Consider the following 288,358-nt stretch of genomic DNA (forward strand, 5'->3'; position numbering starts at 1 on the left):
CTTGGACAGGAGCACATTCAACTTCTGCGCCGTTGGATGAATGGGGGCATACTGTTGTCTTTTGGACATGGCTTCGCCGATGGATTGTTGGCGGAAAGGCTGACTAAAAGCGAGAGAAGCAGGAGCATCTGGAGCGACAGAAGGAGGGTTTGACACACAGCTCCCTTCGGCTGAGGTGGTGGAGCCTTGGCTGGATGAAGGAGGGAGCGGATGGCCACTGGATGATGCAGCAGGCTGGACCACTACATCGGAGCCACAGTTCTCCCAGGCCGCTTTATGGTGGCGAAGCATGTGTTGACGCAGGGCCATGGTGCCGACATTGGGATCCTGGCCACGCTTCACCTTCTGCCGATATATCATGCATGTGGCTACGTGAACCTCCTCCGGATGCCTGATGAAAAACTGCCACACCGACGAGTAGCTGATTTTCCCACCTACAGTCTGCACTTATTGACTGCTACTGGCACCGTCTCCAGGAACCCCTGTTCCTCTACCTCCCGGAAAGGTAGGCTGCTGCAAAGCAGGTGATCTCCCCCAGGCAAGTTTGGCTCCAGAATTTACACTCCTGCCACCAGGCTGACTGCCAACCATGATTGCTGGCTCAACTGCTGCCTCAAGGGCAACCTGCAACTCTCTTCTCCTGATGATGATGAAGCCCCTTCTGCACCTGGCTCCCAATTGTGATCGGCTTCATCATCATCAACAGGTGTCTGCATGTCACTGATGTCCTACTCAGGACTTCAGGACCCTGAACCCTGGCAACACCGCCTCCCATGTCACTCTCCGCACCAAGACGGAGCAAGCAGTGCATGTCTCATCCCCTTCTTGGCTGGGCAGTAGCTGCTGACTTCCTCTATTAGATCATCCTCAGTGAATAGTGGAGCTGAACCCACAGCATAAGATACATCTCTAGGAGAGGGAACAGCATAGGACAAAGGCAATGGGTGGACAGAGACTGCTCCCAGGCCATGCCAACTGAGGATTGTGTCTGAGGAACCCACCAACTGTGGACTGGGGGTGTCAGAAGTCACTTGTGTTAACCAATCGAGGATGCCAGATGGGTTGCTGGTTGAGACACAACCGCTGGCTGATAACGGGAGCTCAGACCTCTCGCTGCGATTCCTGCTGCCACTCGCCCCTAGTCTGCTGCCAACTCTGCCTGAACTATTTAGGCCTCTGCCACTCCTCTGTGCATGTCTTGGCACTTCTCTGCCTGACATACTTAGTGCGTATATGAGGTTATTACAATACACTTCACTACCTTTTAAACAGTATTTGTCTAGAACAGCAGCAGGTGATTACTTTTGGCTGTCCTTTCAAAGTATATAGGCCCTTGACAGATTAACAGGTACAAAATGGTACACTAATTAGATGTAAGTATGCAGTATCCACTGATGAGGGCAGAAAATTGCGCAACAATACGCTGAAAAAATCTGTATTTTTGCAAAACACCAGCCGGTGAGTACTATTGTTTGGACTTTCACAGCATGTAGGCCCTTGGCAGATTAACAAGTACAAAATGGTACACTACTTGGATGTACGTATGCGGTATGCACTGATGAGGGCAGAAAAATGCACAACAATACGCAGAAAAAAATCTGTATTTTTGTAAAACACCAGCCGGTGAGTACTATTGTTTGGACTTTCACAGTATGTAGGCCCTTGACAGATTAACAGGTACACAATAGTAAACTACTTGGATGTACGTATGCGGTATGCACTGAGGAGGGCAGAAAAATGCACTACAACGAGCCTAAAAACTCTGTAATTTTTGTAAAACACCAGCCGTTGAGTACTATTGTTTGGACTTTCACAGTATGTAGGCCCTTGACAGATTAACAGGAACAAAATGGTACTCTACTTAGATGTACTTTTGCAGTATGCACTCATGAGGGCAGAAAAATGTGCTACAATGAGCCTAAAAACTCTGTAATTTTTGTAAAACACCAGCCAGTGAGTACTATTGTTTGGACTTTCACAGTATGTAGGCCCTTCACAGATTAACAGGTACAAAACGGTACACTACTTGGATGAACGAATGTTGTATGCACTGATGAAGGCAGAAAAATGCGCAACAATATGCAGAAAAAAAGATCTGTATTTTTGTAAAACACCAGCCAGTGAATACTTTTGTTTGGACTTTTATAGTATGTAGGCCCTTGACAGATTAACAGGTACAAAATGGTAAACTACTTGGATGTACATATGCGGTATGCACTGATGAGGGCAGAAAAATGCGCAACAATATGCAGAAAAAAGATCTGTATTTTTGTAAAACACCAGCCGGTGAGTACTATTGTTTGGACTTTCACAGTGTGTAGGTCCTTGACAGATTAACAGGTACAAAATGGTAAACTCCTTGGATGTATGTATGCCGTATGCACTGATGAGGGCAGAAAAATGCACAACAATACACAGAAAAAAAAATCTGTATTTTTGTAAAACACCAGCCGGTGAGTACTATTGTTTGGACTTTCACAGTATGTAGGCCCTTGACAGATTAACAGGTACAAAATGGTAAACTCCTTGGATGAACGTATGCGGTATGCACTGATGAGGGCAGAAAAATGTGCAACAATACGCAGAAAAAAATTGTATTTTTGTAAAACACTAGCTGGTGAGTACTATTGTTTGGACTTTCACAGTATGTAGGCCATTGACAGATTAACAGGTACAAAATGGTACACTACTTAGATGTACTTTTGCAGTATGCACTCATGAGGGCAGAAAAATGTGCTACAATGAGCCTAAAAACTCTGTAATTTTTGTAAAACACCAGCCAGTCAGTACTATTGTTTGGACTTTTACAGTATGTAGGCCCTTGACAGATTAACAGGTACAAAAAGGCAAACTACTTGGATGTACGTATGTGGTATGCACTGATGAGAGCAGAAAAATGTGCAAAAAAATGCTGAAAAAATCTGTATTTTTGTAAAACACCAGCCGGTGAGTACTATTGTTTGGACTTTGACAGTATGTAGGCCCTTGACAGATTAACAAGTACAAAATTGTACACTACTTGGATGTACGTATACGGTATGCACTGAGGAGGGCAGAAAAATGCGCTACAACGAGCCTAAAAACTCTGTAATTTTTGTAAAACACCAGCCGGTGAGTACTATTGTTTGGACTTTCACAGTATGTGGGCCCTTGACAGATTAACAGGTAGAAAATGGTAAACATCTTGGATGTACGTATGCGGTATGCACTGATGAGGGCAGAAAAATGTGCAAGAATACGCAGAAGAAATCTTTATTTTTTTTAAAACACCAGCTGGTGAGTACTATTGTTTGGACTTTCACAGTATGTAGGCCCTTGACAGATTAACAGGTACAAAATGGTAAACTACTTGGATGTAAGTATGCGGTATGCACTGATGAGGGCAGAAAAATGCGCAACAATACACAGAAAAAAATCTGTATTTTTGTAAAACACCAGCCGGTGAGTACTATTGTTTGGACTTTAACAGTATGTAGGCCCTTGACAGATTAACAGGTACATAATGGTACACTACTTGGATGTACGTATGCGGTATGCACTGAGGAGGGCAGAAAAATGCACTACAACGAGCCTAAAAACTCTGTAATTTTTGTAAAACACCAGCCGGTGAGTACTATTGTTTGGACTTTCACAGTATGTAGGCCCTTGACAGATTAACAGGTACAAAATGGTAAACTCCTTGGATGTACATATGCGGTATGTACTGATGAGGGCAGAAAAATGTGCAACAATACGCCAAAAAAAATTTGTATTTTTGTAAAACATCAGCTGGTGAGTACTATTGTTTGGACTTTCACAGTATGTAGGCCATTGACAGATTAACAGGTAAAAAATGGTAAACTACTCTGATGTATGTATGCTGTATGAACTGATGAGGGCAGAAAAATGTGCAACAAAACTCAGAGAAAAATCTGTATTTTTGTAAAACACCAGCCGGTGAGTACTATTGTTTAGACTTTCACAGTATGTAGGCCCTTGACAGATTAACAGGTACAAAATGGTACACTGATTGGATGTACTAATGTTGTATGCACTGATGAGGGCAGAAAAATGCGCAACAATGCACAGAAAAAAAACCTGTATTTTTGTAAAACACCACCCGGTGAGTACTATTGTTTGGACTTTCACAGTATGTAGGCCCTTGACAGATTAACAGGTACAAAATGGCAAACTACTTATTTGTACGTATGTGGTATGCACTGATGAGGGCAGAAAAATGCGCAAAAATATGCTGAAAAAATCTTATTTTTGTCAAACACCAGCCGGTGAGTACTATTGTTTGGAATTTCACAGTATGTAGGCCCTTGACAGATTAACAGGTACAAAATGGTAAACTCCTTGGATGTACATATGCGGTATGTACTGATGAGGGCAGAAAAATGTGCAACAATACGCCAAAAAAAATTTGTATTTTTGTAAAACATCAGCTGGTGAGTACTATTGTTTGGACTTTCACAGTATGTAGGCCATTGACAGATTAACAGGTAAAAAATGGTAAACTACTCTGATGTATGTATGCTGTATGAACTGATGAGGGCAGAAAAATGTGCAACAAAACTCAGAGAAAAATCTGTATTTTTGTAAAACACCAGCCGGTGAGTACTATTGTTTAGACTTTCACAGTATGTAGGCCCTTGACAGATTAACAGGTACAAAATGGTACACTGATTGGATGTACTAATGTTGTATGCACTGATGAGGGCAGAAAAATGCGCAACAATGCACAGAAAAAAAACCTGTATTTTTGTAAAACACCACCCGGTGAGTACTATTGTTTGGACTTTCACAGTATGTAGGCCCTTGACAGATTAACAGGTACAAAATGGCAAACTACTTATTTGTACGTATGTGGTATGCACTGATGAGGGCAGAAAAATGCGCAAAAATATGCTGAAAAAATCTTATTTTTGTCAAACACCAGCCGGTGAGTACTATTGTTTGGAATTTCACAGTATGTAGGCCCTTGACAGATTAACAGGTACAAAATGGTAAACTCCTTGGATGTACGTATGCGGTATGCACTGATGAGGGCAGAAAACTGTGCAAGAATAAGCAGAAGAAATCTGTATTTTTGTAAAACAACAGCCGGTGAATACTATTGTTTGGACTTTCACAGTATGTAGCCCCTTGACAGATTAACAGGTACAAAATGGTAAACTACTTGGATGTATGTATGCGGTATGCACTGATGTGGGCAGAAAAATGAGCAATAATTTGCAGAAAAAATCTGTATTTTTGTAAAACACCAGCAGGTGAGTACTATTGTTTGTACTTTCACAGTATGTAGGCCCTTTACAGATTAACAGCTACAAAATGGTAAACTACTTGGATGTACGTATGTGGTATGCACTGATGAGGGCAGAAAAATGCGCAAAAACATGCTGAAAAAATATGTATTTTTGTAAAACACCAGCCGGTGAGTACTATTGTTTGGACTTTCACAGTATGTATGCCCTTGACAGATCAACACGAACAAAATGCTAAACTGCTTGGATGTACGTATGCGGTATGCACTGATGAGGGCAGAAAAATGTGCAATAATATGCAGAAAAAAAATCTGTATTTTTGTAAAACACCAGCAGGTGAGTACTATTGTTTGGACTTTAACAGTATGTAGGCCCTTGACAGATAAATAGGTACAAAATGATACACTACTTGGATGTATGTATGCGGTATGCACTGAGGAGGGCAGAAAAATGCGCAAAAATATGCAGAAAAAAATCTGTATTTTTGTTAAACACCAGCCGGTGAATACTATTGTTTGGACTTTAACAGTATGTAGGCCCTTTACAGATTAACAGCTACAAAATGGTAAACTACTTGGATGTACGTATGCGGTATGCACTGATGAGGGCAGAAAAATGCGCAAAAATATGCAGAAAAAATCTGTATTTTTGTAAAACACCAGCCGGTGAGTTACTATTGTTTGGACTTATTGTTTGCACTTTCACAGTTTGTAGGCCCTTTACAGATTAACAGGTACAAAATGGTACACTACAAGGATGTACGTATGCAGAATGCACTGATGAGGGCAGAAAAATGCGCAACAATACGCAGAAAAAAGATCTGTATTTTTGTAAAACACCAGCCGGTGAGTACTATTGTTTGGACTTTCACAGTATGTAGGCCCTTGACAGATTAACAGGTACAAAATGGTACATTACTTGGATGTACGAATGTTGTATGCACTGATGAGGGCAGAAAAATGCGCAACAATACGCAGAAAAAAATCTGTATTTTTGTAAAACATCAGCCGGTGAATACTATTGTTTGGACTTTTAAAGTATGTAGGCCCTTGACAGATTAACAGGTACAAAATGGTAAACTACTTGGATGTACGTATGCAGTATGCACTGATGAGGGCAGAAAAATGCGCTACAATGAGCCTAAAAACTGTGTAATTTTTGTAAAACACCAGCCGGTGAGTACTGTTATTTGGACTCTCTCAGTATGTAGGCCCTTGACAGATTACAAGGTACAAAATGGTACACTACATTGATGTACGTATGCGGAATGCACTGATGAGGGCAGAAAAATGTGCAACAGTACGCAGAAAAAAGATCTGTATTTTTGTAAAACACCAGCCGATGAGTACTATTGTTTGGACTTTCACAGTATGTAGGCCCTTGACAGATTAACAGGTACAAAATGGTACACTACTTGGATGTACGAATGCTGTATGCACTGATGAGGGCAGAAAGATGTGCAACAATACGCAGAAAAAATCTGTATTTTTGTAAAACACCAGACGGTGAATACTATTGTTTGGAATTTTAAAGTATGTAGGCCCTTTACAGATTAATAGGTACAAAATGGTAAACTACTTGAATGTACGTATCCGATATGCACTGATGAGGGCAGTAAAAAGCGCAATAATATGCAGAAAAAATCTGTATTTTTGTAAAACACCAGCCGGTGAATACTATTGATTGAACTTTTAAAGTATGTAGGCCCTTTACAGATTAACAGGTACAAAATGGTAAACTACTTGAATGTACGTATCCGATATGCACTGATGAGGGCAGTAAAAAGCGCAATAATATGCAGAAAAAATCTGTATTTTTGTAAAACACCAGCAGGTGAGTACTATTGTTTGGACTTTCACAGTATGTAGGCCCTTGACAGATTAACATGTACAAAATGGTACACTACTTGGATGTACGTGTGCAGTATGCACTGAGGAGGGCAGAAAAATGTGCAACAATACGCAGAAAAAAATCTGCATTTTTGTTAAACACCAGCCGGTGAATACTATTGTTTGGACTTTCACAGTATGTAGGCCCTTTACAGATTAACAGCTACAAAATTGTAAACTACTTGAATGTACGTATGCGGTGTGCACTGATGAGGGCAGAAAAATGCGCAAAAATATGCAGAAAAAATCTGTATTTTTTTAAAACACCAGCCGGTGAGTACTATTGTTTGGACTTTCACAGTATGTATGCCCTTGACAGATTAACACAAACAAAATGCTAAACTGCTTGGATGTAAGTATGCGGTAGGGCAGAAAAATGCACAACAATATGGAGAAAAAAATCTATATTTTTATAAAACACCAGCTGGTGAGTACTATTGTTTGGACTTTCACAGTATGTAGGCCCTTGACAGATTAACAGATAAAAATTGGTACACTACTTGGATGTACGTATGCGGTATGCACTATGAGGGCAGAAAAATGCGGTACAATGAGCCTAAAAACTCTGTAATTTTTGTAAAACACCAGCCGGTGAGTACTTTTATTTGGACTTTCTCAGTATGTAGGCCCTTTACAGATTAACAGGTACAAAATGGTACACTACATGGATGTACGTATGCGGAATGCACAGATGAGGGCAGAAAAATGCGCAACAATACGCAGAAAAAAGATTGTTATTTTTGTAAAACACCAGCAGGTGAGTACTATTGTTTGGACTTTCACAGTATGTAGGCCCTTTACAGATTAACAGGTACAAAATGGCACACTACTTGGATGTACGAATGCTGTATGCACTAATGAGGGCAGAAAAATGCGAAACAATACGCAGAAAAAATCTTTATTTTTGTAAAACACCAGCAGGTGAGTACTATTGTTTGGACTTTCACAGTGTGTAGGCCCTTGACAGATTAACAGGTACAAAATGGTACACTACTTGCATGTACGTATGCGGTATGCACTGATGAGGGCAGAAACATGCGCAAAAATATGCTGAAAAAAATAAGTATTCTGTATTTTTGTAAAACACCAGCAGGTGAGTACTATTGTTTGGACTTTCTCTGAATCTAGACTTGTTGCAGATACAGAATAGTAGACTGCTTTGATGTAGGTATGTGTTATGCACGTATGAGGGCAGACCAATGCACTACAGTCCGCTGAAAAAACTTATTTTTGAACAGCAGCAGGACACAACAGTGCAGCACCACAAAAAAAAAAAAAATAGAAAACAGGGATTAAACCCTAAATTGCACTCTGTCACAGAGTGTTACGAATGGTGTGCACTGGTTTTTATACAGTCTACACACAATTCTAACCAGCAGATGATTTGTGGAGCAAAAAAAGCTGAGAATTGTGCTGAAAAATAAGGAGATAAGATGGTTCAGAAAGTTCAGGCAGCTTGTTGATATGTATCAGGCAACGAAAAGCTATCTGCCCCTCTCTGATGAAATGCTCAATAACGTGAATAGGAGGTTTATGGCGTAAGATCCTTCTCAGTGTGAACACCAAAGCGCTGCACTCCTGTCTGTCCACAATGCTGATGTGACTAGCAGTTGCAGTGTAACGCTGTGGTATAAGCAATTCACACACACACAGCCCGCCCTCTCTCTCTCTGAGTGCATAGATGAAATGAGCAGCAGCAAGATGGCTGCCGATTATATAGGGCTGTGACATCACATGGATCAATGAATTTTGATAGGCTGCATCTCGCATGTGATTCAGGGTCATCCCGCCTACCTCCCTTCCCGCCGTACTTTCCCGCCATCCCATAATCCCCTGCCCCATGTACTCACATGTGGATCCGCCATTTTAGGTCTCCAATAGCCTGGAACACTGTAAAATGGAATTTAATGAAGCGATTCGCGCGATTCATTGCAAATCGAATATTTCAGGAAATTCGTAACGAATTCGGGTTCGTCAGCTTTGATTCGCTCATCTCTAGTCCCTGGCCCTATCTTATATGAAGGATATCCTTATGCTCATCCCATGCATGTTTAAACTCCTTCACTGTATTTGCAGCGACCACTTCTGCAGGAAGGCTATTCCATACATCCACTACTCTCCCAGTAAAGTAATACTTCCTGATATTACTTTTAAACCTTTGCCCCTCTAATTTAAAACTATGTCCTCTTGTGGTAGTTTTTTCTTTTATATATGCTCTCCTCCTTCTAAGGGTACTGAAGCGCATTTTTCTGCCCTCATCAGTGCATACCGCATACGTACATCTAAGTAGTGTACTATTTTGTACCTGTTAATCTGTCAAGTGCCTACATACTGTGAAAGTCCAGGCAAAAGTAACCATCAGCTGGTGTTGTACTCAGATACTTTTTTAAGTGGACTGTAGAGCATTTTTCTGCCCTCATAAGTGCATATCGCATATGTACATCTAAGTAGTGTATTATCTTGCACCTGTTTATCTGTCAAGGGCCTACATACTGTGAAAGGACTGACAAAAGTAATCACCGGCTGGTGTTTTAGAAAAATACAGAGTTTTTAGGCGTATTGTAGCGCATTTTTCTGCCCTCATAAGTGCATACCACATACCTACAAGTAGTGTACTATTTTGTACTTGTTAATCTGTCAAGGGCCTAGATACTATGAAAAGACAGCAAATAGTACACACCTGCTGCTGTTCTAGACAAATACTGCTGTAAGCGTAGTGAAGCGTATTGTACTCCCCTCATATACGCAATAAGTATGTCAGACAGAGTAGTGCCAGGACGTGCACAGAGGAGTGGCAGAGGCCTAAATTCATCATGCAGAGGTCGCAGCAGAGTAGGGGTGTGTGGCAGCCGGAGTCACAGTGAGTGGTCTGAGCTCCCGGTGTCAGCTAACAGTCATGTCGCAACCAGCAACCAAGCAGCCATGATTGATTGGTTCACTCGGTCATCCACTTCATCCCAAGTGAGGTTCACTCGGTCACCCCCAGTCAACAGTCGGTGGGTTCCTCAGACTCAACCCTCAGTTGGCATGGCTCTCATGCTGCTGCTGCCACTGGCTCTGTCATTGTGCTGCTCTATGGTCTCCTCATGCTAATGCTACCACCTCCACACTCTGTCATTGTGCCACCATATGGTCTCCTCATGCTGATGCTGCCACCTCCATGCTCTCTCATTCTGCTGCTCTATGGTCTCCTCATGCTAATGCTACCACATCCACGCTCTGTCATTGTGCCACTATATGATCTCCTCATGCTAATGCTGCCACCTCCAGGCTCTCTAATTGTGCTGCTCTATGGTCTCCTCATTCTGATGCTGCCACTCCCAGGCTCTCTAAGTGTGCTGCTCCATGGTTTCCTCATGCTGATGCTACCACCTCCATGCTCTGCCATTGTGCCGCCATATGGTCTCCTCATGCTGATGCTGCCACCTCCAGGCTCTCTCATTCTGCTCCTCTATGGTGTCCTCATGCTAATGCTACCACCTCCACGCTCTGTCATTGTGCCACTATATGGTCTCCTCATGCTGATGCTACCACCTCCAGGCAATGTCTTTGTGCCGCCATATGGTCTCCTCATACTGATGCTGCCACCTCCAGGCTCTCTAATTGTGCTGTTCTATGGTCTCCTCATGCTGATGCTGCCAGCTCCAGGCTCTCTAAGTGTGCTGCTCTATGGTTTCCTCATGCTGATGCTACCACCTCCAGGCTCTCTCATTGTGCTGCCATGGATACTGCAAAACATAATTATGGTGCTGGTCCCCAGTTTCAGAAATTCCTTGCATTAGGGTCACTTTCAGGACTCCTGATGCCACCTCCAGGCTATGCCATTCAGCCACTATATGGTATCCTCATTCTTCAGCCACCTCCAGGCTTAGCCATTCAAACACTATATGGTCTCCCTATGCTGCCACAAACTCCAGGCAGTAATCCAGCCACTACAGTGGGGATCAAACATTTGGGCACTCCAGGTAAAATGTGTATTAATGTGGATAAAGAAGCCAAGGAAAGATGGAAAAATCTCCAAAAGGCATCAAATTACAGATTAGACAATCTTATAATATGTCAACAAAAGTTAGATTTTATTTCCATCATTTACACTTTCAAAATAACAGAAAACAAAAAAATGGTGTCAGCAAAAGTTTGGGCACCCTGCAGAGTTAATATCTTGTACTACCCCCTTTGGCCCCCTTGAGATTTCTGGTCTGTCTGTCACGCACTGCTCATTTAAGGTCTAGCCACAGATTTTCAATTATGTTGAGGTCAGGAGATTGTGAAGGCCATGGCAAAACCTTCAGTTTACGCCTCGGCAAAACCTTCAGTTTACGCCTCTTGATGTAATCCCCTGTGGATTTCGAGGTGTGTTTAGAATCATTATCCATTTGTAGAAGCCATCCTCTCTTTAACTCTTTTTCACAGATGGCATAAAGTTACCATCCAAAATTTGCTGAAATTGTATTGAATCCATTTTTCCTTCTACTCTTGAGATGTCCCCTGTGCTACTGGCTGCAAAACAACCCCAAAGCATGATTTATCCACCCCCATGCTTAACTGTTGGACAGAGGTTCTTTTAATTAGATTATGTTCCCCTTCTTCTCCTAACGTACCTTTGCTCATTCCAGCCAAAAAGTTCAAATTTAACCTCATCGGTCCACAGAACTTGTTTCCAAAATGCATCAGGCTTGTCTATATGTTCATTTTCAAAGTTCAAACGCTGATTTTTGTGGTGAGGACGTAGAAGAGGTTTTCTTCTGATAACTCTTCCATGAAGACCATATTTGTACAAGTATCTCTTTATAGTGGAATAGTGTACCACAACTCCAGTGTCTGCCAGATCTTTCTGGAGGGATTGTGCAGTCAAACGGGGGTTTTGAATATTTTTTCTCACAATCCTGTGAGCTGTTCTGTCTGATATTTTTCTTGGTCTTCCAGATCTTGCTTTAACTTCCACTGTTCCTGATGACTGCCATTTCTTAATTACATTTCGAACAGAGGATATTGACATCCGAAAATGTTTTGCTATCTTCTTATAGCCTTCCCCAGCTTTGTGAGCGTCAACTATTTTCAGTTTCAGATTTCTAGACAACTGCTTAGAAGAACCCATGGTGCTGATTGTTGGGGCAATGTCAGATGAGTCTGGGCATTTAAAACCTTTGAGATCGACATCACCTGGTCTTCCCAGATGATGATTGAGAACAATCCATGACACTGGCAGGTCTAAGCTTTGCAAAGGGGGCAGTGCATGCTATAAATTCTGCAGGGTGCCCAAACTTTTACAGATGCCATTTTTTTTGTTTTCTGTTATTTTGAAAGTGTAAATGATGGAAATAAAATCTTACTTTTGTTGACATATTATAAGAATGTCTAATCTGTAATTTGCTGCCTTTTGGATATTTTTACATCTTTCTTTGGCTTCTTTATGCACATTAATACAAATTTTTACCTGGGGTGCCCAAACTTTTGATCCCCACTGTATATGGTCTTTTTATACTGATGCCACCTCCAGGCTCTGTCATTGTGCTGCTTAGATTTGTTCCTTTGTACCCACATGCTAGGGCCTGGGACACTAAAACTTGGGAATTAAAAGTGCAATTTAAATGTCCTCAATTTCTATTTAAAAATCTTAAATTTCTATTTAAAATTCTTACATTTCAATGGTCTCCTCATGCTTTTGCCAACTCCAGGCTGTGCCATTCAGACACTATATGGTCTCCTCATGCTTCAGCCGCCTCACGGCTGTGTCATTCAGCCTCTATATGGTCTCCATATATTGACTGTGTATTGTAGGAAATATGTGGTTATCCTTGAGTTACTTTCCCAACATTATTGCCACATTGATACCAGAAATTTAGGTGCACTACTTTGGTAGATGTATACAATGACATTGGCTATCCCTCAACACTGATGTTAAAATTGAGACATTTGCCTGTGTATCCTTATATGAAGGACACACCAGAGCCCGCACACCAATGCCAAGGTTTCTCAAATGGCACGGGACCTACGCTAACCTACCTGTGCGTGAAAAGCAAAAACCTTGTTTACACATCCACACCGTTTATCTGGTGTAGGATTCTATTGTGGCACTTGTAGTCCACTGCAGGAATCCTCCATTGTATGCATTTTTATGCTGGGGATCGCCCCTAGCAACGGACTACAAGGGCAGGATCTGCTCCCCCAGTATAAATGCACAACTGCATTTGGGGTTGAGCACCTCCAGCCATTTGAGACCACGTTTTTTGTTGTTGTTTAAAAATTTGTACTTGGAAGTGTGTAAGCTCCATATGTTAATGCGCCTTGAACATTTTCCAGGCAGCATTAAGGTTGCACTTGTGAGGCACTGCACCTATATCAGCCAAATTGGGTGGGGCTTGTAGCCTCTCTCCCTCCTCCCATTGTATGTGTGCTGAGTCACGCTGGAGGTAACTGAGAGCAGGTTGCATGTTGGCCTAGTGCTGCTGTAATTGCCCACTGGCCCCTGGTTTTTGCTTTTCACGCACAGGTAGGTTAGCGTAGGTCCCGTGCCATTTGAGGAACCTTGGCGTTGGTGTGCGGGCTCTGGTGTGTCCTTCATATAAGGATACACTGTTGAATGTCTCAATTTTAACATCAGTGTTGAGGGATAGCCAATGTCATTGTTTACATCTACCACAGTAGTGCAGCTAAATTTCTATATTGTATTATTCTAATAGTTACACATCCACACCGTTTATCTGGTGTAGGATTCTATTGTGGCACTTGTAGTCCACTGCAGGCATCCTCTATTGTATGCATTTTTATGCTTGGGATCGCCCCTAGCAACGGAATACAAGGGCAGGATCTGCTCCCCCAGAATAAATGCACAACTGCATTTGGGGTTGAACACCTCCAGCCATTTGAAACCACGTTTTTTGTTCACGTTGATACCAGACCAGTAATAAAAGAAATATTGCCAAGGACTAGCAGAAACAAGGAACTGTGGATACTGACCACCGGCTGTTGGAATTGACTTACTATCCCAGGTTGTAGATTTACCATTTTGAAGTTCCTCAGTTCCAGTAGGCTTTAAGTCGTTCATTCTTTGTTGTGGTTCTTCTGTTGTAGAATTAAGTTGTATCATGTTTTCCTGTTCCTCCGATGAGCTAATGTCACTGGAACACACAATACTCATATTGTCATCTCATGAAGGATCCTTTTCTTCAAAGAACGTATGTATAATTTTATTATTTTGAATGTCAGGTGGTATTCTGACAATTTCTGATTATAAAGGAATTTTGGAATCTTGGACACAGGTAAAAATAAGTATTTTTAAGCGTACTGTAGCACATTTTTCTGCCCTCATAAGTGCATACCACATACCTACATGTAAGTAGTGTACTATTTAGTACCTGTTAATTTGTCAAGGGTCTATATACTGTGAAAGGAAAGCCAATAGTATACACCTGCTGCTGTTCTAAACAAATACTGTTTTAAGCAAAGTGAAGCGCACTGTACTCCCCTCATATACGCAATAAGTATGTCAGGCAAAGTAGTGAAATTTCGATGACAAAATCCATAATTTCAATTTCAAAATCTTAAATTTAAACAAAAAAATCATAAATTGCAATGGTCTTGTCATGAAACTCCAGGCTGTGCCATTCAGCCACTATATGGTCTCCTCATGCTTAGGCCACCTCCAGGCTGTACCATTCAGAGACTATATGGGCTCCTTATGCTTTCCCCACCTCCAGGCTGTGTCATTCAGCCAATATACTGTTTTCTGATGCTGTTGGGACTCTTTTGGATATTACCTACAATTTTTTTATGGTAGCACTAGCAAACATATACGCTCAATAGAGATTTCAACATTGATCTTTTAATGTTAGGGGTTGGGAAGCCCTCTTATGTACGCATCCTGCTGCCTGATCCAGGCTGTGTGTTTCAGAAACTACTTGGCTTACTGATGCTGCTGGGCCTGTACTTAAGTTTTTTTGATGTTAGCACTAGCTAACATGCATCTTCTATACAGATTTCAATATTCACCTTTTAATGTTAAGGGTTATTAAGCCCTTATGTGTACTTCTGCTGCTGCCTGATCCAGGCTGTGTGTTTCAGCAATTATATGGCTTAGTGATGCTGCTGGGCATGTGACAAATTGTTTTTGATGTTAGCACTAGCTAACATACATCTTCTATAGAGATTTTAACATTAAGATTTTAATGTTAGGGTTTGTGAAGCCCTCTTGTAAACTCATGCTGATGCCTGCTCCAGGCTGTGTGTTTCAGGAACTACTGTGCCGCTGGGCTTGGGCCTTAAATTCTTTGATGATAGAACGAGGTAACATACCTCTCCAATAGAGATTTCAAGATTGATCTTTCAATCTTAGGGGTTATGAAACCCTCTTGAGTACTGCTGCTGCCTGCTCCTGACTGTGTCTTTCAGGAACTACTTGGCTTACTAATGCTACTGGGCTTGGGCCCTAAATTTTTGGATGTTAGCACTAGCTTACATACATGCTTAATTGAGATTTACACGTTGATCTTTCAATCTTAGGGGTTATGAAACCCTCTTGTGTACTCCTGCTGCTGACTGCTCCTGTCTGCGTCTTTCAGCAACTACATGGTTTAGTGATGCTGCTGGGCTTGGGCCTTACATTTTTGGATGGTAGCACTAGCTAACATGCATCTTCAATAGAGATTTCAACATTCACCTTTTAATGTTAGGGGTTATGAACCCCTCTTGTGTACTCATGTTGCTGCCTGCTCCTCTGTGTCATTCAGCAACTACATGGTGATTAGTGATGCTGCTGGGCCTAGGACATTACCTATATATGTTTATGGTAGCACTAGGTACCATAAATCTTCAATGGAAATTTCAAAATTCATCTTTTATTCTTAGAGATTGTAAGGCCCTATTGTCTCCTCCTCTGCCGCCAACTCCAGGCTGTGCCATTCAGACACTATATGGTCTCCTCCTACTGATGCCACCTGCAGGCTCTGTCATTGTGCTGCCATGTGACTCCTTGTTAAATTTGGTCCTTTTCTACCCACACGCCGGGGCACGGGACACTAAAACTTGGAAGTTAAAAGTTCCATTTGAAAATCCTCAATTTCAATTTCTAAATCTTAAATTTCTATTTAATATTCTTACATTTCAATGGTCTCCTCATGCTTTTTCCAACTCCATGCTGTGTCATTCAGGCAACATATGGTTTACTGATGCTGCTGGGCCTGGGTCTGGGAACAAAATATTTTGTTATGGTAGCATTAGCTACCCCAAATCTTTGGTTTAAATTTCAAACTTTGTCCTTTTTTTCAGGGATTGTGAAGCCCTGGGGTCTCCTCATGCTTTTGCCAACTCCATGCTGTGTCATTTAGCCAATATATGGTTTACTGATGCTGCTGGGCCTGGGTCTGGGAATAAAACTTTTGTTATCGTAGCACTAGCTGCCCAAAATCTTTGGTTTAAATTTAAAACTTCGTCTTTTTTTCTTAAGGATTGTGAAGCCCTGGGTCTCTTCATGCTTCTGCCAACTCCAGGCTGTATCATTCAGCCAATGTATGGTTTACTGATGCTGCTGGGCCTCGTTCTGGAAATAAACATTTTGTTATGGTAGCACTGGCTACCCAAAATCTTTGGTTTAAATTTCAGAATTCATTTTATAATCTTAGTGATTGTGAAGGCCTAGTGTCTTCTCATGCTGCTACCAACTTCAGGCTGTGCCATTCAGACACTATATGGTCTCTTCATGCTTCAGCCAACTCCAGGCAGTGTCATTCAGGCAATATATGGTTTACTGATGCTGCTGGGCCTGGGTCTGGTTATAAAAATGTTGTTATGGAAGCACTGGCTACCGAAAATCTTCAGTTTAAATTTCAAACTTCGTCTTTTTTTCTTAGGGATTGTGAAGCCCTAGGGTCTCCTCATACTTCAGCCAACTCCAGGCTGTGTCATTCAGGCAATATATGGTTTACTGATGCTGCTGGGCCTGGGTCTGGGAATAAATATGTTGTTATGGCAGCACCAGCTACCCAAAATCTTTGGTTTAAATTTCAGAATTCATTTTATAATCTTAGGGATTGTGAAGGCCTAGTGTCTACTTATGCTGCTGCCAACTCCTGGCTGTGCCAGTCAGCCACTACCAGCCACTATATGGTCTCCTCATGCTGCCAACATCTCCACACTGTGTCATTCAGCCACTATATAGTCTCCTCATGCATCAGCCTAATCCAAGCTATGTAATTCAGTCACTATATGGTCTCCTCATGCTGACAAAACTTCCACGCTGTGTCATTCAGGCACTATATGGTGTCCTCATGCTACCAACACCTCCACGCTGTGTCATTCAGCCACTATATGGTCTCCTCATTCTGCCAACACCTCCACGCTGTGTCACTCAGCCACTATATGGTCTCCTCATACTGATACCCCCTCCAGGCTGTGTCATTAAAAGCGATGCCTGTAATCAGCATGTCATTCTGAATAACACTATTATTTTACTACCCCAGCACACTTCACATGCGTGTTAGAACACAGCAAAGTGTTCTACACCACTATTGAGGCTCTCTGTAGGCCAGAAATAGCTGGTTTTAATATACATTAGCCGCGAATACATTCGGATAGAAACAAATTATTTTTAAAAATTCTGCAAATCGGCCGAATCCAATTTTTCAAAAGTTCGCTCATCTCTAATCATACCTACACGAGTTACTGTCTGATTTCCAAACTGCAGCGTAACTCAAACTGACTCTATGTTTGCCTCACTAACTTGTATTAGGTTAGATTTTATACTATCTTTCACATATAGGGCCACTCCTCCTCCTTCCTTGCCTTTTCTGTTTCTTCTGTATAAAGAATACCCTGGTATGGATATGTCCCAGTCATTACTTTCATTAAACCATGGCTCCTGTAACAGCCACTAAATCTACATTCTCAGATGTCATTATTGACCCAAGTTCATAGATTTTACTACCTAAACTTCGGGCATTTGTAGACAGGACTCTGAGCTTGTCATTTCTTAAAGGGGTATTCCAGGGAAAAACTATTTTTTATATATATCAACTGGCTCCGGAAAGTTAAACAGATTTGTAAATTACTTCTATTAAAAAATCGAAATCGTTCCAATAGTTATTAGCTTCTGAAGTTGAGTTGCTGTTTTCTGTCTAACTGCTTTCTGATGACTCACGTCCCGGGAGCTGTCCAGCTCCTATGGGGATATTCTCCCATCATGCAAGGGATATTCTCCCATCATGCACAGCTCCCGTGACGTGACATCATCATTGAGCAGTTAGACAGAAAACTTCAGAAGCTAATAACTATTGGAAGGATTAAGATTTTTTAATAGAAGTAATTTACAAATCTGCTTAACTTTCCGGAGCCAGTTGATATATAAAGAAAAGTTTTTGCCTGGAATGCCCCTTTAACCTCTGTGCTACTGACACGTTCTGGCATTGATTTCAATCTTTTGCCCCCCCCCCCCCCCTCTTCTTAGTTTAAATACTCCTTAGCAAATTCTCAGAATTGTTCACTAAGTACATTCGTTACTTTGAGAGAAAGATTCAAACCATCTTTTTTGTACAGCTCCTTCCTATTCCAAGTAGAGCTATCATGAGACACAAAGCCTAATCCTTGCTCTTGACATCATTTACTAAGCCATAAGTTGGACTCATTAATGCGTCTCTGCCTATCATTCTGAATGTTTTTCTTTCACACACTATTGTTGCTGGTATTTTGGCCCATTCCTCCATGCAGATCTCCTCTAGAGCAGTGATGTTTTAGGGCTGTCACTGGGCAACATGGACTTTCAACTCCCTCCAAAGAATTTTTATGGGGTTGAGATCTGGAGACTGGCTAGGCCACTCCAGGACCTTGAAATGCTTCTTACGAAGCCACTCCTTCATTGCCCGGGTGGTGTGTTTGGGATCATTGTCATGCTGAAAGACCCAGCCACATTTCATCTTCAATACCCTTACTGATAGAAGGAGGTTTTCATTTCAAATCTCACGATACATGGCCCCATTCATTCTTTCCTTTACATGGATCAGTCGTCCTGGTCCCTTAGCAGAAAAACAGCCCCAAAGCATGATGTTTCCACCGCCATGCTTCACAGTAGGTATGGTGTTCTTTGGATGCAACTAAGCATTCTTTCTCCTCCAAACACAACGAGATGAGTTTTTAACAAAAAGTTTTACTTTGGTTTCATCTGACCATATGACATTCTCCCAATACTCTTCTGGATCATCCAAGTGCTCTCTAGCAAACTTCAGATGGGCCTGGACATACTGGCTTAAGTAGGGGAACACATCTGGCACTGCCTGATTTGAGTCCCTTGGCAGCGTAGTGTGTTTGTCAGGGTCCGGACTGGTATGCAGTGAGGACACTGGAGGTGGATCCTCTGTGTCAGTGGGGTGATGGCGTGGGCCGTACCAGGGGAACGGAATCTAAGGGGTTACTGGTTTTCACCAGAGCCCGCCGCAAAGCAAGATGGACTTGCAGCGGCAGGTAACCCCCAGGTCGCTCCACCCGATAGCGACTCAACCCCAACTGACAGCTGAGACAGGTGCGGTAAACAGGCACAAGGCAAGGCCGGACGTAGCTGAAGGTCAGGGCAGGCAGCAAGAGTCGTAGTCAGGGGCAACAGCAGAAGGTCTGGGTACACAGGCTTGGTAACACACTAAACGCTTTCTCAGGGCACTAAGGCAACAAGATCCGGCAAGCACAGGAAGGGGAAGTGGGTTTATATGTACAAGGAGCAGATGGAAGCTAATTAGGGTGATTGGACCAGGCACCAATTAGCGGTACGCTGGCCCTTTAAATCTGAGAGCCCCGGAGCGCGCGCGCCCTAGAGAGCGGGGCCGCGCGCACTTGGACCCAGCAGGAGATCGGGACAGGTGAGCGGGACGGGATGCGATCCGCGAGTGGGCACGTCCCGCTAGGCGGATTGCATCCCCGTCGAGCACAACAGAACAGCGTCTCCGGTCAGCGCTGCCGACCGGAGCGGTGCAGGTCAGAAGACGCTGCGAGTGCTCCGGAGGAGGAGGGGGAGCCGGAGCGCTCGGCGTAATAGTACCCCCCCTTTGGTCTCCCCCTCTTTTTGGAGCCCAGGAACCTATGGATGAGCTCCTTGTCGAGGATATTGTCCTCGGGCTCCCAGGACCTCTCTTCGGGGCCACAATTCTCCCAGTCAACGAGAATTTTTTTTTTACCTCTGACAACCTTGGAGGCGAGGATTTCTTTTACCATGAAGACATCAGAGAAGCCAGAGACAGGAACAGAAACGGTGACCTTGGGGGAAAAGCGGTTAAGAACGAGAGGTTTGAGAAGGGAAACATGAAAGGAGTTAGGAATACGAAGAGAATGAGGAAGATGAAGCTTGCAGGAGATAGAGTGGATTTGACTTTTGACTTAAATGGTCCAAGGTAACGTGGACCCAGCTTGTAGCTAGGAACACGAAACCGGATATATTTGGCAGAGAGCCACACTTTGTCACCAGGAGCGAAGACAGGAGGAGTTCTTCTCTTCTTATCTGCATGTCTCTTCATACGAGACAAGGCCAGTAGGAGCGATTTTTGAGTCTTGTACCAGATAACAGAGAAGTCCCGGGTTACTTCATCTATGGCAGGAACTCCAGAAGAAGTGGGAATGGGGAGATGGGGCAGAGGGTGACGGCCGTACATCACAAAGAATGAGGATTTGGCGGAGGATTCAGAATTTTTGAAATTGTACGAGAATTCAGCCCAGGGCAGAAGGTCAACCCAATCATCTTGACGGGAGGAGACAAAATGTCGCAAGTAGTAACCAAGAATCTGGTTTACTCTCTCTACTTGTCCATTGGATTGGGGGTGATAGGAGGACGAGAAATTTAATTTGATCTTTAATTGTTTACAGAGAGGTCTTCAAAATTTTGACACAAATTGAACGCCTCTATCCGAGACGATATGCGTGGGAAGCCCGTGAATACGAAAAATGTGCAGAAAAAATTGCTTCGCCAACTGTGGCGCAGAAGGAAGGCCTGGAAGCGGAATGAAGTGAGCCATTTTGGAAAAACGATCAACGACCACCCAGATGACGGTATTGCCATGGGATACGGGAAGATCGGTAATGAAATCCATGGCAATTGGGGACCATGGTTGCTCAGGGACGGGCAAAGGAAGGAGGAGTCCAGCAGGCTTCTGGCGAGGGGTTTTATCCCGGGCACAAATAGTACAGGCCCGAACGAAATCAGTAACGTCACCCTCTAGCGTAGGCCACCAATACAGATGGGAAATGAGCTGAATGGACTTTTTAATGCCAGCATGACCAGCCAGGTGAGAGGAATGCCCCCATTTGAGGATCTTGAAGCGAAGGCGTGGAGGAACAAAAGTCTTTCCAGGGGGGGTTTGCCCCAGTGAGGCTGGCGCAGAGGAGGCCAGGCACTCAGGCGGTACGATATGCTGCAGAGGGGCTTCAGATTCGGAGGCATCCGAGGAACGAGAAAGGGCGTCCGCTCTGACATTCTTGTCAGCGGGACGGAAGTGTATCTCGAAGTTAAAGCGAGCAAAAAACAATGACCATCTAGCCTGGCGAGGATTCAGACGTTGAGCGGACTGGAGAGATTCTTGTGGTTGGTGTAAATGACAATAGGGTGTTTGGAACCCTCCAATAGATGTCTCCACTCCTCGAGTGCTAACTTGATGGCCAGAAGTTCACGATCTCCAATAGAGTAATTCTTTTCTGCAGGAGAGAACGTTTTTTGAGAAAAAACCACAAGTAATGTAATGTCCGTTAGCGTTTTTTTTTAAGAAGTATGGGTCCGGCTCCGACTGAGGAAGCGTCAACTTCCAGGAAGAATGGCTTCAACGGATCAGGTCTGGACAGAACTGGTGCAGAGGCGAAGGCAGTTTTGACATGATTGAAGGCCTCATCTGCTTGTGGAGGCCACATTCTTCCTGGTCAGAGCCACAATAGGGGCCACTATGGTGGAGAAGTGGGGAAAAAACTGTCGGTAATAGTTGGCGAATCCCAGGAAGCGTTGGATAGCAGGGCAGAAGGGCATGGCCAATCCAAAACCGCTGACAGTTTATCTGGGTCCATTTGAAGCCCTTGGCCAGAGACTAGGTAACCTAGAAAAGGAAGACTGTTGCATTCAAAGAGACATTTTTCAAATTTAGCGTACAGGTGGTTTTCACAAAGTCTTTGGAGCACTTGATGGACATGACGACGGTGTTCCTCTAAGTTAGAGGAAAAAATCAAGATGTCATCCAAGTAAACCACAACACAGGTATACAATAAGTCCCGAAAGATCTCATTAATGAAGTCTTGGAAGACTGCAGGGGCGTTGCAGAGCCCAAAGGGCATAACTAGATATTCAAAATGTCCATCTCTGGTATTGAAAGTGGTCTTCCACTCATCACCTTTCCTGATGCGAATAAGATTATACGCGCCCCTTAAGTCCAATTTAGTGAAGATATTTGCTCCGCGAAGACGGTCATAGAGTTCAGAGATCAAAGGCAGGGGATAGCTGTTTTTGATGGTAATTTTATTTAAACCGCGGTAGTCAATACATGGTCGTAAGGATCCATCCTTTTTAGAAACAAAGAAGAACCCCGCTCCAGCAGGGGATGAGGACTTCCGAATAAAACCTCTCTTTAAGTTCTCCTGGATATACTCAGACATGGCTTGAGTCTCTGGGGCTGACAGGGGGTAAATCCTGCCACGGAGCGGAGTGGTAGCAGGAAGGAGGTCAATGGGACAATCATAAGGCCTATGAGGTGTTAAGATCTCTGCTTGCTTTTTGCAGAAAACATCTGAAAAATCCTGGTAAGCCTTTGGAAGGCCCAGTAAAGGTGGAGCCTCAGGGGTTTGACAAGTGGGAGCAGATGTGAGGCATTGTTTGTGACAAGAAGGACCCCAACTTTTGATCTCCCCGGTGGTCCAGTCGAGGGTAGGAGCATGACGTTGGAGCCACGGCAGGCCGAGAAGAACTTCAGAGGTGCAGTTAGGAAGACCGAAAAATTCAATTTTTTTCATGGTGCAGTCCAATGCTCATGGGCAGGGGTTCAGTGCGGTAGCGCACAGTGCAGTCCAATTTTTCTCCGTTAACAGAAGAGATAAAGAGTGGTTTGATGAGACGGGTTACTGGGATGCTGAACCTATTAACGAAAGAGGCCAAATTAAGTTTCCTGAGTCCAAGAAGGCCACTGCTGAGAAGGAGGAGTTGGCGGAAGGAGAAATCCGCACAGGTACAGTCAGAGGTGGAGAGGCAGAATTCACACCAAGAGTCGTTTCACCCTTGTGAAGTAGGTGAGTGCGTTTCTCCTGACGCGGAGGGCGGATAGGACAGTTTTTTAGGAAGTGTTCGGTACTAGCACAGTACAGGCACAAATTCTCATTACGGCGGCGAGCCCTCTCTTGTAGGGTCAGGCGCGACCGATCCACTTGCATAGCCTCCTCGGCGGAAGGCAGAGGAACAGATTGCAAAGGACATTGGAAGAGAGGAGCCGGGGAGAGAAATCGCCTGGTGCGAACAAGATCCTTTTCCTGTCGAAGTTCCTGGCGTCTTTCCGAGAAACACATATCGATGCGGGTGGCCAAATGGATAAGCTCAGACAGATTTGCAGGAATTTCTCGTGCGGCCAGGACATCTTTGATGTTACTGGATAAGCCTTTCTTGAAGGCCTCATTGTTCCAGGATAGCTCAGAGGCGAGGGTACGGAACTGGATGGCGTATTCGCCCACAGAAGAACTCCCTTGGATGAGGTTCAGCAAAGCAGTCTCGGCTGAGGAGGCCCGGGCTGGCTCCTCAAAAACACTACGTACTTCTGAGAAGAAGGAGTGGATAGTAGCGGTGGCGGGATCGTTGCGGTCCCAGAGCGGTGTGGCCCATGACAAGGCCTTTCCAGACAGGAGACTGACCACGAAAGCCACCTTAAACCGTTCAGTAGGGAATTGGTCCGACATCATCTCCAGGTGTAGGGAACACTGGGACAGGAATACACGGCACTGTTTAGAGTCCCCATCAAACTTGTCCGGTAGAGACAGGCGGAAGCTGGGAGCAGCCACTCGCTGCGGAGGAGATGCAGGAGCTGGCGGAGGAGATGATTGCTGTAGTTGCGGCAGAAGCTGTTGCAGCATAACGGTCAGTTGAGTCAGCTGCAGTCCTTGTTGCGAGATCTGTTGTGATTGCTTGGATACCACCATGGTTAGGTCAGCGACACTGGGCAGCGAGACCTCAGCAGGATCCATGGCCGGATCTACTGTCAGGGTCCGGACTGGTATGCAGCGAGGACACTGGAGGTGGATCCACTGTCTCAGTGGGGTGATGGCGTGGGCCGTACCAGGGGAACAGAATCTAAGGGGTTACTGGTTTTCACCAGAGCCTGCCGTAAAGCGGGATGGACTTGCAGCGGCAGGTAACACCCAGGTCGTTCTACCCGATAGCGACTCAACCCCAACTGACAGCTGAGACAGGTTCGGTACAAAGGGACAAGGCAAGAGCAAGGTCGGACGTAGCTGAAGGTCAGGGCAGGCAGCAAGAGTCGTAGTCAGGGGCAACAGCAGAAGGTCTGGGTACACAGGCTTGGGAACACACTAAACGCTATCTCAGGGCACTAAGGCAACAAGATTCGGCAAGGACAGGAAGGGGAAGTGGGTTTATATGTACAAGGAGCAGATGGAAGCTAATTAGGGTGATTGGACCAGGCACCAATTAGCGGTGTGCTGGCCCTTTAAATCTGAGAGCCCTGGCGCGCACACGCCCTAGAGAGCGGGCCGCGCGCACCGGGACCCAGCAGGAAATCGGGACAGGTGAGCGGGACAGGATGCGATCCGCGAGCGGGCACGTCCCGCTAGGCGGATCACATCCACGCCGGGCACAACAGAACAGCGTCTCCGGTCAGCGCTGCCGACCGGAGCGCTGCAGGTCAGAAGACACCGCGAGCGCTCCGGAGGAGGAGGGGGAGCCGGAGCGCTCGGCGTAACAGTGTTACTGATGGTAGCCTTTGTTACTTTGGTCCCAGCTCTCTGCAGGTCTTTCACTAGGTCACTCCGTGTCTTTCTGGGATTTTTGCTCACCGGTGATGGAGCCCCAGATCAAGGGAGATTATCAGTGGTCTTGTATGTCTTCCATTTTCTAATAATTGCTTGCACAGTTGATTTCTTCACATCAAGCTGCTGCCTATTGCAGATTCAGTCTTCCCAGCCTGGTGTAGGTCTAAAATTTTGTTTTTTGTGTCCTTCGACAGCTCTTTGGTCTTGGCCATAGTGGAGTTTGGAGAGTGACTGTTTGAAGTTGTGGACAGGTGTCTTTTATACTCATAACAAGTTCAAACAGGTACCATTAACCCCTTAAGGACTTAGCTCTTTTTAACCTTAAGGACTCGGCAGTTTTTTGCAATTCTGACCAATTTCACTTTAAACATTAATAACTCTGGAATGCTTTTACTTATCATTCTGATTCCGAGATTGTTTTTTGTGACATATTCTACTTTAACATAGTGGTAATATTTAATGGTAATTTGCATGCTTTCTTGGTGAAAAATCCCAATATTTGATGAAAAAAATTAAAATTTAGCATTTTTCTAACTTTGAAGCTCTCAGCTTGTAAGGAAAATGGATATTAAAAATAAACATTTTTTTGGTTCACATATACAATATGTCTACTTTATGTTTGCATCATAAAATGCATGAGTTTTTACTTTTGGAAGACACCAGAGGGCTTCAAAATTCAGCAGCAATTTTCCAATTTTTCACAAAATTTTCAAACTCGATATTTTTCAGGGACCAGTTCAGTTTTGAAGTGGATTTGAAGGGTCTTCATATTAGAAATACCCCATAAATTACCCCATTATAAAAACTGCACCCCTCAAAGTATTCAAAATGACATTCATTCAGTGTTTTAACCCTTTAGGTGTTTCACAGGAATTGCAGCAAGTGAAGGAGAAAATTCAAAATCTTCATTTTTTTACACTCGCATGTTCTTGTAGACCCAATTTTTGAATTTTTGCAAGTGGTAAAAGGAGAAAATAAATTTATAATTTTTGTAGCCCAATTTCTCTCGAGTAAGCACATACCTCATATGTCTATGTAAAGTGTTCGGCAGGCGCAGTAGAGGGCTCAGAAGGGAAGGAGCAACAAGGGGATTTTGGAGAGAACATTTTTCTGAAATGGTTTTTGGGGGGCATGTCACCTTTAGGAAGCCCCTAGGGTGTCAAAACAGCAACAACAAAAAAACACATGGCATACCATTTTGGAAACTAGACCCCTCGGGGAATGTAACTTGGGTTAAAGTGAGCCTTAATACCCCACAGGTGTTTCATGACTTTTGCAAATGTAAAAAAAAAAAAAAAAATGTACCTAAAATGCTTGTTTTCCCAAAAAATTTTACTTTTTTAAAAAGGGTAATAGCAGAAAATACCCCCCAAAATTTAAAGCCCAATTTCTCCCGATTCAGAAAACACCCCATATGGGGGTGAAAAGTGCTATGCTGGTGCACTACAGGTCTCAGAAGAGGAGTAGTCACATTTGGCTTTTTGGAAGCAAATTTTGCTCTTGGGGCATGCCGCATTTAGGAAGCCCCTATGGTGCCTGGACAGCAAAAAAAAAACACATGGCATTATATTTTGGAAACTAAACCCCTTGGGGAACGTAACAAGGGGTTAAGTGAACCTTTATACCCCATAGGTGTTTCACGACTTTTGCATATGTAAAAAAAAAAAAAAAATGTTTTTACCTAAAATGCTTGTTTTCCCCAAAATTTTACATTTTTAAAAAGGGTAAAATAAGAAAATACCCCCCAAAATTTGTAACACAATTTCTCCTGAATACAGCGATACCCCATATGTGACCCTTAACTGTTGCCTTGAAATACGACAGGGCTCCAAAGTAAGAGCGCCATGCCCATTTGAGGCCTAAATTAGGGACTTACATAGGGGTGGACATAGGGATATTCTACGCCAGTGATTCCCAAACAGGGTGCCTCTAGCTGTTGTAAAACTACCAGCATGCCTGGACAGTCAGTGGCTGTCTGGTACTACTGGGAGTAGTTGTTTTGCAACAGCTGGAGGCTCCGTTTTGGAAACAGTGGCATACCAGACATTTTTCATTTTTATTGGTGAGGGGGGCTGTGTATATGTAGTGTTTTTTATTTTTTATTTTATTTTGTGTTAGTGTAGTGTTTTTAGGGTACAGTCACACGGGCAGAGGTTCACAGTATTTTCTCGCTGGCAGTTTGAGCTGCGGCAGAAAATTTGCCGCAGCTCAAACTTGCAGCCGGATACTTACTGTAAACCTCCGCCCATGTGAGTGTACCCTGTACGTTCACATTGGGGAGGGGACATCCAGCTGTTGCAAAACTACAACTCCCAGCATGCGCTGACAGACTGTACATGCTGAGAGTTTTAGTTTTGCAACAGCTGTAGGCACACTGGTTATGTATCACTGAGTTTGTGACCTAACTCAGTGTTTCACAACCAGTGTGCCTCCAGCTGTTGCAAAACTACAACTCCCAGCATGTATGGTGCATGCTGGGAGTTGTAGTTTGCAACAGCTGGAGGCACACCGGTCGTGAAACACTGAGTTAGGTTAAAAAAAACTCTGAGTTTCACAACCAGTGTGCCTTCAGCTGTTGCAAAACTACAACTCTCAGCAGTCACCGACAGCCAACGGGCATGCTGGGAGTTGTAGTTATGCAACCAGCAGATGCACCACTACAACTCCCAGCATGCACTTTAGCTGTTTGTGCAAGCTGGGAGTTGTAGTTATACAACAGCTGAAGGTACACTTTTCCATAGAAAAAATGTGCCTCCAGCTGTTGCAAAACTATAAGTCCCAGCATGCCCATAAGGGAATGCTGGGAGTTTGGTGGTCTGCCTTCTGCTGTTGCATAACTACAGCTCCCAGCATGCCCTTTTTGCATGCTGGGAGCTGTTGCTAAGCAACATCAGGAGGCGGTCAATCACCTCCAACTGCTGCTCCACACCGCCGCACACAGGTCAGTCCCTCGTCGTCGCCGCCACTCCTGGGACCCCAATCTCAACAGGGACGCCGGGGATCGGGGTCCCCAGCTGCCGGGGTCCACGTCCCGCACCCGCTCACGTCCTCCGGAAGAGGGGGGCGGAGCGGGTTGCGGGAGTGACACCCGCAGCAGGTGCCCTGATTGGTCGGCCGGTAAACTGGCCGACGAATCAGAGCGAACGTGAGGTGGCACCAGTGCCACCTCACCCCTGCTGGCTATGGCTGTTCAAGGCCGTCAGAGACGGCCCCGATCAGCCAGTAATTCTGGGTCGCCGGGTCACTGGAGACCCAATTGACCCGGAATCGTTGCAGATCGCTGGGCTGAATTGTCCAGCGATCTGCGGCCATCGCCGACATGGGGGGACATAATGACCCCCCTTGGCGATATGCCGCGATGCCTGTTGAACGATTTCAGCAGGCATCCGGCTCCGGTCCCCAACCGGCTAGCGGTGGGGATCGGAATTCCCACGGGCGTATGGATACGCCCTGCGTCCTTAAGAACTCGGAATGCAGGGCGTATCCATACGCCCTGCGTCCTGAAGAGGTTAATACAGGTAACGAGTGGAGGACAGAGGAAACTCTTGAAGAAGTTACAGGTCTGTGAGAGTCAGAAATCTTGCTTGCTTCTAGGGGACCAAATATTTATTTTTCACCATAATTTGCAAATAAATTCTTTAAAAATCAGAAGATGTGATGTTATGGATTTTTTTTCTCATTATGTCTTTCATAGTTGAGGTATATCTATGATGAAAATTACAGGCCTCTCATCTTTTTAAGTGGGAAAACTTGCACATTTGGTGGCTGACTAAATACTTTTTTGCCCCACTCTATAGTTCACAGCTTTATTCATTTTGAAGGCTCTAGACCGCCTTGAGGTGGACACTGAAAATAATCTCAGACGTCGTAGCTTTAACTTTTTCTGGCTTTATCCGCTTTGAAGATCCTATGCCCCCAAAGGTGAAAACTTGAGCTAATTTTAGCAACTTTGCTGAGAAAAGAAGAATAATCTTTATCTGGGTTTTTGCCAAAATTATATCAACTGTGGTGCTGCTCCTGGCAACACTCACACTTTCTTGAGAGAAGAGTTACTGACTTCTTGTCTTAGCCTGGATGCTTGGACATCATCCAAGGATGGTTCACCAGCTAAGTCCTGAGGATGACAATGTTGTCATCTAGGGATTCATAGATATTAAGCAGGGGACATCACTGTCCCTGCAGCTAAAGAGCTTTTATTTGGAGGTTGTTTCCTTACAGATGTCCTCCTTGGTGGGATCTGAACATAGGATTCCAGTGCTATAAGACAACAAAACTAAACCACTGAGCCATTGTGCTCGGGTATTGATCCTCCTGAACCTGCTAAGGCAACTAAACAAATGTATTAATTAAAATTGTTAAATGGGAACTATCATTAAATCTAATTTTTCCTATTGCACTCCTTATGGTAAATAAAACACCTTTCTAATGTACTTTGTTTAAAAAAATAAAATTTTCTATGTTTTATTTGTGTTTAAAAAAGCTGCCACCAGGTGTCTCCCTACTTGTCCAGAGTACATTTCCCCCCATCTCTTGCACAGACTTTGGACTCCTGCTGGTCTGGCAGAAGTCCAAAATCAGGAAATGCATTCTGGAGTGCTAAGGTGGTGTGTGCAGCCTTAGCCAATCATAGCTTATCTTACACTGAACTGCTCTGGGCTGTGTGTAGCAGAGTAAGGGAGGAAGTATGGCTTCAGATGATGTCACACCTGCTGGGTAAAGCCCCTTCCCAGTTTGTGAATCTGACTGAGACTGAGCAGAAAATACAGAGCAATATCAAGTGTAGAAAAATAACAAATAATACAAATAAAGGCAAGGGGGTGTATCATGATGGGGGCAGTGATCTGGGAGGATTATAAAATTTAAGAAGATCATGAGAGGTACTCTTTAATCCAATAAAAAATTAAAATAAACATACCTGGTTTCATGGGAGCATAATACCTATAGAGTACTCACCAAAATATAGGAGAATCAAGGACAGGACAAGCAGCACTATGTTGTGTGAAACGTGGCAAAAGAGAGGCACAGTTCAACCATTGCAGACTTAATGGTGTTATCCAGTGATTGATTATTATTTTTTTTAAAGTTATTTTGGCATTCTGACACAATAAAAACATTATCCTCTATCTTACCGTCCACCGCTCCCTCGGTGCTGCTGGAATCAGTCTTTTGTTCTCCTACCCTGGTCTTCTTCTGGCTTTTGTGCCTCAACACATGACACAGATGAAGCAGATGAAGACCAATTCATTGAACCTATCATCGACCGAGGTAGGGGAGATTGCTTCGCCGATGATTAGCTGAACACAGTGTGATGTATCAAGCCACAAAAGCCTTCTATAAAAAAAATAAAGTGCTCCATGGTGCAGGACTCCTTTACAAATAGCCACCCAATAGAACAGCGGGAGCTTAACGGATAGAGTTGTGCAATTCTAGGCAAAATTCTGATAACAGCGCATAATGGATGGAATCCAAATGCAGCTTTTCCCCGCCTCATAGAATAACCATGTAAGTCTGTATCCAACTCCTTTTGGAAATTCACAGAGCAAATTGGATAAAGTTCAGGTAAAATGCAATTAGTACTTTGTGTGTACTTTTAACTATTTATTATATTACAACAATGGCCCTCATTTACTAAGAGTGTCGGGTTTATCTCTGAGTGTTTCTTCATTTCCTCCTTGCATTTTTCTCCCTGATTTACTAATGTGTCGCACGGGAAAAAAATTTGTGTCCCACGGGTTGGAAATTGTGTCGCACGGTAAATTGTATATATGTCCCCAGCACAGCGCTGTCATATACACACCACAGCGTATGTGTATATATATATATATATATGCCCCCAGCACAGCGCTATCGTATACACACCACAGCGCATGTGTATATATACATATATATATGCCCCCAGCACAGCGCTATCATATACACACCACAGCGTATGTGTACATATATATATATGCCCCCAGCACAGCACTATCATATACACACCACAGCGCATGTGTATATATATATATATATATATATATATATATGCCCCCAGCACAGCGCTATCATATACCCACCGCAGCGCATGTTTATATATATATATGCCCGCACAGCGCTATCATATACGCACGGCAGCGCATGTATATATATATATATATATATATACATACGTATGCCCCCGCACAGCGCAATCATATGCTCCCAGCAGCGCATGTTATATATGTCCCCTGCACAGCGCAATCATAAGCTCCCGGTAGCACTATCATTGACAAGCATTTTATTAGCAGAGCAGCGAAGTGGGGACCAGATATATAGCATTATCTGGTCCCCACTTCGCTTCTATACACAGTCCTCCTCATTCCAACCACCACAGCTGCCCAATCGCCTCTCCCTATCCCCGGTGTTATAATTACCTGTTCCCGAGGTCCGCGATCCTTCTGGCTCCGGCGCTGTCACTGTGCGCACTGACGGTGACGTCGTGTTGGGGACGTCACTCGTCATTGCGCATCGCAGCGCACAGCAACAGCGCAAGAGCCAGAAGAAGCGCTGCTTACTTCTGAGACCCGATGTGATTAGAAGTTATAAAACAGGGGAGCCGGTGGCATGCTCCACTCCCCTGCAATGTACAATGTATTTAACTTTCATTTTTAAATTCCATTCAGGGCTCCTGGCGGGGGTTTTAAACGTCAGTGTTCCTTACTGTATAAACACATTCCCCCATTTTATTCCCCCTATGTGTATATGTATGACGCTCACCGGGTGGGTATTGGAGCCAGATGCTTGCTGAAATCATTCAGGAGGCATCCTGGCACCTCGCCGAGGAAGGTCCTGAGGACCCTCCATATCTGCAATCGCCGCAGATCGCCGGTAAATACAAACCGGCGATCTGCGGCGATTCCGGGTCATCTGGGTCACGTGTGACCCGATGACCCGGATAAGGATGGTGAACGGTGGTGTAATATACACCACCAATCACCATCCGTACTGTACCCGTACTGCGGTTGTGGTGACAGCACCAATCACAGTGTATGAGGAGGGGGGATGAGAGCAAGAGCATGAGACCCCCTGCGATCTCCTGCAAGGGACCCCAGCTCTCCCCAGGAACAGGGTGCTGATGAGAGCGGAGCCCCGTGCTGTATCATCCCCCTCAGAGTCATAAAAGTGCCATCTGGCAAAAAGAAAAATAATTATTATTTTTTGCTGCGTGACCAGGGCCCTACAGGGTCACTGCGGCCTGTGCCAGTGTTTTTTTGGGGGTGCAGACCTTTTTTTTTTTTACTAAATGTGTGGCCAGGCCCTCTTAGCCATAAAAGAGCGGTCCGCCACCATTAGCTAAAGCCCACCCGCCGCTGATCAGTCCAGTAGTACTGATCAGCATTTTTTTTTGTGTGTTTGTTTCTGGTGTTTTTTTGGGTTATAGCATCTTTTTTTATTTATTTTTTGCACCTATAGGCGGTCCGTGCCACCATTAGCAAGCCTGTACTGTGTGGGTGGACCGTACCTCTGTGTGCAGCCTGCCCCACCGCTGTCAGTTACTTATCACTGATCAGCGTTTTTTTGGGGTTTTCAGGCAGGTGCATTCTGGCAATACATCCCAACCAAGCGTGCGGGGTATGGCATGAATATGTAAAAACTTTGCGAGAGTACCTCAAGGTACACTTGCAAGTTTATGGTGTATGAGGGACGAGATTCCTGTATTGAACCCCTAGAATGTCCCCCCACTCTGAGTGTTAGTGGGAAAATCGTTTGGGGCCTTTTCACCCTTTGTTAGATAATGGTTAGCAGCACCTTTACAAGGATAACTTTTATACTAGTATCCCTCTCTTCACATCCCTCGCCGCCAGATCCCTTGGTCGCTTGTGGGACAGTCCGGAAGAATCAAAGAGGCCTTCCTTCCTATTCCCTCCAAATTCCTATCCCCTGGGGTGAGTGCCATGCCTATTCCCCTGAAAACCTGTTGCTGGTCAGGTATAAGGATAAGAGGGATATTCTTATGCTGACAGCACCCCTGTCTCTGTGCGAGGTACCGTGGGACCAGTCCTCAAGCCCGATTGTATTCTGGACTACAATCGGTATATGGGGGGAGTTGATCTTTCTGATCAAGTCCTCAAGCCATATAACACCATGCGGAAAACACGGGCATGGTACAAAAAAGTTGCCATGTATAACTCTTTTGTACTGTCCCAGTACGCTGGCAACACAAAGACATTCCTGCAGTTCCAATAGGAAGTTCTAAAGGCCCTCATCTTTGGTGGCCGCCAAGGAGTACCTCTGGATTTTTGTTTCCCCAGATCGTCCCCGGCCAACCCTTTCCAGGTGAAGTCCTCCACACTGGAAAGAAGGGACAATCCCAGATAAAAATGGAGAGTGTCGCAAGAGGGGGATTCGGAAGGACACCACCACTTAATGCGACACTTGCACCGATCATCCGGGCCTCTGCATAAAGGATTGCTTCAGGAAGTATCACACTTCCATGGAACACTAAATTCTAATCCTTTTCCCTGATGTTAATTCCCCAGAATTCAACTCCAGTGTACCAGTCCAGAGTACATTGTCATCCAAATTTTAAAACCAACCCCCACGCCCCAAAAAAAAAAAATTCCCTATACCCCTGATAATATCTTTTTTTCTCCCCCCCAAAAATGGGTCATGGGACACAAAGTCAACAGCACTTTGCAGTTGCCTCAAATGCGCAGCGCTCTCTCTGCACCTGAGCAGGGTGCGCATTTGAGGTAACAGAATAGGGACAGCCACACACATCACACTCCCAGAATGATGATTCAGAGCATAGGGTTTGGCGCTGGCATCATTTTTACTTTTGGCTATACTCTGGGTCATCATTCTGGGAATATAATTGGCATATCAGTACTAAACTTGCAATTTCATTCCCCCGCCAATAGTACACTTCATCCATTTCTGGAAAATAAACTTAGGGAACACCAATATACCGTTTGTAATAGGCTCACATGTAAGGTGTTCCTTTCTTGTATTTTCCTCTGAATGTATGTAACTGTTAGGTCCGTAAGAAACATCGGTCTCAAATGCGAAGAGTTCTCGCTCATGAGCTCTGTCGTATTTCCAGGCGACAATTCACATGTTAGTTGTTCCCAGAAAGATGAAGCAGAGCATAGGTTGAAAATTGCAATTTTCAAAAGCTACCCTTAATCCATTCCTGGAAAATAAATTTAGTAACACCCGTGTGTTCAAAATGTCCTCTTTACCCCTATACCCATTCCTCAGGGTGGCTACTTTCTGTAATGGTCTTACATGTGGGTGTTTCATTTTTGCCATAGGCCTCAAATGCAAACAGACCTCTATGATATCTGAGCCTTGTTGTGTGCTGCCCAGCACGTTACCCCATATGTGGATGTATTTCCATAGTCAGGAGAAAAGGCCCTCCAAAATATATAACCAAATTTCTCCCATTACCCCTTGTGAAAATGTAAAAAATTGGGTAACCCAAGCATTTTACGGTAAAAAAATCAAATTTTTCAATTTACTCACTGTACCCCCTGTTACCTTCCTTGAGGGGTGTAGTTTGAAAGTTGTGGTCACTTGCCGGGGTTTTTTTTTCTAGATTTTTATATCAGAACCTCAACCATTGCAGTGCGAAGCACTACTTTAGGCCTCAAATCTCATTGGTGCTGTCTCACTCCTAAGCCCTATTTTGCACCCGCGTAGTGCTTTACCACCATGTATGGGGTATATCCTTATTCTGGCGAAATTGGGCTACAAATTTTGTAAGATTTTTTTCTCTTACTACCTGTAAAACTAAAAAAAAAATTGGTTAATAACAACAATTCAGTCTTAAAAAGGAATTATTTCACTTTTGTGGCCCACTGTTTAAAAGACATCCACCCGTGGAAAATTGCAGGTGTCAACTTAGAAAAGAACCGATCCTCCTGGCGCTCAACCGATATAAGGGAATAATCCAATAGGGCAAGGAAAATAATAAATAATCTTTTATTGTTAGTGCTATGGACAACGTGTTTCAAGGGGTGGGACCCCCTCTTCATCAGGTCCTCTGATTGGTTACATGTCATACACGTCATTTATAGGCAAAAAACCTGCGAAAAACAAATAGCGGGTCAGTCCTTGCTAATAGTAAAAAGTAACATATGTGAAAAACATATAAAAAGTAACAAAATATAAAAACTCATAATACATATACATAAAATTCATAGAACAGCAATATTGAATTAAAAAGTTACGTAATATAGATGTTGCTCAGATGTAATGCAAGCAGCTGTGTGTGCACACCCCAATGGTGATCTTCACTTTCAAAGCCAGTGGAGCTCATGTTATTCCCAGGAGAACCGAGGCAAAGCTCACAGTGGAAGACACACAGCTTCCACTCCAGCAACGCATGTGGATGGGGGATGGCAAAAAGCCGCCACAATAATCCCAAATCCGGACAAGGTAAGTACTAACCTACATGATCAATAGTTAAAAGTCATAAATAATTTTGTAAGTATATAAATTATATATGTGGCTTAATAAATGGGAAGATATTATAAACTAATTAGCAAACTAATTCAGTGGCTTCATTTAAGCCAGATGGTTGCAATAAATGTAGGGTAAAAATCCAATACATTTCTTTACGGCAGAGGATCTCAAAATGATTAGATGTTGTTATTGTGATGTGTTCAATCGGAATAATAGAAATTATATTTTGTTCTTGTGTTTTATGGTATAGAGTGATATGCCGGTAGAGCCCATGTTGTAAAAATCCTATTTTAATGTTATTGCGATGTTGATTGAGGCGTGAGTGTAACTGTTGGGTTGTATGAACCACGTATTGTTTTTCACACTTGCATGTTATTAGATAGATAACAAACGATGTTTGACAATTCATGTTTCATGTTACTTTTTACTATTAGCAAGGAATGACACGCTATTTGTTTTTCGCGGGTTTTTGCCTATAAATGACGTGTATGGCATGTAACCAATCAGAGGACCTGACGAAGAGGGGGTCCCACCCCTTGAAATGCGTTGTCCATAGCGTTAACAATAAAAGATTATTTATTATTTTCCTTGCCCTATTGGATTATTCCCTTTAGAGATGAGCGAACTTTTCAAAAATTCGATTCGGCCGATTCACCGAATTTTCTCAAAAAGTTCATTTCGATCCGAATTTGGTCAATATTAAAAAAGGTTATTTCTAGCCTACATACAGCCTCTATAGGGGTATAGAACACTTTGCTGTGCCCTAAAACGCATATGGAGTGTGCTGGGGTAGTGAAATAATACTGTTATTCAGAATAGCATGCAGATTACCGGCATCGCTCTTAGAATCACCGCCACACAGCAGCACAATGACAGAGCCTGGTGATGGCATCAGTGTCAGGAGACCATATAGTGACTGAATGACAAAGCGTGGAGGTGTTGGCAGCATGAGGACACCATATAGTGGCTGAATGGCACGGCTTGGAGGTGTTGGCAGCATGAGGACACCATATAGTGGCTGAATGGCACAGCGTGGAGGTGTTGGCAGCATGAGGACACCATATAGTGGCTGAATGACAAAGCGTGGAGGTGTTGGCAGCATGAGGACACCATATAGTGGCTGAATGGCACGGCTTGGAGGTGTTGGCAGCATGAGGACACCATATAGTGGCTGAATGGCACAGCGTGGAGGTGTTGGCAGCATGAGGACACCATATAGTGGCTGAATGGCCCAGTGTGGAGGTGTTGGCAGCATGAGGACACCATATAGTGGCTGAATGGCAAAGCGTGGAGGTGTTGGCAGCATGAGGACACCATATAGTGGCTGAATGGCACAGCGTGGAGGTGTTGGCAGCATGAGGACACCATATAGTGGCTGAATGGCACAGCGTGGAGTTGGCTGATGAACTAGTACACTACACACCAGGGCTTCACAATCCCCCCCCCCCCCCAAAAAAAAAAAAACAACACAATATATGACATTTTTGACAAAGATTTCTCATAGGTAGCACCCGCTATCCAAAAATTAGAAATTTCCAGACCCAGGCCCCACCTCTGCGGCATCAGGAACCCATATATTGCCAGAAGGACACAGCCTGGAGTTGGCTGATGCACCAGTACACACCCGGGCTTCACAATCCCCTCTAAAAAACAACAAAATTTTTGAAATTTTTTAAAGAAATACCTTTGTGTAAGAACAAGCGCATATCCAACAGTTCACAAGACTCTATAATGCAGGACGGTGGACCACCCAAAGACATTCTTCTCAAAAGTAATAAACCACACAATGTTAGAATTTTTTTTACAAAAACGAATTCAATATGTGTGTAAGCGCATCTGTCTCCAAAAGATCAGATCACCAAAGGACTTTTTTCGCCCAAAATCATGAAGCAGAGTCAATCCCTGTCCGTATTTTATTTTATTTATTTTTTTCATTAAAAAAAATCACACGCAACTAGCGTTCCGTTGTGTAACGATTAGCATTCTGGAAAATTCAATTTTATTACCGATAAAATTATCAGTAAATAAAAATAAAAAAACACTACCCAAGAGTGTTTAATTACCCCATACATTACACCAGGAGCAGTCAGGAGTAGGCCTCAGCAGTACCCAAGAGGCTTTAATAACCCCCTACCTTTGCACGATCACTTGCGAGATCGAGCAATACAAGGTGTGTTATGCCCTCAGATTTCCGGGGCCACAGGCGCGCTCCGGAAAGGCAAGCTGCCGCAAAGCAGGTGGTCTCCCCCGGGCACGTTTGGCTCCAGAATTTCCACTACTGCCACACCACGCTGACTGCCAACCGTGCTACCGCCTTGCTGACTCAAGGGCAACCTGCAACTCTCTTCTCCCGATGATGAACCCCTCTTCTCCTGAGATCGAGCAATAACAGGTGTGTTATGCCCTCAGATGTCCGGGGCCGCAGGTGCGCCCCACTGAACGGATTAGTTTTGTCCATCTTTTTTGGTAGCACAAGCAATCCAAAAATTTTTAATTCTCAGACCCAGGCCCCACCTCTGCGGCATCAGGAACCCATAGATTGCCTGAAAGACACAGCCTGGAGTTGGCTGATGCACGAGTACACACCCGGGCTTCACAATCCACCCCCAAAAAATGCAACATTTTATTGAAATTGTCTGACACAATACCTGTTTTTTAAAAACAAACGCATGTACAGCTGTTCAGAAGACTCTATAATGCAGGACGGTGGACCACCAAAAGACATTCTTCTCAAAAATAATAAACCATACAATGTTTGAAATTTGGTTAAAAAAATTATTACATGTGAGTAAGCGCATCTGTCTCCAAAAAAATCAGATCACAAAAGGATTTGAATCGCCAAAAATGATTAAGCAGAGTTAATCCCTCTCCATATATATATATATATTTTCATTTAAAAAATCACACGCAACAAACGTTCCGTTGTGTAACGGTTAGCATTCTTCAAAATTCAATTTTATTACTGATAAAATGATCAGTAAATTTTACAATAACACTACCCAAGAGTGTTTAATTACCCCATACATTGCACCAGGAGCAGTCAGGAGTAGGTCTCAGCAGTACCCAAGAGGCTTTAATAACCCCCTACCTTGCCCGATCAATTGCGAGATTGAGCAATAACAGGTGTGTTATGGCCTCAGATGTCCTGGGCCGCACTAGCGCTCCACTGAACGGATTGTCTCTATTTTTCAAGGACAGGTGCGTGTTGCACGCTGAAACCAGTTCGTGGTAGGGATCTGGGATTGCAATTATTTAACCTTAAAATGAAGAATTACCAGTAAGTGAGGGTCATAAGCTGGCGTTGATTAAGTCCCTGCCCTTTCTACACACCGCCCATCGCTATAAGCGATTGGATTAGTTAGTGAGTTGGTTAGTGAGGTCCTCGGATCGGCCCAGGCGGGGTAGGAGAAGGCCCTGGCAGAGTGCCGAGAATTTAACGATCATTGTTGAAATTTGCATTAAGCATGTATTTAGCTACTGCTAAACATCCAAAAATTAAAGGCCCAAGGCCAGAGGCACCAGGGAGGCAAGTAGATCCTGAAAGACACAGAATGAGTCTGGATCATGCATTTGCAGTACCCATGAGGTTTTCACAACCCCTTACATTCAAAGATCAATGTTTATATTTGCATTAAGCATGTATTTAGCTACTGCTAAACTTAAAAAAATTATAGGCCCAAGGCCTGAGGCACCATGGAGGCAAGTAGTTTGTGAAAGACACAGAATGAGTCTGGAGCAGTCATTTGCAGTACCCAAGAGGGTTTCATAACCCCTTACATTTAAAGATCAATGTTGACATTTGCATTAAGCATGTATTTAGCTACTGCTAAACTTCAAAAAATTATAGGCCCAAGGCCAGAAGCATCAGTTTTCCCCATATTAGGAGCATAGTTGTCCCCCAGATTAGGAAGCATAGATGTCCCCCAGATTAGGAGCATAGTTGTCCCCCAGATTAGGCAGCATAGATGTCACCCAGATTAGGCAGCATAGATGTCCCCCAGATTAGGAGCATACTTGTCCCCCAGAGTAGGCAGCATAGATGTCACCCAGATTAGGAGCATACTTGTCCCCCAGATTAGGCAGCATAGATGTCCCCCAAATTAGGAGCATAGTTGTCCCCCAGATTAGGCAGCATAGATGTCACCCAGATTAGGCAGCATAGATGTCCCCCAGATTAGGAGCATAGTTGTCCCCCAGATTAGGCAGCATAGATGTCCCTCAGATTAGGAGCATAGTTGTCCCCCCAGATTAGGCAGCATAGATGTCACCCAGATTAGGCAGCATAGATGTCCCCCAGATTAGGAGCATACTTGTCCCCCAGAGTAGGCAGCATAGATGTCACCCAGATTAGGAGCATACTTGTCCTCCAGATTAGGCAGCATAGATGTCCACCAGATTAGGATCTTAGTTGTCCCCCAGATTAGGAGCAAAATTGTCCCCCAGATAAGGAGCATAGTTGTCCCCCAGATTAGGCACCATAGATGTCACCCAGATTAGGCAGCATAGATGTCCCCCAGATTAATCAGCATAGATGTCCCCCAGATTTGGAGCATACTTGTCCCCCAGAGTAGGCAGCTTAGATGTCCCCCAAATTAGGAGTTTAGTTGTCCCCCAGATTAGGAGCATAGTTGTCCCCCAGATTAGGAGCATAGTTGTCCCCCAGATAAGGAGCATAGTTGTCCCCCAAATTAGGCAGCATAGATGTTACCCAGATTAGGCAGCATAGATATCCCCCAGATTAGGCAGCATAGATGTCCCCCAGATTAGGAGCATAGTTGTCCCCCAGATTAGGCAGCATAGATGTTACCCAGATTAGGCAGCATAGATGTCCCCCAGATTAGGCAGCATAGATGTCCACCAGATTAGGATCTTAGTTGTCCCCCAGATTAGGAGCATAGTTGTCCCCCAGATAAGGAGCATAGTTGTCCCCCAGATAAGGAGCATAGTTGTCCCCCAGATTAGGCAGCATAGATGTTACCCAGATTAGGCAGCATAGATGCCCCCCAGATTAGGCAGCATAGATGTCCCCCAGATTAGCAGCATAGTTGTCCCCCAGATTAGGCAGCATAATTGTCCCCCAATCAGCGCGGGCTGGTAAGAGCCAATCAAAGGGCCGTATGTGGCAAGTGGGCCGTACAATACCCAGGTCTGCCCCAGAGGGTTTCATAACCAACCACAATAGAGAAAATTTTGTTGTAGGAGCATGGTCAATCTACTCAGACCCATCTGTCATCGGTGGCTGGAAATCCTGGCTGATGCATCCCTGATTCATCTTGACAAACGTCAGTCTCTCCACATTTTTAGTGGACAGACGAGTTCGCCTTGGGGTGACTATGGCCCCGGCCCACTAAACACCCGCTCTGATGGCACACTATTGGCCGGGCAGGACAGCTTTTCCAGGGCAAACTCCGCTAGTTGCGGCCATAAATCGAGTTTGGCTGCCCAGAAGTCCAGCGGCTCTTCAACGGTTGTTGGCAGGGTCATGTCGAGGTAAGCCACCACCTGCTGGTTCAGGTCCTGCTCCATGTCCACCTGCTGCTGATGAGTAGCTTCACTATGCGGCTGAAGGAAGCTACTCATCAGTGACTGTAGACTCAGGCTGCTGCTGATTGAGCCGATACTGCTCCTGCCAACCCTCCCCTCCCCAGCAGCCGTGGCAGTGGAAGGTGAGTGCAGAGGGCCCCCCGAGTCAGACCTGCGAGTGGATGGACCATGTGGTCGATAGGCATCGGCCAACCGACTACGTAGAAGCTCCCTGAAGTAGGTCAGTTTGTCCTCCCTCTCAGTGGGTGTAAAAAAGGCCCCCATTATGGGCCGGTAGCGAGGGCCTAATAAGGTGGAGATCCAGAAGTCATCGCGCTGACGAATTTTGACAATTTGGGGGTCACTACGCAAGCAACTCAGCATGCATCGTGCCATTTGTGACAGTGACTCGCTGGGACTATCTGCCTCCATCTCCACTGCATACTGCCACAGTGTGTCTGGGTCCTCTATCTCGCCTCCCTCGTAATAACCCTCCAGCTCCTCTGGCTGCTCCTGCTCCTCCCCTCCTGTCCAATGACCAGAAACACCTGCCATCTCATCCACCGTAAACTGTGCTCCGCTCTGCCCCTCATCATCCTCCTCCAGTTCATGCCCCACAGGACTCATGTAGCCTTCTGATGTAGGCGCAACATCTCCATTGCCGTGACCAGCCATGTTTTCAAGAATTTTTTGGAGTAAATGTAGAAGTGGAATTACGTTGTTCATGGCATAATTCTAGCGACTAACAAAAAATGTGGCTTCCTCAAAGGGCCTCAGCAAACGGCAGGTGTCACGTATAAGCTGCCACTCATTCACATTGAAGATACACTCCTATCTGCTTGTATCATCAAAAAATCCGTGATGGCTTTTCTTTGTTTGTATAGTCTGTCCAACATATGGAGGGTGGAATTCCAACGTGTGGCAACGTCACAAATGAGACTATGTTGTGGGATACCGTTCTGACGCTGCAGCTCAAGCAAAGTGTGCTTGGCGGTGTACGAGTGGCTGAAGTGCATGCACAGTTTCCTTGCCATTGTCAGGATGTCTTGCAAATGGGGTGAAGACTTGATGAACTTCTTGACAACCAGATTCAACACGTGTGCCATGCAGGGCGAATGGTTCACACTTCCTTGTCGCAACGCGGCCACAATGTTCTTCCCATTGTCGGTCATCATGGTTCCCATTTCCAGATTTCGTGGAGTAAGCCATACTCGGAATTCTTCCCTAATGAACTTTAGCAGTTCCTCCCCTGTGTGACTCCGTTCGCCAAGGCAAACCATGTGAAGGACGGCTTGACACCGCTGTGCCCTACACACGTGGTACGATGAAGGGCAACCGAGATTTGGACGTGCAGTGGAGGCCGAGGACATGGGGGAGGAGGAGGAGGCACACACTGTAAAAGGACCAACTGCCTGGGAGCGAGAGCATGGAGGAGGAAGGGGTGTGACCTGTCCAAGTTGCTGTTGTGGCTGTGCAGGAACAACATTTGCCCAGTGGGCGGTAAAAGACATTTATTGTCCCTGCCCGTAGTTACAGCTCCACACGTCGGCGCTGCCGTGCACTTTTGAACACACCGACAGGCTCAAGGACTGGCCCAGCTTCTCTTGTACAAAGTTATGCAGGGCTGGTACTGCCTTCTTCGCAAAGAAATGATGGCTTGGGACTCTCCACCTCGGCTCGGCACAAGCCATCAATTCCCTGAAAGCTGCAGAGTCCACCAGTTTGAAAGGGAGGGACTCCAACACCAGCAACTTGGACAGGAGCACATTCAACTTCTGTGCCGTTGGATGAGTGGGCACATACTGTTGTCTCTTGGACATGGCTTCGCCGATCGATTGTTGGCGGAATGGCATACAAAAAGAGGAAGAAGTAGGAGCGCCTGAGGTGGTGGAGCCTTGGCTGGATGACGGAGGGAGCGGATGGCCACTGGGTGATGCGGCAGGCTGGACCACTACATTGGAGCCACGGTTATCCAAGGCCGCTTTATGGTGGCGAATCATGTGTTGACGCAGGGCCGTGGTGCCGAGATTGGGACCCTGGCCAAGCTTCACTTTCTGCCGACAGATTTTGCATGTGACTACGCTAAGGTCCTCCGGATTCTTTATGAAGAACAACCACACCACAGAGTAGCTGATTTTCCCACCCGCAGTCCGCACTATTTCACTGCTATTGGCGCCGTCTCCAGGAACCCCTGTTCCACTACCTCCCTGAATAGTAGCTTGCCGCGAAGTAGGTAGTCTCCCCCTGGCACGTTTGGCTCCTGAATTTCCACTACTGCCACCACCACGCTGATTGCCAACCGTGCTACCGCCTTGCTGCCTCATAGACAATGAGCAAATCTCTTCTCCTGATGATGATGAAGCCCCGGCTTCTGCACCCGGCTCCCAATTGCGATCGGCTTCATCATCATCAAAAGATGTGTGCACGTCACTGATGTCCTCCTCGTGTTCCACAACAGTGTCTGCCTCAGGACCCTGAACAATTGAAACACCACCTCCCACGTCACTCTCCGCATCACTACTTGCCCGCCTTGCGGAGCAAGCAACGCATGTCTCCTCACATTCTTGGCTGCCCATTAGCTGCTGACTGTCCTCTATTACATCGTCATCACTAAATAGTGGAGCTGAACCCAAAGCATGAGATACTTCTTTGGGAGAGGGAACAGCATAGGACAAAGGCAATGGGATTACGGGGACTGCTCCCAGGCCATGCCAACTGAGGGTTGTGTCTGAGGAACCGACCGACTCTGGACTAGGGTTGTGAGATGTCACTTGTGATGTTGGGAATGAGTGTGCAAACCAATTGAAAAGGAGAGATGGGTCGACGACACGACCGCTGGGTGTTAACGGGAGCTCAGGCCTATTGCTGCGACTCCTGCTGCCACTCGCCCAAAGTCTGCTGCCAACTCTGCCTGACGTATGTAGGCCTCTGCCCCTTCTCTGTGCACATCCTGGCACTTCCTTCCCTGCCTGCACATCCTTCCCTGTGCGTTTATGAGGGTATAGAACAGCAGCAGGCGATTACTTATAGCTGTCCTTTCAAAGTATATAGGCCCTAGACAGAATAACAGTTACTAAATAGTACACTCCTTTGTTGTATGTATGCCCTTTGCAATGATGAGCGCACTGGTATGCGTATTTCTACGCAGAAAAAACACTTTTTTTTTAAAAATACACCAGCAGGTGTATACTAATGTGTGGAATAGCACTGAATTTAGCACAGAGACAGAATAACAGGTAGTAAATAGTACACTACTTGGTTCTATGTATGCCCTTTGCATTGATGAGCGCACTGTTAAGCGTATTTATACGCAGAAAAAAAAAAATTTAGTTGTATACACCAGCCGGTGTATACTAATGTGTGGAATAGCACTGAATTTAGCACAGAGACAGAAATACAGGTACTAAATAGTACACTACTTTGTTGTATGTAGGCCCTTTGCAATGATGAGCGCACTGTTAAGCGTATTTGTACGCAGGAAAAACTTTTTTTTTTCTTTAATACACCGGCAGGTGTATAACGTGTGGTATAACACTGAATTTAGAACAGAGACAGAAAAAAAGGTAGTATATGGTACGCTATTTGCTTGTATGTAGGCCCTTTGCAATGATAAGGCCACTGAAAAACCGTATTTGTATGCAGGAAAACCTTTTTTTTTTCTTTCATACACCAGCAGGTGTATAACGTGTGGTATAACACTGAAATTAGCACAGAGACAGAAAAAAAGGTGGTATATGATACGCTATTTGCTTGCATGTAGGCCCTTTGCAATGATAAGGCCACTGAAAAAAATTTTTTTTTCCTTTCATACACCGGCAGGTGTATAACGTGTGGTATAACACTGAATTTAGCACAGAGACAGAGTAACAGGTGAAAATGGTAAAAAGGCACTAAAGTCCACACTAATATGACTTATTTCTGAACAGCAGCATGACCCAATTGGGCAGCACCAAAGAACTTTTTTTTTTTACAGGGATTAAACCCTAAATTGCACTCTGTCACACAATTATGAGAATCAGATTTGTGGAGCAACAGAAAAAACTCAATTGGGCTGAAAAAAGAGGAGATTAGATGCTCCATACAGGTAAAACAGCTGTGAGATCTATGACGCAGGTGACTGCTATGCAGCACCTCTATGCCTGCTATATTTGCTAGAATCGTTCTCGGTCAGAACTGCAGCAACACTGTGCCCTGTGTCTTTCCCTAATGCTGATATCACCACTGCATATATGCTGTATAACGCCGTTGTATGCGATCAGCACACAGACGTGCAGTCACTTTCTTTCCCTATCTCGTGCATAGGAGAAATGACCAGAGGGAAGATGGCCGCCGATTATATAGGGCTGTTACATCACAGGGGACAGTGAACACTGATAGGCTGCATCTCACATGTGATTCAGGGCCAGCCCGCCTACCTTCATTCCCGCCGCTGTTTCCCGCCCTCCCATAATCCCCTGCCCCATGTACTCACATGTGAATCCGCCATCTTAGCTCTCAAATAGCCTGGAACGCTGTAAAATTGAGTTTAATGAAGCGATTTGCGCGATAGAATCGCGGCGATATTCGTATTCATTGCGAATCAAATTTTTCATGAAATTCGTAACAAATTCGGGTTTGTCAACTTCGATTCGCTCATCTCTAATTCCCTTATATCGGTTGAGCGCCAGGAGGATCGGTTCTTTCCTAAGTCGCCACCTGCAACTTTCCACGTGTGGATTCCCTGACCACCCTGATTTACCCCAGGCTGCACTCCCACTTCAGACCCGAAAATTGGGTACCAAGCTTCATTAGGTGTAGTGGTCTAAGCATAAAACCAAAAGGTGAGCACTTCTCCCTCCGTTGCTGGCGGTTACCCCTGCTCCACCGGAATAACTGCACATAGTTACGCTTCTTGTCTGTTTTTGTTTTCCATATCTTCCAAGCCTTTGTTTAAAAAACATGTGAGGTGTAAGTACTCACTATAACCCTTGTTACGTTCCTTGAGGGGTGTAGTTTCTAATATGGTGTCTGCTGTTCTTGCACAATGGGGGCTTTGTAAATGCACATGACCCCTGACTTCAATTCCAACAAACTTTTCACTCCAAAAGCCCAATGGCGCTCCTAAAATAGTCCCCAAGGGGTTAACAATGGATCATAAAAAAACAAAAAACAAAAATCATTAAAATCATTAAAAAAAAACAGCAAATAAAAAAATCACAAGGTTGTTCATGGTTTTTATAAGAAATTTATTGCAAATATAGAAATAGAATTTTTTTTCCATCCACTAATCCTTTTTCTTGACCGTTTTAGGAACAATTGTGTATCTTTCAAAGAAAATTTGGAAAGACAACAACTGGAGGACTTTTTCACGTTACTCCCTGTCCTCATGAGATAGGGGACCTGATTGCTGGTATCTGCTGGGTCACATAAGGAGGTAAAATAATCCGCCCAAAAGTTTTTTTTTCTTTTTTCCGAAAGGCGGAAGATTAATGTACAGTTCCTAAAACCACATCAGATAATTAGCAGTGACATATACAATCTAATGGGAATCATTTTTCAAGGCCTTTTATTAATATGAATGCATGATATAACGCTTTCAGTGCCTGCGATACTGTCTAGGTAACTAGGTCAAGAGAAAACCTTTTCCTTCACCGAGAATTCAACTTTTTCTGTCAGAACTTTCTTAAAGGAGTACTCTGGTCCTAGACACCTTATCCCCTATTTAAAGGATAGGTGATAAAATGTCTGATTGTGAGGGGTCTGGATGATGAGACCTCCGCGATCTCCGGCCCAACACCCCAGTGGTCTGGTCATCATGCCCCCTGCACTCAGGTCTATGGAAGAGATGCCGATACAGCGTTTACATATCTCTGTATTTTCTATAGAGATATATGAAGGGGATTTGTCGGCCACAGCTTAATGCTATGGTCGCTAGTAATCTGGCACGGAGTGAGGATTGTTCCATGCATGCAATTTACTGGGGTACCGGGAAGGAGATTGCAGCCAGACCCCCCCCCCCCCCCCCCCCACACACACACACACACAATCAGACTCTGTAGAGGATGAGCTGTCTAGAAACAGAGTAGCCTTTTAAAGGAGTTGTCCATGGCCAATCTTGTCTGATGGCATCTAATGGTGTCCGGCATTACAGCTCTGTCCCTCTCACCTTTGGTTGTAGTTCTGCAGCAGCTGGTGGCACACTGGTTGGGAAACACTGGATTATAAAGTATGTGATCAAGAATAATCTTGATGTGCTGCCACACAATTGAAACCTTCAGGGTTTACTTCTGTCCCGGGAACAGACATACACATCCATGATTTATTCCAAGACATATCTTTATTATACCTTTAACAAGCCAAGTATCTGTGTGTCCTTCACATAACCATGACACAGAAGTGAACATTGAAGGTTCCTACTGAAGAACCTACTAAGAACCGCGAGAAGAGATCTTAAATATTATGCAGAATCAATGCAGAAAGTATGTTGGAAATTGTATAACTATTTATTATACCAAGAGTAGTATTTCTATACTGAAACCATAATAGTCATTTTAATCTTACGATTCTTGCTTCTTGTGAAGTGGTTCTTCTGAACATCTATTTTGCTGTCTTGCCCACCAGCTATTTTAGTAAACAGCCATCATTTAAGACAAATTTTACTAGTCATGCAAAACTGAAGAACCTAACCTAATTTAGCTTTATATCTCAAAGGGTTTTTCTTAATTAAAGGAGTTGTCCAGCAGAAATTAGCATTTATAATCCCTATTAATCCATGTTCAGTATGATAGCTGTCCTGATGCCCTGCTATCATATCTGCTTCTAATCCACTTCTGGGTTATGACACGGAAAGTGAGCTTCACCCTTTCTACATCGGCAAGCTACTAGTAACCTGCTTGAAGGGGGCTGGATGTGTGGCTCAGTTCAGTAGTTAAGCGAGCCCCCTTCTTTATTACAGCTAATGTAGGGACAGAGAAATGGGCTGGTTTAGCTATTGAACTATAGCCAGCCCTTTTCAAACACATCACTAGTCATATGCCAACACTGAGGGGGGTAAAATCCCCTTTTCTGCTTGAAGGGGCCTGAATGTGTGGCTCAGTTCAGTAGCTAAGCTAGCTCCCTTTTTTATCACATCTTATGCAGGGACAGAGAAACGGGCTATTTCAAACACATCACTAGTGATATGCCAACACAGAGGGGGTGGAAGCAACTTTTCTGCTTGAAGGGGGTTGGATGTGTGGCTCAGTTCAAAAAGTAAGCAAGCTCCCTTCTTTATTACAGGAGCAAAGAAACGGGCTGGCTGAGCTATTGAACTGAGCTACACAGTCAGCTCTTTTTAGGCACATCACTAGTCATGTGCCAACACAGAGGTGGTGGAAGTACGTTTTCTGTGTTAAAACTATCTACTAATAGACCTAGATCAGTGCTAGTGCATCACCGATGCATCTATGATACTGAAAGTATATAAGTAAGTGAAACTCATTTCCATCAATTATTTATATGGACGGCAACCCCTTTAAGACTTTAATGATGTGACAGATGGGAACCGAAAGTACAGAAGTGAAGGCAAGAAATGGAAACTTACATGTTAGGTTTCCCTAACTTACATCAGTATAAATGAACAGTGACTTCAGAGCCTGGCTCCCTCTCCAATATATGGCGAATAGTAAGGTGGGAGGTGCAGCTGGTTGCAGGAATTCTCTGATATCTAATCTTTGTTACAGGGATGGATTTTGTGGCCATCTTAGACTCACGCTCAGCAGCACACAGTTCTATATGTGTTAATACATACTTATATGCCATAAACAGATGCCCAGTTCTGACGTCATACCCCATAAGTAGTCAAAATTAAATATCAGAAGCTTTGGTACCAATTGAGCTAATTCTAATGTGTCTCCTATAGGTGCATAACTACAAGACGTGCAGAGGTAGCTTTGGTGCCTTTGGGGACTTAAATCCCTCTCTGCTCCTATAAAAATACACTAGAATTATAAATAGCATATTTCATATTTTAAGGGCCCAGGGACTTCAGGTTAGGCTTCTGGTTATCTTTCCCTCATGTACAAAATGGTATATACTTATAAAATCTTAAAAGTTAAAGGAATTGTCCCCAATAATAAAAACATGGCTACCTTCTTAAAAAAAACAAAAAAAAACTAAGCTGCAGTACTAGAAATTACCAATGGGTGGTGTTGTTTTTGGAAAAAAGCAGCTTGATTTCCATAACATACCATAACAGTCTATGTGTAGTGTCAATGTGATGTTTGAACCTGATCCTGTTTATTTGTGTTTATTCACAAGAAAGGCCTCATTGTTTAATAAATTAACTACATACTTATTTATAAATGGAAGGTTTATTCAATGAAGGAACATGACCTATTAAGTCTTGACATTTTAAGGCTATTTACGCAACATTATAATAATCACACAACACCAATGCTTTATCATTAATTCTTAATTCTTCTGGTGTTTCTGCCTATGTGAGTAATGAATAGATGTCATAAGAATGGACGGGGCGAAAGGGGCATCTAATTAGAGCTATGGGATATCATATCATTCATTGTTTGCTTGCCTCAAGTTCCCTCTGATACCAATTGTATACAGGAAAGGTCAGTGGGGAGCTATGATATTGCTGCCCTGTTTGCTGGACAAATGTAACCTTAAGGCTTTGCCTAGGGTTATGGGTGTCCAATTAGTAAACAAATCTACTTATAACAGGCAATTCCATAGCTCGTGTTATATATATATATATATATATATATATATATATATATATATATATATCAGACAATTTAACCCTCTTCTGTAACTTTTATTTGTCTATAAAATTCAGGCTAAAATATTCCTATATCCAAACCATTTTAGTGGGTGAACGTTACATACCAGGACTGAATTGGCTATAATGCCTCAAAAGATTAATGTTGGACGCAGTGAAGAGATAATGTGGACTATTTTGAGAATCCAAAAACATGATAAAGAAAAAAATTCCTTTCATTGCTCTGCTTTACTCTACATTATAAAATGGAAGACTAGACTACTTTATGTGTCTACAAAAACATAAGAAATTAAACTTTTTAAAACATGGGCCCTATATTGAGTACTTAATAAGGTTAAAGAGGTACTCCCGTGGAAAACTTTTTTTTTTAGATCAACTGGTGCCAGAAAGTTAAACAGATTTGTAAATTACTTCTATTTTTTAAAAAAAATAATTATTCCAGTACTTATTAGCTGCTGAATACTACAGAGGAAATGGTTTCCTTTTTGGAACACATAGCTCTCTGCTGACATCATGACCACAGTGCTCTTGCTGACATCTCTGTCCATTTTAGGAACTATCCAGAGCAGCATATGTTTGCTCTGGGGATTTTCTCCTACTCTTGACAGTTCTTAAAATGGAAATAGGTGTTAGGAGAGCACTGTGGTCATGATGTCAGCAGAGAGCTCTGTGTTCCAAAAAGAAAACCATTTCCTCTGTAGTATTCAGCAGCTAATAAGTACTGGAAGGATTAAGATTTTTAATAGAAGTAATTTACAAATCTTACAATGTAAAGAGGTAGCGTGCACTCACCGCGGGTAAACAGCTGCAAGCCCGAGGTCCGGGATCACCACGACATAGACGGAGACGGTAAGGGGCGCTCAGAGGCTACGCCGGCAGTTTCGGACGTAGGAACGTCCTTCTTCCGGCCTCCTTGGAGGCCGGAAGAAGGACGTTCCTACGTCCGAAACAGCCGGCGTAGCCTCTGAGCGCCCCTTACCGTCTCCGTCTATGTCGTGGTGATCCCGGACCTCGGGCTTGCAGCTGTTTACCCGCGGTGAGTGCACGCTACCTCTTTACATTGTATTGTTTGATACTTTATCTAGTGTGTGCACCCCGCAGGTGCTGCGTTGTTACTTATCGGGTCCGGAGGCTGCCAGTGTACACCAGCGGTATCGTATATCTGCATGTTTAGCTGCACGGTGTGCTCTCTCCCTTTCTAGTGGCTTAATTTACAAATCTCTTTAACTTTCTGGAACCAGTTGATTTAAAAAAGAAAAAAAGTTTTCCATGGGTGTACCCCTTTAAGGCTTCAATGATCCCATCAAATGGGTACATTTGATAGGAGAATCATATCATCTGTATACAATATAGAGATAAAAGAGAATTCATACAAGCTGTAGAGGCTGTAATAGCAAAAGTAATCAATATTTTTCATACAGACCTATGGAGAAAATGCTTAAAAATGTCTGTGGCCATTTAAACCTTTCCTATATCAAACTTTGGGAAAGGCGTTCCCGTTTCAACTGGGCAAGATTCAGTTTTCTTGGCTCCAAAAATTCCACTCCCATCTAAAGCCAAAATATAGGCATGGGTGCCCAAGTCTAACAAACTAGTGTTTTAGGCCTTCAGTCAGCTGAATGCTAAGCATGACTAGAAATAGATACGGTATATGTATCTCGTCATAAGTAGTGGATTATGAGTTATTTCAGTCACCCCAGAGAATATAGGTAAATTTGGACCTTTGTCAATTGGTGCTGCCACTTTTCTGCAAAATTGAGAAGCTGTTTTAAAAATGCTGTAGTTAAATTTAGATTGTTAAAAAGGATCATCCATAAGACAAGTTTTTAAAGTTACAAAATTCTGTTATTTTCCCTTCTTTTACTATACATCAAAGTTGGTTTCCGAAAAAAACACTAATTCCCCAAAAATCTCCCATAGTTTAGGATAAGTGGCAAGTATTGGCCAGTCTTTGTTTTAAGGGTAAGCAGTAGACTGAATGAAAAGACTGTAGTAGTCTTTCCATCTGACTGATCTCCTGAGACGTGTGGTCTATATATTTTAGAACTCTCCATGATCTCCATTATTCTTTTATTTAGTAACCATTAAACAAGGTTAGAAGAAAGCATAATTTTGTACATGACATTGAAAGAGTTATCAGTTCATATAGTCATATGGACTGGGTAATAGGGGTTTTCCAGAAGTTTTTCATGTATGGCCCATTCTGAAGATAGGCCATCAATGTCAGATTAGTGAGGGCCCAACAATGGGAGACTCAATGAGAGCTGAGCTGCAGTAACCAAGCATGATCACATTGTACAGAGTCCTCCGCCCAAGTGCAATGGCCATATTGAACAGATGGGCGTTAGATCCTTTACCGATCAAACATTAATGATGTGTCTTCAGGTTAGGTCGTCAATAAAAAAATCTCCTGGAAAACTCCTGTAAGATTTCATGATACGTTTTGAGCCAGTACCAGGACAATTTTCCATCTCAGACACCATATGTACCAACGTTTTATTGTAAATTCCAACACTTCATCACTTCAAACTTACCTGTTGGAATAGATGAAGCTGAATTTGAGTACTGACATTACTACAGTGTTCCAATAACTGGGACAACTCCAGATGTTATCATGTATACCTACTGTACTCTGCAGAGGTAGCTGCTCACTTTTAGGAAAACATTTTTTGCCAGATTGTTTATGGTATTTCTTTTCCAGTTACCATTCATTTCACTTACTTGTCAGACTGCACATCGGGAAAAGCAAGTAGATGAAGGGCCAACGATCTGCTGAACAAACCATTCTCATTGTATCATGTTATAAAACCCATTGTTTTGAATCTCAAGGAACTGTTCTTACCAGAGTTGACAAGATGAGGTATGAAGCCTATGGCAAACCTACCGAGACCTGTTTTCTGTTTCACATCAGAAGTCATGACCATAACTATGCCAAATGCTGTATTGTTAGATGCAATGTAGTGTAGAAAGTCCAGGTTGACAGCAAGAAGACATCAGAGTAATGAGTGTGTGACTGAATACTGTGGCTGGATTTCTTAGCATGCATTTAAAGAGAATAACTTTGGACTCCATATTATGTTTAGAATTTTTTTTCATTGTGCAATGCAAGATACGGATAATGCATTATATTTAGAGACACAGTGAAGTGGATTGCAAATTATTTCTGCCTTCTTGGTCCCATCAGATACCAGGCAATCCTCAGCAGGATGGACATCTCCATTTGCCACTGCTGGATTTCTTTTAAAAGTGAAATGTGCCGAGTGCTTTTATATTTCTTAAACTTCTTCATCTCAAGTGTTTTTGTTCTTTTTTTTTTCTTTTTTTTTTACACTAATGCATGCAAAAAATACAGTTCCCATCTCCTCTCTTAATAAATCATTGGCCAAAAGTCCTGTGTACATTCCCCTCCATCCCCTTTTCCCAAACCCTCCCATACCCCCAATTCCACCCAAAAAATTGAAACAGAAAACAAAAAGCCAAAAAAGATATGTATCTGAATCCACAGCAGTAAACCTTTAAATTATACCTGCAGCTTTACTCACAACACCGGCACCCATTCTGAAGGCCAAAAGTATTCAAGGGAATACCAGTTGACATGAGTGCAATCACTGAGATACCTTAAATAAATAGATCCATGTGAATGAGTACTTAAAATTAGCCACAAAATGGCTGCCTCCAATGTATGTGAGCATTTTTTTGTATTCTTTAACATATAAAATTAACCTAAAAATGCCTTTATGGCGATAAGCTTCTAAAAATTCAAGAAACACAGGGCAATGTAAAAGTGAAAAAGTTAAAACCATGCACTGATAAAACTACAGAGAGAGATGTTGCAAGCTGACATCATGAAGGCTGGGGGAGAATAAGGAGACCCTATTATGTAAAGTTCAGTTCATATCTTTCTTTATCTTTGATTCCAAGATGCAATTGAAGATGGACCCATGAAGATTAGATAAAGCACAAAGCTATTAGTCTGGATGAACTGAAATTGCTTTCTTCATTTTTTTTACCTTACATGACCCCCTCAACAAAGTATGAGCTATCCATAAATTGGCTTTTGTCTTAGAATCTATTCTTTGTACTCCTGCATTATATTTCCTCAAATAATATTTTGGACATCCTAATGAATAATGATATCTAGATTGATTTAAAGGAACGCTGAACTAAGATAGAAATGACAGAATTGGACAGAATTAACGCATTTCTATAGTGTTTGTCATTGTACAGAAACAGTAGAAACCTTGCAGAAAACATACAACTTGGAATATATGATTATTATAATTTTTTTTAATCCCTCTAATTTTTTATTGGTAGATGATCAGGTTTTGACATAGCTCAGAGGTGTGGCTTAATGTGTAAGCTTTTCTCTTGCAGATTGAGGAGGGAGGAACTCAGAGGTGTGGCTTAAAGTTTAAGCTCTCCTCCTGCAGATTGAAGAAAGAGGACTATTTTTGAAGCCAGTTGTCTTAAGCCGGCAATATAAATTCAGCTGCTTTCGGCCAAATGTTTGTTCTGCCGACAGTAATCTCTATTGATCTTCCCACACACATTGATGTTCGGCATGGCCCAATGTTTTGGAGGGGTAAGTTAATGTCAAACAGCTATGTTGGCAGGTTATCACTCTGAAAACAAAAAGGATTGGGAGGTTAAAATCCAACCCTTCTCTTTCCCAACATCATCTGTTGGAGCAGAGTCTGGAGGCTCATATATATTTTTTTGGAATATACCTACGTGCATCCCGTGACCTGGGTTTGACTGATAGCACCCACCGCTATTTGGTGTGCTGCTCCATATTGGATTTATATATATATATATATATATATATATATATATATATATATACTTTAGATAGTACATTGGTCCCACCAAAGTCAGCAGGTTTGGACAGTTTCTGCGTACGGGGGCCTTACTGATTAGACATAAGTTTGTGAAATCGAAATGGGAGAAAATACCTGATCTTTTGCAATACACATAGAATGATTTATGTATTGAGATAAAATATGATCAAGGGATTATTTAACAATTGAGAAGTATTCTCTATATTTAGTGTTCCATTAAACCAGGGCAGAAGCATACATATACATTAGCAAGAACATCGAGGGTGTAATAAGGCTTTAAACATGCTTTATGGCCTACTGTAGACAATGCTATTGTAAATTTCTCTAATTTTATGAGATTTGCAACCACAGGGTGAAAATAATTTGAATTTACTATCACAAGCTATCTGTAACCGTAAGATGAATGCAGGACATTTTAACTCCTTCCTTTTGGCTAGCTAAGCACATGAGAAATGTTTTTTTCTTTTTTCTTTAGAAGAATCCGTAACACCTGTAAGCAAGGAAACAGGATCACTGCAAAATGACGAAATAAATTCATGTTTGCTATGAAATTCTGGCTAGTAGGGAGGTTTTTCAGTCTACATTAAAATCACATCTACTGGAATGTCTTATGCTGACTCAAACTTCTTCAGTAATCATAGTCAACATATACCTGTACATCACAGAGAATTTAAGGATACTTTGGAAAACCTATTGTTAGCTTACGATAACAAATTCCATTTGAAGTCACTATTTCATTAGTGTAAGCAGGACAGACTATTCTCTGGAGGTCTGAGAAGAAAATCCACCATATCCTTTGATTGCTGCTATAATGCCAGCTTTGTGTCCTAACTCATTGTTATCAATTTATACAAGTACTGAAGAAACTGTATGGGAAAGATTATTATGTAAAATTATTAATGGAATGGCCGTCTTTGAGAAGGGTAGCGCATGACATCAGCTTGCAACATTTCAAGCAATACATATCATTTTTTTTCCACAAAATGATAAAAAGAAAAGAAAATATTTATCAACAAAAAATATGTAAATGGAAAGAAAGTCACCAATACAGTGTGTGGAGACGTGGGGGGAAGTGTTAAAAAGGGGAGGAGGTCTGTGCCAGAAAATTCCCTGTGCAGAACTCACACATCTCTTTGTCTCCCCTCTGTGAGGGTACATCCCCACCTCCAATGTAAACTTTAATTGCACATTGTAGCGCATCAGCACCACAATTCTCAGCAGAGACATGTCCACAGCCTTAGCCGGCTCTAAGCACCTTGATAGGTGCCAGTTACAGTTTCTGTTGAGCTGACACTCCCTTCCAGTAATCCAAGATATCGTGCAAGTCCTCCCCTTTGGCAAACTGGACCTTTTTGCGCAAGGCATGTCCAGCTGCTATGTAGACCTCTTCCCGGGTATGTTTTTTATAAGGACGGAAGCGCTCCCAAATCTTGTGGGTGTTTTCAGTGGAGTACTCTGGACTGGAGGAATATCCAGAGAAATGGTGTCTTGGTGATAGCTGGGAGTAGCTAGAGTCTCTCTTGGAGCGGGAAAGTGGCTTCAAAAAGCTGACTCTCTGGCTTAATGTATCAGCGCTTTCCTCATAGTACAGAGCAGGAAAGGAGTGACGGTGTTCACTACAATGATAGGAAGGCTTGACATCTAAATGGTGGACTCCAGAAGAAGATACTAGTGGAAGGCGATCCAAAGGGCTATTCAGAGGGCTGCTCTTCTCAATATACTTGGAGTCACACTTTAGAGGCTGATCAGGTACATCCAAGCTAAATACTCTGGCACTTTTAATGGAGCCACTAGACGAAATGCTGCAACGTTTCTTCGCAACTGTGGCAGCATCTGCACTGAGCTGCCGTTGAAGAGGATGGACACCCTCTTTGTATGGAGGAGAGAGGAAGCTCAACCGTTCCAGATGACCCGAAGAGCTGGCTGGGATTGACTGGCAATCGTAACCCAGCTCCGGGTCCCCCCCTCCTAAAAAAGAAGCCGTGTCTAGCTTTAGGGCATCAATGCAATTATTGATTATTTGGTTAACTTTATCTACCTCCTTAGCAATTGTTGATATCTCAGATGCTGAGCCCTCACCATTGTCTAGTTCCCGAAAGTCTTCTTCATCTTCATCCCCTCCTGACATCCCTCTTTGTCCTCTATCTAGTCCTTCTCCGCTTCGCACTTCCATGTAATTTGTTCCCTTAGGACCTTTAGGTGTTCCCATTTGAGAATTCATAGGCTTGGAAATGCCTTTGTCTCCACTTCCAAGACCAGAAACTGAAGTGGGCAGTGAAGAAATGCGTGATATAGGAATAGGATGCTCTGACATCTTTTGTGATGAATGAGGTCCCAGACATGGATCAACATCTGAACCATACCGCATTTCTAGAATTGTCTTTTTAACATTGAGCGATTTTTTCTTTTCTTCCTGTCTCCTCTTCTTTCTTAAGCAGTAATATACAACTCCCAGTATGATAACCATGCCAAATAGGCATCCCAATATTGTCATGATATAGTGTGTAGTGGTGGAAGTGTTGGGAGAAAATTCTTCCTTATCCTTTGAACGAGTAAAGACAAAGAGGCAGGTATGGTTGTAGCGTTTTGAGTTACGTATGGAAGCCACGCAGAAAGTATAATTGACATGAGCCTTCAACTTGTCTAATGTTATATATTCCTTCTTGTGCTTCAACGTTGTTACATCATATACAAAACTGTTATTGTACTGGACCAGAATATACATCTTTTTATATGGATATGGAATAGTCACGATCAAAGTAGCTGAACTTCCAGTCACATGATGAATTTCAATGGTGGGCATAACAGAAGAGTCTGTAGAAGTGGGGGTTGGGTCGGGATAAAGAACGTCTCCAGGACTATAACCAGAATTTTCATCTGAATCATGGAAGGGATCTGGTATGAGTGGAGTTGGCCTTTCGCGTGGTACAGAAAATATTCCTCCATTTTTGCAACGAGCTTGAAGAACAGTTATTGCATTTCGGCTGTGGTGAGGCCTGGGGCTTAGTAGGGGGTAACCAGCAAACTCTCGAGGACTTTCACATTGTAAGCGATCATAATTTCGAGTGAAATTGTTAAACATCACGAGCCAATCAAGAAAGCCATAGAGCTCACAACCACAATGAAAAGGATTCCCAGCCAGTTCACAAGCCATCAGTGCTTGAAGACCAAGAAAGGTTGCACTATCCAGCTTTTGGAGTCGATTAGAAGACAAGTCAATGCTTATAAGACTCAAGCATTCTGAGAAAGCTCCTGGGGTCACCACCTCAATCAAGTTATGCTGAACGAAGAGGAATTGTAACCTGGGCATGCCCCTAAGCATTCCCTCTGACAAATTGGTTAACTTGTTATAACCAAGCTGAAGAATTTGTAGATTTGATTGTCCAAGGAAGGCTCCATCCTCAATGTAGGAAATCTCATTCTTGGTTAGGTTCAAATCTGTCAAGTTTCCAAAGCGGGATAGGGAAGCATAACCAATTATCTTTAACTTATTTTCATTAAGCCTGAGATCATGAACTGTACTATTGATATGTTGAGGAATAGTCTCATAAGGGGGTTGGTTCTGACTACATATAGCCAACCAGACATACCCCTTGTCTCCTTCAATCAACCAGCAATCGCTCTGTGCTCCTGGCGGGAAGTATAAGAAACAAAAAGTAACTGTCACAAAGACCCACCGGTATGACATGATGGTCTTTTAAAAAATGAAGGCCAGGACAAGAGATGATGTCCAACTCTGGAGTTTTGTGCCTAAGTTAGAGAAGTCTGTGCTTCACAGTCCTTCTGAAAATTCTGTGCATCATATTCTGCAGGACAGGATATGGTAGTGAGCCTCTTCTACATAAAACAGTCTCATCCACTAGGTTGCTAGCAACAGTTACTCATTTGTATCTTCACATCTTCTATCATGCCTTAGTAACATAGAATGAACAGAAAGAACGATTGGAGGCAGAAGACAGAGGTTGTGTATCTGAGTGCCAGTCGCCTCTGTGCCCTGGGATGAATCCGTCTCTGTGTCTGTCCGTCTCCAGCTGCCACCAGAATCTGAAGAGAAAAAAAACGAGAGACAAGACTACGTCAGCAAAGGAGGAAATGGGAGGGAGAGAGGGATAAAAAGGCAAATGCTTGGAGGCAGAGAAGAGATGGATATAGAGAGAAAAGAAAGGCATGGTGTCATGGATGGGACTAAAAGTGACAGAATTGATTCTAGATAATGAATAAAAGAAAAGATACCATGCAAGAGAGAGAAAAAAATTAGGAACTTAGGCAAGTGGAAGTAGGTGATAAATATGTAAATGATCCTCACACTACACAGACGGGTGGGGGGGGGGGGGGTGCTGGAAGATTAGAAGGAGATATAGCAGCAATCAAAGCCAGTGGGTTTAAGGATAAAGAGAGGAAGAGTGAAAGAATGAGGATTGAAGAGGTTGATATAAATTAATGTAGACAAGAACCAGCACAAAATCAACTCAACTCTCACCATCAATGGGCACTTTCTGGGCATTAATAAACATTGCAAAAAGATTGTGTTTGTCAGACGCTCTCTCTTCTTTCAGTGTTTATAGTGCAAATATTCCCAAATGAATTTAAGACACATTGTTTCTACATCTGACATAGTCATACAGAAGATAAATATAGGTCATTGCTACACACAGAAACTCCATTGCCTTTTGTATTGATGTATGAGGCTATTACATGCTGGGTAAGAGAAACTATCATTCCCTAATTGCTATATACTTAAAACAAACAACAGCAATTTAGTGGCTGCTGCATAGATGGCTGCTTGGGTAGGCATCGCTTGGATCTGTCTTAAATAAGAGGGAGAAAAAACCTTCACAGATGTTCGCTTGTACAGCAGTATCAATACAGAAAAGCTGTTTGAAGGCAAAGGGAGGTGGGGGCAGGGTTAGTTTGGTGGAACGCTTCCTATCCTCTTCACATGATACAAACCTCTTTACGACAACTCATCTTCGCTATTGGCATGATGGTACTATCATACTGGGAAGCAGGGACAGCTTGTTCTTATGTTAATGTATATATACATATATATATATATATATATATATATATATATATATATATATACATATACATATATAATATTATGTCTATGGTGCTGTAGTGCCGTTCCAATTTAACACAGTGAAGTGTGACGTTCTCTCTGTACATTTTTTAGGACAGACTTGGAGATTGCATGAACCTTATATACTGTTATAACTCAATGGCGGCAGACTTTTCAAATAGTATCAGAACTTGCAAAGTTGCTTGTCTTTATGATAGAAGATTAACAAGACTGCGAATACATAAACATCTCTCTATAATGTCACAATGGTCAGAATAAAGAGTCTATAGAGCTTCACGGCTGGACAGAAGAAGGTTGTGTAATATGGCATGTAGAACGTAAAGAGAAGAATGCGAATGTATTTAGTTAACAAAGACAATTATTCTTTGGTATAACACCTGACCATTAACATAATGGGGGACATTTATCAAAACTTGTGCCAAGGAAAAGTTAGCCAGTTGCAACTAGCAACCAATCAGATCGCTTCTTTCATTTTTCAGAGGCCTTTTTAAAAATGAAAGAAGCAATCTGATTGGTTGCTATGGGCAATTGGTAAACGTTTCCTCGGCACAGGTTTTGATAAATCTTCCCCAATATATTTAGTGGAAAAGAAGTCACTGTTGTGGGTCAAATCAAGTCATACTCTGCAATTCTTCAAATTGTGAAAAAAAATTCTGAAGAAAAAAAAATGTGACTTTTGAGAAATAGTGCTGCTTACACCAAGGAGAAAGGAAGGAGACAGTAAAAAGGCTGAAAGGGGGCTCCGCTTCACATAGATGGGGGTAAAGGAATAGCAGCCTTTTTACATGTGACTTTAGGGCCAACTTATGACACCTGAAGTAGCAGAAATATACACCTGCTTGTGGTTGGTGTATATTCCTGTGCCTGTCACAACGGCAGCCATGTTGCTGTTGAATTTACTAAGAAGTAAACTAAAAACTGGAAGAATTTTACATTCGTACGTCGTACCAAAACACTGCAGATGATAAATATTCCCCATAATGTCTACATTAAGTATAGAGCCATAAAAGGGCCTCTATAGAGGTACATGGTAGTGTTGGGCGCGAATATTCACATTTTGAATTTTTATCGCAAATATCACAAATTTGCGAATATTCGCTATTAGAGATGAGCGAACTTACAGTAAATTCGATTCGTCACAAACTTCTCGGCTCGGCAGTTGATGACTTTTCCTGCATAAATTAGTTCAGCCTTCAGGTGCTCCGGTGGGCTGGAAAAGGTGGATACAGTCCTAGGAAAGAGTCTCCTAGGACTGTATCCACCTTTTCCAGCCCACCAGAGCACCGGAAAGCTGAACTAATTTATGCAGGAAAACTCATTAACTGCCGAGCCGAGAAGTTCGTGACGAATCGAATTTACTGTAAGTTCGCTCATCTCTATCCGCTATATATTCGAAATTGCGAATATTCGCTTTTTTCCGCATGTGCGCATATTCGCATATGTGAATATTCGCATATGTACATATTCGCATATGTGAATATTCGCATGTGCCCATATTCTCATATGTAAATATTTGTATATTCCTTCTTTTCACTTGTGGGCCAATTAGAATGATGTAAATACACTTGTCAGAGGTTATCAACAACATCTCTAGCAACCAATAGTAAAGTTGCCCACCCCATCACTGTTTTCTTCCTCGAATGCACGAATATTCGACTATTCACATATGCGAATATAACGAATACTCGAAATTTGCGAATATAGGACGAATATTCGTCTATATATTCACAAAATATCGCAAATTCGTATAAGGGCAATGCCGCTCATCACTAGTACATGGTGCCTCTTTATGGTTTGTGGAGGAACATGGAGTTGTTGTTTTTTTTTTTTTTTTTTTTTTTTTTTTTTATGGATTCATATGAATGGAATAGCAAATCCCTGGCAGCTATATATGTATTTTCAGTATGTGCATTCAATGACTTTCCCATATGTTGACCAATCAGGGTCCATATATTCCATTTTATTATTTGCAGATTATTAGGACATGATCTCTTCATAATACCTTCTATGCAGATCTGGTCAGTCAGAAACCACGCCAGGTGGCAAGATCAGCCCATGTCAGCTGTCAACTCAATGCATTTACATCCTGACTCCAGATTACTCAGATTATGTTTCTATGTAACATAAATGGACAGTACAACGATCTACTCAAAGCACATACATGTACTGGTAAGCCACATCATAGAAGATATCAGATATTGTATATGTATAGCACTGGCTATTTTGCTTAAATAAAATTATTATTATTATGTTACATTCATGGTCATATAGCATTTCTATGATACATCTATAATGAATGTATTTATATGCACATATCCGGCTATGCACAAGAAATTCATCATCCCGACTATACACAGGTTAGACTGACAACTATGGATTGCCACAAATTTGGGGTCTGTTGTAAGAAAACAATGCCTATTATGTAATCTGTTAAACTACAACACTTTCTAGGAGAGATTTCCATTTCCAGCAAGGCAAACTCTTTATATTTGGGAAATCTTCCAGGCGCATTACTGCACCCAGCAGGGAATGTCCATATTGGGCCAGCTACACCGCTTGAGAATAGCAGATATATTATACCTGCAGTCATGATCATGATCTAGTTTATGTGCTAATGCTGGAGAGAGAAGTATGGGACTAAATAATTAAAAATACAAGAGAACCAAAATAAAATACAAGAGGACCGAAATAAAATACATGAGAACCAAAATAAAATAAATGAAACTTGGATGTTCCATATTAATGAAAATATAATAAGTATATTAGATATCCCCAAGGTGTCCCATAACTATAAACCTTTCTACAGGTCACAGAACTCCTTTTTATTTTTAAGGCTTTTTTCAGACATACTTTTTGCAGTTCATTTTTGGCAAGAAAAAAAAACCAGCACACAAAACTACCCTTTTTTATTCTACATGATGCAGCTTTTGTGGCTTTTTCCCCTTAATATAAAGTGTATTGTGGACATTTTATCTGTGATTTTCTCATTACAAGCCATGTGATTGTTTGATCATGATATTCTAGGATTTCTATTGGAGGACATGAGAGAAAAATGCCAGACAAAACACTTTGGGCACAAGGGATCATTCTTCTAGTCGGTGGAGGGTCCAGTAGTTGGACCACCACTAATCAAATACTTAAATACTTAACATAAAAGAGTTATCTTTTTCTGCTTAACTCACACCACAGCTACTGCAGACCCTCTTTTTAATTATATATCCACCTCATTTATTGTTTGCCACAGTGCAATCACTGTATAGTAGAGTGTCCCAAGTGGGAACCATAATGATCCTCTAGTGTTGGCCACAGCCACTCCCTGCTCCACCCCTGAAGTTCCTTCCTTGTATTTTTTCTATTTTCCACTGTTATGTATTAATGCCTACATAAAAGGGCTGTACTGAGCCTCAGCATTCAGTTCATTCTTAAAAGAGCTCAGTATGGGATGAAAAAACAAACAAACATTAAGGTAGCTGCCGCTGTTCCCCACCAGTGCCAATCTGTTGATGCCCGCCACCACTACCAAATGCTTCCTGCTCTCCTCTAACTCCTCTAAAAAAATGTCTGCTCAGCCAATCACTGGCAGAGAAGGGTCCCTACTATGGCCAGTGATTGGTTGAACAACATTTCCAGGAAACCCCTAACAGTAGGAACTGACATCGGCAGAATGGGACCTGTATGGTTTGACTGCAGGTGAGTACATATTTTTTTCATTTTCACCCCACAATGAGCTCCTTTACATATTGAGTTAATTCTCTGAGAGAGCCATTGAAAGAGTTCTCTTAGCAGAAATAGGCAAAGTTTGGCTGTCGGGGGAATTTAGTCACTTAAAGAACCTGTCACATAGTTGAAAACTACTACGTATACTCATCTATGGTCTCCAAAGGGAACACAAACCACAGAACACCAGTTACACTCCTGTCATCACACGGCATGTAACCCGTTGACATTCTCATAGATTTCAATGCCATCCAATATACTTGTTGTGTTACCTCCATATTAGCAGTATTCTGGTAAAACAAATCATTACCATTTCATGATATCAATCCATCTGTGTTGAGTAAATAATATTCCTTGTGATTCGCACTCCACACACTCATTAGACTAAAAGTTATTGATTTTAGTAATAATTGCTGAGGAGAGAGATCGTGGTCACAGACTAGGCTGGAGAGGCTTATGAGAGGCCTGATTTAGTCTGCGGTTCTGGCTTCATCTAAAGAGACCAGCATCTGTCATTCCACTTAATTACTGTAGTGCATATTAGAAGGAAAATCCCAGGCATTTCTGCTCTCACTGTCTCCTTCCAGCAGATTGCTTACAATCAGATAGTACTAAATTTCATTCTACGTAGATTTTGCCTGCAGATTAGAACACCATATGACCCAGCAAAACACTATTGGTAAATACTCAAGTACTCATGATATGGTCATTATATACATATCATCCTCTCTTGTATACTCATCATGATACGATCAATCTATATTTATAGATATACAGTACAAATATGTCTAGTAAAACACCCTCAATATCACTAGGGGCGTAGCTATAGGGGGTGCAGAGGTAGCAGTCGCACTGGGGCCCTGGGGCCTAAGGGGCCCCAAAGCACATCTGCCTCATAAATGATCACTATTATTATTAGCACATGGGGCCCTGTTGCAGATATTACATTAGGGCCCAGAAGCTACAAGTTACGCCTCTGAGTATCACCCTTTACTACGGTTGGTAAGACATTGCTTAGTTTACAGATCATTTTTTGTATTGGTGACGCTAGAGACAGAATTGATGTTGATCGGAGAAAAAAAGGGAAAAATCAAAAGATATTGTCACGATGCCGGCTGGCAGGTAGTGGATCCTCTGTGCCAGAGAGGGATGGCGAGGACCGCGCTAGTGGACCGGTTCTAAGCCACTACAGGTTTTCACCAGAGCCCGCCGCAAAGCGGGATGGTCTTGCTGCGGCGGTAGTGACCAGGTCGTATCCACTAGCAACGGCTCACCTCTCTGACTGCTGAAGATAGGCGAGGTACAAGGGAGTAGGCAGAAGCAAAGTCGGACGTAGCAGAAGGTCGAGGCAGGCAGCAAGGATCGTAGTCAGGGGCAACGGCAGGAGGTCAGGAACACGGGCTAGGAACAGACAAGGGAACGCTTTCACTAGGCACTAAGGCAACAAGATCCGGCCAGGGAGTGCAGGGGAAGTGAGGTGATATAGGGAAGTGCACAGGTGGAAACTAATTAAGCTAATTGGAAGATTGGGCCAGGCACCAACATTGGTGCACTGGCCCTTTAAATTGCAGAGACCCGGCGCGCGCGCGCCCTAGGGAGCGGGGCCGCGCGCGCCGGGACAGGACCGACGGAGAGCGAGTCAGGTACGGGGACCGGGGTGCGCATCGCGAGCGGGCGCCACCCGCATCGCGAATCGCATCCCGGCTGGAGGCGGTACCGCAGCGCACCCGGTCAGTGGATCTGACCGGGGCGCTGCAGCAACGAGGATGAGGCGAGCGCTCCGGGGAGGAACGGGGACCCGGAGCGCTCGGCGTAACAGTACCCCCCCCCTTGGGTCTCCCCCTCTTCTTGGGGCCAAAGAACCTGAGGAAAAAAAAGTCAATTTTTTCGTGATGAGGTCCGATGCACATTAGGAGGGGTCTGGCGAGACTGGTCACAGGGACGTAGAACCTGTTGATAAGAGAGGCCAAAAAAAATTTTCCTGCAGATCCGGAATCCAAGAAGACCATAGTAGAGAAGGAGAAGGTAGAGGCAGATATCCGCACAGGCACAGTAAGGCGTGGAGAAGCAGAGTTGACATCAAGAACTGTGTCACCTTTGTGCGGAGTCAGCGTACGTCTTTCCAGGCGGGGAGGACGGATAGGACAATCCTTCAGGAAGTGTTCGGTACCGACATAGTACAGGCAAAGATTCTCCATGCGGCGTCGTGTCCTCTCTTGAGGTGTCAAGCGAGACCGGTCAACTTGCATAGCCTCCGCGGCGGGAAGCACAGGAACGGATTGCAGAGGACCAGAGGAGAGAGGAGCCGGGGAGAAAAAACGCCTCGTGCGAACAAAGTCCATATCCAGGCGGAGCTCCAGACGCCATCCGGAAGAAGGCATGTCAATGCGAGTGGCAAGATGAATGAGTTCATGCAGGTTAGCAGGAGTTTCTCGTGCGGCCAGAACATCTTTAATGTTGCTGGATAGGCCTTTTTTAAAGGTCGCGCAGAGAATCTCACTATTCCAGGACAACTCGGAAGCAAGAGCACGGAACTGAATGGCGTACTCGCCAACGGAAGAAACACCCTGGGCCAGGTTCAGCAGGGCAGTCTTGGCAGAAGAAGCTCGGGCAGGCTCCTCGAAGACACCACGGACCTCAGCGAAGAAGGATTGGACTGTGGCTGTGGCAGGATCATTGCGGACCCCATCAAATTTGTCCGGCAGGGACAAGCAGGGGTTAGGAGCGGCCGGTTGCTGCGGAGGAGTTGCAGGAGCCGGCGGAGGAGATGGTTGTTGCAGCTGTAGCTGTGACTGAATTTGCTGTATCTGTGACTGAAGATGCAGTGTCACGGAGGTCAAGTATGCCAGCTGTTGATTTCGTTGGGCGATCTTTAGGGCTTGCTGGGCGACCAGTGTAGGGAGGTCGGCGACAACTGGCAGAGGAACTTCAGCGGGATCCCTGGCCGGATCTACTGTCACGATGCCGGCTGGCAGGTAGTGGATCCTCTGTGCCAGAGAGGGATGGCGAGGACCGCGCTAGTGGACCGGTTCTAAGCCACTACAGGTTTTCACCAGAGCCCGCCGCAAAGCGGGATGGTCTTGCTGCGGCGGTAGTGACCAGGTCGTATCCACTAGCAACGGCTCACCTCTCTGACTGCTGAAGATAGGCGAGGTACAAGGGAGTAGGCAGAAGCAAAGTCGGACGTAGCAGAAGGTCGAGGCAGGCAGCAAGGATCGTAGTCAGGGGCAACGGCAGGAGGTCAGGAACACGGGCTAGGAACAGACAAGGGAACGCTTTCACTAGGCACTAAGGCAACAAGATCCGGCCAGGGAGTGCAGGGGAAGTGAGGTGATATAGGGAAGTGCACAGGTGGAAACTAATTAAGCTAATTGGAAGATTGGGCCAGGCACCAACATTGGTGCACTGGCCCTTTAAATTGCAGAGACCCGGCGCGCGCGCGCCCTAGGGAGCGGGGCCGCGCGCGCCGGGACAGGACCGACGGAGAGCGAGTCAGGTACGGGGACCGGGGTGCGCATCGCGAGCGGGCGCCACCCGCATCGCGAATCGCATCCCGGCTGGAGGCGGTACCGCAGCGCACCCGGTCAGTGGATCTGACCGGGGCGCTGCAGCAACGAGGATGAGGCGAGCGCTCCGGGGAGGAACGGGGACCCGGAGCGCTCGGCGTAACAGATATGACTAGCTTATGGGGCCAAATTCTTATATGGTGCCGTTAGAGATAAGCGAACTTACAGTAAATTTGATTCGTCACAAACTTCTCGGCTCGGCAGTTGATGACTTATCCTGCGTAAATTAGTTCAGCCTTCAGGTGCTCCGGTGGACTGGAAAAGGTGGATACATTCCTAGGAAAGAGTCTCCTAGGACTGTATCCACCTTTTCCAGCCCACCGGAGCACCTGAAAGCTGAACTAATTTATGCAGGATAAGTCAACAACTGCCGAGCCGAGAAGTTCGTGATGAATTGAATTTACTGTAAGTTCACTCATCTCTAGGTGCCGTGTTTAGTCAGTTTTAGCCAACAAGCTGGTGAGACATCTTTCTTTTGCAGTGTCCTACTAGGTACCCTCCTGATACCTGTTGGCTGAGTGTTGGTTAGCTGTGCCTAGTTTTACATGTAATTTTGCACTTTTCCATTCTTTTACAATGTTTTCTACCACTGTAATGTTGTTATTGCATTTGTACCACTACTGGCTGAGTATAATGGGTTAACCAATGCACTAAATGCATTCTCATGTACCTACACAGGAACATACAAGAATGGGGAGTTAATTCTGCTTTTCTCTCTCTAATGTTAGAGAAGAGTAGAGGGAAGAACTGAGAGAAACTCCCTTCTTCTGTGATATTGGCCTAAACCAAGGATTCTTAGGGCAGATTAAAGGCGTAGTGCAGTGAAACATAACTTATCCCCTATCCAAAGGAAAGGAGATAAGTTATAGATCACGAGGGGTCCAACCCCTGGGATACATAGAGGGGGCATGTCAGCACGCCCCCTTCCACCCCTTCCAGCAGACTGCTGGGGCCCTGTTCAGGAGATTGCGGTCGGGGGGTCCCAGCGGTCAGACCCCCCGCAATCTATAACTTATCCCCTATCCTTTGCATAGGGGATAAGTTATGTTTCACTACAGAACTCCTTTAACTCCTGAAAATAATCTACGTTTTACTGGTAAACCTAGAAAGTATAGATATAAAGAAGGGAAGTGTGGAGAAAACACAGAGTCTGTGGAGAGAAGCTTAAGGCAGGATCTAGGAACTAAGTGGCTGCCCAAGTTACATTTCTTTAAAGGGGTAATCCGGTGGAAAACACATTTTTTTAAATCAACTAGTGCCAGAAATGTAAACAGATTACCTGTAAATTACCTTTATTTAAGAATTTTAATCCTTCCAGTACTTATCAGCAGCTATATGCTCCAGAGGAATATATATATATGCTTATGACTTGATAAAGTGAGGAATCCCGAAAGCTTGTCTCTACATAATCTTGTTAGTCCAATAAAAAAGGTATTACCAGATACTGCAACTACCGATGATTTTGCTTTTTGCATCACTGGACTAGTACGGCTACTCCTAACTAATCTATATATATATATATATATATATATATATATATATATATATATATATAGCAGCTGATAAGTACTGGAAGGATTAAGATTCTTAAATAGAAGTAATTTACAAATCTGTATAACTTTCTGGCATCAGTTGATTTAAAAAATTTAGTTTTCCACCGGAATACCCCTTTAAAGAAACCTGCACCACTCAGGGGCCAATGCAGCTCAAAGCGAGTGTAGACTTTTATGGTTCAGTGTAAGTTAACCATTTGCACCATGATTAGAAAAGAGAAAGACTTGAAACTGGTACCACTTGTGGCTCTTAATAAATTTGGTAGCAACTTACTCGACCATACATTAGCGAAAGATTAGCTTCTAAGGTGCCATTCTTTAGTAAAATTGCTTCTATGTGTGTGTGCGTCATGTTATAATTGTTTGCAGTCTTATCCTATACACACTACATTATTATTTCCAGTTAATTGTTTGGGCCTCAGGCTATTGGATAGTGTTCCTGGAATTCTGCAATTCGATTTACAGAGGTTTCCAAGATGCCAATAATGAAAGTCAAGAACCTGTAGACTGCATATCATGACGCCACTGGCAAGCAAAAAAAAAAAACCGCATCAGGCTAATAACATCATGGCATTTGGAGGAGCCGCAGAGCTTCACACCATTAATATCCCATTCAGCGATCTTCTCGGTTTAGCACTGGACTGCAGAGTATCACACCACCCTTACAGATCACATCTGACATGAGATAGAAAGCAAGAGGCGGCTGTGCGTAAGTCCCAGCTGAGAAGCAGCAGAGCATGATATTACTGTGCTAAGTGGGCTCTGTTAGAAATTTATGTTTTAACCCCTACCATCCTAGGAGAGATGTCCGGAGACTAATGGGTTTGAGATTTGTACTGACAGGTGAAAGCTTTTTCTTTACTTATTACCTACAGAAGGAAGGTTCGGAATCGTACATTGACACAGTCTAAGAAGTGTGTATTAAGATCATTGACTTTACTCCATTTTGGAAACAACTCACTCAAGTGACACATACGGTAAATAGTTTCCAAAAGCTGCCAATTAAATGTTGTTTTTTTTTTTTTTTTGCTCTTGCATGACATCTTAGTGGTGTTCTTTACCTAGATTCATTAAGCAGCTGCCTAATAGTTTTACTGTTCTTTATATCAATTTATTCCTGGAATCTTCACTGCAGTGGCATAAACAGAAGAAAGTTGACTCCCGGCCAATTATGGTGCCTGGTTTTGCCACCCAAGATAGAAGAGCCTTTTATTTTTTACCCTTTCCATCCCACTTCCATTACTTTTTGACAGTTAGCCTACTTAGACCTGCGGTGTCCTGGTACCGTATTATATACGATTCCTGTGTAAGAGGTCCCCATAGCCAGAGTCCCTAGGACGTCGGGGTCCCTCTTTTGTAGATCTCCCCTTGTCACCTCTCACTTAGTCAATAAGTATATAGCAGTTCTATTTAATATTTATATAATTATAAGTATAGATATGTATATATTTAATTATCTACCTGTTCGGAGCATAGCAGGACCTGCGGGTCATTTGATTAGGTTAGAACTCTATGGTTTTGCTACAGGACCTTTGGAGGTTCCCGTGACGTATTCACCCACAATGCACTGTAACGGTGAGTGACAGTCGTTACGGACCAATCCAAAACGGCCGGCCCCTGCCCATATAAGGGACCTGCGCCATCTTGATCATTCTCTTCTCTCTTGGGTTGCTGACTCTGGAAGAGGTAGGACCTCTGCAGCTTACAAGACTAATTACTAGGCCAAAGCCTTGCGACCTAGGCCTATAGCATAGCGGATATACTAAGCAATTCCCCGCTACTCATCGCAGGATCACTGGACCTCAATATTCCCCTAAATCCAGCGGATCTCTGCTATACGATTCTTCACAAGCCAAATTGGGCTTATATGATCCCAACCGACTGTCAATCGCTGCTCGAGTTTTATGTAAAGAGACTTTGTTATCTGGACTGTTACTGTTACTTCATGCACAGAAACTCCTCATTAAAAGTTCCTGCAAGTTTTCAGTTAACAATGGTTGTGGACAATCCTTTATTTCTACATCACCTATTGCTTTTGGGAAGGGTGGCAATAGGCCTATCAAGAAAAACAGTATTTAACCCTCACACTGGCGTCACGAGTGACAAGTGTTAACAGCGCCCTTAATTGTTCTGCACAACGACACCCAAACTACCCTATACCCCCACATGGCTTGCCACATAATCCAGCCACCACAGACCCATCTGCATACCTCCCAACTTTTGCTGATAGAAAAGAGGGACAAGCCACACCACTAATCGCACCCCCAGCCACACCCTTAACCACTCCCTCAGCCACACTCCTAACTACTCCCTCAGCCACATTCCTGACCACTCCCTCAGCCACACCCCTGACCACTCCCTCAGCCACACCCCTGACCACTCCCTCAGCCACACCCCTAACTACTCCCTCAGCTATGCCCCTAAACACGCCAGTACACGCAGAATGAAAATACCTATTTAAAGGAGTAGTTACACCACGTTTTCTTTAAACAGTTACTGGATCCAGCTGGGGAATGTCAAAACTGGGCACTCTTATACCCCAGCTGGACCATCTGAATTATTTGAATGAGCCGACTGGAGTCAGATAGTGGCTGGAATGAAATCCGGGGTATGGGGATACCGTATACGGGGCAAAAATTAGCCGACCAGAGTCAATATCTAACTTCACTCAGCTCATTCAAATGGCAACCATATACTTTCCTGTGCCCCATTGCTCCTCTGGTCGAGGATCCCCTTCAATAGGCCATAGCCCTATGCCAGTGTTTCCCAACCAGGGTGCCTCCAGGTGTTGCAAAACTACAACTCCCAGCATGCCTGGACAGCAAAAGGCTGCCAAAGGCTGTCCAAATATGCTGAGAGTTGTAGTTTTGCAACATCTGGAGGCACCCTGGTTGGGAAACACTGCCCTGAGCAGTAGGTCCCCCAACCGGAGAAGCAGTGGAGCACAGAAGCTGCAGATACCTGATGCGGACGCTGTGGCTGGGCCGGCTAGACTCGTGCTCCAGTCCTCCAGCTGTCCCGCCGCTGCCTCTCCTGACGCCTGGCTAGGATGTTGATGAAGTATGGGACGTGCCTGTGCGCCGGAAACCATTGCTCTTACAGTGGCAAAGCCTGCCAGAGCGCACCCCCGTCGGCCATCAGTAAGTAAATTAGAAATGGGACAAGAAGGAGCCGTTCCGGGACGATGGGACATGACCCCAAAAGCGGAATATCCTGCCGGATCCGGGCATGATGGGAGTTGTATATTAGCAACAGCTGGAGGTTTGTGCTCTGCGCAGAATGTGAGTGAATTATCTTCTTGTGAGAGACAGTGACTAGAGATGTTCTGCAGCACAGGCAGAAGTTATTTACTGAGAGCTACTTCCCAGCTTTACAAGAAAATCCTGCAGAGTCGGGAAGTTTAACTTACAAGCAGGGCTGGTGCAAGGATTTTTGCCACCCAAGGCAAAAAAAACTATTTTGCCACCCCCTTAACTCCACCTATTGGTCCCGACCTTTGACACACGCCACCTTACTACTGGGGTGACACATTGTAATACACCTCCTTCTCATGTAATCTCCTTACTACTGGGTGACACAATGTAACAAACCTCCTCCTCATGTAATCTTACTACTGGGTGACACACTGTAACAAACCTCCTCCTCATGTAATCTTACTATTGGGGTGACACATTGTAATAAACCTCCTTCTCATGTAATCTCCTTACTACTGGGGTGACACACTGTAACAAACCTCCTCCTCATGTAATCTCCTTCCTACTAGGGTGACACACTGTAACAAACCCCTTGCTCATGTAATCTCCTTACTACTGGGGTGACCCACTGTAACAAACCTCCTTCTCATGTAATCTCCTTACTACTGGGGTGACACACTGTAACAAATCTCCTCATGTAATCTACTTACTACTGTGGTGACACACTGTAACAAACCTCCTTCTCATGTAATCTACTTACTACTGGGGTGACACAAACCCCACCCTCATGTTAATAATTTACTACTGGGGTGACACACTGTAACAAACTCCATCCTTATGTTATTAATTTACTACTCGGGTGACATGCAACCTCCACTCCAGCTCAGCTCAGCCCCGCCTCCTCCACAGAATCACACAGGTCCTTCAACTATTACATCTATCCTGCACGGTCACATGATGGTCACATGATAGTTACATCATCACAGGTCCAATACCATCAGCATCTAGGCCGGCGGAGGGAGGGGGTAATGTGACATCGCTGCGCTCCTGACAGCAGGTAGCTAGATAGAGGAGCGCAGCCCCACCAGTATTGTCTTAGGGCTTCCTAAGAAAGAAAAAAAATTACTGCAGAAGGGTGCGCTGTAGGCAGCTGCCTTATATGTCTATGTGGTGTGCTGGGCAGAAGGGGGTCATTCCAGGACAGCAGGACATGACCCCAAAGACGGGACTGTCCCGCTCAATCCGGGACAGTTGGAAGGTATGCCATCTGGACAGGAGAGTCTTCCATAGATTCATATAACCTAAGAGCAAAGGAGATGGACCAAACTAGATTTGGGCTCCCTCTTTCCATGGGCCCCATAGCAGCAGCATGTTCTGACTCTAAACATGTAAAACAGAAGCAACCCTGGAATGCCCTAGCTCAAGTTGACATTATCTCTCTGCCTGGTGGTCCTTGCCCACTAAAACACAAAATGAACAAACAGAGGAATAAATTACTTAAAGGGGTAGGGGATATGTCTGATTGCGGGGGTCCCGACCATAGACTTGCATTGAGGGGGCGTGGCCGTGAAGTCACAAGCCTCTGCAGCTGCACTCAACGCTCTAAACAAATGCCGGGTGAAGTAAGGAGATTGCAGGGGTCCCCAGCGGCGGGACCCCCCACGATCAGACATCTTTTTCCCTATCCTTTGAATAGGTGATAAAATGTCTAGGGGCGGAGTACCCCTTTAAGGGTCACACACTGAATTTCACTTCTATAAGGGCCTTTCCCTCCCTGTCGTTCTGTCCCTGATGCAGTAATATGAACCAGTAAGGGAAGGGACCTTAATTGTTTTTTTGGCTCTGGGGCCTTCTCTGTAACTGAGCCCACTATTAACCTTTGTCTTCTCCGATGAGATATTATGCCATATGTAATATGAAAATCAAGTTTCCATTTATATTGCAAGATCTCTCTATATTGCACATTCTGGAATAAAGATGATGGAGAAACTTGGGCAAACAATGGTTTCGGCCCCATACTACATCTTGAACTCAGGCCCCACCTAGCTCTCTATTGCAGCCACGTATAGTAAAGGTAGATTCCCTTGGCCTTGGAAGTCATCCCAGTGACTCTAGGCTTCAGAAGAGAGAAAGCGGCCTGCATGTCTGACCATGATACCTCGCCGCCTCTTCCCAGCTGCATCACTTAGGCTGCATTCACTTTCAATGTGAAAACTGTACGGAACCATATTGAAAACCGTATGCATTGACTCTCCGTATGCCAAATGATGCATCTGGTTGCATCCGTTTTGCGTTTTACACGGTTTTGTCCATTTTTTTTTCCCGTACCCGAAACCGTAGTCTACCACGGTTTTTGGCCCGGTGAAAAACTGTATTAAACCGTATATGTTTTTTCTAACATGGGAGTCAATGGGACCGCACAGAACAGTATGTGTGTACAGTTCCATCCGGTTTGCACCATACGGTTTTTGACTTTGCACAGTTTTTTTTCTTGAAATTTCAATCAAACAACTGAAACTTTATTCATAATGGAATGAAAAGTTAAAAACGTATATGTATGCAACCGGACATCATTTTTCATACCGGTTAAAATTTCTACACACATTTTGATACAGTTTAGTCAGGTTTTGAGGAATCCATTTTTCATCAAAATCGTGATACGTGAACTGTATTGCAAAAATGTGGTGTGAATGCAGCCATAGAAACTCAAGAGTGGGTAGTGAAGTCCCCTACATCACAAGATGCTCCAGGAAATGTTTCTTCTTAAAATCCGTCCCTGCATGTGATGCTGCTGCTTTCATATGTAGTGTGCCGGGGGTCAACGTTCACACCAAAAATAAGGGCCCAGTTGTGTTTCCTAATTCCAATTATCCACATATCTGCCTTCTGACAAAACGAGAAAAAACGTGTGGGTGTTCTATACTAAGAGCAGGAGCTTTACAGTACTAAATGAGAAAACTGATCGACATATACATGTAATGAACCAAACAAGTGCTGAGGCTGGACAAAAGATTGGTCTTGGTCCTTTCACTTTAGTGGCTGCCAGAAGGTTCAGTGAAGTCAAAAGGGAGTATTTTGTGCTAAATAAATGCAGGAGATTGTATAGGAGCTGAGGGAAGCCTCAATGATGGTCTAGGCCACCTGGATGAGAAAGAGACGAGAGAAGATATGGGGCTAGATGGAACTACCCCTTTCAATCTCATCGTGTATGGTCATGAGCATTACCTTATATTAATGACGTGTGCATGTGGCCTATGTTGGTGTTACGCCGAGCGCTCCGGGTCCCCGCTCCTCCCCGGAGCGCTCGCTACACTTCCCTCACTGCAGCGCCCCGGTCGGTTCCACGGACCCGGGGCGCTGCGTTACCACCTCCGGCCGGGATGCGATTCGCGATGCGGGTAGCGCCCGCTCGCGATGCGCACCCCGGCTCCCGTACCTGACTCGCTCCCCGTCAGTTCTGTCCCGGCGCGCGCGGCCCCGCTCCCTAGGGCGCGCGCGCGCCGGGTCTTTGCGATTTAAAGGGCCACTGCACCGCTGATTGGTGCAGTGGTTCCAATTAGTGTTTACACCTGTGCACTTCCCTATATCACCTCACTTCCCCTTCACTCCCTCGCCGGATCTTGTTGCCCTAGTGCCAGTGAAAGCGTTCCTTGTGTGTTCCTTGCCTGTGATTCCAGACCTTCTGCCGTTGCCCCTGACTACGATCCTTGCTGCCTGCCCCGACCTTCTGCTACGTCCGACCTTGCTTCTGTCTACTCCCTTGTACCGCGCCTATCTTCAGCAGCCAGAGAGGTTGAGCCGTTGCTAGGGGATACGACCTGGTCACTACCGCCGCAGCAAGACCATCCCGCTTTGCGGCGGGCTCTGGTGAAAACCAGTAGTGACTTAGAACCGATCCTCTAGCACGGTCCACGCCAATCCCTCTCTGGCACAGAGGATCCACCACCTGCCAGCCGGCATCGTGACAGTAGATCCGGCCATGGATCCCGCTGAAGTTCCTCTGCCAGTTGTCGCTGACCTCACCACGGTGGTCGCCCAGCAGTCACAACAGATTGCGCAACAAGGCCAACAGCTGTCTCAACTGACTGTTATGCTACAACAGTTACTACCACAGCTCCAGCAATCATCTCCTCCGCCAGCTCCTGTACCTCCTCCGCAGCGAGTGGCCGCTTCTGGAATACGACTATCCTTGCCGGATAAATTTGATGGGGACTCTAAGTTTTGCCGTGGCTTTCTTTCCCAATGTTCATTACACTTGGAGATGATGTCGGACCAGTTCCCCACTGAAAGGTCTAAGGTGGCTTTCGTAGTCAGCCTGCTGTCTGGAAAAGCCCTGGCTTGGGCCACACCGCTCTGGGACCGCAATGACCCCGTCACTGCCTCTGTACACTCCTTCTTCTCGGAAATTCGAAGTGTCTTTGAGGAACCTGCCCGAGCCTCTTCTGCTGAGACTGCCCTGTTGAACCTGGTCCAGGGTAATTCTTCCGTTGGCGAGTATGCCGTACAGTTCCGTACCCTTGCTTCAGAATTATCCTGGAATAATGAGGCACTCTGCGCGACCTTTAAAAAAGGCCTATCCAGCAACATTAAAGATGTTCTGGCCGCACGAGAAATCCCTGCTAACCTACATGAACTCATCCATCTTGCCACTCGCATTGACATGCGTTTTTCCGAACGGCGTCAGGAGCTCCGCCAGGATATGGACTCTGTTCGCACGAGGCGTTTCTTCTCCCCGGCTCCTCTCTCCTCTGGTCCCCTGCAACCTGTTCCTGTGCCTCCCGCCGTGGAGGCTATGCAGGTCGACCGGTCTCGCCTGACACCCCAAGAGAGGACACGACGCCGCATGGAGAATCTCTGCCTGTACTGTGCTAGTACCGAACACTTCCTGAAGGATTGTCCTATCCGTCCTCCCCGCCTGGAAAGACGTCCGCTGACTCCGCACAATGGTGAGACAGTCCTTGATGTCTACTCTGCTTCTCCACGTCTTACTGTGCCTGTGCGGTTGTCTGCCTCTGCCTTCTCCTTCTCTGCTGTGGCCTTCTTGGACTCTGGATCTGCAGGAAATTTTATCCTGGCCTCTCTCGTCAACAGGTTCAACATCCCGGTGACCAGTCTCGCCAGACCCCTCTACATCAATTGTGTAAACAATGAAAGATTGGACTGTACTATACGTTTCCGCACGGAGCCCCTTCTAATGTGCATCGGATCTCATCACGAGAGGATTGAACTGTTGGTCCTCCCCAATTGCACTTCTGAAATCCTTCTTGGACTTCCCTGGCTTCAACTCCATTCCCCAATCCTGGATTGGTCCACTGGGGAGATCAAGAGTTGGGGGCCCTCTTGTTCCAAGGACTGCTTAAAACCGGTTCCCAGTAAACCTTGCCGTGTCCCTGTGCTTCCTCATGTAACCGGTCTCCCTAAGGCCTATATGGACTTTGCGGACGTTTTTTGCAAAAAACAAGCTGAGACTCTACCTCCTCACAGGCCTTATGATTGTCCCATTGACCTCCTCCCGGGCACTACTCCACCCCGGGGCAGAATCTATCCTCTGTCCGTCCCAGAGACTCTTGCCATGTCTGAATACGTCCAAGAAAATTTAAAAAAGGGCTTTATCCGTAAATCCTCCTCTCCTGCCGGAGCCGGATTTTTCTTTGTGTCCAAAAAAGATGGCTCTCTACGTCCTTGCATTGACTACCGAGGTCTTAATAAAATCACGGTTAAGAACCGCTACCCCCTACCCCTTATCTCTGAACTCTTTGATCGTCTCCAAGGTGCCCATATTTTTACCAAACTGGACTTAAGAGGTGCTTATAATCTCATCCGCATCAGAGAGGGGGATGAATGGAAAACGGCATTTAACACCAGAGATGGACACTTTGAGTATCTGGTCATGCCCTTTGGTCTATGCAACGCCCCTGCCGTCTTCCAAGACTTTGTTAATGAAATTTTTCGTGATCTCCTATACTCCTGTGTTGTTGTATATCTGGACGATATCCTGATTTTTTCTGCCAATCTTGAAGAACACCGCCAGCATGTCCGTATGGTTCTTCAGAGACTTCGTGATAATCAACTCTATGCCAAAATAGAGAAATGTCTGTTTGAATGCCAATCTCTTCCTTTTCTAGGATACTTGGTCTCTGGCCAGGGACTACAAATGGACCCAGATAAACTCTCTGCCGTCTTAGATTGGCCACGCCCCTCCGGACTCCGTGCCATCCAACGTTTTTTGGGGTTCGCCAATTATTACAGGCAATTTATTCCACATTTTTCTACTATTGTGGCTCCTATTGTGGCTTTAACAAAAAAAAATGCCGATCCCAAGTCTTGGCCTCCTCAAGCGGAAGACGCCTTTAAACGACTCAAGTCTGCCTTTTCTTCGGCTCCCGTGCTCTCCAGACCTGACCCATCTAAACCCTTCCTATTGGAGGTTGATGCCTCCTCAGTGGGAGCTGGAGCTGTCCTTCTACAAAAAAACTCTTCCGGGCATGCTGTTACTTGTGGTTTCTTTTCCAGGACCTTCTCTCCGGCGGAGAGGAACTACTCCATCGGGGATCGAGAGCTTCTAGCCATTAAATTAGCACTTGAGGAATGGAGGCATCTGCTGGAGGGATCAAGATTTCCAGTTATTATTTACACCGATCACAAGAACCTCTCCTACCTCCAGTCTGCCCAACGGCTGAATCCTCGTCAGGCCAGGTGGTCTCTGTTCTTTGCCCGATTTAATTTTGAAATTCACTTTCGGCCTGCTGATAAGAACATTAGGGCCGATGCTCTCTCTCGTTCCTCAGATGCCTCTGAAATTGAACTCTCTCCTCAACACATCATTCCTCCTGACTGCCTGATTTCCACTTCTCCAGCCTCCATCAGGCAAACTCCTCCAGGAAAGACCTTTGTTTCTCCACGCCAACGCCTTGGGATCCTCAAATGGGGTCACTCCTCCCATCTCGCAGGTCATGCGGGCATTAAGAAATCTGTGCAACTCATCTCTCGCTTCTATTGGTGGCCGACTCTTGAGACTGATGTGGTGGACTTTGTGCGAGCCTGCACTATCTGTGCCCGGGATAAGACTCCTCGCCAGAAGCCCGCTGGTTTTCTTCATCCTCTTCCTGTCCCCGAACAACCTTGGTCTCTGATTGGTATGGATTTTATTACTGACTTACCCCCATCCCATGGCAACACTGTTATTTGGGTGGTCGTTGATCGATTCTCCAAAATGGCACATTTCATCCCTCTTCCTGGTCTTCCTTCAGCGCCTCAGTTGGCTAAACAATTTTTTGTACACATTTTTCGTCTTCACGGGTTGCCTACACAGATCGTCTCGGATAGAGGCGTCCAATTTGTGTCTAAATTCTGGAGGGCTCTCTGTAAACAACTCAAGATTAAATTAAATTTTTCTTCTGCATACCATCCTCAATCCAATGGACAAGTAGAGAGAATTAACCAGATCTTGGGTGACTATTTACGACATTTTGTTTCCTCCCGCCAGGATGACTGGGCAGATCTTCTACCTTGGGCCGAATTCTCGTATAATTTCAGAATCTCTGAATCTTCCTCCAAATCTCCGTTTTTCGTGGTGTACGGCCGTCACCCTCTTCCCCCCCTCCCTACCCCCTTGCCCTCTGGTCTGCCCGCTGTGGATGAAATTTCTCGTGATCTTTCCACCATATGGAAAGAGACCCAAAATTCTCTCTTACAGGCTTCTTCTCGCATGAAGAGATTCGCAGATAAGAAAAGAAGAGCTCCTCCCATTTTTTCCCCTGGAGACAAGGTATGGCTCTCCGCTAAATATGTCCGTTTCCGTGTCCCGAGCTATAAGTTGGGACCACGCTATCTTGGTCCTTTTAAAGTTTTGTGTCAAATTAATCCTGTCTCTTACAAACTTCTTCTTCCTCCTTCTCTTCGTATCCCTAATGCCTTTCACGTCTCTCTTCTTAAACCTCTCATCCTCAACCGTTTTTCTCCTAAATCTGTTCCTCCCACTCCTGTTTCCGGCTCCTCGGACATCTTCTCTGTCAAAGAGATCTTGGCCTCCAAAAAGGTCAGGGGAAGAACTTTTTTTTTAGTGGATTGGGAGGGTTGTGGTCCAGAAGAGAGGTCCTGGGAACCTGAGGACAATATCCTGGACAAAAGTCTGATCCTCAGGTTCTCAGGCACCAAGAAGAGGGGGAGACCCAAGGGGGGGGGTACTGTTACGCCGAGCGCTCCGGGTCCCCGCTCCTCCCCGGAGCGCTCGCTACACTTCCCTCACTGCAGCGCCCCGGTCGGTTCCACGGACCCGGGGCGCTGCGTTACCACCTCCGGCCGGGATGCGATTCGCGATGCGGGTAGCGCCCGCTCGCGATGCGCACCCCGGCTCCCGTACCTGACTCGCTCCCCGTCAGTTCTGTCCCGGCGCGCGCGGCCCCGCTCCCTAGGGCGCGCGCGCGCCGGGTCTTTGCGATTTAAAGGGCCACTGCACCGCTGATTGGTGCAGTGGTTCCAATTAGTGTTTACACCTGTGCACTTCCCTATATCACCTCACTTCCCCTTCACTCCCTCGCCGGATCTTGTTGCCCTAGTGCCAGTGAAAGCGTTCCTTGTGTGTTCCTTGCCTGTGATTCCAGACCTTCTGCCGTTGCCCCTGACTACGATCCTTGCTGCCTGCCCCGACCTTCTGCTACGTCCGACCTTGCTTCTGTCTACTCCCTTGTACCGCGCCTATCTTCAGCAGCCAGAGAGGTTGAGCCGTTGCTAGGGGATACGACCTGGTCACTACCGCCGCAGCAAGACCATCCCGCTTTGCGGCGGGCTCTGGTGAAAACCAGTAGTGACTTAGAACCGATCCTCTAGCACGGTCCACGCCAATCCCTCTCTGGCACAGAGGATCCACCACCTGCCAGCCGGCATCGTGACAGTTGGATTGACCATCACAGTGGTCCAGTTGTTTGCTTACTTGCCTTGTAGCACTGGACTCCATGAAACCTGTCCATTGAGATTGTATGCTTTCATTTCTTTGAGTGGTTTCTTTTGCGTACTAAAGATTCCGCTACATGCCAACAAGTACAGGTTTATCAGCTTTCTATGAAATTGGATACTGTACATCTGACATAAGGGGATCATATTGTCAATACCACTAGGGCTAAGTTTGTGAATGGTGACTCTGTACATTCGTGTGGAATATTTTGGAGCTACAGAAGTTAGTAAAATAAATAAATACATTTTAGTGATAAGTTTGATAAAATACAGAGTTTCCCATTTGTTGAAGGGCAGGCTAATAGCCCAAACTAGCCATTCTATTTCCCTTGATGGTGGCAGCAGTTGGGTGTAAGAGTGCTCGATGATCATGTTATGAGGGGAACCTGATTCTTATTGAGTAAGGAATGTTTTGACCAAATTTTATTGAAGAGTGTTCATTAGCTATAGCCCATTTTTCCAGGCCTTCAGCAAGTGAGACACCATGTATAATTATAATAACACAAATACAATGCTTAGTCAACCAATATAGCCCATTCAAAGGGGTACTATGCTGCTCAGCATTTGGAACAAACTGTCACGCCCCCTCCCATTGACTTGCATTGAGGGGGCAGGGTGTGACATTGTGATGGGCGGGGCTATGACATCAAGAGCTCCAGGCTCCAGCATTCGGAACAGTTCGTTCCAAACCCTGAGCAGCAGAGTACCCCTTTTACGGCTAATGTGACCGTTAGTTCTTTCCTTGAACTTTTTGCTAACATTCTTGATGTTTCATGTAGAGAAGTCGTATGCATATAGACACCGCTTATGGGTTAGCGAAAGAAGGCTTATATAAGCTGTGAGACCTGTTTACTTGGGCCCCATAGGAACTGCTCTGGCTGTCTATACCTCCTTGAAAAGTTTTTACTTAGAACAAAGAAAACCATATGCATTTGTGGATCAACATGAAATTTTATTAGTTACAAATAAAGACAAAAACACACTAAATGGCATAAGGTACAAATGCAGTAATGATAGTCCCAATGGACCAGAACTGAGAGCGATGGCTAAGGTAGATAATATAATATAAGGTACAAGGGATGGCATGTTATGATCTACCCCTAATAAAATGTGGCGAGGCCCACATAGGTATAGTAAAACTATGGTAAGGAACTATACACACCGACATTTCGCTTACAGCTTCATCTGGGACGTGGATGAAGCAGTAAGCGATACGTCAGGTTCAGCGTATGGCTAAATAGGTATACTGTCTTCCACTGTGGTTTTATATGTATACTATTGTTTATTACTATTTTTATGATGTGTATAGTTCCTTACCATAGTTTTACTATACCTATGTGGGCCTTGCCACATTTTATTAGGGGTAGATCATAACATTCCTTCCTTGTACCGTATATTATATTATCTACCTTAGCCATCGCTCTCAGTTCTGGTCCATTGGGACTATCATTACTGCATTTGTACCTTATGCCATTTAGTGTGTTTTTATCTTTATTTGTAATTAATAAAATGTCATGTTGACCCGCAAATGCATATGGTTTTCTTTGTTCTTAGTTCACGTTTAGCGTGGGATCATTAACCCATTGGGGTTTTTCTTATTTTGTAAAAGTTTTTACTTTCAAGGGAACCTGTCATGACCTTTATGGTAGAGACCCACAATTAATAAGTTTGGTGCCCGGGAGCTTCATCACAATCCAAAAGCCTTGATTGGTAGATTTCTCCCTGTTCGGGTATAGAGAGAGATCTATCTATCAAGGATGGGAGGGTGGGGTGAAGCCACAGGGACTTTCACATTCTTGGCACCAGTGATGTGATGGGTCAAGAGAGACATAGCACAAATAATTCACATTAAGCACAAACTACATTTTACTTCTCTATTTGACAACTGATAGCTGCCCTGTCTGTCCTATTCACAGATGCATTTTAAGGAGGATCTGTAATGGTAGAAGAACCTCACTTCATGCTGAAGTTTTTCCAAAACTCCAGAGCACCCATTCTGCCATCTGTGCAGGCTTCACTCTGTAGACTTTTTGAAGGATTAATAAAACAATCCGTCTGGACTCTCTTTCCTTAAAGTGAGTGAACTACCATTCATTATTCATTGTTTTCCCCTAATTAAAAAGGTTCTCCACTGAAATGTATTTTTAGAAAAACCTCATAATTTATGCCGGCTTACAAAGGGAATGACATGACCTGCTTTTTACCTTTACTGCTGTCAGCGTGGTGCCAATCCAGCTGGGGGCTGAAGATCTGAGTCATGGAGACAGACTGGTAGATAAGTATACACTGTCTAAGCCTCTGTTCATATCACGGTAGGCACTCCATTCAGAGCACTGTATGTTGGTAAATGCTCCTTATGTATACATTTTACGTGCCTATAGTCTATTATCAACTAGTACATCTTGTTTTTTATTGCATTAACCCCTCAGTGACCAGTTTATTTTAGGCCCTAGTGAAGGTGGCAGAGAAGTCAGCTTATTTATGTAGGATGCCGGCTTTCTCGTCCTATGTGAAGGAGAGGGTGTGATGTCAGCAGCCTTGGCCACTGTTGAGTGAGGAAGTGGTCTGTAACCTTGACAATGAGCAGTAAACAAGGCACAGGGAGAAGAAGCAGTAACATGAAAAGGAACATGAGAAGGAGGAAAGTTTTAAAAATTATATATACTTACAAAAGTGTATAACTTTACAAGCACTTCAGTTAAAAAAAAAACTGATTACGGAGATAGGACTACCGCTTTCAATTTCTGAAGACTAGGACACTAAGTTAATTTTTTTATAATATGTTTGCTGTTTATTACTTATTATGTCCTCTTTTTCTTCAGATTTATCACTATATTTTTGCTTTCACCTAATAAAAAACTGAGATCTGCATATGTCTAAGCTACCTGTGTTTCCGGTAGCACCATTGTGTATTTGAACCTGCTTGTACTTACAAGTCAAAGGAACCATTAAAACTCAGCTTTCATTGTGGTTGGACCCACACCAAAAACTATCCCTTTAAGCTCTTTCACACTGGCAAATTAAACAAATAAGCATTCATGGGAATTCTCGCTCCCTATAATTGGGCCGTGTAAGGCTGTGTTCACACATTCAGGTTTTTAATTGCAATTATTGAATACAAAGCCAGGAACAGATCATAGATAGAGGACACGTATAAAAGAAACACTGATACTCCTTTGTATTAAATAATTGCAATAACAAACCTGAGTGTGTGATCATAGCAAAAAACGGCCAGTGATCAGCCAATGGGCGAACTAATGCCCATTCTTCAGCTGATCATATTTTTTTAAAACAGGAATTAATGTTATTTTTGGCTTTACATTGCCCTATGTAAATGGGTGATGTGCGGCTATCAATGATTAAACTAATGGGTGATTGTTCATGAGGCCAGGCCTGCACAATAGTGGAGCTTTGTCAAGGTTCATTTAACAAACGCCGATCAACAAGATCAATGCTCATTATAGACACCTGCCTGACCAATGTAAAAAAGCCTTAACAAGGGATGATTATAAAACTCTGAATGAATGATCTGATCGTATTAAATACTTTCGTCTTTACATAGTTTAATGTGCTGACAACAAAATCACATAAAAATGATCAATGGAAATTACATTTTTCAACCCATGGAGGTCTGGATATGGAGTCACACTCAAAATCAAAGTGGAAAACCACACTACAGGCTGATCCAACTTTGATGTAATGTCCTTAAAACAAATCAAAATGAGGCTCAGTAGTGTGTGTGTGGCCTCCATGTGCCCGTATGACCTCCCTACAATGCCTAGGAATGCTCCTGATGAGGTGGCGGATGGTCTCCTGAGGGATGTCCTCCCAGACCTGGACTAAAACATCCACCAACTCCTGGACAGTCTGTGGTGCAACGTGACGTTGGTGGATGGAGCGAGACATAGTGTCCCAGATGTGCTCAATTGTATTCAGGTGTGGGGAATGGGTGGGCCAGTCCATAGCATCAATGCCATCCTTTTGCAGGAACTGCTGACACACTCCAGCCACATGAGGTCTAGCATTGTCTTGCATTAGGAGGAAGCCAGGGCCAACTGCACCAGAATATAGTCTCACAAGAGGTCTGAGGCTCTCATCTCGGTACCTAATGGCAGTCAGGCTACCTCTGGCAAGCACATGGAGGGCCGTGTGGCCCCCCCAAAGAAATGCCACCCCACACCATTACTGACCCACCGCCAAAACGGTCATGCTGGAGGATGTTGCAGGCAGCAGAACCTTCTCCACTGCGTCTCCAGATTCGTCTGTCACTTGCTCAGTGTGAACCTGCTTTCATCTGTGAAGAGCACAGGGCGACAGTGGAAAATTTGCCAATCTTGGTGTTCTCTGGCAAATGCCAAACATCCTGCATGGTGTTGGGCTGTAAGCACAACCCCCACCTGTAGACGTCGGGCCCTCATACCCCCCTCATGAAGTCTGTTTATGACCGTTTGAGTGGACACATGCACATTTGTGGCCTGCTGGAGGACATTTTGCAGGGCTCTGGCAGTGCTCCTCCTTACACAAAGGAAGAGGTAGCGGTCTTGCTGCTGGGTTCCTCCTACGGCGTCCTACGGCCTCCTCCACATCTCCTGATGTACTGGCCTGTCTCCTGGTAGCGCCTCCATGCTCTGGACACTACGCAGACACAGCAAACCTTCTTGCCACAGCTCGAATTGATGTGTCATCCTGGATGAACTGCACTACCTGAGCCACTTGTGTGGGTTATAGACTCTGTCTCATGCTACCACTAGAGTGAAAGCACCGCCAGCATTCAAAAGTGACCAAAACATTAGCCAGGAAGCACAGGACCTGAGAAGTGGTCTGTGGTCACCACCTGCAGAACCACTCCTTTATTTGGGTGTCTTGCTAATTGAATTGCCTATAATTTCCACCTTTTGTCCATTTCATTTGCACAACAGCATGCAAAATTGTTGTCAATCAGTGTTGCTTCCTGAGTGAACAGTGTGATTTCACAGAAGTGTGATTGACTTGGAGTTACATTGTGTTGTTTAAGTGTTTCCTTTTTCTTTTTCTTTTTTGAGCAGTTTAGATAGGTCACAGCACTGTGTGTAGGACTATGTGATGGCATTGCTGTCAAGACCTTATGTACTGACAATTAACTTTGTTGTAGTCATATCCCAACTACCAAACAGTACCAATGTGTATCATATTAGTGTAGCAAATGTTGGAATTTTTATGATTTCTTCTACATTTTTTAACTAAATGCGGCTTCTAAGGTATGAAAGATTGGGGACCTGTGTTATGGTAACTCGAATGAGCCGCAACACCTGCATATGTCACTCAAGTGGATGACAACACAGGGACAATGGGATAGAGAATTATTAGAGAATATTCCTAATCATAACAAGGCTAGATGTAGTGTTGCTCCATGCTTTTATGCTGTACTAACATGGTTACTAAGTTTAACAACTAACGTGTAAGGAAAGAAGGATATGAAATCTCCCCCCCCTCCCGAAAAAAAAGTAATTATTCATCTGTTTATAATTCATATCCCTGAAAAAATAATAATGCCTATATATGTTACTTACTAAGTCATGTAGATTTTGTGTGTCTAGCCTTTGTATTTGTCTAACAAATCTCTCTATTCTGCTGCTCATTCATTCTGACATTCACTGCTCAGGAAAAGGTGTGTCTGAGGCAAGCGCTGAGCCTTCCCCCATTCACCGTGAATTAACTTCCTCCCTGAGTCTGCTGTGCTGTACTGGGTCTCTTCATCAAATCACTGCAGGCTGCTCTGTAACCCCCTCCTCTCTGTTTTCAGATAGTGTTGGGTGCGAATATTTGCATTTCAAATTTTTCTCGCGAATATTGTGAATATATTCACTATATATTGGAAATTACGAATATTCACTTTTTTCCGCATATGCGCATATTCACATATGTGAATATTCGCATATGTAAATATTCCCATATTCCTTCTTTTCAGTTGTGGGCCAATTAGAGTGATGCAAATACACTTGTCAGAGGTTCTCAACAACATCCCAAGCAACCAATAGTAAAGTTGCCTGCCCCCTCACTGTTTTCTTCCTTGAATACGTGAATATGCGAATATAATGAATATGCGAAATTTGCGAATATAAGACGAATATTCATCTATATGTTCGCAAAATATCGCAAATTCGAATATGGACAATGCCGCTCATCACTATTTTCCGACCGGAGTCTGATAGATGGGGCAGGAGTGAGAATAAAGAGTGCTAATCCCTTCCCCGCTTCCTGGACTTTGTCTCAAAGATGCTGCAGAATTATGATCTGGATGGTATGGGGACCCCTAGAGGTCTTTTTTTATATAAGCCATGATTTTTATAAAAAAGGCAATCACATTTTTTATGAAGTTAATTAGAACGGTTAATGTTTTGTCAAGATGTACAACATATAAAAAAGTTTTTGATTCTGACAGTGCATATATAATCCTAAAATGCATCTCTGCAAACTGTTCTCGTAGGCCCTAAATAGTGGTAAAAGTATATTCAGACATTTTGCATCTTGTAAATGCATGCCATGTTTTATAGTTCAACATAGGCAGATTTGGTAAATTATTGTGATTCATGTTCTCTACAATTATCAACAACTTTAGGGGAACACCCCCAAAAGGGTACCCTAAATTAGAAACCCCCTAAAAAAGAAAATTATAAAATGTAACTTTTATTTGACCTTTTAAAACCAGACGGAATAAATGATAATTGAAATAGACACCATTAGGTGCCAGTACCACACTGATCAAAAATACAGGGTATGTCTAGCACATCTGCATAACTTGTTCTATTCACGTACCTCTCAATGTATGTGCCGCTTATGTGTCTATGGCCACTTCTGAGGCTACTGATATGTAGAAATCATGGTGCTGACTTTTACCACAGTTATTTAAAATACGTTCTCTACCACTACAGTTGCAGATCATCAAAACCCACTAAATTAACTAAATAAAGATTTAAGCAAATTCCCCGTTCTGATCTAAAAGCCATTCTCATGCCCTGCTCTCAACATACTGAATGGAAAACATGCTTTATTGCGTACTAAAATAATGAATCCTAATAAATCGTCTTCTATCTTTCCCCATAAGGGGCCCCTATCAAATCTTCCTTAAGTGGTCATGATAACGTTTCAATTACCCTGTCCTTCATGTACCACAGTGGCTCATTCTAGAACTGTGTCTATAATTTCTTGTTATATTTGCTATTAAATGTTTCCACTAACTTGTTCTGTCATTGTCAGAACTTCAACGAAACAGCTTCTTGCTGGATCTGTTCTCTTGACAATTCGAAAGAATATTACTTGTATTTTATGCAATAAAACACTACACAGTTCAATATTATCTTTTTTCACTTCCGGAATTTCACTTTTGTCTTGTTTTAGTCTTGGAATTATACCCAGACAGAAGGGTGCAGGTATTGTATAAACCATGCTCTTATGTGAAGGCCAATGGCTGCACAATGTTCCAGCAAGATGGACACCTATGTGGCCCCCAAGGTGGTGAGGCAAAGTGGCATCCCTCCATTGCCTTATCTCTAGCAGTCAGCTTGGAAATATAGGAAAAATAGGAAATATTTGGAACATGCAATAAAAAGAAAGAAGCCCAATGGCAAATTCAAAATGGAGCCTGCAAAGATCTCTGCCGGGAGCAATGTACCCTTTGGTGGATCATGGTGCACAAGTTTATTAAACTTATTCATTCTATGCGTCTATGCACCGTAGACTCAGAGCATAAATTCCTAGGACCAAAAGCTCACTATTAGGCTAAGTTTACACATTGTGATATTGTCAGTGCACACATTGTATAGAAAAAACACTACAGTAACAAAGTATGAACTTATAGTCAGTTCTTCAAACATTTAAATGGAACACATTATTACATATGCTGCTTTATTTAAATTTATTTTATTGCAGTATTTTTGTTTTCACTTTACAATACAAGGACTTAGCTTTAGGGCCCATTCAGACTACAGAATGTCTGCCTGGGCGGAGATTCCATAGTGTGAATGGGCCCTAAGGCTAAGATTCAGTGGGCAGCAGGCACTGGCAGACCAAGTTCATTCTTTTGGCCAGTGAGGAATCCGGAATTCCCACTGCGGAACATCCGCCGTGGAAATTCCGCAGTGTGAACGGCGCAGTAGAATCCTATTAAAAACAATGGGAGGTTGCTTCACTGAACAAAACATTCTGTAGTGTGAATGAGCAATAAAATCCATAGCATTTGAGAAACAATGCTTTAGGCTTGAGTTTGCACTCAAGATTTTGCTCAGTCTTTTTAACCAAAATCAGGAGTACAAAAAAACCTATAATATAAAGTTTTACTCCTGATTTTGTTAAAAATCCTGAGAAAATGACTGTGTGTGATCATAGTCTTACAAAGGTTCTATGCATCCTTAAAGGGGTACTCCGTCCTTAGACATCTTATCCCATATCCAAAGGATAGGGGATAAGATGTCCGATGGCGGGGGGTCCAGCCACTGGGGACCCCCGCGATTTCCCTGCTGCACCCGGAATTTGTTTAGAGTGTCGGTGCAGCGCCGGAGGCTTGTGACGTCACGGCCACGTCCCCTCAATGCTAATCTATGGAAGGGAGTGTGACGGACGTCACGCCCTCTCCCATAGACTTGCATTAAGAGGTGTGGCCGTGGCGTCACAAGCAAGCGTGACTGTGATGGCACAAGCCTCTGCCCCTCATCGCCAGTCATCTGAGATGTCTGTGGTGCCGCAGCTGAGATCGCAGGGGTCCTGCCTCTGGTGACCCCTTGGATTGGGGATAAGATGTCTAGGGGCAGAGTACCCCTTTAATTCTCCAATGAATATACCTTGCATAAGATAAGAACATCCGTACCTGCATATCTAATATAACAGTGGTATGGAAGTGTTTCTATGTTCTCTGTTAAAATACCTGTGCAGAATGTATCCAAGGGATACCAGGTTGGTTACTTCAGCAACCAAGAATGTTAAATCCCTTCAAAGGATTTCTTTTTTATTTCCATATACAATAAAATACATTATTAAAAACAGAATGGACATGGATGAGGTCATGTGATATCAGTTATTTGACTTCATAAAATGTCTTTGTCGCATTGTCAAATAATTCTTTATTGAAGTATTCCAGGCTTGTGTGACCACTCATGCGTATTATGGAGTAAATAATACCTGTGGTTCCATATGCTCGAGAGTATTTCTCATCACACATATGTCATCCTGTTTCTTTGTCATAAACACCTTGCTTATAAATAAACATATAATAACTAAAGGAGGAGCTGAAGTAACACAACACATAAAGGCAGAGCTGATGGAAGTTGTCTCTTAATGCTAAACAATAAGATTATATTCACACGGAAATGATTCTGCATGGATTCTGCATGGATTTGGCCTCCTGTATGTAGGTGCACCCAGTATGTAGATTCCCATAGTACGCTTACACCCCCAGTATAAAGGTGTCCTTTGTTGTTAGTTTCCCCACTATGTAGTTTCCTCAAATAAGTAGTTTGACCCAAGGGTAGGAACTCCCCTGTATGTAGTTTGCCCCATATTTAGCCCCTTGTAGCTAGTGTGCCCCCAGTAGGTAATTTACACCCTGTATGTAGTTTGCCCCTATAGATAGCACTCCCTGAAGGTAGTTTGCCCCATTGGTGGGACCCCCTGTAGATAGTTTTCCCCCCTACAGTTGAGACGCCCCTAAGGTAGTAAACCCCCTTAAGTTGGGAATCCCTGTATGTAGTTTGCCCCCTTTAAGTAGGACCCCCTGAAGGCAGTTTACCCCTGTAGGTGGGACCCCCATTAGGTGGTTTTCCCCTGGTAGTTGGGACCCCTAAGGTAGTATTGCCTATGTAGGTAGGACCCTCTAAAGTTAGTTTGGCTCCTGTAGATGGGACCCCTTGTAGGTAGTTTTCCCCTTGTAGTTGGGTGTGCTTGAAGTTAGTTTGCCCCCTATAGTTAGGACCCCTCTGAAGGGAGTTTACCCCCTGTAGATACCCTAAAGATATGAAGTGCACAAGAGACAGGAGGCTTCCTTTGTTGCCAATAGAAACCAATTCAAAGCTCAGCTGTTATAACACAACAGTTTAAGTACTAAAAGCTGAGTTCTGATTGGTTGCGATGGGTAACTAAGACAGCCTCCAGCATCTTGTAAATGTTATAATGTGCTCCCTCATTGTGGAGCCTCTCACATTGGTTCCTAGTCACCATCCTTTGCTGTTTCATTTTCAAACAGGTCACCCTCTAACAATTCCTAAAGCTGCAACTGATAATGTGTGACCAGCAAGCTAAAGTTGGACTACAGGTCATCGTAACCCTATGCATCCAGCTATAGGCATCACATTTTGGGCCAGTATGTGATGAAGTATTATATAGGACACTAATGAAAATATTTTGTTACTACATACTTAGAAAGAACAATGTGCAGCACTCACCAGAAGAAGTTAAGAATGAAGCTTAATTATCCACATATGGTCAGGACGCTAACAGTGCGGGCGACTGCTGTTTCATGCAACACTCTAATCAGTGTCCATAAATTAACATTTTACAGTGTTACCGTATCCTGAATCTTCTTGTATTAAGATATATGAAAACATTATCACTAATAAAACAAAGACCACAACTTCTCAGCTTCATAGTGTTTTGTACCCAAGCTTGTTAGACAAGTGATAAAACCTAAGGCAGGCAATTACGGTGATTAGAACCGTCATTTTACTTTCCCACATGGACACTTATCTCCTATTTGTCTGTTTACCCCAATTATACATATCACTAATTATAAGCATGAATAAGCAAGTCAGGATCATATCATCATACACTATTATGTAGAAGATAATGAGAAAGTCAGAATTTGACTAGCTATATTTAGCTTCTAATCTACAGAGGAGTCATAAATGACTTGGAAGGAATTAAAACCACGAAGACAGAGATGAAACCTGGACAAAAAAAAAAATGCCCAAAATGTCACAAAACTGGGCAGTGACTCTGGCATTCATTAATATGCGAAAGTCATTATAAGGGTATTGTTGGTTGGTAATTGCGGCATCGTTCCCCCTTCTCCACGTCAATGTATTTGGATGCAATGAGGGTTAATTACAAATACTATTCAGACTAAGCGCTGGATTCATTGTTTTCATTGTTCTAAAACTGCAGTAGAAAAATTTTAATGTGACGGCTGACTAGTTGCTATGGTTTTAAAGTTTTTTTTTATTTAACAGATCGGTACACAACACTTGACTTCTGTTATCACACAAGAAAATATTTTCCGTCTTTTATAGCATTCATTATCCTAGAGTTCTGGTGAGATAACATAACTACCATTGTGGAAGGTCTCAGCCCAGCGTATACCCCTGTGGGTGGTTATGTGGTCAGGACCAAACCACTACTGTCCATTTTTCTCTTGTTGCTTATACAGAGATGGCAAGAACAGTGCAAGATTTTGTTCTATAAAGGCAAAGATGAATGTTGTTCCGCCTCTTTTGTGGGGGTACCTATAGCATTATACTACCATCATAGATGTACCTATAGAATTATACTACCATCCTAGATATACCTATAACAAAATATTATGGTTCAAGATTTCCCTATAGCAATATACTACCATCCTAGATGTATCTATAGCAATATACTACAATCTTAATGTACCTATAGCAGCAATATACTACCATCCTAATGTATCTATAGCATTATACTACCATCCTAGATGTACCTATAGAATTATACTACCATCCTAGATGTACCTATAGAATTATACTACAATCCTAGATGTACCTATATAACTATACTACCATCCTAGGGGTACCTATAGAATTATACTACCATCCTAGATGTACCTATAGAATTATACTACCATCCTAGATGTACCTATAACAAAATATTATGGTCCAAGATTTCCCTATAGCAATATGCTACCATCCTAGATGTACCTATAGCATTATACTACCACCCTAATGTACCTATAGCAAAATACTACCATCCTAATGTACCTATAGCAATATACTACCATACTAATGTACCTATAGCAATATACTACCATCCTAATGTACCTATAGCAATATACTACCATCCTAATGTACCTATAGCATTAGCATTATACTACCATTATGCATGGTAGTACATGGTATACATGATATAGCATTATACATACCTATAGCATTAGAATTATACTACCATCCTAATGTACCTATAGCAATATACTACCATCCTAATGTACCTATAGCAATATACTATCATCCTAATGCACCTGTAGCAAAATACTACCATTCTAATGTACCTATAGCAATATACTACCATCCTAATGTACCTATAGCAACATACTACCATCCTAATGTACCTATAGCATTATAGTATCACCCTAATGTACCTATAGCAAAATACTACGATCCTAATGTACCTATAGCAATATACTACCATCCTAATGTACCTATAGCATTAGCATTATACTACCATTATACATGGTAGTACATGGTATACATGATATAGCATTATACATACCTATAGCATTAGCATTATACTACCATCCTAATGTACCTATAGAATTATACTACCATCCTAGATATACCTATAACAAAATATTATGGTCCAAGATTTCCCTATAGCAATATACTACCATCCTAGATGTATCTACAGCAATATACTACAATCTTAATGTACCTATAGCAATATACTACCATCCTAATGTACCTATAGCATTATACTACCATACTAGATGTACCAATAGAATTATACTACAATCCTAGATGTACCTATAGAATTATACTACCATCCTATGGGTACCTATAGAATTATACTACCATCCTAGATGTACCTATAGAATTATTCTACCATCCTAGATGTACCTATAACAAAATGTTATGGTCTAAGATTTCCCTATAGCAATATGCTACCATCCTAGATGTACCTATAGCATTATACTACCACCCTAATGTACCTATAGCAAAATACTACCATCCTAATGTACCTATAGCAATATACTACCATCCTAATGTACCTATAGCAAAATATTACCATCCTAATGTACCTATAGCAATAGCATTATACTACCATTATACATGGTAGTACATGGTATACATGATATAGCATTATACATACCTATAGCATTAGCATTATACTACCATCCTAATGTACATATAGCAATATACTACCATCCTAATGTACATATAGCATTATACTACCATCCTAATGTACCTATAGCATTATACTACCATCCTAATGTACCTATAGCAATATACTACCATCCTAATGTACCTATAGCATTATACTACAATCCTAATGTACCTATAGCAACATACTATCATCCTAATGTACCTATAGCAACATACTACCATCCTAATGTACCTATAGCAACATACTACCATCCTAATGTACCTATAGCATTATACTACAATCCTAATGTACCTATAGCAATATACTACCATCCTAATGTACCTATAGCAATATACTACCATCCTAATGTACCTATAGCAATATACTACCATCCTAATGTACCCATAGCAATATACTACCATCCTAATGTACCTATAGCAATATACTACCATCCTAATGTACCTATAGCAATATGCTACCATCCTAGATGCACCTATAGCATTATACTACCATCCTAATGTACCTATAGCAAAATACTACCATCCTAATGTACCTATAGTAAAATACTACCATCCTAATGTACCTATAGCAATATACTACCATCCTAATGTACCTATAGCAATATACTACCATCCTAGATGTACCTATAGCAATATACTACCGTCCTAGTGTACCTATAGCAATATACTGCCATCCGAATGTACCTATAGCAATATACTACCATCCTAATGTACCTATAGCAATATACTACCATCCTAGATGTACCTATAGCTATATGCTACCATCTCAGATGTACCTATAGCAATATACTGCCATCCTAATGTACCTATAGCAATATACTACCATCCTAATGTACCTATAGCAATATACTACCGTCCTAATGTACCTATAGCAATATACTGCCATCCTAATGTACCTATGGCAATATACTACCATCCTAATGTACCTATAGCAATATACTACCATCCTAGATGTACCTATAGCTATATGCTACCATCTCAGATGTACCTATAGCAATATACTGCCATCCTAATGTACCTATAGCAATATACTACCATCCTAATGTACCTATAGCAATATACTTCCATCCTAATGTACCTATTGCAATATACTGCCATCCTAGATGTACCTATAGCTATATACTACCATCCCAGATGTACCTATAGCAATATACTGCCATCCTAATGTACCTATAGCAATATACTACCATCCTAATGTACCTATAGCATTATACTACCATCCTAATGTACCTATCGCAATATACTACCATTCTAATGTACCTATAGCAATATACTACCATCCTAGATGTACCTATAGCTATATGCTACCATCTCAGATGTACCTATAGCATTATACTGCCATCCTAATGTACCTATAGCAATATACTACCATCCTAATATACCTATAGCAATTTACTACCATCCTAATGTACCTATAGCATTATACTACCATCCTAATGTACCTATAGCAACATACTGCCATCCTAGATGTACCTATAGCTATATACTACCATCCTAGATGTACCTATAGCAATATACGGCCATCCTACTGTACCTATATCAATATACTACCATCCTAATGTACCTATAGCATTATACTACCATCCTAATGTACCTATAGCAATATACTACCATCCTAATGTACCTATAGCAATATACTGCCATCCTAATGTACCTATAGCAATATACTGCCATCATAATGTACCTATAGCAATATACTACCATCCTAGATGTACCTATAGCTATATGCTACCATCTCAGATGTATCTATAGCAATATACTGCCATCCTAATGTACCTATAGCAATATACTACCATCCTAATGTACCTATAGCAATATACTACCATCCTAATGTACCTATAGCAACATACTGCCATCCTAGATGTACCTATAGCTATATACTACCATCCTAGATGTACCTATAGCAATATACTGCCATCCTACTGTACCTATATCAATATACTACCATCCTAATGTACCTATAGCATTATACTACCATCCTAATGTACCTATAGCAATATACTACCATCCTAATGTACCTATAGCAATATACTACCATCCTAATGTACCTATAGCAATATACTACCATCCTAATGTACCTATAGCAATATACTACCATCCTAATGTACCTATAGCAATATACTACCATCCTAATGTACCTATAGCAATATACTACAATCCTAATGTACCTATAGCAATATATTACCATCCTAATGTATATATAGCATTATACTACCATCCTAATGTACCTATAGCATTATACTACCATCCTAATGTACCTATAGCAATATACTACCATCCTAATGTACCTATAAAAATATACTACCATCCTAATGTACCTATAGCATTACACTACCATCCTAATGTACCTATAGCAATATACTACCATTCTAGATGTACCTATAGCATTATACTACCATCCTAATGTACCTATAGCAAAATACTACCATCCTAGATGTACCTATAGCAATATACTACCATCCTAATGTACCTATAGCAATATACTACCATCCTAGATGTACCTATAGCATTATACTACCATCCTAATGTACCTATAGCAATATACTACCATCCTAGATGTACCTATAGCATTATACTACCATCCTAATGTACCTATAGCAAAATACTACCATCCTAATGTACCTATAGCAATATACTACCATCCTAATGTACCAATAGCAATATACTACCACCCTAGATGTACCTATAGCATTATACTACCATCCTAATGTACCTATAGCAATATACTACCATCCTAATGTACCTATAGCAATATACTACCATCCTAATGTACCTATAGCAACATACTGCCATCCTAGATGTACCTATATCTATATACTACCATCCCAGATGTACCTATAGCAATATACTGCCATCCTACTGTACCTCTATCAATATACTACCATCCTAATGTACCTATAGCATTATACTACCATCCTAATGTACCTATAGCAATATACTACCATCCTAATGTACCTATAGCAATATACTACCATCCTAATGTACCTATAGCAATATACTACCATCCTAATGTACCTATAGCAATATACTACCACCCTAATGTACCTATAGCAATATACTACCATCCTAATGTACCTATAGCATTATACTACCATCCTAATGCACCTATAGCAATATACTACCATCCTAATGTACCTATAGCAATATACTACCATCCTAATGTACCTATAGCAATATACTACCATCCTAATGTACCTATAGCAATATACTACAATCCTAATGTACCTATAGCAATATATTACCATCCTAATGTACATATAGCATTATACTACCATCCTAATGTACCTATAGCATTACACTACCATCCTAATGTACCTATAGCAATATACTACCATCCTAATGTACCTATAGCAATATACTACCATTCTAATGTACCTATAACAATATACTACCATCCTAATGTACCTATAGCATTATACTACCATCCTAATGTACCTATAGCAATATACTACCATCCTAATGTACCTATAGCAATATACTACCATCCTAATGTACCTATAGCAATATACTACCATTCTAATGTACCTATAGCAATATACTACAATCCTAATGTACCTATAGCAATATACTACCATCCTAATGTATCTATAGCATTATACTACCATCCTAATGTACCTATAGCATTATACTACCATCCTAATGTACCTATAGCAATATGCTACCATCTTAATGTACCTATAGCACTATACTACCATCCTAATGTACCTATAGCAATATACTACCATCCTAATGTACCTATAGCAATATACTACAATCCTAATGTACCTATAGCAATATACTACCATCCTAATGTACCTATAGCATTATACTACCATCCTTATGTACCTATAGCATTATACTACCATCCTAATGTACCTATAGCAATATACTACCATCCTTATGTACATATAGCATTATACTACCATCCTAATGTACCTATAGCATTATACTACCATCCTAATGTACCTATAGCAATATACTACCATCCTAATGTACCTATAGCAATATACTACCATCCTAATGTACCTATAGCAATATACTACCATTCTAGATGTACCTATAGCAATATACTACCATCCTAATGTACCTATAGCAATATACTACCATCCTAATGTACCTATAGCAATATACTACCATCCTAATGTACCTATAGCAATATACTACCATCCTAATGTACCTATAGCAATATACTACAATCCTAATGTACCTATAGCAATATACTACCATACCATCCTAATGTACCTATAGCAATATACTACCATCTTAATGTACCTATAGCACTATACTACCATCCTAATGTACCTATTGCAATATACTACCATCCTAATGTACCTACAGCAATATACTACAATCCTAATGTACCTATAGCAATATACTACCATCCTAATGTACCTATAGCATTATACTACCATCCTTATGTACCTATAGCATTATACTACCATCCTTATGTACCTATAGCATTATACTACCATCCTAATGTACCTATAGCAATATACTACCATCCTTATGTACTTATAGCATTATACTACCATCCTAATGTACCTATAGCAATATACTACCATCCTAATGTACCTATAGCAATATACTACCATCCTAATGTACCTATAGCAATATACTACCATCCTAATGTACCTATAGCAATATACTACCATCCTAATGTACCTATAGCAATATACTACCATCCTAATGTACATATAGCATTATACTACCATCCTAATGTACCTATAGCATTATACTACCATCCTAATGTACCTATAGCAATATACTACCATCCTAATGTACCTATAGCAATATACTACCATCCTAATGTACCTATAGCAATATACTACCATCCTAATGTACCTATAGCAATATACTACAATCCTAATATACCTATAGCAATATACTACCATCCTAATGTACATATAGCATTATACTACCATCCTAATGTACCTATAGCATTATATTACCATCCTAATGTACCTATAGCAATATACTACCATCCTAATGTACCTATAGCAATATACTACCATCCTAATGTACCTATAACAATATACTACCATCCTAATGTACCTATAGCAATATACTACCATCCTAATGTACCTATAGCAATATACTACCATTCTAATGTACCTATAGCAATATACTACAATCCTAATGTACCTATAGCAATATACTACCATCCTAATGTACCTATAGCATTATACTACCATCCTAATGTACCTATAGCATTATACTACCATCCTAATGTACCTATAGCAATATGCTACCATCTTAATGTACCTATAGCACTATACTACCATCCTAATGTACCTATAGCAATATACTACCATCCTAATGTACCTATAGCAATATACTACAATCCTAATGTACCTATAGCAATATACTACCATCCTAATGTACCTATAGCATTATACTACCATCCTTATGTACCTATAGCATTATACTACCATCCTAATGTACCTATAGCATTATACTACCATCTTAATGTACCTATAGCACTATACTACCATCCTAATGTACCTATAGCAATATACTACCATCCTAATGTACCTATAGCAATATACTACCATTCTAGATGTACCTATAGCAATATACTACCATCCTAATGTACCTATAGCAATATACTACCATCCTAATGTACCTATAGCAATATACTACCATCCTAATGTACCTATAGCAATATACTACCATCCTAATGTACCTATAGCAATATACTACAATCCTAATGTACCTATAGCAATATACTACCATACCATCCTAATGTACCTATAGCAATATACTACCATCTTAATGTACCTATAGCACTATACTACCATCCTAATGTACCTATTGCAATATACTACCATCCTAATGTACCTACAGCAATATACTACAATCCTAATGTACCTATAGCAATATACTACCATCCTAATGTACCTATAGCATTATACTACCATCCTTATGTACCTATAGCATTATACTACCATCCTTATGTACCTATAGCATTATACTACCATCCTAATGTACCTATAGCAATATACTACCATCCTTATGTACTTATAGCATTATACTACCATCCTAATGTACCTATAGCAATATACTACCATCCTAATGTACCTATAGCAATATACTACCATCCTAATGTACCTATAGCAATATACTACCATCCTAATGTACCTATAGCAATATACTACCATCCTAATGTACCTATAGCAATATACTACCATCCTAATGTACATATAGCATTATACTACCATCCTAATGTACCTATAGCATTATACTACCATCCTAATGTACCTATAGCAATATACTACCATCCTAATGTACCTATAGCAATATACTACCATCCTAATGTACCTATAGCAATATACTACCATCCTAATGTACCTATAGCAATATACTACAATCCTAATATACCTATAGCAATATACTACCATCCTAATGTACATATAGCATTATACTACCATCCTAATGTACCTATAGCATTATATTACCATCCTAATGTACCTATAGCAATATACTACCATCCTAATGTACCTATAACAATATACTACCATCCTAATGTACCTATAGCAATATACTACCATCCTAATGTACCTATAGCAATATACTACCATTCTAATGTACCTATAGCAATATACTACAATCCTAATGTACCTATAGCAATATACTACCATCCTAATGTACCTATAGCATTATACTACCATCCTAATGTACCTATAGCATTATACTACCATCCTAATGTACCTATAGCAATATGCTACCATCTTAATGTACCTATAGCACTATACTACCATCCTAATGTACCTATAGCAATATACTACCATCCTAATGTACCTATAGCAATATACTACAATCCTAATGTACCTATAGCAATATACTACCATCCTAATGTACCTATAGCATTATACTACCATCCTTATGTACCTATAGCATTATACTACCATCCTAATGTACCTATAGCATTATACTACCATCTTAATGTACCTATAGCACTATACTACCATCCTAATGTACCTATAGCAATATACTACCATCCTAATGTACCTATAGCAATATACTACAATCCTAATGTACCTATAGCAATATACTACCATCCTTATGTACTTATAGCATTATACTACCATCCTTATGTACTTATAGCATTATACTACCATCCTAATGTACCTATAGCATTATACTACCTTCCTAATGTACCTATAGCAATATACTACCATCCTAATGTACCTATAGCAATATACTACCATCCTAATGTACCTATAGCAATATACTACCATCCTAATGTATCTATAGCAATATACTACAATTCTAATGTACCTATAGCAATATACTACCATCCTAATGTACATATAGCTGTATACTACCATCCTAATTTACCTATAGCATTATACTACCATCCTAATGTACCTATAGCAATATACTACCATCCTAATGTACCTATAGCAATATACTACCATCCTAATGTACCTATAGCAATATACTACCATCCTAATGTACCTATAGCAATATACTACAATCCTAATATACCTATAGCAATATACTACCATCCTAATGTACATATAGCATTATACTACCATCCTAATGTACCTATAGCATTATATTACCATCCTAATGTACCTATAGCAATATACTACCATCCTAATGTACCTATAGCAATATACTACCATCCTAATGTACCTATAACAATATACTACCATCCTAATGTACCTATAGCAATATACTACCATCCTAATGTACCTATAGCAATATACTACCATTCTAATGTACCTATAGCAATATACTACAATCCTAATGTACCTATAGCAATATACTACCATCCTAATGTACCTATAGCATTATACTACCATCCTAATGTACCTATAGCATTATACTACCATCCTAATGTACCTATAGCAATATGCTACCATCTTAATGTACCTATAGCACTATACTACCATCCTAATGTACCTATAGCAATATACTACCATCCTAATGTACCTATAGCAATATACTACAATCCTAATGTACCTATAGCAATATACTACCATCCTAATGTACCTATAGCATTATACTACCATCCGTATGTACCTATAGCATTATACTACCATCCTAATGTACCTATAGCATTATACTACCATCTTAATGTACCTATAGCACTATACTACCATCCTAATGTACCTATAGCAATATACTACCATCCTAATGTACCTATAGCAATATACTACCATTCTAGATGTACCTATAGCAATATACTACCATCCTAATGTACCTATAGCAATATACTACCATCCTAATGTACCTATAGCAATATACTACCATCCTAATGTACCTATAGCAATATACTACAATCCTAATGTACCTATAGCAATATACTACCATACCATCCTAATGTACCTATAGCAATATACTACCATCTTAATGTACCTATAGCACTATACTACCATCCTAATGTACCTATTGCAATATACTACCATCCTAATGTACCTACAGCAATATACTACAATCCTAATGTACCTATAGCAATATACTACCATCCTAATGTACCTATAGCATTATACTACCATCCTTATGTACCTATAGCATTATACTACCATCCTTATGTACCTATAGCATTATACTACCATCCTAATGTACCTATAGCAATATACTACCATCCTTATGTACTTATAGCATTATACTACCATCCTAATGTACCTATAGCAATATACTACCATCCTAATGTACCTATAGCAATATACTACCATCCTAATGTACCTATAACAATATACTACCATCCTAATGTACCTATAGCAATATACTACCATCCTAATGTACCTATAGCAATATACTACCATTCTAATGTACCTATAGCAATATACTACAATCCTAATGTACCTATAGCAATATACTACCATCCTAATGTACCTATAGCATTATACTACCATCCTAATGTACCTATAGCATTATACTACCATCCTAATGTACCTATAGCAATATGCTACCATCTTAATGTACCTATAGCACTATACTACCATCCTAATGTACCTATAGCAATATACTACCATCCTAATGTACCTATAGCAATATACTACAATCCTAATGTACCTATAGCAATATACTACCATCCTAATGTACCTATAGCATTATACTACCATCCGTATGTACCTATAGCATTATACTACCATCCTAATGTACCTATAGCATTATACTACCATCTTAATGTACCTATAGCACTATACTACCATCCTAATGTACCTATAGCAATATACTACCATCCTAATGTACCTATAGCAATATACTACCATTCTAGATGTACCTATAGCAATATACTACCATCCTAATGTACCTATAGCAATATACTACCATCCTAATGTACCTATAGCAATATACTACCATCCTAATGTACCTATAGCAATATACTACAATCCTAATGTACCTATAGCAATATACTACCATACCATCCTAATGTACCTATAGCAATATACTACCATCTTAATGTACCTATAGCACTATACTACCATCCTAATGTACCTATTGCAATATACTACCATCCTAATGTACCTACAGCAATATACTACAATCCTAATGTACCTATAGCAATATACTACCATCCTAATGTACCTATAGCATTATACTACCATCCTTATGTACCTATAGCATTATACTACCATCCTTATGTACCTATAGCATTATACTACCATCCTAATGTACCTATAGCAATATACTACCATCCTTATGTACTTATAGCATTATACTACCATCCTAATGTACCTATAGCAATATACTACCATCCTAATGTACCTATAGCAATATACTACCATCCTAATGTACCTATAGCAATATACTACCATCCTAATGTACCTATAGCAATATACTACCATCCTAATGTACCTATAGCAATATACTACCATCCTAATGTACATATAGCATTATACTACCATCCTAATGTACCTATAGCATTATACTACCATCCTAATGTACCTATAGCAATATACTACCATCCTAATGTACCTATAGCAATATACTACCATCCTAATGTACCTATAGCAATATACTACCATCCTAATGTACCTATAGCAATATACTACAATCCTAATATACCTATAGCAATATACTACCATCCTAATGTACATATAGCATTATACTACCATCCTAATGTACCTATAGCATTATATTACCATCCTAATGTACCTATAGCAATATACTACCATCCTAATGTACCTATAGCAATATACTACCATCCTAATGTACCTATAACAATATACTACCATCTTAATGTACCTATAGCAATATACTACCATCCTAATGTACCTATAGCAATATACTACCATTCTAATGTACCTATAGCAATATACTACAATCCTAATGTACCTATAGCAATATACTACCATCCTAATGTACCTATAGCATTATACTACCATCCTAATGTACCTATAGCATTATACTACCATCCTAATGTACCTATAGCAATATGCTACCATCTTAATGTACCTATAGCACTATACTACCATCCTAATGTACCTATAGCAATATACTACCATCCTAATGTACCTATAGCAATATACTACAATCCTAATGTACCTATAGCAATATACTACCATCCTAATGTACCTATAGCATTATACTACCATCCTTATGTACCTATAGCATTATACTACCATCCTAATGTACCTATAGCATTATACTACCATCTTAATGTACCTATAGCACTATACTACCATCCTAATGTACCTATAGCAATATACTACCATCCTAATGTACCTATAGCAATATACTACAATCCTAATGTACCTATAGCAATATACTACCATCCTTATGTACTTATAGCATTATACTACCATCCTTATGTACTTATAGCATTATACTACCATCCTAATGTACCTATAGCATTATACTACCTTCCTAATGTACCTATAGCAATATACTACCATCCTAATGTACCTATAGCAATATACTACCATCCTAATGTACCTATAGCAATATACTACCATCCTAATGTATCTATAGCAATATACTACAATCCTAATGTACCTATAGCAATATACTACCATCCTAATGTACATATAGCTGTATACTACCATCCTAATTTACCTATAGCATTATACTACCATCCTAATGTACCTATAGCATTATACTACCATCTTAATGTACCTATAGCACTATACTACCATCCTAATGTACCTATAGCAATATACTATCATCCTAATGTACCTATAGCAATATACTACAATCCTAATGTACCTATAGCAATATACTACCATCCTAATGTATCTATAGCATTATATTACCATCCTAATGTACCTATAGCATTATACTACCATCCTAATGTACCTATAGCAATATACTACCATCTTAATGTACCTATAGCACTATACTACCATCCTAATGTATCTATAGCAATATACTACCATCCTAATGTACCTATAGCAATATACTACAATCCTAATGTACCTATTAGTGTTGAGCGGCATAGGCCATATTCGAATTCGCGAATATTCGCGAATATATTGACGAATATTCGTCATATATTCGCGAATATTCGCATATTCGTTATATTCTCGTTTTATTTTCGCATATGCGAAAAGTCGCGTATGCGAAAATTAACATATGTGAATATTAACATATACAAAATTAATAAACGCGAAAAGTCGCATATGCGAAAGTTAGCATATGCTAATTTTCGTATATGCGAATTTTCGCACGACAGTCTCACACAGTAGTATTACAGCCTTCTTTACACCACACAAGCTGGAAGCAGAAAGGGGTGATCACTGTGATGTGTACTGTGAAAAAAAAAAAAAAGAATATTCGTAATTATGAATATATAGCGCTATATTCGCGAAATTCGCGAATTCGCGAATATGCGATATTCGCGAATAATATTCGAATTGCGAATATTCGTGAGCAACACTAGTACCTATAGCAATATACTACCATCCTAATGTACTTATAGCAATATACTACCATCCTTATGTACTTATAGCATTATACTACCATCCTTATGTACCTATAGCAATATACTATCATCCTAATGTACCTATAGCAATATACTACCATCCTAATGTACCTATAGCAATATACTACCATCCTAATGTACCTATAGCAATATACTACAATCCTAATGTACCTATAGCAATATACTACCATCCTAATGTACATATAGCATTATACTACCATCCTAATGTACCTATAGCATTATACTACCATCCTAATGTACCTATAGCAATATACTACCATCCTAATGTACCTATAGCAATATACTACCATCCTAATGTACCTATAGCAATATACTACCATCCTAATGTACCTATAGCAATATACTCCCATCCTAATGTACCTATAGCAATATACTACAATCCTAATGTACCTATAGCAATATACTACCATCCTAATGTACATATAGCATTATACTACCATCCTAATGTACCTATAGCATTATACTACCATCCTAATGTACCTATAGCAATATACTACCATCCTAATGTACCTATAGCAATATACTACCATCCTAATGTACCTATAACAATATACTACCATCCTAATGTACCTATAGCATTATACTACCATCCTAATGTACCTATAGCAATATACTACCATCCTAATGTACCTATAGCAATATACTACCATCCTAATGTACCTATAGCAATATACTACCATCCTAATGTACCTATAGCAATATACTACCATCCTAATGTACCTAGAGCAATATACTACCATTCTAATGTACCTATAGCAATATACTACAATCCTAATGTACCTATAGCAATATACTACCATCCTAATGTACCTATAGCATTATACTACCATCCTAATGTACCTATAGCATTATACTACCATCCTAATGTACCTATAGCAATATACTACCATCCTAATGTACCTATAGCAATATACTACCATCCTAATGTACCTATAACAATATACTACCATCCTAATGTACCTATAGCAATATACTACCATCCTAATGTACCTATAACAATATACTACCATCCTAATGTACCTATAGCAATATACTATCATCCTAATGTACCTTTAGCAATATACTACCATCCTAATGTACCTTTAGCAACATACTACCATCCTAGATGTACCTATAGCAATATACTTACATGATGGACCTTTAGCAATATTTTACCATCCTAGATGTACCTATAGCAGTATACTTCCATCCTACCTATAGAATTTTTTTTTTTCCCATCTCCATATAAAGAAAAAATACAATATCTATTGGAGGGGAATATTCTTGTGTATCAGATTTTTGTCTCTCCTCTGTCTCCCAATAGTATAGCACATTATACCATCTGTACCAGAGTACTTACTGTCCTGTTCTTGCCCTGGGACCCTTGTGACACACAAGCATATTCAGGTTGTGGTTAGGTGCACAGCTATAAGGTGTTTTTTCATTTTTTTATATATTTTTTTAATACATTTGTGCATATCTTTGTGTGATCATGAGTTCACTTTTATTGTCTTTTATTTTTATTTATTGTATTATTGTATTTTATTGTATTATTAAAAGCTAAGTTTTATTCCCTTTATTGTAATTGACCAGAGATCTAGTTTTGTCAGTGATTCCTGTTTGTTACATATACCTCTGTGCTTGCATATCCAGCATTCAGACAGCGCTATATTTATATTGGTATAAATAAAACAAGTATTGTTTTACGGAATATTATTAAAGACCTTCATATCATACTCCTTGGAATCTGGATCCTCCATTATAGTGCCTCTGCAGTATTCTTTCAATTTTTTTGCCACATTGTATCTACGGTTCCCATCATAGGACTCCGTCATCCTACTGCTGGCTTGCAATCCTTGGATCCTGCTGATACCTCAAATCAGAGGTGACACTCCTGAACCCAAGTATTGGGACCATCTGCTTGAGGGTATTGGGGTTTCTTTTATCTCGCTGGATTACACAAGGCACCGGTCTCTCTTTGTCTTTTTAGTATCTGTCTTCTTGCTCTATACACTTAAAGGGGTACTTGGCCCCTAGATATCTTATCCCCAATCCAAAGCATAGGGGTTAAGATGTCTGATCCCCAGTAATCTCCCTGTTGCACCCGATGTTCGTTTAGAACATCGGGTGAAGCGCCGGAGGCCCATGACGTCACGTGATATCATGCCCGCTCATGATATCATGGCCACGCCCCCACAATGCAAGTCTATGGGAGGAGACATGACCATGAGGTCATGAGTGGGGCGTGGCTGTGATGTCACAAGCCTACGCCCCACATCTCCAGTAATCCGGCACAGAACGGTTCGCTCCGTGCACCAGATGTTTAGGGTGCAGCAGCCAAGATCTCGGGGGTCCCCTGTGGCGGGACCATCGTGATCAGACATCTTATCCCCTATCCTTGTGATAGGGGATAAGATGTCTGGGGGCGGAGTACCCCTTTAGACAGTTTGTCGGTTCCACTGAAATATACGGGTTGGGCTAACTTTAATGTAAAGTGAGTAAGTCACCTTGTAGAATTTGTGTAAAGTTACACCCAGGATGGTGGGAAACACAGGCAAGGCAACATTAGAGTATGTTCAGATGTTGTCTGCTCTCAGTAAATGAAAACATCCTTGAAATCCTGTATGTAATAATATACTGTAACAAACCCCCTGCTTTGCATTAGACTAGGTCAAGGTATGTTTACAGCAATGCTTTCATTCACCGACATCAGGCTTTGTTTGTTAATACCAACCAACAAATGGGCTTTAGGTAAATCAAGAGAAGAACCAATGTCTCTGTGTATCACAAATTACCAAAGTCACAACATATAACCACAGAGACAGTCATTATGCAAAAAGTGTACAACCTTTATTAGAGTAATTATTAAAAACACATAAAATGGAACAGGTACAAACAGATAATAATAGGCGGCTCAAAAAAGTGGTATAAAGCTGAATAGCAGTATTGATAACAATTGATTGGACAAATGCCTAAATGGATATATATAAGAAGCCTGCTGTAAAGTCATATAAAAATGACCAATATATGAACAGGTCTACCCACAGAGCTGTGCACCAGTATAATTATAAGCTAATCATATAACTAGGGTTACCCATATAAAAATGCAAATCCACATAACAGATTAGGTGCAGTGTCACCAATACAATAAATGGGGTACTACCTTGTAGTGCACATAACTGCTGCCAATGTATTGGCAGGTATCAGCCACCACAACGCCGTTTCGCATAAAGCTTCTTCAGGGAATGAAGAAGCTTTATGCGAAACGGCGTTGGGGTGGCGGTCTCAGTGGTAAGGGTTGTCCTGTTTTTCCACGCGGATGGTGTGCGGTGTTATACCTATCTGTATTGTGGGCTATTGTTTGTGGTGGCTGATACCTGCCAATACATCGGAAGCAGTTATGTGCACTACAAGGTAGTACCCCATTTATTGTATTGGTGACACTGCACCTAATCTGTTATGTGGATTTGCATTTTTATATGGGTAACCCTTGTTATATGATTAGCTTATAATTATACTGGTGCACAGCTCTGTGGGTAGACCTGTTCATATATTGGTCATTTTTATATGACTTTACAGCAGGCTTCTTATATATATCCATTTAGGCATTTGTCCAATCAATTGTTATCAATACTGCTATTCAGCTTTATACCACTTTTTTGAGCCGCCTATTATTGTCTATTTGTACCTGTTCCATTTTATGTGTTTTTAATAATTACTCTAATAAAGGTTGTACACTTTTTGCATAATGACTGTCTCTGTGGTTATATGTTGTGACTTTGTTTGTTAATAGTAAGAAAAACTGAAACACATTGGCCCAGATTTATCAAACTGTGTGAAAGGAAATCTGGAGTGATTCGCCCAAAACAACCAATTACAGCTCAGCTTTCACTTTAGCAGAGTTCGATAAGATATAAAAACTTGAGCTGTGATTGGTTGCTGGGGGCAAAATTTCTTCAGTTTTTCTCTCACACAGTTTGATAAATCTGGACCATTGTGATTTAGAAAACCACTAAGGCCAAGTTCAAATTAGAGTTGGGATCCATTCAGGGGAACTCCGTTCAAACTATGGAAGTTAAAGGGGTACTCTGGTGTAAAACATCTTATCCCCTATCCGAAGGACCCCCGCGCTCTCCAGCTCTGCACCCCGGTCATCCGTACATGGAGCGAACTCTGCTCCATAGCGGATGACTGGCAACTACAGCCGACACTACCCCTCCATTCATGTCTATGGGAGGAGGTGTGATGGCTACGTACTAGACATACACATGTATGGAGGAGGCGTGGCAAGATGTCACAAACACGGACGCCATCATGTTCCTGATGCCACCACTGCCGGGCCAGAGATTGTGGGGGTACCCAGCAGCAGGACCCCTGCGATCAGACATCCTTTGGATAGGGGATAAGATGTTTTTCACCTGAGTACCCCTTTAAGTGAAGGAAAAAATGTCCTATTTGTTTCTCCACTCAACTCTTGTAAAGCAACAAACCCCAGACAGAAATCCAATGGACCCCAAAGTCAATGAGACTGGTTCCCTTTGGTGACCGTTGTGCAACCAACCGCCCAGGTCTGTTGTTTGTCACTGATTGGCGCTATGATGCAAATGAAAACTTGGCCTTATCCTTCACATTTTACAAATTAAAATGCTTGGATAGCCCTCTCTAGAATATATCACCCCCAACATAAGAGACACATAGACAGAGGTTCAGGAAATGTGGCAACCCCTCTAATGATGACTAGATTTTGTTATAAGATTTAGGACGGAGCAAATGAGGACTCTCATCTATAAAATCTATGCCCTGTTGACTGCTGTGTGAACTGAGCCTAGGATCCCATTGATTCCTTGGGTCCTTCATTTATGCACAACTTTCCCCCGTTGTCCTATTTGATTAGTTTCATTATTAGATTTATTTAAATGGTCTTACAGAATTATTCCATGTGATATTTGCACAAAAACAACTTAGCGGACTTCAATGGGCTTCCGCAGCCGAATTCCACAAAAATAAATGACATGACTTATATTTTTGCTCAACACGGAATGCAGAATTTTAGCTGCAGAGCTTCCGCAGCGAAATTTTTGCTGAGTGAATGAAACTGCGGAATCCCATTGAAGTGATTAGACTTAAAACACATGCAGAATTTCCATGCGTATTTCAATGCAGAAATCCTGCCAAGTGAACATAACCTTAAACTACAATAGCTAGGTTTTGGTGGTTCCACGTATTTAGAATTCATACAGATTGGATATTTAAATACAATAAGTAAAAATGTTGATACTAAAAATTCTACTACCTTGCAACGTGCTACAATGTTACCTATAATAGACTGTACTCTCTTAGCATCTGTATTAATAATGTATACAAAGCATTAGAAAGGTCAATGTACAGTAAGATTAACATTGTACAAAGTACTGATTCTCTTTATTATGTGAAATGTTCTCACAGTCTACTATAACACTGTTTCCTAACCAGTGTGTCTCCAATTGTTGCAAAACTACATCTCCCAACATGCCCCGGACAGCCTTAAAAATCTTAAAGGAAAACAGTCATCCTGTTCACCCCCCACTAAGCCCAATACACTGGGTTATAGTGTGGGTGAACAGGAGACCGATGAGGGGTTAATGGGATAAATATGTTCCTGCACTCTGGAGATCTGTCCCTCCGAAAATCTTCTTCCATCTTCAGTGAATTGCGCTCTGAAGGCGGGCCCCCCAGCTGAATTTGAATATTCATTGTCGCGGGTCGTGTGAGTCATCACAGCGTTCACATGACCCCTGACAATGAATATTCATATTGAGTGTGTGTATTAGTTTTAGTGGGGGTGAACTGATGACCATTCTCCTTAAAGATTTTTAAAGGGGTACACCGCCCCTGGCATCTTATCCCCTATCCAAAGGATAGGGGATAAGATGTTAGATCGCCGCGGTCCCGCTGCTGGGGACCCCGGGGATCGCCGCTGCGGCACCCCGCCATCATTACTGCACAGAGCGAGTTCGCTCTGTGCGTAATGACGGGTGATACAGGGGCCGGAGCAGCGTGACGTCATGGCTCCGCCCCTCATGACGACCGCCGCGCCCCCTTCCCATAGACTTGTATTGACGGGGGCAGGCTGTGACGTCACGAGGGGCGGAGCCGTGACGTAACGATGCTCTGGCCCCTGTATTGCCCGTCATTATGTGCAGAGCGATCTCGCTCTGCGCAGTAATGATAGCGGGGTGCCGCAGCAGGGATCCCTGGGGTCCCCAGCAGCGGGACCCCGGCGATCTGACATCTTATCCCCTATCCTTTGGAAAGGGGATAAGATGTCTAGGGGCGGAGTACCCCTTTAAGGCTGTCCGGGCATGCTAGAAAATGTAGTTTTGCAACAATTGGAGGCACACTGGTTGGGAAAGTATGAAAGAATTGCCTTCTAAAATCAGATCCAGTGTGTAAATGCATCCTTACTGTGTAAAGTTAACATCGGTTTTACTGCACAGTGACCGGTATAAAGAGGAAACCCCTTAAAAATGATAGAATTGTGTTTTGTTTTGCATTACATAGTAAAATAAAGGGGGGTATTAAAAGAACAACTTGTCCGACAAAAAACAAGTCCTTATTATAAGACTTATGGAAAAAAAATTCAATAATTAAAATCGTCTAGGTCCTACATTTATGTTAATTTTCCTTTATTTCCTCCCTAGATCTATTTAATGCCTCAAAGGGGTAGAAAACACAGCTCTGTGATATGTTTGTGTATATATATATATATATATATATATATATATATATATATATATATATATTTTTATATATATATATATATATATATATATATATATATATATCCTTGGATATTAGCTTCTTACTTAAATATAGCAGCACCATACTATTCATCAGCACTGTCAGATATTGTTAATTTACAGTATCTAGGTGCAAAACATTGATGTTCTAATGCAGCTATATTTAATTTATTGCATTATGTTTATAAAGTGTAATAAAAATGAGTAAACACAATGTAACACTAAGCTTTTTCCACAGTGATGTACTGATAATTGTACAGTGCCACAGTACGGGTGCAATGTAATTAAAATGAATCATAAACTACTTAATAATAACAATCTACCATAGGGGGCAAGAATTAATAGGATGGGGCGATACAAAAACATATGAAGGCTGGATAATTGTTCACAATGTGCATATAGGGAATTTTCTGACAGGTACAGGTCTAAACAAGAAAGAAGAAAAGTTTCAAAAGACCGGAGTCCCCCAGTTGATTAAGAGATAGGAAGACAAAAATGCACAACAAAAGGAAAATGGAAATCTGGATCATAGAATTGGACAAGAAAATGGGTCCCGGCAGTGGCGTACTAAGGGGGGGGCGGTGGGGGCGGCCCGTCCCAGGTGCCGCTTACAAGGGGGGACACTCGTCCCAGATCCCCAGTAGACAGCACTACATTCTCCTGAATGCGCGATACACACACATACAGGAGAAGGCGTCCCCTCTGTGTGAGCCACATCTGCAGCTACACAGAGGAGACGTGACCTCCGTCCCCATGCAGCACGCAGTACAGGTGCCAGTGATGTCACTCATCCGGCGCCTGTACTGTGGAGGGGAGAAGACGCGGGCCCTGCAGCTGAGGAGATTGCTGTGTGGGATATCAGGTGAGCATCCTTTTTTTTTAATCAACTCTGCATATACCTGTGGGGAAGGGGGGGGGGGTTACTCTACATATACCTATAGGGGAGGAGGGGGGGGGGGTTAATCTACATATACCTATAGGGGAGGAGGGGGGGGTTACTCTACATATACCTATGGGGAAGGGGGGGTTACTCTACATATACCTATATGGGAGGAGGGGGGTGGTGGTTACTCTACATATACCTATGGGGGAGGGGGGTTACTCTACATATACCTATGGGGGAGGGGGGGAGTTACTCTACATATATACCTATAGGGGAGTAGGGGGGGTTACTCTGCATATACCTATGGGGGAGGGGGGGTTACTCTACATATACCTATGGGGAGGGGGGGAGTTACTCTAAATATATACCTATAGGGGAGGAGGGGGGTTACTCTACATATACCTATGGGGAAGGGGAGGGGGGGTTACTCTACATATACCAATGGGGAAGGGGAGGGGGTTACTCTACATATACCTATAGGGAAGAGGGGGGGTGTAGCTGCATATACATATGGGAAAGAGGGGGGGGGTGTAACTGCATACACCTATGGGAAAGGGGGTGTAACTGCATATACCTATGGGAAAGGGGGGGTGTAAGTGCATATACCTATGGGAAAGGGGGGGTGTAACTGTATATACCTATGGGAAAGAGGGGGGGTGTAACTGCATATACCTATGGGAAAGGGGGGGTGTAACTGCATATACCTATGGGAAAGAGGGGGGGGTGCAACTGCATATACCTATGGGAAAGAGGGGGGTGTAACTGCATATACCTATGGGAAAGAGGGGGATGTAACTGCATATACCTATGGGAAAGAGGGGGGTTGTAACTGCATATACCTATGGGAATGAGGGGGGGTGTAACTGCATATACCTATGGGAAAGAGGGGGGTTGTAAATGCATATACCTATGGGAAAGAGGGGGGGTGTAACTGCATATACCTATGGGAAAGAGGGGGGGTGTACCATCATATACCTATGGGAAAGAGTGGGGGGTGACTCTGTCTATACCTATGGGGAAAGGGGGGGGGGCAACTGCCTATACCAATGGGGAAGAGGGGGGTAACTCTGCCTATACCAATGGGGAAGAGGGGGGTAACTCTGCCTATACCAATTGGGAAGAGGGGGGGATCTGCCTATACCTATGGGAAAAAAGGGGTTTAACTCTGCCTATACCTATGGGAAACGGGGGGAGTTTTTTTTTTTTTTTTAACTCTGCCTATACCTACGGGGAAAGGGGGTGGGGGGACTCTGCTGTATATACCTAAGGAGAAAGGGGGGTTAACTCTGTTCCTATACCTATTGGGAAGGGGGTTTAACTCTGCTGCCTATACCTACAGGGAAGGGGGGGCTACCTAACTTTATACCTGGATACCTAACTACTTACCTACATACCCAGCTACCTAAGTATGTACATACCTGGCCTTCATACATGGCTGCCTAACTACCTAGCTAGCCCCTTACCTACCTAACTTGTCACCTACCTACATATCTGGCTTCCTGATCTACCTACCTAGTTACCTATATACCTGGCTACCTACCTACTTGCCCTTTTACTGTGCAGGACACCAAGGAGGGCATTATTACAGTTTGTGGGCCTATAGATGGAAAGGTTGTGTAGAGGAGGGGAGGGCACTGGAAAAATGCAGAGTCTGACATGTGTTTCCTGCAGATGTTAAGAGATCCACATGGCGGTCTTATCCGAACGGAGAAGAAAAGGAAAGAGGAGGCCGCTGATCAGAAAATACGTAATTGTGAGTCCCAAAATGTACCTGCAATCACTTATATGGTATATACATCGCTGTGTGCAGCTGATATCTACCGCCATATGGTCCTGTATATAATTACTTATATTGCATACAGATCCTTTATAGTATATTGGTCTGTGTATAGTGATTTTATTCAGTACAGTATGGTGGTATTATCCAGTTATTGTGTGGTGGTATATATTTACTCCTTGTATACCAGTATTATTGGTCATGGAAATTTACCTATGTTAAAGTGTTTCTTATATATATAAATTTTAGTTTATTGTGTGTGGGATTTAGGTGGAATATGGGCGTGGCAAAAGATTGACGAGCTGCAGAGACTAGTAGGGGCCCTTGCTTTTTTTTGGCCCGTGGGCCCTGAGTGTTGTCAGTCCGCTCCTGGGAGGGGGTGTAATTAAGGGGGTGGGGAGGGGGTAAATAATGGGGGGGGAGGCCAAACAAAGGGTCTGCCCCGGGTGCCAAATGCTCTAGGTACGCCCCTGGGTCCCGGAAAGTAGGGCCAGCTGCAGTTGTACAGTACATGAAAGTTTTAGATTAAGATAGTCAGTAGTAGATCACAAGAGAAGTAGAATGGCCAGGTAGGGTAGTAGAATTAGACAAGAAGGTTCCAGAAAATAGGGGCAGCTAAAGAGAAGTCTTGCAGTTGTAAATGAGAGATTGAGATAGAGGAGGAAAACAGTAGATGAGGAAAGGAATAGAAAAGCTAAAATGGTTAGTGAAGTTAGAAAAGTTAGTAAAGATGGTTCCAGAAAATAGATGCTGTTTACAAGTCTTAAGTCTTTAACGCCTTAAGGACCGGGCGTTTTTCTGTTTTTTGCTCTTTCATTTTTTCCTCCTTACCTTTAAAAAATCATAACACTTAAAATTTTGCACCTAAAAATCTGTAAAAAATCGGTAAAAATGACACCTTATCTTTAATCTGTAGGTCCATACGGTTAAAATGATACCCTACTTGTATAAGTTTGAATTTGTATTACTTCAGAAAAAAATCATAACTACATGCAGGAAAATGTATATCTTTAAAATTGTCATCTTCTGACCCCTATAACTTTTTTATTTTTCTGTGTTCAGGGCGCCGTGATCTGAAGTTTTTGTCGGTACCATTTTTGCATTGATTTGACTTTTGGTCGCTTTTAATTAATCTTTTCATGATATAAAAAGTGACCAAAAATACGCTATTTTTGATTTTTGAATTTTTTTTGCGCGTACGCCATTGACCGTGTGGTTTAATTAGCGGTATTTTTTTTTAAATCGGACATTTCTGCACGCGGCAATACCACATATGTTTATTTTTGTTTTTATTTACAATGTTTTTTTTATTATTGGAAATGCCGGGTGATTCAAACTTTTATTAGGGGAAGGGATAATTCAAAGGCTTAATGATTTTTTTACACTTTTCTTTTGCAATATTATAGCCCCCATAGTGTTCAATGCATCTCCATAGGGATGCATTAATCAGGGTTTTCGGCGATTGATTGCTCAAGCCTGGATCTCAGGCTTGAAGCATTCAATCGGCGATCGGACTGCAGGAAGGAAGGTAAGAGACCTTCCTCCTGTAGTACAGCTGTTCGGGATGCTGTGATTTCACCGCGGCGATCCCGAACAGCTCCCTTAGCTAACCGGCACTTTTTACTTTCACTTTTAGCCGCGTGGCTCAGCTTTGCCGTGAGCTATTAGAAGCGGGTCCCGGCTTAACTATGATGCCAGGCCCACCGTGATATGATGCGGGGTCACTGTGGGACCCCGCGTTATATCACGGGAGCGGGACCAAGGACATACTCATACGTCCTTGAACCTTAAGGGGTTAAGTTTAAAGGGGTACTCCGCCCCTAGTATCTTACCCCCTATCCAAAGGATAGAGCATAAGATGTCAGATCGTGGGGGTCCCGCCACTGGGGACCCCCGGGATCTCGGCTGAAGCACCCCGCTATCATTACTGCACAGAGCAAACTCACTCTGTGCGTAATGACTGGCAGGCAATACAGGGTCTGGAGCATCATGATGTCATGGCTCCACCCAATCTTGACGTCATGGCCCGCCCCCTTAATGCAAGTCTATGGGAGGGGGCATGATGGCGGCCACACCCCTCCCATAGACTTGTATTGAGGGGGCGGGCCGTTATGTCACAAGGGGGCGGATCCATCATGTAGCGATGCTCTGGCCCCTGTATTGCCCGTCATTATGCAGTGGAGATCCCGGGATCCCCAGCGACGGGACCCCCACGATCTGACATCTTATCCCCTATCCTTTGGATAGGGGATAATATGCTAGGGGCAGAGTACCCCTTTAAGTCTTACAGTTGTACATGAAATTCTGGGGCACTAGGACTATGCAGACCTACGCCATCACCACTGAGGGCAATGCAGTCTGTGAGTAATTCCGCCTAAAGGATGAGCATGTTCATTCTTTTAATGGGTGAATTTCTGCTGCTGAATTTTGTGCTGCTGAAATTTTCACAGTGTGAGAAGGTCAAAGGAAGACCCATTCATACAAATGCTAGATTGGTGCAGCAGAATCTCCGAGTGGAATTCCTAAGAAGACTTACACATTGGGATTCTGTAATGTGAACATACCCTAAGAGAGGGAAATGCAGCAGTAAATCAAAAGAGGAGTAGAATAGTCAGGTAGCAATTCAGCAACAATTGAACAACAAAGATGGTTTGAGAAAATAGGGCCAGCTTGAGAGAAATCTTACAGCTGTACAGGACATGAGAGATTTTAAGAAATAAAAAATAAAGATAGTAGATGAAAAGAGGATTGACAATCCAGTTTGGTATTAAAATTGGACATCAAGGAGGGTTCCACAAAACAGGGCAGCTTAAGAGAAGTCTTGTAGTAATGATTAAAGGGGTACTCCGATGCAAAACTTTTTTTTTTTTCATATCACCTGGCTTCAGAAAGTTAAACAGATTTTTAAATGACTTCTATTAAAACAATTTTTAATCCTTCCAGTACTTATCAGCTGCTTTATACTGAGGAAGTTGAGTCTTTCTTTTATGTCTGACCATAGTACTCTCTGCTGACTCCTCTGTCCATGTCAGGAACTGTCTGGAGAAGGATAGGTTTGCTATCGGAATTTGTTCTTCTCTGGACAGTTCCTGACATGGACAGAGGTGTCAGCAGAGAGTACTGTAGTCAGACAGAAAAGAACTACACAACTTCCTCTGGAATATACAGCAGCTGATAAGTACTGGGAGATTAAGATTTTTAAATAGAAGTAATTTACAAATCTGTTTATGGAAAAAAAAAAAGTTTTCCACCGGAGTACCCCTTTAAGAGAATAAGAAAGAAAAAAATCAAAGGTAGATCAGAAGAAGTGCAAAAAGCCCACTCGGGTAGTAGAATCGGACATATAGAGAGAAAATAGGGGCAGTTTTAGGCCCCTTTCACGCTACAGGTATCATCCTGTAAAAAAACGCCGTTATTACTCCCGGCAAAAAATCCTGAAAACGGCCGTCAAAAAATCCCATTCATGCCACTGGGATTTTTTGAACATCCTTTTGCATCAGGCATGTCCCTTTTTACTAATGTCAGTTATTTAATGGTGAAAAAGCGGATTTTAAAATTTAACATTGAAGTCTATGGGAACCAGATGTTCAAAAAAAACATCCGTTATCATCAGTTATTGTCAGTTTTTTTAACATCTGTTTTTTGTCCTGCGCATGCTTAGTACAGCTTTACAAAAAAAGGGTTAAAAGCCTGCTAAAAAAAAAAACCTACATGTAACTAGTAATAACGGATGATAACGGATGAACAACATCAGCTTTTTTAAGAAAAAAAAATTCAAAATAACGGATGATGGTCATCAGTTATCATCCGTTATTACCAGTTATTGCATCTGTGGTTTTTTTTTTTTCATCCGCTATAGTAAAATAACATCAGTAAAAAAGCAGGATAATACCTGTAGAGTGAATGGGGCCTTAGAGAAGTCTTAGGCTAGGTTCACACTGCATAATTTCTGGGCAGAATTTCTGCCAGAGATCGAGCTGGCGGCGCTAGGACCGAGCAGACTGCATTGCTGCCCCCATAGACTGCAATGCATTTCTTGGGGGGTTCTTTTGGGAGATCTGCTCAGAAATGCATTACCATCTATGGGAACGGCAATGTAGTCTGCGTGATCCTAGTGCTGCCGGCTCAATCTCCAGCAGAAATTCTGCCCAAAAATTCCACAGTGTGAACCCAGCCTTAAGGGTAAAATTAGATTAGCCAGAAAAGCCAGATAGGGTAATAGAATTAGACAAAAAAAGAGGATTCCAAAAAAGAAGAGAAATCATGCAGTTGTAAAAGGACGACAGTAGATCAGAAGAGGAGTAGAAAAGTCGGGTAGGTTAATAGAATTAGACAAGATAAAGGGCTCGGCTTGAGGGAGGTCGTGCGGTTGTACATGAGAGATTAAGAGGGAAGAAGACAACAACCAGTCAGAAGAGAAGTAGAAAAGCCAATTAGGCTACTAGAACTAGACATGATAGAGGGGTCCAGAAAATAGGGGCAGCTTGAGAGAAGTCCTAGAGTTATACATGAGAGATTGAGAGAGAGAAAGACAACGGTCTATCAGAAGAAGAGTAGAGAAGCCGGGTAGGGTAATGGGATCGGATTATCTCTATGCTCATAATTCTGGCATGCCATCTGATTGTTCTTATACATTTCATTTTCAGGCATGCCTAAATGGAACTGGGAACTATTTTTAGCATAACATCCTGTAGAAAATTAATGTTGCAAAAAATGCTCAGCCAGTAACATTCAGGGAAACGTACACTGACAGCCCTGACGTCCGATTCACTATTTCACCTGTGCACTGAATATTAAACTGCAAGCTCTCCGGAAGAATTACAAAACTATTCGCCTTTTCAATGGCCATCCGACATGTGCTTAGACATTTAAGTATATGAATATTTTAGGGGAATGGGGGGGGGGATGCAGGAATGAGCAGTTGGCACAAACGGGGCTAAGCAGTTGCCGTGGCACTGGGTGGCACTGAATGGCAATTCTTTACGCTCCCTTTCTCCCCTTAAGTTTGCTCACACAATGCCGATTTAATTAGCCTGTTATCTCGCAGTGCCAGCTGCTGCCTCTCTCGTCGTACATCCACCAGAGAGAAGGCACGAGGTGCCCAGCAATGAGAACGAGGCAGAGAAATAGAGAGTAAGTATGGAAAACGTAGGGGAAATGATGGATGAGAAATGTGGGAGGGAGAGACAAATTGCTAAAGAGGGACAGAGCTATAAATAAAAAAGGACAGGGAAGAGTGATGTGCATATTGTTTACATCAGTGTTTCCCAACAATTGTGCCTCCAGCTGTTGCAAAACTACAACTACCAGCATGCCCGGACAGCCGTTGGCTGTCCGGGCTTGCTTGTAGTTGTAGTTTTGCAACAGCTGGAGGCACAATTGTTGCGAAACACTGGTTTACATTCATGCAGAGAATTGTCCTATGGCTATAATCGCAAAGCCATACTTTGACATGTTGGTGCTTAAAGGACACATTCAGCTCTGCTACATCCAGGCTTGCTGGTAGTTGTAGTTTTGCAACAGCTGAAGGCACAATTGTTGTAAAACACTTGTTTACATTAAGGCAGGGAATTGTCCTATGGCTATAATCATAATCGCAAAGCCATACTTTGACATGTTGGTGCTAAAAAGACACATTCAGCTCTGCTACATCCGGGCTTGCTGGTAGTTGTAGTTTTGCAACAGCTGGAGGTACAATTATTGCAAAACACTGGTTTACATTCATGCAGAGAATTGTCCTATGGCTATAATCGCAAAGCAATACTTTGGCATGTTGGTGCTAAAAAGACACATTCAGCTCTGCTACATCCGGGCTTGCTGGTACCTGGTAGTTGTAGTTTTGCAACAGCTGGAGGCACAATTGTTGCAAAACTCTGGTTTACATTCATGCAAGGAATTGTCCTATGGCTATAATCGCAAAAGCCATACTTTGACATGTTGGTGCTAAAAAGACACATTCAGCTCTGCTACATCCGGGCTTGCTGGTAATTGTAGTTTTGCAACAGCTGGAGGCACAATTGTTGGGAAACACTGGTTTACATTCATGCAGAGAATTGTCCTATGGCTATGCTCGCAAAGCCATACTTTGACATGTTGGTGCTAAAAGGACACATTCAGCTCTGCTACATCCGGGCTTGCTGGTAGTTGTAGTTTTGCAACTGTTGGAGGCACAATTTTTGCAAAACTCTGGTTTACATTCATGCAAGGAATTGTTCTATGGCTATAATCGCAAAGCCATACTTTGGCATGTTGGTGCTAAAAAGACACATTCAGCTCTGCTACATTTGGGCTTGCTGGTAGTTGTAGTTTTGCAACAGCTGGAGGCACAATTGTTGCGAAACACTGGTTTACATTCATGCAGGGAATTGTCCTATGGCTATAATCGCAAAGCTATACTTTGATATGTTGGTGCTAAAAGGACACATTCAACTCTGCTACATTCGTATGTATCAAGTATGAAATCTTAAAGAATTGATGTCCATTTCCTTTTCGATAAAACATGAGCTTCTAGAAGAAAAAACATCATCTGGAAATAGTGTGTGGTATCATGACTCACGTTCCTGGAGGCTCCGGTTCTGTAAAACTGCTGCAAGTCAACACCTGCAACTATAATAAATCTCCATAGCAAAAACTAGAGAAAAACAGCTCTGCAATGAGAAAATAGCTCATGACTAAATAATATCTGATTCAGGGCTCACATTTTATTGCAGTTGTTTATTCATTTCACCAAGCCTATTCTATATGCATTTTATCATAATATTCCCACCTTCTGGGTCATCCTTCTTGTAGTGTGACATCACAATAACCAGCTTAGTTTAGCCTTCAATCAGATATTTAAAAGGAATCGGACAGATCTAAATGATGCTCAGAGCTGCAGACATAGGCAGGAGACAAAAGAAATGATACAGCTGATTGCTGTTTGTAAAGTTATAAAATTGTGCTTTCCTTCTAAGCTCAATAGTGAGAGAGGTTGGGCTAAGCTGCAGCATGAATGCCTCTTCCCTCCTCCACCCCTCCCTGCCTTGTAAGGGAGGTGGTGCTGAGCTGCAACATGCATATTGCCTTCCTTATCGCTCCCTGCTTGGCTTCCAGCATCAATCATACAAGGCAGTGAGGGGTGGAGGGCTGCAGCTAAGCCCAACCTCTCTCACTTTTGAGCTTAAAAGGGTATTCCAGGAGAAAAAATAAATTAATCAACTGGCTACAGAAAGTTAAACAGATTTGTAAATGACATCTATTAAAAAAATCTAAATCCTTCCAATAATTATCAGCTGCTGAAGTTGAGTTGTTCTTATCTGTCTGGCAACATTGACATCTCTGCTTGTCTCGGGAACTGCACAGAGTAGAAGAAGTTTGCTATAGGCATTTGCTTCTACTCTGGACAGTTCCCGAGACAGGTGTCATAAGAGAGCACTTAGACAGAAAAGAACAACTCAACTTCAGCAGCTCATGAGTACTGAAAAGATTAAGATTTAAAAAAAAAGTAATTTACAAATCTGTTTAACTGTCTGGAGCCAGTTGATATATATAAAAAGTTTTTTTCCTGGATAAACCCTTTAAAGGGAAAGCACACTATAACTTTGCAAACAGCAATCACTTAAGAAACATGTGTCATTTCTTTTGTCTCCTGCCTGTGTCTGCATCTCAGAGCATGATATAGAGCTGACAGATTCCAGATTCCCTTTATTCTCCCATAAACTAGCTAAATGTCGAATGAATTTGTAGATTTTGACCAGTGAGCTACCTTTCTATGTGGGGTTTCCTACTAACCCAGGAAAAAAGACTGGACATGTTGGATTCCAACGTGTCTGATTGTTTCTATAAGCCGCAGCCTGCTTGCACGTGTATAGGGTGCTGAGAGGAGTAACTCTTGGCCAAAAGAGCGTTAGTCTATGGGTACGTTCACACTACGGAATCTCCAGCTGGAAAAATTATGTCTGGAAATTTTGAGTGCGCCCGGGGCAGACTGAATCAGGCAGTGGTAGAACCACGCAGATACTGCCTCCCCCTGTAGACGGCAATGTCTTCCATGCAGATTGCACCTAAAGAATGGGCAAGATTGTTGAGGAAATTTCAGCAGTGGAATATTCGTAGTGTGAACTGTGCAGCGGAATCCTATTGACAGTAATGGGATTCTGCTGCACTGAAATTTTCGTGTGTAATTTCTTAGCGAAATTTAAGTGTGAACCTACCCTTAGGTTTACTTGTAAAGGCACTTTACCGATATACTGCCATATGGAAGTCACCTAAGATTACGAGAGAACTTCCATAAGGGGATAAGTAGCTGATCGCAGCAGGGTTCCATTACAGCTGCTGTATGCTCCAGGGGAAGTTCTTTTCTTTTTGAATTTCGTTCCAGTCTGACCACAGTGCTCTCTGCTGACACCTCTGTCCATATCAGGAACTGTCCAGAGCAGGAGAAAATCCCCATAGCAAACCTCTCCTGCTCGGGACAGTCCCTGACATGGACAGAGGTGTCAGCAGAGAGCACTGTGGTCAGACAGAAAATTCAAAAAGAAAATAACTTCCTCTGTAGTATGCTGATAAGTACTGGAAAGATTAAGAGTTTTAAATAGAAGTAATTAACAAACCTCTTTAACTTTCTGGTACCAGTTGATTTAAAAAAAAATAAATAAAAAAAATTCCACTGGAGTACTCTTTTAATTTTTCTCATTTGGATTTCTCCTTTAAAGGGGTTATCCAGGAAAAAAATTTTTTATATATACATCAACTGGCTCCAGAAAGTTAAACAGATTTGTAAATTACTTCTATTAAAAAATCTTAATCCTTTCAGTACATATGAGCTGCAGTAGTTGAGTTGTTCTTTTCTGTCTAAGTGCTCTCTGATGACACCTGTCTCGGGAACCGTCCAATTTAGAAGCAAATCCCCGTAGCAAACCTCTTCTTCTCTGTGCAGTTCCCGAGGCAAGCAGAGATGTCAGCAGAGAGCACTGTTGCCAGACAGAAAACAACAACTCAACTTCAGCAGCTGATAATTATTGAAAGGATTAAGATTTTTTTATAGAAGTAATTTACAAATCTGTTTAACTTTCTGGAGCCATTTGAGATATATATATATATATATATATATATATATATATATATAAACATTTTCCTGGAATACCCCTTTAAGCTCACATAGAACAGATTTGCTGCAGAATTTTCACCAGCATTTGCAAGTGGAAAAATCTACCGTTCCAATAGGCGACAGGAATCTAGGATACATTTTGCATTTATGTGGGTTTCTTCTGGATACTCAGATTTCCTCCAAAAGTCATACTGGCAAGTAAATTTGCGTGTATAGTTCTGTGGAGGATATAGGTTAGTGTTTCCCAACCACAGTGTCTCCTGCTGTTGCAAAACTACTACTTCCAGAATGCCCGGACAGCCTTTGGCTGTCCGGGAATGCTGGGAGTAGTAGTTTTGCAACAGCTGGAGGCGCTCTGTTTGGGAAACATCACCTTACAGAATAGAGAAGGCCATTTTTACACTGCCAAACTTTTGTCATAAGACCCCGTTGGCCTCCATCCAGTCTTGTTCGAATAGCGGTGGCTCTTTATAAATCTCGAGTTGATAACTAACATTTAGCTCGTGTCAAGAAGCTGGAGGGCGACAATGTAGGGTTTACACCAGGGTAATATAGGGCCCTCAACAGATCTGATTTATACGCTGTATGCCGCTTGTCAGACAAGATAACCTATCGCTGAGCATGTCTCAAAGAATAAAACATCATATATAAAGCCGGATACGATACAATAGCTGTTAAAGAAATGAGGAGATTCAATGATATAAAAAAATAAATAAAAATAAAGAAATACACAAATAGGCATTTATAAGGGTATGTTCACACTGGTTAAGGTGTGAGCGGAATGGTCGCTTAAAAAATCTGCTCAAACACGCTGTTTTTTTCCGCGCGGAAATGAAAGAGCATAGGACACACAGTAATGTGCGAATTCCGTGCAAATTCCACGCAAATTCAACGCAAATTACGCGCGCAAGCATGGCAGACTGCCAAAAATTTTTACATTCACTTCAATGGGGTTAGGACGCGATTTCCGCATGAAGAAAGAACATGTTCATTCTTCATACAGAACGGAATTCGGTGACAGAATTCCGCTTGGGGAATTTCCTCAGTGTGAACTGAGGAGAGGAAAGTTAACTAAATACTATGGGTAGAGATGAGCGAACTTACAGTAAATTCGATTCGTCACGAACTTCTCGGCTCGGCAGTTGATGCATTTTCCTGCATAAATTAGTTCAGCTTTCAGGTGCTCCCGTCAGCTGGAAAAGGTGGATACAGTCCTAGGAGACTCTTTCCTAGGACTGTATCCACCTTTTCCAGCTCACCGGAGCACCGGAAAGCTGAACTAATTCATGCAGGATAAGTCATCAACTGCCGAGTAGAGAAGTTCGTGACGAATCGAATTTACTGTAAGTTCGTTCATTTCTAACTATGGGGTATGGCACTGCTGAATGAATTGGAGAGGAATACGCCAGCAGAATTACTCGTGGAAATTCCTCTCCAATCCCTCAGTGTGAACATACCCTAACACTGAAAAAATGGCCCCATAGAGGTCACTTTCTATGTGTAAGGTCAACATGAAGCCCTTGTGGATATTACTATTTTTTTTTCTCTATGGCTATTGCAAAGACGACCCAATAATATTACGTAGAGAGAAGCTCATTCAGGCAATGAAACTCGACTTATCAAGATGAATATTTTATAGGTGGATATATTCCAAGATGATGTTATGTGACTGCACCAAGTGCTGGATATAGTGAAACATGGTCCCTGCTAAGTAATTCTTTACTAATAGCATTGTCCGCTTCTTCCCTGCTGCACAGTTACTGCATTCACCCAAATATTCATCTCCTTAAAGGGGTACTCCGGTGAAAACCTTTTTTCTTTTAAATCAACTGGTGGCAGAAAGTTAAACATATTTGTAAATTACTTCTAATAAAAAATCTTAATCTTTCCTGTACTTATTAGCTGCTGAATACTACAGAGGAAATTCTTTTCTTTTTGGAATGCTCTCTGATGACATCACGAGCACAGTTCTCTCTGTTGACGATTTTATAATAATAATAACACTTTATTTATTGTTGTCGTTATTGGGTTTTGAACCCAAGTCCCCAGCACTGCAAGGCAGCAGTGCTAACCACTGAGCCACCATGCTGCCCTTAGCATACATCTGCTATGCATCTGCTATGCATGGTTGCTAAAATGGACAGAGATGTCAGCAGAGAGCACTGTGCTCGTGATGTCATCAGTGTTCCAAAAAGAAAGGAATTTCCTCTGTAGCATTCAGCAGCTAATAAGTACTGGAAGGATTAAAAGTTTTTTAATAGAAGTAATTTACAAATATGTTTAACTTTCTGCCACCAGTTGATTTAAAAGAAAAAAGGTTTTCACCGGAGTACCCCTTTAAAGCATCTAGTCCAGTGTTTCCAAACAGTGTGTCTCCAGCTGTTGCAAAACTACAACTCCCAGCATGCCCGGACAGCCTACGGCTGTCCGGGCATGCTGAAAATTGTAGTTTTGCAACAGCTGGAGACTCACTGTTTGGGAAAACACTGATCTAGTCCCTATCTGATTAATAAACGTCACATGTTTAAAGGGTAGCTCCCACCATGCTATTTTTTTTTTTTGCTAGCCCCCCCCCCCGCTATGGCACTAGCCCGCTCCCTCCTCCCCCCCCCCCCCGCCCCCACGCATACCCCGTTCCCTCCTTACACTTGCAGTTACTGCAGAGTCCGGCAGCGGGCGTGCAGGGACAGCGGCGGCAACGAGGCGGCGGCGGCGATGTGCGGGAGGAGTGGCCTCCCAGCCAGTGGCCGGGGAGCCAATGCGCTCGCTACCGCCTGTCTGATTGACAGGCAGGGAGCGGGTGCAGCCTAACTGAAAAAGGACTGATTGCCACTCCAAAATCAGTCCTTTTTCAGTAGCCGGTTTTTAAATGTAAATTAAACCTTTTTAATGAAAAAAAATAATAATAAAAGTATATTAGAGATATGTTGTAGTACATAAGTACTACAACATATCAAAAAATAAAGTTGGTGACAGTGCCCATTTAACTGTTCACATGTCCCCCCCCCCCCCCCCCTTTTCAACAAAATTCATCCCCCTCGACAAGCATTAGGCAAGAGTGCAAGTAAAGCCTTAAAGGGGTATTCCAGGAAAAAACTTTTTTATATATATCAACTGGCTCCAGATAGTTAAACAGATTTGTAAATTACTTCTATTAAAAAATCTTAATCCTTTCAGTACTTATGAGCTTCTGAAGTTAAGGTTGTTCTTTTCTGTCTAAGTGCTCTCTGATGACACCTGTCTCAGGAAACGCCCAGTTTAGAAGAGGTTTGCTATGGGGATTTGCTTCTAAACTGGGCGTTTCCCGAGACACGTGTCATCAGAGAGCACTTAGACAGAAAAGAACAACCTTAACTTCAGAAGCTCATAAATACTGAAAGGATTAAGATTGTTTAATAGAAGTAATTTTCAAAGCTGTTTAACTTTCTGGAGCCAGTTGATATATATAACCCCTTGGGGACGGAGGGTTTTTCAGTTTTTGCACTTTTGTTTTTTGCTCCTTACCTTTTAAAAATCATAACCCCTTCAATTTTGCAGCTAAAAATCCATATGAGGGCTTATTTTTTGCGCCACGAATTCTACTTTGTAATGACATCAGTCATTTTACCCAAAAATCTACGGCGAAACGAGAAAAATTATAATTCTGCGACAAAATTGAAGAAAAATGCCATTTTGTAAATTTTGGTAAGGATAAAAGATATGGACACTCCGGACGGTGCCTTCCTTCGGAAGGGGGCTTGTGTTTCTACTCAGTGCCTTTTTCAGTAAAAATGACACCTTCTCTTTATTCTGTAGGTCCATAGGATTAAAATGATACCCTACTTATATAGGTTTGATTTTGTCGTACTTCTGGAAAAAATCAGAACTACATGCAGGAAAATTTATACATTTAAAATTGTCATCTTCTGACCCCTATAACTTTTTTATTTTTCCGCGTATGGGGTGGTATGAGGGCTTCTCAAGTTTTTAGCGGTACCATTTATGTATTGATCGGACTTTTTGATCGCTCTTTATTCATTTTTTCAAGATATAAAAAGTGACCAAAAATACACTATTTTGGACGTTGGAATTTTTTTGCGCATACGCCATCGACTGCACGGTTTAATTAATGATATATTTTTATAATTCAGACATTTCCGCATGCGGCGATACCACATATGTTTATATCTATTTTTATTTACACAGTTTTTTTTTTTATGGGAAGGAGTTAAACGATCTTTATTCACATTCCCATCTTTTACATTGATCAATGGTTTCTCATAGGAAACCATTGATCAATAATTCTGCCGCTCGACTGCTCATGCCTGGATCTCAAGCACTGAGCAGTCATTCGGCGATCGGACAGAATGGAGGAAGGTAGGGACCCTACTGCTGTCTTTACAGCTGTTTGGGATGCCGCAATTTCATCACAGCGATCCCGAACAGCTCCCTGAGCTAACCGGCAGTGCTTTACTTTCACTTTAGATGCAGCGTTAAACTTTGAACGCCGCGTCTAAAGGGTTAATAGCCGTGCGCTATTAGCCACGGGTCCCGGCCGTTGTTAGAGGCCAGGCCCGAACTGCTATGACGCGGGACCACGCTGTGGCCCCGCATTATAGACAGGGAGCAGGCTGAGAGCGTGTAGGTACGCCCTCCGTCCACAAGGAGTTAAAGGGGTACTCCGGTGGAAAACATTATTTATTTATTTTTTTAAATGAACTGGTGCCAGAAAGTTAAACAGATTTGTAAATGACTTCTATTAGAAAATCTTTACCCTTCCAGTACTTTTAAGTATGCTACAGAGGAAATTATTTTCTTTTCTTTTTGAATTTCTTTCTTTTGTATTGTCCTCAGTGCTCTCTGCTGACACCTCTGTCCATGTCAGGAGCTGTCTAGAGCAGTATAGGTTTGTTATGGGGATTTTCTCCTGCTCTGGACAGTTCCTGATACTGGCATCAGGTGTCAGCAGAGAGCACTGTGGACAAGACAAAAAAGAAATAAAAAAAGAAAATAATTTCCTTTCTAGTATACAGCTGCTAATAAGTACTGGAAGGATTAAGATTTTTTCTAATAAAAGTCATTTACAAATCTGTTTAACTTTCTGGCACCAATTGATTTAAAAAAAAAAAAAAATGTTTTCCACCGGAGTACCCCTTTAATGCGTAACAGTTATATTAATGAAACAAAATAATGTTTTTATATGTTACTCACCAGGTCATGCAGATGCTTGTCTTTTTTATGTTTAGCTTCTGTATTTGGCTCACAATCCTCTCTGTTCTGCTGTTCGCTCATTCCAACACTTACTGCTTAGGAAGGGGTGTGCCAGAGGCAGCATTGAGCACGCCCTCACTCACTATGTATTTACTTCCTCCCTGAATCTGCTGTGCAGTGCTGGGTCTCTTCATCCAATCACTGCAGGCTGCTCTGTGACCCCCTCCTCTCTGTTTTCATGTTACAGTCTGATAGGACAGGAGTGAGCTTAGAGAAGTGCTAGTCCCACCCTTACTTATTGGACTTTGGTCCAGTCTGTGCTTTAGCTGGGACAAAGATGATGCTGCAGCTGGACAGAACTATGTTCTGGATGGTATGGGGACCCCTATTGGTGTTTCTTTTAATAAGCCGTGATTTCTATAAAATGTTTTTTTAAGAAGTATATTAGAAAGGTTAAAGGGATACTCAATCCCTATACAATACAAAGGATTGGATCGCTCTGACATTGCATTTCCGTGAGGACTCCGCAGAAAGAAAAGGCCTGTATATTCTTTCTACAGATCAGAATTTCCATGGTAGAAACATCTGACATGGAAATTCGGCCATGTAAACAGTGCAGCAGAATCCCATTAAAATCATTGAGACTCTGCTGATGCGGAATGTCCATGCGAAAATTCTTCTGCGGAAATCCGCACAGAAATTCCAACGTGTGAACGTAGCAAAAATGTGTTTATTTTAAACATCAGCATTCCAACATAGCAAAATCATAAGAACTGAAGAAGCAGCCCATCTACTGTAATAGTGTTTCTTTCTATTATACATTTCATAAGGAAAAACATCTTTACGCTTTATAATTTTGTAATTTTATGGATATTTGTTTTTAGACCTACTACAGAAGAGAAAGGCACTTGCCTACAGAAGTACAGTGTATACATGTTCCAGGGTTATAACCATGACAACAAGAACGAAATGATGCACAATAGAAACAAACTTTACACCAAGTTGCCTCTTTTTTTATTTAATGACTAAACAGCTTTATGCCTATAAATAAGAGATGAACTCATCCGAAAAAAATCCCTTCTGTATTATATCACCAAAAATGCAAATGTTCTTCTGTGAATGTGAGACCTGAAAAAATTACTAACAAATAGCAATGGTTACATGACGTCAGCAACTTCAGATTAGACATCATAACATTCGCACGACCGTGACCTCTCTGTTTGCTGCATTACACAAGCTACTACAATAGAGAGGTCGCAAGGAAGCATTAAAGGGGTATTTTGGGCAAAAACATCTTATCCTCTATCCAAAGGATAGGGAATAAGATGTCTGATCGCAGTAGGCCCGCCACTGGGACCCCCCGTGATCTCTCTGCAGCACCTGCATTCTATGCGGGTCTAGGTCTCCAGTTTCGGAAATCTTTGGTTTCCGTGACTGGAGACGTGTCGTCACGTCACGCTCCCTCCATTAATGTCTATGGGAGGGGGCGTGATGGCCAAAGCAAATAACCTTACCTAAGCAACTTTCAGTTTTCAATTTGCAGTGGTTGTGAATTCATGACGTAGGCATAAATAAAGTCACAAACTCCTCCAAAATGTCACAAGTCAAATCCAGGTCAGACCTACCTTACAAAACTGTCTCACAAAAAGTTGCAACTGCGACTTTATGTACAGAAAAGTCACATGGAAGAGGAGGAAAATAGACACAATGGTGTTTTGTAGTGATTTATAGTTTTTTTTGCTTATGAATTTATCAACCCCCCTTTAAAGAGTACCTGTCATCAAACCATATTTTCTAAAGTAACTCAGATTATATTCCCTAACTACTCCTAACACCCCTCCTGCCCTTAATTTTTTTTTTCATGCTTTAAAAAGCTCTGTATCATATCTTTCCCCTTGCTCACATTGTGTGAGATCCCAGCAGGAGAAAGTGGGTGTTCCCCAGCAGGCGCAACATCACTGAAGCCTGCGAGAGCTATGCCTCGCCATGCCCCACACGCACTTCTTGAGTTTGGTCTTCTTTCAGGCCTGGAGGAGACCAAACTAGCTGTTTGACTTGTTCAGGGAACAGAACAGAGCCACCTAGTGGCCATTTTTTTTATTACATTAAAAACACACAATGTTTGAGAAATTAGAGTTTATTTTGGTGACAGGTACTCTTAAATAGTATGATAAATGTGTCAAACATAAGCAAAATCAAAGCAAAAAAAAATACTTCAAAACTCAAAGACAACAATGATAAATGTCACCCTATGGGAAAGATTTATCAAATCCTGTGCAAAGGAAATGTTGCCCAGTTGCCCATAGCAACTAATCAGATCACTTCTTTGATTTTGCAGAGGCCTTGTTAAAAAGTAAAGAAGCGATCTGATTTGTTGCTATGGGCAACTGGGCAACTTTTCCTCTGGACAGGTTTTGATAAATCTCCCCTATGAGTGTATGTATGTTCCAGCATAACTTACAAATGGCTGGAGATATTTCAATAAAACTTGGTACGTGTGTTATTGATATGTCAACTTATAATATAGTAGAGTTAAATCAACCCTAACCCACTCATTGTTTTTTTTTGTTTTTTTTTGTTTTTTTTTCCCTAAAGTCCCATGCAAGTCTATAGGACTTCCAGTACATCTCCTGAATTCATTACTCACAGGCTGCAGAGATTGTCCGGGACTGTTAAACATCCTGCAGACTGTCCGGCAGGCAGGTGCAGAGACTAGTAAGTGCAGGGAATAGGATAAGAGAACGAGTAGTGAGGTCGGGATATGAGGATGGGATATGAGGACAGGATATGAGAAAGGGATGTAAGGACAGGATATGAGGACACAATATGAGGACAAGATATGAGGTCAGGATATGAGAAAGGAATATCAGGTCAGGATATGAGGATGAACTATGAGGACAGGATATGAGGATGGGATATGAGAAAGGAATATGAGGTCAGGATATGAGGACGGGATATGAGAAAGGAATATGAGGTCAGGATATGAGGACACAATATGAGGACAAGATATGAGGTCAGGATATAGGGTCGGGATATGAGGATGGGCTATGAGGACGGGATATGAGAAAGGAATATGAGGTTAGCATATGAGGACACAATATGATGACAAGATATGAGGTCAGGATATAAGGTCGGGATATGAGGATGGGCTATGAGGACGGGATATGAGGACGGGATATGAGAAAGGAATATGAGGTCAGGATATGAGGATGGGAAGAGTCATTGTTGCATTTAGATATAGGTAGAACAAGCAGGCAATGCCAGGTCCTCAGCTAGTAAAATATTAAACATAAGAACCGCAGCCACGGAAGCTTATGACATTTTCATCTCTATAAAAAATAAGGTAATTACCTTTCAAAAAAATTCCTGACATTGAATAAACAAGGCTTCATCTATTCTGAATTACTTTACTTTGTTCTGACTTCCAAGTGCTGAATGTTCCCAGAAGCATCTTCTCCCACTATTTGTATTGCTGGGGGAGAAATATCTTACAGGCAAGTTCAGAGGCCACTTTAGGAAGAAAGGAAAGAATGGTCCTCAACATGAAGCATTCAGCAAAGTCTTTCAAATATGGAGGTCTGGATCATTGATCCTGAAGCTCACAGATACATTTAGCGGAAGCAACTAAGAAAGAGGTCTTCCATGAAATATACAGTATCTTTTTTCTGTTTGTTCCATTGGCTCAATCAGAGACTGTACCAGATGTTTCAGCACTAGAGCAAGTTCCTAAAATGGAACTAGGAGAAGAAATGGAGGTCTCAGGGTTCTTACAACTTTAAAATATTATAAGATAATAGGTCCAGAAAGAGAGAAGGCACAGCTGACAAATGTACATTTAAGATATTATACTTAAAGGGGTACTCCAGGCTGGTTTTGAACATTTAGTTCTGAACGCTGTGCACGCACTGCAGGGGTTGGCCATGCCCCCTCACGGCACGTCAGGCTACGCCCCCTCAATGCAAGTCTATGGGAGGGGGTGTGACAATCGCCACACCCCCTCCCATAGACTTACATTGAGGAGACGTGGCCTAACGTCATGCAGAGCGTGGCTGACCCCCGCAGCGCACGCACAGAGTTTGGAACTAAATGTTCCAAATGCAGCTGGAACCCTGGCCTTCCTAAAGGAACAGCAACATGTCAGGAACAGAAGGAAATGAAACAACCTTTGCAAAGCACAGGCTGGAAAATACTTACTGAATTCTACTGTAAGGTCTGATAGCAGGAGGTCTTCTGGCACCTAGAATGCTGTTTAGAACCTTCACAGTCCTGGAGATCTAAGGATCTCCTCTCATGAACCAAGTGATAGATGGGCTGGATCTGGATGAAGAACCAGGAGATCTGATCTGAGTAGCAACCTGAGACATTTTATCTGGCCCTGCGAGGCTAAAAGAGAGCGATTGCCAAGGCCCATTCCATTCTGATTTTCTAAAGGACTCTGGGTAGCAAAGGGACTGGGAGGGAAGGGACATAGGAACTTCTTATTTCAAGACATCAGCAGGCCATGTATATGGTAGGGAAGGTTTGCCTTACTAAGGGAGTAGAAGATGAGTGGGTAGATGAGAAATCTTCTAGGTAGAAAAGCACAACTATTTACAGAGTGCCCCACTAATAGGTGACCAAATTAGATATTTCCTTAGTTGAGCAACCTTTCCCCTGGTCGGAAGGATCTGCGGCTCAGAAGATCAGCCTTTGTATTCAGAGTTCCTCGTAAGCGTACCACTGAAAAGCTGACAACATTCTCCTCGGTCCATGCCATAATTTGCTCACATATTTTTGTTAGCAGAATGCTCTTCGTGCCCACTTGCTTGTCGATGTAGCATGTCCCACCATGCTGTCTGTCTGAACTTTTACTCTGTGACCTTGAAAACGCTCTTGAAAATGACTTAATGCCAACTTAATGGCTGTTAACTCTTTTACGTTTAAGGATAAGCTTCAATATCCCTGTTTCCACCTCTGCTAAAACCACTTCTACTCTTTATTGGCACCCTGAGCCCAATTTAAGGTGTCTGGTATGAGGACTAGTAACTTCTTCAGATTCTGACCCTGATATTCCAGTTTTAGCCACCACTAAAGATCTTAAACTGTTGCATGACTGATCCTCATCATGGTCTAGGCCAATAGAATGCTTGGAGTACTGATTAAAGATGTCTAACTGAAGCTTCCTGAAATGGGCTCTGGTCCATGAGATTGCTTCTATAGTCAAGGTTAGGATGCCCAAAAGCCTCATATCTACCAAACTGACAGGCATGGATGAAGAATAGCTTGCATGACCATTTTTTTGAGTTTGTAGATTCTCTCTGAAATATAGAATCATGCTCACCTAATCCAGAACAAAACCCAAGAAACTCGATTCTCTGTAATACATTCTGAAATCGAAGATTATACTTAAAGGGGCATTCCAGGAAAAAAAAACTTTTATATATATATATATATATATATATATATATATATATATATATATATATATCTACTGGCTCCAGAAAGTTAAACAGATTTGTAAATTACTTCTATTAAAAAATCTTAATCCTTTCAGTACTTATGAGCTTCTGAAGTTAAGGTTGTTCTTTTCTGTCTAAATGCTCTCTGATGACACCTCTCTCGGGAACCGCCCAGTTTAGAAGAGGTTTGTTATGGGGATTTGCTTCTAAACTGGGCATTTCCCGAGACAGGTGTCATCAGAGAGGACTTAGACAGAAAAGAACAACCTTAACTTCAGAAGCTCATAAGTACTGAAAGGATTAAGATTTTTTAATAGAAGTAATTTAGAAATCTGTTTAACTTTCTGGAGCCAGTTGATATATATATATATATATATATATATATATATATATATATATATATATAAATAAAAAGTTTTTTCTTGGATAACCCCTTTACGATTATCCTACATTGGTGCTTTTAGAAGCCATTCATTCAGGAACTGTACAAGAAAGATCCCTTCTCTGCAAATATGGCCTGCTGGAATGACTATTACTTTGGTAAAAACCCGGTTGGCTGATGATAGCCCAAAGAGAAGGCATGTGAATTGGTAAAGTAGGTCTCTGCCTTGAAATAGAACACTGAGCCACAGGAATTTTCTGTGAGACTTGGCCATTGGTCTGTGTATGTAAGCATCTATTGTAGCAAAGAATTCTTGATGACGAAAAAAATGGATGAGCTGAATTAATGGAGGCCATCTTTTTTCTTTACTATAAAATGATTGAGAAAAAGATCCACCACTAACCGCCATTTTCCTCTGGCTTGGACACTGGAAATATATGAGAGTAATCTCCATCATTTTTTCACTGGTGCCTTTTTGCAAGAACCCTACTACCAAGTGAAGTACTACTGGGTTTGCTTGATTGATGAATAACTTTTCTGATGTAAGGGAAATAAATTCTGTGAGATAAGGAGATTTTTATAAGGGCCAAGGACCAGAATCTGCAGAGCTGCTTTTCCAGATATTATGACAAGAGTCTTGCAGCTACCTGGAAACTTCTGGCGTCATTGCTCCATGTTTGTAGGCTGGGATTGGGTTTATTTCTTGACACCTCTCTGAAGTTCTGTTCTGGACCTGATTCTGCTCTGCTTGTTGGACCTACTCTTTCGATTTCTGGGAAATCTCCAGAAACCTGAACCAAAGGGCTTTAAGGAAGTTTTCTTTTGAGACTGTGGAATACGCACACCTTTCTCTTTACTGAAGTTCTGCAGGATCTTCTGCAACTTTGAACCAAACAGGCTATCTTTCTGGGGTATCTCAGTTCATTGCTTGACCCACAATGCCCTTTTCATCAAGTTCCTAAATTATTTACAGACAACCTAAGAGAATTCACTATTACATCACACAAATATTCAGACACAGATTTTAAAAAATGGGCATATTCTTCCGAATAATCTCTCTGGGGGCTCCATCCTGAATATCCTGTGTCAATTGGCAGAGCCGAATACACAGTAGTCTTGCCACGGGAATGGATGATAAAGCCACTTTACATGCTGCAGCTGATGTAGAGTAAAACTTCAGTAATGAATCAGCTTTGCTTTCCATTGCATCTTTTAATACTGATGATTCTTTGCCAGAAAAACAGATTATGAGTAATTTTGCCACAGGGAGGTCTATCCAGGCAATATACTGATTTGAACATGGAACCTCAATCTGGGGCAGCTGACGGGCGGGAGGCTGGCTCCTCTTCTTACCGGGATGTGTGCTGGAGCTCAGGTGCTGGGGGGGGGGGGGGGGGGGGGGGGGAGAGACAGTTGCCGTAGGAGGGGAGGCTCGGTCCAACAGGGAAAACCAATGAACTAAGGATAATGCAATAATATTTTTTTATACACTCCTTCTTGACCTTGGATTAAGGTCAGGGGGATCCAACTGCTCCTGGCAGTGATGGCACACATGGGTCTCCATGCGGAGACCATAGGAGGTTCTATCTAACTTTTTCTCTGGCTTCTCACAATCTTTTGATCTGGATGCATCTTGATCTCTCTCATAGGAAAACAGAATAGTTGCTCTTTCTTTGGGCTCATTCACACTATGGAAAGTCCTAGCCTTCTATTGTTTTCAATAGGATTCTGCTGCATTGTTTACACTGCAGAATTTCTGCCTAGGGAATTTTACATTGAAAATTTCATATTTGGGGTTCTCCCAAAGAATGAACTTGTTCTGCGCGGACTGCATTGCCTTGATGTCCATTAGGTCAGCACATGTCCACACGGCTCCAGTTGTTGGCATCTTGCACACTGCACATGGAAAGCCTGAAGTAGCTTGGATGACTTGGAATGATTGAATAAATAACAATCATCATCTGAAGAGGAATCAGAATCTGCCTAAACCATTGGCCGAGGATGAGCAGAAGGGCAGAAAACATTTTATCAAGGGGGATTGGGCAATCGGCTTTTAAACCAAGAAAAAAAGTTATTTGCATTCATGAATCACTCCCATAGGGGAAACCAAGTGAGCTATGGAGGTACAGAACACGTCTGTTTTCCGCATAGAGTTATCGGACAAAAGTCTGCGCACTGTCTCTCTGTTGCTCGGTGTCTGTTATGGTCTCCTGGTCCCATTAATTAGTAATTGATTTGTTTATTATATTATTGCTAACCTGCTTTGTCCAATGGGACCGGGGTTCAGATTTAACCCTTTGTGTGCCTCCTAAGAATATAAGGAAATGTAAATTTAACCTCCTGGCTACCTGCAGTTACCCTAGAGCTAGGTTCACACTACAGAATTTCTGCCTGCAAATCCGCTTTGAAATTGCAGACAGAAATTCTGCTTACTAAAAGGTACATGGTAGTCAATGGATTTTCCATTCACAATTCATACTTCGTAATTTTTTTATCAGAATTTGTGAGCGGAAAATTTGCTTTCAAATTTCCACCTGAAGAATGGTGGTGCCCATTCTTCAGGCAGATCTACTCACGGAAGACATAGCTGTCTATTGGGGCGGCAATGTCCGCGCAAGCAGAAATTCAGAAGTGTGAATGGCAGTGCAGAATCCCATAGAAGTCTATAGGCTTTAAAGCTTTAATTTGAGGCGGAAATTCTGCCGTGTGAATAAACCCTTAGACTATGTTCTTATGGCGGAAAGTTTGCACGATATCTGCTTGAAAATGCACCGCCTCCATGCATTTCCGAGAGGATTCTGTTGAAAGAATGAACATGTTATTCTTTTGACGAACACCAGAATCGGAATTTCCGCCGTGAAAACATTTGCAGCGAAAATTCTGCCACGTGCGTGGTGCAGCAGAATCCCATTGAAAACAATGGGACTCTGCTGCAACAGAATTCCCAAACTGAAGGTTTGCGCCGCATTCTGCTCATACATTTCAGCATGTGAATGAGGCCTTAGAGAGAGCATAGGGGCATATGCATACTGTATTACAATTGAGTTCAATTAATAAGCTCCTAAGCTTCCTTTACAGAATATCTGCTACAGAATATCCACCTGGAGAAATTCCCAGCACATTGACGGCAACGCATTTCTGAGAGGATTCCGGCAAAAGAATTAACATGTTCGTTCTTTAGAGATCAGAATTTGAATTTCCACTGCACAGTTTTTTACAACGGAAATTGTACAGTGCGGAGCAGAATCTAATTGAAAACCATAGGAGGCTGCTGCACCAGAATTTCCACGTTTTTTTCGTTTAAAAATGTTGTAGCGTGAATGCGCCCTAAGGCTTTAATCACATAATTTCTGCACATCTGCACCATTCCGTGTCCGATTTCTTTTGGCTGGTTTCTGGCTTGTGCGGATTTTGCATGGAATCCACATGCGGAAATTCTGAAGTGTGAATTGTAGTGCAGAATCCCATTGAAGTCTATTGGGCTTTAATTTGAAACAGAATCCGCACGGAATTCCGCATGTAAAAATTCTGCTGTGTGAATATAGTCTTAGTGCTGGCTGAAGGCAGCTATGACATTTTAGGTTGAGGATTTGGAACTCTTTATCAGGAAACAACGCTCTGATTGCTATAAAGACTTATTAAAGGAGTTATCCACCATGAGGGGATTTTAGTAGTACGTACCTACCAGAACTGGGTATTTCCTGTTGAATTTCATTCTCTAAACTACACATCCCATAGTTCCATAGTTTGTTAGTATGAGGTCACTTTCCTCCCTCCCACACATCAGCCACCCCACCCATTGAAACACACCTGTGATCCCTTCAATGCAATACACCAGTGTTTTTTAACCAGGGTGCCTACAACTGTTGCAAAATTAACTCTCTCCCACCCAGCGGTCGCTCCACCCATTGAAGCAGGACTCCCTCTGATCACCTGACTAGTGATGTCACGTCTCGACGCACTGCAGCCTGGGAAATCCGGAGACCTGAGTCATTTTGTATGCCGTTAAAAATAAATAATCCCTGAAGAATTGTGAGAAAACCATCAAATACAGGTACAAACGCTATATTATAAACTACACTAACTTTACAGCCCCTGTAGCATAGTCAAATAAAAAGAGATCCTGGAATACCCCTTTAACAAATGAATAAGAGTTTTACAACTTATTTAAATTAAAAAATAAATTGTTCAATTCAAGGGCAACCATTTATTTTCGCTGTGCCAATTTCGTGCCTACAGGCACTTAGGTTGTAAATCTGTTGCTGCAAAAGACTGGGGGCAAAATAAAGAATCGGGGGGAGACAAAATGGTATTTGCGACCTCTATTCATTTCTATATCTCTATAGCATATATACATGTATGTAGACTTCATTGCTTTGAGCGGAGAATAAACTAAAGAGTGTGAGGAAGGAGAGAATAAAGGAATGAGAGAAGGGAAAAGGTGGAGGAGGAGGAGAGTGCGAAAGAAAGAACAAAAAGAGGCAGATGTGTGTGCGGGTGGGGGGGGGGGGGGAGATGCTCAGAGATACAGTATGGGAAGAAGGTATATAGGGGGAGTGGTATTCTGCAATGGGAAGACAAGATGTTGAAACATGAAGGGAACATAGACGAGAATAAGGCGGAAGAAGAAGGAATGTGTCGAAAAATAAAAGAGCGCTGACAGCAGCTGAGGTGTGCGGTGGTGAGAGGAGAAGGTGTTAAGAACGGCAGAAGCAGAGAATCAGCAGTATGTTGATATAAATAGAGAAAGAATAAGAGCGATAGGGACAAAACCTGGAGGGAGACACATGTGCAAAGCGTGCGGAGGAGAGAGCGTTCTCTATTGTGCTGAACCATTTAAAAGGGGGATTTGCAAATGCATTAAGGCTGGATTCAAATGCTCCGATTTGCTGCACTATTCACAATTTTTCATGATACTCCTGAGCAGTATTTCCCAACCAGCGTGCCTCCAGCTGTTGCAAAACCACAACTCCCGAAGGCTGTCCGGGCATGCTGGGAGCTGGGGCTGGTTTTGCAACAGCTGGAAGCACGCAGCGTATTGCCGCTACGAGCAGGCACATGTAAAGACAGCACAGAGCGGGCCTTCACCAGCGGATCTGCAGCGTAAAATACGCTGCAAATCCACTCGTGTGAACGTACCCTAAGGGTTTTTGTTATACAGGCAGATTATTGCCCGTTAAAGGGGTACTCTGGAGGAAAAATAATGTTTTTCAATCACCGGTGCCAGAAAGTTATACAGATTTGTAATTGACTTCTATTTAAAAATCCTCATCCTTCCAGTACTTATCAGCTGCTGTTTGCTCCACAGGAAGTTGTGTAGTTATTTCCAATCTGACCAAAGTGCTCTCTGCTGCCACCTCTGTCTGTGTCAGTAACTGTTTTACACTGAGGAATTGGACAAGGAATCATTTTGGGCAGGAAACTCAGCAAATCTGCCATCTTCTGCTTGGCACGGAATTGGCGTAGAATTGGCACGGAAATGGCCCTGAACTTGATGCAGAATTTCAAGAGGAAATCAGTAGTTGGATCAGGAAATGCTGTGGAGGAAGTTCAACCATTTCAGGGTTTGATCCTCACGAAAATTTTGCGTCAATTCCGCTCCAAACTTCTTTAGTCAGGAAAAATAAAGTCCCTTAGACTTTAATAGGCTTTTACCCACAGATTCTGCCAGATAAAAATCCCACAATTCCATTTTCCTCCCTCCCACACATCAGCCACCCCACCCATTGAAACAAAAGACCTGTGGTTTTCAATCAAGGTGCCTACAGCTGTTGCAGATTGATCTCTCTCCCACCAAGCCATCCCTCCACCCATTGAAGCAGACAGGCTCCCTGTCATCAGCTGACTAGTGAGTCAGGTCTCGGCCACATTGCAAGCTGGGAAAAATCTGAGACAACAGTTATTTTGTATGCTGTTAAAAACAAATAGTGGGGTGAAAATCACAGAAGAATTGTGAGAAAACTGTCACACACAGGTACAGACACTATATTATGAACTACACTAACTTTACAGCCCCTGTAGCATAGTCAAATAAAAAAAAATCCTGGAATACCCCTTTAAGTCAATGGAGTTTTGGAGTTAAATATGTGAGTAAATTCCCTGTCAATTCCATTGTGTGAACAGACCCTTAGGCTGTGTTCACATTGCGGAAAGTGTGCAGAAAACGTGGGCTGACATTCCGCACATTTGCATGTTCCGCCGAAGTTAGGACCACTCGGAAATTCTGCAGATTGCCCATCTGGAAAACGAGAGCAGTCATTTGGCAAATATTGGGGCGGCGGCTGGAACATGCTGGCGCGAGGACCGATCAGAAATGCATCATCTACACAGACGCCAATGCATTTCCGAGCAGATTCCGCCGAAGTAATTGATATGTGAATTCTTTCAGCTGAGGCTGGAATTGGTATTTCCAGATGTTTCCGCTGCGGATATTCCGCCGTAAGCACGGAGCAGCGGAATCCCATTGAAAGCAATGGGACTCTGCTGCAACGGAATTTCCAAGCTGAATTTTTCCGCCTGATTCCACTCGGAAAACATGGCCGTAGCCTGATGGAGGCCTAAGGGTGCGTTCACACTGAGTACGTCAAGAGGAATTTACTCGAGTAATTCCTCTTGAATTCTCCTCTCCAAATTAATTCACATCCCCTCTGCCCATTAGCGTTATTGTTTTTTCTGCTGTCCTGTTCACACTACGGAAATTCTGCTAGCAGAATTCCGAAGCTGAATTCCTTTTCACTTGAAGAAAGAACATGTTAATTCTTCAAGAGGAATCCGCGAGCAGAATCCAATAGAAGCAAATGGTAAAATAAAATTCTGCCTGAAATCGTTTTCAAGTGGAATTCAAGCGGAATTCGAGTGAAATTCAGAAAAGGGGATTAAATAGCCTCCTCCTTCATTCCTCTTCATTTCCGCATGGAAATTCCTCTTGAATTCTGCTTGATGGATAAAATGACAGAAGGCAACAATTTTCTGACCAAAACTATTCCTCGTGAATTCCTCTTGTGTGAACTGAGTACTCCGGTGAATTCTTATTTTTTATTATTATGTTATTATTATTAATTATTATATATATATATATATATATATATATATATATATATATATTTATTTATTTATTTTTTTTTTTTTATTTTTGAATTTCTTTTCTGTCTGACCACAGTGCTCTATGCTGACACCTCTGTCCATGTCAGGAACTGTCCAGAGCAGGAGAGGTTTACTATGGTGATCTGCTTGTACCCTGGACAGTTCCTGACATGGACAGAGGTGTCAGCAGAGAGCACTGTGGCCAGACTGGAAAGAATTCCAGAAAGAAATAAAACTTCCTCCGTAGTATACAGCAGCTAATAAGTACTGGAAGGATTAAGATTTTTAAATAGAAATGTATAACTTTAAAGTAATTTACAAATCTGTTTAACTTTCTGGGTCCAGTTGATTTAAAAAATAAAAGTTTTCCAGTGGAGTACCCCTTTAAGGCAGTGTTTCCCAACCATTTCGCCTTCAGTTGTTACAAAACGACAACTCCCAGCGTGTCCGGACAGCCTTCGGCTGTCCGGACACACTGGGAGTTGTCGTTTTGCAACAGTTGGAGGCACACTGGTTAGGAAACACTGCCATAAGGTACCATAAAGGATCAGTTGAAGAAACAACATTTGAAAGCAAAAACATCACAATGCCTGTCTTTAATATGTCCGTGCTGCCAAAGATATGAATGGCGGGTCACCGTGGCAGCGAAAAAGTAAAGGGTCTTCCCGAAAACACATGGCCGCCCCCTCCTCAGACGAGCGCGCTCCCTCCCTCGCACCCACACAGACTAAAACAAACAGTGCCTGGTGTTTTCATATGGTAATGCTTCTCCATCTCCTAACGAGGCCGTTAATTAGAGCTGTGCGCAGCGCGGCGGGGGATGGGCCGGGGGAATGCGATTAGAATGAGTTGCTGGGGGTCAATTCCAATGCAGAGGGACATGCAGAGCATTGCACCACGCTGAAATGTGGATTATACTGCTAGAAAGGGAGGTGGGGGTCCTTTTGTATGAATGTGAAGGAGGGAGTGGGAAAAAATGTGTCATTTTTTATATGTGATGCTGAAAGACAGCTCCCTGCTATTCTACTGCCTTATACCAGTGGGGGGGAAAAAAGAATAGAGAGGGGGGTGCGTAATGAGGAAAAAAAAGAGAGAGCGAAAGGAATATGGCTAGGAAAGCAAAAAGGCCAAGGAAAGGGACAAAGAGCGTCAATTAAAAGGTAACGGAGATAGGAAACGAATAGTGACGGATATACCGTACATAGATATTGACGTTTAGGATGTAAATATGATCGCAGGTATCGTGGAATACAGGAAGCGACCCCCCCCCCCCCTACCGAATACTATACTAGAGAATTCAGATGTTTTCACGTAACCAGTGTAATGGACTAAATCCAGAAATGGAGGGATTACAAGCCTACAGGCTAAATAGAAAAGACCAGGATGGTGGAACAAATCCAAAGACAATACACATGACTGCAGCGGGAGGTCAATATTAAAAATGTCCCCGGCAGCTGGGTAAGAGGGCAGAATTGAAAATAAAAAAATAAAAATAAAAAAACATTATAGATGACCTTGGCATTGCTTTTTGATACGGTTAGGAGAGAGCTGTAAAAAACACTGAAAATACATGTTTAGCAGCACAGTGAGAGAATATAGAAATTGTGGAAGACAATAGTCCAAAAAACGCCATGGTTCATATGGTTAGGGTATGATGACACTGAGGAATCTCCACCCCTCAGGCTGGAATTCCACTTGTTTTTTTTTGGGGGGGGGGAAACGTCAATAAAAATGCCAATTCCGCCGCATTGGGTTTTTTCGGCCTAAAAACGCTGCGGCCAGATGTTAGCTGTAAATCAATGAAAAAACGCAAAAATCTTTTTTCCACTTTGTTTTTTTCAGTTTGGCTTTTTTAAATCCTTTTGGCGTTTTTTCACTCTTTTTCAGCTCCTTGGCGGTTTTGCTAAATCTCAGCATGTTAAGCCTATGGCGTTATTTTTATAAATTTTTAAACAGGTATCAATTTATGTGAGCGGGCAGGGCACTAAAAATGTAGCCGACAATAATAAAAATCTAGTGTGTGTGTTTTTCACTTTTTATTCCTTATTTTTTTTTATTTTTTAAGTAGTACTACTACTCCCAGCATGGAACACACCTGTACTAATTGACAGATTGCCTGGGGTCCGTTGCAATCCTTCTGTATAATTTATAGATGCGGCCAGCCGCTCTTCTATGGTCCCCTGCACTGCTGTATATATACACCTATTCATATTTCCCGCAGAGAGCTGTGATTGGCCAGATAGTTCCAGCCAATCACAACTCTCTTTGGGAAATATGAATAGGTGTATATATACATCAGTGCAGGGGACCATAGAAGAGCGGCCGGCCGCATCTATACATTATACAGCAGGATCACAGCGGGTGTCAGGAGTGACATCCGCTGTGATCTTTCCTTAACTGCAGGTACTACTGCTCCCAACATGGAGCACACTCTGCTCCATGCTGGGAGATGTAGTACCTGCATTAATAGACAGATTGCAACAGGTGTCAGAAGTTACACTCGCTGCGATCTGTCTATTAATGCAGGTACTACAGCTCCCAGCATGGAGCAGAGTGTGCTCCATGTTGGGAGTAGTAGTACCTGCAGTTGAGGACTTATCACAGCCGGTGTCACTCGCTGTGATTGGCTGCAACCATCCGGCCAATCTTCACTCTGGGCGGAGTGATGTTCTATTCATATCACTGACCGGAGTACAGAGCAGAGAAAGAGCGCTGTATAGAGCCGCTCCGCTTCTTTGCTATAATATGGACGATCGCATTGTGTGATATGTCTATTAGTACAGGTACTACTACTCCCATCATGAAACAGTCTGTCCCATGCTGGGAGTAGGAGTACCACCTAAAAAATGCAGGGACGCAGGAAATTGCACTGATGTTTTTCTGGCGTTTTTTTCTGTGAAGTGGAATCCTAGCCTGAGATCAGTGATTCCATCTGAGCAGCTGCTGCCGAAATCCGTCAACACTAGGACAGTGCCGATCTGCACCGGCACCCTTAATGTCAATGCAGTCTGCACAAAATTTTACCAAAAGAATAAACGTTTTCCACTGCTGAAATTCCACAGTGTGAATAGGTCAATGAAAGACCCATTCACACATCTGTTAGATTTGTGCAGTGGAATCCACGAGAGGAATTCCTGAACGAAATTAAGGGTGGAAATTCCACAGATTGAACACATCCTTAAATGGGCACGGTCAGAATCAACATTTTTTTATATGTTGTACATCTTGGCAAAGCATTGACCTTTCTAATATACTTAATTAAAAAATTACAGTATTAATCTTGGCTTATAAAAAAAAGACCACTAGGATTCCCCAAACCATCCATAATGTAGTCCGGTCAGATTGCAGCATCATCTTTGTCCCAGTTAAAGCACAGGCTGGGAAAAAGTCCATAAATTGAGGGCGGGGCTAGCACTCCTCTGTGCTCACTCCTGTCCTGTCTATAAAATGAAAGGAAGGGGTAACAGAGCAGCCTGCAGTGATTGAATGAGAAGAACAGCAAAGCCTGCAGAACCAGGGGAGTGCTTGCCTCACACACGCCCCTTCCTGAGCAGTGCATGTCAGAATGAGCGAGCAGCAGAACAGAGGGATTTGTGAGCCAAATACAGAAACTAGACTCATAAAAAAGACATGCCCTTGTGAGTAACATATAAAGGCATTAATTTTCTTATGATAGGAATGGTACGCAATGGACGCATAGTGATGACTTACTCTCCATAAACAGCAGCTCTGTCAATGGTCACTATTGTTACTATGTCCCATTCCCCTGAAGTAGTCGCATTTTAGCAATAAAACAAGTTGGTGGGACATTGACAGGGTTAAAGCCTAGTTTTTAGCATCCAGTTTGACCAGTAATTATTAGTAGGTGTCTCTGAATCCAGATAACATACTTCCTATCACTTTTACACAAGCATTGATACAGGCACAAACCATACTGGTATATACAAATAGAGACATATTATGTATTATTCCTCTTGATAACTGCTATGTGATTTACAAGAACACAGTGCAATATAATCCTCATACTAATATATGTATTTTGAGTAATAATTCTGCTATGATCTATAGTCTTGTGGAATAGGATGTATTAATAGTTGAGAAGGCAGCAGAGTGAAATGAGAACCTGCTGATAACTGTGGATTATTCTAATATATTTTTCATTTCTGACCCGCTCACCAGAGAGATACATCATTTTAATGGAATCATTGAATAAGTTATGTTTTTATTTTACCTGTTAGTGGAGAGATTTGTTCTAGTGGGGCTATGTCCAAAGTAAATTGTGGCCTTTTATATGAAACAAATGTTCACATGACGGAATTTCCGAGGGAAACCGACGGAAAAATTCAACTTGGAAATTCCATTGCAGCAGCATACCATTGCTTTCAATGGGATTCTGCTGCACCATGCACACAGGCGAATTTTCGCAGTGAAAACATCTGCCGTTGAAATCCAGATTCTGGTCTTCGCCGGAAGAATTGACATGTCACTTCTTTTGGTGGTATAGAAATGTTCTGGATACTATACTTTTCTGTCACACTCAAAAAATAAATGGTCCACAAACGTGAAAAACGTAGAAGGACATTAGTGACCTATGGTGTGGTATAGATCTATGGGGGAGATTTTTCAAAAGCTGTGTAAAGGGAAAGTTGCTGAGTTGCCCATAGCAACCAATCAGATCGCTTCTTTCATTTTTCAGAGACCTTTTCAAAAATGAAAGCAGCAAGCTGATTGGTTGCTAAGGGCAACTGTTTGACTTTTCCTCTGCACAGGTTTTGATTCACACTACAGAATAGTGGAATTCCGCGGTGTGAACTTAACATTAGTGGGAATGGGTCTCCGGGAGACCCGTTCACACTGTGGAATTTCAGCGGCAGACAATTCCGCCGCTGAAATTGTTCTGGGCTAAGAAAGAACATGTTCATTATTGGTGCGGAAGTCCGCGGGCACTGCATAGCTGTCAATGGTGACGGCACAGTGCCATGCGGTCCTGCTGCTGCCGCCGGCTGCCAGTCTGAATCTCTGTAGTGTGAACATACCCTAAGTCTGTGTTTTTTAAGGGTTTTACTATACAATAAAACATATGCAACTTTGAGACAAATTGTTCTTATTCATACGTTTGTGGTATATTTCAGATAGTGGATAAATGTCAGCACATCTGCAATGTTGGTAGTGCACGTACTTATGCGTTAAAAACGCATAAGTAATAAGAAGATCACAGCACTCACCAAATTGGATGCAATAACCATAGTGTTTATTCACATGTGATCATAGAAGTGGTACAAGCAGGACACGTTTCGGCACAGCAGACCTTCCTCATTTATTGTGCTGAAAGGTGCCCTGTCTGTACCGCTTCTAACAACACTACAGTTGTTGCAGTTCAAAATCGCAGCGTGTTGAGACTATGGCGTTTTATTCACTGAAATCATGGCATTTCTCTCCCATAGAAGTCTATGGGAGAGAAAAAACCCATGAAATACGCTATGTTTTTTTTTTTTTTCAAAAACACCAGACTGGAAAAATGCAAAAATGTAGGAAAATGCAGTGGCAGATTTCAAGTGGAAACCTAGCCTTGCAGAATTACTTTATATACAATTTTTATGATATACAGGTATCTATTGATTCAGCTTTAAAGATTATTGTAATAAAACTGTGGTCTTCAAATTCTAGACCTCCAGATGTTCCAAAACTACAATTCTCAGCATGCCCAGACAGCAAAACTGTGGACCTACAGATGTTACAAAACTTCAACTCCCAGCCATTGGCTGTCCAGGCAAGTTGTACTTTTGCAACATCTGGAGGTCCACAGTTTGGTTGTCTGGACATGCTGGGAGTTGTAGTTTAGCAACATCAGGAGGTTTACAGTTAGGAGACCAATGCGCTAGAATATTATGTAATGTCTTAAAGGGGTACACCGGTGGAAAACGTTTTTTTTTTTTTATACCAACTGATGCCAGAAAGTTAAACAGATTTGTAAATTAATTATATTAAAAAAATATTAATCCTTCCAGTACTTATTAGCTCCTGAATATTACAGAGGACATTATTTTCTTTTTGGAACACAGAGCTCTCTGCTGACATCTCTGTCCATTTTACGAACTTTCCAGAGCACCATATGTTTTCTATGAGGATTTTCTCCTCCTCTGGACAGTTCTTAAAATGGACAGATATGTCAGCAGAGAGCACTGTGGTCATGATGTCAGCAGAGAGCTGTTCCAAAAAGAAAATAATTTCCTCTGTAGCATTCAACAGCTAATAAGTGCTGGAAGGATTAAGATTTCTCAATAGAAATAATTTACAAATCTGTTTAACTTTCTGGCACCAGTTGATAAAAAAAAAAGTTTTTCATCGGAGTATCCCTTTAAATCATAAAGGTCAGTGACAGAAATAAAAAAAAATTATAATTAAAAGTTAAAAAAAATGTATATATATATATATATATATATATATATATATATATATATATGTGGTGTCCCGATACCGCATCCTATACGGTACCTGCTTATAGGTCCCCAAAGCCAGAGTCCCTAGGATGTCGGGGTCCTTTTGTATAGTCCACCCCTAATCACCTCTCACCCCTATAGTCATTGCTCTAATCATATGTTCATTATTTGTGGAAGTCTAACTGTATAAAATGTATATAAATAGTTAATTACCTGTGGGAGGCGTAGCGGGACCTTCGGGTCACGTGGTCAGGTAAACTCTATGATATTTCTGCTTGAGGACCTTTGGAGGTCCTTGTGACGTAATGCACTCATTTCCTTTGTGACGGTGAGTGACATATGGCTGGACCAATCAAAACGGCCCCACCCCTGCCCATATAAGGGCACGGCTGCCATTAATCTCTCTCTTGGTTCCTGGCTGTTGACGAGAAAGGATCTGCACTGTTGTCATGAGTGAGTCTAGGCCTTAGCCTTGCGGCGACGGCTGTTCTATTCCAAATTGTGAGTGTATCATTCCCTAAACACTGTGCAAGACCACCGGACCTTATCTATCCTCTAAATCCGGACCGATCTTTTCAATATACCCTGAATTCAGAGACTATTGTCTAAAGTCAAGGTCCGCAACATCTGTCAGTCATTGAAGTATATAGAGACTGTTTAATTGAGACTGTTACTACTCTGTGGATGTACCGCAAGCCGTTAGAATCATCTCAGCATACTAGCCCTCAGCCTGGTGTCACGAACTATAGGGTTAACATTAACCCCTGATATACCAAAGCAAATCCCTGACTGTACTACCCCTACCCCTGAGGCCTACCACATGTATATATACATATATATATATATATATATATATATATATATATGTATACATACCATTAGATAGATAGATAGATAGATAGATAGAGGTTTTGTATTTTCCGTATGTTCAATGTTTGCATTCAATGTTTTTATTCCTTTCAGAATATCCCATATTATGGTACGGTATTTTTTTTGCTGCATTAAAGTAAAGTAAAATACAGCACATTGCTCCATAATAAGAACTCTTACCATATAGTCCCCATTACTGACACATCTATAAATCTATTTTAGGAACTCTCCAGGTCTATAACCTCCTTGTGGGATAACTACATATTGTGGTTGAGCCCAATATCTATGCAGTTTTTCCTATTTTTTCCACTACTGCAAAAATAAACTAAAATCTCGTCAAACCCGTGTGCTGTGGGAACGTTGTAACATAACAATAAACCAACAGAAGTTTGTGAAATGGAATATGAAAATCGCACTCCTATCGAGTGAAGATGACGCTGTCATATTAGAGTACCGGAGGAGCGCTTGACAGGAGAGAAAAACAAAAGTATTAGATTAGAATGTAAAATGCAGAACTATCAAAGTAACAGAAGAATGCTTAACATAGAGAGACATTACAGGCAAATATACAGGCAAATAATCTAAAGTTATTGAAATACATAACTTTATTATAATATAGAACAGCGTTTTCCAAACAGCATGTCTCCAGCTGTTGTAAAAACTACAACTCCCAGAATGCCCGGACAGCCGTTGGCTGTCCGGGCATGCTGGGAGTTGTAGTTTTGCAACAGCTGGAGACGCGCTGTTTGGAAAAACGCCAGTATAAAAACATTACTGAAATCTGAAAGTTCAGATGTGACTGGTATTAAAGCGCAGATCTAGGAGGTGGCATGGTGGGATCCTCTTACCCCGGAGCAGGTGGTCCCTGATGATTTTCTATCTCTTAATAACAAGCTCCGCAGGATAAATAGGGGTTTAGTCAGGACTTTAGCCATAATGCTATGACAGGTCTGTCATCCTACAGGTCCAAAAATGGACTAGGAAGGGTATATGCTGCTCTATTCTCGCAATAATAAAAAAAAAAATGGCGAAAGTTGCCAACGTACTTGTAGACAATGTGTAAGCCTAGGTTCACATCATGTCTTTGCATCCTGTTGAAACGTTTTACATCCCCTCTCCATCATCCTACATCCTCTTCACTTCATCCTACATCTTCTTCCCCTCATTCACCCATCCACTTACCTTAATCCTAAATCCCCACCCCTCATTACCTATCCCCTTCCCTTAATCCTACATCCCCTTCCCTTTATCCTACATTTCCTTCCCTCATCAACAAATCCCCTTCTCTTCACTCTACATCCCCTCTCCTTATCTACCCATCCTCTTCTCAATCACCCATCTCCTCTCCCTTCTTCCTACATCCCCTCCCTTAATCCAACCATCCCTTTCCATTCATCCTACACCCCTCCCTTAATTCACTCTTCCCCTTCCATTCATCCTACTTCCCCTTCCCTCTTCCACCCATAATCTTCCCTTCATCCTAAATCCTCTTCCCTTCATCCTACAACCCTCCCCTCATCTACCCATCCCCTTCCCTTTATCCTAAATCCTCTCGCCTCATTTACACATCCCCTTCCCTTCGTCCTACATTTCCTCCCTTAATCCTCTCATCCTCTTCCATTTATTCTACATCCCTCCTCTCATCCACCCATAACCTTCCCTTCATCCTACATTCCCTCCCCTCTGTCACCCATCCTCTTCCCTTCATCCTACACCCCTCCCCTAATCTACTCATTCCCTTCCATTTATCCTACATTCCCTTTCCTTCATCCACCCATCCCCTTCCCTTCATCCTTAATCTCCTCCCCTCATCCACCCATCCTTTTTCTTTCATTCTACATCCCCTCTCCTCATCCACCCATCCCCTTCCCCTAATCCTACACTCCCTCGCCTCATCCACTCATTCTCTTTCCTTCATCCTAGATCTCCTTCCCTTCATCCTACTTCCCCTCCCCTCAACTACCCATTCCCATCCCTTCATCCTACATCTCCTTCCATTCATCCTACTTCCCCTCCCCTCAACTACCCATTCCCATCCCTTCATCCTACATCTCCTTCCATTCATCCTACTTCCCCTCCCCTCAACTACCCATTCCCATCCCTTCATCCTACTTCCCCTTCCCTTCATTGTCTTCTTCCCTTCTAGGTGGAACTTGATGGATATTTGGCTTTATTCAACTATACTATCTATGTAACTATATACATCTATATCCTGCAATATTTTTATGATACAATACAAGGCGCAACAACAAATTTTAACTTCAACTGTCCATTTTTAAGAGTAAATTTTGTATCAGTCTGTAACTTATTTTATACTGACCCTTTGCTGGTGTTTAAATGGGCACTCTCAGGGTATGTTCAAACGGCAGAATTCATTTACTCCAGTTTACATGGCAAAGGGGCTCTAAAGCCCTGAAACGCGTTGCGTTTGGTTTTTACTATAATAAAGAGACATCTGTGATTTAACTTTCAATTTTTGATTCATGGATTGTGCCAAACTTCTGCCTTTTTTCTTTCCTTTCTGAATGTCTGCATCCCTCGGCTACATCGATACCTGGAAGGCTGCACCATTGTTTCCCCGCCTGCATAGTGGTTGTGTCTCATACAGAATCACATAAGGTGAGCAAACCCCCTTGGGGGGTCTTCTTTTCATCTATGCACCACTCTGTGGGAAATACTGCCCCATAAAGAGCTCTGCTTTCTCTTTTCCTCTAGACTTGCATTGAAAACTCTTGACCTGTCCTAGAGACATGTCAAACATATTTATTGTGGAGGGTCTGCGTGTTTAGACCTTCAACGATCAGAAGAACGAGTTGGGAGGAGTTCCCGCTCAACATGTTCTGTGACCCGACTCTGTGTCACGTGACCAAGATAAACTCACATGACGCAGAGCAGAGAGAGGAGTGCGCACCCACACAATCTTCTCCTAGCTCGTTCACTTGATTTGTGAAGGTCTAAACACTCAGTCCTCCATTGATCAAAACTTTTGATATGTCTCTGGGACATGACAAAAGTTTTTGAAGTAACATGTGCACTTTAGGTTAAGCTAGGTTCACATCTTCATGGGATCCCCATTTGTCACAGATTCCACAGACACCAATGACTTTGGTGGGATCCCTTGGGTCTCCATCATTTGAATGTAATATCACAGGACAAAACAATATGGCACACAGCGTTATTGTGTTCTTTAAACAAATTTTGCAGGAGATGCTCCAAAACAGAGCCATCAACACAGAGAAGAACATAGCCCTAATAGAAATTGTTTTAATAAAAAACACAGATGTCAAACAGGACGGTTCATTGGAATACAACAGAGTGTCTATCCTACTGTTTCCTACTGCTATAGATCCTATATTTGACAAGACAGAAAAATGAGACAGTCTTCTTTTGTTAAGAATATGTTTACACATGTGTCTGAAGCGCTATTGTTTTTTCTGTCCATCTGTTCCATATTGGAGCAGAAGAACAAAGAAATGAAGTAGGTGGATCCCGCTACATGACAGACACTAACAGCACGATGGACCCTTTTGATTTCAGTGGGGTTCTTTAGGTTTTCGGCATGGTGGATCTTGTGGGGTTCTTTAGGTTTTCTTTAATTTGACTGGATTTAACCAGGAAAAAAAATTGTACTTGATGCTTTTTTAAAGTCAATTCTACGATCGAGGCCACCAATGGAGTCTTAGGGTAGGGTCACATGTAGCGCATCTGCAGCGTATTTGTCTGCTGGCAGCAGCAATCCACTGCTATGAGCAGATACACTATGATCTGCTAGTCATTGTGCGCAAATGCAGCATATTCACAGATGTCGTGGCCACTCTCGGCCTAGCTTAGGGAGCAGGGAGCGACCGTGAATTCTGTGAGTACACTGCGCATGCGCGCAATGACTTTCAGATCACTGTGTGTCTGCTCGCAGATTGCTGTTATGAGCAAACTAGCAGGATGCACGGGCACAGAAGGAGGCATGCTCTAGGGATGTTCACTAGCGCATCCGCAGCATAAAAATATGCTGCGGATGGGCTACGTATTACCCTACCCTTAAATCATTAAAAAAAATAAAAATAAACATATAAACAACAAGTTATGTCAACAGAATTGACATAACTTGTCAAACGGCCACTTATAGCCATGACATCCAGTTGGAAACCAATGGATCTGTAAATATATCTGTTTAAAGAAAAAACAACAAATAAAAATCAAGTGAATGTTTCAACAGGAAAGCCAAATGTCATGTGAACAGACCCTTAGGCCTGGAGTATTTCAGTCATTATTCTGCAGCAATATTTATTGCTAATATCAGGAGTAGGTCCACAATACAGAAGAACCTACACACAATCAGGTTGCGTTGCAATTCCCAGTACTGCAATGAATTCTTCTAATATCATTAAAAACTGACATGATGCAGTTACAAAACCAAAATACAATGCAACCCAAGTGTTTTTCTTTTCACCTTAAGGCCGCGTTCACACGGCAGAAATTCCTAAATTTAGTGCCCATAAACTTTGATGGAATATCACACGGTCATTCGCACAGCAGAATTTCTGGAATGTTTGAGGCAGAAATCCCACTTTCCGCTCTCCAGAAATATTTAAGTCTGGTCTTATATTTTCTGGACTTCGGCTGCAGAATCCTATTTAAGTGAATGGGGGTTAAAGGGGTTATCCAGGAAAAAACTTTTTTTATATATATCAACTGGCTCCAGAAAGTTAAACAGATTTGTAAATTACTTCTATTAAAAAATCTTAATCCTTTCAGTAATTATGAGCTTCTGAAGTTAAGGTTGTTCTTTTCTGTCTAAGTGATCTCTGATGACACGTGTCTCGGGAAACGCCCAGTTTAGACGCAAATCCCTATAGCAAACCTCTTCTAAACTGGGCGTTGATATATAAAATAAAGTTTTTTCCTGGATAACCCCTTTAAATTTCGGGAGAATTGGTGCAGAAATCGTGCAGAATGCATGCAGAATATATGCAGATTTTGTGCAGAAATTAAACTTAGCATTAACAAAGGACATCTTTTTAACTGTGCTGCGGAATTCTGCATCAATTCCGCAAATTCCTGCAAAAAAAAATATGCCACATAATTAATGCAAAAATTCTGCCGTGTGAATACGGTCTAATAGTTGTTCTCTCTACAGGTTTTTTATTCCTGATACATACAAAACACTGTTGGGTGAAAATGCCCTAAGTGTAGACATTGAGAACCCTTATAAATACTTTATTGATTTACAGCCTTTGTACCATCATAAAGTTTTCTCTGTTGCCCAGATGCTCTTCTCAGTGCTTTTCCTCTGTTCCGCTATCAGATATCTGACCGAACAGCTTAGATCTTACTTTGTAACGTTCATCTGAACCCCAACCACACACCGGCAACATTCTGTTACTTAAAAAGCAGTACAAGAGAAGTAAAGCAAAATAGGGAAAAACTTACAGAATATGTTATGCAAAATAAAATATGTTAATTTTTTTTGCTTTTACAGAAGAATATGTCTCAGCCTATTAATATTTTCAATATCCATTCAACACTAGATTTATGTAGGGCTCGGTATACATGTGGGAACAATATTATTCCATGTTATATACTACAGTGGAATACCGTATATACTCGAGTATAAGCCGAGTTTTTCAGCACGATTTTTCGTGCTGAAAACGCCCCCCTCGGGCAACACAGAGAAATTCATCCAGAAGATAGTCATCAAGGCCCTGATCCTTGATTTGCCCATTTCGTTAAAGGCCAACACTTTTCAGGAGAGACCATACACACTGGAAAGAAAGGACAAACCCATAAAAAATGCAGAGTGTCTCACAAAGGGAGGATAAAGAAGGACACGGCTTATCAGTGTGACACCTGGCCTGATCATTCGGGCCTCTGCATCAAGGAATCAGTGTGAATCCTAATCTGATCATTCGGGCCTCTGCATCAAGGAATCAGTGTGAATCCTAATCTGATCGTTCGGGCCTCTGCATCAAGGAATCAGTGTGACACCTGGCCTGATCATTCGGGCCTCTGCATCAAGGAATCAGTGTGACACCTGGCCTGATCATTCGGGCCTCTGCATTAAGGAATCAGTGTGACACCTGGCCTGATCATTCGGGCCTCTGCATCAAGGAATCAGTGTGAATCCTAACCTGATCATTCGGGCCTCTGCATCAAGGAATCAGTGTGACACCTAACCTGATCATTCGGGCCTCTGCATCAAGGAATACTTCAGGGTGTATCATACATCTATGGAGTGCATAATTTATCATCTTTTAAATCTCCATATTTTACCCCAATGTACCTGTCCACATCCATTTTCTCCCAAATCCCAAATTTAAAACCCCAAAATACCCAAACCCCTCCTTCACATAATATCCCTAATAACACCTCTTGGGATATATTTTCCAAAAATGGATCACTGCATGGGGGTTTCCAAGTTAGGTCTCAAATGTGCTCAGTGCTCTCTCTCCCTCTCATTAGCCCTGTTGTATTTCCAGGCAACAGTTAAAGGCCATACATTAAATGTTCCCAGAATGATAAAGCAGAGTATAGTGTTTGGGTCGGGCACATGTTTTACTTTGGGCATATCAGTAGAAAAATTGTAATTTTCATTTTTCACACACTGCATTATTGTGGTCACTTTCTAGGGTGAAATTGAGTTACAAATTTTTATGGCCTAGGCCTACTATTCCAAAAATCTGTCAAACATCTGTGGGGTGTAAATGCTCACTGCATCCCATGTTACATTCCTTAAAGGTGTTGTTTCCAAAATTGGTTCACATGTGGGGTGTTTTCACTGACAGGACACTTTGGGGGCTTTGTATACACAACATGGCCCTCGACTTCCATTCCAGCCAAATCCTCTCTCCAAAACCCAATGGTGCGCCTTCCATTCTGAGCCCTGTTGATGCCCTCAAAGCACTTTACTTTTACATATTAGTTATTTTCAGACTCTGTAGACATTAGGTTACACATTTTGAGGGGGCCTTCTACTTTAGCCCTTGTGAAAATGAAAAATTGAGGATTACACCAGCGCTTCAGTGTAAGAATGTAAATTTTTCATTTTCACAGCCTCCTGTTCAAAAAAAGTGTCAAACATCTGTGGGGTCTAAATGCTTACTGCACCCCTTGTTACATTTCTTGAGGGGTGTAGTTTTTGAAATGTGGTCCCTTTTGGGGGATTTGTCATATGGCCACATTTAGAATATTTCAAAAAATTGCAAAATTTGGGCAATAAATATTGGTTTGCATTTTTGTGTTAATATCTGCTGTGTAACTGGAATATCTGCAAAGAAAGTGGAGCGTTTCACTTTTGTCTTCCACTTTGCTGCTATTCCTGTAAAGTGCCTAAAGGGTTAAACTTTCTGAATGTCATTATAATACCTTGAGGGGTGCAGTTTTTATAATGGGGTTAATTATGGGGGCTTTCTAACATAAAAGCCCCTTAAATCCACTCAATCACTATGTCAATTATTTGGCATAATCAGTTTTCCTTACAAGCAGAGAATTTCAAATTTAGAAAAGTGCTAATTTTTCCAATTGTTTATGAAATGTTGTTTTTCACAAAGAAACACTTCAAGTATCGAAGAAAATTTACCACTAGTTTAAAAACAATATGCAATTAAAAAACAGGCTCAGAATCAGTACAATAGGTTAAAGCATCTTATAGTTGTTAACGCATAAAGTAACAAAGGTCAGATTTACAAAAAAATGTCCTTCGATGTGGACTGTCAGAATCAAAAACTTTTAATAGGTTTTACATCTTGGCAAAACCTTAACCTTTCTCACATATTTCATTAAAAAAATTATCTTCTTTTATAGAAAACGTGGCTTATAAAAAATGACCACTAGGGGGTCCCCATACCATTTAGAACATAATCCTGTCTGGCTGAAGCATTATCTTTGTCCCAGCTGATGCACCGGCTGGGAAAAGGTCCAGTAAAGGAAGGTAGGACTAGCACTCCTCTGTGCTCACTCCTATACTATCAGACTGCCGCATGAAAATAGAGAGGATGGAGTTACAAAGCAGCCTGCAGTGAAAAGATGAAGAGACCCAGCACAGCAGACTCAGGGAGGAAGTGAACACATGGTGAGTGAAGGCGAGCTAAGTGCTTGCCTTGGACACACCCTTTCCTGAGAAGTGTCAGAATGAGTGAGCAGAAGAACAGAGGGATTTGTGAGCTAAATACAGAAGAAGACACATAGGAAAGACATGTAAAGCATCTGCATGACCTAGTGAATAACATATAGAAGCATTATTTTTTTCTGTGATATGACAGAAAAACCAAAACAGGCCTTGAGGGGTTAAAATCATTTAAAAATATTAATTAATGAATTAAAGATATTTAATAAGTAAAACATATTGGGACATACAATAATCAGTACTAGGTGCTTGTAACGCATTTTACCAAAAAAAAAATTTATAAAAAAAAATCCATAAGGGACATTGGTAAAGATTACAATTTCAATCAAAGCCACATAAAATAAAAAAGATGAATGTAACTGATACAGTATTTATATTGCAAGATAACCGAGACGATTGTGTATTTTGGCACAGTCATAGAAAGGTGTATTTTATGGGGATCAAATCCTTTGGAACAACCAACCTTGACCTAAACCCCTCTCTGCCATTTTCCCTGCATAGGAAATTGCAACAAACATGGCTCCATTAAGAGGATACATAGGTTGTGCAGGGGGAAAACTATGGAGCTGCAGAAGTTACCTAGCCGAGCAGCTTATTCATTCTGAGAATTGGAGTCACAGCAATGGAATTGGTGGCATATCCTGGTAATAGGCCACATAACTCAGGGTTAAGGACAAGCGGGCCCAAAAACCATCCCTTACACAAGAAAAGCACCAACATAGGGGGAGAAGATGACCGTTAACGCTGATCAGTGCTATGTCCTATACATAGCACTGAACAGCATTAGCAATCGAATGATTGCTATAAATAGTCCCCTATGGGGACTATTAAAGTGTAAAAATAAAAGTAAAAAAAATTAAGTTAAAAAAATTAGAAAAACCCCCTCCCCCAATAAGAACGTAAATTGTCCCATTTTCCCTATTTCACCCCCAAAAAGTGTTAAAAAATATTTTATATACATATTTGGTATCGCTGCGTGGGTAAATATCTAAACTATTAAAATAAAATGTTAATGATACTGTACGGTGAACGGCGTGGAAGTAAAAAAAAAGTCCAAAATGGCTACTTTTTTATAACATTTTATTTCCCAAAAAATTTATAAAAAATGTATTAAAAGTTTTATATAAGCAAATATGGTATCAATAAAAATTACAGATTACGGCATAAAATATGAGCCCTCATACCACCGCTTATACGGAAAAATGAAAAAGTTATAGCTGGATTTTAAACGCACTAATTTGGTTAAAAAGTTTGTAATTTTTTTTAAGCGCAACAGTAATAGAAAAGTATGTTATCATGAATATCATTTTAATCGTATTGACCCAAAGAATAAATAACATATGTCATTTTTACCGTTAATTGTACAGCGTGAAAATGAAACCTTTCAAAATTAGCAAAATTGCGGTTTTCTTTTTAATTTCCCCACACAAATAGTATTTTTTTGGTTGCGCCATACATTTTATGGTAAAGTGAGTTATGGCATTACAACGGACAACTGTTTGCGCAAAAAACAAGCCCTCGAACTAGTCTGTGGATGAAAATATAAAAGAGTTATGATTTTTTGAAGGCGAGGAGGAAAAAACAAAAACGGAAAAATAAAATTGTCTGCGTCCTTAAGGCCCAAATGGGCTGCATCCTTAAGGGGTTAAGGAAATAGTTCCTCCTTAGTGCCCCTACACAGAAAATGCCTCCACAGAGTTGAGGTGTCTCTATACAGTAAATGTACCCCTGAAAGAAAACAATACATATCCAACTCCAACAGTGAGCAGTTCATGGCCTGCAGTGTAAGTGGCACAGTACAGGCCGGTGCAATTACTTTTATGGTGCAATAACATTAAACCAAGTGGGTTCCAATGATGACCAGGTCCCAGATATCAGTTGGAGGTTTGTGCACATACACAGTGTCTTTCTATGGAAATGATTGGGAGTAAGCCTAGTTAAAACACATGCAGTCACCTATACACTGAACTCACACACACATTAGAAGTGGATCTGCTTAACTGACTGGAGAACACAATTGCATAGGTGGCATAGGGTGGCATAGTACCCAAATAACAGAAAAAAATTATAATAATGATAATATATATATATATATATATATATATATATATATATATCTATGCTAAACAGCACAATATTTTAGAGTGACTCTGCCCCTATGATATGGTGTGCTTTGGTAGGATAGTATTTGGTAGGACAGTATATTTATGTAACAAATCAATTTTTAGGAGAAATTGAGCTATTCTATGCCTGTAATACTAAATTTCTGTCTTTTACCGATTATAGATCAATAGAGTGCAAATTTTACATTACCAGTGTCCAAAAAAAAAATTTAAAATAGTTCTCTCTAAATAAATGATATGAATAAAGGTTCTGAATAATGAACATGTCTACAAGAATAATAATAATACTAATAACACCCTCTACAAAAGCTCTAGCGATCCTTTCATCTGTCATTCTGAATGGTTCTTTATTATAAAACTCATATAGTGATTAAATAAAGAGGGCTGCCAGCCTGCCCACTGCAATTCACTTTCTGGTGCGTCACCTTCCATCTTTTACTAATCAAATTCCAGCATGTCATATCTGCCAAGACAGTTGTCTCATATTATCGACGCAAGGTTATGCTACTATTGTCATTGTATCGTCATAAGGATATATATATATTTTTTTTTCTGTATGTATTATAAAATTCCCCAGTACATATAGTCCAACTTATCCATATACCATGTCCGGGTACCATCTCCCAGCTGCTAAAAAGTAAAGTTGTCGGTAGAGATGAGCGAAGTTACAGGGGCTCGATTAGTCACGAACCTCGCAGCTCGGCGGTTGCTGACTTTATCCTCCATAAATGAGATCTGCTTTCAGGTGCTCTGGTGGGCTGGAGACTCTCTCCTAGGACTGTATCCACCTTTTCCAGCCCACCGGAGCACCTAAAAGTTGAACTAATTTATGCAGGCTAAAGTCAGGAACTGCCGAGCTGAAATGTTTGTGACGAATCGAATTACTGTAACGTCGCTCTTCTCTAGTTGTCAGGGGACTGAGGAGTTAATATTATTAATATTCATAACTTGCTATTTTTTGCATTGTATGTGCTACTTCTGCATACACTAAAGTATTACGGCTCTGTAAAGGTTAACATTTTACTCTTTGTTGTCATCACTGATGAGCTGTGTATATGTGTTAGAGTGTATAGAATAATGGTCACACGATTCATCTCAGTCAGTTTCTATGTAGAAACTCCTAGAAAGGCTGAGGGAGGAGTCTTCCAAGTCCAACCCTCTCTGCTTAGAGGACTGGCCCCAAAAAAAAAGCTGAGTAGAAATGTGAGGAAGTTTCTGTTGGGTAGACCATTTTAGTCAGTGTTCTCTTTGGTAGGCCCTGTTAGAAAAGTTTAGGCTTAGATAACATCCTGATCAAGTTAAAACCTGCAAGAGGCAAGTTTATTTCCAGATGTCCAGAGTCAGATCTTGGTTTAATCGTGGTGATCATGACACCGTGGGGCGTTCAGGAGGTGTTTACCCAAGGCTGTCTCCAGTCCATGCTGAGAATGCAACTCATCTTCAAGTATCCTGCTCTCTGCTCCAAGAAGAATTGACTAGTCAGGCGTGGGAAAGCTGGGTAAGAACCCTTCTACATACACTAATCTGTTTTGGGCTTCCAGACAGAGATATTGAAGTATGGCTAGCACATCACAAACTACTTTAGTGTGCACAGGCCCAACTTGTCTGGACCTTCTACAGTAATGTTTAACCTAATTGGACTTCACTAGCAACATAACTGGCAAAAAGCATGTTAGAGACTTTTAGTCAGTACAACTGTTTCCAAAGCAACTGCAGAGGGAATGGAGACCCAAATTCTTTACATTTAGACGGAAGTCTTGTGACTTTCCATCTTGTGCTACAAAGTGTCTGTATTATCTGGTTTCTGCACTTTTGTTTTTCATGTTTCAACTGTGTCTGTAGTCTTATTGCAGCACACAACATCACAGGTACATCACCAGACATCTTACCATGTGTAATCCGGGTCAAGGATTCTGTGGTGTCCCAGCACAAGTGGCTGTCCCGTGGTTAAGGACTGACTCGGCCAGTGTTGGGCCCACTAATGTTCATATATATATATATATATATATATATATATATATATATATATATATATATATATATATATATATATATATATATATATATATACCGTATATACTCGAGTATAAGCCGAGTTTTTCAGCACGATTTTTCGTGCTGAAAACACCCCCCTCGGCTTATACTCGAGTGAACTCCCCCACCCGCAGTGGTCTTCAACCTGCGGACCTCCAGAGGTTTCAAAACTACAACTCCCAGCAAGCCCGGGCAGCCATCGGCTGTCCGGGCTTGCTGGGAGTTGTAGTTTTGAAACCTCCGGAGGTCCGCAGGTTGAAGACCACTGCGGCCTTCAACATCATCCAGCCCCCTCTCACCCCCTTTAGTTCTGAGTACTCACCTCCGCTCGGCGCTGGTCCGGTCCTGCAGGACTGTCCGGTGAGGAGGTGGTCCGGTGGGATAGTGGTTCCGGGCTGCTATCTTCACCGGGGAGGCCTCTTCTAAGCGCTTCAGGCCCGGCCTCAGAATAGTCACGTTGCCGTGACAACGACGCAGAGGTGCGTTCATTGCCAACGTACTTCTGCGTCATTGTCAAGGCAACGCCTCTATTCCGGGCCGGAAGCGCGGAGAAGAGGCGCCCCCGGTGAAGATAGCAGCCCGGACCACCTCCTCACCGGACCACCTCCTCTCCGGACAGCCCTGCAGGACCGGACCAGCGCCGAGCGGAGGTGAGTACTCAGAACTAAAGGGGGTGAAAGGGGGGCTGGATGATGTTGAAGGCCGCAGTGGTCTTCAACCTGCGGACCTCCGGAGGTTTCAAAACTACAACTCCCAGCAAGCCCGGACAGCCGATGGCTGCCCGGGCTTGCTGGGAGTTGTTGTTTTGAAACCTCTGGAGGTCCGCAGGTTGAAGACCACTGAGGGCGAATGATGAGAAGAGGATGATGAAGGGGGGGTGTGGGGATGATGAAGGGGGGTGGGGATGATGAAGGGGGGGTGTGGGATGATTACAAGGGGATGATGAAGGGGGGATGTGTGGGATGATAAGGGGATGATGAAGGGGGGATGTGTGGGATGATAAGGGGATGATGAAGGGGGGATGTGCGGGATGATAAGGGGATGATGAAGGGGGGATGTGTGGGATGATGACAAGGGGATGATGAAGGGGGGATGTGTGGGATGATGACAAGGGGATGATGAAGGGGGGATGTGTGGGATGATGACAAGGGGATGATGATGAGGATGTTAATGAGGGGTCTGGATGATGACAGGGGGGGATGAGGTATTTCCCACCCTAGGCTTATACTCGAGTCAATAACTTTTCCTGGGATTTTGGGTTGAAATTAGGGGTCTCGGCTTATACTCGGGTCGGCTTATACTCAAGTATATACGGTATATATCTCAATTATGTGAATATTGCGAAATAAGAGTGGTATATTTTCTTTAAATTGATTTTGTTATGATTCCATATATGTAAGTTTAACCCCTTAAGGACTCAGCCCATTTGGGCCTTAAGGACTCTTAATTTTATTTTTACGTTTTAGTTTTTTTCCTCACCTTCAAAAAATCATAACTCTTTTATATTTTCATCCCCAGACTAGTATGAGGGCTTGTTTTTTTGCGTGACCAGTTGTCTGTTGTAATGACATCACTCACTTTACCATAAAATGTATGGTGCAACCAAAAAAATACTATTTGTGTGGGGAAATTAAAAAGAAAACCGTAATTTTGCAAATTTACGGTAAAAATGACATGTGTTCTTTATTTTTTGGGTCAATACAATTAAAATGATACCAATGATAATATATTTTTCTATTACTGTTGCGCTTAAAAAAATGTTTAACCAAATTAGTACGTTTAAGATCCCCCTATTTTGAAGACCTATAACTTTTTCATTTTTCCGTATAAGCAACGGTATGAGGGCTAATTTTTTGCGCCGTGGTCTGTAATTTTTATTGATACCATATTTGCTTATATAAAACTTTTAATACTTTTTTATACATTTTTTGGGGAATAAAATGTTATAAAAAAAAAGCAGCTATTTTGGACTTTGTTGTTTTTTTTACGTTCACGCCATTCACCGTATGGTATCATTAACATTTTGTTTTCATAGATGGAATATTTACGCATGCGGCGATACCAAATATGTATATAAAATATTTTTTTTACACTTTTTGGGGGTGAAATAGGGAAAATGGGACAATTTACGTTTTTATTGGGGGAGGGGGTTTTTCACATTTTTTTTACTTTCTTTTTTTACTTTTATTTTTACACTTTAATAGTCCCCATAGGGACATAGTCCACATGTATAGGACATAGCACTGATCAGCATTATCGGTCATCTTCTGCTCTGGCCTGCTCGATCGCAGACCAGAGCAGAAGACCCCGGGAGACGGCCGGAGCAAGGTGAGGGGACCTCCAGCCGCCATGCTGGATGATCGGATCGCTGTGGCAGCCGTGATCTGCATTGATGCTCGCGGTTATGTATAGGACGTAAATGTACGTTCTGTTGCATTAAGTACCAGCTCACCATTACGTACATTTACGTCCTGCGTTGTTAAGGAGTTAATATGTTGCTGTGCCTTTAAAAATGTGTGCAGTGAACCCCAAGTGAGCCAATGAGACTCCAAAAGTCCCCTCTATATAGTGAGGTACAGGGCAGGAGTTAGTCCACAGTTAGTTTCCAACCTAGTGAGACTCCTGAGCAGCAGCTAAGCTCAGGTGGGCTATGTGTCGTGTCCTAAGCAGAGGCCTACTTCAGTTTCAAGTTTACCACTGGTCATTCATCCTACAAGTGTCACTCGTGGGAGAACTACAGGCCCCTGCAGAATAGTCCACAGTGCCTTGGAAGTACTCTAGCTACCAGAATCACAAATTCTACAATTCTGTTTGGTGAAAAGCACCACAAGTCTTAGAACGGCAACAAGGCTCGCAAGGGGTATGCTGCACTCTCATACTAAAGCCAGCTGTTTGTGTTATACCACCTTCACAAGCTCAGTAAAAACAGTTAACCGTAACCTTATGTCGGTGTGTTTATCGGCTCATCGTGTCTGGCCCAGGAAGACTGCTTCGCTCCCACCTTTGGACCGTGGATCGGATAAACGGTGCCCTAGCGTCATGAAGTGATCAAGGTACGTCTAATAACACCCAGTGGCCGCCTCAATTCTGTATAGTGTGCAAGACCCTCTATTGACAAAAGAGTTGAATGGGCTCAAAGGGGAATCATCAGGTTAGCCAGACCCCCTGTCAAATGTGACATTGCCATATGCCTCATCCAAGGGACTACAACCCCCAGCTAACCTGAACTACTACTATCATCTTCGTTGTGTATCACAGACCTCTATCAACTGTGTAGGATAACACCATTTTGGCAAGTATGAATGATGATCATCCTATACAAATTGACATCAATCAAAATGAAAGAAAATGTAATACAATATAACCATTCCACAACCAGTCATTGGACTGTGGTGATGATACTGCTTGTACAGTACAAGACCCCTGGCGCTAGTGATTGGTGGGCTGCATTGGTCACAGAAATAATGCACGTGATGTCATTACTGCCAGAGCAACAATCATCATAATAGTGGTTGTACTGGCATGGTGGGGGATTTAATGGGTTAGTTATAGTTATTTTTTTAACAATTTATAACATTTTCAGCCATAAGGATATTTTCATTAAATCCTTGACAACCTATTTAAGGGTATAGTAACCTGAGGGGTGTACTCATGGCCCGTACTTTAGCCTTTCTTTAGAAAGAACTGGAGTACTATATTCCGGCCCTAGGAACTAAAAATAGTGCCTAACCTCAATACTGCTTTGTGACTTAATGGGCCTGTTCACACTGCTGAATCTGAGCGGAGATTTTGTCTTCACAACAAACAGCAATAGGATTCAGCAGGTGCAATTAAACCTTCTCACTTTATTGGAAATATCCATGTGTTACAGAAGATATTATTTGGCAGCTGGACCACCGACATGTTTCTGGCACCTAGGCACTCTTAACCTTGGCTAGCATTTATGGGATACTACAGCGGTTGTATACTTTCAAAGGTTAATAATTAACTGGCAATATCTGTTGTTCATTTAACCCCTTTTTTCTTTGTTGAAACTCTGGAGATTCTGTCTGCAGTGGGCACTGCCTAATTCACCAGCTAGAGGACCACATGGACATGCACCTTCACCATTGATGGCAATGCAGTCTGGTGTAATTCCGCAAAAAAAGAATGAGCATGTTCGATCTCTTGGCGGGTCCTGAATCTTGATTTTCTGCAGCAGAATTTTTCCAGCCAAAAATCAGCAGTGTGGACTGGCCCTATGGCTGCACATTTTGGGAGATGTGATTTTGTGAAAGCTGAAAAAGTTCTATATTAATTCCCATTGTTTTGAAATGTACAAATTTTGATCAAAAAGTACAAGCCCCCTCACCACGTCAAGGCCACCTAGTCAGGGTGGCTCCCTAACCTAAAACTGGCTTAGCACCGGGCGGCAACCACTGCCTCCGAGACACCATGCCCACAGGGGTAATGGCCCAGTGGCCAGGCAGCCCCACTGCTGCCCGACCAAGCCCCTGGCTCTGGGCCACTCCACCCCACAGACAAAGCATCACAGAAACAATGCCTGCCACAGAGAACCACACCAGTGTGAACACTTTCCATGTACTCCCTACCAGAAGGCTGGGAGAATGAAAGCAGTTTCCTGCTAATTAAAAACGCCTGGGCTGAATAGGTGGAGTGGAGTGCTGGCCATGGAAGAAGGGAGAGACTACAAATGTACAACAAGAATAGAGAAACACATCAACCCTTTGTATTTTGATCAACTTGCTTCTCAGCATAATTTTTAAAAACTGACAGGTTGTTAGTATACATTTTGATCAAAAAGTACAAGCCCACTCGCCACGTCAAGGCCACCTATTCAGAGTGGGTCCCTAACCTAGCACTGAAATTTATGCTGAGAAGCAAGTAGATCAAAATACAATTTGTGGATGTGCGGCTGTGTTTCTTTTTCTCAATTTTTATTTTTTTTAATTTTTTTACAATTGTAGTCTGTCCCCTCTTTCATAGCCAGCACTCTGCTCCACCCATTCAACCCAGGTGCTTTTAATTAGCAGGAGACTGCATAAGGGTTTCCTCCTAGCATTCTTCCAGCCCTCTGGCAGGGAGCATTTGGTAGGTGTTCACACTGGTGTGGTTACATTGCGGTGGTCATTGTTACTGTGATGTTTTGTCTGTGGGGTGGTGTGGCCCGGAGCAAGGGGCTTGGTCGGGTAGCAGTCGGGCTGCCTGGCCACTAGGTCGCTCCCCCTGTGGGAATGGTGTTGCGGTGGTGGTGGCTGCCGCCCTGCGCTACTCCAATGTTGGGTTGGGGACCCACTCTAAATAGGTGGTCTTGACGTGACGAGTGGGCTTGTACTTTTTGATCAAAATGTATACTAAAAACCTGTTTTTGAATTTATGCTGAGAAGCAAGTAGATCAAAATACAAATTGTGGATGTGCGGCTGTGTTTCTTTTTCTCTATTTTTGTAGAATATATGTATGAGACATAAGTCTTTTCCTATTATATTGCTTTGTATGGGAGCAGTGTTCCAGATTTTTAGTTGTGCATTCTTATGAAGAAAGGTTCGGCGAATCCCATTCTGCTTCGCTGTTAAGATGCTGCGATTACCGTTAGTAATTTGTGCCGGTGCGTTTCTGTGTTCTGTAAGCGGTTATGATACAGTTGGATTACCCATATTGCCTTCTATCAATGGCTTTTCAATTGGGAATTCAAGGTATTAATTTGGACAAACTGTTCAAGCATGGGGAACTTGAATTCATTTTTTCCTTATTGATTCTCCCATCTCCATCTGTGACATCTGTGCACTCTCAGCATTAGACTCCTAATCTATATTAACTTTATAGATTCTAACTGGCTTCAGTCATAGAACCTTTCAATTGGAGAAAAATAATAAAAAGTGTCTACTTTTTATTTCATATACATTGATACCTCTCACAGTGGGCAAGCCATTGCACTTAAAGGGGTAGCCCAATATTAAGACTTATTCTCTTTCCACAGAATAGGGGATATGTGTATGATCAGGGGGGTCTGACTGCTGAGACCCCCATCGATTTAGGGAATGGGGTCTTACATGAGCACTTAAAGGGGTATTCCGGGCAAAAAACTTTTTTATCCCCTATCCTTTGGATGCCTGATCGCGGGGGGCCCGCTGCTGAGACCCCCCCCCCCCCCCCCCGATCTCCCTGCAGCACCCGCATTCTATGCGGGTGCTGAATCTCCAGTTTCGGAAACGACCGGGTTTCCGGGACCGGGGACGTGACGTCACGCCACGCCCCCTCCATTCATGTCTATAGGAGGGGGCGTGACATTTTCTTTGCAAGGAGAATGTGTGCCCAAAGTGGATTACTGGGATTCTTACTGTTCACATCTGATCTCTGGGGCAGATTTAACAAATAAAAAGGATTGTCTAGTTAGGGAAATCCCTTAGGGTATGTTCACACTACGGAATGTCTGCATAGAATTCCACTCTGAGATTCCATTTGAGCAGTTGCCGCCAAAATTCTTCAACGTTAGGACCGTGCGGACCTACCCAATTACCGTTGAAGGCAATGCAGTCCACAAGTAATTCTGCCGAAAGAGTGAACATGTTTATTCTTAGGTGGATCAATTTCAGCAGTAGAGTTCTTCACTGCTGAAATTCCGCAGTGTGAATGGGTCAGCAGAAGGCACATAAATGTTAAGGTTCATACAGTGGAATTAAAAGCGCAATTCTGCGCACAGAAATTCTGTAGTGTGAATATACCCTCTATGGGAATCTGTGAGCTGCAGATGCCATTGAATAACTATTAGGGTATAGGAGTAAACGGTACCTTTCCTGGAGCGAGTAGTTGCCAAACTTGTAAAAACACTTTTTTTTATGTCTTAGTCAAGTGACAAGGAGGCGGACCGAGCTGCTTAAAGAGAACCTGTCAGATCCCACAAAAAAATAAAAATGAATATGTTACTCAGTACCTAATCCTGACCATGTACATCTATTTTTATGCACATATCACCTATATTTAATATAAAAAAAAAAAAAATATTTTTTTCACAAACTCAGTGTTAGAAATCCTCTCAGGCAAAGGGGGCTTGTCCCTCCCTTGTGGTGGTGGGAAGTGATTTGTGTGTTTGCTCATGCAGCCTTGCCCATGACTCATGGACAAGCTGAGGCTGCTGCAGGACTGGTTATTGTCCCAGTAGGTATGGGGACCGCTAGTGGTAGAATTTTCAGGGGCCATTTTCATTATTAAATATTCAAACTGTTTTCAAACAACCATATTACGAAAGGTCTTTAACCTCTTAAGGACGTAGGGCGTACCTGTACTACCTATGGGAGCTATAGCACTGCAAAAAAAAAGTTTAAAAAAAAGTTAACAAGGGTCATTTAACCCCTTCCCTAATAAAAATTTTAATCACCCCCCTTTTACCATAATAAAAAAAACTGTGTAAATAAAAATAAAAATAAACATATGTGGTATCGCCGCGTGTGAAAATGTCCGAACTATAAAAATATATCATTAATTAAATCGCACGGTCAATGGCGTGCACGCAAAAAAAATTCAAAGTCCAAAAGAGTGTATTTTTGGTCACTTTTTATATCATGAAAAAATGAATAAAAATTTATCAAAAAGTCCGATCAATACAAAAATGGTACCGATAAAAACTTCAGAACACGGCGCAAAAAATGAGTCCTCATACCAGCCCGTACGCAGAAAAGGTAAAAAAGTTAGAGGGGTAAGGAAATGAGAATTTTTAACATATAAATTTTCCTGCATGTAGTTATGATTTTTTTCTGAAGTACGACAATATCCAACTTATATAAGTAGGGTATCATTTTAACCGTATGGAGCTACAGAATAAAGATAAGGTGTTATGTCTACTGCGTAGAAACGGAAGTCCCCAAAAAGTTACAAAATGACATTTTTTCCTCAATTTTGTCTCACAATGAATTTTCTTTCCGTTTTGCCGTGGATTTTTGGGTAAAATGACTAATGTCACTGCAAAGTAGAATTGGTGGCGCAAAAAATAAGCCATAATATGGAATTTTATGTGCAAAATTAAAAGCGTTATGATTTTTAGAAGGTGATGAGGAAAAAATGAAAATGCAAAAACTGAAAAAAGCTGAGTTCTTAAGGGGTTCATTTTCATCAGTAGCAACATATAAATAGTTTTTTGATCTGACAGTGCCCATTTAAGGTCCACAGCCTGGCATGCTACCTTACTTTTATCTTCCAGCCCTTCCTTAATTGATATACAGGGATTGGCTTACAAATAAGGAGGGGCTGAGTGGTGAGGGTCAGTGAGGAGGTGTGCCTGGATGGGCACTTGAGCAGCTAGGCCCCACCTTCTTGACACTTGTCAGAGAAATAGAAAGGTGATTTTATAAGTTAAGCAACCACCATGAACTCCATAAAAAGCACAGTTTTCTTCTATACCCTATCAGCTATCCAGCTAAAAATGTTTTTACCTATTTGCAGAGTAGTACCTATTTTCACCTATATGCTTAGCAGTCTGGGACAAGTCTTCTTTCTTAAAATGATGATTTGCACAGTGCACGAGAAGGATGATTTTAGAGAATATTCTGGATACCAGTTCACATAAATCTCGGCATAGATGACAATTCTATAGTCACAAGGCAGACCTTGAATTCTTGCCATGAACTGCGAACTAACACGTCGACATGCCAATACATTACACCAGTGTTTTGCAAACAGTGTGTCTCAAGCTGTTGCAAAACTACAACTCCCAGCATGCCCGGACAGCCTCTGGCTGTCCGGGCATGCTGGGAGTTGTAGTTTTGCAACAGCTGGAGACACACTGTGTGCAAAACACTGCATTATGTTTTACGTTAACATCCAAAACCGACGAACACAGGGAAGGGCCCCTCTAAGGAATACAGTATGTACACATGAAACCACGTTTCTATAGCAACTGGGAAAATCCACTAACCCCCCCACTGAAAACATCACCCCCAAATCTTCTCATCCATCGAGTAGCGTTTGTTCTAGTTGCATGGAAACCAATTCCATCGGCCTCCCTTATTCTGAATGCAAGCAGCGATAAAGAGTTTCTGCATCGCTCTTAATGCAGCGCCGGGAAGTTAATGTACGAGGACCTTAATGTAGTTCCGGGACCCCGAATGCAGCACCTGCCGTGTAATACAAATGTGCAAATTTAAATCCTGGGCTACGGACGTAAGATCAAAGCCATTAAAATATACTGGAAATGACTTGTAATGCCATTGTGTTAATGTGCAGTCTCTTAAAGCAGCGTTGCTAAAGCGGGCGAATCCGGAGGAATTATACCGCCACCTGACAGCGAGTTAATGCAGTGCGAGAGAAAAATAATGCAAAAGAAACCTGGCCGGATGTTACTGACTGAGGCCTAAGTGGCAAAATATTCCCGTCTCCTGATGTTGATGAATAGAGAAGCGTTAAAGGAAAATGGTCATCCCGTTAACCCACACTAAACCAAATTCATCGGGTTATAGTGCAGGTGAACAGGAGACCGATGTGGGGTCTTTGACTAATAGTCCGGCGCCCGGTCCCTTTGAAGATCAGCTTCTATCTTCGATGAATTGTACGCCGGATTTGAATATTCATGGGTGCTGGTCACGTCAGCGCTTGTGCCTACTGAGCACTCACGTGACCAGCAACCATGAATATTTAAATGCAGCCAGCGGTCCCGCCTCCAGCGCGCAATTCAGTGCAGATAGAAGCCGATCTTCAGAGGGACCGGGTGCCGGACTGAAGGTATATTAGTTCACCTCGGGCTCCTGTTTACCCTCACTATAACCCGGTGTATTGGGTATAGTGTGGGTGAACAGGATGACCGTTTCCTTTAACCCCTTAAGGACTCAGTTTTCCACCTAAAAATCCATATTATGGCTTATTTTTTGCGTCGCCAATTCTACTTTGCAGTGACATTAGTCATTTTACCCAAAAATGCACGGCTAAACGGAAAAAAAAATCATTGTGCGACAAAATTGAAGAAAAGACGCCATTTTGTAATTTTGGGGGCTTCCGTTTCTACGCAGTGCATATTTCGGTAAAAATTATGCCTTATCATTATTCTGTAGGTCCATACGGTTAAAATGATACCCTACTTATATAGGAAAATGTATCCGTTTAAAAATGTCATCTTCTGACCCCTATAACTTTTTTATTTTTCCATGTACAGGGCAGTATGAGGACTCATATTTTGCGCCGTGATCTGAAGTTTTTATGGGTATGATTTTTGTTTTGAACGGACTTTTTGATCACTTTTTATTCATTTTTTAATGGTATAAAAAGTGACCAAAATACGCTTTTTTGGACTTTGGAATTTTATTGCGCGCACGCCATTGACCGTGCAGTTTAATTAATGATATATTTTTATAGTTCGGACATTTACGCACGCGGCGATACCACATATGTTTATTTTTTATTTTTTTTTACACTGTTTTATTTTTTTATGGGAAAAGGGGGGTGATTCAAACTTTTATTAGGGAAGGGGTTAAATGACCTTTATTAACACTTTTTTTTACATTTTTTTTGCAGTGTTATAGGTCCCATAGGGACCTATAACACTGCACACACTGATCTTCTACACAGATCACAGGCGTGTATTAACAGGCCTGTGATCAGTGTTATCGGCGCTTGACTGCTCCTGCCTGGATCTCAGGCACGGAGCAGTCATTCGCCGATCGGACACCGAGGAGGCAGGTAAGGGCCCTCCCGGTGTCCGGTCAGCTGTTCGGGACGCCGCGATTTCACTGCGGCGGTCCCGAACAGCCCGACTGAGCAGCCGGGTCACTTTCAGTTTCGCTTTAGAAGCGGCGGTCAGCTTTGACCGCCGCTTCTAAAGGGTTATTACCACACATCGCCGCGATCGGCGATGTGTGGTATTAGCCGCGGGTCCCGGCCGTTGATGAGCGCCGGGACCGACGCGATATGATGCGGGATCGCGGCGCGATCCCGCTTCATATCGCGGGAGCCGGCACAGGACATAAATATACGTCCTGCGTCGTTAAGGGGTTAAAAAGTACCTGTCACGAAATAAACTTTTCTAAACTAACCCAGAATATGTTCCCTAACTATCTTACCTTTATTCTTGCTCACATAGTGCAATCTCCCAGCAGAAGAAAGTGGGCGTTTCCCAGCAGGCATGACATCGCTGAAGCCTGCTGGGGGACCACTTCCGCCCTCACATGGTTGCAGTCCTGTGAGGAATAGAAGACCTCAGGCTCTGTGTAGCTTTCAGTCTGTGCGGCTTTGTGTAGCTTTCAGTCTATGCAGCTTTCAGTCTGTGCAGCTTTCTGTGAGTCTCTTTGCAGCTGACAATCAAGCTCAGAGCAGAGAAACACTTCCTAAGTTGGGACTCCTGCCAGGCTGGGAGGAGACCAAACTCACTATATTAATTGTGGCAGGGAACAGAACAGAGCCACCTAGTGGCCATTTTTTATATTACATTTTAAACATTTTTATGATGATCATTTTAAAAGCAAGTGAATGGGAGGGTGTCTGCTAATTACACAAGGAACACTATATTAAAAGTTTTATTTGGTGACAGCTCCTCTTTAAGCTTGTAAAGGCTATATTTGTGCGAGGCACATGGGTATATAATGCCCCCTGCACCTCAAGGTGTGGCGTATGTTGTTTGCAGAACCCTCCCTTATTTACTTATTTTCTATCTATAGGGTATGCCCTCTATAGGGGTGCCCTCAGGCACGGTTTATGGCACACTTCAACCGCTATGTTATTGTCGACACTAACCATACAGGTACGTACCAAACATTTACAGCGCAGATGCCCATGTTAATGCGCTACATAAGCAACCTTGCTGCTACAACGACTACTGCCTGTGACATTGATGAAAATATCAAGCAACTCATTCCTAACAGTGTCACTCTGTTAATGTGCAGTGACCTTAATGCAGTAGCAGTAGGTTAAGAAAAGCGATGATCTTATTTTAAGATGCAGTAGGAGAAAATTGATTGGTTAAGCCCTTAATGCATTTCCAGAAGGATGATGTGCTGTGGGACCGCGTTCACGCTCTGCGTATAATTAAATGGGACCCGGAGCCTGTTCGCACCATACGAGTAGCATTAGGGCATCGCTATCTTGGTACGAGATGGCTACGTCTATATCGCCTTTGTGTCTGCGCTCATTCGTGCAATCTGCCTTCCTTTGTCCTTACTTGAGGGGCAATGCACTAAGTGAGAGCAAATGCCTGAATTACCTAATAACCAATTAGAATATTTCACCCGCTTGGGGATATGCATTAAAGAAGATGCGCCTTGTTAGCGGGTGACGTGCCTGGCATCAGTTAGCAGTGTGCCCTTCTGGAGCTGCACTGTATATATCTTCATTAAAGCTTTTAGATCTATATTGTATCTTTCTGACCCTAAGGTTACAGAGATGTGCTGTGAGGGTTATTAAGATGGGCTTGCCTCACGTTGTTTATCTCTCTTTCCACCCATAAATTAATTTTTCCAATAAGCTAAAAGTTCTTCTATCCAGTCAGCCTCGAAATAACTTTGCTGATCGATATTTACACTTAAGTACATAAAATATGTCAACACAATTTATATGGTGTTTTTTTTTATTCATGCATATAGTTAAACTGGTTGCCTGGTGTAAAATAGAAGACAAAAAACGCCTTGTTCAAAGACCCTAGAAGGACATTGTAATTGGGTCTTTGGGAACAAGAAAATATGGAGGCAAGTGTTTAGCTACCATGCAGGACTGGTAAAGGAGGGATTAAGTATTATATGTTGTTTGTTGTAATCAATGAGTCATGTATTTTAATATTTTATTCCACTAAGGATAATTGTTGGAAGGGGATAAGATGTCTGATCACGCGGGGGTCCCGCGCCTGGAGAGCCCCGCGATCTCCATGCTGCACCCGGCTTTCGTTTAGAGCGTTGGCTGCAGCCCCGGAGCGCCGGAGGCTCATGACGTCTCGGCCGCGCCCTGCTCGTGACCTCATGGCCATGCCACCTCAATGCAAGTCTATTGGAGGGGGCATGGCTGTGACGTCACAAGCAGGGCGTGATCATGACGTCACAAGCTTCTGCACCGCATCGACAGTCATCCGGCACAGAGCAAAGTTTGCTCCATGCACCGGATGTCTGGATGCTGCAGCCGAGATTGCGGGGGTCCCCAGCGGTGGGACCCCTACGATCAGACATCTTATCCCCTATCCTTTGGATAGGGAATAAGATGTCTAGGGGCGGATTACCCCATTGAGGCATATAATACTGTACATTCCCTTGGCTGGCTAGAACCTTAGGCCTGAAAAATGTAAAGTTAGCAACAATGCATACAGTACAGTATATACATCGCCGCCCATGAATACTTGACAGCACCTGACCAGTGCTGAGAGGCAATAGGTAGGTTCAAGGTCTGCAGCACTCTAGTGATCTATGGTACGTATGGGAAACGGCAAAATTGCCTGAAGTGAAGATTTATTGAATCACAAAGATCACAACAGTAGAAAGGACATACTGTGGACACACAACAACCGGGGGGTGGATGCAGTGTAATTTTAGGCAACGGTGCTGTGGTAACTGCCTTGGGGTGTAGTTTAGTTGGGGTGTTGCTTCGGTATATGAGGGGTTAATTTAACCCTTGTCACTCGTGATGCCAGGGTGTGGGTTAATACGCTGAGGTAAATCTTCGGCCTATCGCCACCCTTCCCAGAAACGATAGGTGCGTGCTTAAATGAATGAAGGTCCACAATAGAGAATTACTGAGGTACTTGAAGTACATCCAATTAACAGCAACAGTCTTAGCAATACAGTCTCTATACAGCACGGCAGTGATTGACAGATGCTGAGGACCATTGACTTATCCAAAAGATTATTAGAATTAGGATTGGTGCAGAGATCTGTCCAGATTTAGGGGTCTATTTAGGTCCGGTGATCTTGCGGAGTTAACAGGGATTGAGATAACTCACAGTTTTGTAAAGATGACCGTTGCCGCAAGGCTTGGGCCTAGTCACTGCTGATGACAGCTGCGCAGATCCTCCTCCATCAGCAGCCCACAAGGAAAGAGAGATAGTAATGGCTGCCGCTCCCTTATATGGGCAGGGCCGTTTTAGATTGGTCCGTGTCAGCTGTCACTCACCGTTGCAATGCATGGTGGGCGAACACCTGACTTCCTCCAAAGGTCCTTGAACCAGAAAACCGTAGAGTTTTTGGAACGCATCACGTGACCCGCAGGTCCTGCGACGCCACAACAAGGTAAGTACACTTTATTTACATATTTACACATTGAATTTAAATCATTTTAACTATTAAAGGGGTGACAAGGGGCTAACTATTGATGAGGACACCGCCGGTACCTAGGGACTCTGTCTTTGGGGACCTCACCACAAGGTAACGGATGCAATACGGTATTGGGACACCACAAACCCCCTTACTTAAAACAAGTCGACCCCGATTCCCTAAGGCAGAGGGACTAGAGCAGGTAGAACAGGATTGCTAACTAGACAGAATCTGTATCCTGACAAAACTTTTATACACATTAGGTACTTTTAAACCTACTTGATATTTTTCTAGGTATTTTAAACATTTTTAGACTAGTAATCCCACTAGACACTTATAAAGGCTTCCTGGACAATTCTAAAGCTATCTAGACCTTTAGTTTCTATCTTAATTAAGCTTACTATACATTTTAAAGCTTACTAGACAATTAGGCAGCTATCTGACATTTAGTTGCTAGCTCCTAAAACATTTTGTTTTAGCTCTCTTACACATTTTATGAGGCTAACAAAACATTAGTACAGCTCTCTATACTTTTAGCTTCAAGCTGACTAAGCATTTTGGAATCTTACACATTTTTTTTTCCTTTGCCAACAATGAGTTACCTGTTAGTACACAAAAGGTATACTGGCTAGCCGGAAGCTAGGTCACAGTAAGTTTGGCTGCTAGAGTCTATCGGCTACACGCTACTTGCCCCTAGAGCACTTCAAAATAACCTACCTAGGTTACCTTTAGAAATACGTGTTTAATTCTATACTCACAAGAGCACCTACTGGCCAGGTAGAGCATCTCACACACGTAACACAGAGAAGAGAAATATGAGTGTACCTAACAGTTGCAGGAATTGGGTATCAATAGGCTACAATTCCTAAGTGTTTTTGAATGTGAGATACATTTTGTTTTTGTGTATGTACTGAAGTAGACTGAAGTAGTACCTTTAAGTGAGTAGTCTAGAGTACTATGTGTGCAAGTACTATTGTAAGGGTAAGTGACCCTGTTATTTTTGTTGAGACAGATGCTAGCGATTGGCGACTAGAAACAATGTCACTCTCGGAGAAGCCAAGAGAGTCACCCATTGAGCAACTACTAAAACACCTTTTAGCATTTTTATACCTTTGTATGTACATTTGTACAAGTATTATTTACATTTTTGTGTTTGGAATACACGTGCATACAGCGGGCAATTTTCTGTGTACAATCTTTACTTACTTTTTATGTACACAGACATGAAGCTATTTTTCTTGTGTACAAGAACCATATACATCTTTATGATGCATTTATTAACACTCCAACAAGGTTCAGGCGCATACACCTGATAAGTGCAACATTTAGCAGAGAGTCCTATAAATATAAGGTTATGTACATAAAATGGATGTGTAAGGATCTGCAGTCTACCTACACTAGGAGTCTATGGGAAACACAGCTTTACCACAATCAGCCGGGCACAAAACTTACAAATCTCCTACTGGCTAGGAGTCTCTTGACCTAATGGTCAGGCACAAAGCTTTATGGTTACGTTGCTGAACTTAAAACTGGAACAATCTTAGCACAGTCCTGCTAGGCACATGTCTTGAACTTTGTTACTGTAAAACAAAAGTAATTAGCACAGAAAAGCAATAAACATTACTTTACAGTCCTTTAAAAGACATTTCTTCTGAATCTTCTTGTGCCTCTAGTAGTTCCTCTATATCTGCCAAGATCTGGAGCAGGCGGGGAGTTAATGTAACTCTCCCACACCACATTGGTGAGAGTAGAATGGGCAACAGTAGGATTTAGGGTGACCAGCGTCTTACTAGCCGGGATCACAGTTGGTGCATAGGGTTTTAGCACCCTCGCCATATCAGGAGTGGCTCAAAACACTTTCGTCGGTACCCTGGAAGCAGGCAAACTCTCCATGTCAGAAGAGGGCCTTGGTATATACATTGGTACCTGTGCAGGAGACAAACTCTCATTGCTCCGAGAGGGCCTAGGTAAGTGTGTCGGTACCTCTGGAACAGACAAACTCTCATTGCTCCGAGAGGGTCTAGGTACGATCTTTGGTGCCCGCAATTTAGGCTTACTTTCTTGAACTTGAGCAGGACTTGGCACTTTACTGTACACGGAAGATGATTGATGCTGTAGAGGCTCCTCCTCCTTGAGTACGGTGGTGGAGGCATCAGGAGCAGACCATTTCGGCCTCAGGTTGAAGGGATCCGATTCCCAATCTGTAGATGGAAAGTATTTGAAAGGAAGCTGTGTTGGGGCTGTTGATCTTGTGACCGCCACGGCCCATTCTCCATGCAGGCTCTGGACGGGGGTGTACTACACAATTTCACCCACCTCCAAGGAGTAGAACTTTTTATAAAGATATGGCCTCTGTACTGCAGGTTTACGAGGATGGTTTGCCGTGTGTGGCAATCTAGGAGTGTCCGATAAACTCTGACCTTGTCGAACTTGGCCACAGTTGCTCTTCGTCGTTCTAGAGGCTCCTCCCCTTCTCGGGGAGGGTCCCATTTATGGATAAATAAAGCTTCCATTTCTTTAGTATTCTCCTGGTAGCGAATTCTTTCCTCAGGAGAAAAATGCACATGCTTAGGGGCGTACAGTTCTCTGTGTCGGGCCTTTAATCTATCAGTTCAGCCAGCTCGGCTTCTTGATGGGCCCTTTCCCTTTGTGCGGCTGGAATTGGTGGGAGTGGCTTCCCAGGTATAGGTTGTAGAACCGCGTGCATATACTCGATGAATCCCGGCTCATCCCCAAAGATCCACTGGGGCAAATCTGGTGAGCACGGTCGTGCACTTGGCAAAGTAGATAGAGGTATTTTAGCATCAGGGCTGGAGGAGGAAGAATAGGCCGCCTCAGGCGGGGTACTCACTGAAGACTCCTCTGATGGGATCTCAGCCCACGAGCCCCAAGTTCTGTGGTGAGGGGACAGTCTCACCGGCAATGCACCTCCAGCTGGAGGTGTCTCTGGCCAATTGTCGTCATCATCATGCAGTGGGGGAAGATTGCAGGCCCCCTCTTTGTCTAATGACAACCGCTGCAAACGGTCAGCAAGTTCTTGGAAAAGTCGGGCTGCGACTGCCACAACTTTCCGCTGTTCCGGCGCCATTTTGCCATCTTCACCACGTGGAACGCTGCTCTCCGCCATGTCTGTACTCTCCGGCTCCCTGTGAAGACTTAAGAGGTCGCTGTGTGTGGTGACTTTTATAGTGGGCTTCCCCAAAATGGCGGCCGGCAGGAAGGACGTCATCGGTGCAGCCCCGACTTCCGGTCCTTCCAGAAACGACTCCTGTATCTCCAAGTTGCCTTTCGGCTGTGATACAGCAACTTGGCAGCCACGCCCAGGGGTGGGGCGTGGCGCAGCGCGGGCCTTCTTAGCGCACTTTTCCGGCATGCAGTTTAGCTCCGCCTGTGTTGACCGGACCAGAAGATCGCAGCATGAACTTATTGCGCAGTTTACACATCTTAGTTGCAGATAAATTTTCGCCTGCCCCCTTACTTTTCTCATGGCCCCTTTGTATGGCGCACCACGGACACCGCTCCCGTACACACCAACACGGTTCACTCGGTTCACATGAAAAAAAGTTTGTTACTTGGGGGGAGTACACTTTCACTAGTGGCAACAGTAGTAGGCACACACCCGAATCCTGTTTGTGACGCCAAAAAGGCTTGTAACTGCCTTGGGGTGTAGTTTAGTTGGGGTGTTGTTTCGGTATATGAGGGGTTAATTTAACCCTTGTCACTCGTGACGCCAGGGTGAGGGCTAATACGCTGAGGTAAATCTTCGGCCTATCGCCACCCTTCCCAGAAACGATAGATGCGTGCTTAAATGAATGAAGGTTCACAATAGAGATGAACTTGCATAAACTTTGCTGAGGTACTTGCGGTACATCCAAATAACAGCAACAGTCTTAGCAATACAGTCTCTATACAGCACGGCAGTGATTGACAGATGCTGAGGACCATTGACTTATCCAAAGGACTATTAGAATTAGGATTGGTGCAGAGATCTGTCCAGATTTAGGGGTCTATTTAGGTCCGGTGATCTTGCGGAGTTAACAGGGATTGAGATAACTCACAGTTTTGTAAAGATGGCCGTTGCCGCAAGGCTTGGGCCTAGTCACTGCTGATGACAGCTGCGCAGATCCTCCTCCATCAGCAGCCCACGAGGAAAGAGAGAGAGGAATGGCCGCCGCTCCCTTATATAGGCAGGGCCGTTTTGGATTGGTCCGTGTCAGCTGTCACTCACCATTACAATGCATGGTGGGCGATCACCTGACTTCCTCCAAAGGTCCTTGAACCAGAAAACCATAGAGTTTTTTATTTACACATTGAATTTAAATAATTTTAACTATTGAAGGGGTAACAAGGGTCTAACTATTGATGAGTACCCCACCAGTACCTAGGGACTCTGTCTTTGGAGACCTCACCACAAGGTAACGGATGCAATCCGGTATCGGGACACCACAGTGCCGTTTCTGGAAGCATCTGGATGGTGAGTGCCCTCTTTATTTTTGAACGTTATTTTACCTTTTACATAATAAACATGAACATTCAGCCAAGCCTAATGTTCATGTGTGTGGAGAGATAGCAGACGGACAAACACTCCTATTGAAGGTATATGGTATTGGTGGCTTCCTTTACAGAACAAGTATTTAAGCTTGAATTATTGGAGTATTCCCTCTGATAAAAGGTTTGCTTACAATCATTATATTGGAGAATCCTTGCTAATGCAGTATAAAGTATTTGTGTAGGTTAAGGGTTAAACATACAGCCTTGGAATAATGTGAAAACATAGATCTTTTTTTTACATAAAACCATGTTTTTTTTTTTTTTTTTTTTGTTATGTTGATGTCCTTATGTTTGGGTTGTCTTTTTCGTACCACTATCAGGTCATGTTTCGAGAACAAATCTACCATAGAGAGAGTTCTTATCACAGATGTGCATGCACTGACAATAATAATTATATAAAAATATAAAACAAGATCTGCTGGAGTTCAGAAATGCTTCTCAACAATATATATGGCATATGGAAATGTGGTGGCCCAGCACAGCTGTACAGCTGCTACAATGAACTTACTCAGGTGGCTGAGGTATTATAAGGTTTGCTAGGCAGTAAAATGCGTGTCTAAAGTGTTGAAGGCCTAGATAACTGTATGCTCTATATTGCATATGTGTTTTTTGTATTTCTCTGGTAAAACATGCATCCACTGAGTCATACAGCATGCAAAGGATTTTGCCAACACTTCATTGAATTGTACTTGCAGAAAATTTGAAAGATCAGAATCTAGTCACATGTTAAGCTCCTGTCCAAAAAATACAAGAGACATCCTAACTCCACCCTCTTAGCTCGGAATTAGAGGTGGAATTTTTTTTTTCTAGTCGGTCAGCTATCCTCAAAAGACTAAACTTAGTTGCGTCCTGTCCAGTCCTGAATAGTGAGTCTGAAGTGTAGCTAAAGTGAGGCACACCTCAAAATAATAGGCCACAATTCCCTAGTCCTGTCTACAAGCAAAATCCAAGTATGTTGCCTACAGCCAACTTGTAGCTTCTGGGCCCTGATGCAAAACTTGCCACATGGCTCCATGAGCCAATTATAATACTGGTCTCTTATAGTGTAGATGTGCTTTGATGCCAGGGCCCCGGTGTGACTGCTACTACATGCACCCCCTATAGTTAAGCTCCTGCCAACAGCCCTGCTGAAATAATTAAATTATCTCTACAGAAAGATATATAGAAAAGGAGTAACAGTGAAGAGAAGATATAGAAGGACTTGCAAATACACTGGATGTCATTTTACCACAGGTCCAGGCCCAGTGACACACTGTTAAGTCGGGGCACTTCTAATACTCTTTTCTAAGTGATGTGTCGCAGCATTTTTCATAAAAGTAAGTGGAGTGAAGTTCTACAGTTTACACCCCCCACCCACGTGAAGATCCTTGTTCGGTTAGCTCAAGAAATAATGTCAGTCGATATCTCTACAGTAGACATTAAACCTGTAAAAGCACCAAAGAAAAATATCTGCTGAGCAAAGTCTGCAAACAACACCCAATATTATAGGGACAGTGACCAAATTCTGCTTCTCCAGAAACTAAACCTGCACTACCCAAAACTGTACAAATTCCAGTTACATTTCTAATTACATGCATTGTACTGTACTGCTTCAGGAGTGTTGTGAAAATCTGGCTACCAAACCCTATTTTTTTTTTTTTTTTTGTTCTGGGCTTTTTGTTAGGGGGGCAGCTTTATTTGAAAAAGGACATTGCGGGTTCTACTGAGAAACTTTGGGTTACACCAATCCACCTGGGAAATGACACATCAGGGACTACTACCCCATCAAGCCAATCCACTATGTTAGCAAGAACAAGTTCCCTCTAGTACTACACAGAAACATGTTTTTATATACTGTACTGTATATATGTGTTTCTGATCGCCTATCTACATAATAGTGCTAATAATATTTGTCTCTAGCATCCTTTAACAGTACCCTTGTATTTGCTGTTGATGATGTTTAATCCAGCCATCAATCATTACCTTTATTATAAGCAGTCAGGTGTGATAACCATAATAGTACCTTGGATTCCACTTAGTAGTTGATATTGACAGCTCCTCGTGGCAATAAGTTGTGTCCAGATGTGGCAGAATTCTATGCTGCAGATTTTACTGTAGATTGTGCTTTGAATGCATTAAATTAAATATACGTTAAAGTGTACCTGTCATATTCCACAAAAAAAAGAATTAATATGTATCTCAGTACTTAATCCTGACCATGTACATCTAATTTTTATGCCTCTATGACCTATATTTCTTCCCTCTTTTCATTAGCTCACAGTGTTAGAAATCCTCTCAGGGGAGGTGGTGATTGGTGTGTGGTAGAAGGGGATGTGTCCCTCCCTTGTGGTGGTGGCAGGTGATTGGTGTGTGGTAGAAGGGGATGTGTCCCTCCCTTGTGGTGGTGGGAAGTGATTGGTGTGTGGTTGAACGTGATGTGTCCCTCCCTTGTGGTGGTGGGAGGTGATTGGTGTGTGGTAGAAGGGGTGTGTCCCTCCCTTGTGGTGGTGGGAGGTGATTGGTGTGTGGTTGCAGGGGATGTGTCCCTCCCTTGTGGTGGTGGGAGGTGATTGGTGTGTGGTAGAAGGGGATGTGTCCCTCCCTTGTGGTGGTGGGAGGTGATTGGTGTGTGGTTGAAGGGGATGTGTCCCTCCCTTGTGGTGGTGGGAGGTGATTGGTGTGTGGTAGAAGGGGTGTGTCCCTCCCTTGTGGTGGTGGGAGGTGATTGGTGTGTGGTTGCAGGGGATGTGTCCCTCCCTTGTGGTGGTGGGAGGTGATTGGTGTGTGGTTGCAGGGGATGTGTCCCTCCCTTGTGGTGGTGGGAGGTGATTGGTGTGTGGTAGAAGGGGATGTGTCCCTCCCTTGTGGTGGTGGGAGGTGATTGGTGCGTGTGATTGGACATGTAATCCTAGCCTAAAAGGGTAAAATCTTTAAAGCAGACCTGTCAGCAGGAAAACAGGGTCGTAAAAATGTGATTGGCTAGATAGGGCTATTCAGCATGACTCTGGGCATAAGGTTTTTATTTCAGTAGTCCTCGATGGCTCAAGTGCCCAGAATGCATTCCCCAGCTCAGCAAGATCTCCACAGCATGGTTGCATCTAACTAACTTGTTTAACTGAGCTTCACTTGATAAAGAAAGCATAGGTTGGACTTACCTAGGCTCCTCCCATGCTGGGGAACACCCAATGGGCACTTGTGATAATTTGCATGTTAGCAAAAAGGCTTTTATCTCAGTGATGGAGAGGACTATTAAAATAAAAAAAGATATGCCCAGAATCGTGATTGTCCACAGGCGTTTACACCACTGAAAGGTGCAGTTTACTGAAAAACCATGGCATTCCCACAACAAAACGAGTATGCTGCAAACATGTGGATTGAGTTTTCAAAACCCCATTCACAAGTATTTGTTGCAGATTTACTGTACAGAATCTGCACTGAAAATGTCCCAACTATAAATGCAGCGGAAGGCTTATGCAGAGTGCAGAGGGCTGCATTACTATCACACAAATGCTGTCTGTTATGAGGCAACTGAGCTCAGATATACACTGTAGTGTACGAGAACTATGTAATATCATACATACATACATTTTGCCTAGTGAACACTTTCTTTGAGAAGACAACATCCATAGAAGAGCATTTTTTATACAATTACAGGTTCTCTTCTCAGAGGTTTCACCGTATATCCAGTAATGGGCACGCCCCCTCCCATAGACTTTCACAGCGGGGGCAGGGCGTGACGTCACACGAGGGCGGAGTCATGATGTCATTATACTCCGGCCCCGTGGTCGGCATCCGGCAGTTTGTGAGCTGGCAGCACGGCATGCAGCTCAAAGAGGTGGGTGCAGAATGCAAGATTGCGGGGGTCCCCAGCGGCGGGACTCCCACGGTCAGACAACTTATCCCCTATCCTTTAGATTGGGGATAACATGTCTTAAGGCCGGAGTACCCCTTTAATACAATTGTCTGTATAGATGGCCATACGACTGACAGTGCTACTGTAAGTATTGTGCATTGTTTATTACTGAGCATTTAATGAACAGAATGTAAAAGTATGTTCTTTTTTTAGATAGGACCATTTACAAATACGGTACTTTATCTAATCCAACAGATTGGGGTCCTCTGCTCAGGATACTTATCTATAGACTAGAGTAACAGAAAGCTCATTTTGCTCCTGCTCTGGAGGACCCAGCCTGCCCATGAATTATATAGACAGCCCAATCATTTCAATGAACACTGTGCAATACTTCCTTTTCCTTGTGGTGACACTGAATGAAAATTAAACCCCTGCTGCCAGGTTCCCCCACAGATTAAAGGAGTATTCTGACATCATGGAAAAAAAACATAAAATGCTGCAGAAGCATATTGCATTGCTTACATGTCTGCCGCAGTGCTGAAACCACCAAAAATCTATGTATTTGGGGGATCTTAGTCCTGTACTTCCTGTTTAAACTTGCTCAGTACTACAATTCCCAGAATGCATTGCTTTGCCTCTTCAGCACAATCCTCCCACACTGCCTATTCCCCTCACACAGCAGCCTTGCCAGTTTCCCCTGCCCAGAGCTGTTGCAGAATATTTCAGAGCTATCAATGAGGTTGCAGCACATGCTAATCGTTCCCTGTCTACTCCTCTGCCTGTTGTATTGTTCAGTTCGAGGTAATATGCTGTAAACACATAACATCCTTATCTAAATGTATATGATAGGGAGAGAGTAATGTAGGCTGGAAGGGCTGGCCAGAGGTTGGGAAATCCCTCATAGGATGGGGCTAGAGCTCAGAGTAGAGAGGGAAAAGCCTGGGAGCTGTAGACAACACTACACTGACAATAAGAGGACTACACAACTTCCTGCTAGGGGGGAACCATGCAAAAGCATGCTGATGCCAGTATAATTTATATTAGTAAGTTGTATGTCTTGGGATCATAGTCTGATTTGAATACAATTTGCTGATAGTGGAATACCTCTTTAGGGTGTATTCACACGTACAGTATCTTGAGCATATTTAATGTGAGAGATTTGAAGCTGCAGATTTGGAGATATGCTCAATTATTTAGTTTACATTGAACTTTGCAGCATAAAAGCTGCAGCAGTAGGATACTGTACGTGTGAACAGACCCTTATAGCTGATAGCTGATTGCTATGAGCCATTAGAGACATTTCTATTAAAAAGAGATTACAGTCACTCTAATATGTTACAGTTTACTTACACAAAGCATCTGGCCACATGCAATGACAAACATATATATATATATATATATATATATATATATACATATATATTGCTATAGCATACTTTTCACTTGGTATACCAGATTATATATAAGAGACAAGAATCACACATCACACTTGCTGCAGTTCGGAGTCTCGTGAGGTCAGGTTCTGCAAGTATTTTCTCTGGCTAAGAACTGGTTGGCAATTTTGCAATGTGCACATGGGTAGGATTTTTAACCCACTCTTAGGGTACGTTCACACGTGCGGATTACCTGCGGAATTTCCGCAGCGTATTTACTGCAGAAAATCCGCAGGGGACTTTGCTACCATTGACTTCAAAGGGTCAGCAGAAAATCCGCAATAGAGGCAGATTTGCAGATTTTCCTTCGGCCCCATTGAAGTCAATGGTAGCAAAATCCGCTGTGGATTTTACGCAGCAAATAAGCTGCGGAAATTCCGCAGGTAATCTTCCCATGTGAACGTACTCTTATATAAAGTCTATATGACCCACCCTGCTTTCTTATGCTCCAGACACCCATCATTATTGTCAGTGACCAATATATCACTTACTCAGTCTTCCAAACAGTTGAGTCATGTTCATCAATTCACATCCGAGGAGCGGCAGACAGATTTGTCATAGGTTTCATTTATCAGAACCAGGATGTTCCAATTTCAGACGAACGAGAAATCATGATTCAAGTGAATATAGCAGTAGAGAATATTAGGGGAGATACATGAAAACTTGTGCAGAGGAAAAGTCGACCAGTTGCCCATAGCAACTAAGGGGGCTTTCACACTCTAAAAATGCACCCGTTATGAATGGCCGTTATAAAAAGAGGGGAAATCGGCATTTATACGGCCGGTACAAAATCACTAATGGCTTTTAGAAAATCCCATTATAGTCTATGGGATTTTTCTAATAGCCGTTTTAACCAGTTATCGCCTGTTATTAATAACGGCCGTTATTTCGTGACGGGCAATAGTAACAGAAGAATTAGTGCATTCACTATTTCTCCCATTCATTCGCCTGTCACAAAATATCGGCCGTTATTAATAATGGGCGATAACGGGTTAAAATGGCTATTAGAAAAACCCCATAGATTATACAGGATTTTCTAATAGCCGTTAGTGATTTTGTACCGGCCGTATAAATGCCGATTTCCCCTCTTTTTATAGCGGCCGTTCATAACGGGTGCATTTTTACAGTGTGAAAGCCCCCTAATCAGATCGCTGCTTCCATTTTTGAAAAGGCCTCTGAAAAATGGAAGAAGATATCTGATTGGTTGCTATGGGCAACTGGTCGACTTTACCTCAGCACAGGTCTTGATGAATATCCCCCATTGTCTCTGTAGTAACCTGTCTTCCAAATTCCAGGTAGTACAGCTGCGCCATAGTCCATAGTTGTACTAAAATTAATGACGAACCCCATAGACCAGTGGTCTCCAACCTGCGGACTTCCAGATGTTGTAAAACTACAACTCCCAGCATGCCCGGAAGTTGTAGTTTTGCAACATCTGAAGGTCCGCAGGTTGGAGACCACTGCCATAGACCCTAAGTAGGTTTGCATCAGTGGAACCAAAAAGGGGACAGGAGAAATGCTATATCCACATCCATTATCTGCATCCCACTGAAAGGTTCTGTTGCCTATCCAGTTATATCCTATTACTATCAACTTCTAAAATATATATATATATATATATATATATATATATATGTATGTATATATATATATGTATATATGTATATATATATATATATATATATATATATATATATATATAAATCCATCTGAATACTGTTCTTTAACAAAGACTGAAAAAAAAAACATAATTTTTGGGTCTTATTTTATTCAGTTTTAAGAATAAAATTGTAAATAAGTCAGTGGGTCACTAGGTCAGATGCAGTTAGGGAGAGGGTGCCCATAAGTCTGGGACACTGCGTTAAAAATTAAGGGCTTGTGGCCCGGGTGCCCACTGCTGGTGATGCCCCTGCTAGGGGTGTCACCTGGGTGTGGTCTGCATCCCCCACACCCCCATAGCAATGCCGTTGAATAAGCTCTCCTACACAAGGTAGAGAACTCTACTAGTGCCACCTATAGGTAGCATCCCTATGGTCTTTGTCTGACCCATTAAAGAGACTTTAAAGGGGTATTCCAGGATTTTTTTTTTATTTGACTATGCCACAGGGGCTGTAAAGTTAGTGTAGTTCATAATTTAGTGTCTGTACCTGTGTGTGATGGTTTTCTCACAATTCTTCTGTGATTTTCACTCCAATATTTATTTTTACCAGCATACAAAATGACTGTTGTCTCAGATTTTTCCCATGTTGCAATGCGGCCGAGACCTGACTCGCTAGTCAGCTGATGACAGGGAGCCTGTCTGCTTCAATGTGTGGAGCGATCGCTTGTTGGGAGAGAGATCAATCTGCAACTAATGCAACAGCTGTAGGCACCCTGATTGAAAACCACAGGTCTTTTGAATGGATGCAGCTCATTTATTTTTCAATGGGTGGGGTGGCTGATGTGTGGGAGGGAGGAAAATGGAATTATGGGATTTGTAGTCAAAAAAAGAAAACTCAAACAGGAAATACCAGTTCACAAAAAGCTAGCCACAGTGTTATGGTGATCTCATAACATAGTCATTTAGCCCCAAGACAAGTACAGATACTTCCTAAGCATGTCCATTACTGCCTGCCAGGTATGTACTAAAATCACCTTGTGGTGGATAACCCCTTTAAGCATGACTAGGAATATCAGCCAAACCAGATATACCCACTTGTAATCCAGTTTGGATAGGTTTCCACACAGGTTTTTCAGCCAAAACCAGAAGTGTATTAAAAAGGAATGAGAAATATAAAGGAAGGGTTTACAATTCTCCTTCCTACTTCCTACTGCTCAAAAACTGCAGTGGTAGTATTCCAAAAACCACCAGAAAAAAACCTGTGTGGAAACCCAGCCTTTCAAAGTTTTTTCTACTTATCAGTATAGAGAAGGGTTGTGGTTGGACGGATGAGATGCAGCTCTTGGAAGGTATTAGTTTTAATTACAAGGATTTAGCTAATGTAGAGAGTCTTAAATGGGTACTCCGCTGCTCAGAGTTTGGAACAAACTGTCCCGAACGCTGGAGCCCGCTCCGGGAGCTTGAGACATCATAGCCCCGCTCCATCATGATGTCACGCTCCGCCCCCTCAATGCAAGTCTGCCACGCATTGAGGGGGCGGGGCTATGATGTCACGAGCTCCCGGCACCGGCTCCAGCGTTCAGAACAGTTTGTTCCAAACGCTGAGCAGCAGAGTACCCCTTTAATGGCAATGCACGACAATTTTAAAACATTTTTGAATGCACTTTTTTTTTATCTTGTGGATTTCTATGTCACCTATTAAAGGGTGAGGTAGAGGGGTGTTGGGACTTGTATCATTATGTGCAATTTATTTCAAGTACTTTAATTAGGCTCTGCATTATTCTTAGCTACCACATTGTCCTTTTGTTGCAGCATTGCAGCAAATATTATATATATATACACATATAATTTAAGTTTGAACTGTCTATTAAGTCTATCAATTCTACCATTATTTGTGTCTTATGAATTGTTCATATATGTACTATAACACTTTTTTTCTTATGTATTTTTAATGTTTCATGTATTATGCACTATTTGCACGATTCATGAATGGATTCAATATTTATTCATTATTGTACTGATTATAACTAATTATTTTGAAGTCCTTTTGTCTCTTCACCTTGAATTTTTTTTTTTGTCGTTTTGATTTAATTTTTAATTTTTTTATGGGATACTTGGAGACAACCTTTGACATTGACAACATTGAATTTAATAATAATAAAAAAAAAGATTTGTTTTATTAAATTGTATGTTTTGCATTACGTTTACTATAGCTGGAGCATTATAGGTTTTTTGGTTCTGTTTAAGCCCATGCTTGTTACCCTTAAGGGTTGTTAGATTAGCCATGTATGTAGAATAAATCCCTGGATCAACGTTCTGTCCCTATAAATCTAGTATATGTAACCAGTCATGTAATTATTCTCCAAAGATGCATCCAGACCCCTTTTGAATTATTTTACAGAGTTCCTCATGACCACCTCCTCAGGTAGAGATGTCCACAGTCACTGCTCTTACAGTAAAGAACCCCTTGTCTGTGCTGGTGTAGAAACCTTCTTTCCTCTAGACGTAGAGGATGCCCCCTTGTTATAGATACAGTCCTGGGTATAAATAGATCATGGGAGAGATCTCTGTACTGTCCCCTGATATATTTATACATAGTTATTAGGTCTCCCCTAAGCCTTCTTTTTTCTAAACTAAATAACCCTAATTCTGATAATCTTTCTGGGTACTGTAGTCCTCCCATTCCCCGTATTACCCTGGTTGCCCATCTTTGAACCCTCTCCAGCTCCACTGGGTCAGTACTGGACACCTTTAAATACCACTGTCTAAAAATTAGAAAGTGTTAGTAAATCTCGGACAATATTTGTAACACACTTAATATTTCATTTTAAAGAGTAATTAAAGGGAATGAGAAATGCGAAGCAAGAACATATATTTGTTGCTGGATCCATTTCTGGCTTTGGCTGCATCCCAAAATTCAGTAGTATATTTCCAAAAATGAAAAACAATACAAGCGTGAAACTGTGTAAGGCTGGGTCCACACTACGTTTTGTCCCATACGGGAGCGCATACGGCAGGGGGGAGCTAAAAGCTCGCGCTCCCGTATGTCACCGTATGCGCTCCCGTATGCCATTCACTTCAATGAGCCGACCGGAGTGAAACGTTCGGTCCGGTCGGCTCATTTTTGCGCCGTATGCGCTTTTACAACCGGACCTAAAACCGTGGTTGACCACAGTTTTAGGTCCGGTTGTAAAAGCGCATACGGCGCAAAAATGAGCCGACCGGACCGAACGTTTCACTCCGGTCGGCTCATTGAAGTGAATGGCATACGGGAGCGCATACGGTCACATACGCGAGCGCGAGCTTTTAGCTCGCCCCTGCCGTATGCGCTCCCGTATGGGACAAAACGTAGTGTGGACCCAGCCTTAAACTGATATTTTTCGAAAATCAAGCAATACATAACTTTGGACCTTCATAGGTGAATAAATGCAAAAATAGAATTCAAATGTAGATATTCACCATAAACAGAATAATAAACGTAACAATAATAATTATACTAGTGTAGAATAACACTGCACAAAACATAAATATCCCACAAACTGTTTTAAATGTTGAAGCTTCTTTTTAGTCAGCTGTCTGTGTTCATAGGCGTAGCTATGTCAACCACCACGAAAACATCCAATGGTTACTTTGCTGCCACATTAATAGAAATAGAAAACTGTATCACATAGAACAAGGTGTAGGTCACAAAATGATTTATTTTTCATTTCACGACTAAACAGCTTTATGTATAAATAGACTAAATCCATTTTAAAGTAAAGCTCCGCCACAAATCAGCAAATAGCAAATGTAAAACCTTGCATCCGTGTAACATATAGTCAGACTCTGCAATACTTTACAATTCTCACTTATTTATTTGTATAGCATAAAAAAAGCTTTGTTGTTTACGGAAAGGTGTCAACAGGCAAGCAATATGCTGTTGACAGATCTTATTGGAGTGTCAAAACTAGGGACAAATTTAGTTACTGAGCCTGTATATACACAAGAACACACACATATATATATATATATATATATATATTTATATATATATATAAAAAATATATATATATATATATATATATATATATATATATATATATATATATATAGATAGATACATACATGTGGTTTGGGGCTAAAAATTGCTAAAGGAGGCAATACTCATACTCATTTAGGTGACCGTTACCTCTCCCCATACACGCACATGCGAGCTAGATTCAGCAGAGAACAAAAGGATCAGGAGTTGAGCTCCAATTGGCTGATCCTTCTCTTCCCGAACATCTGCCATTGCAGGAATGTCAGAAGGCCCCCATACACATAAGACAGGTGGTCAGCCCCACTGAAATTAGCAGATCTGGCCAACATTTATGATCAGCATAATACTTGTATGGGGTATGATGACAACCGCCGGTAGGTTTACATTAGAAATGAGCCATTCAGTACAAAATGTACTACTAGTTTATTACAAGTACTAGATAAAGAAATGTAGAATGCTTCAGCACATAAGAACCATTTGGCCCATCTAGTCTACCCAATATTCTGAATACTGTGAATAGTCCCTGGCTCTATCTTATGTGAAGGATAGATAGCCTCAAGACCTGCAGGACCACATGAAAACTGAATTCCTGCACTTTCTCCACAGCTAGAACACCGTTCCCATAAGCAGGAAACCTGCAGAAACAGCCCTTGAGTGGAAATCTTGGGTCAGTTCCCACATTTTTTTCCCCAGGACTTGACCCCTGGATAGTCTTATGCTTATCCCATGCATGCTTAAACTCCTTCACTGTATTTGCAGCTACCACTTCTACTGGAAGACCATTCCTTGCATCCACTACTCTCTCAGTAAAGTAATACTTCCTGATATTACTGCATTAAAGGGTTCCTCCACTGGCCAGCCTTCGGAACATTTAGTTCCAAATGCTGTGTGCGTGCTGCGGGGGTCGGCCATGCCCCCTCGTGACGTCACGTCATGCCCCTCAATGCAAGTCTGTGGGAGGGGACATGACCATCATCATGACCCCTCCCATAGACTTGCATTGATGGGCGTGGCGTGACAAAATGAGGGGGGCGTGGCCTACCCCCGCAGCGCGAACACAGCATTCAGAACTAAATGTTTTGAAGGCTGGCCAGTGGAGGAACCCTTTAACCTTCTCCCCCTTATTTAGGTTTCCAGGGGAATATTTTCTACACAACACACAGTAAAAACTACTGAAAAATAACTAAAACTTATAAAAGAGACTATACAGCAACTGATTGGTCATGGAGTAACACCATGGAATATTTAATTTACTTTTTATTTTACCTTTCACTTATTTTATTTTCCTACTATATGCACAATGTTGTTCAGACTCTGAACCCACTTTAATAAATGTTCCATTGGATTTTCGCATTGTTTTGTGCATTATTTTGTCAGGACTATTTATTTGCCCCATGTTATGTTGTGTTAGCAGGATTTACATGACATATTGCCCATTATAAGCATGCATGCATGTCCACATTACAATGTTTTACTAATACAACATACTGATTTATTAAGGCTGTTCAGAACCAGCGCTTCTGCTTAATGTACTGTATATACAGTATAGAGATCGATTGGCCAACTATGATACACACTGAAGTTACAGACTGCATTGTTTATCTCACATTGTCTGTACTGTACATTTCACATTGTAAAAATAGCTGCGACAGAATTAGTAATGGGACCTGCTATAAGCAACTGGTGAAATGAGATAATGTACCATCTGCAAAGAAGTGCTGTCCCCTTATTTTTATTGGTTTATTGGAAAGTCAGGGTGAAGTCGTGTATCTCTGCCTGTGCATTCATCTGTGAGATAAGGGATGCATAGGACAGATAATAGTATAGAATTGGGTTTTGCTTCAATATGGTTGTTGAATGCTGCATTTCCACCAAGAGTCATGATCAAGACAATACAATACAAAATGTGAAAGCACAAGTTGTATTCCACATTAAACCCTGCAAAGACTTTCATGTAGTTCCACTTTGGGTCAAGATATGTCTTTACGAAGGCGATTCTGCTATTTTGGATTCACCTCCAAATCCAGATGGAAGTACTGTATCTATTGGCTGCAAAGATTTTTCCTAGACTGTCAACTGGACGGACTCTACAGCTCATATTTCAGTGGGTAGAGTACTCTGATCATTCCTCATTGAGAACTGAGCAGTAGGGACCAGGCTACTTGTCCATTGACTGCAATTATATCCATATAATGGGACATGAACCTGATCCCTCTGTCCTTAGAGAATTAAGAAGTGGACATATCCCAGTCGTCAGACTAGGGTAGTGTTTCCAAACCTGTGGCTTTCTAGCTGTTGCAAAAACACAACAACTTCAGTTATGCCCTGATATCCTTCAGCTGCCAGGGCATGATGGAAATTTTGGTTTTGGAGAGCCAAAGGTTGGGAACCCCTGGTCAAGGAGAGCATAAGCATATCAGTCTGGCACCAATAGCTAATGCAATGGAGGGGAGGGGCCTAGGGAAAAAAGCTGGGTAATCAGTGCAGGCATGGATCAGGTGCTCACAGGCACAGATAATGTGTCATAAAAAAAAATTAACTATTGAATAAATCAAAATTACTATGCTGTACAAATATGGCATTCAGTGTCACATTCCCTGCTCTGTGTGCATGTGCCGCAATCACTTAGATGCTGGGTCACTGGCTCAGTAATGTGAAGCAGAGTAGGCTGCAGCAGAGCAGAAACGGGCTGGTGAGCATGCTGGGGAACAGGCAGGCTGGGGTGCAGACAGGCTGTTAAGCTGCTATATGTGGGCACAGAGGTGGCCCTAGCTACTATATAGTGGCACAGAGGTGGTGATAGCTACTATATATGGGCCCAAATGTGGCCCTAGCTACAGAATGTGGGCACAGCGGTGGCCCTAGCTACTGGATGAGGGCACAAAGAGGGCATAACTACTATAAGGAGGCATAGAGGGGGCCTAATAGATTAAATCCCCATAACAAACCTATGCTGCTCTAGATAGTTCCTGACACAGACAGAGGTGTCAGCAGAGAGCACTGTGGACAAGACAAAAAATAAATTAAAAAAAGAAAAGAATTTCCTCTTTAGCATACACCTGCTAATAAGTACTGGAAGGATTAAGATTTTTCCATCGGAGTACCCCTTTAACTACTATATGGGGGCACAGTGGGGGCCTAATGCTATATGGGAGCACAGAGGGGGCCTAATACTATATGAGGGCACAGAGGGGAACTACCTACTAAAAGTGGGAACAAAATGGATATTATTACTGTTTTGGGCAATATACATGGGGAATTTGTACAGAGGTCAAGTAATTGCTGGGAAAAGTTTCCAAGATGCTTCGGCTGGATGGGGAATCAAAGCTATTTAACAACTCCAAACAAAGTAGATGCATCTGTGAGTCCCTGGATGAAACTGTATTTGTCATGTCTGTCATGGTCTTTGTTCACACACAGCTATTGGATTGCTTGTGTGTGAACAGTTTTATGTTCCCCGGCCAGGGAATAGTTAGTGCCTCTGGCTTTTTCAGCCAGTAGCTCATAGGGTGTGTCTATTTATAGTCAGCTCAGCCTAGCCTCAGGGTTGGTGATTGACTTCATTACATCCTGACTTGCTAACATGCTATCTCTGTCTTAGCATGCACTTTGTATTTTCTGGTTTTAGCCATGGTTAGTTGGCATGCTTATGGTGGATTTTAATCTGTGTTTATATAGTTGGTTTTAGGATTTGTATATCCTTTATGCCAGGTGTCTGTTCACATTGTGTTTTCTCTTGTATCCTTTCTTATAGAGTTCTGTGTTTATATTTCAGTTTTTCTACTGGGCCAGCATCCTGTCCACACTGGTGAGAGTGCCGCTGGCCAGTAGTCTATTTGGATTTATTATTAATGGGTACTCCTTAGGTGGAGTGGAGTGTCCAGTTTGTGTGTTCAGTGTGAACAGTGTTCAATATCTATATCCTGTGTATTTAGGCATCCCTGTTACTTGTCCATGGGGACTCAGAGGGTATTGTTATTCCTGCGTCTACTGGAGGTGTTCTGAAGGGATTGCCATTATTCCTGTCTTGTGTTCAGTGTAAACAGTGTTCTATAATTATATCCTGTTGTTTCTGTTTTTCTGAGTTGTAACTTGGCATCTCTGTAACCTGTCCATGGGGACTCCGTGTCTACTGGAGGTGTTCGGAGGGACTGAGATTATTCCTGATTAACGATAGATCACTGTTACTGGTCCGTGAGGACTCAGAGGGTATTGTTATTCCTGTGTCTACCAGAGGTTTTTCTAGGGGATTAAGCTTATTCCTGTTTTGTTCTGGAGTATGTTCAGACTTATCTGTTTTCCTGTCTGGTGTTTTGCACTCTATATGTTTATTAGTTCTTTATTCAGATCTTTGGCGTTCTGTTCATGACCGTTTATCTATAGTGTCCTCTGTTCACAACCACTGAGTCCTCTGTTCATGTCCGCTGATATAGTGTCCTCTGAACCTTATACTATAGAGTTATATGTTCCTGTTATGTTTCTGGTTTGTGACCGACTATTTATTAGTATGTGTTTTTCTAAGGCCCCTGCCCTTTGGTTCAGGAAGGGACTAGCGCCCAGTTGTCGATCCACCGGTTAGGGTTGATGGGCAATTAGACAGGGAGAGCGGTTTTAGGGTCAGTTTAGGGCCCACTCTCCCGGTCCCCTGGTTGGTCCCTGACAGTAATAACTGATATGTTCTGCAGAGCACTTGCATATAGTTGGTATCTACCATTATATGCTCACTGTCTGGGGAAATACTGGTCTTTGTAGTATTGGTGATATCGGTCTCAGTATAAAAGATATTAAAGTATTATGTATGGTGATAATATTCCTCCTTATATACTGGTATTAATGTTAATATTGGTCTCAGTATAAAGGATTTGATCAGTAACTATTTGATGGTAATATGTATGATGATGATATTCCTCCTTGTATACTGGTGTTATTGGTAATATTGCTCTCAGTATACAGGATTTGGTCAGTGACAATATGTTGATATTATGTATGGTGATTATATTCCTCCTTTTATACTGATATTATTAGTAATATTGGTCAGTAACAGTTTTTTGTTAATATGTATGGTATGTACACTAGTATTATTGTAATATTGGTTTCAGTATACAGGATTTGGTCAGTAACAGTATAGTATTAATATGAATGGTGATCATTTTTTTCCTTGTATATTTGCCCTATTAGTGCTGTCCAAGAAGTCGTGGTGGTGATAGTTGTCTGGGGGAGGGTGTGTTATGCCACGGTGCTGGCACAGTAACGCAATGCTGTCAGGCTGGTACCATGCAATTATTTCCAGGGCTGTTTTTTCATCCTCAATCCAGCCCTGGAGGAGGCTGCTGGAAGGTGATCTGTAAAACATTGCATGGGGGTGTCACCACGGCCGGAGCATCAGGACCAAGTAAGTACAGTTCCCCGCCCACGGGACTACTTATGGGGCGGTGGGGGAGATTTTATAACTTCATATTCTCACCATCCCTGGGTGCAAACATGTCCTCCGGGGATGGTGAGGATAAAGATTTGACATATATGACGCGTTGCCAAGTGTTATATATTGTAAAATCTAATGCTTAGTGCCCTTTAAACTAATATCCAGCTGGCACATCAAACTGTATTCCATAACCATTAATTATTTCCACACTATTTGACAAGTCCTAGAGTTGCCAGTAGGTTGCCATATTGGAGTTTCTGGCACAGTCTACATTAGATCCTGATTTCCAAAGGGTCTCATAGCAGATGCGAGAAGCAGTGTGTCTACAGATAAAGCACAATCTCTTCTCTGTGTCTCAATTTGTCTCAAGCTCAATGGAAAATATGAGGGCTTTATAAACTTTAAACATTAAATTGCCTAAATGTATTTCCTGTTTAAGAAGCCCCTAAGCCAACAATAGGTGCTGTCACTTTCTAAAACCCCATACTGACTATTCAGTCCACACGTCTATAGAGCATATTCTTGGAAAGGCTGTCTATATGGGTCTGTATATACACAGTGTTACCATAGAGACATTGCATGGTTTGTGCACCTATAATCCAATACAATATGTCCATCCATATCATCGCAACTTAAGACCTAAATGGTCAATGGGAGTAACAAGTGCACCTGTACGGGCAAATTATCTATTATAGGAAAACTTAAGAATCTTCAATTTACTACAATAAAAGGTAAGCAAATATTGTTCAAGCTGTGATATGTCATAACCAAGGCCAAGTAGGAGATTCAGAATCCAGATAAAAGACAATAAAAACTCACAAATCAACTCATACAGGAAAAACCCTCTGGGAAAATGCTGGAGCTACCCACATAATCGTCATGGATGGACATGCATGGGAGTTGGAAAATTTCGAGTCATTATGGCACCATGGAAATGGAAATGATGCTTCTATCCGGATACAAATAATGACTAAAGGAATGCACAGTATCTGGTCTCCATCCAAGTCGTAAGAAGGTGGTGTTACCCTCAAACATCAATGAACGTATGAACTATCTAGATCCTAGCTGGGACTTCTGCAACCATTACAGACCAGATCCTGAACCATGAATCTATTCTTCAATCATATTTTACAGTCCTATGTTCACAAACAACATGCACAAGCATAGTAAAACACAGCTCCGCACAAATGCACATACAGTAGCCCTGAATGAATACAAATCAGACAAATAAATGTCGGTAAACAGCTTGCATGAACTACGCGTACTGTAAATTCCAGGAAGTCATACGATAAGACTACGCTGAGACACAGGGTAGCAGATGTCTTGAAACAAAATTACCATATGCAAATATCATAAAAAACAAAAAAGCAGCATGGATGAGTCTATGACAGAATGGATACTACAGCAGCACACATGCCTACATAGACATGGATCTGCACACACTGGCGTAGGAACAGGAGATCTGCATATCCAGTGAGATGCAGCGATTAACACACACTTAATAGTTCACACATGCAATATCCCAGATAAATAACCCAATCTGTACACACCCAAAGTGATTACACAAACCGACACGTTCACGTGTTTCACATGGCATTAGGATTACAGCTCTATCACATGGGTTTCATACTTCATTGCTAGGTAATACATTGCAAAATGCTTGCACCTAATAGAAGAAATGCATATGTAAAATGCAGCAAAGAGCCCAAGGCATAACCCAGTCAATCCACTGTATGTGAGGCATGCATGTATCCATACACATAGATGTGCACTCGTATACACCCACATACGCACATATATATACATATATACTGTATACACAAAAAATAATTATGTGACCACTCACGCAATTTATCATCCGTCCCTGGTTCTCATCTCTATGGCATTAGGGATCTGCTCGTCCGCTTAGCAACCGGTGTCCCTGTCACTTTTCTTGCTCTTCTTGTCACTGACGCTCCCCCCTATACAGTGTCACCAGCAGAGCTGTGTCCCTCGCGGCGCCAGAGACAGGCACCCAGACAGAAATCTTTCCAGATCTCCCCAGCTGTCTTACTCCAACATATAGGCACCCACACAGCAATCGAGAAAGGGAGAGAGAGAGAGAGAAGAAGGGGGGGGAGCGAAAATAGGAGGAGGATAGAAAGAGGAAAGAATACAGCAAACAGAATACAGTGATGGAGCGAAGAGGATGGATAGAGGAAGAAGCAGGCTGCAAAGAAAATAGTGTATTATACCCGTTCAGAATAGCAGGGATCTATAAGGAAGAGTGTGCAGGGGGGAGCAGCGTGAATGAGGCATTAGACACTGCATAGGAGATGAGAGACATCTAGCAAATAAAAGGCAGGAGCGTGATGGATGATAGGCGCACATTGAGCGAGAGAGAGAGAGAGGGAGCGTAAAAAATCAAAGTGGTGGGGACAGAAGCCTTGTGAATGATGAACAGACTACAGCCGGTACAGCACCAGACTGAGCCACAGAGGAGATTACTATGGGTCAAACCTGATTGAAAAGCCAGAGAGGAAAGGATAAAGGGAGAGAGTGTGTGAATCCGAGAGTGCCAAGGAACCCGGGAAATGCCAGGGAGAGATGACACTGGGAAAATGATAAATGAAGGAAAAGAGAGAGAGAAGGAGGAAGGAAAGAGAGAGAAAGGAGGAATTGGAAGGAGCCCAGATTATGTGTATAGTGTACAGTATGTGATAATAAAGGAGGGGGCACGCAGCATTACACAGGGTGATAGATAGTGAAGATAAAATATTACACACACCATCTTAGGAAAAAAGAGAGAATGAATGGGACAGACACCCACCGTGCACAGGGACGTGGAGTAAGGGTATCATTTCATGTGCCAATATTGATATATTACATCTATAGCCTATATAGGTATCTAGATGGTAATGGTCAGATATGATACACTTCACTGACTGTCCTCAACATCATTTATGTGCTAGGACATCTCCAGGTATACAGTCATAAGCTGCCACCTCTGTGTCTCCTGACAGTGGTGCCATCATCCCAGGATCCCCTGGAGAAGATACCAGATACGCTAGTCTGGATGGAGAAGAGCCAAGAATTCCCTCAGTAGGGGAGACCAATGAGCTGCCCCAGTCTCCTGTATATGGAACCTCCTTCCCATAGTCTGAATCACCTGCTACATAATGAGAAGTGTCAGGGAGATTATGGCCTCCTCTACATGTCTCTGTGACCCCCAGATCAATCAATCATAATTAAATGAGAGCGGAATAAAAGAGAGAGATGTATAATACTGGAATTATCCTGCAACGCAAGCCAGGTCCAGAGCGGCAGTATGTCAATATACCATGTAACACTGAGCTGGATCTATGCTATATTACTCTAATCCAGCTTTAAGAAAATACTGTTCTATGCCACATAAATTATATACCAAGCATTGACCTATGTGGTGTTGTCGGCTTGCGTTAATCCTCTACATATTTTTTATTCACATTGTGCAGACCTATTTTGAACAGATTATCATATTATCACAGTGGTCCCTGTCCTTGGGGCTCACCAGAACCTCCATCAGTAATTTAAGTGCCCCATAATGCCGAACTGTCCTGAAGCCCAGACAGAGTACAGAAAGGAGGCAAAATCAGCTGCAAGGGGGGCCTGGGCCCCTGATGGCAGTACCGCCAGTACAGCCCTGATGGCTCCCCAGGGGCTCACAATCTAACCTCATTAAGGGTGATTTTGTATTGCCCTGTATAATAGAGACAGGAATCAGATGGCAAATAAGCAAAGGATCATTCACGTCATTTTAACCTGCAAAAAAAAAAACATTGGTCATTGGCTGCACATGTCCTCAAGTAATAGAGACATGCAACGAATTGAAGAAGAGAGCCACATGACCAAAACCAGCTATTCACAGACATTCATTGAGCCTTGTAATACGCTATTTAAACAAATGGCAATCTACCAGATCAGTGGTTGTTTATTCAACGCAATGTCCCATACTTGTTTTTTGGATTCTAGGAGGAATCCCATGAATTACATGCAAATTGTACCATGGTTGGATTGGAACTATTTTTTTTTCTCTTATGAATATGAATCAATTCCATGGTTAGCACCAATTATCCATATTTACTTCCAATGGATGACTTTTAGGATTCTCTGACAAGTACATTATCTATGAAATATGTGAGAGCTGTAGTGTTGAGCGGCATAGGCCATATTCGAATTCGCGAATATTCGCGAATATATGGACGAATATTCGTCATATATTCGCGAATATTCTCATATTCGTTATATTCTCGTTTTATTTTCGCGTATGCGAAAATACGCGTATACGAAAATTAGTATATGTGGAAATTCGCATATACGAAAATTAGCATATGCTAATTTTCGCATATGCGAATTTTCGCACGCCAGTCTCACACAGCCTTCTTTACACCACACAAGCTGGAAGCAGAGAGGGGTGATCACTGTGATGTGTACTGTGAAAAAAAAAAAAAAACGAATATTCGTAATTACGAATATATAGCGCTATATTCGCGAAATTCGCGAATTCGCGAATATGCGATATTCGCGAATAATATTTGAATTGCGAATATTCGCGAGCAACACTAGAGAGCTGTGGGTTTTCCAGTTAAAAACATTTTATTTTATATGAACTAGCTCCAGAAAGTTAAACAGATTTGTAAATTATGTTGATTAAAAAATCGTAATCCTTCCAGTACTTATCAGTTGCTGAAGTTGTGTTATTCTTTTCAGCCTGACAACAGTGCTCTCTGCGGACACCTCTGTCTGTTTAAGGAACTGTCCAGAGTAGGAGCAAATCCCCATAGCTGTTACGCCGAGCGCTCTGGGTCCCCGCTCCTCCCCGGAGCGCTCGCAGCATCCTCTCATTCGCAGCGCCCCGGTCAGACCTGCTGACCGGGTGCGCTGCAATATCACTCTCAGCCGGGAAGCGATTCGCGATGCGGGAGGCGCCCGCTCGCGATGCGCATCCCGGCTCCCGTACCTGACTCGTTCCCCGTCTGTCTTGTCCCGGCGCGCCCGGTCCCGCTCCTTAGGGCGCGCGCGCGCCGGGTCTCTGCAATTTAAAGGGCCACTGCGCCACTGATTGGCGCAGCAGGCTTAATCAGTGTGTTCACCTCTGCACTCCTCACTTATACCTCACTTCCCCTGCACTCCCTCGCCGGATCTTGTTGCCATTGTGCCAGTGAAAGCGTTTCCTTGTGTGTTCCTAGCCTGTGTTCCAGACCTCCTGCCGTTGCCCCTGACTACGATCCTTGCTGCCTGCCCTGACCTTCTGCTACGTCCGACCTTGCTCTTGTCTACTCCCTTGTACCGCGCCTATCTTCAGCAGTCAGAGAGGTTGAGCCTTTGCTGGTGGATACGACCTGGTTGCTACCGCCGCTGCAAGACCATCCCGCTTTGCGGCGGGCTCTGGTGAATACCAGTAGCAACTTAGAACCGGTCCACCAACACGGTCCACGCCAATCCCTCTCTGGCACAGAGGATCCACCTCCTGCCAGCCGAACCGTGACAGTAGATCCGGCCATGGATCCCGCTGAAGTCCCACTGCCAGTTGTCGCCGACCTCACCACGGTGGTCGCCCAGCAGTCGCAACAGATAGCGCAACAAGGCCACCAGCTGTCTCAACCGACCGTGATGCTACAGCAGCTATTACCACAGCTCCAGCAACAATCTCCTCCGCCAGCTCCTGCACCTACTCCGCAGCGAGTGGCCGCTTCCGGCCTACGATTATCCTTGCCGAATAAATTTGATGGGGACTCTAAGTTTTGCCGTGGCTTTCTCTCGCAATGTTCCCTGCACTTGGAGATGATGTCGGACCAGTTTCCTACTGAAAGGTCTAAGGTGGCTTTCGTAGTCAGCCTTCTGTCTGGGAAAGCTCTGTCATGGGCCACACCGCTCTGGGACCGCAATGACCCCGTCACTGCCTCTGTACACTCCTTCTTCACGGAGATTCGAAGTGTCTTTGAGGAACCTGCCCGAGCCTCTTCTGCTGAGACTGCCCTGCTGAACCTGGTCCAGGGTAATTCTTCTGTTGGCGAGTACGCCATCCAATTCCGTACTCTAGCCTCCGAATTATCGTGGAATAATGAGGCCCTCTGCGCGACCTTTAAAAAAGGCCTATCCAGCAACATTAAAGATGTGCTGGCCGCACGAGAAATTCCTGCTAACCTGCATAAACTTATTCATCTTGCCACCCGCATTGACATGCGTTTTTCCGAAAGGCGCCAGGAGCTTCGCCAGGATATGGACTTTGTTCGCACGAGGCGGTTTCTCTCCCCGGCTCCTCTCTCCTCTGGTCCTCTGCAATCCGTTCCTGTGCCTCCCGCCGTGGAGGCTATGCAAGTTGACCGGTCTCGCTTGATACCTCAAGAGAGGACACGACGCCGCATGGAGAATCTGTGCCTGTACTGTGCCGGTACCGAACACTTCTTGAAGGATTGTCCTATCCGTCCTCCCCGCCTGGAAAGACGTACGCTGACTCCGCACAAAGGTGAGACAGTTCTTGATGTGAACTCTGCTTCTCCACGCCTTACTGTGCCTGTGCGGAAATCTTCTACCTTCTCCTTCTCTGCTATGGCCTTCTTGGATTCCGGATCTGCAGGAAATTTTATTTTGGCCTCTCTCATCAACAGGTTCAACATCCCGGTGACCAGTCTCACCAGACCCCTCTACTCCAATTCTGTTAACAATGAAAGATTGGACTGTACCGTGCGTTACCGCACGGAACCTCTCCTAATGTGCATCGGACCTCATCACGAAATTTTTTTATTTTTGGTCCTCTCCAACTGCACTTCTGAAATTCTTCTCGGATTACCGTGGCTTCAACGCCATTCCCCAACCCTTGATTGGTCCACAGGAGAAATCAAGAACTGGGGTACTTCTTGTCACAAGGACTGTCTTAAACCGGTTCCCAGTACTCCCTGTCGTGACCCTGTGTTTCCTCCTGTATCCGGTCTTCCTAAGGCTTATATGGACTATGCTGACGTTTTTTGCAAAAAGCAAGCTGAGACTTTACCTCCTCACAGGCCTTATGACTGTCCTATTGACCTCCTCCCGGGTACTACTCCACCCCGGGGCAAAATCTATCCTCTGTCTGCTCCAGAGACTCTTGCCATGTTGGAGTACATCCAGGAGAATTTAAAAAAGGGGTTTATCCGCAAGTCCTCCTCTCCTGCCGGAGCTGGATTTTTTTTTTGTGTCCAAAAAAGATGGCTCCCTACGCCCTTGCATTGATTACCGCGGACTTAATAAAATCACGGTAAAAAACCGCTACCCCTTACCTCTTATCTCGGAACTCTTTGATCGCTTACAAGGTGCCCACATCTTTACCAAACTGGACTTAAGAGGTGCTTATAATCTCATCCGCATCAGGGAGGGGGACGAATGGAAGACGGCATTTAACACCAGAGATGGACACTTTGAGTATCTGGTCATGCCCTTTGGCCTGTGCAACGCCCCTGCCGTCTTCCAAGACTTTGTTAATGAAATTTTTCGTGATCTCCTATATTCCTGTGTTGTGGTTTATCTGGACGATATTCTGATTTTTTCTGCCAACTTAGAAGAACACCGCCAGCATGTCCGCATGGTTCTTCAGAGACTTCAAGACAATCAACTTTATGCCAAAATGGAGAAATGTCTCTTCGAATGTCAATCTCTTCCTTTCCTAGGATACTTGGTCTCTGGCCAGGGACTACAAATGGACCCAGATAAACTTTCTGCCGTCTTAGATTGGCCACGCCCCTCCGGACTCCGTGCTATCCAACGTTTTTTGGGGTTCGCCAATTATTACAGACAATTTATTCCACACTTTTCCACTATTGTGCCTCCTATCGTGGCTTTAACCAAGAAAAATGCCAACCCCAAGTCCTGGTCTCCCCAAGCGGAAGACGCATTTAAACATCTCAAGTCTGCCTTTTCTTCTGCTCCCGTGCTCTCCAGACCTGACCCATCTAAACCCTTCCTATTGGAGGTAGATGCCTCCTCAGTGGGAGCTGGAGCTGTCCTTCTACAAAAAAATTCTTCCGGGCATGCTGTGACTTGTGGGTTTTTTTCTAGGACCTTCTCTCCGGCGGAGAGAAACTACTCCATCGGTGATCGAGAACTACTGGCCATTAAATTGGCGCTTGAGGAATGGAGGCACCTGCTGGAGGGATCAAAATTTCCAGTTATCATATACACTGATCACAAGAATCTCTCCTATCTCCAGTCTGCCCAACGACTGAACCCTCGCCAGGCTAGGTGGTCGTTGTTCTTTGCCCGTTTTAACTTTGAAATCCATTTTCGCCCTGCTGACAAGAACATTAGGGCCGATGCCCTCTCTCGTTCTTCTGATGCCTCTGAAGTAGAGGTCTCCCCGCAACACATCATTCCTCCTGACTGTCTGATCTCCACTTCTCCAGCCTCCATCAGGCAAACTCCTCCAGGGAAGACCTTCGTTTCTCCACGCCAGCGACTCGGGATTCTCAAATGGGGACACTCCTCCCACCTCGCAGGCCATGCGGGCATCAAAAAATCCTTGCAACTCATCTCTCGTTTTTATTGGTGGCCGACTCTGGACACTGATGTTGTTGATTTTGTGCGGGCCTGTACTGTCTGTGCCCGGGATAAGACTCCTCGCCAGAAGCCTGCTGGTCTCCTTCATCCTCTGCCTGTCCCTGAACAGCCTTGGTCACAGATTGGTATGGACTTTATTACGGACTTGCCCTCATCCCGTGGCAACACAGTTGTTTGGGTGGTCGTTGATCGATTTTCCAAGATGGCACATTTTATTCCTCTTCCTGGTCTTCCTTCAGCGCCTCAGTTGGCAAAGCAATTTTTTGTACACATTTTTCGCCTTCACGGTTTGCCCTCGCATATCGTCTCGGATAGAGGCGTCCAATTCGTGTCTAAATTCTGGAGGGCCCTCTGTAAACAGCTCAAGATCAAATTAAACTTCTCTTCTTCTTATCATCCCCAATCCAATGGGCAAGTAGAAAGAATTAATCAGGTCCTGGGTGACTATTTACGGCATTTTGTTTCCTCCCGCCAGGATGACTGGGCAGATCTTCTACCATGGGCCGAATTCTCATACAACTTCAGAGTCTCCGAATCTTCTGCTAAGTCCCCATTTTTCGTGGTGTACGGCCGTCACCCTCTTCCCCCCCTCCCTACTCCCTTGCCCTCTGGTTTGCCCGCTGTGGATGAAGTGACTCGTGATCTTTCCACCATATGGAAAGAGAACCAAAATTCTCTGTTACAGGCTTCATCCCGGATGCTGTCTGTCTGTCACATCAAGAAGACTTCCCTTGATGCACCTTTCTGAGTTTCGTGTCACAAAAACCACTGCTGAGTATATAAAGTGAAGTCTTTTTTGCACCTTGCACCACAGTGAACCAACTTGTGAAGATCTTCTACAGTGGTTTCATTGACTTTGGACTGGGAAAGTAAGGACCAGAGAACATATACATACATCTGTAAAAGTCATTAAACATAGACATGCTAAGATACACCTAAATATGGCTTAATTTAGTACATCTGCTGCAAAAACTCTAATTTAAGGGACAGTGACCAAATATTCATTCTTCAGACTTCAAAGCTGTAACCTGCTCAGCTGTATTTAGAGGAGTACTGCAGTGTTAGACACTTATGCCCTATCCCCAGGATAGGGGATAAGTGTCTGATCATGGGGTGTCCGACCGCTGGGACCCTGCAATCTTGCGTACGGGGACCCTGCTATGCCGTGGCTCTGTGCGGCTAAGTGCGGCCATATAGTTCCATGCACGAATGCTACATCTCCACCTCTCCCATAGAGATACATGGAGGGGGCGTGGTGGCTGCGGCACCATGCTGCAGCCAGCACACCTCCTGCATGGGAGAGCTGCGGCAGAGCCGGGGCCCCATACAGGAGATCGCGGGAGCCCCAGCGATCAGACACATAACTGTCTAGGGCTGCAGATCTCCTTTAAGCATTCGCTCAGTTGTTTCACAGTATCTTAGGGGGAGATTTGTCAAAACCCGAGTAAAGAAAGAGTGGTGCAGTTGCCTATTGCAACCAATCAAATTGCTTCTTTCAATCATACAAGGGCCTCTGAAAAATGAAAGAAGCAATCTAATTGGTTGCTATAGGCAACTGCACCACTCTTACTTTACACAGGTTTTGATAAATTCCCCCTTTAGTGTCTAGATGTCTAATTTCTGCACTTTGTGTATGGAAAAAGCTTCAATGACAATAACTGTGGGATCACAGAGGAACATTGGGTTAGTACAGCACTCTGCCTCATACTGTATAATAAACCTTAAAGGAGATATGCCATAGTGAGGAACGTGTCACCTATCTGCAGGGTAGGGGGGAAGTTTTAGATTGTGGGAACCCTCCGCAATCTCCTGTATGGGGCGCCGGCTCTCCCCGGGTGCGGCGCATCATGACCCCCCATAGTAGTGTCCGACACGCCCCCCCCCCCCCTCCATATATCTCTATGGGAGAGTCTTCTGCTATCTTTGGCTATATAGAGCTATATGGAGGGGGCGTGGCGGCCCCCGCTTCGGGCAGGGGTGGTGATGGGCCATTTCTGGGGAATGGATTTAGTAGGCCTGAAACATCTGTGGTAGCCACGGGGGGATAATGAGGGTTATGCTTTGTGTAATAGTCCTTAAAGGAAAGGTCTCCCCTGCAGATGGGGGATACATTTTAGATTGTGGGGAGTCTGACTGCTGGGGAGACCTTTCCTTTAAGGACTATTACACAAAGCATAACCCTCATTATCCCCCCATGGCTACCACAGATGTTTCAGGCCTACTAAATCTAACCTCAGAACAGATATGACTTTGCTGCAAGACTGCAGATTTATGAAATCATCCACCTGTACCATAGTTAGGGATAACATCCCTCCATTCATGTTTATGGGAGGGGGCATGGCGGGCATCACGCCTCTTCCCATAGACATGAATGGAGGGGCGTGGCGTGACCTCACTAGGGGACATGGCTGTGATGTCACGTCCCCGTCTCAGAGGCAATGCCTTGCACAGGATGCCGGGGGCTTCACCAAGATTGCGGCGGTCCCCAGCGGTGGAATCCCTGCGATCATACATCTTGATCCCTGTGCTTTGGATAGGGACAGGGGCGTACCTAGAGCATTTGGCAGCCAGGGAGGACCCTTTGTTTGGCACCCCCCCATACACACACACACGCACCCCCCCCCTTAATTACACCCCCTCCCTCCCCTCCCCCCAGGAGCAGACTGACAACACGTGGGGCCCTGCTAGGCTCTGCAGCTCGTCAATCTTCTGCCACGCAATACACAATATAAGTGATTATATAAAGGACCATATGGCGGTAGATATCAGCTGCACACAGGATGTGTATACCATATAAGTGATTACAGTTACATTTTGGGACTCACAATTACGTCTTTTCTGATCAGCGGCGTCCTCTTTCCTTTTCTTCTCCGTCCGGATAAGACCGCCATGTGGATCTCTTAACATCTGCAGGAAAGACATGTCAGACTCTGCATATTTTCAGTGCCCTCCCCTCCTCTATACAATCTTCCCATCTATAGGCCCACAAACTGTAATAATGTCCTACTTGGTGTCCTGCACAGTAAAAGAGCAGGTAGGTAGGTAGCCAGGTAACCCCCTCTTTCCCATAGGTATATGCAGAGTTACACCCCCCTCTTTCCCATAGGTATATGCAGAGTTACACCCCCCTCTTTCCCATAGGTTTATGCAGAGCTAAACCCCCCACCCCCTCTTCCCCATAGGTATATGCAGAGCTACACCCCCGCCCCCTCTTTCCCATAGGTATATACAGAGCTACACCCCCCCTCTTTCCCATAGGTATATCTAGGGCTGGGCAGTATACCGGTTCATATCGAATACCAAATTTTTTGGGCTGCACGATATGAATTTTCCCCCATACCACAATACCGGTTGGGCCCCTCCCCCTCGGGAATGTATTATCAGCCTAGCACAGCGCTGTCCCCACATCGGGGAACTAATCCTATGTTACCCGCCAGCACTGTTCTGCTCCCCCCAATTAATGATCAGCCCAGCTGGGTACTACTCACATATGTCAAGCACTGCCCTCCTCCTCTTTGTTGGGGGCCGCCGGGCGCTGGAACTCTATACTGTATGCCAGTGGTCTCCAACCTGCAGACCTCCAGATGTTGCAAAACTACAACTCCCAGCATGCCCTGACAGCCGGCGATGGAACTCTCTGTACGCCAGTGGTCTCCAACCTGCGGACCTCCAGTTGTTGCAAAACTATAACTCCCAGCACTATAACTCCCAATGGCTGTCCGGGCATGCTGGGAGTTGTAGTTTTGCAACAGCTGGAGGTCCGCAGGTTTAAACCACTGCTGTACGCTGTATACCTATGCCTGGGCTGCAAAGAATACAGAAAATAAACTTAGCTCACCCACGTCGGCCGCACGCTAGGGACGGGAATGCCGGACAGCCGTCAGCCTATCACCGGCCAGAGCGATGCCCCGCCCTGGCCAGTGATAGGCTGAGCCCACTGTCATGTATGAAGTCGGCTCCTTACATGACAGTGGGCTCAGCCTATCACTGGCAGGGGCGGGGCATCGCTCTGGCTGGTGATATGCTGACGGCTGTCCGGCGTTCCCGTCCCCAGCGTGCGGCCGACGTGGATGAATTAAAGTTTATTTTCTGTATCTTTTGCAGCCCTGGCATAGGTATACAGCGTACAGCAGTGGTCTCAAACCTGCTGGCCTCCAGCTGTTGCAAAACTACAACTCCCAGTATGCCCGGACAGCCGTTGGCTGTCCGGGCATGCTGGGAGTTGTAGTTTTGCAACAACTGGAGGCCCGCAGGTTGGAGACCACTGGTGTACAGTGAGTTCCATCGCCGGCGGCCCCCAACAAAGAGGAGGAGGGCAGTGCTTGACATATGTGAGTAGTACCCCGCTGGGCTGATCATTAATTGGGGGGAGCAGAACAGTGCTGGCGGGTCACATGATTTTGGGGCGTGGGGGGGGGGGAAGCCGAACACTGCATGTGGGTCACATGATAGGGGGGCAGAACAGCGCTGGCGGGTCACATGATTTTGGGGGTGGGGGAATACCGTTATATACCGTGGAACCGCCGTAAGTTGAAAAAATACAGTGATACACATATATGGTCATACCGCCCAGCCCTAGGTATATGCAGAGCACCCCCCCTCTCCCCACCTTCCCTAAAGGTATATGCAGAGCACCCCCCATCCCCCCTTCCCTATAGGTAAATGCAGAGCACCCCCCTCTCCCCTATAGGTAAATGCAGAGCACCCCCCCCTTCCCTATAGGTAAATGCAGAGCACCCCCCCTCTCCCCCCCTTCCCTATAGGTAAATGCAGAGTGCCCCCCTCCCTCTCCCCCCTTCCCTATAGGTAAATGCGGAGCACCCCCCCTCTCCCCCCCTTCCCTATAGGTTAATGCAGAGCACCCCCCTCTCCCCCCTTCCCTATAGGTAAATGCAGAGCACCCCCCCTCTCCCCCCCTTCCCTATAGGTAAATGCAGAGCAACACCCCCTCCCTCTCCCCCCCTTCCCTATAGGTAAATGAAGAGCCCCCTCTCCCCTATCTCCCCAATCTCCTCAGCTGCAGGGCCCGCGTCTTCTCCACTCCACAGTACAGGCGCCGGATGAGTGACGTCACCGGTGCCTGTACTGCGTGCTGCGTGGGGGCGGAGGTCACGTCTCCTCTGTGTAGCTGCAGATGCGGCTCACACAGAGGGGACACTTTCTACTGTATGTGCGTTCATCGCGCATACAGGAGAATGTAGGGCTTACTGCTGGGGATCTGGGATGAGTGTCCCGGACCTCAGCAGTGGCAGTGGCGGGTCAGTCCGCCCTTGGCACCCCCCTTGAGAGTGGCACCCGGAGCGGGCCCCCCCCCCCCCCTTGGTACACCACTGGATAGGGGATAATATGTATAAAGCCGGAATATCCCTTTAAGTCCAGGCTTCCATAATGACTTCTCCTGCAGAGTTTTGCTGTCTTCTGGAGAAACACATGCAGAACCCAGACAAAAGAAGAACTATTAGCTAAGCCAGAAGAGTATCCCATTTGTGAACAGATAACAAGCTGTCTTCCATCTTGATTAACCCTACTTTACATATCTTTCCTTGGTGGAGTATAACCCCTTTAGTCCCACAATAAAGGCCTCTCTGTTAGCCAGTCAGAGCCCTGCTTTGTACTTATATGGGGCAAGAAGACCAAAACAGCAGTATACAGATGTTTTACTCCTCCTACTTTATTTATTATTCTAGATTCTGTCCTGGATAATAATCTCCACTCATGCTTCAAGGCTCTTGAAGGACTTACTATTGACTTACAAGGATGCTACCTCCAATAAATGGCACCATAAAGCAAGTTCTCTTCCCTTTAGACGGGGGCTGCTTTGCACATTTTATTACAATTAAGGCAATGGTATACCAGCATATACAGGCCAAATGTAGACCAAAAGAAAACTCTTTTGACATATGTTTGGCTATTCAAGTCCACACATGCATCCTGAGATGTCCCTGGCATATAAAACACAAATTAAGGATTAACCTAACATTATTCTGCCAAGACAGCATTACACCACTCATATGTAGGACTATTTCTTAAGGAGTTACTGTCATTTCAAAAACATTTTGACATGCCAGGCAGACAAAAAGTTTTGATCAACCTTGGTCCCAGTGCCAAGTCCCTTACCAATCTCTATATATTGCTGTGAAAAGCATGTGACAGCGTGCATCACCCACCGGTTCCACACTCAGTCTATAAGGCCTGTCTCTTGCTATGAGACAGGCAGAATGCTAAGCTGGGGAGTGAAGCACACTGCTATGTATTTCTCCCAGCTATATCTAAAGGTTTGTAGGAGTCTCAGAACTGTGTGCACATGTGAAAAGTTTTTGAAATGACAGGAACGCTTTAAAGGATTCCCCCCCCCCCCCAGAAATGGCACTATGCACAGAATCGATTGTAAGTGTCTATATGCTGGGTTCCCTACTGATCATGAGAATCAATTTTCCACATTTGAATTGAGCAGTGGTTGGACATGCATGATGCTGTTCCAGTCAAAGTCTTTGGGATAGACCAGGGGTCGGCAACCAGCGGCTCCGGAGGCTCTTTTACTCCTTTGCCGCAGCTCCTTGAGTCTGTCCTGGGTCCCGGTCACCCTCATTCCGGGACAATGCAGTGTCCCGGAGTGATCTGAGCCCGTGAGCCGCCGTCGGTTTACTTACCTGCCCTGGTGCCATCGGAGCAGAGTCTCTTCTTCCGGGGCCGCGCGGATCCTCACTGTCATGTGACAATGTAACGTCACATGACAGTGACGTCGCCGGCCTGCGCCTCAGTCGAGGAGCGCTGCCGGGAGAGGAAGACGCCACACGAGGAGCTGGTGAGTATGTAAAGTAAATTACTCACTTGACAGAGGGGCATTAACCCCTCACCCCGCTGCAACGTTAATGCTGCCGCGGGGTGAGGGGTGAACGCTACCGCTGCCAGGGGGTGAGGGGTAACTTAACCCCTCACCCCATGGCAGCGGCAGCATTATCGCTGCCGCGGGGTGAGAGGTTAACGCTGCCGCTTCCATGGGGTGAGGGGTTAAGTTACCCCTCACCCCATGGCAGTGGTAGCGTTAACCCCTCACCCCGTGGCAACATTAACCCCCCTCTCCACAGTGCATTGGGTCCACCTGTGATCAGACTCTTGTAAATAGGTGGTGTTGTATTGGAAAAAGCTCTTTAAACATCACGCAGTAGTGATTTGAAGGGGCTATGTTGATTCCATACAAGGTAGTCATCTGTAGACACTGGCTGATAGGTCTTGTGGAGATAAAACTAACCATACCTGTATTTACTCTGATGGCCTTTGTAAAGTTATAAATTTTTTTTATAAAGTAGAAGGGTCAAAGATGCGGTGTCAAGCGCAATAGCACACAGCCTCAATCCTCCACCCCTCCCTGCCCTGCATGGTTGATGTACAGGGCTAAGTGCTGGAAGCCAAGCAGGGAGAGGTGTGGAAGGGGAGGTTTGCTTGCTGCAACTCAACACCGCCTTGAGCTTGTAAGGAAAACATGATTTTATAACTTTGCAAACAGCAATTAGCTAAGAGACAGTTGTCATGTTTATCTCCCTATTAGATATCTAGTTATCATATATTGTTGAGAAATTATCTTAAAATAGTGATAGAAACACAGATAATATCCCCCATTATTTAGAAGTTTAATTTCCCAATACAAATTCTTCAGCATCTTTAAACTATAGCACACTGTGCATGGAAGGAGAGTCAAACATAATAAGGAATTTGTAGCTTAGTTACAACTCAATGGACTGAAATGTTCTATGATATCAGCGTTATTAATATCACTGATTATATTGATCAAGGTCGATATACAAAGTAAAAATCTATAGGTAACAAACAGCATCAATAACTTACTTCTATGAAAGACCTTTCATCTCTGTTCACTAGGTATAAGAAATTGCCAAGATTTGGCTGGTGTAAAATGTCCTAAAAGGAGTCTATTACACCAAGAAACTTTGTTAAAGAAAAAAAAAAAAAGAGAACAGAGAATATATCTAGACTGTTGTAATCTGTAGGGAACGTGGAATCTGCATAAAGATTTAGGCAATGTTTCAAACATATTAACTAGTTTTATTTATCATTTTGATTAGGAATAAAATATAATTATTTCATAATTATTACTTTAACTTTTTAATTTCTGGAAATTTCTGGTTCGCATAAGGAAGCTGTAAAGATAAGTACTGTCTGTCACTAGAAATGTTTATAGTCAAGTAGCATTTATCAAGTTCAACCTGTAGTCCTGTAGTATTGATTAAGAAGTTGACAAATGCCAAATATTAGAGAGAAAACTTCCTTCCTGATTCCAAATACAAATATTCAGAAATATAAAAAATTTGAATTAATTTAGTAATTTAATAATTTAGTACATGTAGCTTTTGATTATATATTTCAATGAATTAACCAATACAACTTGTTAAGGTGGAGAGGTCTTACTCCTCTTGCAGTAAAGAATTTATTGGGATATGAAAACCTATGTCTAGACTTGGTGGTTGTCCTCTTGTCACAATAACAGAACTACTTTACAGCAAAAAAAAAAAAAAATAATATATATTATAAGCTAGTTAACTAGTTGACATAGGGCCCCTATTTGAACATTGGCAAAACAATAAAACACCTAAGTGAATAGGAAGATAGGTGAATTATTTCTTACTTACTCTACTCTTCCAATGTGATATAGTGGGTGAATTTCTCATAATAAGATATGATATTCAATGGAAAACAGATGGAAAAAATAAGCAAATTGTTTCAGTGTATTCTTTAGGCTGAAATAATGAGCAGATTGGAGAATTGGTGAAGCCATTGTGAAACTTCTTTATTGCAACAAAATAGCTGATAACATATTGAAGTAGACTAACTTGGCAAGGGAGAGTTGTGGTGGGGGTGCAGTTGGGTGTGGTTGAGACAAAGGCCCATACGGCATCTATTTTAGGACATTGTCAGCCATAACTCCATCCCGCTTCAAGCGAAGCAGCGTCCTGCCTCCTTCCTCAGACCAATCGCCGTCAGTCGTCACCTGCAACTCCATCCCCCGTCAGACTAAACGGTGTCCTGCCTCCTCCCTCACACCAATCGCTGTCATCCTTCAGCCACAACTCCCTCATCCGAAATGCCTTCATCCAAAACACATGTCATGCCTAAGACGATTTTCCCATAGCAGAGCCGACAATGCACAATATGTATAGCAGAGATGAAACTGTGAAACTTGCATGTGTACTACAGACACTACATGTTCTACAGAGTCTGTATAGCAGAGCCGACACTGAATAGCATGTACAGCAGAACCTGTAAAGCAGAGAGCCAACGCTGACTCGGCTCTGCTACATGGCAGGAAGGTTCATGGATGACGGAGTTTCGGATGAGGGAGTTTAGAATGACGGAGGAAGTAGGAGGCAGTTGCACCTGATGGAGATTGGTCAAAGGCGGGCCGCTGTTTGGCCTGATGCGGGACGGAGTTACGGCTGACCTCTGATGATGTCCTAAAATGGACACCATTTCAAATCATCACGATACTTCTTATGTCCTCACACAGAGGACAGAAGAAGCATTGTGATGCATTAACCTATATCATGCCCCCAGCACAACCTTCCTTGCCAAGTCAATATTTTGTCAGCTATGATGATGCAAAAGAGAAGATCTGTTGTGTCTGGAAGTGGGCCCCCCAAAATAACCTCATATTTTTTTTATAAAAATATTTTTAATGTTTGCTCAATATCCATCGCCAGCCTCTACGTTCTGTGTAGTCTTTACTTAAAGGGGTACTCTGGTGGAAAACACATTTTTAAGATCAAAATGCTCCAGAAAGTTAAACAGATTTGTAAATTACTTCTATTTAAAAATCTTAATCATTCCAGTACTTATCAGCTTCTGTATGCTGCAGTGGAAGTTGAGTAGTTCTTTTCAGTCTGACCACAGTGCTCTCTGCTGACACCTCTGTACATGTCAGGAACTGTCCCGAGCGGGAGCAAATCCCCATAGCAAACCTCTCCTGCTCTGGACAGTTCTTGACATGGACAGAGGGGTCAGCAGAGAGCACTGTGGTCAGACTGAAAATAACTACTGAACTTCCTCTGGAGCATACAGCAACTGATAAGTACTGGAAGGATTAAGATTTTTTAAAAGAAGTAAGTTACAGATCTGCATAACATTCTGGCACCAGTTAGTCTTAAAAAATGTGTTTTCCCCAAGAGTACCCCTTTAATAGAACTAAAGAATTTATGGTAGAGTATTAGTGTACATTATTAAATGTAACATATCTTCAGGCCCTGCACAAGGCATAGTTTTCTTAGGAGTGTTTCTTTAAACTATCATTGTTTATAAATCTTAAGAACAAAGGTGTCCAGCCACATTCAGCAATGGACATCCTCACTTGCAGATCATTTACTGCCAGGGATTATCTGGGGTCATTCACAAGTTCTTACTGATATATATGACCTGTGTGTGCAACCAGAGACTTTACTATACACATAATCCAACATAACCAAGCTCCCCTCTGTTCAGAATTTTGAATGTAATAGTCAAAATGAATATAAACAGTGATACAAAAGTCAATCATTAAAACTAAATATTGTGATCATTTGCTATTTGGATATTAAGGATAATGTAATGTATTGTTGTAATCCATTGTCAAACACACTACTGGAAAGCCAAATCTCCCGACAGAGCTTGGCTTATATAATATACAACAACTAAAACCTTGTTAACACACATTCGCATAAAATTGTATAACGTAGCAACGCATCAAAATTGGAAATTTTCCTATCGTAGGTGACGGAAAAAATAGATTTTATGAAAGACAGGAGGCATTCGCATTATGCATTTCCTTCTTTACTGCAAAGCCTAGCAGCAAAATAGTGAAACATTTTTTACAATAATGAACAGAAGAAACTTTTAAGGTACATAGGTATACAGGTACACAGCTGTATAGACAACCAAACATGCTATGTAATGACATTAGCCAATCGGTGTGTAGGCTAGGTTATATAAGATCCAGAGTAACTGAAATAGTCTTCATTCTTTGGTGGTAAATAATAGACAATAAATATGTAAAATAATACGAAAAAGTCTGAGTCAGCATGAACTAGCATGACTAGCTGACTAGCATGAACTGAGGAGGTAGTCATTCCATTCTTCTAATGGAGGAATCAGGCTTGAGACTCAGTAACAACGTAGATGAGAAGTCCATCAGATTAGGAGTAGAATTTTAGAATAAAACTTGAACTCGTAGAACTGGTAAATATGTAGTAAGGATGGAACATAGGATTCATATCTATGATGATCAATAGGCTGAAAAAGAAAAATATGATATACAAATAATTATAATGAGGGATGGGTCAATGGGAGGGATAATGCTCGCCTCCTGTCTTTCTTAAAATTTACATTTTCCATCACCTAGGATAGGAAAATCTACAATTTTATATCAGACAGGAGGCTTTTGCATTATGCAAGTTCAAAGCTAATAATGCTACAAAATTAATATAACATAGAATAGTAAAACAGGTATTTATAAAAGATTCATATAAATATGGGTTTCAGGTTGTAAATAGAAGGTCTTGAAGGTAGATTCTGAAGACCAATCTGCTGCCTTAAGGAGGTCTTAAAGGGAACCACCTTTTGAATAAGTTTAGTAGAAATTGCAACTCTAGTAGAGTGTGCTCCAAGCGCAGATATATCACTGTTTGCTAGGGACATAACTTGTTTAATCTATCTGGCTAGGGTAGCAGATGATACTGGTAAGTAGGGCTTACAGTAAGAGATAAGTAATTGAGAAAGAGATGAACGTCTAAGAGGTTCCATTCTAGATTCATAGAATTTAAGACAATGAACCACACAAAGTTTATTGTGATGAGGGAAATCAGGGTAGAAAACTTCATGCAAATTGTTTTTTGTGCGTCTATGAATGGAGAATACAACACCTTGAGGAGAATAGCGTGTTCGTGATATATCAAGAGCCCTAACATCTGAAACCCTCTTGATAGAAATAAGACAGAGGAGAGTATTGAGTTTAAAAGATAATAATTTAAGAGATAATGAATCATTACCATCCCAAGAAAACAATAAATTAAGAATTAAATTGACATCCCAGGTGGAGTGATATTTGGGTAGAGTAGGACGTTTGAAGCAAATACCTTTAAGGAGTTTACAGACAAGAGGATGTTTACCTATAGCTATAGAATTAATGGGATCATGATAGAAAGAAATAGACGAACAATATAGATTTATAGTGCTGTATGTCAAAAGAAATGGAAAGGTAATTCAAGATGTGTGATAGAGATTCATGAATGGGATCCAAGTTCCGTTGTGCGCACCAATCAACCCAAAGTTTCCAGGCTGATCGGTAAGCAGTCCTGGTACCTGGAGCCCAGGCTTCAGAGAGGATAGCTCTAGGTGATGAAGAAAGTTCTGAGTCAAATGTATTTGACCCAAAATTAGCCATGCAACCAGAGGAAGTTGAAGCAAAACAAATAGAGGAGGAGGAATGTTGGATGGATCCAAGAGAAGATCTGGGAAGAGAGGAAGAATCCTCGGGAAATGTATGACCATGCTGAGAATTTGAAGAAACCACGATTTAGTCGGCCACCAAGGAGTGATCAGAACTATGGTCGACTTCTGAATGAGAACTTGATTTAATACCCTGGAAATGAGGGTGAAAGGAGGAAACGCATAAAGTCTCTGTGTAGGCCAGGTTTGGAGAAGAGCATCTATGCCGTAACCTTACGGATCTGGGCGCCAGCTGAAGAATAGCGGGAGTTGCAGATTGAGTCGGGAGGCAAATAAGTCCAAATGAAGAGGACCCCAAAGAATATTTATCTGTTGGAAGATCACTGGGTCCAATTTCCAATCGCTGGAGTCTACAAGATAGCGAGAGTTCCAATCTGCTACAGTATTGGATAGACCGGGAAGATATTCTGCTTTCAGAATAATATTCCTGTCTAGACAGAAGTGCCAAAGATCTTTTGATATGTTGGCAAGAAGTTCTGATTTTGTTCCCCCGAAGCGATTTATATATTGGACAGCAGAGATGTTGTCCATGCGAAGGAGTATACAGCAGTGAGACATTTCTCTTGCAAAACTTTTTAGAGCTAAGAAACCCGCCGTGAGTGCCAGACAGTTGATGTGTAGAGTAGATTCTGAGGGGGACCATTTGCCTCCCATGGAAAGGGAACCAAATCATGCTCCCCATCCTATCAGACTGGCATCCGATTCCATCCGATTGTCTTGCCATTCCATTCTTGAATATGTTGAAGCCACCAAAGGAGTTCCTCTTTGGCTTCTGGAGAAAGTTGAATTTCGTCCGAGGAACCCAAGTCTTTCCGTAAGTGTTGGATTTTCAGTCGTTGTAGAGCCCTGTAGTGTTATGGGGCAGGAAATATCGCTTGTATGGAGGCTGATAGGAGACCTACAACACGTGCTATGGAATGAGGAGATATCAGGAGGGATCGAATCTCCTTCCGAATAGTTTTCAGTTTTTTTGATGGAAGGCTCAGTAGAGTTGAATGGGTGTTCATTAGGAAACCAAAGAATTCTTCTTCCCGACAAGGAACTAGAATGGATTTGTCAAAGTTGATAAGGAAATCTAGTTTGGTTAGAAGAGACAAAGTCCATTCCATGTGAAGATAAGATAGATGACGGGAAGAGGCCATGATGAGGATGTCGTCTAGATAGATTATCAGACGCACTCCTCTGGAGCGAAGGAGTGCTACCACAGGTTTCACTATCTTTGTAAAACAACATGGAGCTGAAAAATGGCCGAAGGGAAGGCAGGTGAATTGCCATTTTCTGTTGTTCCAAATAAATTGGAGAAAAGGTTGAGATGATTGGTGAATGGGAACCGTGAGGTATGCCTCTTTGAGATCGATTTTAATTAACCAATCTCTTTGGATCAAAGGGTCTCTGAGAAGATGGATTCCTTCCATCTTGAAATGGTGGTAGTGAACAAAATTGTTCAGAATCTTTAGGTTTATGACAGGTCTGTGTCCGCCATATTTCTTTTTCACTAAAAAGAGGTTGCTGATAAAACCAATGGAATGTAGAGGTACCTGAATGATAGCATTTTTGGAATAGAGGTCTTCTATTTATGAGTTCACCAATATTTGATCCTCTTTCAAAATGGAATGGGATGAGGAAGGTGAGTATGAATGGGATCGAACATAAATTCTATCTGATAACCTTTTACAGTAGATAGAATCCATTCATCGGAATACACCGTCTACCAATAGTGGGGAAAAAGAAGGAAGATGGAAAGAATTCACATTGGTTAGACTTATCTGAGGGCCTGGAGCATGGTGCACCTCTCTGTCCTCTTGCCCTCCAAGTGCGCCCCTGATAAGGGAAGATTGGCTGTGGTTGGAAAGGAGGGATATATATATACTGGTCTGTCTTGTTGTAGTTGGAGGCCTTTATATTGGTTTCTATATTGTGTGGCTCGGCTGGGAAAATTGCCCCGGCTTTTCCCAGTCCGTCCAAAAATGTTATTAGTAGAGAAAACCTTCTTTAGCAAGGTCTGAGCTCTGTCTAAGCTAGAAAAGAGACCCATGTACTTGGAGATTTCCTTTATAAAACTTTCTCCAAAAAGAAAACCTTCGGCGGGTGTAGATGGCTCCGAAGACGTTAAGTGTGTCACTTGAGGGTCTAGTTTCATTAATATAGAACGCCTTCTCTCTGTACAGAAGGCTTTGTTTACATTGCCAAAACAGGCACATTGCTCTCTGTGCCCAACCTCTAAGAATGGGAATATCAATAGAGGCGCCAGAAGTAAGGGCCTCTTCAAAAATATCGAAAATTTTGGAAAGAGGACCCGACAGGTCAAAAAATTTGTCCTGGCAAGCCTTAAAACTACAGTCAATACCCTATTTCGGGTTCTTGACGGATTTCTGAATATATTTAATTAGAATGGGGTCCACTTCAGGAGTTTGGGCAGCATTCAATGATAAGGTGGGTCTTGGGCATTCCGCCCGAAATTTGTTTCTGGTTTTCCTCTCAAGGCCCATTCACCGGATCTCGGATGCTTGATTTGGCACACATCAAAAAATGGAACCCCTTGACTGTTAAGGACAGTTGTGTCAGTAACCATAGGTTCTTCAAAATTGGAATCACTTCCCTCAGACTCTAAAGGAATGTAAGAGGGGTCGTCCACATCAGAATAATTTGAATAATCATCAGAGCCATCATTAGAAAATTCCCTGAAGGAGTCAGGTTTATAGTGTTTAGAGGCTCTTTCACCCCGAGTATTATAGGCTTCCTCACGGATAGAGGTTTGTGGATGGAACTGAAGGGCATCTGCATGGTGGCTTCAGGAGGGATGCACACCTTCAAATATGTCCTGACCCTGATCACTATTGGGGTCGTCTATATTAAGTGGCTTCTTTTTTGAGTGACTCTTACATGATTTCTCATTCTGCGCTTTCTGAGAGGGAAACTGAGTAATCGTCATAGCAACAGACTTAGCAATTGTTTCATGCATGGAAAACCATAGCAGAGGAAACTGCAGATTTTACTGATCTGGCTACAGATTGATCCACCAATTCTTGAATCTGATCACTAGACAAGAAAGTAGGGTCTTTAGCAATGGCCTCTTCAGTAGACATCTTTAATATAGTATAATAGATGTAGTATACATTTAATAAATTAGTTGCAAATATATAGTAGTAAAATATATAAAATTATCTACTGATAATTGCTTTTGTAAATATCAGAAATATATTAAAAATAATAATTTAATAAATAAAATTATATGAATACAGTTATGAGTAAAATAATCTATATCCTGTAAATTCACCTACAGCAATATTGAGGTGTTATGAGGTAAACATGTTTTAAAATTTTCAAAAGGAAAGGTAAGTATACTCAAAGTACTGCAACGTCCTGAAAAGGACACTGGATGGCAGTAAAGCACAAGGTATAGTTTAGTCAGTGAAAAATACCGAGGACCAATAGGGGATGACCGCTCTGACTGACGGGGGTGTAGCGTCTGAAAGAGCAGGGTGGGAACGGCTTAGTTGTGGACCAACTAAGCTGAAGTCTCGCGATAGGAGGGGAATTAGAGCTGTGTCACAACGATGGTAGAGGGGTGTTCAACATGTAATTGAAAGGTAACGGCGCGATCGCAGAAAACGGTAAGAATTATAGAAATAATGAAAGCATATGATAGATTAGGGTATAAATAAATAAAAATAAGGAAAAAGAAAAAAATGTTATGAAATGAAAACGTAGTGTACATAAATGTAGAACGGAGGTACTTGAAAAGGGGGAAATATGAAAGAATAATAAGAAAAATAAGAATAAAAAAGAAAGGGGATAGTTATTAAGCTAATAAGGATGAGAAATATATGTTATATCAATGCAATTATACATAAACAATGTATAATAAAAGTACAATAAAAGTAAAAACACTCAACTTAAGCTGCAGGCAGCAGCAAAGAATGAAGACTATTTCAGTTACTCTGGATCTTATATAACCTAGCCTACACACCGATTGGCTAATGTCATTACATAGCATGTTTGGTTGTCTATGCGCCTGTGTACCTGTATACCTATGTACCTAAAAAGTTTTTTCTGTTCATTATTGTAAAAAAAATTTCATTATTTTGCTGCTAGGCTTTGCAGTAAAGAAGGAATTGCATAATGTGAATGCCTCCTGTCTGACATAAAATCACTATAAGGCTGAGTGAAAGACAGAAGCGTATTCAAAAGGAATAGGACATATAAAGGAAGGACAGACACTTCTCCTTCCTTATGGATCCAATTCTGACTTTGGCTCAAAACCTGCAGTGGCAGTGCTCCAAAAACTGACAGAAAAAAAACCTAAATGGAAACGTAGCCTTACAATACAAGATAGTTAAAGAAAATAATCTCCAGATATATAACAGCAACTTTTCCTTATTATGTCTAATTAAACACTAACACTTCATCAAAAGAAGAGCAAAGATAGATTAAAAATAACTGAAAGAAACCGCAGCTATATAGAACAATGACTATATGGATGAAATCCATTTTTTTACACTAAAGCACTACAGTTAAGGATAGGTTCACATTGTGTATGTGTTTTAGTGTTGCTCGCGAATATTCGCAATACAAATTTTATTCGCGAATATCGCATATTCGCGAATTCGCGAATATTCGCGAATATAGCGCTATATATTCGTAATTACGAATATTCGTTTTTTTTTTTGTTTTTTTTTTTTTCACAGTACACATCACAGTGATCACCCCTCTCTGCTTCCAGCTTGTGTGGTGCAAAGAAGGCTCTAATACTACTGTGTGAGACTGGTGTGCGAATTTTCGCATATACGAAAATTAGCATATGCAAATTTTCGCATATGCAAATTTTTGCTTATGCTAATTTTGTATATGCAGATTTTCGCATATCTTATTTTCACATACGCGAATTTTCGCATATGAGAAAATAAAACGAAAATATTACGAATATGCGAATATTCGCGAATAAATGACGAATATTCGTCCATATATTCGCGAATATTCGCGAATTCGAATATGGCCTATGCCGCTCAACACTAATGTGTTTACATTTAACGTACATGTTTTATGCTCTTAACCCCTTAAAGACTTAAGACCCCACCTTCTAAAAATCATAACGCTTTTAATCTTCCACCTACAGACCCATATATAAGGCCTGTTTTTTGTGCCACCAATTTTTTTGTAACTTTTGGAGGCTTCTGCTTCTACGCAGTGCATTTTTTGTTAAATATTACACCATATCTTTTTTCTGTATGTCCATATGGTTACAACGATACCCAATTTATATAGGTTTTATTTTATTGTAGTAAAAATATATAACTTTAATTTTTATTTTATTATATTAGTATGATTAAAATTTGGTCCTCTTTGGACCCCTGTAACATTAAAATTTTTCCGTATACAGGCTAATTTTTTTGCCTCGTTGTCTATAGTTTTTATTGGTACCATTTTTGTTTTTGATTGCTTTTTATAAAAAAAAATTTCTGGTATATGAAGTGACCAAATATGAGCAATTTTGGACTTTGGTATTTTTTATGTGTACACCATTGACCTTGAGGTTTAAGTAATAGTTAATACATTTACGCACACAGCAATACTCTATGGGGAAGATTTATCAAAACCTGTGCAGAGAAAAAGTTGTCCAGTTGCCCATAGCAACCAATCAGATTGTTTCTTTCTTTTTTCATAGGCCTTCCTAAAAATAAAAGATGTAAGCTGATTCGTTGCTATGGGCAACTGGGTGAGTTTTCCTCTGGACAGGTTTTGATAAATCTCCCCTCATATGTTTATATTTATTTTTGTTTACATTATATTATTTATAAAATTGGAATAGGGGGGTGATTCAAACTTTTATTAGGGAGGGGGTTTATTTACATGTATTGACCTTTCTTTAAATAATTTTTTACTGTTTTTTATAGTCTTCACAGGGGACTATTACATGCAATCTTTAGATTGCATACACTGTTCAATGCTGCTCCATAGAGCTGCATTGATCAGTGTTATCAGCTCTCCATTGCTCCAGCCTGCAATGGCTGACTGGAGCATAGCAGCACCGATTGGACAGTGGGGAGGCAGGTAAGGGCCCTCTTGTCATCCTCTCAGCTGTTCAGGACCCTGCGATTTTTCCACGGTAGTCCTTATCAGCCCACTGAGATAAGCAGCAACACTATTTCCTATATTTAGACATCACAATCAACTTTGATTGCAGCATCAATGTCCGGCATTAACCATGGGTCCTGGTTGATATAAGTAACTGGGACTCACCAGGTATGAAGTGCACTCAAGCTCGTGAACGAGCTTCTAAGTGCGGGACCAAACGCAGGTCGCACCTGTATGCTCTGCATCCTCTCTAGGGGTTAAAAATAATATAAATGAGTACTTTAACTGATGCTAAAAATTAATTCTGCTGTATCGCACATAGTTTCTCAATGACTTACCGTATTTTTCGCCGTATAAGACGCACTTTTTCTTCCCCAAAAGAAAAAGTCGGTGCGTCTTATATGGTGAATACACCCCTATCGTGGTGGTCCCTGCGGCCATCAACGGCCGGGACCCGCGGCTAATACAGGACATCACCGATCGCGGTGATGCCCTGTATTAACCCTTCAGACGCGGCGATCAAAGCTGACCGTCGCGTCTGAAGGGAAAGTGACACTAACCCTGCTGTTCAGTCGGTGAAATCGCGGCGGTCCCGAACAGCCCGACTGAATAGCCGGGTTAGTGCTTACAAGACACCGGGAGGGACCTTACCTGCCTCCTCGGTGTCTTCTCCGTTCAGGGATGCCCTGTATGGCCGGCGCTCTACTTCCTCGTCATCACGTCGTCTCGTACGTGTGTTGGCGTGCGTAACGACGTAATGGCGGCGACGGAGAGCGAGGACACCCGGCCGGCAGCAGAGACGTTCCGGAGCGACGGAGACATGGCGACAGCGATGGAGCGACATCCAGGACAGCGGTGACGGGTCCGGAGCGGCGGGGACACGTGAATATTACCTCCTATGCAGTGGTCTTCAATCTGCGGACCTCCAGATGTTGCAAAACTACAACTCCCAGCATGCCCGGACAGCCAACGGCTGTCCGAGCATGCTGGGAGTTGTAGTTTTGCAACATCTGGAGGTCAGTAGGTTGAAGACCACTATTGGGTTCAAAATCTTTATTTTTTTAGATTTTGCACCTATAAATTGGGTACGTCTTATACGCCGGTGTGTCCTATAGGGCGAAAAATACGGTACATTATAAAAAAAACAACAATGTATATATTTATATATATATTGTAATGTATATATTTTTGCTGTATACAATAGCATAGTAATCTACTTGTTCTGCAGGAGTTAGAGATGATGATGAGGTAGTGATGGATACTAAGCTGGCATGTTGTTAGGTTGGTGATGCCAAAAGCTTTTGATAGATCTCCCCACTTTTTTTTTAAAGTTACCCATTTTGCACCACTCATGTCTGGGTTTCTTGAGTCAAGAGGAAAGGGAAGAAGAGATCTGTAAAATATTTTGATGGATTTATACATTTGTTTTAGCCATAACACTCTACTGAGATGATATCCCACTCATAGCAGTAACAAGTAAAGCCCATTGAACACTTTTTTCTAGTACTTTTTATAAATATTTATTAGCCTCATCGATTAATTTTGGTCATTTTTCCACAGATCAAACACCTCCCGTCTCCTGAGTGCGCATACAGACTGGGCCAGTTCAAGTCAGGAGATTGACTTGTCTTAATGCTTTTTCTCCTAAGCCTTTTCCATCTTCACACATATATTTATTTTGTGTTTTGAATCACTGTCTGGCTGCATAACCCAGTTACACTTCATCTCCAGCTTCTAGACAGATGGCCAGATATTCTCCTTAAGAATTTTCTGGTACAGTGCAGAATTCATGGTTCCTTCAATAATGGCCAGCTGTCTAGGTCCTGAGGCAACAAAGCGTCCATACATCATTACGGTGCTACCTTATTAATAAACTATGCTTATGCTTTTTTCAGACATCATCCTATTATTATTATTTTTTCTTTGCTAGTCCGACCCCCCCGCCCCTCCCCCCCCCGACGGCACTAGCCCGTTCCCTCCACACACACCCCCGCCCCGCCCCGCATACCCCGTTCCCTCATTAAACTAGCAGTTACTGCAGAGTCTGGCAGCGGGCGTGCAGGGACAGCGGCGGCAACGAGGTGGCGGCGGCGATGTGCGGGAGGAGTGGCCTCCCAGCCAGTGGCCGGGGAGCCAATGCGCTCGTTCCCGCCTGTCTGATTTACAGGCCGGGAGCGAGTGCAACCTAACTGAAAAAGGACTGATTGCAACTCCAAAGTCAGTCCTTTTTCAGTAGCCGGTTTTTAAATGTAAATTAAACCTTTTTAATGGAAAAAATAAATAATAAAAGTATATTAGAGATATGTTGTAGTACATAAGTACTACAACATATCAAAAAATAAAGTTGGTGACAGTCCCCATTTAAGTTTTTTTTTTTTTTGTTTTGTTTTTTTGCAAATGTAAGGACCCATTCACATCACATTTTCAGTAGAGATGTTGCGAATTGTTCGCCGGCGAACTGTTCCCGGCGAACTTAGCATGTTCGCGTTCGCATTGCCGGGCGAACATATGTGAAGTTCGATTCGCCCCCTATACTTTAACATTGCGGTAAACTTTGACCCTGTGTGTCAGAGTCAGCAGACACATTACAGCCAATCAGCAGCAGTCCCTCCCTTCCAGACCCTCCTACCTACACCATTTTACCTTAATTCGGCATGCTGCAGGCTTGGAAAGTGGAGAGACCGAGAAGCTGCTCCTGCTGTAATAGGGAAAGCGATAGCTAGGTTGCTACTAGGTGGTGTATTCAGGGTCCCCTTTACTCCTAAAGCACTAGTCTAACATCTTCTTAAGGACAGCACCCAAAAAAGGCCTTTTTAGGGCTCAAATATCAGTCTGTGTGTCTTGCAACTGCTGGAGGCACCCTGGTTGGGGACCTCTGCTTAAAAGGGGAACTCCGCTGGCAACCTTTTTTGCTCATTGTCACACTAGTGCAAATCACATATGGTGTGACAGTTGTTCAAATAAAAAATAAAAAAATACCTTTTTTGGCTGTGAAATAAAATCAGTGCTGCCTAAAGGGGGGCTCTACCTATGTGCTGCCTAATATGGGGGAATCTATGTGCTGCCTAAAGGGGGGCTCTATGTGCTGCCTAAAGGGGGGCTCTAACTATGTGCTGCCTAACATGGGGGAATCTATATGCTGCCTAAAGGGGGGATCTAACTATGTAATGCCTAAAGGGGGCTCTATGTGCTGGCTAAAGGGAGGCTCTACCTATGTGCTGCCTAAAGGGGGGCTCTAACTATGTGATGCCGAAAGGGGGCTCTATGTGCTGCCTAAAGGGGGCTAAAGCACGTTATTCCAAAGAATTTAGGAATAATAGGTAATTTATACCCTTTATGGATTAAAACCAGACTCTGCATCAACTACATAATTTTCCATGGGAGTTTTGCCATGGATCCCCCTCCAGCACGCCACAGTCCAGGTATTAGTCCCCTTGAAACAACTTTTAAATCACTATTGTGACCAGAAAGAGTCCCTGTGGGTCTTAAAATTCGCCTGCCCATTGAAGTCAATGGCGGTTCTCCCGGTTCGCGAACATTTGCGGAAAGTGTAAAAATAAAAGTACAAAAAGTAAAAAAAATGCGAAAAACCCCCTCCCCCAATAAAAATGTAAATTGTCCCATTTCCCCATTTCACCCCCAAAAAGTGTAAAAAAAATATTTTATATACATATTTGGTATCGTAAATATCCCAACTATTAAAATAAAATGTTACTGATACCGTACAGTGAACGGCGTGAACATAAAAAAAAAGTCCAAAATAGCTGCTTTTTTATAAGATTTTATTAAATTAATAAAAAAAGTATTAAAAGTTTTATATAAGCAAATATGGTATCAATAAAAAGTACAGATCACGGCGCAAAAAATGAGCCCTCATACCGCCGCTTATACGGAAAAATGAAAAAGTTATAGGTCTTCAAACTAGGGGGATTTTAAACATACTAATTTGGTTAAACAGTTTGCAATTTTTTTTAAGCGCAACAGTAATAGAAAAGTATGTTATAATGGGTATCATTTTAATCGTATTGACTCAAAAAATAAAGAAAACATGTCATTTTTATTGTAAATTGTACAGCGTGAAAACAAAACCTTCCAAAATGTGCAAAATTGCAGTTTTCTTTTTAATTTCCCAACACAAATAGTATTTTTTGGGTTGCACCATACATTTTAAGGTAAAGTGAGTGATGGCATTACAACGGACAACTAGTCTCGCAAAAAACAAGCCCTCATACTAGTCTGTGGATGAAAATATAAAAGAGTTATGATTTTTTGAAGGCGAGGAGGAAAAAACGAAAACATAAAAATAAAATTGTCTGCGTCCTTAAGGCCCAAATGGGCTTCGTCCTTAAGGGGTTAAAGGAGAACTCCACTGGAAAACATGTGTTTTTAAATCAACTGGTGCCACAAAGTTAAACAGATTTGTAAATGACTTCTATTTAAAAATCCTAATCCTTCCAGTACTTATCAGCTGCTGTATGCTCCACAGGAAGTTCTTTTCTTTTCGGATCTGACCACAGTGCTCTCTGCTGACACCTCTGTCCATTTAACGAACTGTCCAAAGCAGGAGAAAACCCCATAGCAAATCTCTCCTGCTCTGGACAGTTCCTGCCATGGACAGAGGTGTCAGCAGAGAGCACTGTGGTCAGACAGAAAAGAAATTCAAAAAGAAAAGAACTTCCTCTGGAGCATACAGGAGCTAATAAGTACTGGAAGGTTTTAGATTTTTAAATAGAAGTAATTTACAAATTTGTTTAACTTTCTTGCACCAGTTGATTTAAAACATTTTTTTTCCAGTGGAGTAACCCTTTCATTTTCACCTTGATACTGTACACCCAATGCTGAAATATAAAACTTCTATTATAAAAAAAAACTATCAAGAAAAACACCTAAATATGCCAGATGGAGACAGGTGTTGCATGTTGTGCTCAGAAAGCAAAGCAGAAAACCCCCATAATACTACATATCACTACATGAGGCCCCATACAGCAGCATACAAAGGCTGGTTTTAAATGGCCATAAAGTGGTTCTACCGAAGAAGTCTTTGATCACATTAGGATTCTGTGATGCAACAAACCTATCTTCCATGGTAATGGTGCAATATAACCTCCTGCCGCCATGTTTAATAATGTTTTGAGGTACATTTTATGGTAAAATGAAGGATGTTATTACAAAGTACAATTATTTGCAAAAAAAAATAAACAAGCTTTCATATGGGTCTGTTGGTGGAAAACGAAAAGAGTTATTGATTTTTAAAAGGGAGGAGGAAAAACGAAAATGCAAAAATGAAAATAGCTGTGTCGTTAAGGCCAAAACAGGGCCATGTCCAAAAGGGGTTAAAGAATAAAGCTTTTTAGTGATTTCTACATATTGGATATGATTACTGTGGTTCTTCTTTCAAAAAAGCATTATGTAGTGAGCAGTACCACTAAAAAATATAATAGAAAAGAAATACCTATCCCCTCTGTACAGATGACAAAAAGCACATCAATAATAAATCAATCAACAGTATACAAGTGTATCACACCTCAATCCTAATATAACCCAAAAAATAATACAACAAAGCAACACGCAAGACCTACAAACTACAACAAAATTTGTAAGAAAAAGTGCTGGTGCAAATAGAACATAATGTATCACCTCATCAAAACACCCTACGCACGTTTTACATAAAGCTTTATCAAGGGAGTCATAGGAGCATTTTGTATGGGTAGACTTTTCTTTATGGCTACTATGTGAAGTGGTTTAAACAGATCTTCTTAGTTAATATTGTACTGTTTGACTTTATTAATGATGTCCTAATCCATTTTTTTTTAAGAAAGAGTACAAGTACCGATACTTTTTCTTAAGTAATCGCCGATACCAATTACCAATTACTTTTTCCAATGGCACTCAAGGGTATGTTCACATGGGCGGATCCACAGCATATTTTACGCAGATCCACAGCCAATAAAGCAATACTACGTGGTGCCTTTGGATGTGCCTGCCCGGAGTGGCAATGCGCATGCGCAGTGTACTCGCACATCGCGACTGCTCTCGACCTAGCTCATGGAGCAGGGGGAGTGGCCAAGATGTGTGCAAGTACAAGGCACATGCGCGGCGACTTGCACACCGTTTCAGTGTGTCAGTGTGGCACATCTAAAGGTAGCATGTAGCGGTCCTTCAGCAGCAGATCCTCAGCGTAAAATACACTGTGGATGCGCCCTTGTGAACGTACCCGTAATGGGAAAATGGGTGTTTTTTTAGTTTTTATAAGAGAAAGGGATTTTTTATATTAAAAAAAATATATATATTTTTTTACTTTATTTAAACTTTTTTGAAAGGGGAGGCGATTAAAATGTTTTATAGGGAAGGGGTTAATTCACATTATTTTTTTTATACATTTTTTTTTTCCACTTTTTTAGTCCCCATAGGGGACTATTACATGTAATCTGTAGATTGCATACACTGATCAATGCTATGCCATAGCATGGCAGTGATCAGAGTTATCGGCGTTCCTTTACTAATGCCTAAAAATGGCTAGCAGCACTAAAGTAGCGATGCTTGGATGCATGGAGCAGGGTAAGGGACGTCCGGCCATCCTCACAGCTGATCAGAACACTGCGATTACACCACGGTGATCCTGATCAGCTTCCCTGAGCTAACCGGAAGTACTTCTCAGAACTTTTAGACGCCGCAATCAACTTTGATAGCAGCGTCTAAAAGGTTAATGCAGGTCTCGGCTGTGATGTGCGCTCAGCTGCTTACCGTACCTCCATGATCGGATTAGGATTAGGTATCGGGGACATTTGCACGAATACAAGTACTTGTGCAAATGTCCAGTATTGGTCCCGATACCGATACCAGTATAGGGAGATCCCTAGACTTTATAAAATGTCTCTTAGACAGTTATTGATTACTTACAGTGTTTTTCCATACAATACTTATTTCTAAAAAATGTTTTCTTAGTTCTGACAGTGTGATCCATGGCTTGTTGGAGTGTACCATTGCTATAAGTGGACTCTTTAACCCACCCAGAGGTCAGTGCATTGTTTATGCACAAGCATGTGCTGCTAAAATGGTTTTAAACTTGTCTGTTTTGAGGTGCTTTATGTTACACCCCATAGAGCTATTTAATATACTAGATACAGCCAGTCAAACATTCTCTTCTTGTAAAGTTTAAAAGACTCTTCAGGTACAGCAACTGCAATAAGGAAACTAAATGCAGTCACACAGATGCTATCTTGAACCAGTTTTTAAGCTGTGTTTACATGTGCCATAGGCAGTGCGGGCAGAAGGGCTCCCAGAGCTTTAGCACTGAGCCATGCTGCAAAGAAGACATCTCTTGTCGATGCATTACCCGCATTTCCTTTGAAATCAATAGGAGTGTGGTGTCCTGGAGCAGAACACTCTTGTTTACTTGCTCTGCCAGGTGGATGTTATTTTAGGTTCCCCGCCTCTGCCACCCCAACTCTGTGCTTTAGTATGTGCAGTTTTATGCTAAAAATGCTTTAATTGTGTTTTTTACTTTCTGATGCTAATGTGCTTTTAATGATATGTGAAGAGTTAACATAATTTCTTTATAAGGATGAGTAAAGAAACCACAGGGACAGTTCCAGCCAATCTTTGCCCTCCAGCCCTTCCTTCACCTTGGTCTGCCAGACAGGGAGGAGTTTCAGTCAGTGAGTTCAGAGTGCAGAGTAGTGTGGTGTTAGTCAAGGCAGACAAAACCCCTCCTGTGTTACCTGTCCCATACCTCATGGGAACAGGCCTAGAGTCCAGTTGCTAAACATTGATTCCAGAGCAACTACACACTCCTCACACAAATCCCACCAACCAGGTCATCAGTCCAGTCAATTCAGTAATCTAAGTCAAGCTTTGGGGGCATTAGAAGTTTTTGACGGGGCCCCATAGCGCCACAGGATAGAATCGTGAAGATCCTCAGCCCACATCTGTCTGTTTTAGTTCACCCTGGCATTAAGCACCAAATTGGAATTCTTACTATGAAGCAGCTCAAGTCAGTGTTAGTCAGCTCCTCTAATGGAAAGTCAAGTCAAGTCTCAAGTCAAGTTGGTCAAGTCAGATGGAAGCTCAACTTCAAGTTTAGCAAGCCCATAAGAGCTACTGTGTTTTTTTTGCCCCATCCACCACTACAATTATAGATCTGTCTTTAAGTCTTTCAATTGTACTGTCTACATTGTCATCCTGAAATTATTCCAAGTAAAGTTTCAAGTGGTTACATACCTGGCATTTGAGGAATTATTTTCCAGGCGCCTGGCGACTGGCAACCACTTCCCTTTGAGTGTGGTGGGTTAACACTCCTCACGAACGCATCACAAACATTCTCTAACAGCACATATCCTGGTAGTCTACAATACACGCCAATCATGTAACCTACCACAGAAGCAAGGTTTTGGGCAGAAGTACTGTGCTATTGTGGATGAAGAAATCAGAAATTTTTGGTGCCCTTTGTGCACACAATATTTTGTGCCAAAAAAAATAATGTTTTATCTGAAAAAATTGTATAAAACATTACTTTTCTGAATTTGGGATGTATTTTGAGTCATTTTGTTGTATTGAATGTTTTTGTGGCATTTAAAGTCTGCTGCAGGTATCCTCCATTGTATGCATTTTAATGTTGTGGTTGCCTTTAGCAACAGACTACAAGGGCAGGATCTGCTCCCCTAGTATATATGCACAACTGCATTTGGGATTGAGCACCTCCAGCCATTTGAGACCACGTCTTTGTTGTTGTTTAAACTTTATACTTGGAGGTGTGTAAACTCCATATGTAATGCGCCTTGAACATCTTCCAGGCAGCATTAAGGTGCAGCTGTGAGGCTGGCAACTATATCAGCCAACTTAGGTGGGGCTTGTAGTCTGCCTCCCTCCTCCCATTGTATGTGTGCTCAGCCACACTGGAGGGTACCTGGGAGCAGGCTGTGAGTTGGCCTAATGCTGCCGTAATTTCCCAGTGGCCAGTGGTTTTGCTTATTACGCACAGGTAGGTTGATGTTAGGTCCTGTGGCACTTGAGAAACCTTGGCGTTGGTGTGCGTGCTCAGGTATGTCCTTCATATAAGGATATACTGGCTAATGTCTCAATTTTAACATCAGTGTTGAGGGTTAGACAATGTCATTGTATACATCTACCAGAGTAGTGCATCACAATTCTTGTATGGAATCTTTTCAAGCCATTTTTGTCTTTATTTTTTGCTACAGCAAATGTGTATAAACAATTTGAAAACCAGCATTTTTTTCAAAAGCCAAAAAAAAATACTTTTTCATGAAAATGGGTCAAAAGTCTTTTGCACTTCATTAATAATTACAGATGTAAATTAAACTACACATATGCATAAACTGATATAAAATGACTTTGTTGTCAAATGAATCACAAGAAAACAGTGGCCAAGATTTCAACATACCCAATCAACTGAAAGTTTCCCTATGGGGAGATTTTGTAATATTGAACATAAGCCCTACCAGGCTTCCCCATAGATTACAGTGGATTCTCTAACCAGTTTAATGTCAAGGAATTTCTAACTGGGATCATCCGCCACTCATGAAATACCACCAAATGTCAGCTTAGTGACATAATATAGACTGTCAGTGTGGCAAGCATCATGACGGCCTCTGCATAACTGGCTAAACAAATCACCAATATAGGCTTCTCAACATGGATTATTGGGTCAATGTACAACTTGGACCTTATATATGTGTAAAAGATTTAGAAAAGAGGAAGATGTTTTTTCGTGCACTCCATAAACTTGAAGTGCGGCTTCTAAAAAGGAAGTATAAACTCTAATCTTGCTTTTGTATGTTTCTGTGAGGATTACCAGTGCAAGACCCCCCAAGTTTTCTTTGAAATTCCCCCAGCAAACTGTGTAAACGGGTAACATACTCCTAGAATATAGTCAATAAAAATGCCCTTCATTTTTGTGTCTTCCCTTGGTGTCCTTGATTGTATTAAAACCCAACAAACTACATGGCTGCCTAGTTGCTACACTGAGCCCCTGTGTACAGATAACATAATAATTGAATGGTATTGTGGTCTACTCAATCGTCCGACTAATCACAAATACAAGTCTTTTTCCACTCTCAACAGGAAAATGCAACCCAAATTTATTTCAGCATGGATATAGATTGTGTTTATTTATTGTGTTTTCTTATGATATTTACATTGTTCAATGTAGGAGAAATAATTGTTTACTAAAAAATACAATATAGAAGCCATCATGTACATCATGATGGAGAAAGAAGAATGACCCCCAAACCAGAAAGAACTGTATCCACAGCACATTTTTCAAATGTTAACAGTTATTACAGCATCATCTGCTTAATATATTTCCTCCAGCATTTAATTTCTGCAGCTGTTGCTGATATTTCATTCAATTATACCTCCAATTATACCTCCAACATACACTACTGGGGTTACTTAGTGTGGAATCTGTGTGCAGCAGTCTCCTCAAGGATCCAATACTGTAGTGTCGCTCCTTGTGGATTCTGCCAAAAGAATGAACATGTTCATTCTTTCTGTGGAATCAATCCCTCATTGGAAGTTTTGTAAGCTAAACTTGCAGCAGCCTTCCACTGAAATCAATGAGAGGCTTCTGGAAGCAGACTCCACAAAGACAATTCAGTGTTACAGTATTTAGCAAATATAGTTACATTATTTGGCAAATACTTGCCTTATCTCTGCTTGCTGATGCTCTTTTGACCCAGCCATTGATTGGTCGGAAGGTGAATATTAATTTATTTTTACTATATCTCAAATTGAAAAAAAAAATGCTGGACAACCCCTTTAAGTCCCAGATCTGCTCCTGCTGCGTTCACAGCTGGCGACTGTCTGCTCAGGCCTGGCTTCTGCAGATTGATATTCTACTGTACTAATGCACTTAAGCTTCAGTATAATAACATAGCCGCTCATACGCTTCTGATAGCAGACAGCATTCCCTGTCAGCACAGCCATTCTAGTACATCATGTTGAGGGAACACAACAGAAAAGATGATAGCAGCTGTGAAGCATTCAAATTCCCACAAGGCCCTTTGCTGAGCATCAGAGAAGTATTAATAAAGCTGTAGGGTTGCCACTTGCCAACTATTGATACATTTACAGAGGAAGTCTAAAAAATAGGTGATGGTTCTTCCATGGCACAGAGCCAGTGCCTGAAAGTAAAACCAGAGTGAATAAGATTGTCTACAGGGATTTATCTTTTTGATTTAAATCTAGTACACGTTTATCTTACATTATATCTATGTGTATTATTATATTATAAGCCTTATTTGTAAAAAAAAAAATAAAAAAAAAGTGTGCAACGTTTCTTTAACAGTAAAAGTGTGCAACTTATTTTCAAATAAAACTTCATATACATGCACAAGACTGAGCAAGTGCTGTTTCTTCATTCATCTAGGGAACAAGACACCACTGTTCTCTTTATCAGTGGCTGGAGGCTGGACCCACCAATCAGCAGTTAGGACCTATGCGTTGGATAAGTGATCCATGAAATGCATTGATATACTGGGTCCTCCAGTTCAGCTCTGGCTAATAGATAAAGAATTGAACAGGACACCACTCAATATCCTCTCAAGATAACCTATTTAAAAGTAAATTTTCTAAACCAGGCATTCACATTAAAGGGGTATTCCAACTTAAATTAATTTGACGGAAATAGGCAAGCGCTGTACTTGGCTAGCTGCAGTGGCTTTATAGACAGTGAATAGAGCAGTGTCTTGTGTGCACCAATGTGCACCACAATCTTACTCCTATAACCTATTCTATGGAGCCACTGGTGCTAGTCGAGTACAGCACTATGTGTTAGCTTTGGGGGGTGGGGGTGTAGGGTATGGGGAGTGTAGCTGTGCAGGTAATAAAGGGTGTTTGTTAACCCTTGCTATTCGTGACGCCAGGGTGGGGGCTCCTCAATAAAGCTTTTCCTACCGCCGCCCTTCCCAGGAACGATAGCGAGGTAGATGATACTGAGTTTAAGTACCTAGGAATAATGGACTGTCCACAACCAGAAAGCTTCTGTAAACAGCGTAAAATTGACTGAGGATTTTCTGTACACTTCATTAACATAACAGTCTCCCATTAATACAGCTTCCTTTTGGAGATTGACAATGGTTGGGACTTTAGCTTTAAGAGTCTCTCCACTGGATTTAGGGGAATTAGTTGTGGTCCAGTAGTCAGGCTAGTATTAGCAGGAATTAGTATAAGACTCATGATTTTTGGTTCTGCTGAGGCCGTAGGTTTTGAGGCCTAGCGTGTCGTTGAAAGTTGCGTAGCACACTGTCCTGTTAGTCCGGCATCCATGAGAGCAGCAACCCAAGAGGGCGATAATTGGACGCAGCTCCCTTATATGGGCTGGACTAAAGCTAATTGGTCCATACGGATGTCAATCACCATTACAGAGAATGCTGGGTAACACGTGACCCAAGGACCTCCTTAGGTCCTGCAATATACCATAGAGGTTACTAGCTTGGTCACATGACCGAAGGTCCTGCGACGCTGAACAAGGTAAGTACTATACAGTCCTATATAATATAGATAGAATTACTAATATATACATTTATTAATATACAAGTTAAACTTAAGGAGAGGCGACTAGGGGCTGTCCCACCTGAGGAACCCTACCTGAACATAGTTACTCTGACTTTGGGGACCTCTACACTAGGTACTGGATGCAATACGGTATCGGGACACCACAAACCCCCTTACTTAAGATAAGTTGGCCTCGACGTGAGTCCCCTAAGACAGAGGGACAAAGTGAAGGTGGGGTACAACCTATAAAACCTACTTAACATTTATTTTTGGTGTACATAAATTGGTTTGGGTAAACTCACGAACAAGGTTGGTTAGTTCATGAATTTAGTAACAGGATGGTATTAGTCACATGAGATACATCCTACATTTTCTTTTCTCTAGCTCACTAGACAATTGAAATCTCCCTACACAATTTTATTTAGGTTCACTATACAATTGAAATGTCACTATACATTTGTGCCATATTAGCTACCTGTTTAGTACACTGGAAGTATATTGGCTTGCCTGAAGCTTTCTACCAATAAGGGTGGCTACTAGGGTCTATTGGCTACACGCTCCTATCCCTAGAACACAACAGATAAACCTTATCTAGGTTACCTTTAAGTACGTGCATTATCTTTAAGATAGTAAGAGTATCTACTGGCCAGGCAGAACATCTCTCACATGTATAAGAACAGAGAATTAGTGTACATGACAGGCAGGAATTGGAAAAATAACATTAGCTACAATTCCCAAGGCAGTTACTTTAGTGTGAGATAAATTTGTGTTTGTTTGGTGTACTAAGTTTAAGTGAAGTAAGTACACTTAAGTGATTGTTTTGTGAAGTACCATGTGCCTAGTCTTGTGTGAGGTAGGTCAGTCTTGATATCTTAAGGGCAATTTTCCTTGAGTGGACCTTTGAGAAGATGTTAGTGATGGGTAACAACACTGTTTTTCTTCAGCCGAGGAAATCACCTATGAGCTACTACTACTACACCTATTATATACATTTTTTTATGTACATGTGTACAATAACCATTTACCTTTAGTTATTCTAGTATGAATATTTATTAAACACTCCAACAGGGTTCAGGTGCATACACCTGATAAGTACAACTTTCACAAAGAATGTCACGTTACGATTGAGGTATGTACATGTAAACGTGTGTGCAAGGATCAGCAGTCCACCTGCACTAAGAGTCTAAACTTTCTCGGCTGCAGCTATCAGCCGGGCACACACTTACAAATCTCCTACCTCTAGGAGTCTCTTGGTCTAAGACCAGGCACAAAAGCTTGATGGTTACATTACAACTGGAACAGTCTTAGCATAGTCTTGCTAGGCACATTTCTTGAACTTGTTGCAAACAGTTTGTAAAGACAGAAACAAAAACAAAAACTCAAAGCAGAATGAGTGTCAGCTTCAAATAAAACTCTGGCGACATCGTCCTGCTCCTAGCCTAGAGCCTCTACCCCTCTCAGGATCACAAGCAGGTAAAGAGTTAAGGTGCCTTTCCCGCACCACATTGGTCAGGGTAGAATGTGACACAGAAGGATTGAGGTTAACCATTGGTGCAGGATGATTCGGCCCCACCTCCTCATCAGGCGTGGGCCGCAGCACATTTGTTGGTACCTGGGGGCAGACCAAAGCTCCTTGTCGGGAGTAGGCCCAGGTACTTCTGTTGGCACCCGTGGTCAAGGCCAAACCTCCTAGATAGGAGTAGGCCAGGGTGCTTTGCTGTAGACAGTAGGAATTTGTTGCTGTTGTAGAGGCTCCTCCTCCTTGAGTACGTTGGTGGAGGCATCAGGAGCAGGCCATTTCGGCCCCAGCTGGAAAAGATCCGCTTCCCAATCGTTTGATGGAAAATACTTGAAAGGCAATTGTGTTGGAGCTGCTGGCCTGGTGACTGCAGCTGCCCACTCTCCTCGCAGGCCCCAGACGGGGGTGTATTCCACTATCGCACCCACCTCCAGGGAATGGAACTTTTTGTGCAGATATGACCTCTGTACAGCTCGCCGGTTTACGAGGATGGTATAGCCGGTGTGGCAATCAATGAGGGTACCATAACCTCTGACCTTGTCGAACTTGGCCACTGTTGCTCTGCGACGTTCCAAGGGCTTTTCCCCTTCTCGGGGATGATCCCATCAGCGGATAAAGAGTTCCTCCATCTCCTTGGTGTTCTCCTGATAGCGGACCCTCTCCTCAAGAGGCAGATGTACATGTTTAGGAGCATAAAGTTCTCTGTGTTGGGCCTTTAATTGCTCCATCAGGTCGGCTATTTCGGCCACCTGGCGGGCCCTTTCTTGTTGTTCCTTAGGAACCAATGGTAGAGGATTCCCATGCAGGGGTTGAAGCACATCATGCATATATTGGATAAAGTCAGGTTCATCCCCAAAGATCCATTGGGGCAGTTTTGGTGAGCACGGTCATGCATTTTGCAGAGCAGATAAGGGTATCTCTGGTTCAGGGCTGCTAGAGGAAGAGAAGGCAGCTTCAGGTGGTGTGCTTGCCGAGGATTCCTCTGTCGGGATCTCAGCCCATGAGCCCCAGGTGCGGTGGTGAGGGGACAATCTCACGGGTGATGGATTTCCGGGTGTCCCTGCGGGGTCCCCCGGAGGGGTATCCTGCCAGTCGTAGTCGTCATCAGGCAGTGGGGGAAGATTGCAGGCCCCCTCTTCATCCAATGACAACCGCTGCAATCGGTCGGCAAGATCGTGGAAAACCTAGGCTGCGACCGCCGTAACTTTCCTTTGTTCCGGTGACATCTTCGTGCGCAAGCCATGTGGAACGCTGCTCTCCACCATATCTGTACCTTCCTCTCCTTTGTGCAGACTGAAGAGGTCGCTGTGCAGGGTATCCTTTATACTTGGCTTTGCCAAAATGGCTGCCGGCCGGAAGAACGTCATCGGTGCAGCCCCGACTTCCTGTCCTCCCGGAAACAACAACCGCGTCTCTAAGTTCCCTTTCGGCTGCGATACACTCACTTGATAGCCACGCCCAGGGCTTTCTTTGCACGCTTTTCTGGCAGCAAGTTAACTGTTGCATTGCTGACCGGACCTGAGTATCTTAGCATACATTCGCATCTCACTTTACACATTTCTGCAGCAACAAAATTTTTGTCTCCCCCATTACTTTTCGCGTGTGCTCTCTGCACGCGGCACCATATGCAATCTTCCGTACAAGTATATGGTGCTCCGTAACACATGGGGACAGTCTATTATACAGGGGGAGTACACTTTACTTGGTGGCAACAGCTGGTGGCACACACCCATATCCTGTTTGTAAGACGCCAAAAAGCTATGTGGTAGCTTGGGGGGGGTGTAGGGTATGGGGAGTGCTGCTGTGCAGGTAATACAGGGTGTTTGTTAACCCTTGCTATTCGTGATGCCAGGGTGAGGGCTCCTCAATAAAGCTTTTCCTACTGCCGCCCTTCCCAGGAACGATAGGGAGGTAGATGATACTGAGTTTAAGTAGATAGGAATAATGGATTGTCCACAATCGGAAAGCTTCTGTAAACAGCGTTAACTTTACTGAAGATTTTCTGTACACTTCATTAACATAACAGTCTCCCATCAATACAGCTTCCTTTTGGAGATTGACAATGGTTGGGACTTTAGCTTTAAGAATCTCTAGACTATTGCGCTGCTCCACTGGATTTAGGGGAATTAGTTGCGGTCCAGAAGTCAGGCAAGTATTAGCAGGAATTAGTATAAGACTCATGATTTTTGGTTCTGCTGAGGTTTTGAGGCCTAGTGTGTTGTTGGAAGTTGCGTAGCACACCGTCCTGTTATTCCAGCATCCACGAGAGCAGCAACCCAAGAGAGCGATAATTGGATGCAGCTCCCTTATATGGGCAGGGGCTGGACTAAAGCTAATTGGTCCATATGGATGTCAATCACCATTACAGAGAATGTTGGGTAACACGTGACCCAAGGACCTCCTAAGGTCCTGCAACATACCATAGAGGTTACTAGCTTGGTCACATGACCGAAGGTCCCGCGACGCTGAACAAGGTAAGTACTATACAGTCCTATATAATATAGATAGAATTACTAATATATACATTTATTAACCCCTTAAGGACTAAGGACGTACCGGTACGTCCTTGGTCCTGCTCTCCTGATATAACGCGGGGTTACACATATCACGGCGGGCCCAGCGTCATAGGGAAGCCGGGACCCGCCTCTAATAGTGCGCAGTGCCGATCGCGGCGCCGCGCGCTATTAACCCTTTAGCCGCGCGCTCAGAGCTGAGCCGCACGGCTAAAAGCGAAACCGAAAGTGGCCGGCTAGCTCAGTCGGGCTGTTCGGGATAGCCGCGGCTAATCGCGGCATCCCGAACACCTGCCTCCTCGCTGTCCGATCGCCAAATGACTGCTCAGTGCCTGAGATCCAGGCATGATCAGTCATGCGGCAGAATCGTTGATCACTGGTTTCTTATGAGAAACCAGTGATCAATGATGAAGATCAGTGTGTGCAGTGTTATAGGTCCCTATGGGACCTATAACACTGCAAAAAAAAAAAAAAGTGAAAAAAAAGTGAATAAAGATCATTTAACTCGTCCCCTATTAAAAGTTTGAATCACCCCCCTTTTCCAAAAAAAAAAAAAAACACAGTGTAAATAAAAATAAAAATAAACATATATGGTATCACCGCGTGCGGAAATGTCCAAATTATAAAAATATATCATTAATTAAACCGCTCGGTCAATGGCGTGCGCGCAAAAAAATTCCAAAATAGTGGATTTTTGGTCACTTTTTATATCATTTAAAAATGAATAAAGTCCTATCAATGCAAAAATTGATCAATAAGTCCTATCAATGCAAAAATGGTACCGTGATCACGGCGCAAAAAATGAGCCCTCATACCGCCCCATACACGGAAAAATACAAAAGTTATAGGGGTCAGAAAATGACAATTTTAAACGTATTAATTTTCCTGCATGTAGTTATGATTTTTTCCAGAAGTCCGACAAAATCAAACCTATATAAGTAGGGTATCATTTTTATCGTATGGACCTACAGAATGAAGATAAGGTGTCATTTTTACCGAAAAATGTACTACGTAGAAACGGAAGCCCCCAAAAGTTACAAAATGGCGTTTTTTTTTTCCAATTTTGTCGCACAATGATTTTTTTCCGTTTCTCCGTAGATTTTTGGGCAAAATGACTGACGTCATTACAAAGTAGAATTGGTGGCGCAAAAAATAAGCCATCATATGGGTTTTTAGGTGCAAAATTGAAAGAGTTATGATTTTTTAAAGGCAAGGAGCAAAAAACGAAAATGCAAAAACGGAAAAAACCCCGGTCCTTAAGGGGTTAATATACATGTTAAACTTAAGGAGAGGCGACTAGGGGCTGTCCCACCTGAGGCTACACTAGGTACTGGATGCAGTACGGTACCGGGACATCACAGCTATTTCTGTCAACTTCATAGACAATGAATGGAGGGCCAGAGCCCATGCCATCCCACTGCTTCATTTAAAACCTAAGGAGTTGTGGTGCCATTCTGGAAATAGCCCATTAATGTATTTTTGGTATACTAATGTCATATAATGATCTGTCTTTTTGAAACAAAATGTCTAATGTCTGTGTAACCCTTGAGGCATAGAATGCATAATTATGTATATTAATACACTTTTGCGAGAGTGGCTGACTAGTAGCTTACACTGCTCAGTACTGCTCTATACTGTTCTCCATGTAACTTCTACTGAGGATGAGCTACAGAGATAAAGGGAAGCAAGATCTCCTATTTTGTATGTGTGCCGTGTATAGGACATCATAGCAACTAGTCTTTCCCTACTAGCACAGACACAAATGAGAAATTAGATATTAGATCTAGAGTACTAGAGGTGAGAACACGATCTGCCAGACATTGATAGCGTATCCTATGGATGTGCAATAAATGTAAGAGATTGGAAAAAACATTTGACAATGTTGTAGAGAATCCTTCCTGCCCAAACGTGTACAGTAATTAGCAATGTTACAATTACCTACAGGAACATACGACTCGTAACTGTATGTTATGTGAAATCTGGCCTAAAGCTGTGCAATGAATCACGGAGATACTGGCTCAGAACAGCACATGATAGTCATGTTATAGCAATTGCCTAGGGGGATGTCAAATATAATTCTATCATGAGTAGTGACTATTAAGATGTAAGAACATATGAGACTAATCAGGTCAAGTGATATGAAGACTGCCCTAAAAGATACAAGATGTGACCATGATATAATGCTTATAGATGTACAGGGCTAGTGATATATGAAGAACTTAAACAAGCTAACAAAAAAGAAAGTACTAACTAAATGAGTGCTTTGTAAAGATGGGACTACACTTTGCATTTTTGTCTGCTTTTTTTTTTTTCTGGCCAAAAACGATGCAATCAGGGCAAACCGCACTAGCATATGGTCTCACAAGGGGTCTGAGGATCTCATCTCGGTATCTAATGGCAGTCAGGCTACCTCTGGCAAGCACATAGAGGGCTGTGTAGCGCCCCCAAAGAAATGCCACCCCACACCATTACTGACCCACCACCAAAACAGTCATGCTGGAGGATGGTGAAGGCCGCAAAACGTTCTCCATGGCGTCTCCAGACGTCTGTCACATGTGCTCAGTGTGAAACTGCTTTCATCTGTGAAGAGCACGGGATGTCAGTAGTGAATTTGCCAATCTTGGTGTTCCCTGGCAAATGCCAGACGTCCTGCACGGTGTTGGGCTGTAAGCACAACCCCCACCTGTGGACATCAGGCCCTCATTCCATGGAGTCTCTTACTGATTGTTTGAGTGGACACATGCACATTTGTGGCCTGCTGGAGGTCATTTTGCAGGGCTCTGGCAGTTCTCCTCCTTGAACAAAGGCAGAGGTAGCAGTCCTGCTGCTGGGTTTGCTGCCCTCCTACGGCCTCCTCCATGTCTCCTGATGTACTGGTCTGTCTCCTGGTAGCGCCTCATTGTTCTGGACACAATGCTGACAGATACAGCAAACCTTCTTGCCACAGCTGGCATTAATATGCCATCCTGGATGAGCTGCACTACCTGAGCCTCTTTTGTGGGTTGTAGACTCCATCTCATGCTACCACTAGAGTGAAAGCACTGCCAGCATTCAAAAGTGACCAAAACATCAGCCAGGAAGCACAGGAACTGAGAAGTGGTCTGTGGTCACCACCTGCAGAACCACTCCTTTATTGGGGGTGTCTTGCTAATTGCCTATAATTTCCACATGTTGTCTGTTCCATTTGCACAACAACATGTGAAATTGATTGTCAATCAGTGATGCTTCCTGAGTGGACAGTGTGATTTCACAGAAGTGGGATTGACTTGGAGTTACATTGTGTTGTTTGAGTGTTCCCTTTATTTTTTTGAGCAGTGTATAACATAACAGACCCACATATTGTTTTTTCTTTTGCCCTTTTTTAAATCTCTTGTTTTTAGGCTCAGTGTCAGTTTCCAAAACCACAGCATGTTAAAGATTTGTTGTTTTTCCTCCCATCTTTCGTCTTGAAAAAACTGTAGGTTTTATTTTGTGCTTGAACATAAACAAAAATGCAAAAGTATAATCAAGACGTTCGGCACTGCTTACTTCTGTACCTTTGAGCGGACGGACACTAAGTCACTGTTGCAGCAATGGATTAGGTGGTGCTCTGACACATAAAAGCTGTAACCTCAGTAAACTTGATAGAAGAATGAAAAGTCGGCACTCACCGGTTCTTCCAGTTCGGGCCCGTCGAAGCACTAACTAGTACAAAACATTGGTGTCGCCTCTCTGTGGTACCCCCCTGTTACCATCTACTGTCCTCCCTCGAACATGTACTAAGGCTGTGAGTATGTGCAACTAAAACTGCTGAACTGGAAGAACCGGTGAGTGCCGACTTTTCATTCTTCTATCAAGTTTAATAAACAAAAATGCAACACACATTGCCATGTGCACAAAATCTGCCACTGACCCCAAAAACGCCACTCAAGGGAGAAAAATAGCTGAAAACTAAAAAGCATTGGAGGTATGGTGTTTTAGATTTCTCTATTGCCTTCCATGTATCATTTGGCCATAGTAATGTTTTATTAAAAATACACAAATTTCACAGCTTAAGGGTACTTTTACACGAGTGGATTTACGCAGCGTATTTTGCTGCGGTTTTGCTGGTGAAGGCCCGCTCTATGCTGTCTTTACATGTGCCTGCTCATGGGGGCAATACACCGCGACGAACAGACACACTGCGATGTGCGAGTTGCAGTATACTTACACATCGCGGGAGCTCTCTGCCTAGCTCAGAGCAGGGAGAGTGGCCACGCTGTACGAGTATGCAGTGTGTCTGCTTGTCGTGGCGTATTGCCGCTACGAGCAGGCACATGTAAAGACAGCATAGAGCGTGCCTTCACCAGCGGATCCGCAGCGTAAAATACGCTGTACATCCGCCCGTGTGAACATATCCTAAAGGGGTACTCTGGTGGAAAACATTTTTTTTTTTATCAACTTGTGCCAGAAAGTTAAATAGATTTGTAAATTACTTATATTAAAAAACCTTAATCCGTCCAGTAATTATTAGCGGCTGTATATTACAGAGAAAGTTCCTTTCTTTTTGGATTTTTTTTTTCTGACCACAGTGCTCTCTGCTGACATCTCTGTCCGTATCAGGAACTGTCAAGAGCAGCGTAGGTTTGCTATGAAGATTTGCTTCTGCTCTGGAAAGTTCCTGATACGGACAGAGGTGTCAGCAGAGAGCACCGTGGACAGAAAAAAAATTATTTCAAAAAGAAAAGAACTTTGTCTGCAGTATATAGCAGCTAATAAGTACTGGAAGGATAAAAAAAATTTAAATAGAAGTAATTAACTAATCTGTTTAACTTTCTGGCACCAGATGATTGAAAAAAAATGTTTTCCACCAGAGCACCCGTTTAATTTTTGGAAATGAGCAATGCAAAGTCTTGGTGCAGCCTGTGCTATAGCCTTGACTGACTGGACATTGTATGCAAAGTGGCTCACCTCCCAAAGCAAAAAAGCTTGGGAAAAAAACTACTCCCTCAATCCCTTTCTAGACATTAAAAAGGGTTAGCACAGCAGCTATGTTCAGGCAGAGCGGTGACCCACTTCCACAAATGAGAATAGGTTATCTGGAGAGGAGCAGACCAGATGTGAGGAGGGTGAGAGACATGAAGGAACCAGAGGAGCGTGGGAGGAATCAGATGGGGTAGAAAAACAAAATGGACCACATACGATTTGGGATTTTAAAGAATTGTGTAAAGGCAGAAGAAAAATACATTCAGAAATGGTAAAAAAAAAATGAATATTTTCAAAATGATTAAAAAGTTTAAAATGGAGTAACATGTGGTGGGAAAAAGATAAAAGAAATGGAAATTCTAAATGCATGGATGGATAGGGTAGCAGACTGCTCCTACATTAGAGAGGGCCACTCTCTCCAGCTCTCTTTAATCTTTTAATCTTTTCTATTTTAATCTACTGAATTGTGCATAAAACAAAATAAATAAACTAATCACCCTGCCGATGACAGAGGAAAAGTCTGGCATGGAGTATCCGGCAATAAACCGGGACGCACAATGAGTCATTTATAAACATGGGAGGAGATTTATCAAAACCTGTCCAGAGGAAAAGTTGCTGAGTTGTCCATAGCAACAATCAGATCGCTTCTTTCATTTTTAACAAGGTCTCTGCAAAATGAAAGAAGCGATCTGATTGGTTGCTTTGGGCAACTGGATAAGTTTTCCTTTGCAAAGGTTTTGATAAATCTCCCCCATGGTGAAAATAAAATCAAGGGTATGACCCGTTGAGGTCTTTCCTTCTAAACTGGTGACTTCAAAAACCAGTGAAAAGTGACCAAACTGTGTAACGAGTAATAGGAACGGTTGGTATGCCGTCTGTCATTTTTGGGGGGTTAAATGTAGCACTAAAATGTCTTCAAGTGATAATTAGTAAAGTCGTGAGGCTACAGAATTGTGCTAGCTGCTGAGAGAAAAATGACTGTGTTTGCATGAAAGGACTACTCCGCGATTGCGGCTGCAGCACCCTAGACATCCGGTGCACGGAGCGAATTTTGCTCCGTGCCAGATGACTGGCGATGCGGGGCGGAGGCTCGTAATGTCACGGTCACACCCCACGGCCGTCACGCCCCCTCCCATAGACTTGCATTGAGGGTGTGTGGCTGTGATCTCACAAGCGGGCATGGCCGTGACTTCACAAGCCTCCTGTGCTGCACCCAACGCGCTAAACAAACGCCGGGTGCAGCAGGTCCCCAGCGGCGAAACTCTCGTCATCAGAAATCTTATCCCCTATCGTTTAGATAGGGGATAAGATGTCTAGGGGCGGAGTACCCCTTTAAACTTTTCTTGTGCCGGTTTTCTACTCTCAAACTTGATTTTATGGTCTAATGGGCTGAAAAACTATTTATTGCGTGATGAGGAATTGTTTGACTAATATGATGGGTCCTGGTGGCAGCAATCATAAAAGATATTGCCCTTGAAAATAAATAATTGTGGTAGTCTCAAGTGTCTTCGAGGGACCTTTAGAGAATGTTGGGTACCATCATGTTTAATAATCTTAACCCCTTAAGGACCAAGGGCATACCTGTACGCCCTGAGTCTGCTCCTGTTCTATAACGCAGGGCCACAGCGTCGGGACCCGTGACTAATAGCGCGCAGCACTGATCTCGGTGCCGTGTGCTATTAACCCTTTAGACGCAGAGATCAAAGTTGATCGCCGTGTCTAAAGTGAAACTAAACTACCTGCGGCTAGCTCAGCAGGCTGTTCGGGATTGCCGCGGTAAAATCGCGGCATCCCAAACAGCTGTAGAACAGCAGGAGGGTCCCTTACCTGCCTCCTGGTGTTTGAGATCAAGGCATGAGCAGTCAAGCGGCAGAATCATCGATCAACGATTTCCTATGAGAAACCATTGATCAATGTAAAAGATCAGTGTGTGTGCAGTGTTATAGCCAAGTATGGAAGCTATAACATTGCAAAAAAAAGTGAAAAAAAAGTTAATAAAGATCATTTAACTCCTTCCCTAATAAAAGTTTGAATCAACCCCGTTTTCCCATTTAAAAAAACCAAAAAACTGTGTAAATAAAAATGAAAATAAACATATGTGGTATCGCCGCGTGCGGAAATGTCCGAATTATAAAAATATATAATTAATTAAGCCACACTGTCAATGGCGTATGCGCAAAAAAATGTCAAAGTCCAAAACAGTGTATATTTGGTCATTTTTTATATCATGAAAAAATGAATAAAAAGAGATCAAAAAGTCTGATCAATACAAAAATGGTTCCGCTAAAAACTTCAAAAATTAACCCTCATACTCTATACAAGTAGGGTATCATTTTTATTGTATGGACCTACAGAATAAAGAGAAGGTGTAATTTTTACCGAAAAATGTACTGCGTAGAAACAGAAGCCCCCAAAAGTTACAAAATTGTGTTTTTCTTACATTTTGTCACAAAATGATTTTTTTTTCCGTTTCTTCATAGATTTTGGGGTAAAATGACTGATGTCATTACAAAGTAGAATTGGTGGCGCAAAAAATAAGCCCTCATATGGATTTTTGGGTGCAAAATTGAAAGAGTTATGATTTTTTAAAGGTAAGGAGGAAAAAATGAAAGTGCAAAAACAGAAAAACCGCTGGTCCTTAACCCCTACAGGACCCATGATGTACCAGTACGTCATGAGTCCGCTCCCGTTCTATAATACAGGGCCTACCGAAGAAGGGCTCTAGTTGCAGTACCCTGAAACGCGTCTAGGCTTAAGACTTTGTCTAAACAGAGCACCACAAAGACACACTGCCTATTCAGAAGCCATCTTAACAATTCAAATCACCCGTCTACAGACCTGCTGTTCCAGCCGGGATTTTCATCCACCTGGCGCATTGATCTGCCTTCTATTCTGCCTTACATGCTTCCACCACCGCGAGCATTTCCACCGGAGTAAGCCAGCGAGGGTCCGTTATTACAACAGCCGCACGCCGCAGCTACGGACCTCTAGTGTGGGAGCCTTCTGCCTAAGCACCGCTCCCAAACCAAGTTTAAAACAACGCTCTGCAGCTAAACCTCCGCTTGCAAAGTACAACTGCTACTCCTATCATCTTCGGCCTGTCGCAGCACGGGACCAGCGGTCACGGTGAGCATTATTTATCTCTGTAGAGACTACAGGCAGCCTAGTCCAATTAATAAAAGGACTTTTAACCAGATATCCAATTGCCGGTACACCAGTATATTCCGGATAGTCGGCCAATATTTAAAATTGCAGTGCTTCATACATTAGTATTAATATTTACCATTAGGGCCCATTGGTTATTAATTATATATATATATATATATATATATATATATATATATATATATTATTGCTCTGTTCAAATGTTTTTTAATTGATTTATTTTATGATTGTATTTTAATAAAAAAAAATCTGCATTGTTTAAACTAGCTGTTTTCAAACCCTCTTTTTACTGTGCACCCAGTAGGGTGGTATCCTTGAGGTGTGGTTGAAATTTTGCTTCATAATTACTTAGTCGGTGGGGACCGATTTATCAGCCACAACTTAACCTCGGATACAAGGTTGTGAGCTGCACACACATCTCTATTTTTCTCTAATTTACAAATCTGTTTAACTTTCTGGCACCAGTTAAAAAAAAAAAAAAGAAAAAAAAAAAGAAAAAAGGGGGTTAAGTGCAAAAATACAGTAAAAAGTAAGTAACAGCTTCTTTATTGTTAAAAGGATACCTCTAGTGAAGATCAGCACCACCTCTGACACAAGTTTTAAACCGATGGTGGAAGCTGAGGACACAATTCGCAGATACCCTTCAACTCCATTTATGTGGGTTTATCAGAGAGAACTGAGCTCTGTGTGACAGCAAAGCATTTGTATTGAAGATTCCACAATAGGGCGATTCCTCTTTAACATCTGGTGGTAGAGCAAAGGTGGAAAGAAAGCTTCAAAAATATTTAGAGCACATTGTCATCCTCATGCAGGAATGGGTTATTATAGATCTCAGAGAACCACAGGCTAGATCTGCAGGGTTTTCAGATCAAGGCCTCATGTACTTGGAAGAGTTGTGTGCATAGAGGTTGTATGGCGGTTCACAGAGTCCTTGTACTTCTCTATTATGAATTTATTACTATTGTAGAGTTTATTTAGATTATTTTGAGCTGTCGCACACCTTGCTCATATTCAGGATTCTAAAGGGTTAATGCTCTTTATCCTAACCCTGTTCCTATGTGACCTTATGCATATAAGTTGTGTAATGAACTTGAAATGTGCTCAACTCAAGTGTAAAATGGCAAGAGCAAGAAAGAACATAGAATTGCCCTACATATATGGAAAGAACTTTCTAGAAAGAAACGGCAATCTGGACACTTGGGTATAAACCACCCCGGGAGAGAGCTATAAAATCCAGGGATTCCAGTCTCATCTAGGGTTGCCACCAGGCCGGTATTTTGGCCACCCTGCTGAAGAGGCACTGGCAATGTAATGGGCGGTATTTTTCCAATCAATCCTCCAACTCCCGGAATGTTGCACCATATGCTATACCAGTGTTTCCCAACCAGAGCGCCTCCAGCTGTTGCAAAACTACAACTCCCAGCACGCCCGGACAGCCGTTGGCTGTCCTGGCATGCTGAGAGTTGTAGTTTTGCAACAGCTGGATGCCCCCCTGGTTGGAAAACACTGACCTATACTATATACTAATATATAGTCCATGCTGGGAGTTATAGTTTTCGTTTGGGGCCGCTGCTGAGCCACAGAGCATACTGGGATTTGTAGTTAGTAACTAACTGCAACTCCCAAATAAGAAGAAACAAAAAAGTTTTAGGGGTGAGAATAGGACCAAATTTCCCCCACATATGTGTATCCTGTGATGTTACGCATACATAATTAATTATGCAAATTAGCATGGTAGGTATTTTTTTTTTTTTGCAAGAAAGGTGGTGACCCTAGTCTGATCACAATGGGGGAGATTTATTAAAATCTGTGCAGAGGAAAAGTTGCCAAGTTGCCCATAGCAACCAATCAGATTTCTTCTTTCATTTTTAACAAGGCCTCTGCAAAGTGAAAGAAGCGATCTGATTGGTTGCTATGGGCAACTGGGCAACTTTTCCTCTGCACTGGTATTGATAAATCTCACCCAATGGGATTTTCTATTCCGATTTCTATTGAATTTAATCTGATCAGGAGAATCAAGTCAGGAAAGATAGGATAGTAGCAAGTATGACATCCATTTTAGGACATCGTCAGTCATCAGCCGTAGGTCCATCCCTCGTCAGGTGAAACAGAGTCTCGCCTTCTCCTTCGGACCAATTGCCGTTAATCGTCTGCCGCAAGTCCGTTCCCCCGTCAGACGAAACAGCGTCCCGCCTCCTCCCTCACACCAATCGCCGTCATCTTTCAGCCACAACTCCCTCATCCGAAACTCCCTCATCCAAAACGCTGTCATGCCTTAGACAATTCTCCCTCAGACGCAACTTCCTGCCGCATAGCAGAGCCGACACTGCATAGTATGTACAGCAGAGATGAAACTGTGAAACTTGCACATGTACTACAGACACTACATGTTCTACAGAGTCTGTATAGCAGAGCCGACATTGAATAGCATGTACAGCAGAACCCGTATAGCAAAGAGCCAACATTGAATAGCATGTACAGCAGAACCCGTATAGCAGAGAGCCAACATTGAATAGCATGTACAGCAGAACCCATATAGCAGAGAGCCGACACTGACTCGACTCTGCTACACGGCAGGAAGGTTTTTCATCTGAGGGATGAAGGAGTTTCGGATGAGGGAGTTTCAGATGACGGAGGAGGGAGTTATGGCTGAGGCCTGACGAACATTGGTCTGAGGGAGGAGGCGGGATGCTGTTTCGCCTGACGCGGGAAGGAGTTACGGCTGACGACTGATGATATCCTAAAATGGACACCGTAAACAAGGGCCTTGTTGCACCTAAGAATCTGAAAGTTTCTGGCTGGGCCTGGTTAAGTAAGAGTGGCTAAAGTAATTACAACATCCAACTACATCCCGCTGTGGGACCTGTAGAAAGAACCTGATGGGAGTAAACTGATAACTCAGTCTGTGTCCCCTGGGTGAAAGAGAATCTACTGAGAATGTCAGTAACATTATGTATTACCTACTGGCTGAGCAGAGAGAGATACATCAGGAACCCCTGAGTCCTTTTCTACACCTACCACAACTAACTGCTCTATCTGACTCAACTCTACATTTCTACTGGCAATGCATTGAAAGGTTTTACCATACACTAAAACTGTGGGAACCATCTGGAAGGCGGGGGGGGGGGGGGGGGGGGGGGGGCTAGGCTTACTTTAGCTTAAAGGGGTACTCCACTGGAACACATTATTATTATTTTTTAATCAACTGGTGCCAGAAAGTTAAACAGATTTGTAAATGACTTCTATTAAAAAATCTTAATCCTTCCAGTACTTATCAGCCGCTGTATACTACAGAGGAAGTTCTTTTATTTTTGAATTTCCTCTCTGTGTGACCACAGTGCTCTCTATTGACACCTCTGTCCATTTTAGGAGCTGTCCAGAGTACATTCAAATTCCCATAGCAAACTTATCCTGCTCTGGGCAGTTCCTGACATGTAATTAGTAATTAACAAATCTGTTTAACTTTCTGGCACCAGTTGATTTAAAAAAAATGTTTTCCAGTGGAGTACCCCTTAAGCTTACTTGAATTCTTGTTAAAATGCTCTGTGCGTACATATTGAAAAGGGTTTATCAGCTTTGAGCAACAAAGATGACCTTAAAGAGGTAGTCCGGTGGAAAACAAAACTTATCAAATCATATGGTGCCAAAAAATGTAACACATTTGTAAATAACTTCTATTAAAAAATATGAATCATTCCAGTAATTATAAACTCACCCACCTTATACCAGCCAGGAGACACTACACAGAGAGTGACCTCAGAGACAACTTTCACAATCATTGTTAAGTACAATACCCTCATCACTACACTAACCCAAAGACTGGTGGAAAGATCTGAACCATTGTGACCACTGTGAACCCTACAATATGGAGACCATGACACCCAAGGACTTCTATCCTCACCAGCCAGCCTTCCCACTTGGCCTCTACCACCATGTAAGGAAAATGTAGTAAGGTTGCCACTGCCATGACTTCATCTTCTTTATGGCAAAGGCAATGAAGTACCCATTATGTACATTCCGATACCATGTACCATCTAGCCCACTGTAATAGAGAGGGGATGCCAGTGGGGGAACCCAAGGTATTCATTTGACAAGTATAGGAAAGGGGACTCTAAAGAGAAATCAAAAAAAGTGCACACCTTATCATTTATGGAAGTTGGTCCAACAAGTAATGTATAGTGTCAATAAGAAGAAATGACATCATATGATGTGGAAAAGGTTACAGCTTCAACTGTGTATAAAAAATGTTGACCTATTTTTTCACTGTAAGATTTACCATCTGTCTGCATTGTCATTATACGTCCGCCTTGTGCACATCTCTATATCTCCACCAGTCAATGTACTGGCTCACCTCCCTGAACCTTCATAGTCCTCATAACTATAGCTGTATCTGCTATAGAAAAGTAAGAAGAGATTTTTCCAATTTTTATCAAAAATACCGTAAACAATAAAAAGCCATGAAAATGAAAGAGCTTGTGAAATATGACATAACATATAATTTTCCCAGTCAAAGACAAATATATACCATTTATGGTACCTAAGTAGACAAATAATCCCTAAACCCCTATGGACTCTACATGCCCCCCTGGGTCCTTGCACCTAACACTAATTTGTCTGCTCTCTCCATGTAAATATAAATCTAGATAATGGTGTGTTTGTGAGCAATAGGCCGGCCCCCGGTCATTTCCACCCAGCGGGCGGCCGGGGGAACCTCCATTAAAGTAATTAGGCAGAAATAATCCTTTTCGGTGAAAAGCAAATGAAAGGCAAAGAGATGGGCTGCATTAACCCTATCACTGCTAGGATTGCAGATGTATCTTTATAAACAGGGAAGAAACGGAAAGCAGGAATGTGTAGGCTGCACTAGCAGTGCTTTAACTCATTAGTTGCCAGAGAAAATACATCAGCTGCTAATGCATAAAAAATTGGCATTAATCTAACCACCTCTGCAAATCGGTAATAAATCTAACAAAAAGGTGCACACTTATGGATATCTTTGCTGCATTTGAGACACAGACACATCTAACCCATCAGGTGGGTAAGGAGGTAGAATATTTAAGGCACCGTGTATACTCTTTTCTCTTCATAAAGGTACCAAATACAAGATCTTTTAAGATAAGGGCATCTGCATGATGGCCTATAGGTGATATCAGTAAAGAAAAGAAAAAAGAAAGATTGAATCCTTTACATCCGAGGTACTCAACTGCTATTAGTAAGGGTCCGTTTATCCAGGTCTGCCATCAGGTAAAGGTCTGAGTTGGACGCTAAGGCCTGGTTCACATTTAGCAGCCGCACTGGGATGCAAAGAAGGAGGTGCTGCTTGTTGCAAAACATTAGTACCCTAATAAACAGGGTAAAATGAGCTACTAAAGTGTGGAGGATGTAAATTTGCAGTTCCCAGCATAACCTGTATACTTCTATACACAGTGGCCCTTATTATTATACTGCAACATAATGTGTCCCTGAATACACATTGACAAGCACTGTACCCTGTGGGCCTTTGTGCTCCCTTAAACAATGAATGATGCTATTGCCCCTTAATAAACTGTGCCCCTGCCCCTAATGAACTGTGATGCTGCTCCCCAATTAACTGTGCCACTATTCCCCAAATGAACTGTGACACTTCCCCCAATGAACTGAGCCACTGCCCTCTAAGAAACTGTGCCACTATGCCCAGGGCCGCCATCAGGGGGGTACAGGCAGTACCCCTGTACGGGGGCCGGGCTCCGTGACCGACCCCGCTCACTGCCCGCATGAAAAGGCCACGCCTGGCCAGGTTAAGGGCCCGCCGCCGCTACTAAGGATCCGGGACACTCGTCCCAGATCCGCAGCAGACAGCACTGCCTTCTCCTGTATGCGTGATACACGCACATACAGGAGAAGGCGTCCCCTCTGTCTGAGCCGCATCTGCAGCTTATACAGAGGAGACGTGACCTCCGCCCCTACGCAGCGCGCAGTACAGCCGCCAATGACGTCACTCATCGGCGCCTGTACTGTGGAGGGGAGAAGACGCGGGCCCCTGCTGCTGAAGAGATCACTGCGTATCAGGTGAGCATCATTTTTTAACTCTGCATATACCTATAGAGAAAGGGGAGGAAAGGGGGATAACTCTGCCTATACCTAAAGGGAAAAGGGGGAGGGGGGTAACTCTGCCTATACCTATAGGGAAAGGGGAGGAAAGGGGGGTAACTCTGCCTATACCTATGGGGTAAGGGGGGGATAATTCTGCCTATACCCATGGGGAAGAGGGGGGGGGGGTAACTCTGCCTACATCTATGGGGGGGGTGACTCACTTCATATCTGGATGCCTAACTACTTACCTACATACCAGGCTATCTAACTACCTACATACCCAGCTATCTAACTATGTACCTGGCCTTCATACGTGGCTGCTTTACTACCTAGCTAGCCCCCTACCTACCTGGCTTGTCACCTACCTACATATCTGGCTTCCTGATCTACCTACCTAGTTACCTATTTACCTGGCTACCTACCTACCTGCCCTTTTACTATGCAGGACACCAAGGAGGGCATTATTACAGTTTGTGGGTCTATAGATGGAAAGATTATGTAGAGGAGTGGCGGGGACTGGAAAAATGCAGAGTCTGACATGTTTTTCTTGCAGATGTTAAGAGATCCACATGACTGTCTTATCCGGACGGAGAAGAAAAGGAAAGAGGACGCCACTGATCAGAAAAGACGTAATTGTGAGTCCCAAAATGCAACAGTAATCACTTATATGGTTTACACATTCTGTGTACAGCTGATATATACTGCCATATGGTCCTGTATATAATCACTTATAAGTGTTTCTTACATATATAAATTTTAGTTTATTGTGTGTGGGATTTGAGTGGAATAGGGGCGTGGCAGAAGATTGATGAGCTGCAGAGCCTAGGAGGGGCCCTTGCCTTTTTTCTGGTCCGGGGCCCTGAGTGTTGTCAGTCCGCCTCTGGCTATGACCCATAGGCCATAGCAGTCGATCCTGACCCCAGACTAGAGAAGGAGTGATTGGACCACGAAAACTGGCCGGTACACAGACATACTGCCTGCAGCCACATCCTATATATGGCTGGAGGCAGTATGTCTGTGGAGGGCCTACAGCAGTATATGGGGGCACAGAGGGGAGGGGGGATCCTTAAATATATTATGGGGGCACTGAGAGGGAGTCATTAAATAAATATATGGGGGCACCAAGTGGGGGGTCAATAAATATATATATGGGGGCGCCAAGACAGGGTCATTAAATATATAGGGAGGCACAGAAGGGAGGGGGATTTACAAATATATATGGGGGCACCAAGGGTGTCATTAACAATATATGGGGAAATATAAATATATAGGGGGGGCACAGAGGGGTGTACATATATATACAGGGGCACAGAGAGGCACAAAGTGGGCACTATTAATGTGTGCAGCCATGCACATGAGGAGTCTGTAAAGAAGTGGGTATTGTGCTGAAGAAAGGCGCCTAAAATTTTGCCTGGCAGGTTCTTTGGAGACGAGTCTTCATGATGGCCTTCAAAGAAGACGTAGCTTGTGAGTCAGTAAATGTAACTGTAATCCCTTATTATGGCTGCAGAGCCCTTGCTAGTATCGACCTCTGCATGATCAGTATGTGGCACTATTGTTGAATTTTTAGGGATGTTTCACAGTAACTAGATTAGGGTGTATTAGAATATAGCAGGGTGCAGTGCAGTAAAATACTGTGCAGCACAATGTCTTACTGCACTGCACTCTGCTTTAATCTAATTAGAAATTTATAATTAGAAAATAAAATAAGATTAGGGACAGGCCCTGGGGGCGGATTTGGGGGGCGGGCCACATAGTGGAAGGGGGGGCCCAGGCCTTGAGCTGTGTAAGGGGCCCCAAACATTTCTGATGGCAGCCTTGACTATCCCCGCCTGATGTACTGTTTCCCTGTCCCACGAATAACTGTGCCATAGTTCCCCCTAATGAACTGTGCGATTGCTCTTATAATGAGCGGGCCCCTGACTCCTAAAGAACTGTGATACTGCTCCCCAAATAAACTGTGCCACTACTCCTCTAATAACTTTGCCACTGCCCTCCCCCACCCCCCAAAGAATGGTATCACTGTTCCCCTAATGAATTGTGCCATTGTGTCCCAGACAACTGTGTCACTGATCCCCTCCACCCCCAAAGGATGGTGCCACTGTGCCCCTAATGAGCTGGTCTACTGTGCTCTTAATCATTGTTTCCCAACTTGTGACTCCCCAGCTGTTACAAACTAAATCTCCCTTCATGAACGGATTGGGGGGCATGATGGGAGCTGGAAAGTTACAGATTGGGGAACAACTCTAAAGAATCTGTCTCCCATGAGAAACTCATCTGTGCTCTGTCCTCTTCTAGTCAGGCCTGGCCCGGTGCAGAACGATGCAGGCAGCGCTAATCGCACCATCTGCATCATAATGGAAGTGCTGGACAGGTGAGCCAGGGACCGCGCTAACCTGGCAAGTCCCCATAATAGCTGTGTACATCAGTGGTCTCCAAACAGTGGAACTCCAACTGTTGCAAAACGACAACTCCCAGCATGCCTGGACAGCCGCCGGCTGTCTGGGAATGCTGGGAGTTGTTGTTTTGCAATAGCTGGAGACATGGCCGGTTCTCCCTATAGGCAAAAATAAACAGCAGTCACTCTGCCCGTTGCGAGAAAGTTAGCAATCAGCTAGCATCTAAAGCACCCGCCACTCATCCGAAGCACCCGCCCAGCCAGAACCACGTCACTTGAGGACGGGGTTTGTTACAGTATGTCACCCCAGTAGTAGGTAATTACATGAGAAGGAGGTTTGTTACAGTGTGTCACCCCAGTAGTAAGGTGGGGCATGTCAAAGGGACGGCAAAATTAGCTTTCAACTACGGTGGCAAAAAATCCTTGCACCAGCCCTGGCTGAAGGTCCACTGTTTGGAGACCACTGTTGTAGATTCTAATATTCTATGATACCTTTTTCATATATCTCAATTACTCATCAGACTGTCTCCTTACTAAAGCGACCATATCTTTGTCTTCTCGAAAAATCATGGACACATGTGACTCTTCCTCTTAATTGTTTGCAGTGGGCATTAGCGGAAACATTGATGCCGGTCACAATACATCCAGTGGTGGGTGGGTGTGCGGCAGCAATCATTTCACAAGGACATTCGCCGAGGTGCCATGACTAATGCTGATGCACATCAGTTATAGGAAAGTGACAATTGAAATGATGGCAGCGATTCATTTAACAGATAGTGTTTCATTAAAAAAATGGAAAATGTTCAAAATAAAAAAAAACTGCAAAAACCAATATCCTTTAAGCTCCTGTTCTACAATTCTTTTCAGATTAACATTGAAATAAATGGTTATGCATAATTCTATGTGACTGTAAATTAAGTTATTGCATTAACTGGAATTGATTTATTTTTTATTTTTAGAATGCTTACATTTAAAGCCTATATAAAAAGGTACATTTCTTTACAAATGATTCCCAACCTTATCTTACCTAATGGGGGTAATTATGTATGTACTGGGGGCATCTACCTAATGGTGGTAATTATGTATGAACTGGGAGCATCTACTTAATGGTGAGAATTATGTACCTAAGGGGGGGAATTATGGGGGAGATTTATCATTGCTTTTAGAGCATTTTTTTTGTCTATGTTTTGGCGCAGTTTAGGCGCAAGCAGCATATTTAGCGACTTGTATGCGTCTTTGGATATAGACAGTTTCACTCTTTTTGCCTACCCGTAGAACTTTTTCTTTTTGACCACGCAGTGGTCATGTATTTATCATTTTGTGCGCAAAGGTACTTTTTTAGGCGCAAAGCTACACCACCTACCAGTAGGCATGACAATCACTTCTACCTTTCGTAATTCAACCTTTAACCTCTTGTGGACGACAGCGTCCCACTCCCCTTCTATGACATGAGCTCAGGAGCTGAGCGCGGGTCATTGCTGGTTGCCATCTCTAATGCCAGACATCACCGATCATGATGATGCCTGGCTTTAACCCCTTAGACACCGCAATCAAATTTGATTGTAGTGTCTAAAATGCAAGTAAAAATATCATGGCAGCTCTGTGAAAGTAAGTAAAAACACCTAACCTGCCAAATTCAGGACCCGGGAAAGTGTCTACTTCCCTCCCTCACAAGTGTCTAGAAAAAGTGTATGAGGTAGAGCTTTTCCCACCACATCAGAGCTGCACAAAATTCATCATCCTGCTGCACCTTCTTGATAAATAAGATGCACGCTAGTCAAACCCACCACCCAAACAAAAGTGGAAAAATAGCTCTATCGTAGATATTCCTTGATAAATCTGGGCCTATGTACCTACTGGGGGCTTCTACCTTATTGGGGGGAATTATATACCTACTGGGGGCTTCTACCTATTGGAAATAATTATGTACCTTCTGGGGGAATCTACCTAAGGGAAAAAATTATGTACATACTGGGGGAATCTTCCTAATGGGGGGAATTCTGTACCTACTGGGGGCTTCTACCTAATGGGGGGATTTATGTACATACTGGAGTCATCTACCTAAGGGGGAATTATGTACCTACTGGGAGCATCTACCTAATGGGTGGAGGGAAATTATGTACCCACTGGGGGCAGCCGCTGTGGAACTACCTCTCTGCCCCAACCCAATCCAATATAGAAAATTGCCAGCAGAAAAAATTGCCAAAATGGCACACGCCACGCCATTGCCATTTTGTCCAGGGTGAAAGAAAAACTATTTGGAGCTCAAAATGTAGTGAACAGTGAAGCAAAGGAGAAGGGATTCTAGCAGTTATCAAGAGTCCCTGCTTCTGTATGTACATTCTGTGGCATGCCATGCCAATAGATTAGTGTGTTACGGATTGTACATACAGGAACAGGAACTTCTGTCCGGTCCATTCTCCTGTACTATACAGCTGTGCATGGCTTTTGCTGCGGGCCACATGTCATCAGGTTATTTTATTGTGCTCAGCCTGCAGAAGTCCTCTGCCACTATGAGTGGGCCAGGAACAGGGGAAGAAGAGGGCCCTGTCTTAGTGATGGAGCAGAGGGAAGGTGAGGTTTTTTTTTTTTTATTATTTTGAGGCGATCTATTGAGAAGAAATTACCTTCCGAATAGGGGTATCCTTATGGGGAGAAACTACCTTTTTATACCTATTGGGGACATCTACTTAATGGGGGGAATTAACTACTTACTGGGTGAATTTACATCATGGGTGAAATTACCTACCCACTGGGGACCTACCCCTCTTCCTCTATTTTGGACACTATGGACAGGAAAAACATGGGGACTGTGCTGGAAAAGTGAGGAGCCTAAGGCTGTAATCACATGGCAGAATTTCCGCACATCCTCACCAATTCTGCTTCCGCATTCATATGGGTGGTTTCTGGCTTGTGCGGATTTTGTGAGGAATTGGTACGAAATTGATGTGGAATCCGCATGTGGAAATTCAGAATTGTAAATGTGAGTGCGGAATCCCATAGAAGTCTATTGGGCTTTAATTTGAGGCGGAATCCGCATGCGGAATCTGTGCGAAATTCTGCATGCGGAAATTCTGCCGACTGAATACACCCTAAGACATTTGTCTAGAAGATTCTGCAGAGACAAATCAAAGAAGACGTCTTCATGGCGTTCTGAGCCAGATAGAGAAGAAAAGAGAACAACTTCAAGAATGCCCCACCAATGAGTCACTGGATGATATATTATGCTTCACCAGTTAAGATCTCAGTGGTGAAAACCCACAGCACTGAACTCCGACCGATCAAAACTGTTGACATGCCTGCATGACATTTTTTTTTGGTTTGTTTGTTTGTTTTTTAGACATAAGGCTTTTAGACACTGTCATTTTCAAGAACTTTTTATATAATGTAGATAATATTATATTTTTATATGCAAAATACATTGGTTAAGTTAAGTCTGTGTGTCTCTGTGAGGAGACCAAATATAGAAAGTGTGGCAGGGAGGGCTCTGTACACTGAGGACAAGCAGGGCTCTGTGCAGTAAGGATAAGCAGGGCTCTGTGCACTGAGGACAAGCAGGGCTATGGGCATTGAGGACAAGCAGGGCTCTGTACACTGAAGACAAGCAGGGCTCTGGGCATTGAGGACAAGCAGGGCTCTGTACACTGAGGACAAGCAGGGCTCTGTACACTGAGGACAAGCAGGGCTCTGTACACTGAGAACAAACAGGTCTCTGTGCACTGAGGACAAGCAGGTCTCTGGGCAGTGAGGACAAACAGGGCTCTGTACACTGAGAACAAGCAGGGCTCTGTACACTGAGGACAAGCAAGGCTCTGTACACTGAGGACAAGCAAGGCTCTGTACACTGAGGACAAGTAGGGCTCTGTACACGTGGCCTTTTTTTTTACTATGCACCATAATATTTGCATGCGCATGCGCAATATCACGTGATAAAGGAGCTCTGGGCTCTGTGCACTGAGGACAAGCAGGGCTTTGGGCAGTGAGGCTCTGTTACATGCTCCCGGCTCACTCATCAGATTGATTGACAAGCTAGGAGCCAGAGCCCTGTTTGTCCCACTATTTTGTCTTTGCGCAGAAACACACGGACAGTAGCTGCAGGGAAAGCATTTTTTCACTAAAAAAATTTACACATTTAAAACCAATGTATATAAAAATAGACATATAATGTTACTATTTACATTGCATAAAAAGTTTTTGCAAATGACAGTGTTACGCCGAGCGCTCCGGGTCCCTGCTCCTCCCCGGAGCGCTCGCGGCGTCCCTCTCTCTGCAGCGCCCCGGTCAGACCCGCTGACCGGGAGCGCTGCACTGACACTGCCGGCGGGGATGCGATTCGCATAGTGGGACGCGCCCGCTCGCGAATCGCATCCCAAGTCACTCACCTGTCCCAGCCCCCGGCTGTCATGTCCTGGCGCGCGCGGCTCCACTCCTTAGGGCGCGCGCGCGCCAGCTCTCTAAGATTTAAAGGGCCAGTGCACCAATGATTGGTGCCTGGCCCAATCAGCCTAATTAGCTTCCACCTGCTCCCTGTCCATATTACCTCACTTCCCCTGCACTTCCTTGCCGGATCTTGTTGCCTTGTGCCAGCGAAAGCGTTTAGTGTTGTCCAAAGCCTGTGTTCCAGATCTCCTGCTATCCTCATTGACTACGAACCTTGCCGCCTTCCCCGACCTTCTGCTACATCTGACCTTGCCTCTGCCTAGTCCTTCTGTCCCACGCCTTCTCAGCAGTCAGCGAGGTTGAGCCGTTGCCGGTGGATACGACCTGGTTGCTACCGCCGCAGCAAGACCATCCCGCTTTGCGGCGGGCTCTGGTGAAAACCAGTAGCAACCCTAGAACCGGTCCACCGACACGGTCCACGCCAATCCCTCGCTGACACAGAGGATCCACATCCAGCTAGCCGAATCCTAACAGACAGGAATGCTTTAAAGGGGTTCTCCCATGGAATTTTTACTTTATTTTTATCAACCGGTGCCAGAAAGTTAAACAGATTTGTAAATCCCTTCTATTAAAAACTCGAAATCCTTCCAGTACTTTTTAGTGGCTGTATACTAAACAGAAATCCAAAAAAGAAATGCATTTCCTCTGATGTCATGATCACAGTGCTCTCTGCTGACCTCTGCTGTCCAGTTAAGGAACTTTCCAGAGCAGGAGAAAATCCCCATAACAAACATATGCTGCTCTGGACAGTTCCTAAAATGGACAGCAGAGGTCAGTAGAGAGCACTGTGGTCATGACATCAGAGGAAATGCATTTCTTTTTTTGGATTTCTCTTTAGTATACAGCCCCTAAAAAGTACTGGAAGGATTAAGATTTTTTAATAGAAGTGATTTACAAATCTGTTTAACTTTCTGGCACCAATTGATTTAAAAAAGTTTTCCACGGGAGTACCCCTTTAAGGGGTTAAATTTTACAATTATCTGTTGACTTTCTTCTCTATCCAGGCCAGACCACCAGACAACTTCTCCACCAGACTATACTTCTATCTTTGGCCACTCTCTTCTAGAGCCGTCTCTGATCTCTATAGCAGCATAACCTCTTCTGATCCTTTAAGACCCTGGCAATGATCCGGATGTATGTAGTTTAAAGGCATAGGTGACTGTTTTATCTCACACTTGGAGGTTGCCTAGAGTTTTTAGAGGGCCCGTGTTAGTTGAGGGGCCCTGATAGGGGAACTGCTCCATACTCTAAACATTCTTTTTAAGGCCTTGGGAAGACATTTTAGCAGTGTAAGCCTATTTAAATTAGTAGGGGGAAATATTTGTGCGGCATGCTATGCTTGCTACTAGTTCTTGTATTCTTTGGAATCTTCATGATCTCCCCTCTTAATTTGCCATTTCTGTGCCAAGTTCTGTGCCAAGTGTAGAAGGAAAAGCTATCCCAGTGATGTCATAATTTAATAGCCCTCTACATTGATTTGCACCCTAAACCAGCCTGATACACTACATGTCCAAGCCTCTGCGACCCCCGATCTTCCCAAGTAAATTTTAAGTATGCCCCTTAACTACTTATAAAAAGTAGTTGAAACAGTTGTACTAGGACACAACTGGAGGGTCAGTGACAATCCAGATCATCAGAGGCGACTATAGATTTATAAAGCCTAAGGTGAAAATTGTGAGTAAGTATGTTTTGGGGGAATGTGGATTGGGTGGTGATAGGTAGGTAGTTCTCCTCCATAAAGTAGAGGCCCCCACTAGGTAGGTACACAGGTAGGAAATCCCCCTAGTAGGTAGCTACACAGGTAGGGAATCACCTCAGTAGGTGGGTACATGGAGGGAATCCCCCACTAGATAGATATGCAGGTAGGGAATCCTCCCCCTCCCAATAGATAGGTAGGGATTCCCCATTTAGGTAGATATGCAGATAAGGAATCCCCCCAGTAGAAATGTAGGAAATCCTGCTAAGAGATAGGTAGGAAACCCCTCCTCCCCTCAACTCCTCTGCTCCCACACCTAACCTATCCAGTCTCGGCTCCTGGAGCGCAGGACTTAACGTGTAGGCACAAAGCAATGCTGCAATTGCCACTCGCAATGATCAATGCAGCTACACGTGGCACAGGCAAGCTGCTCAGGGTCTCTGTCCAAATTTCTTCACATGCCTACAACTGCCCCTATGGGTGCACATCTGGCAAAGCCAAGCTATCATTTACACTGTGTGCTCCCTTAACACCGTCCCTCAGGGGACCCGGTCCTGTCACTTTTACCAGGGTAACAAGTAAGTCTGTCACTGTTGCCATGCAGTGTCACATACAGGGTAGGAGGTTGGTGCGTCCCTCTTGGATGGCGACAAAATAAGAAGAGAAGCAGAGATCCTGCCACCCATACCCATATACAACTGGAAAGTTCAGCTGCTCCTGTAAAATACTGATTTACTTACTTAGGTGGGTCGAGTTAGGCAGCCGGGAGGACCCCACAAGTGCGAGGCCTTAGGTGGCCGCCTAGCTTGCCTTATGGTAGAGCAGCCTCTGCAGATCACAAAGCTGGAGGCATGCAGCACCATCAATGTAAGTTGAGATCCACAATGCCCCCATAAAAGTACCATACACAGAACCCCCACTGGAGACCAGGGATGAGTTTTCCATTTTGTTATCAATTTATTACATATTTGTTATAAAATGTAGATGTGAGGTTTTAACTTCAGATCTGTAAGGAGAAAGAAATTATGTCAGTTATTTTTTTACTCATTCTTTTAAACAAACAAATATTACAAAGCAAGAGGTTCCTCTTTGAAGACATAAAATATTTCAATCAAATAAAGGAGAAAGACAAGAACACAAACATTCTTTCTGCGATTAGCCATACGACCCTGCACTCCACAAAAAGGGGAAAAGGTTTTATCTTTGAGAATATAAACAGGTTTATGTATATTACAAATACACCCTGTTCCAAATTATTATGCAAATGATATTTTTCTCATTTACCTAAATAATTGATGTAAATAACAGTGAGCATAATTCTCATGTTATCAACTATTAAGAGTACAATTCAAATTTGTTGTGTTTGCAGCATATTTACTGAAATTAAAAGCTATTTCAATCAAACATTTAAAAACATTTTAACTTTTTAAACATTTTAACAGGTCATGTTAAATTTTAACATAGGACCCCTTATTTGATAGCAGCTTTACAAGTCTTGCATCCATTGAACTTGTGAGTCTTTGAACAGTTTCTGCTTGAATTTGTTTGCAAGATGTCAAGATAGCCTCCCAGAGCTGCTGTTTGGATGTAAACTGCCTTCTACCCTCATAGATCCTTTGCTTGAGGATGCTCCAAAGATTCTCAATAGGATTCAGGTCAGGGGAGGATGGAGGCCACACCATGACTTTCTCTCCTTTTATCCTCATAGCAGCCATTGTGGGGTGACACCTTCAAGCAGGAAGTAACCCCGCAATGGTGTCACCCAGCAATGCAAGCAAGTGTACTGCCTCTGGGAATGTAGAGGTAGTACACTAGAATGGTGGAGCTCCCGCTCCTCCATTAATCACAAGCTGCAGAAACTTCTGGCTTGCAGCGTGTGAATCACAGGGGCGCGATCCCCCTGAGGCCGAATGGCACATTACAGGGGGCATTATATTTAAGGGGCACAGGACAGGGGGCATGTAATGTAAGAGACACAGAACATGGGGCATTTTATGTCAGTGGCACAGAACAGGAGGCATTATATGTGAGGGGCACAGGACAGGGGGCATTACAAGTGAGGGGCACATGACAGGGGGCATTATAAGTGAGGAGCACATGACAGGGGGCATTATATGAAAGGAGCACATGACAGGGGCATTATATGAGAGGGGCACATGACAGGGGGCATTATATGAGAGGGGCACATGACAGGGGGCATTATAAGTGAGGGGCACATAACAGGGGGCATTATATGAGAGGGGCACATGACAGGGGGCATTATATGAGAGGGGCACATATGACAGGGAATTATATGTGAGGGACACAGGACAGGGGCATTATATGTGGCACATGACAGGGAATTATATGTGAGGGCACGGGATTACATGGGGGGAAGACAAGTGCATTATTATTATATGTGGGGGCACAGGACAGAGGCAATTATTATGTGGGGGGAACAGGGTGAGGCATTATTATGTGGGGGGGCAAAGGACAGGGGGCATTAATATGATGATGTCACAGGACTGGGTACAGTGTGTGGTAGTATTATATTTAATGGGTACAGTGTGTGCCAGTATTATATTTAGAGGGTACAGCGTGAGATAGTATTATATTCAGAGGGTACAGTGTATGGTAGTATTATATTCAAAGAGTGCAGTGTGTGGTAGTATTATAGTCAGAGGGTACAGTGTCTGATAGTATTATATTCAGAGGGTACAGTGTGTAGCAGTATTATATTCAGAGAGTGCAGTGTGTAGCAGGGTTATAATGATTATTGTTTTCATATAAAGGATCAGAATGCGCTGACATAGTGAGGAGCCATTTGGGCGTCACATTCTGCAGAGAGAAGATTTTGCTGGATGAAGTCCTGGCGGTATGTTCAATCTGAATTAGATAAGGGAAGACTATAGAGAAGATGTCACCTGTAGTCATCAATATCATTGTGTATGCTACCTGACTGTCCCATCAGAGATGTAGTCATTTGTAAGTTCTGCAGTTATGATGGGTGAAACAACTCCCAGCATAACCTTACCACTGCTTAGGTCATACTGGGAGCTTAAGTTTTAAATGGTTAAAACTTCTGTAGTACTGTCCCATTCTGTGGCAATTGGTATATTTGATTATTATACAGGAAATAATGTTCCGCAACGAGCTACACCACTGGCGGCTGTCACAACAGGCTAAAAAATGTCTTGGGGGGTTTGGGGTCACACCATTTTTTACTGCACCAGGTGGGTGACACCAACCTTAGCAACACCACTGCCCTACTTCATCCATCTGGACCATCCAGGGTTGCACGGCACTCATCAGTAAACAGGACTGTTTGAAAATTAGTCTTCATGTATTTTTCTGCCCAATGCAGCTGTTTCTGCTTGTGAGCATTAGTTTGTGGTGGCCAAATAGAAGGTTTATGCACAGTTGCAAGACTCTGGAGGACTCTGCACCTTGATGTCTGTGGGAGTCCAGAGGCACCAGCAGCTTCAAATATCTGTATGCTGCTATGTAATGGTATCTTAGCAGCTGCTATCTTGATCCGATCCATGGATCTGGCAGAAATCTTCCTCAATGTGCCTTTATCTGCACAAACCCGTCTGTGCTCTGAAGCAGCCACAAATCTCTTAATAGTGCGAGGATTTCGCTTAAGTTTTCGTGAAATATCTAATGTTTTCATACCTCGTCCAAGGCATATTTCCATATTTCACTCTTTTCGGCAGCATAGAGATCCTATTTCTCCCCCATATTGCTTGAAAATGGTGTCTGCTTAATAATGTGGAATACCCACCTTTAGTAGTTTTTCCTTAAATTGGCTCACCTAACAATCTAATTATCACAGGTGTCTGAGATTGTTTTCAGTGATCAAAAGAGACACAATGGCATCCATGAGTTAAACTAAAAATATTTCATCTTTGTGACACATAGAATTTGCATAATAATTTGGAACAGGGTGTAGATACTGGGAGACAATTGCATCATATGTCAACTTGCAAAACCACATAGATACATAGATATAGGGGTAGAGTGCCTTGGGATAGTATTCAACCCCCTGGTGATTTTCCTATTTAAAATTGAAGCAGATTTTAGATGAGATTTTACGTAATGAACCTGACAAATATGACCGATTGTTAAAGCGGAATGAAAGGATATTTGATATCGCAGGGGTGTCACTATCCCAGCATGAAGCGGTGGCCAACACAACCCCTCCATATATCTCTATGGGAGAGTCATTCGGTTATCTTCGGCCCTCCCATGAAGATATATGGAGGGAGCATGTCTGCTGCCGTTTCATGTGGGGGTGGTGATGCGCAGCTCCCGGGGAGATCCAGGGCCCCATACAGCATAGGTCAGGCCTCTGGGACCCCTACAATCTAAAACTTATCCTGTATCCTTTGGATAGTCGTTACTTTTTATCAGCATAATATATCACCTTTTAATGGGTGGAACAAGCGGCTTAAAGAAGAGCAGCAAATAAATACTAGATTTTAGTTTGGGATTTTACTTTGGATTCTAAAAAGAAAAAAAAAAAAACTTATTAGGGAGGTAGTTTACCCCTTAGAGAGATCCCCACAGTATGTAGACAGGTTTTCCTATTAGGTGTTTTTTCCCATTAGGTAGGTACTTTTTTCAATAGTTAGGTACCTTCTGTGACGATCAGTCTTGGGGATTAGCTCTGGGATCGTCCTGGACCACGCCACAGGATGCGTTTCTTCTCAATAAACCAGCAAACAAACGCTTATAATGCAAATCTGGCACCTTGCCAGTTTTATTAGACAGTTTTATTATTTTTAGAAATAAACAAAAAGCAGGAACAAAACAAAATCCTAGACCGTCTGGTCACTGACTAAACAGATCAGCTTGTCCTGACTAACAACCACTGAGCTTCCCTCATCCGGTTAAACATATGTCCCCTGCAACCTTCTACTCACACTTCATGTCACTCTCTTTGAGCCCCTCATAGCTCGGGCTGTGTACTCCTCAGCAGGCTCTGTCTCTTCCCTACAGCCCACATGCTGTCTCCTAGGAAGAGCCCACAATAGACTGAGTCTCCATCTCATATACACTTCCCTTCCTTCCTGCCTCATTACTTAAGAAGCAGGTGAGAGCTTCTGCAGGGTGAGCCAAGGAAATACACCCTTTCCTTGCCACACTGCCACATATCCCCCCCCCCCCTTTGCTCAGACCACCGGGAAGGAGCACATGTATTTGAAAGGCAGAAACCATCTGCCTTTCCTTTCTCTTGGACAACTTTTGTCCCACAGTCTCTGAAGTCCTTGACTTTTTTTTTTACGGACTTTTACCAGCCACCAATTGCAAGTGTCTCGGTCACACCTCTCCAGTACCAGGTTCTTCACCCTGGTTCTTGAAATTAAGGAGTGAGAGGACCGACGCTTCTAACCTTTGTCTTCTTCTGGCTTGCCGGACCTCTGCCTCTGATTCAGAGAATCTTTCGGCCTCAGTGGCTTCACCAACCACTGTCTTGTTCTCTGTACCGTCAGAGGACCTCTGACACGGGTCCATCTCAGTTTCCACTTTAGAGGACTTCCCACCTGGTTTCACCTCAGTCTTGACTTCAGTGGATTTCTCACATGGTTTCACCTCATCCCTTCCAGCTTTCTCTTCAGGGGCACCAGCTTCCTCAGGTTTGGCTTCAGAGTCTTTGGCTCTTTCAGATTCTTGTGTAGAATCAGCTTCTACTACTTTTTGGCTCTTCTCTGCAGCTTCTTCAGGCTTACTCTTCTCTTCACCTGTAGCTTCAGTTGTGCCATTCTCTTTACTCACAGCTTTTGAGGTTGACTCTGGTTTAGCTTCTGCTTCAGAGGATTTCTCTGCCTCAGCATTACCTTCAGAATTTTTGGTGTGCTCAGGTTCAGAGGATTTCCCACCTCTCTTCTCCTTAGTCTCCACTTCAGAGGATTTCCCACCAGGTTTCAGCTCAGTCCTAGCTTCAGGGGAGTTCTTATAGGACTTCACATCAATCTTAGCTTTAGAGGACTTTTTGGCATTCAGAGAAAGCATAACTGTATCCTGTAACTTTGGCCCCAGAAGCCTTTCTTGAGCCAATTCCGGCCTATCCTGGTTTCTGCTCTCTTTTAGGACTTCCTGGTCCTTCTTCTCGCATTTTCGCAGCTTACACTGGAGCTTAGCGGACTTCATCCTCTCACTGTCAAGTAACTCTGTCAAGTCCCTGACAGTATCTTCGGAAGACAGCAATTGTTTCCTCAATTGTTCATTGTCTGCCAGCACAGCCACCTGCTCGTAGAGTTGAGCTCCCAGCAAAACCAAGGCAGCTACGTGGGACCTTCTGCGCGTTTCGTTCTGCGCTTCCAGGCTCTCTTTTAAGATCTTCATGTCATCTTCCAGCTTTATATATTTCAGCTGCTCACTCTTGAGCTTTGTGGAGATAATCTTCTCACTGTCCAGCAACTGTTTCTTGGACTTCACTAACTCATTGATAGATTTTCCACTCTCACCAATCTGTTCAGATAAATCTGAGATCTCCTGTTGCAAGTTCTTGTTTTCATATTTCAGAGTCTCAACTTGTTCCAGAGCCTCCTCATACTGCTCACGGAGAAAGTCATGGTCATGACGAGCAGATTGAAGAGCATGTGCAAGGGCACTCTTCACCTTGACTTCCTCCTCAAGTTGTCTCTTAGCTTTAGAGACACTCTCCAGATTGCTGGCAAGATCATCAACTACCATCTTCATTTCCTTCTTCTCTTTTTCTATTTTTTCCATGGCTACCAGGCTAGCCTTGTGATCACTCTGCAGAGCCTGATATGCACCATGTAGAAGACTCACTTCTTCCTGGAATGACATCCGCTTGGCCAGACTCTGCACTTCACTCTCCTTGCTGGTCACAAGACCCTGGGAGCGGGACAGTTCATCCTGCAGAGCCATGAACTCACTTCTCTGATGCTCCATGACTTTTTCCAGCTGAAGCCTCGCTTCTTGCTCTTTCTTAAAGTTACATAGTTACATAGTTAGTACGGTCGAAAAAAGACATATGTCCATCAAGTTCAACCAGGGAATTAAGGGGTAGGGGTGTGGCGCGATATTGGGGAAGGGATGAGATTTTATATTTCTTCATAAGCATTAATCTTATTTTGTTCCAGGAATGTATCTAATCCTGTTTTAAAGCTGTTAATTGTTCCTGCTGTGACCAGTTCCTGAGGTAGACCGTTCCATAAATTCACAGTCCTCACGGTAAAGAAGGCGTGTCGCTCCTTGAGACTAAACTTTTTCTTCTCCAGACGGAGGGAGTGCCCCCTCGTCCTTTGGGGGGGTTTAACCTGGAACAGTTTTTCTCCATATTTTTTGTATGGGCCATTAATATACTTATATACGTTTATCATATCCCCCCTTAAACGTCTCTTCTCAAGACTAAACAATTGTAACTCCTTTAATCGCTCCTCATAGCTAAGATGTTCCATGCCCCATATTAGTTTAATCGCGCGTCTCTGCACCCTTTCCAACTCCGAAGTGTCCCTTTTATGGACAGGTGCCCAAAACTGAACAGCATATTCCAGGTAAGGCCGTACCAATGATTTATAAAGGGGGAGTATTATGTCCCTGTCCCTTGAGTCCATGCCTCTTTTGATACATGACAATATCCTGCCGGCTTTGGAAGCAGCAGCCTGACATTGCATGCTATTCTGTAGTCTGTGATCTACAAGTACACCCAGATCCTTCTCTACCAGTGACTCTGCCAGTTTAATCCCCCCTAAGACATACGATGCATGCAGGTTATTAGTACCCAGATGCATAACTTTACATTTATCCACATTGAACCTCATTTGCCAAGTGGATGCCCAGACACTTAGTCTATCCAAGTCATCTTGTAAATTATGCACATCCTCTATAGACTGTACTGTGCTACAAAGCTTGGTGTCATCTGCAAAGATAGAAACAGAGCTGTTAATACCATCCTCTATATCATTGATAAATAAATTAAACAACAGCGGTCCCAGTACTGAACCTTGGGGTACACCACTAATAACCGGGGACCAATCAGAGTACGAATCATTGACCACCACTCTCTGGGTACGATCCATGAGCCAGTGTTCAATCCAGTTACAAACTAAAATTTCCAAACCCAAAGACCTTAACTTACCTGTCAGACGTCTATGAGGGACAGTATCAAACGCTTTAGCAAAATCGAGAAACACTATATCCACAGCCATTCCTCTGTCAAGGCTTCTACTCACCTCTTCATAAAAGCAAATTAGATTGGTTTGACAACTTCTATCCTTAGTAAACCCATGCTGGCTATCACTTATAATACAATTATCCCCTATGTATTCCTGTATGTAATCCCTTATAAGTCCTTCAAACAATTTACCCACAATGCACGTTAAACTTACCGGTCTATAGTTTCCTGGGGAAGACCTAGAGCCCTTTTTGAAGATTGGCACCACATTCGCCTTGCGCCAGTCCCTTGGCACAATACCAGACATCAGAGAATCTCTAAATATCATGAACAGGGGTACAGATATTACTGAACTTACCTCTCTAAGAACTCTTGGGTGTAGTCCATCCGGTCCTGGGGATTTGCTTACATTTATATCACTTAACTTACCTTGTACCATCTCTACATTAAGCCAGTTCAGTACATTACATGATGTGTTACCAGCACTGACCTGGCCAATGTCAGCTCCTTCTTCCATAGTGTATACAGAACTAAAGAACCCATTCAGTAGCTCCGCCTTCTCTTGATCCCCTGTGACAACCTCTCCATTATCATTATTAAGGGGTCCTACATGCTCTGTCCTAGGTTTTTTTGCATTTATATATCTAAAAAAATATTTAGGATTAGTTTTGCTTTCTTTGGCCACCTGTCTCTCATTTTGAATTTTTGCTGTTTTTATTACATTTTTACAGATTATATTAAGCTCCTTGTACTGTTTAAATGTTATAGCTGACCCATCAGATTTGTATTTTTTGAAGGCTATTTTTTTGTTGTTTATTGCTCTTTTAACATCATGTGTCAGCCATGTAGGATTTAGTTTTAATCGTTTATATTTGTTCCCCTTTGGTATATATTTAGCTGTATAGTTATTTAGAGTTGATTTAAAGATGTCCCATTTACCTTCTGTATCAGTATTTGACAACACCTCCCCCCAGTCTATGTCCTGTAGTGCAGCCCTCAGCCCAGGGAAATTTGCCTTTTTAAAGTTATATGTTTTTGCCTTCCCCGCCTGTCTTTGTTTTCTACATTTTAAGTCAAAAGTAACTATATTGTGGTCGCTATTACCAAGGTTTTCCCGCACAGTTACATTACCAACCAGCTCTGCGTTGTTGGAAATGATCAGATCCAACAAGGCATCACTTCTTGTTGGGTCCTCCACAAACTGGCCCATAAAATTATCCTGCAATAAATTTAGGAATTGTCGCCCCTTTGTAGTTTTAGCCAACCCCGGACCCCAATCTATATCTGGATAGTTAAAATCTCCCATTATTACCACTGTACCTGCCCAGGCGGCCCTCTCTATTTGTTTATGAAGCCGAACTTCTATCTCTTCAGTGATATTAGGGGGTCTGAAGATTACACCAAATACTATTTTTTCAGTATTTCAGTCAGCAAGCGATTTGTCCTTCTCCTCTGTCAAGCGATGTACCTCTTTTTCTTTCTCCAACAACTTCACAGAAACCATCTGCAGGGATTCTTCCAGACTCTGGATCTGCTCCATTTTTTTCCCAAGGCCAGCTCGTCTTTTCCGAGACCTTTTACTGACAGCGGTCTCCTCACTCTCGCTGTTAGACCTTGAGACATCCTCTGGTCCTCTGTCAGACACTCGACCCAGCTCTTCTCCATCTCTAGATGAAGTCTCCCCCTTTTCCGGGGTTGCGGCCACTTGTGCCTCATTATTATCATCCACAACAGGTGCCACTGACACCTGGCACTCTTCCTCTCCCACCACGTTGTCAACTCTGGAGACTCATTATTATTGTCACGATGCCGGCTGGCAGGAGGTGGATCCTCTGTGCCAGAGAGGGATGGCGAGGACCGTGCTAGTGGACCGGTTCTAAGACACTACTGGTTTTCACCAGAGCCCGCCGCAAAGCGGGATGGTCTTGCTGCGGCGGTAGTGACCAGGTCGTATCCACTAGCAACGGCACCTCTCTGGCTGCTGAAGATAGGCGAGGTACAAGGGAGTAGGCAGAAGCAAAGTCGGACGTAGCAGAAGGTCGGGGGCAGGCGGCAAGGTTCGTAGTCAGGGGAGATAGCAATAGTTCTGGTACACAGGGTATAAACACACAAAGAACGCTTTCACTGGCACTAAGGCAACAAGATCCGGCAAGGGAGTGCAAGGGAGGAGACTAGATATAAGCAGGGAACAGGTGGGAACCAATTAAGCTAATTGGGCCAGGCACCAATCATTGGTGCACTGGCCCTTTAAGTCTCAGGGAGCTGGCGCGCGCGCGCCCTAGAGAGCGGAGCCGCGCGCGCCAGCACATGACCGCAGGAGACGGGAACGGGTAAGTGACCTGGGATGCGACTCGCAAGCGGGCGCGTCCCGCTGTGCGAATCGCATCCCCAACGGCCATGGCAGAGCAGCGCTCCCGGTCAGCGCTGACCGGGGAGCTGCAGGGAGAAGGACGCCGTGAGCGCTCCGGGGAGGAGCGGGGACCCGGAGCGCTAGGCGTAACAGTACCCCCCCCCTTAGGTCTCCCCTTCTCTTTATCGGGTAACTGCCTCCCCTGGGATGAGGACACCGGGAAAGGATGGAGGGATTCCTCAACGGCAGGCAGAACCGCAGGAGTAGGAATGGGGAGAGAGGGCAGAGGGCGGGACCTGGCACGGGGCAGTGTGACACCAGGACGAGGGCCATGAGGGGACACAGAAGCTTGCCTGATGGAACTGGGAGGGGGGGAGGGGCATTTCCTGTGGCAGGCAGAGTCCTTAATGACCTTAGGGGGACCAGATACAGGAGGAACCACAGAGTTACGGCAAGGGTTACTGGGAACCGGTTTTAGACAGTTCTTGGAACAAGAGGACCCCCAACTCTTGATCTCCCCAGTGGACCAATCCAGGGTTGGGGAATGAAGTTGAAGCCAGGGAAGTCCAAGGAGAATTTCCGAGGTGCAATTGGGGAGGACCAAAAGTTCAATCCTCTCGTGGTGAGATCCGATGCTCATAAGAAGGGGCTCCGTGCGGAAACGTATGGTACAGTCCACCCTGGCTCCGTTGACCGCGGAAATGTGGAGTGGCTTGACAAGACGGGTCACCGGAATCCGGAATTTATTCACAAAGGAGTCCCGAATAAAATTCCCAGAAGCTCCAGAGTCCAGGCAGGCCACGGCTGAGAGGGGAGAGCTGGCTGAAGTGGAAATCCGAACAGGTACCGTGAGACGTGGAGAAGCCGACTTGGCATCAAGAGACGCCACACCCACGAGAGCTGAGTGCGAGCGTGCGTTTCCCAGACGTGGAGGACGGATTGGGCAATCCACCAGAAAATGTTCAGTACTGGCACAGTACAAACAAAGATTCTCTTCCTTACGGCGATTCCTCTCTTCCAGGGTCAGGCGAGACCGATCCACTTGCATGGCCTCCTCGGCGGGAGGCCTAGGCGCAGATTGCAGTGGAGACTGTGGGAGAGGTGTCCAGAGATCTAAGTCCTTTTCCTGGCGGAGCTCTTGATGCCTCTCAGAAAAACGCATGTCAATGCGAGTGGCTAGATGAATGAGTTCATGCAGGTTAGCAGGAGTCTCTCGTGCGGCCAGAACATCCTTAATGTTGCTGGATAGGCCTTTTTTAAAGGTCGCGCAGAGAGCCTCATTATTCCAGGATAGTTCAGAAGCAAGAGTACGGAATTGTATGGCGTACTCGCCAACGGAGGAATTACCCTGGACCAGGTTCAGCAGGGCAGTCTCAGCAGAAGAGGCTCGGGCAGGTTCCTCAAAGACACTTCGAATTTCCGAGAAGAAGGAGTGTACAGAGGCAGTGACAGGGTCATCGCGGTCCCAGAGCGGTGTGGCCCATGACAGGGCTTTTCCAGACAGAAGGCTGACTACGAAAGCCACCTTAGACCTTTCAGTAGGAAACTGATCCGACATCATCTCCAGATGCAGGGAACATTGGGAAAGGAAGCCACGGCAAAACTTAGAGTCCCCATTAAATTTGTCCGGCAAAGACAGGCGGAGGCTAGGAGTGGCCACTCGCTGCGGAAGAGGTGCAGGAGCTGGCGGAGGAGATGGTTGCTGCTGCTGTAGCTGAGACTGAATCTGCTGTAGCTGCGACTGGAGTTGCTGAGTCATGGTGGTCAAGTACGACAGCTGGTGATCTTGTTGGGCAATCTGTCGGGCTTGCTGGGCGACCAGTGTGGGGAGGTCGGCGACAACAGGCAGAGGAACTTCAGCGGGATCCATGGCCGGATCTACTGTCACGATGCCGGCTGGCAGGAGGTGGATCCTCTGTGCCAGAGAGGGATGGCGAGGACCGTGCTAGTGGACCGGTTCTAAGACACTACTGGTTTTCACCAGAGCCCGCCGCAAAGCGGGATGGTCTTGCTGCGGCGGTAGTGACCAGGTCGTATCCACTAGCAACGGCACCTCTCTGGCTGCTGAAGATAGGCGAGGTACAAGGGAGTAGGCAGAAGCAAAGTCGGACGTAGCAGAAGGTCGGGGGCAGGCGGCAAGGTTCGTAGTCAGGGGAGATAGCAATAGTTCTGGTACACAGGGTATAAACACACAAAGAACGCTTTCACTGGCACTAAGGCAACAAGATCCGGCAAGGGAGTGCAAGGGAGGAGACTAGATATAAGCAGGGAACAGGTGGGAACCAATTAAGCTAATTGGGCCAGGCACCAATCATTGGTGCACTGGCCCTTTAAGTCTCAGGGAGCTGGCGCGCGCGCGCCCTAGAGAGCGGAGCCGCGCGCGCCAGCACATGACCGCAGGAGACGGGAACGGGTAAGTGACCTGGGATGCGACTCGCAAGCGGGCGCGTCCCGCTGTGCGAATCGCATCCCCAACGGCCATGGCAGAGCAGCGCTCCCGGTCAGCGCTGACCGGGGAGCTGCAGGGAGAAGGACGCCGTGAGCGCTCCGGGGAGGAGCGGGGACCCGGAGCGCTAGGCGTAACAATTATCATCCACAACAGGTGCCACTGACACCTGGCACTCTTCCTCTCCCACCACGTTGGCAACTCTGAAGACTCTCGCTAAGCACTCCCGTCGGACCGGCAATCCCTTGGCGGTAAGTTTGTTGCCCCTAGCAACAACTTCAATGGCCCTTGGCACCAGCGAGTCAGGGAGATTCCTGATCAGTTCCTCTGAACTGTCTCTCGGCTTCTTGGCAGACTTTTCTTTTGTCTTGTCACAGTCTCCTTCACTTAGGACTCTGTCTGTGACCGTAAGTGCAGCCCCCAGCTCCACTGGTACTCTTTTCTGGAGTTTTGGTTTTTCCACAGCCATCTCTGGAGCTTCTATTCCAGTCACCACTTTAACTTGACTCGCGGACTGTTCTTCAGCTCCCCTAGTGGTCTGGCACACTCCCACCTGACATATACCTAGGGTCTGCTGACACTCCCTGTCCTCAGCTGAGTTACTGTCCCCTGCTATGTGGTGAAAACCAAGTGTTGTGAGCCTATCAGGTGTTCCTGCTCTAGTCACCTGACTATCTTCCCACAACTGCTGAAAAAACGCAAAATCCTTCCCCAGCACTACTTCATACTCTAAGGTAGGCTCTATTGCAACCTTGTGACTTATGGTACCATAGGAAGTAGAAATACACACATTGGGGGACATTTACTAATCTAGTCTATTCTGGGTATGCTTATAGACCAGCGTATGTGGTAGTCTCCTGTCTATTGTGCTCCTAATTTATCAAAGGTCTCACAGCCCTTGATAAATTCTGTGCTCAGACTTCAGGGTCTACAGCTTAAACTGCATTTAGACCTGCTCCAACATGGTCTGACATTTCAGCGTATTTTGGGCAGATGCGACTTGTCGCACAAAAGTCGCACTTGATAAATTCAGCACCAATGCATTTTCCAATGCATTTCCGTCTAAAATAGACTAGAATGCATCATGTTCTAAAAATCCTCTACAGCAAAAGTCGCAGAAAAGTCACACATATTTAGACTGCGACTTTCTGTGAGACAAATTTAGACAGGAAATACCAGTCTAAATCCTTTGATAAATCTCCCCCATTAACTGTTTCAAATACCGGCTTGTATAGACACTATAGCGGGGTCCGGCTTTCTGCAGCTGGTCTTTACCAGACTTATTATACATTGTGGATCTAACAAAACAGTCATCTTTTTACCTTCTATTTCCAGCTCACACAGGTTTTCTTTTGTCCTGCGAGAGGTGGGAATAGAACTCTTTACATCAGAACACATTAACATAAGTGTTTCAAGAAAAACATTATCAGCCTGCATGGGTTCACAATATACAGCACCATTCACACAGTCCAGTAGAAACCCCCCAGTCCTCACTACTTCCGGAACCTTTGTGTGCGAACTCTCAGGTGCACTCTCAGCATCCCACAGCTGCCAGAAATATGGAAAGTCTCTGCCCAGTACAATTTCCACTGTAAGTTCCGCACATACCTCCATCATATGGCTTACTGTCCCAAAACATGTATCAAAGGTAATTTGAACAGTCTTACCGGGCTCCGGGTGGGACTTCACAAAGGGAATTATTTATGGCATAATCCGAGATACAGTCTGGCAACAACCCAAATCCACCCACAGTGGGATTCCGCCCACCGACAACTCACGGGACCTCGGCTTCTTCTTGGCGTCCATCGGTTGTGGCCCACGTCGGTTGCTCCCAGCAACAGCCTTTCGAGGTTGTCCCATTTTCTTGAAAAAAATTCTCGATCCGTTGCCCCTAGCAACGCTCCTCCACAGACACCAAACTGTGCTTGAACTCCTCTGCTGGGCTCCTTTGACTTGCAATCTTGCAGGGGGTTGCTCCTAGCAACAGCTCCTCTCCAACTCGCTTGTTGGTTGCCCTTGGCAACGGGTTGCCCTTAGCAACGGCGTGCCCGCATTCTCCACCAAAATGTGACGATCAGTCTTGGGGATTAGCTCTGAGATCGTCCTGGACCACGCCACAGGATGCGTTTCTTCTCAATAAACCAGCAAACAAACGCTTATAATGCAAATCTGGCACCTTGCCAGTTTTATTAGACAGGTTGCAGGGAAAGAAATAAACAAAAAGCAGGAACAAAACAAAATCCTAGACCGTCTGGTCACTGACTAAACAGATCAGCTTGTCCTGACTAACAACCACTGAGCTTCCCTCAGCCGGTTAAACATATGTCCCCTGCAACCTTCTACTCACATTTCATGTCACTCTCTTTGAGCCCCTCATAGCTCGGGCTGTGTACTCCTCAGCAGGCTCTGTCTCTTCCCTACAGCCCACATGCTGTCTCCTAGGAAGAGCCCACAATAGACTGAGTCTCCATCTCATATACACTTCCCTTCCTTCCTGCCTCATTACTTAAGAAGCAGGTGAGAGCTTCTGCAGGGTGAGCCAAGGAAATACACCCTTTCCTTGCCACACTGCCACACTTCCTTCATTTGGTTGGTAGGTTTTACTCACCTTCTCCCTGTTTCCACATGGAATAGCAGGACCTTCTTCTTCCTCTATTCTAGTGCTGGCCATTTGATGAAGTGATATTACTGAATCCTCCGGTGCCAGGTTTTAGGAGTCCTGAGTCCCTACCAGTCTGTTGTAGCTCCCTGCAAGAGTAAGTAACAGTTCAATGATGACTCTTTTCTCTGTCACAGCTTTCAACTGCATGTTTGTCCTAAGGACACACAGTTTGAATTTTGTGCTTGCTCGACCAGGGATCCTGCACAACTGCCCTGGATTTCCCAGTGATAGCAACCAAGTGGCCACTTACTCTTGCCTACCCATCAGTTAAATCTGTAAATCCACCCCCTTGCATAGGCCCCTGTCTTGATTTATGTTGCCTCCCAAAACTAATTTCAAAGTTTCCAGATTTCCATTCCCCCACCCTTTCTTTTGCAGTACTCTGCTCTATTCTCTGCAATACAAATAAGTACAGTTAATTGGTTTCTTAATTGTAGTTGAGGCGTTTTTGTCATGTGAGGTCTATGCACACAAACAATTGTAATCCTGGGTGTACTTATAACAATATTGTATTATGACTCTGTCATTCTCTGACTTTCCCCAGTAGTACTTTTGCATTATTATATTATTATGTCGTTCTGCATGTATAGCAGTCAATAAACTTAGCATCCCCAAAAGCCACAGTGATTTTTTTTTGTTACACTTTTTTTTAAATTTATTCTTGCTTAACCTGCATACAAATTTGCTAATCTAAAATCTCTCCAAGAAGGCTGTTTACTATGGATACCTATGAAAATCGCAAGTGATAGCTCTATAGACCCTCTGTCCAGCGTTCTCCATATAAATCCCCTCGTAGTAGTAGAGCGGCTTGATCACCTCTGGGAGCTTCATTAATTGAAGGGAGAGAACAAATTCACCAAGTCTTAGGCTATAATCTGTCTTAGCTTCCAGCTGTTGGTGACATGGTCCGGAGAGAGTAATAATCCTTCTGACGTCATGCCTCTCGTGTGTATTGCTTGAGGCGTACAAGGTTAAAAAAAAACAATATGCTGGTGGATGCAATGGAACTAATGTCACGTATAACATTTAGAACTTTGTGAACCCACCGCCTAGTGTATGGTATCATAACTATATCTTGGATTACTACCACTCGCTCGTCATTGTTTAATCCGGAGCTCCACAGATTAAAGCAATGATAATATTTGAGGAGGATCCATCTTCATATTGATATAGTATTTTACAGCTCTGCATTAAAGGGGTACTCCACCCCTAGACATCTTATCCCCTATCCAAAGGATAGGGGATAAGATGTCTGATGGCAGGGGTCCCACCGCTGGGGACCCCCGCATTCTACCATGCGGTACCCACCTGTAACAGCTTCCGGAACCGCTGGAGGCCCTCAGGCTAATACCATCCCAACCACGAGAACGGAAGATCGTGATGTCACGACTCCGCCCCGTGTGACGTCACACCCGCCCCCTCAATGCAAGTCTATGGGAGGGGGCGTGACAGCTGCCACGCCCCCTCCCATAGACTTACATTAAGGGGGCGGGTGCGACGTCACACGGGGGCGGAGTCGTGGCATCATGATCTTCCATTCTCATGGTTGGGATGGACGGGTGGAGTACACCTTTAACCTCTTCAGGACGCAGGGCGTATGGATCCGCCCTGCATTCCGAGTTCTTAAGGACGCAGGGCATATCCATACGCCCGTGGGAAATCCGGTCCCCACCGCTAGCCGGTTGGGAACCGGAGCCGGATGCCTGCTGAAATCGTTCAGCAGGCATCTCGGCATATTGCCCAGGGGGGTCATCAGGACTCCCCATGTACACGATCGCAGCACATCGCTCATCAATTCAGACGAGCGATGTGCTGCGATTCCGTTCCCCGCCACTCGCCAGGCGTGGATCGGTGCCGGAGGACCTCCTTTACCGGCGAACGCTGATGGACGCCGGTAACTACTTACCGGCGTTCTGCAGTGGTTCCGGGTCATCAGGGTCACGTGTGACCCTGTGACCCGGATATAGATGGTGACTGGTGGTGTAGTATACACCACCAATCGCCATCTATGCTGTGCTGGGGGATGGCATTGTGACCACCCCCCTCAGTACAGTTGTGATTGGGTGGCCAAAGTGGCCACACCAATCACAGTGTAATGGGAGGGGATGGTGGGGGCTAGGAGCATGTTGCTCCGTTCTGTCCGACATTTCACAGAAATCTGGCGAGCAGGACGGAGCCCCGTGCTGCTCACCATCCCCTCACAGTAAAAAAAAGTGCCCCTTGCCCCCTTTCTGTGGCCCCTTGGCACAGAAATCCCCAGGGATAGCTTTAGATTTAGGTGGGGACAGGTTAGGGTTAAAAAAAAAAAGTTTTAAAAATTTTTTTTCAGCGTACCTCAGTGGGTGTCCGTGGGTCCGTAGCACCTTTAGCTGCGTGACCCCGGCCCTGCCCTCCTGGGTGCAGTTCTTTTTATTTTTTTCCCTAAACGTGTGTGCGGACCCTCTTAGTTATAAAAGAGCGGTCTTCCACCATTTGTTAAAGCCCACCCACCGCTGATCAGTCCCGTAGTGCTGATGCTGATCAGCGTTTAATTTTTTTTGTGGTGCCGGAGCTTTTTTTCGCGTTTTCTAGCGCTTTTTTGCACCCATAGGCGGTCCGTGCCACCAGTAGAAGGCGTGTACTGTGTGGCCGGACCTTACCTGTGTGTGCGGCGTGCCTCACCGCTGTCAGTGATTTATCACTGATCAGCGTTTTTTTTATTGGTACAGGCACTTTTTTCGGTTAACGCGTATTTTTTGTTTGCACCCATAGGCGGTCCGTGCCACCAGTAGCAGGCGTGTACTGTGTGGACGGACCGTACCTGTGTGTGCAGCCTGTCCAACCGCTGTCAGTGATTTATCACTGATCAGCGTTTTTTTTGGGTTCAGGCGGGTGCATTTTTTCGGGGTTAAGCGTTTTTTTATTTTGTTTTTCGGGTATTGTGTGTGGGGTTCTGTGTACAAGCCACCAGCCACTGTTCTGGGCTGAGTGGCCGGACCCCCACTGACTTCTGCGCCCCCTGCCACCACAAGCGCTAATAAGTGCGCACACCACTGATTAGATAAACACTTTTTTTGGCGCAGGGCTTTTTTGCGCAAGAAGTCCCTTTTTTGTTTTTTTAAAAAAAGTCCCCTTTTTATTTTTTTTCTGTTAGGGCGGGTTAGTTTAGTTAGGTTAGGTTAGGTTAGGGAGGGTTAGGGCGGGTTAGGGAGGTAGTCTCGCACCACACCACACACAGCACATACACCAATAAAGTTTCCCCCCCCCCCACACACACACACACACACACACGTATCCCCATTAGAGTAGGGAAATGGCCCGCAGAGCGTTTTCGGCGGAGGAGGCATATGCCATAATTGCCTCCGACACTGAGAGCGGCTCAGAGGACGATGATGACCCCACCTTCCTTATTTCATCGTTCTCCTTATCATCTAGTTCTGATGATGAGCCACCAAGGCTCCAGAGACGCCGCCGTGCGGCGCCGCAAACCTCCTCTGCCCTTGACCCTGTGCCCCATGCTAGTATGAGTCCCCCTGGCGCTCATACTAGTGAAGCCCCCCTGCCAAGGTCACTGGTACCTCGTACCAGAGAACTTGTCTGAGCTGAGCCAGTGGACCACGAGCCAGTGATTCCTGAGTTTGTTGGCGACTCAGGAATCAAGACTAACATCGCCGGGTTCACTGAAAAGGACTTTTTCGGTAATTTTTTCAGTGACGACTTTGTTAATCTAATGGTTACACAGATGAATCTGTACGCCCAACAGTTCGTCGCTGCTAACCCGGGCTCACTTTTAGCTAGACCCGGCGGCTGGACTCCAGTAGATGCAGCCAAAATGAGGACCTTTTGGGCCTTGCGCTGCATATGGGTCTAGTTAAAAAACCCAGTGTCAGGCAATATTGGAGTGGGGACATCCTTTACCAGACACCCCTTTACAATATGGCCATGACACGTCACCGGTTCGAGGCCATTCGGAGATGTTTGCATTATGCTGATAATGTGGCATGCCCCCCCCCCCCCCCCCCCGAACTGATCCCGCGTATGACCGCCTGTATAAAATCAGGCCGGTCATCAATCACTTCGGGGCCAGATTTTGGGAGGCCTATGTCCCTGGAAGGGAGGTTGCTATTGATGAGTCTCTCATCAGCTTTAAGGGGAGACTCAGCTTCCGGCAATACATCCCTACCAAGCGAGCGCGGTATGGTGTGAAGATGTATAAACTTTGCGAGAGTACCTCCGGGTACACTTGCAAGTTTATGGTGTATGAGGGACGAGATTCCCGCATTGAACCCCCAGATTGTTCCCCTACTCTGGGTGTTAGTGGGAAAATCGTTTGGGGCCTTTTGCACCCATTACTAAATAAAGGTTACCACCTTTACGTAGATAACTTTTATACTAGTATCCCTCTCTTCACATCCCTTGCCGCCAGATCCACGGTCGCTTGTGGGACAGTCCGGAAGAATCAAAGAGGCCTTCCTTCCTATCCCCTGCAGACTCCTATCCCCTGGGTGAGTCCCGTGCCTTTTTCCATGAGAACCTGTTGGTCCGGTATAAGGACAAGAGGGATGTCCTTATGCTCACCACTATTCATGGGAACGGCAGCACCCCTGTCCCTGTGCGAGGTACCGTGGGACCGGTCCTCAAGCCCGATTGTATTCTGGACTACAATCGGTATATGGGGGGAGTTGATCTTTCTGATCAAGTCCTCAAGCCATATAATGCCATGCGGAAAACAAAGGTATGGTACAAAAAAGTTGCAGTCTACATGGTACAGGTTGCCATGTACAACGCTTTTGTACAGTACAAGTACGCTGGCAACACAGGGACATACCTGCAGTTCCAAGAGGAAGTTCTAAAGGCCCTCATCTTTGGTGACTGCTAAAGAGCGGGTCAGAGCACCTCTGGAACTTCAGGTCCCCGGATCGTCCCCGGCCAACACTTTCCAGGTGTGATCCCCCACACTGGAAAGAAGGGACCATCTCAGAAGAAATGCAGAGTGTGTTGCAAGAGGGGGATTCAGAAGGACACCACCACTCAATGCGACACTTGCCCCGATCATCCGGGCCTCTGCATAGGCTGCTTTAGGGAATATCACACTTCCATGGAGTACTACATTTTCCTTCCTTTGCCCTAATTTTCATTGCCCAAAATTTGAGTCCAATGTACCAGTCCAGAGTACATTGTCTCCCAAATTTTATACCAAACCCCCCCCCCCCAAAAAAAAAAAAAAAAAAAACTTTTTCCCAATACCCCCAATATCTTTTTTATTTCTTCCCCCTAAAAAATGGGTCATCGGACACAGAGTCAACAGCATTGGAGGTTTGCAGTTGCCTCAAATGTGCAACGCTCTCTCCCCACCTGAGCGGGTTGCACATTTGAGGTAACAGAAAAGGGACGGCCCCACACATCCCCTTCTCAGAATGATGATTCAGAGTATAGGGTTTGGGGCGGGCATCATTTTTACTTTTGGCTGTACTCTGGGTCATCATTCTGGGAAAATAATTGGCATATCAGTAGTAAAATTGCAATTTTCTTCATCCAGTACACTTCATCCATTCCTGGAAAATAAATGAAGGGAACACCCGTCTTTTCCAAATCTCCACTTCACCCTATACACCTTTCCTAGGGGGTGTACTTTTTGTAATAGGTTCTCATGTGGGTGTTCCTTTCTTGTATTTTCCTCTGAATGTATGTAACTGTTATGTCCGTAACAAACATCCGCCTCAAATGCGAAGAGTTCTCGCTGAGCTCTGTCGTATTTCCAGGCGACAATTCGGAGTCACATATTAGTTGTTTCCAGAAAAATGAAGCAGAGCATAGGTTGAAAATTGCAATTTTCAAAAGCTACCTTCATCCATTCCTGGAAAATAAATTTAGGAAACACCCGTGCGTTCAAAATGTCCTCTTTACCCCTATACCCATTCCTCAGGGTGGGTACTTTCTGTAATGGTGTCACATGTGGGTGTTTCACTTTTGTATTTTCCTCGGAATGTATGTAACCGTCAGCTGCTGATATGCCATAGGCCACAAATACAAAGTGACCTCTATGACTTCTGAGCCTTGTTGTGCGCCCGCCCAGCACGTTACCCCATATGTGGATGTATTTTTATAGTCAGGGGGGAAAGCCCTCCAAAATTTGTAACCCAATTCCTCATATTACCCCTTGTGAAAATGTTAAAAATTGGGTAACCCCAGCATTTTACTGTAAAAAAATCAAATTTTTCAATTTATGGCCCACTTTTCAAAAAACCTGTGAGGTGTTATTTCCCACTGTACCCCTTGTTATGTTCATTGAGGGGTGTAGTTTCTAAAATGGTGTCACATGTGTTTTTTTTTTTTTTTTTGCTGTTGGGGGCTTTATAAATGCACATGACCCCCGACTTCAATTTCAACAAAATTTTCACTCCTTCTATTCTGAGCATTGTAGTGCGAACACAGAGCAATTTAGATTCACATATGGGGTATTTTTTTTCTCAGACAAAATTGTTCTTCAAATTTTGGGGGCCTTTTGCCCTATTACCCAATGTGAAAATGAAACATTTGGGGTAACACTATCAAAAATAGTGCAAAAAAATAAAATTTTTCACTTTTATGGCCCACTGTTCAAAAAACCTGTGAGGTGTAAGTGCTCACTGTAAAACTGTTACGTTCCCCGAGGGGTCTAGTTTCCAAAATGGTATGCCATGTGTTTTTTTTTTTTTGCTGTCCTGGCACCATAGGGGCTTCCTAAATGCGGCATGCCCCCAGAGCAAAATTTGTAACTCCTTCTTTTCTTAGACCTGTAGAGACCAGCAGAGCACTTTTCACCCCCATATGGGGTGTTTTCTGAATTGGGAGAAATTGGGCTTCAAACTTTGTTTTTTTTTCTGCTTTAACCCTTTGTAAAATGTAAAATTTTTGAGAAACCAAGCATTTTAGGTAAAAAATATATATATTTTTTTACATATGCAAAAGTCGTGAAACCCCTGTGGGGTATTAAGGTTCACTTTACCCCTTGTTACATTCCCCAAGGGGTCTAGTTTCCAAAATGGTATGCCATGTGTTTTTTTTTGCTGTCCTGGCACCATAGGGGCTTCCTAAATGCGGCATGCCCCCAGAGCAAAATTTGCTTCCAAAAAGCCAAATGGGACTCCTTCTCTTCTGAGACCTGTAGTACGCCAGCATAGCACTTTTCACCCCCATATGGGGTGTTTTCTGAATCGGGAGAAATTGGGCTTCAAATTTTGAGGGTATTTTCTGCTTTAACCCTTTGTAAAATGTAAAATTTTTGAGAAACCAAGCATTTTAGGTAAAAAAAATATATATTTTTTTACATATGCAAAAGTCGTGAAACCCCTGTGGGGTATTAAGGTTCACTTTACCCCTTATTACGTTTCCCAAGGGGTCTAGTTTCCAAAATGATATGCCATGTATTTTTTTTTTGCTGTCCTGGCACCATAGAGGCTTCCTAAATGCGGCATGCCCCCAGAGCAAATCTTACGCCGAGCGCTCCGGGTCCCCACTCCTCCCCGGAGCGCTTGCAGCGTTTACCTGCTCGCAGCGCCTAGTTCGGACCTGCTGACCGGGAGCGCTGCGATAGTAACCCTAGCAGGGATGCGATCCACGATGCGGGACGCGCCCGCTCGCGGTTCGCATCCTAACCTGCTTACATGACCCGTTCCCCATCTGTTCAGTCCCGGCGCGTGGCCCCGCTCCCTAGGGCGCGCGCACGCCGGCTCTCTGCGATTTAAAGGGCCAGTCCTGCCGCAGCAAGTCCATCCCGCTTTGCGGCGGGCTCTGGTGAATACCAGTAACCCCTTAGACTCCGTTCCCCTGGTACGGCCCATGTCATCACCCCACTGACACAGAGGATCCACCACCAGTATCCTCACAGTATCCGGATCCAGACAGTAGATCCGGCCATGGATCCCGCTGAGGTTCCGCTGCCGGTTGTCGTTGACCTTACCACGGTGGTCGCCCAGCAGTCGCAACAGATAGCGCAACAAGGTCATCAGCTGTCTCAACTGACTGTTATGCTACAACAGCTTTTACCACAGCTACAGCAACCATCTCCTCCACCAGCTCCTGCATCTCCTCCGCAGCGAGTGGCCGCTTCCAACCTCCGCTTGTCCCTGCCAGACAAATTTGATGGGGACTCTAAACTGTGCCGTGGTTTTCTCTCGCAATGTTCCCTGGATTTGGAGATGATGTCGGACCAATTTCCCACTGAACGGTCAAAGGTGGCTTTCGTGGTTAGTCTCCTGTCTGGGAAGGCCTTGTCATGGGCCACATCGCTCTGGGACCGCAATGATCCTGTCACTGCCACTGTTCAGTCCTTCTTCACTGAGGTTCGTAGTGTCTTCGAGGAACCAGCCCGAGCCTCTTCTGCCAAAACAGCCTTGCTGAACCTGATCCAAGGAAATTCTTCTGTAGGCGAATACGCCATCCAATTTCGTACCCTCGCCTTTGAATTATCTTGGCACAACGAGGCCCTCTGCGCGACCTTTAAAAAAGGCCTATCCAGTAACATCAAGGATGTGCTGGCCGCACGAGAAATTCTTACCAACCTGCATGAACTTATCCATTTGGCCACCCGCATTGACATGCGTTTTTCCGAAAGACGCCAGGAGCTCTGTCAGGATATGGACTTTGTTCGCACCAGGCGATTTCTCTCCCCGGCTCCTCTCTTCTCTGGTCCACTGCAATCTGTTCCTGTGCCTTCTGCCGTGGAGGCTATGCAAGTAGACCGGTCTCGCCTGACCCTACAAGAGAGGACACGCCACCACAATGAGAACCTATGCTTGTACTGTGCCAGTAACGAACACTTCCTGAACGATTGTCCTATCCGTCCTCCGCGTCAGGGAAGACGTACTCCGATTCCGCACAAAGGTGAGACAGCTCTAGGTGTGAACTCTGCTTCTCCACGTCTTACTGTGCCTGTGCGGATTTCTTCTTCTGCTAACTCCTCCTTCTCAGCTGTGGCCTTCTTGGATTCAGGCTCTGCAGGAAATTTTATTTTGGCCTCTTTCATTAACAGGTTCAACATCCCAGTGACCAGTCTCGCCAGACCTCTCTATATCACTTCAGTTAATGGAGAAAAATTGGACTGTACTGTGCGTTACCGCACAGAACCCCTGCTAATGTGCATTGGATCTCATCACGAAAAGATTGAATTTCTGGTCCTCTCTAACTGCACTTCTGAAATTCTCCTCGGCTTGCCTTGGCTCCAATGCCATTCTCCTACCCTTGACTGGACAACCGGGGAGATCAAGAGCTGGGGTGCTTCTTGCCACAAAAAATGCCTCACGTCTGCTCCCAGTCCCGTCAGTCAAACCTCAGTGACCCCTCCCATACCAGGTCTCCCCAAGGCCTATCAGGACTATGCCAATGTTTTTTTGCAAAACTTTGCCTCCTCACAGGCCTTATGACTGCCCTATTGATCTCCTTCCTGGTACTACTCCACCCCGGGGCAGGATCTACCCTCTTTCTGCTCCTGAGACTCAAGCCATGTCGGACTACATCCAAGAAA

General features: G+C 43.0%; 1 protein-coding gene across 3 annotated transcripts; it reads right to left on the bottom strand.

Moving 5' to 3' along the window:
• Positions 1 to 52,735: 52,735 nt before the first annotated feature.
• On the bottom strand, positions 52,736 to 199,461 carry ELFN2 (extracellular leucine rich repeat and fibronectin type III domain containing 2). 3 transcript variants are annotated; one of them, XM_056524130.1, is made up of 2 exons: positions 199,417 to 199,461; positions 52,736 to 58,690 (listed from the first exon to the last, which is right to left on the bottom strand). In XM_056524130.1, exon 2 carries the CDS (start codon positions 58,332 to 58,334, stop codon positions 55,917 to 55,919), a length of 2,418 nt encoding a protein of 805 aa, XP_056380105.1. In that variant the 5' UTR covers positions 58,335 to 58,690; positions 199,417 to 199,461; the 3' UTR covers positions 52,736 to 55,916. The 3 variants fall into 3 exon arrangements, with proteins under 3 accessions (XP_056380105.1, XP_056380104.1, XP_056380103.1); XM_056524129.1 differs by lacking the exon at positions 199,417 to 199,461 and adding an exon at positions 199,152 to 199,379; XM_056524128.1 differs by lacking the exon at positions 199,417 to 199,461 and adding an exon at positions 198,764 to 199,137.
• Between the last annotated feature and the right edge of the window lie 88,897 nt (positions 199,462 to 288,358).

Source organism: Hyla sarda, chromosome 6 (assembly GCF_029499605.1).
Source record: "Hyla sarda isolate aHylSar1 chromosome 6, aHylSar1.hap1, whole genome shotgun sequence".
NCBI lineage: Eukaryota > Metazoa > Chordata > Amphibia > Anura > Hylidae > Hyla > Hyla sarda.

Coding starts and splice junctions, on each gene's coding strand:
- ELFN2 (XM_056524130.1), bottom strand. CDS start 58,334: ATGTCATACCGGTGGGTCTTTGTGACAGTTACTTTTTGTTTCTTATAC.